At 34.8% G+C, this 282,328-nt stretch overlaps 32 protein-coding genes, 1 long non-coding RNA gene and 1 pseudogene across 68 annotated transcripts in view; 18 read left to right on the forward strand and 16 right to left on the reverse strand.

The window, feature by feature from the left end:
- The first annotated feature begins 1,924 nt into the window (after positions 1 to 1,924).
- Positions 1,925 to 38,708, forward strand: LOC143188304 (uncharacterized). The gene is made up of 11 exons (XM_076392502.1): positions 1,925 to 2,021; positions 2,958 to 3,194; positions 15,626 to 15,838; positions 23,955 to 24,187; positions 25,649 to 25,860; positions 26,153 to 26,367; positions 28,234 to 28,437; positions 28,523 to 28,639; positions 29,889 to 30,173; positions 30,718 to 31,213; positions 37,509 to 38,708. Exons 1-11 carry the CDS (start codon positions 1,925 to 1,927, stop codon positions 37,903 to 37,905), a joined length of 2,706 nt encoding a protein of 901 aa, XP_076248617.1. The 3' UTR covers positions 37,906 to 38,708.
- An 18-nt stretch (positions 38,709 to 38,726) lies between these two features.
- LOC143188193 (putative serine protease K12H4.7) lies at positions 38,727 to 41,586 on the reverse strand. The gene is made up of 9 exons (XM_076392308.1): positions 41,484 to 41,586; positions 41,014 to 41,255; positions 40,699 to 40,880; positions 40,362 to 40,597; positions 40,166 to 40,301; positions 39,778 to 40,094; positions 39,572 to 39,704; positions 39,323 to 39,492; positions 38,727 to 39,228 (listed from the first exon to the last, which is right to left on the reverse strand). The coding sequence occupies exons 2-9, from the start codon at positions 41,212 to 41,214 to the stop codon at positions 39,119 to 39,121; spliced, it is 1,485 nt and encodes a 494-aa protein (XP_076248423.1). The 5' UTR covers positions 41,215 to 41,255; positions 41,484 to 41,586; the 3' UTR covers positions 38,727 to 39,118.
- A 4,226-nt stretch (positions 41,587 to 45,812) lies between these two features.
- On the reverse strand, positions 45,813 to 79,458 carry Mctp (multiple C2 domain and transmembrane region protein). Of its 6 annotated transcripts, none has more exons than XM_076392769.1 (14): positions 79,339 to 79,458; positions 70,777 to 71,097; positions 65,261 to 65,650; positions 63,712 to 63,987; positions 62,919 to 63,061; positions 62,466 to 62,657; positions 55,099 to 55,247; positions 54,555 to 54,960; positions 54,328 to 54,470; positions 53,889 to 54,248; positions 53,474 to 53,603; positions 52,701 to 52,820; positions 51,880 to 52,205; positions 45,813 to 51,806 (listed from the first exon to the last, which is right to left on the reverse strand). In XM_076392769.1, the coding sequence occupies exons 2-14, from the start codon at positions 70,832 to 70,834 to the stop codon at positions 51,698 to 51,700; spliced, it is 2,802 nt and encodes a 933-aa protein (XP_076248884.1). In that variant the 5' UTR covers positions 70,835 to 71,097; positions 79,339 to 79,458; the 3' UTR covers positions 45,813 to 51,697. The 6 variants fall into 6 exon arrangements, 5 of the variants coding, with proteins under 5 accessions (XP_076248884.1, XP_076248883.1, XP_076248881.1 ...); XM_076392768.1 differs by having other exon boundaries at positions 52,701 to 52,865; XR_013003528.1 differs by lacking the exons at positions 62,466 to 62,657; positions 62,919 to 63,061; positions 63,712 to 63,987; ... (1 more) ...; positions 70,777 to 71,097; positions 79,339 to 79,458 and adding an exon at positions 55,667 to 57,494 and having other exon boundaries at positions 51,880 to 52,008; positions 52,161 to 52,205; positions 52,701 to 52,865.
- A 3,183-nt stretch (positions 79,459 to 82,641) lies between these two features.
- LOC143188477 (uncharacterized) lies at positions 82,642 to 93,075 on the reverse strand. 2 transcript variants are annotated; one of them, XM_076392764.1, is made up of 8 exons: positions 92,432 to 93,075; positions 91,413 to 92,005; positions 91,001 to 91,330; positions 90,852 to 90,920; positions 90,230 to 90,782; positions 89,881 to 90,139; positions 89,608 to 89,793; positions 82,642 to 89,520 (listed from the first exon to the last, which is right to left on the reverse strand). In XM_076392764.1, the coding sequence occupies exons 1-8, from the start codon at positions 92,586 to 92,588 to the stop codon at positions 87,867 to 87,869; spliced, it is 3,801 nt and encodes a 1,266-aa protein (XP_076248879.1). In that variant the 5' UTR covers positions 92,589 to 93,075; the 3' UTR covers positions 82,642 to 87,866. The 2 variants fall into 2 exon arrangements, with proteins under 2 accessions (XP_076248879.1, XP_076248878.1); XM_076392763.1 differs by having other exon boundaries at positions 89,881 to 90,160.
- A 685-nt stretch (positions 93,076 to 93,760) lies between these two features.
- Positions 93,761 to 96,872, forward strand: Scpx (Sterol carrier protein X-related thiolase). The gene is made up of 3 exons (XM_076392294.1): positions 93,761 to 94,434; positions 94,543 to 94,918; positions 95,007 to 96,872. The coding sequence occupies exons 1-3, from the start codon at positions 94,005 to 94,007 to the stop codon at positions 95,827 to 95,829; spliced, it is 1,629 nt and encodes a 542-aa protein (XP_076248409.1). The 5' UTR covers positions 93,761 to 94,004; the 3' UTR covers positions 95,830 to 96,872.
- A 3,144-nt stretch (positions 96,873 to 100,016) lies between these two features.
- On the forward strand, positions 100,017 to 110,719 carry LOC143188229 (uncharacterized). Of its 3 annotated transcripts, none has more exons than XM_076392370.1 (30): positions 100,017 to 100,520; positions 101,261 to 101,436; positions 101,967 to 102,065; positions 102,137 to 102,223; positions 102,319 to 102,461; positions 103,324 to 103,412; positions 103,513 to 103,596; positions 103,673 to 103,838; positions 103,925 to 104,150; positions 105,500 to 105,653; positions 105,715 to 105,844; positions 105,909 to 106,130; positions 106,199 to 106,372; positions 106,446 to 106,606; positions 106,685 to 106,967; positions 107,027 to 107,156; positions 107,242 to 107,356; positions 107,437 to 107,559; positions 107,638 to 107,988; positions 108,056 to 108,226; positions 108,297 to 108,452; positions 108,526 to 108,633; positions 108,707 to 108,982; positions 109,052 to 109,106; positions 109,180 to 109,321; positions 109,399 to 109,507; positions 109,579 to 109,688; positions 109,840 to 109,984; positions 110,046 to 110,143; positions 110,352 to 110,719. In XM_076392370.1, the coding sequence occupies exons 3-30, from the start codon at positions 101,968 to 101,970 to the stop codon at positions 110,422 to 110,424; spliced, it is 4,179 nt and encodes a 1,392-aa protein (XP_076248485.1). In that variant the 5' UTR covers positions 100,017 to 100,520; positions 101,261 to 101,436; position 101,967; the 3' UTR covers positions 110,425 to 110,719. The 3 variants fall into 3 exon arrangements, with proteins under 3 accessions (XP_076248485.1, XP_076248487.1, XP_076248486.1); XM_076392372.1 differs by having other exon boundaries at positions 107,042 to 107,156; XM_076392371.1 differs by lacking the exon at positions 101,261 to 101,436.
- Positions 110,720 to 110,763: 44 nt separating this feature from the next.
- Positions 110,764 to 113,971, reverse strand: LOC143188230 (G patch domain-containing protein 1). The gene is made up of 4 exons (XM_076392373.1): positions 113,836 to 113,971; positions 113,376 to 113,754; positions 113,076 to 113,297; positions 110,764 to 112,993 (listed from the first exon to the last, which is right to left on the reverse strand). Exons 1-4 carry the CDS (start codon positions 113,897 to 113,899, stop codon positions 110,764 to 110,766), a joined length of 2,895 nt encoding a protein of 964 aa, XP_076248488.1. The 5' UTR covers positions 113,900 to 113,971.
- A 1,408-nt stretch (positions 113,972 to 115,379) lies between these two features.
- On the reverse strand, positions 115,380 to 117,857 carry LOC143188235 (ubiquitin-conjugating enzyme E2 W). The gene is made up of 4 exons (XM_076392380.1): positions 117,488 to 117,857; positions 116,352 to 116,702; positions 116,212 to 116,287; positions 115,380 to 116,134 (listed from the first exon to the last, which is right to left on the reverse strand). The coding sequence occupies exons 1-4, from the start codon at positions 117,530 to 117,532 to the stop codon at positions 116,121 to 116,123; spliced, it is 486 nt and encodes a 161-aa protein (XP_076248495.1). The 5' UTR covers positions 117,533 to 117,857; the 3' UTR covers positions 115,380 to 116,120.
- Positions 117,858 to 118,580: 723 nt separating this feature from the next.
- LOC143188231 (N-acetylneuraminate (7)9-O-acetyltransferase) lies at positions 118,581 to 122,644 on the forward strand. 2 transcript variants are annotated; one of them, XM_076392376.1, is made up of 12 exons: positions 118,581 to 118,915; positions 119,345 to 119,485; positions 119,601 to 119,693; positions 119,760 to 120,018; positions 120,087 to 120,344; positions 120,420 to 120,655; positions 120,718 to 120,939; positions 121,009 to 121,330; positions 121,403 to 121,642; positions 121,718 to 122,008; positions 122,071 to 122,289; positions 122,363 to 122,643. In XM_076392376.1, the coding sequence occupies exons 3-12, from the start codon at positions 119,671 to 119,673 to the stop codon at positions 122,486 to 122,488; spliced, it is 2,196 nt and encodes a 731-aa protein (XP_076248491.1). In that variant the 5' UTR covers positions 118,581 to 118,915; positions 119,345 to 119,485; positions 119,601 to 119,670; the 3' UTR covers positions 122,489 to 122,643. The 2 variants fall into 2 exon arrangements, with proteins under 2 accessions (XP_076248491.1, XP_076248490.1); XM_076392375.1 differs by lacking the exon at positions 118,581 to 118,915 and having other exon boundaries at positions 118,953 to 119,485; positions 119,597 to 119,693; positions 122,363 to 122,644.
- Positions 122,645 to 122,654: 10 nt separating this feature from the next.
- On the reverse strand, positions 122,655 to 123,992 carry LOC143188234 (mpv17-like protein 2). The gene is made up of 3 exons (XM_076392379.1): positions 123,704 to 123,992; positions 123,399 to 123,560; positions 122,655 to 123,307 (listed from the first exon to the last, which is right to left on the reverse strand). The coding sequence occupies exons 2-3, from the start codon at positions 123,555 to 123,557 to the stop codon at positions 122,870 to 122,872; spliced, it is 597 nt and encodes a 198-aa protein (XP_076248494.1). The 5' UTR covers positions 123,558 to 123,560; positions 123,704 to 123,992; the 3' UTR covers positions 122,655 to 122,869.
- Dup (chromatin licensing and DNA replication factor double parked) lies at positions 123,982 to 127,563 on the forward strand. 2 transcript variants are annotated; one of them, XM_076392378.1, is made up of 7 exons: positions 123,982 to 124,124; positions 124,552 to 125,535; positions 125,609 to 125,861; positions 125,949 to 126,285; positions 126,370 to 126,552; positions 126,629 to 126,879; positions 126,938 to 127,563. In XM_076392378.1, the coding sequence occupies exons 2-7, from the start codon at positions 124,766 to 124,768 to the stop codon at positions 127,304 to 127,306; spliced, it is 2,163 nt and encodes a 720-aa protein (XP_076248493.1). In that variant the 5' UTR covers positions 123,982 to 124,124; positions 124,552 to 124,765; the 3' UTR covers positions 127,307 to 127,563. The 2 variants fall into 2 exon arrangements, with proteins under 2 accessions (XP_076248493.1, XP_076248492.1); XM_076392377.1 differs by having other exon boundaries at positions 124,027 to 124,134.
- Positions 127,564 to 127,985: 422 nt separating this feature from the next.
- On the forward strand, positions 127,986 to 132,048 carry Mrpl33 (mitochondrial ribosomal protein L33). 2 transcript variants are annotated; one of them, XM_076392382.1, is made up of 5 exons: positions 127,986 to 128,099; positions 128,272 to 128,375; positions 128,574 to 128,615; positions 130,997 to 131,108; positions 131,651 to 132,048. In XM_076392382.1, exons 1-5 carry the CDS (start codon positions 128,059 to 128,061, stop codon positions 131,772 to 131,774), a joined length of 423 nt encoding a protein of 140 aa, XP_076248497.1. In that variant the 5' UTR covers positions 127,986 to 128,058; the 3' UTR covers positions 131,775 to 132,048. The 2 variants fall into 2 exon arrangements, with proteins under 2 accessions (XP_076248497.1, XP_076248496.1); XM_076392381.1 differs by having other exon boundaries at positions 131,183 to 131,783.
- An 8,580-nt stretch (positions 132,049 to 140,628) lies between these two features.
- On the forward strand, positions 140,629 to 142,877 carry LOC143188251 (uncharacterized). The gene is made up of 2 exons (XR_013003506.1): positions 140,629 to 140,814; positions 142,249 to 142,877. It is a non-coding gene; the product is annotated as an uncharacterized LOC143188251 (long non-coding RNA).
- Positions 142,878 to 167,163: 24,286 nt separating this feature from the next.
- Dmrt99b (doublesex-Mab related 99B) lies at positions 167,164 to 190,072 on the reverse strand. Its single transcript, XM_076388449.1, has 6 exons — positions 189,398 to 190,072; positions 186,177 to 186,528; positions 171,263 to 171,385; positions 170,472 to 170,746; positions 169,706 to 170,003; positions 167,164 to 168,845 (listed from the first exon to the last, which is right to left on the reverse strand). Exons 1-6 carry the CDS (start codon positions 189,665 to 189,667, stop codon positions 168,520 to 168,522), a joined length of 1,644 nt encoding a protein of 547 aa, XP_076244564.1. The 5' UTR covers positions 189,668 to 190,072; the 3' UTR covers positions 167,164 to 168,519.
- Positions 190,073 to 194,922: 4,850 nt separating this feature from the next.
- LOC143188172 (thioredoxin domain-containing protein 12) lies at positions 194,923 to 195,795 on the reverse strand. Its single transcript, XM_076392258.1, has 2 exons — positions 195,524 to 195,795; positions 194,923 to 195,353 (listed from the first exon to the last, which is right to left on the reverse strand). Exons 1-2 carry the CDS (start codon positions 195,793 to 195,795, stop codon positions 195,026 to 195,028), a joined length of 600 nt encoding a protein of 199 aa, XP_076248373.1. The 3' UTR covers positions 194,923 to 195,025.
- Positions 195,796 to 197,550: 1,755 nt separating this feature from the next.
- LOC143188050 (uncharacterized) lies at positions 197,551 to 199,992 on the forward strand (annotated as a pseudogene). The gene is made up of 5 exons (XR_013003450.1): positions 197,551 to 198,176; positions 198,263 to 198,384; positions 198,889 to 199,057; positions 199,185 to 199,775; positions 199,855 to 199,992. The product of XR_013003450.1 is annotated as an uncharacterized LOC143188050 (transcript).
- On the reverse strand, positions 199,849 to 204,664 carry LOC143188051 (uncharacterized). Its single transcript, XM_076392084.1, has 8 exons — positions 204,383 to 204,664; positions 204,176 to 204,274; positions 203,875 to 204,089; positions 202,138 to 202,210; positions 201,891 to 202,065; positions 201,252 to 201,799; positions 201,028 to 201,126; positions 199,849 to 200,908 (listed from the first exon to the last, which is right to left on the reverse strand). The coding sequence occupies exons 2-6, from the start codon at positions 204,262 to 204,264 to the stop codon at positions 201,518 to 201,520; spliced, it is 834 nt and encodes a 277-aa protein (XP_076248199.1). The 5' UTR covers positions 204,265 to 204,274; positions 204,383 to 204,664; the 3' UTR covers positions 199,849 to 200,908; positions 201,028 to 201,126; positions 201,252 to 201,517.
- A 1,156-nt stretch (positions 204,665 to 205,820) lies between these two features.
- Positions 205,821 to 210,431, forward strand: Pig-o (phosphatidylinositol glycan anchor biosynthesis class O). Its single transcript, XM_076392206.1, has 4 exons — positions 205,821 to 208,998; positions 209,080 to 209,250; positions 209,309 to 209,529; positions 209,643 to 210,431. The coding sequence occupies exons 1-4, from the start codon at positions 206,418 to 206,420 to the stop codon at positions 209,835 to 209,837; spliced, it is 3,168 nt and encodes a 1,055-aa protein (XP_076248321.1). The 5' UTR covers positions 205,821 to 206,417; the 3' UTR covers positions 209,838 to 210,431.
- A 64-nt stretch (positions 210,432 to 210,495) lies between these two features.
- Positions 210,496 to 212,915, reverse strand: LOC143188305 (uncharacterized). Its single transcript, XM_076392503.1, has 3 exons — positions 212,804 to 212,915; positions 210,975 to 212,719; positions 210,496 to 210,717 (listed from the first exon to the last, which is right to left on the reverse strand). The coding sequence occupies exons 1-3, from the start codon at positions 212,913 to 212,915 to the stop codon at positions 210,622 to 210,624; spliced, it is 1,953 nt and encodes a 650-aa protein (XP_076248618.1). The 3' UTR covers positions 210,496 to 210,621.
- Positions 212,916 to 213,337: 422 nt separating this feature from the next.
- On the forward strand, positions 213,338 to 217,160 carry LOC143185581 (uncharacterized). 3 transcript variants are annotated; one of them, XM_076388707.1, is made up of 9 exons: positions 213,338 to 213,614; positions 213,849 to 214,853; positions 214,954 to 215,268; positions 215,340 to 215,442; positions 215,529 to 215,844; positions 215,918 to 216,042; positions 216,120 to 216,370; positions 216,457 to 216,485; positions 216,601 to 217,160. In XM_076388707.1, the coding sequence occupies exons 2-9, from the start codon at positions 214,521 to 214,523 to the stop codon at positions 216,749 to 216,751; spliced, it is 1,623 nt and encodes a 540-aa protein (XP_076244822.1). In that variant the 5' UTR covers positions 213,338 to 213,614; positions 213,849 to 214,520; the 3' UTR covers positions 216,752 to 217,160. The 3 variants fall into 3 exon arrangements, with proteins under 3 accessions (XP_076244822.1, XP_076244832.1, XP_076244841.1); XM_076388717.1 differs by having other exon boundaries at positions 214,467 to 214,853; XM_076388726.1 differs by lacking the exon at positions 213,338 to 213,614 and having other exon boundaries at positions 213,809 to 214,853; positions 216,893 to 217,160.
- A 1,371-nt stretch (positions 217,161 to 218,531) lies between these two features.
- On the reverse strand, positions 218,532 to 222,558 carry LOC143188265 (uncharacterized). The gene is given in 6 exon segments (XM_076392448.1): positions 218,532 to 220,766; positions 220,769 to 220,998; positions 221,058 to 221,353; positions 221,498 to 221,692; positions 221,767 to 221,999; positions 222,283 to 222,558. Coding segments are annotated over 6 exon segments (1,545 nt in total). The 5' UTR covers positions 222,431 to 222,558; the 3' UTR covers positions 218,532 to 220,323.
- A 1,478-nt stretch (positions 222,559 to 224,036) lies between these two features.
- On the forward strand, positions 224,037 to 226,551 carry Ica69 (islet cell autoantigen 1-like protein). 2 transcript variants are annotated; one of them, XM_076391697.1, is made up of 6 exons: positions 224,037 to 224,287; positions 224,529 to 224,797; positions 224,858 to 225,200; positions 225,281 to 225,556; positions 225,626 to 226,259; positions 226,411 to 226,551. In XM_076391697.1, the coding sequence occupies exons 1-6, from the start codon at positions 224,277 to 224,279 to the stop codon at positions 226,528 to 226,530; spliced, it is 1,653 nt and encodes a 550-aa protein (XP_076247812.1). In that variant the 5' UTR covers positions 224,037 to 224,276; the 3' UTR covers positions 226,531 to 226,551. The 2 variants fall into 2 exon arrangements, with proteins under 2 accessions (XP_076247812.1, XP_076247816.1); XM_076391701.1 differs by having other exon boundaries at positions 224,081 to 224,142.
- On the reverse strand, positions 226,433 to 230,707 carry LOC143187474 (armadillo repeat-containing protein 8). 2 transcript variants are annotated; one of them, XM_076391687.1, is made up of 8 exons: positions 230,559 to 230,707; positions 230,359 to 230,432; positions 229,593 to 230,043; positions 229,030 to 229,524; positions 228,676 to 228,967; positions 227,855 to 228,378; positions 227,499 to 227,665; positions 226,433 to 227,354 (listed from the first exon to the last, which is right to left on the reverse strand). In XM_076391687.1, exons 1-8 carry the CDS (start codon positions 230,583 to 230,585, stop codon positions 227,318 to 227,320), a joined length of 2,067 nt encoding a protein of 688 aa, XP_076247802.1. In that variant the 5' UTR covers positions 230,586 to 230,707; the 3' UTR covers positions 226,433 to 227,317. The 2 variants fall into 2 exon arrangements, with proteins under 2 accessions (XP_076247802.1, XP_076247804.1); XM_076391689.1 differs by having other exon boundaries at positions 227,455 to 227,665.
- Positions 230,708 to 231,092: 385 nt separating this feature from the next.
- LOC143186725 (uncharacterized) lies at positions 231,093 to 233,031 on the forward strand. The gene is made up of 3 exons (XM_076390454.1): positions 231,093 to 231,370; positions 231,518 to 232,834; positions 232,903 to 233,031. Exons 1-2 carry the CDS (start codon positions 231,302 to 231,304, stop codon positions 232,745 to 232,747), a joined length of 1,299 nt encoding a protein of 432 aa, XP_076246569.1. The 5' UTR covers positions 231,093 to 231,301; the 3' UTR covers positions 232,748 to 232,834; positions 232,903 to 233,031.
- A 65-nt stretch (positions 233,032 to 233,096) lies between these two features.
- Positions 233,097 to 235,191, forward strand: LOC143186717 (uncharacterized). The gene is made up of 4 exons (XM_076390441.1): positions 233,097 to 233,193; positions 233,328 to 234,424; positions 234,495 to 234,682; positions 234,780 to 235,191. The coding sequence occupies exons 1-4, from the start codon at positions 233,097 to 233,099 to the stop codon at positions 235,057 to 235,059; spliced, it is 1,662 nt and encodes a 553-aa protein (XP_076246556.1). The 3' UTR covers positions 235,060 to 235,191.
- A 221-nt stretch (positions 235,192 to 235,412) lies between these two features.
- Positions 235,413 to 237,929, reverse strand: Bem46 (abhydrolase domain containing 13-like protein Bem46). Of its 5 annotated transcripts, none has more exons than XM_076390467.1 (6): positions 237,797 to 237,929; positions 237,037 to 237,357; positions 236,728 to 236,959; positions 236,463 to 236,656; positions 236,236 to 236,396; positions 235,413 to 236,160 (listed from the first exon to the last, which is right to left on the reverse strand). In XM_076390467.1, the coding sequence occupies exons 2-6, from the start codon at positions 237,200 to 237,202 to the stop codon at positions 235,888 to 235,890; spliced, it is 1,026 nt and encodes a 341-aa protein (XP_076246582.1). In that variant the 5' UTR covers positions 237,203 to 237,357; positions 237,797 to 237,929; the 3' UTR covers positions 235,413 to 235,887. The 5 variants fall into 5 exon arrangements, with proteins under 5 accessions (XP_076246582.1, XP_076246615.1, XP_076246591.1 ...); XM_076390500.1 differs by having other exon boundaries at positions 237,037 to 237,173; positions 237,797 to 237,879; XM_076390476.1 differs by lacking the exon at positions 237,797 to 237,929 and adding an exon at positions 237,447 to 237,731.
- Positions 237,884 to 239,191, forward strand: Pgls (6-phosphogluconolactonase). 2 transcript variants are annotated; one of them, XM_076390513.1, is made up of 4 exons: positions 237,884 to 238,022; positions 238,414 to 238,614; positions 238,687 to 238,970; positions 239,054 to 239,191. In XM_076390513.1, exons 1-4 carry the CDS (start codon positions 237,902 to 237,904, stop codon positions 239,162 to 239,164), a joined length of 717 nt encoding a protein of 238 aa, XP_076246628.1. In that variant the 5' UTR covers positions 237,884 to 237,901; the 3' UTR covers positions 239,165 to 239,191. The 2 variants fall into 2 exon arrangements, with proteins under 2 accessions (XP_076246628.1, XP_076246637.1); XM_076390522.1 differs by having other exon boundaries at positions 237,918 to 238,128.
- Positions 239,192 to 239,848: 657 nt separating this feature from the next.
- Positions 239,849 to 241,787, reverse strand: Dpm3 (Dolichyl-phosphate mannosyltransferase subunit 3). The gene is made up of 4 exons (XM_076385558.1): positions 241,676 to 241,787; positions 240,540 to 240,555; positions 240,194 to 240,421; positions 239,849 to 240,117 (listed from the first exon to the last, which is right to left on the reverse strand). The coding sequence occupies exons 3-4, from the start codon at positions 240,419 to 240,421 to the stop codon at positions 240,052 to 240,054; spliced, it is 294 nt and encodes a 97-aa protein (XP_076241673.1). The 5' UTR covers positions 240,540 to 240,555; positions 241,676 to 241,787; the 3' UTR covers positions 239,849 to 240,051.
- On the forward strand, positions 241,140 to 244,484 carry Gatb (glutamyl-tRNA(Gln) amidotransferase subunit B, mitochondrial). 4 transcript variants are annotated; one of them, XM_076385548.1, is made up of 10 exons: positions 241,140 to 241,248; positions 242,172 to 242,319; positions 242,384 to 242,497; positions 242,705 to 242,877; positions 242,971 to 243,119; positions 243,205 to 243,440; positions 243,542 to 243,730; positions 243,797 to 243,933; positions 244,007 to 244,130; positions 244,199 to 244,484. In XM_076385548.1, the coding sequence occupies exons 2-10, from the start codon at positions 242,314 to 242,316 to the stop codon at positions 244,412 to 244,414; spliced, it is 1,344 nt and encodes a 447-aa protein (XP_076241663.1). In that variant the 5' UTR covers positions 241,140 to 241,248; positions 242,172 to 242,313; the 3' UTR covers positions 244,415 to 244,484. The 4 variants fall into 4 exon arrangements, with proteins under 4 accessions (XP_076241663.1, XP_076241638.1, XP_076241654.1 ...); XM_076385523.1 differs by lacking the exon at positions 241,140 to 241,248 and adding an exon at positions 241,942 to 242,105; XM_076385539.1 differs by lacking the exon at positions 241,140 to 241,248 and adding an exon at positions 241,942 to 242,105 and having other exon boundaries at positions 243,542 to 243,724.
- Positions 244,480 to 260,216, reverse strand: Mbs (Myosin binding subunit). Of its 10 annotated transcripts, XM_076385501.1 has the most exons (22): positions 259,627 to 260,216; positions 257,074 to 257,204; positions 256,860 to 256,978; positions 256,616 to 256,775; positions 256,366 to 256,510; positions 256,165 to 256,298; positions 255,945 to 256,090; positions 255,282 to 255,422; positions 254,977 to 255,059; positions 254,773 to 254,899; positions 254,575 to 254,683; positions 254,186 to 254,320; positions 253,636 to 253,797; positions 253,260 to 253,388; positions 252,304 to 252,487; positions 251,934 to 252,083; positions 251,489 to 251,687; positions 251,311 to 251,420; positions 251,085 to 251,156; positions 248,627 to 248,950; positions 247,944 to 248,039; positions 244,480 to 246,509 (listed from the first exon to the last, which is right to left on the reverse strand). In XM_076385501.1, the coding sequence occupies exons 1-21, from the start codon at positions 259,873 to 259,875 to the stop codon at positions 247,944 to 247,946; spliced, it is 3,105 nt and encodes a 1,034-aa protein (XP_076241616.1). In that variant the 5' UTR covers positions 259,876 to 260,216; the 3' UTR covers positions 244,480 to 246,509. The 10 variants fall into 10 exon arrangements, with proteins under 10 accessions (XP_076241616.1, XP_076241569.1, XP_076241551.1 ...); XM_076385454.1 differs by lacking the exon at positions 254,186 to 254,320; XM_076385436.1 differs by lacking the exon at positions 254,186 to 254,320 and having other exon boundaries at positions 256,366 to 256,525.
- Positions 260,217 to 261,138: 922 nt separating this feature from the next.
- Positions 261,139 to 265,759, forward strand: LOC143188194 (ubiquitin carboxyl-terminal hydrolase 38). The gene is made up of 3 exons (XM_076392309.1): positions 261,139 to 262,655; positions 262,916 to 263,133; positions 263,300 to 265,759. Exons 1-3 carry the CDS (start codon positions 261,184 to 261,186, stop codon positions 264,244 to 264,246), a joined length of 2,637 nt encoding a protein of 878 aa, XP_076248424.1. The 5' UTR covers positions 261,139 to 261,183; the 3' UTR covers positions 264,247 to 265,759.
- A 480-nt stretch (positions 265,760 to 266,239) lies between these two features.
- On the forward strand, positions 266,240 to 268,781 carry LOC143188307 (facilitated trehalose transporter Tret1). The gene is made up of 3 exons (XM_076392504.1): positions 266,240 to 266,491; positions 267,587 to 268,011; positions 268,154 to 268,781. The coding sequence occupies exons 1-3, from the start codon at positions 266,240 to 266,242 to the stop codon at positions 268,779 to 268,781; spliced, it is 1,305 nt and encodes a 434-aa protein (XP_076248619.1).
- A 2,303-nt stretch (positions 268,782 to 271,084) lies between these two features.
- On the forward strand, positions 271,085 to 273,552 carry LOC143188532 (facilitated trehalose transporter Tret1-like). Of its 2 annotated transcripts, none has more exons than XM_076392867.1 (4): positions 271,085 to 271,194; positions 271,255 to 271,521; positions 272,171 to 272,594; positions 272,676 to 273,552. In XM_076392867.1, exons 2-4 carry the CDS (start codon positions 271,285 to 271,287, stop codon positions 273,314 to 273,316), a joined length of 1,302 nt encoding a protein of 433 aa, XP_076248982.1. In that variant the 5' UTR covers positions 271,085 to 271,194; positions 271,255 to 271,284; the 3' UTR covers positions 273,317 to 273,552. The 2 variants fall into 2 exon arrangements, with proteins under 2 accessions (XP_076248982.1, XP_076248981.1); XM_076392866.1 differs by having other exon boundaries at positions 271,095 to 271,194; positions 271,259 to 271,521.
- Positions 273,553 to 273,595: 43 nt separating this feature from the next.
- The window catches only part of LOC143188533 (uncharacterized), a 41,167-nt gene continuing 32,434 nt past the window's right edge, over positions 273,596 to 282,328 (reverse strand). Inside the window, exons 5-8 of one of the 2 annotated variants that reach the window (XM_076392869.1) lie at positions 280,957 to 281,019; positions 278,813 to 278,896; positions 275,887 to 276,112; positions 273,596 to 275,390 (exon numbers count right to left, since the gene is read on the reverse strand). In XM_076392869.1, the coding sequence (XP_076248984.1) occupies positions 275,254 to 275,390; positions 275,887 to 276,112; positions 278,813 to 278,896; positions 280,957 to 281,019 (510 nt within the window). In that variant the 3' untranslated portion in view covers positions 273,596 to 275,253. Of the gene's footprint in view, positions 275,391 to 275,886; positions 276,113 to 278,758; positions 278,897 to 280,956; positions 281,020 to 282,328 lie in introns of both variants that reach the window. The other variant, XM_076392868.1, reaches the window with a different exon arrangement.

The following is a 282,328-nucleotide window of genomic DNA, read 5'->3' on the forward strand; positions in this document are numbered from 1 at the left end:
AAGCAACGAGAACGAAAGAGAAGATAAATAGTTGTCTTACGTAAAACACAAGTGAAATTTCACGTGGCCAGTTGGTTTTTACTTCCCCTCGGACATCATTCGAGTTGGCACACACGAACGGTAACGCGTGCTCGCATAGTCGATGACTTCCTAGGTGATTGCGCGATAGCCGCAGGATGTGAGCTGCTTGCATTATCGTTTCCGTTACGGGCTCGTGGCGTTTTCTGCCGCTTATCTGCCCCTCCTGCCTGACTGGTAGTTACCAAAGATTATTGATTTACCGGCTCGTGACGTTCATGATAAAATCTACACTTTGGTTCGTGATCGAGTCATAAGGGCGGTAGCAGTCTGTCATTAATTTATCAAAGCGCATAACGATGATATCCCAAATAACAGAGAGATTCTCGTGACAGTGCCGAGCTGGTTTTATGTCTGATAGGAAACTTAGCAGGTACTGGCTTCATTTAGAACGTTCGGTATTTTCCTGTAGGGAATGATATAATGGTATTACGTGGGATTCTTTTAGTATAATGGATGAGTTATCTTCTATAGATTGTAACACGTTTAACATGGATTAGAATAACTGTTGATTCGAGTCTTTTCCTAATTATAAAGTCAAGTTGAATACAGGAAAATGGAAATAGTATACGATAACTTTAGGTTGTTCAAAAAATTAATATATCGACAGAGAACAGTAACAGCATTCTTCTTTTCGACTTTTGACATATTTACAATTAAATATTTATATATTCATAGTACTAAATACTTATCTGTATATTGTATATTTTGTTACTATATTTTGTATTTTTTTTTTTAATAAATTAAATTGGGTATTAAATGAGGAAACAATTGAAGAAACAGCAAATAATTATACCTACTTCAATTACTTTACGAGTTAACTATACTACTTTCTTTATTTTACTAAATTCTATTTTACAGTAATAACGAAACTAAAAGTTAAATCGTATAACTTTTTGTCAAACGTTTAAAAACACAAACAAAAAATGCCATGCTAGATACCCCTACAAATTATAATATTTTGAGAAAAATATTAAACTATTTATTAATTTAAATCAGGAAATCCTACAAAATGATATATATAAAAATATATCAAAAATATTTTCAAATAAATAATAATTTTTATACTCGTTTACAAAAAGCCATTTACTAAAACAAAGTACAATATCATAAAATCTCCGTACATATACTTAAATAAAATGCCTTAACATTTATAAAATGTCTGTGTAAATTCTAGGCAGCCAGTGATAAAATTGCACACTTGCCCTATAAATTCGTAAATATATTAAAAAAAAACAAGGGTCAAAAAACAAAAGAAAAAATATAAATATAGTATCTAATTTACATACAGCAATATTGTATCGATAAACTGTGAAGTTATACCTTTTTATAAAGGGATATCAAAACAGTTATTAAGGATGACATGATGGTTAAGAAAGTAACAGCTTTACAACACATGCAGTAGTTACAATGCAATGTCTATACAATAACGACAATTATCGATTCGAATTGCGTAAAAGCTGAAACAAAGGAGCGAAAATAAGAAAGATTCAATGGGTGATTCGAATGCTTGCACTCACGCATTTACGGAGGTGACGAGTCTCTCCATCGGTCGTTGAAATCACCGGCTTGAAAACTTCAACGCCCGATGAGGCAACGTCCCGCTTCGCCAATGACTATAATGCATTTCGTGCGTGATGATGTGAGTTGCATGTCTTTTTCAAAGAGTGTAACACCCAGAGCCACGCTCCTGGCGAGCCACTGAAATCGCGCACAGCGATTGCCAAGTGAGCAATAAAACGTTGCGTTATTCGTGTAATTAGTCATGAAGGATCGAGGTACGATCGTAATCTGCATTAATGCATACGCTCCGGTTAGGTGAAGATAATTACCCGAGCGCATCAAGATGCAAGCGAAATTGAATCGAGTGACGGTAGCCTCCCTTGACTTCGAACATTTCCTTTGTGATTCTCAGTATTGCTCGGCATTATCATTACAGTTTCGTATATCATACATGTTAGATGAATCAAAATTGTAAAACGTGAGAAAATAGTCTTTTATCTGCTTCAACGTTATTGTAGTTACTTTTCTGTTTATATTAAAGTGTGAGATTACCAGATGTTGTCAGTGTCTCTTTTATTATGGTAGCGATTATCCCTTATCTTCTATCATACACAGGTAGAGTCTCCCAGAGTTTAAATGTTTTCAGATTTTTCAAGAAATGGAATTCAAAAAATTGGAGAAAATACTATGTATAAAAAAAACTTTGAGAATTTATAAATTCAAGAATTAAACATTCAAAAATTTGAGAGTTAAAAATTTAAAAGTTTCAAATCAATCGTGTTGGACAAATACTAAATATGTAAGTTCCTGAGTAAACCAACTTTGGTATACTAAGGATTCACTAGTAATGAACTATTGATACGTTATTTTATAAACTTTTCATCGCTTAAATCATTTTTTTAATCCTTTCTAATTTTAAATATTTTGCTTAGTCTTATTGTTAACTTGGCAATTTTGTGTAATCCTATCTTTAAGGATTTTTGCACGCGGTTGCTGTTACAGCTTAAAAAGTGTGTGCGTTGGACGTCATGGCCAATTTCATTAGATTAATCGTAATGAAGATCGTATTCAGAGATTTCTGTTCATTACGCTCTCTTATAGATCTGATATGACAAAAGTCTATCCTAACAACATTAATTTAAAAATCTGAATAAGATTTTGTAACGGTATAAACGTTAATCTTTCATCGGAATACTACATAAACTAAACAGTTTGTATCGTTAACAACAGATTCAAACTCTATTCAAAGTGTTTCCAGGCTGATGCATGTTAACAGTGATTTAACACGTCTCGGTGTCTATCACTATGGTTAGCGCATTAAGACATGATAAGCAAGGTGGCTATTTGATAATGACGGCGTCTATATCGGATTGCAGGCTGCAGTGGTGCTGGATGCGGTTACCCTGGGGCACCTGCACACAGTAGCGTCCGCTTTACGGGAACAGGTGCCGAGGACGTCATAGATGAAGAAGATGCCCTTCTTAAGGACACAGTACTGCCCGAAGGAACCGTAGCCACGTATTCTTGCGAGCGTGGCTTCGAGCTTCTTGGGCCTGCGCGACGACAGTGTCAAGCCGATGGCTTTTGGACACCGGAAGGAGTACCATTCTGTGGTGAGTTTAAATATTCTTTCCAAAAGACTTCAATAAAACGCTTTATTTGTCAATACAAAGGAAAAAGTTACATACTCTTTTCGAATTCACATTTTCATGCTTTGTTCGAGCCTCTTGTCTGATGAACCGCGATATTTTTGTTTCGTTTCCTGCGATCTTTGTCTCGGACGGTGTACGGTTTATTGGATACTTGAAGATTTCAATAGCAATGGGAGGACATTGTATGTAAAAGACTCTGACTAAATTGTGTTCGCGCCTTGACAAAAGAATTCCTGGAAAAGTTGACGAAGTACGTGTGCAACGAGGAGATAAATATGTTCGCGGATGTGGGCTTAAGAGAAAGTTTGAACGTTCCGGAGAAACTTATGCGCGCTTCCGGTCACGCCTGTATGAAACCTTTTAGGTGTTTATGAATCATTGTTTTGAGAAACAGGAGGATGTTTAGTTTTATGTAACTTAACATTTTTAGTGTGGGATATTTCAAACAAAAAGGTGACTCTTATTATTTCTAGAAATATTAAAATTTCAAATAGGACAAAATGAAAGACAGAAATCGTTTAACTCTGTTGTTCATATTGTGAGTTAAATTAATTTATTATTATTAGTATACAGTAATATTCATTTTAGCAATAATAGTTTTTACTATATATATGATTTTTTACTTTTATCAAAATAAATATTCTATAATTTCATCACTTACTTTAAAAATACTTTGTAAAGAACAGATGTGTAAAGAGTAAAGAAGTTTAAACTTTAAAGCTATCATTAGAAATTATAATCGTAAAATAATGAATTATTCAACATCTAATCTACTGTAACATAATTCAAGGTAATTTATTTTACTCCTACTCATCCTGAAAATAATTTTAAGCAAAAAGAGTATCAAAAAATAACAAAGCATACTCAATAAATCAAACAAAGTACACGTTATCTGTTAAACGTACTGACTAAAAATAACATTATTCTATTTAACACAGTCAGTTAATTGATTAAATAAAACCCATTAAAGCTTTTTCGATTATTCCTAGTGAAACAATTTAAGTTGATTAAATCATTTCTTTTTGACACAAAATAAAGAAAAAGTGAGTTACTTGAAAACTGAAAATAAATGTAAATTAAATTTACAGTATCGTTAAATTTTCAAGAATAAAATACTATATTACATTCATTTGCAAAATCTGTTGTCCATCTCAAGTAATACAAAATTTTAAGAGGCAAGTGACCTGATTCTGAGTGTCCTTGACCGAGGAGACCGACGACAGTAGAAGAAATGCGAAGCGTAGTGGGGGAATAACACCGTTAACTCTGAACCTGTTACCTCCTAAGAGCGCCCGCGGCCTTTTCAACGTCACGCGCATTCCTCGAATATGTTTACCATTTCGTCCTTCCCGATCCACATCAAATTTATTTCCTTCCTTATGAGTCAACGAGTCCAAAAGAATGAACGTTGGTAGGAAATTATTTAACAAATATGTAGTTAAGGTGTGTTAAACATCGAACATATGCAGAATAGAATAATCCACATAATGGTATAAACTGGAAAATTTCTTCGTACAATTTTGGATATGACAGGTTGTCGCAAAAAAGTTTAAAATCTTCTAAAACTAACTTTTCAAATGCCTGGCAGTGGACTGTCCATTAATATTTATTTATTTGTGCACGACAATCTGTAATACTAATCTGCGAATTTATTTAATGAAAATTATAATATCTTCATTGCAATAAATATTATAAGTGTTGGTAATGTTGCTGCTCCTAAATCTAATTTGTAGGTGTTTATTTAAAATATAATTATTACATCGTCCTTTTGTGTTTTACGTCCAGATTTGTCTATAATATACGACATTCTAATTTATCCAAAATGTCAATTAAATCTAGTAATGAATAAATTGATTGTTTAATTCTTGATAGTAGGAAAATACTGGAAGGCGTATTAATTAAAAGATAATGTACCTTGAATACCCGACTAGTTACAGAATTAACATTGAATTCAATCACAATACCAAAGATGATTTGATTGCTCTTCGAGTTTATTCAAGCAAAACTGTCGCGAGCAATGAGAATTACACTTTTTCTAAACGCTAAGAACGGATCGATCATGTTTTGTAAAGGTTCAATAAACTTATGAAGATTCTTTAAATTAAAGAACGGTACAGGATCCTAAAAACGAACATCATTAATTGAACATTCACGTCCCGCTTCTATTCTTTCTTTTAAATCTTTTGCGAAATATTAATCACTTCTTTTGTGCAAGGAGTATTCACTTTTTTGAAAAATTTAATTTTCTACTCAAATGAACTTCAACAAAATTACTGTTACAATTACCAAAGAGAATTCACATATATTATACATATTTATAATACTTTATTATATTTTTATAGATTGTTGTAAAAAATCTATCTAAATATATAGTATTAGAGATAGGAATTATGGAATTATAGAAAAATGAAAACTAGGTAGAATTTATTCATAAAATTCGAATTCGATTACTTTTAACATATCGTAAATACTTATGTATTTTGCTTGAAAGAGAATATCGATGTATTTAAAATAATTATACACAGCTTCTAATAATGACTAGCAGAACAGTACAACTGTGCGATTGTCTAATTATTGTAACATTAATATTTTCTGATAAAGTTGCTCTATGTAATTAAGATCTTCGTAAATGATATTTTTATTTTAGAATTCCAAACAAACAAAAATCTAGACCTTTCTGCACAACTTTATAGTCAGGGGTTCATGATAGATAATGTCAAAGACAACAAAGTAAATTAATGGTGGACTTATCCGTATATGCATTTTATCATTAAGGTTACAATTTATTACATTTTCTTCATTCTTTTTTTATAGTTTCCTAATGACATATTTATGGACTTACATTTGTCATCTTTTTGTATTTTTATTTGCAAGAAGCTTTCATAATTTGGAAATAAAGTTCTTAAGTATTCTGTATAGCTCTACTTCTATACGTTTACGCTTTTGTACCCTTAGAATAAATTCCAGACGCTCAATGATACACTCACAATCTAACTGATTAGAAACGTTTAGGATCAATCTTATGTAGACACTTTTACTTAATGACTTCTACCTGCCGATGCACTTGTATCTGGGTACGTACATACTTGTACTCGTATGTACCTATAACAAGAATGAAATGAATCAACGTAACAGGTCGTCGAATAACTGAAACGCGAGGTAAAAAGAAAAGTAGATGCCATTTAATTACCCGCAAGCCACAAACTGCCTAGGCTGGTTGGGCAATTACATATTAATACACAGTGTGTCTTACGGAAAGTGGTTCCGTTACAAATACGGGAACTCATCAGTTCATTTACCGTTGCTAAATTCTTCTTTGCAATCCGTGCATCGGAAAAACGTGCCTATCTCTGTAACTGCTCATGATGCGCTCGTATCTTACTCGTTAGAAGCAGCAACAGTATTCATCCGCCATTACGCATGGACGCTGATTACGTACGAGGAGCATTTTGCGTCAATGTCTTCGAAAAAGAACGGGTTTCTGGTGATGACTCGGAAGAACAGTTACAGTTGACGCTTTTATAAGCTCCCTTCGATAAAGTCGAGATTTTGGGTCGTCGAAATTGAACGACCAGAGTAAAAGAACGCCTTCATTGCCTTTTACAGTATGCTTCTGTATCGCCGAATTCTCAGATAGAATACTTGTAACTTTCGGATTTCTTAATCCACTAACTACATCATACTTTCAGCAGAAACGCCTTCAGTAGATTTAAAAAAGACGAAATAAGAAGGTGGATTAACTCGTTTCGTGTTTTGCAGTAAACGTTACATGTGAGCTTGCCCTACATACGTTTTCCTCTTCTTAATTTTCGCGTAACGAGTTCTCTTGACTTCTTCAACTAACTAGTAGGTTACGGTCACATTTTGTAGAAACTTCTAGGTGCTGTTATTTCTGATAAATTGTTTTGTTATTTTGCGAATATTAATGTTCGTTTAAAGCCTAACTATGTATTAATACTATAATGTACAGAGTGTTCATAAAATAGTATAAAATTTGTTTCTTAATACAGTATATTGGAGAAGTGCCAGAAATTTTAAGGAATAAATTTGCATGCTAAAATAACATGAAATGAAGGTAAACAAAATTGGGTTTGAGACTTCGTTTCCAAGTTATTAATTGTTGAGGAATCTTGATTTTCATTCTATTTTCATATGTAGGATCATCCTTTAATATTTCAGATACCTGTTGTCGAACATCTTGTATACAATGCTGTTCCGACACAAGCTTGCAATTTAAAATTAGCTATGTGCTTGTGGCATGTAAGGAACTCCTGTCTAAGATCAGTTTACGGAGTAATAATTTGAATTTTTTACAGTAAGGTAATTGTAATTGAAGTTACCAACACAATTATGACGTTTATTTCACTACGGATTCCTTTCAAAGAATCATATCGTCATTACATCACAGTTATAAGTATAATTAGCCAACTAGTTGTATGTGTCTTACTGTTTTTTATTCGATTAAGGAGTCACACCTATTATTTAACTTTAAATATGAAATAAATTTCAATTTTACAACTGATTTAAATTAATTTTAATGCCTGCTTTAAAAAAACTATAGAAATTAAGTTAGTAGATACTGGTTGACTTTTCAATCATCATCAAATAAGGAATTTAACATTGCTCACGTAAACATTAAGAAACGTATTAAAATTTACGATAAGTGTAGATAAATACGTTTAACATGTAATACATGTCACTTTTAATAGTATCAGTACTAATAAGTACCTACTTACAAGTTTTTATATGTTAGATATTAATTTACTTATTATTTAAGTATTCACCTTCAATCCTGTTCTATCGATTAGAATACGAATTAGCTCAGTTTAAATGCAAGAAAGCATTCAAGCACTTACAATGCTTACACCATAATTGGTTGATTGTAATAGTTCAATTTTTATTGACCGCGTCGTATAACTAGTTAGTGGTCACGCAAATGGATAATGCTAATATATTTTCTACTTCTATCCCTCGAAGCGAGGCTGAAGGTAGAGAATATTAATCATCAATTCCCGCATACTTTGAAGGCGTTATTAAAGCAAGGATAGTCACGATTATGATGCCATACCTTTTACGAGAACACGAATTCCTCAGGCATTTACATACATATACCGCATACAATCATAGACATTATAAGTTCTTTACAACATTTCGATGTTTAAGGTATTCCATAAAATATAAACTGAATAATAAGTTTATCCGCATTGTAACAGGATAACATATCAAGGAATGTTGTCCTCAAAAGTTGTGTGTGTGTATTGAAATTTATGAACACATTAACCAGAGGGTGTTCGAAAGATGTTCCTCTAATGAATAATAATCATTTATATTTACTTTGATGTTTAACGTGTCTCTGGAAAGAAATAAGGATAAGAAAACTGTTTATTAAATAGCAGGTATTAACTATTTTAGTACCTTAAAAAATATACGCTTTTGGAGACATTTATTAAAATTAACATATCTTCCTCAACTCGGTAAAACACACACAGTCCTGTTCAGTAAATGTATTTTTCACTATATAAACTTATTTTATAAAAATTGAGCGCCATTAGATGTGTTTAAATTGTATTAAAAATGAAAAGTCGAAATGTCGGTGTAAAGTATTTCTCGGAAAATCGGGAAAGAAGTTTAAGACAATAATCATTAAGAAGTTTAAGTTGAAATTAGGTTACATTTCCAAAATATATTATTGTGCCTATTATAATAGCGAAATTAGAAATTTCATCTGAAAATCAGACAAGTACTATTAAAAAATATTTTTCACAATCACATTGACTAAAATTAGTACTAAAACATAATTAACACTAATATCTAAAAAAGAAGCCGTTTGTTTCGATCGTTACGTCTCGACCTCGCTGCCAAGGATAGTTACAATATAAATAAAGGTTTAAACACTTTATGCCTTCCTCGGGATTCGTCGAAAGATTCGGGAAGAAATTAGTCTGGTCGAATTCAAAAACATATATGTATATACGAGTACAGGTAGTTTAATTCATCGTGTCGTTTCGGAGATATTGGGTCACGATTACAATTATACTTCTTTTGAGATGCGGAATATAGTTACAAGACTTAATTACCTATTAGTCTACGAGGAGGAGGCCTCAGATAGCTCAGTGTTAGGAGACTTACATATATGTAGAAGACTTCTGCCTCCGAACCATACGTGTATCGTCCTGTAGAGCACTGAGTGACAAAATTGTGCACTAGACGAACTAATTACGCGTATTGGAGTTCAAAATACTAAAAAGCGAAAAACGAGCATTGCGGTGGCTTTTAAAAAATCGAATGGAATTTGGTCAAATGGAGAGGTTGAATGAACTGTCGTAATTGATGCTTACCTCTGCGAATCGCGAGTTTTGATATACATGTATCTATAATTTTGATAATTAGGAAATGATGATTTTGGTGTAACTCAAGTAACGTACTGTCGTTGTGTCGAGAGCACAGCTCTGCCTCTCTTGTTTTCCTCTCTATATTATCTATTTTAACTAACGCAAAAATATATTAGGTCGTTTATCAACACATTTGACATCTGCTGGTAAATGACCTGCTGGCTCTGACAAAATACCAAGTTAGGGGGTTACTCGAATTCAGAGCAACGCTCAATATTTGATAAACTTCTTCTTTTATTTTATAAACTACTCAAAATTTTATAAACTTCTTTTAATGGTCCAAGTATCATACATAATGAAAATGCAGAATAAGTATGATACCTATATATAATACGAGTGGTGATAAATGTCAGAGTAATTGAATAAGCAGCAAAAATGGTAAAATTTCGTAGGATACCACAACAGATTATTAATTAGACTAGAAAAACTTATTTAGCTATGACAGTTGAAATTATTTAGTGTTTATAATCGGTATTATATTTTACACTTTTGTAGTAAATCTTGCACGCTTTTTCACTCAGTTTCTTCATGTTACTGATACGATTTCATCGCCTAACCAAGGGTATTTAAAAAAGTATAGATAAGTGGAAGATACCAGTGTTTCACTGTTTTTATGGTTCATGTAAAAGCTGTGGAAACGATGATTAACACTTTTACGGATGGGAAAACTTAAGGAAAATAAGTGAAAGTTGGCATAAAAATTATAGAGGTGTAACATCATCTACGAGAATGCGAAATCAACTTTTCTTAGCAAGTACCTTTGAACGAAACTGCATCATCGACTACGTTACGTTCTTTTTCGATTTCAAAATAGAACACTATAAAAAATTAGACAATATTTCCGAGAATTCCTTTTTTGAATGCAAACATAAATATAATACTTTTTTATTTATCGTATCTTGAACAAAATAGGATTGGAAAAAGTAACGAATGAATTAGTGAAGAAAGAATGACTGAGTGAAGAAATTAAAAAAAAATTGTGTACTCTTTGAAATTACATTTCAATGGAATCCCTCCAACGAGCCTGTAATAGCTTCAATGGAATAGCTCATTTTTCTTCTTCTCACCGAATTCAAATGACGGCATACGCGCGATTACGTTATCCACGCGAGAGAAGTTTACCTTCGAAAAGTCAAGTTCACGCACAAGTGCGTAAGTAGCAATCCTCCTGTTGCGGCCAGCAGAAAATTACGTGGCGACTGCTATTCGAAGAGAACTAACAGAGCAATTTTGCGGAGCGATTACGAATTCGTATGCTTGTTTATTTGCGACGAAACGAGGACGCGTCAAACTAATCGTAACCGGTGATTTTCTGAAGAAATATAATTTCAGAAATTACGTACATCTCGTTTGTCGTAGAAACGAACCACGATGGCTGTTACCATTTCGTTTTACTGCGAGTTACTTTAGAAAATCGTAATGTCATTGTTTCATGATAAAGACAATTTGCTGTGTGCATCCTGTTACATTTATATCCAAGAAGAATCTTTCGAATCAATATTGACTGCATAGTAGTTGCTAAGTTTGACTTTTTACATCCATTGAAAGTAATCTCAATAAGTCAATTTGATAAATAAGTAGATTTTTAAATCGTAGTAAAGATTTGAAGAATAGATTCACTATTACTTGAAGATGTAATGTTTTTAATTAAATTTTATTGTTATTACAGAAATAGTAATATCAAGTAGAAGTTCTGCTTCTATAAGTAGGTATATACTTCTTAGAATCAAATAAATCCATGTTTATTGCTAGTTTTTAAGACAAATGACATATAGGGGAAATACTATGGAAATAAGTATCATGTACCTACTGGGTACGTACCTAAAAATATTTTATTTAATAAATTAGAAGTAATTTATATCTACTATTTAAAGTTTGGAAGGCACATTTCAACCAAATAGAAAATGAAGAAGACGATACAATACTACAAATATATTTCTTATATCTGGTCTATCGTTATTTATATTCAATTTATTTACCTAATTATTAAGAACGCACACCACATTTCTATCGGTTGGAAAGTCAATCAGAATAATAATTTCGGAACTCCGATTCACCGAATTGTCAGTTTTTATTTTTACTAGCACAATCAAAATGTTTCACTTATTAACATAATAGATATTTGCACTTTAAATATTGCATTATTGGTTATTCAAGTTTATTGATTGGAAAACACTGAATCGATCTTTCTGTAATTCTAATAAATATATTTTTAAAAATACACAAACACATTTTATACTTTACAATAATATCTCTAATACTTAAATAATACACGATTCTCTCTATTTATAACGTATAGATATAGACCTACACCTTCTTCAAATTGTACATCAATACCTGTTTAAAAAGATATACACAAATTCACATACATACATAGGTTTGTAAGCTACCCATTTAGAATGTAATTTTCAATTTTCTACTCGAACAATATACGTGACTCATTTCCTTTTCCTCCCTTATTTGTTCATTTGCTAATACACTTTTCAAACATTTCAAAGGATTACGAATGTTTGTTGCTCTAACAATATCCTTAAAGAACATTCCAGGAAGTAGACACAATGGATTTTAAGAGGTATTGTTGCCACGAAAAGAATCAAACAATTTCTGGAGATCACCTCAGATATCGAACAATAGGGATGTCGCTTTTCTTTGCTCCGCTGTGCTTTTATTGATAGGAATACCAAATGCGTTGAGGGTATCGTCGTTCTGTTATAGAATCGTCGAACAGCATGAGTGAGATGAAACTTCTCATAATAGTCGGTGTAAGAAATAACTGTAAATTATGACGTAGCCACGTGTGCGTTGAGTTTGCTGAAACGCGTGCGGCATATGCTAGCTCGCAGAGTCGGTATGTAGGTTTAGGTCGAGAACGCATCAATTACTCGTTCCGTGGGTAGCTACGCTCGGATAGAATGTCGATTGACTCCTCGATTTGGTTCTTTGCGCATGAGCCGTGCGAACACGTTGAAAATTCAGATTCTTTGCCTGTCAGAATAACTTTCCACATTGAATATTCACGATCGTTCAGCGATTGGAAGAGTTCCATCCTATTTGAATACTTTGGCTGCCTGCCTCGAGAATCAATCTGTTGAAATGATTCGAATGCATTTAAGTTTCTAAAATTCTTTTTTCTGTGCACAAATTAGTATATGTTTAATGTCAGTTGTAATATTAGTATTCAAGAAAGTGTCAAATGATATTACTTTAGGTATTCTAAGTTGGATTTTATATTCGGCTATGACTTGAACATCTGTTAATATTAAAAATTGTAATTGGTGGGTAAAACATAGATACGTGATTATGTGTTCAACAGAAAAGAAAAAGAGAAATTAAATAAATAAATTATTATTCGGTAGTTTTTTATTTTTGAAATAACACATTGGAATAATTTAATGTATTATAGTTGTTCTACGTTATAAAGAAATTTTAAAAAAATAATCAATTTAGTTATCAGAATTTTGATATAGAACTGTTCGTAATGCAGATCTTTTAAAATAATGAAATACCTACAGTTGGTGTGCCAAGGCTACAGTATTTATACTATCTCTACTTTTACGTTTTATATGACTAATCGATGTCAACACAGATAGCTTAGAGAAATTAACTATTCAATGACAAAGTATTGGCACCTGCAGAAGCAATCTACAAACCGAAATAAATAGTATATCATTATACAGCTTATGTTTTTTAATATAAATGTACATTTTACAATGATTAAAAAATTATTTAATAAAACTCTCTGAAACAGAATTATGGTACACCGCATACTATAAATACATATGTATATCACAAAAAACTGAAAGCTAATCGGAGTCAGTTATGAAGAAGTTAGAAAAGCCAAAAAATTGCGAATATTTTATAAGCTCTTTGCGATTCTCGTGTTTACTGGGCGAAATATTAAAATATAAATTACAAGTATAATTCAAATCGTGTAAAAGAACGTTAAAAAACATATATACTTCCATATATTTTTGCTGTATCTCCAAGAAAAGCTCCTGAATCCTAATAATCTTCAATATTATTGATTTTCTATTTTTTAGATAATTTTTCAATCCTTTCTTCAATAAATCTACTCGTTTAACATTAAAACTACTAAATAAATCAAAATGGCGTACGATTCATTATTTTCATTTTATTAGTTTATTAATTTATATAAAAACATTATGTTCGTTTCTATTTAATGTGTCAAACTAAAGAAATATATAAATAAATATTATTAATTTGAAGAAAATATTTTCATTTAAAAATAAACATACATTCATAGTTTTAATGACAAGACAAAATGCGAACTGAAAGATAACGTTACTTATAGACCGACTTAGTTCTTCGTCCCATCTCTATCCTTCATCATGTTTTCTATTAAAAGTCTCCCAGCTTCGCTTCCATTCTTCGCGACATTCACGCATGATTTGTTCCAAGGACCGCATGAATGGACGATTCCGATTTATGGGTATCGAGAATTAAGCTCGATCACGCGAGCCAAAGGGGCGATCTCATTCCTCAGCGTGTGTCGAGCATTGCCGACATCGGAGTATTGCCAGTTAGCACCGATAAAATTCTCACCGTTACGGTACAGTAAAACTACCGCAAGACCGGCAACTTCTTTGCGAATGTGCAGCACTTGTCGTACACAAAAGTTGTGCACGACCGAATGCCGCATCTGCGTGCCGAACAGCTATTCACCCGTGCAACGTAACTCATGCTCGGCCTTCTTTTCCATTTGATGGGAATGGCAATGAACCACTGAGATTTTCTCAGAGCACCGCTGTCCTTGGATCAGGCGCGCGAGAGCCACGGCTATCGCTGAATGATTAAGGACAGTGTGTCGTTGCATTGATCAGCGTGGACGGTCGATCAACGCAGCAATTAGGCTTATTGAAGCAATTTCCTCGCGGAAAGTGATATTAGAAGATAACGAGCGGCGGTAATTAGGTGTTCGGTTGTATTCGTTAGTATTCAGGAACATTGTAATTAAGAGCGTTGAGCGAAGTGGGACATGGGATAATTATGCTACTGTCTTATGCTTCTTTATAGTCAATAAGGACTCTTTCCGTTTCTATCTAGACTTTCAATTTTTTGTTTCGTGTACGTTTTTAATTGCCTTTTTCCCTCCTGTTTTTCCTTTATCAAGTAGAATAATGGCGTTCCGTTGGGAAGAAAATATGAAAGGAGGTATGGTGGATTGAAGGTACATTGAAGTTTCCTTGGAATTTGTCCTTTTCTCTCTTGCTCTTTTTAATTGTATCGAGAACGTAATGGGTAAATAGGTTATAAGCATGTGATAATCGAACTAAAATCAGGTATAACCAGTTCTCGTGCGATTATACTAGAGCTCCCCACAAATTGTGCATGAGCTGGTATAACGAAGTTTTTGCACATCGCAAGCACGTGTTAAGAGTACCGCAATTCGAGGCGGGGCTCTTGGCAATGCATTGCAATAAGTGCAGCACGTAACTAGGAATGCGAGAAACCGCATAAGGGATGCACAAGAAGAGCTAATCTCTACCTCCTGTCGCGTATCATGTGGTTTACTTTCTAATCGATAAAATGAAAAACTCGAGAGGGACATTTGTTTGTATTACATTTGCTACAGATCTCACAGAACATAAAATATCTCTTTAAATAGACGAAAGAAATTGATGTTCTGCCTTTTATGACATATTTCGTAGATATATTTTTTATTGTCTGAGTTAAAAGCTTAGGACAGTTTCAGTGTGTCACATGAGCTTTATAAAATCATTTTAATACTTTTGAAATATACTAATCACAAATATTTTTTAGCAGCAACAAGTAAGAAAAAAAAATAATAAAATTTCTATTTCAATTGATACGTAATCAATTGACTATGATGCAAAGAAAAGGATGATTAGTTAACGATAGTTGAAGAATTAAAAAGAATAATCGTCGAATAATAGTAATAAAGAGAGATATTAAAAATTGTACATTAATTTTTGAAATCCGAATCAATAATTTCAATATGGATTTTTATTTTTGTCGCAGTTTTGAATGTTGCTGGAGGCAAAGCACCAATGCAGTCGAGTAGTTCCGAGGGTGGAATCCCACAGCGTGCTGTCGATGGTAGCAGTGGTCAAATTTACACCCCTCAAACTTGTACCCTAACAAGGCCAGAACACAGACCATGGTGGTATGTGAATTTGCTAGAGCCATACATGGTCCAACTCGTGCGACTGGATTTCGGCAAACCATGCTGTGGTAAGTGACATCAAAGTTATTTTCTTCTTATCATTGTTCAAACATTTTATTTCTGATGTTCTTTAACTTTTGCTTCTTTGATGTATTTCAAATGAAAGACTTACTACTGTGTGCTGTGTTTCATAATTTTACGTGGACTATTTTAATACAAAATAAAAAATAATAAATAAACGAAATATGGGACAGAATTGTATGTTTTAAAGTAGAAATAACAGTGTTTTGAAATAGATTTCTGCTTTCTCATAGTGTATACGTATACTACACTTATCGTAAATAAGTAACTAATTTGTCATATTTTTTTAGACATTCTTTATTGTAAAATTAAGAAGAGTAGTCAGTATGAATTAACGAAATATTATTTTAGCAATGCAATTCTAAAAAACCAAAAAACTATAAAACTGCTCAGTTTAACTGATATTTTTACTAATACCTATGTATCTAAATGTGTAGAATATATTAGTTTCTTGAATCTTCAGTAACCTTAACACTATATACTTTATAATATTGTTTACTTGTTTTATTGCTAGCGAACTCACAATATTCTGATTAAAAGTACTTCTCAACTCGTAACTGAATCTGAAAATATTCAACTTATTGTTATACAATTTTACAACGCATACCATGTCATGTAAGCGTGCGTTTAAACCAAGCAAACGAATGCTCGTTCGTCCTCCACTTCAGCAAACTTTAAGTGACACAAACATTTTTTCATTCAGTTGTCAATGTTATTTATTCATAATAATTGAATTTTGCTGAAGATAAGAGAAGAATACCATAATAGGTCACAAAACCTGGAAAACGGCAAATGTAGCAATTACTATGCGCTTAATCTATGTGATTAACATGCACAAATTTCTTGGCAACAAACTCGACAACGATATTGTATATCAAACCTATTTTGCCCAAGACATGGAACTCTGCTTTTCCCCAATAAGTATCTACTTAAACAAAATTTGCCTCTAACTAACATTACCCAAATGATGTATAAGTAATTTGGTACGTTAAATATTTAAATGATGAAATATATATCTATTACTAGCGATATGGATAAATAGCAAAAGAAACGGCTTAAAAATGAAATATGTTGATGTCGATATGTCGTTGGTGAAACTGGGCAAAAACCGTGAAAAGTTCGATCATTATACGATCTATCGCATCGTTCTGAATTTAATTGCAATAAAATAAGATGTTAGACAGCTACTTTCATCTTAGTGACGCAGTCTCCCTGCTTTCTATCGATAAACTGGTATTGACGTCAATTACTGGTAATCATAACACTTTGCGGGTGGAAATTTTCACGATCAGAGGTAATAATATACAAAATTAACGTAAAATACAGCCTTAAAGAAAACAATGGATCACTACTTTCATTCTATACCGATGGGAACAGTCAAAACTGTACCTTTGTTTAGAATTCCCAGGCTATTATATATTCGATCATGATTAGGCAGTACAACATACTGTTAATGTACCTATCACTTATCAATTGAATAAATCCAGAGTAAATTTGAACAATTACTTCATTCTAAGATAGAATTTCTGAAAAACTCAATAAAATTATTGTAAACATGTCCAATTTTCTTCTTTCATATTTTTACACATAATTAATGAGTAAGTGTCTCATATACTAAGGCCATTTGTTTGAAATATAGTTTGTATATGTATAAATATAAAATTACACGTTATTTAAGATGAATATGAATATCTTGTATAGGGGAGACTAGGATGTTTTCATTCACAATACAATACAGTAATAAAAGGATAAAAGAGATAAAAATTGTTTCCTCTTTTATATTATTACCTACATAGCAAAATTATAATTAAACTTAGAAAAATATTCGAATGCAGAGTATGAAAAAGCTATCAAAACCAAGCCACTTTCTACGTGAAAAGTGTGTCAATGTGATTAATGGTGGCGACCGAAACGTGAAATGGTACTGCGCCTTTTAAATGAGCCGTAAAATCCGGTTATAAATTCGCGAACCTGCCTCTTCTTTTTCAACCTATCGTCAACCGTGAGCATTGTTCACACACGAAAAGTTTTAGAAACTTTCGAGAACGAAAGTGAGAGTCTTTTCACTTTTGACTGCTAGAAAACGTTACGATTCTTTTGTGCATGCTCCACATGCACATGTATAATAGCATAGACCGAAAGCAGCCAATTGCAATGTTAGGATCATGGTCATTTTCATTCACTGGCTTTTATTCTAGTCTTTCATTTCCTTGTCTAACATAAACTTATTTCGATATTTTATTTTTTAGCCGTTTCTACACTAAAGACCTTTAAATCATATTATTATTCACATCTAAAAATACTGTTAGTATCTAAATAATGATATTTTGAAAAGGATACAGAGGTGTTCGGTTATTGTTCTGTGTGAATTCGCACACAAAACCACACAAAGAGGTAGACTGTTTTGCTACAGAATATTTATATAAAAAAATTAAAAGGTATAAGGATATTAAGATTTTGAAATATTGGAATGTTTAAACATTTCTAAATTTTAATAGTTGAATATTCAAAAATTGGGATATTTGAAATGTTCAACATTTAAATATTTGAACATTTGGAAATTTTAATTTCAAGTACTAAGGTATTTAAGATTTTTACTTTTCGAATATTGGAATTCTTGAATAGTATACTCTAGACTTGGGTCAACGAGACGAGTCAGCAATGGAAACTTGGGAAAATATTGAAATAAACAGTCAGATTTTCATGAGCCATCGAAGTCAACCTTTGCCTTTTTGCCCCCACTATATAATTTCATTATAATTTCTTTAAGTTTGATTACGAATGAGAAAATATTGGAACATCACCTTTTAAAAAATGCATTAAATATTAATTTCCTGATACTCATACAGGGATCTGGAAACTGTAAATCGGTCCTGTTCTGCAACGTCAAGCCCGTTTACACCTCCTGACTCGTCCCGTTGACCCCACTTATATGTATATGAAAATCTGTCCTTGAGGAATCAAAACTTAACTATATTATAAATACTTAATTATAGTATGGGGCAAACAACATAACCATAAACGTTATCATAACCAGAGCGTTTCTGTACTTTACAATGTAAAACATATGTATTTTTGAATATGTATACGTATACGTATTTCTGAACTCAATTAATACTAATACTACCGTTAACTTAGGTACGTTTATTTTTAAAAGTATCAAAAATTGCAAATTTATAAAAAAGTAAGTACGTACATAATTCATAAAAATACTGCTTACTTATACATATTTTTGCAGTTTTATTTGATGTATAAGGCACAATCGTATCAGTCATTTTGGCTATTAGATAAAATAATTTTGAGGCTTTGATAAATTGAAATATATTTTATGGTTTTTCTGGATTAATTTATTTTCAATAATGCCATCATTGAACTATCAAACTATTTCCGATATAATGCCTGCAATTTTCTCGCTATAGTATACCTATACGCTATAGATACCATGCCAGCTTAGATTTAAAGATCAAATTTTGATAAATACCTTTCCTTAAACCATTATTTTCTAATATTCTCATACAAAATAGCAAGAATTAAAAAATTTTTGCAGAGTCTAATAAAATCTAATGAAACACTTCTTAACTCTAAAGATCCTGTTACTATACAGGCTGTTCAACAATAGAAGTTTCAAGGTGTGATTCTACATCTCAAAGTAGGACGTAAATAAAAAAATGACCAAATAGCGTCTAAAGCTATGTTTTCTAAGTGGGACTAGTTGGTGGGACTTATTCTACTAATTACGCCATGTTTGACACATCGGCAGTAGAATAAACCCTGTAAATCAGACATACTTTACACATACTTTAGGCGTTTTATTCAAGACTAAATACCTCTGAAACGAAACCACAAACAAGTTTTAATTATTCTTGATCTTAATCTTATTTTGGCGCGTAGAATCGTCCCTTAAAATTGCTGACATCTGTCGTTGAAAACCTTGTATAGTGAAGAAGTGAATATGTATAAATTGGTCGTAATAAAAAATATTCTAATAGTAGTTTTATAACGCCTCTTTAAGAACTTGTTTCGTGGGAACTTCTTTTATGGTCAACTTTTACAATTTCACTTTATATCTTCTATGGTTCCACAATTTCCGCTATTCTATCGCGATCTAAAATGGATTTGCTTGCTCAAATCTAATGGCAGTCTAAGTGGCTGATCAAACAAGGGAAAAACTTTCTCCGTTAAACAAAATGCTCGATAGTGATACCAGATGCGCTGTTTGCGTTGAAATAAAAAGTGAGAGTAGTTTGTGTTACTTGTGGGAAGAATTCTCTTACTTCTTCCTCAGAAACAGTTTTCAACCTTTTACGAGACAGCAGTATAATAATTGCTAGTACAACTCAGGAAATATTATTTTAAAGAAATACTTATTTTCCAAAAATATTAATAAAACACATCTAATTTAAGTAGCCATAAAAACAGCTTCTAGAAAAAATCGCTTACAATTTTTTAGTCATTTTACAGTTAAATGTAATTTGGATAACGTTAACGATAACGATCAGGATAACGTAATTTTACTTTAGTTAAAAATGACTCAAATTTCGTTTAATTTTTAAAGCAAAAACAGAGAAAATGAATATTCACTTATTAGTTAGACTAGAAATTTGAAAAACATCTAACAAAGAACAGCACTAGAATTAGTCATAGTCTTACTCCATTTTCATTTTTTCAAATTGTACTTGTGGTTTAATTACTAATAATTAAGTTTTATAGAACTATGAAAATACAGCAAGTCTGACAGCAACTGACACTTTATCGCTGTGAGTGTGGATAATCTTACTTCAAAAGATGTATTGTAATACCTTAACAATTTTTTGCTCATTCTGCTGTACAATTTTCTACTCATATATTATGAAAAGGAATCAATAAGAATCTCAACTTTCTTCTCAAATAAATCAAATTTTAAGCTCGTTTAAACGTTTTAAGTTAACATTATTCTGAATATGACATACAGTCCCTTCCAGTGTGATAACTTCATCAATTTCTTCAATTTTCAGAAGCTTCTGGATTTTTAAAATTTATTTAAGTTTTATATATACAGACAAATTTTTAAAACCAGCAAAATGATGCGTTCCCTTAAAAACACATGTAGCTATTTGTTTTAATTTAATGAACCCGTGCCATTAGTCTGTTTAATGAATAGATCAAGACTCTCTTCAAGTTGCGCGAAAAACATTCACGCAAAGATTTCACTCAAACGTCCAACAATCATGCAACCTGCTATCGTACCATTGAACTCTCTATTAAAATTCAACGCAGAGGCTCGGATCAATTATACTCTTGTTATGTTTCTGTTGCGCATTCGAAGGTTGCATGTTAATCCTAATGCTCGTGCTAATGTCTTCGAGCCACCATTTGGACACGTTTCAGCTAACATTCGCGCAGTCTGCTCATTTCAACTGCAAGCGCAGGGTGGTGAAAGTGTCCAATATTGATTTTACATGTCTTTTCCTTATATTACATTGTCTAGTTTCGTGATACATTTGTTGTTGCATGGCCAAAATCAGATAAGCTGTCCGTAGATGACGGATCATCTTCACGTTTCACCCGCCGATTTTTGCTCGCAATAGCCGTAATTAAATTGCCAGGTACATTTTACAACCATTCCGATCGGTGCAAGAAGAAGCAACTTTCACGTTACGTCTCGCCGATAAGAAACTACTGGCAGCGCATTTTAATTGCCCACAAGATCGGCTATCGTTTACTACCGCTCACGTTTCCGGCAGGGTAGAAAGAAACTCGATGGCATTAAATAGCAGCATAACTCATAGAGGATCGCGCACTCCTTTGCTGAAGAATGCGAAACGAACGACTTCCTGATGAATGGATATCAGTTGCAAAAAAGGAGATTCGTTTTGAGGTTGAATTTGTGAAAGATACATTAAAGTCTTTAGTCTTGAATGAAACAAGAAATTTTCTAATTTGGATCAATCACCAAGCTATGAAATGAAGCTACTCACTGAATATTTTGTTGAAAGGTCGTAAACAATTATTTTTATTTTAAATCCAGCTGCTTTTACTTAGTTCCTCATATATGTAGCTTTTTGATACATACATCAATTACTTTCTTTATACAAGATTATCTCCACTAAATAGTATGAAAATTATATCGATTTATATTTACACTTGTACAATAATCTGCTTATTCATATTTTTCATACATCTGTTAAATAATTTTTAATAAGTTATTACTTTTGAACGACAATGTGAAAAAAAACATGATTACTAGCGAAATAACTTAATATTTTCTGTTTTCATTAATAATACATATCAAAGTTTGTATTCTTCATATATTCTCACAAAATTGTACTTTTCTTGTAATGAATTTATAGTTATTTATCGAATTAAGTAGTTGAATGTAAGTTTTTATCTTTCCATGTTTTTTCTTACTGTGAATGGTTAAACTACAAGAAAGTAAAAAGTAGAAGTTTTGAGAAACCCTAATGCCAACAGCGTCAGATGAATCGAGTTTCTCTGTGTAGACAGGCTGTGATCCTTTTTTTTGTAAATAAGAAATTGTCGCGATTCCGAAGTCGATTACAAGGTACAAACGTGGAAAGCATGTAATTGGAGTTCATAGCGGTGGACGAAGCGACGGCTGTCCATCTGGTCACACCTCAAATGCTTTTCAGGTCGAAAGATGTAGTTCTCGTTGAGCTCAGGATTATTTCAGATAATTTTATTTGAATCGTTCAAATGCTATGTTAGCAATCACCCACCTAGCACTACAATCTAAGGTATATGTGAAAGTGTGCTGGTGCACATGCTCTTATGGATTTCGTCTCGTATAGCAGAGAATGAAGCAATGAATATAGCTGCAGTTCACTGTATCATAATCGAGAAAATTTTAGAAAATTATTCTAAGAGCAACTAAAGTTAAAAAGGAGAGGGAAAAAGAAAACCCAATTGCAATTTATCCTGCACATTATCTACGAAATAGGTGATTTTAATGACATAAAAGATTTACTATAGAAGAAGAAGAAGAAGAAAACAAGCAGTTATTTCTTGTCTTGAAACTAGATTTACAGAAATTACTGACTTTCACTTTGATTCCAAGGATGATCTTCCACTTTATGACAAATGTAATGTCTGAAACACTTTAATACCTACTAGTGCGGTAGGGTAAATTGTTAGATGATTGAAAAACTCTATTTACTATTGACACCACTACCGTGTTCTTAACAATTTTAAAGTGAAAGTTGTTTTCAAGTATTAAAAAATCTTAAATTCACAACAATATTATACATGTAGTCGTGTTGTAATAGTAGGTGTTATATGGTGCCGGGAAAAATGACACTACACATATACATACGTATACTGCTTTCACTCTTTATACCTTCTTCTGATAAACCACTAACTTGACCCCCACCTTCGTTCTATTTTTGTACTCTTATAAAATAGAAGTGTTCGTATCTCTGTTATTATCTCTAAAGTAAACAAATTATAACAACCATCCATATTGAACGAAAATGCTTTATAATTTTAGAAATATACACTATCACTTAAAAGCTTCGAACCATTTTCGAAATTAAATTAAGAATTATCTTGTTAAAATAAAAAATTGAAACATCAATAAAAGATTTTATCAATCTATTCTGTTATATTGAAATAAAGAGTATTTAGTATCGAAAGTATCTATGAACTTTGAGTTAAATGTAATTAACCGTCTAGTATAACCTTAATGAAAATTTGCACATAATTCCAAAAATTTGTCTAGTAGTAATGTAATTACAGTTATATATTTTAATGATATAGGTAGTATAAATATAAATGCTTTCTCGACAAAGTTTGAATACCACAGAACACTAAATACTTTTATTCGTTTCAAATGCAGATAAAAATCGTCAACAAATACCTAAGTGTATGATGTATCAACAAAGTATATTGCTTGGATTACTTACATCTCCAAACTCGTGGAGTATGAATATCTAATTTATGGAGAACAACATTAATGTACTACCATTTTATACAGATACGTCAAAAACCAAAGAAGACAAATTAATGGTTTTCCTTATACAGCAATCAGAAAAAGGGTTTTTAACATGTTGCAATTCATCGAAGACACGAGGATTGGTTTCATATTCTCCGCACGTTTCTTGGTTATAGGCGATGGCATACCAGGAACAATTGTCGTTCGGGTTGGCAATAACCGTCCAGACCTGGGAACGAATCCAATTTGCAATCGGTTCACCGGACCTCTTGAAGAAGGCCAGCCTCTTTTCCTTCCTTGTAACCCCCCTATGCCTGGCGCTTTCGTTTCTGTACACTTGGAAGCAAACACACCGGCGCCAATTCCGGTGCAGCTATCTTTATGCGAAGCCTTTGTGTACACCGATCAGGTAGGCTATTTATTAAAATGTACCTAGGATATTTAGTACCAATTAACTGAAACAGCTGTTTCCTTGGCTCATTTACTAACTGCCTTAAACAGGAACTACATTGGTGAAGTCTAATATGTAAAGTGATTGATAACAAGTGTCAGAAATATTAAGGAATGATTCCACATGCTAAAATAGAACGAAAATGAAAATAAACGAACTTGCGTTTCAGACTTCGTTTTCGAATTATTAACTGTTGATAAAATGCTTAAAATATGCGTGAAATGAGTCTGATTCGGAACTTCTAGTGGTTTTCCTAAAACTGGCTTGACTAGTGCACGCCAACAGTGGAATAAGTCTCAAATCGGACATATTTCACACGAATTTGAACCTTGAAAAAGTTAAAACTTGCAATTAATAACTTTGAAACATAGCAACAAACGCAACTTTGACATTCTTGATTTTTATCATATTTTGTCATGTCAAATCACACCTTCTACAGACACCTATAGAAGAGACTTCAGTCAGTAATAATGTTTAGACTACTAACTCGTTTTTTGCGAAATATACATGTATGGAACTTGCAACCGAGTTGCGGAACTTCGTGACTCATATTTTTCCAAATTACTGAAGCGGTTTCAATCAAATTCTTATTTAGTACATAAATCTATTAATAATGTTTAATAAATTGAATACTCAGTTTTTTCATTAACCTTTTAGAAAAACGTATTACATGATTCTTTGTTTTCCAAATACCTATGTATAAATCGTATTTTTCAAATTTCCATAAAAAATGTCATTATATTTGGTTTTTCATGCAACCAATGTATTACCATATGGGACTTTATTCATTTCGCTGATAAATTGAGTTAAAGTATGAAATTAGAAGGTAAGAAATATTTTTCGATTTATACACCCTTTGAAGTACATATTTAGATGAACCATTTTTAAACTATTTTCAAATACTAAGTCCGATTATTAATGGAAATACATTCCATAGTATAGTTTCTTGTTAATTGCGTCACAAAAATTATACACACATTTTTCGAAACGTTAGTTGAAACAGATTTCTCTTTTACTATTAATGCTAGAAATTTTCTCTTCCAATTCATTTTAGATAAATTAAAATGATTGATAGCAATTTCCACTGTTTTTTCAAATTCAATATTTCAACCCATAATGAGGGACAAAAAGCTAACTGCAATGCAAATATGCATAAAATTAAGATAAATTAGATAAAAGCAAGAACATACGTACTTATATTTTTTATGTAAGTTTACAACATAGGTAATACACATTTATCTTAATTATAAGAATATTATCATTATAAATCTAGACTTGAAAAATTCCCAGTGTCAGTCTATAGCCAGTTAAATTATATTTAAAACATTAACGATTAGGTAATTTTTGCCAAATGCATATACAAATAAACTTTTATTCTCTCTTGTAGTTTGAGTTACCAAAATTATTTTCGATACATAGGCTCTTCCAATCGAGAGATGCCCACAATTCAGAGATCAACCACCAGGATCGACAGCAACCTACAATGGAAAATGTTACATTTTCTACAATCGGCAACCGATGATATTCAGAGAAGCCCTAGCATTCTGTCGTGCACGAGGTGGTACTTTAGTGGATGAAAGCAATCCTGCATTGCAAGGATTTATTTCGTGGGAATTGTGGAGGCGACACAGGTACCATATTTTTCTTAACGTATATTACCTGTCTATATATTCTAGTAATATTAATTATTAAATAATAACTAATAATTAAATAACAAATTTCAATAAAATTCACGCAACTTGTTTTTTGTTCACGAATTTTATTAGATAACGATTAGGAAGGACATACTATAGTAATACAGTTTTAAAATATATTCTTTATTATTACATTTATTCTGTAACTATCTTTATTACCCTAAACGAAATGAATGTGTTAATAATATTAATTATTACTGATGAAATAACATGCGTTTTCTTTGAGAAGGAGTGACACGTCGAGCCAATACTGGATGGGCGCAGTAAGAGATCAAAAGGATCGGTCGGTTTGGAGATGGACAGGAAGTGGTGAAGAGGTTTCAGTATCTTTCTGGAGTCTGCCTCAGGGAACTGAAGAAGATTGCGCTCGATATGATGGTAGCAGAGGTTGGCTCTGGTCTGATACCCCTTGTACAGCTCGATTGAATTTCATCTGCCAGCACCGTAAGTATCGACTTTCAAATTTCTCACGTCCGTATTTTTTCTTTCCCATTACTATCGAATTGTATGTCGGTGACACTAACTTCTATTACCGTGACGATAAAAATAAAACTCTTTATAGATCATCGGCTGACATAAATAAACATCACTAATCAGTTTGTTAGAAATTGACATTAATGGAAGGTGTTTTTAAATTCGTGTCAAATACAAAAATCTTTAAAATGATAAAAATTGTAAACAAATTTGTGTTTAACGAGAAGCAAAATAGAAGTAGTCAACTTACAGTCATTCTTAGAATCAGTGGAATTATACATACCTATACTGCGTTCACTGAGAGAACGCAGTTGTTTCACGCAGATGGCTTCCATTGCCCTGACTGACTTTTCCACTGAGATTGGTGAAGGATTCAAGAGCCTGAAAGGACACGCCTTGCTTCTTTCTACTCTGTATACCTAGTGTCCAAATGAAACAAATGTTTCTATCTATTAAGAAACAATATTTATTGAGATATCAATGTATAAGAATCCACAGCTTATTTGATTATAAAGAAACAGCAACGGTAGAACTGTTTCCTGGATTTCCTACAAAATGTTCGATGCGACCAGGTAGTTTATGACACGGGAAATCTAGGGTCGTTTATGGTATTGCAACGCAGTAAGAATTCTGACTAGTACCAGTACGTTTTCGGTCGACAGAGACGATATTCAAGAAGATTTTTATTTGCTAACAGAGCCGTATTAATACTTTCGGAGAAAACTAAAATCTAAAAGAATATCGTTTGCTTGCTCAAAATTTCTTTCACACCGTTTATGCGCTAACACTTGAAGAAGTGACTTTCTTTAGAAATGGTAGGACCTCCAAGGGCCCAACAAGGGGTTCATGGGTAGGGATGTGCTCGGGAGTGACAGAGCCAATAACTAATGAGCGTAGGCGTGAACTGCGCAAAGGGTACGAAAACTCGTCAACCGGCAACTGCGTTCTTCCAGTGAACGCAGTATACATCCAGAGTGTTTCAAAACTAGATACAAGCGGAAAGGAGATGATTCTGCATGAAAAAATAAGACAAAAATGTATGGGAAAAAATAAATAAATCTATGGGAAAAGAATTTAACGGAGGCTAGACTGCCACCACCTAGACGATTAGTGTGAAGAGGCCCTTAGGCGTTTGAAGGGTAAACAGAGAAAGGGGAATGCTTCTAGCATACCGTGGAGACAATCAGTGGTCAACCTAAGAGTGTTCCCCCTTCTCCCCTGTACCATTCAAGCATCCAAAACTGTACCTTTATACGCTTGCATCCGATTATAATTCAAACTCAATTTTCTCGAAAACGAAGCATGATATCAAAAAGGTTTATCTCTATTTTCGACTCATTTTTTCATGTAGAATCACCCCTTTTCCGCTCGTGCCATCAGTTTTAGGACATCTTGTATATTAGATGATTACTACAGTCATTCTTTTTTTTTTAATGCACAGTAAGTTTAACTCTCCCACAAGAATATGGCTTACGTCTAGAAGCCTCAACACTGAGAACTATATACAAATTTATAAGATTATTTAGAAATTAGGTCAGATTTATAGATTTAAACGAAGAGTATTTAAAATATAGCTACTACCAACTGATTTTTATGTACCGAAATTTTAAATTTTCGATGAAGCCCTAAAGACTTATAGATCTGTTTGTATTTACTTGTAGAAAAATACGAAAACTACGACTTTTAATTTATTCATTTCATAATTTAAAAGTGTCACTTCTCTTAAATGTCACGGATTATCAATAATCCACAAGACACAGAACTCGATTTAGAGTAATTAACTTGACATTATGGAAATCGAAGATAATAACAAGAAGTTCTACCATTTTTTTACAGAGCCGCGTGCGTGTGGTCGTCCAGAACAACCACCAAATTCCACCATGACAGTAGCCACGGTGCCAGATAGGAATTCTGGTAGCACTTACGAAGTTGGGGCAACGGTGGAGTACACCTGTAATGCGGGTAGCCTTCTTATAGGGCCATCGACTCGTACTTGCCTCGACACCGGCTTCTACAACGAGTTTCCACCAGTGTGCAAAAGTAAGAACTTATGACCTCGAAGCGTACCTCTTGCTCCTGAACCATATATGTCGGCTAGCTCTTAAGTTGAACCTCAACGTTTCAGGCATCGAGTGCGGTTATCCAGCAAGCATTAAACACGGAGGTTACACACTTATCAATAATACCGTTAGTTATTTGAGTCAGGTGCTGTACTCCTGTGAAGAAGGATACGAAATGACTGGTAAGAACTCTTTAAGGACCGAGTCCTAATTTCTTAGAAAGTATAAATATGGATCGAATAATTTGATTTTGGAATACAATTTCGTAAGACGGTTGCAATAGAAATTTTTAAACTGAAAGCTTACATATTATTAAGGTAATAACAGTTTAGCATCATGATAAACAATGTCGAAGACGTCGATCAAAAATGGAAAAAGGTGTTACAATTTTCAAAGAAAAATGTTGGAATCATCTCTTAGCTCAGGTCGGCTGTAAAAGTATTAAAATATTTATTCAATTGAATTCTAATATGTAAAGGCAATAAAGAAAACAGAAATACTTAAATTTATACATATACACATAGGAAATCTAATAAGATGGATGATTAAAAATTTTTTAATTCAAAATTGAAGAGTTCATGTAAAAAGTGACGGTTGAGTTTTTAAGTAATAATAATAATGCATTCGAATAGTTAGAAATAAAGCTCACGCCATTGTGGAATCGGTACGAAAAGTTAAGAAAATTGACAAGGATATTTTTTTACATGAACCCTTCAATTGCTTAAATTAAGAAAAAAACACTTTATGACATTGAAGAGTTGTTTTGTTCAGTTTCAATTGGATTTATTAGTAGAAATCACTCTACTGAGAAAAGTTTGAATTAAGGAATGAAATGTTAAAAAATAGCTATATTATATATAACTATTTAAAATACACTTAAATAAGTATACAATTCAATTTAAATAAGTATATAAATTACGTTTATATTTAAAAAAAATTCTAACTTAAACAGAATTCTGCAAAAATATCATAACATAAACAACCTTTAGTAAGTTTGAAAATTAAATGACCGTTTTACAAATTTTTCAATGTAACAATTCTATAATTATACATATAATACCTTAAGTGCTTTCTATTAAGAAGTGATTCTACATGTCAAAATGGAACAGAAATCAAGAATGACGAAATTACTTTTGAGGCTTCGTCTCAGAGTTATTACTTCTAGTTATTACTACATCTCAAATTCGCATGAAATGTATCTAACTTGAGACTTATTCTAGCATCGACGCAACGTGCACTATTTAGTCAAGTCAGATACAGCGAAATCAGTAGAATGAGTAGTCAAACACATTTCACACATATTTTAGGAGTTTTCTCAATAATTAATAATTCGGAAGCGAAGTCTGAAACATAATTTCATTTACCTCCACTTTTATCTTATTTTAACATGTAGAATTAAATAAACATAAATGATATTTTTTTCCTTTAAAGGACGTGCCAGATTAACTTGCGACATCGATGAACGTTGGAACGGGCCTCCACCGCGTTGTGAGCCAGTCTTATGTGACCCCCCGACGCCTGTTCCACACAGTTTCATCCAGATAGACGAAATCGACGAAACTGAAACAATACCAGCGAAGGGAAACTTCAGTCGAAGTCTTCTCGTAGGCAGTATCGTTACTTACACTTGCGAGAAGGGTTACAGACTTACTGGGTTCCGACAAATACTATGTTTGCCTACTGGATTGTACGATCATGTTGCACCTACTTGCACAGGTATATGATTTGATAATTTCAATTCGAAAACGTTCCCTGGACTATTTCGTCCCACAAGTTTCAATAATCCTTGTAGAAACAACATATGTTAATAGATATGACAGATATCGAACTTTGAGTTATTATATTTTCTTCATTAAAATTGACAATGAAGCAAACAATAATATATCTTTAACAGTGTACCTACAAACTACAAACGTATTACTACATACTACACTATAAACTACAAGAAGTAAAAATTTTATAGGATTTGTTTCATCACACGTAAGGCACACAGAAATATCTATCTAAAGTACCAATCACCGCATTCGTAGTCAGAAAATAAAAATTTCTCAGGTTTCTATTAAATCAATACAATATAAATTAATTTTGTTGAAACACTGAGTTATATACTAAATTATGTTGTTTATGTGAAAAAACGGCATAGCTATTGAAAAGTGGCGCTGCTCCTCACCAATTCAATTGTACCAATTATATTCATAGATAATATTCCTCATCAAGAAAGAAAACTTTAAATAAGAGAATTCGATTTCTGCTTTTACAGAAGAACCTCGCACCACAGTGACCATTCCTCCTAGAATAACTGTACGACCAACCACCTCTAGAACGCGACAGCCTTTCTTGCCGCCAAAAGTTCGACCAACCATCCCATCCACAACTACCACGACCACAACAACCGTGGTTCCACCTCGAAAGGTTTCCAGTACCGCCGAATTGCCAGCCACGGTCAAGGAAACTATTCCAAGGAAGCCTAGCGTTGGTCTACAGAGGCCAGCTCCTCCATCGACTATCCTAAATGACGACAGTAGTGATCATCCTCAGGATAACGAGATTTCTGGTAGCGGCGTGGACCGCGCACAAGCTGGCATCGGAACTGGGGTCCCAGAACCATCTGGGCCATACAGTGTGAACAACGCTGATCACACGGGCAACACCCATCAAGCTAAATTAAATCTAGGCGCGGTCATCGCCTTGGGTGTCTTCGGCGGTTTCGTATTCCTTGCCGCTGTAATTACGACGGTCGTAATACTCATACGCAGGTAAATCTGCAAATCATTCAAAATAACACGAACCGCGATCAAACGGCAGTTCAATCTGCCGTTTTCTAATTTCTGTGATCATAAGTGCAATAGTTGCTCCCAGAATAACGCCTGTTCTGAGTAAATGTCATACAAGTACTATTGTTAAGTAATACTGGTTACTTAAATTTGGTTGTTGTATTTACTTTGTTGTTGTATTAATTGCTTTTGGTATTGTTTGAGATAAGTACCTAGAGAGTTGCTTTTATATTTAAGTAATTTAGAAAATTTAGTTAAATATTAATTACATGACACTAAAAACAGTGAAATATGAGTAACAGAATTAAAAATAAGTAGCTATTCGTTGATTATTGTTTTTCCTTTGTTGTTATTGTTATTATAGTGTGTTAGTCACTTTAACTTGTAAATATCTTGATTTACGCGATAAATTACTCATTTAAGAATTCATGAGACTGATAAGATATGTATGCATCTACGTATTGTGTTTCAAATAGTAATGTGTTTTAAAATATTGGATGCATTATTCCAAAGTAAAATTTTCGGGATCAAAAGTACCGTTTATCCGTAAAGTGAATTTAATAGTGCAATCTATATCTTTTTGTTCGTAAGTTGAAAAAACTGATACAATAAAAGATTAAATTATTGAATATCTGACAAAGTTTTGTTACATACGTGGAATTTAATTTGTATGTAACATTTTCGTATTTAATGTCGCTCAAACAAATGATTATCTAACCTAAAAGCAACATGCCGTCTTAAAAGACTTGTACTTTATTATTGATAATACATGTGACCTAGGTAAAAGTTGCATTGTTTCTACTTTGATGTAGAAATTTTAATATGATGAAATATATATTCCAGTTAAGTGTTATTTCTAACAGGCGTTATTTCTTGGGCAATCTATATATACAGTCAGCTTTCATATACATATAATCAAATTTCCTCTTCGACTCTACAAATGTGTATATCGCTTACTCTATATTTGTTCAAACTGTCTCTACACTATCGTCTACTGTCTTCTTACTTTTTCTTTGACTAATCGCGTGATATGTCTTCCCTTAGAATACTGTAATTTATACATTTCGAGTATTGTGTAAGTAGTGTAACAAAGTTAACGCGAACAGTACTTACAATGGAAAATATGTAAAAAGAGTTGACAATCTCCAACCCACTCGTCACAGAATTGTATTTCTTGATGCTCGGCTGGTAGACGACATTATGGATATAGTTTCGCACCACGCTGTAAGACCTCGCCCTATGTTATAGAAAAAAATAGAAGTGACAGAAACTGTGCATTTAGTCTGTCATATTATATTTTATTTGTTATCAGTTAGTATTAGCGAAAATTTCTACCCATCTTCTATACACTTTTTACGACATAAATTATTTTTTTTAATTTTAAAGTTAAAGAGATTAAGATTTGAGATTTAGAATTAAAAGAAAAGAAATAATTTTTGTTTAACAACTGCTGCTCTTTATTACACATCTAAATTATTCAAATTATCATATTATGGTAATATCGATATGATTCATAGTAGGGAACACGAACTGTTTTCCATACACTTTTATTGCATTTTAATGCCAAGAAAATTAATTTACAAACGAATAAGAAACAGTAGAGGCATTGAACCTAATTTAACGTGGAAAACTCTAATTAACTCTTTCATTGCTGTCAGCACACTTAACAAATACATTTGATTAATCTTTCTTTATGCATACAAATTATAAATTTCAAGACAAGAAATAAAATCAAGTTAAAATACATACCTAATAAAATCATACAGTGTGCTAAAGAAGTATGGAGTGCTTGCTTAAAATTGAGTTTACATCTTAAACTTTAAACAAATACAAAAATTCATATTTTTATATGCGTAAATTTTACATTGATAATTTTTTTATAGCATTAATAATGTAACATATATTCAAATATTAGACCATCTGCTATATGATATTCTCAGTGTAAATATTTTTTTGCACACAATTTTGTTGAATTTCTTAGGAAGTCGCAAATAATTTAAATCACATTGAATTTTTTGATATTTATTTTTGAAACTTTATAGAACATACAGGGTGGCTTACAAATAGTCATTCAAATTTTGGCAGTGTATTCTAGAAATAAAAATAGAATTAAAATATCATGTGACAAAAATCTCCACAGATGTTCCATTAAGAAATTATAATCTTTATAACTGTAATTATAATTATAGAAATCTTATAAAATATAACTTTAATAATAAATCTGTCTGTTGAAAAATTGACACAATGAATACTGTTTCCAAAAATAGATTAGTCTAGAGGATTCAATCTCTTAGCTTCCTAGGTCATCTAACTTTGCACCTTCAAATTGTTACATACGAAGCATCGAAAAAGACAAGATTTATAATACCAAAATATCTACTCGAAATAAATTACCTAATTATGAGAATCGACGTCTCACACAAAGAAATTAAATAAAATCACGACGAAATTCAATTTATAACTTATTCAATAATTCATCAATATCAAACTTACAACATGTTTTATATTTTTTTTATACATTTCACATAAAGCATTTATGAACTTTTTGTTACATGACATTGAAACCATTTTTACTTGTAGATACACGGGCCAAATTTGAACTAGAAATTGTAAAACATACAGTATACCAAACGTGTATATTTCAAAAATTCCTAACCCTAATCAACAAATTATTATCATTATGTGCGTGTATACATAATAACTTATTTTGCTTCTTCAACATGTAAAATTAATCCTGAAGCATCACTCATTCCTTTAGCATCCTGTATAATGAGAAACATGAAAAAAACGTGTACACAACATTTTTACGTTTTCTACATCCATACATCTTACAATTACAACGCATAGTAAATTTCATATTTAAATAGTAATCCACGAGTATATCCATTGAAAATTCAGCAACGAAAGGGTTATTAAACAAAGAACGAAGAAAAGCAAGAGAAATGAAGTAGAGAAAGATTGATTGATGGAAACTAAGTAAATGAGTGAAGAATAACGATTAATATTGAGCCCGTTTGCGTTGCGATGGCTAGCGGCAGCGGCAGCGTCAGAGGAAGGCGCCGCAGGGGGCTAGGTGGGGTTGGTGCGTTGAGGGGTGGCGGTAGTGGTGGCCTAGGAAGGGGTGAAACCGGGATGCCCTCGCGTTGGTATACGCTACTGGCGCTACCCTTCCCCGACCAGCACCTGGGGCGCCGCGATTTGACGGCTCGCCGCGGCACCGATCATCCATACTCCTTCGGCCTCTCGGCGGCTCATCGCGCTGGATACTTCTCCAACCCTTCCCTTTAACTGCCTCGGCGACCATATCCCCTCCTATACATACATATATATATATAGCCCACCACCATCGCCCTCACCCTCCACGCAACCACCGCCCACAACTACATCAATCATCACCACGTACCACTACAACCGCCATGCGCCACCCTCGCGAGTGATTACTAGTCAAGGTAAACGAGCAAGGTTTATAATGAGCACCCATCTAGCGATAGAGCTCGTTCACCAAGCTCACGGATGAAGGCTTCTTTAATGCACTTCGTTGATATGCACACACTGTCCCCTCGATGTCCCCTGTAGTTTTTTCAATGGAAGGTCATAATCGGGACGAGCGCTTTGCGAACCAAAATTGGTATGTTAGAGTAATTGAGGTGTTGGTTGGTAATTCTACAAATTAAAGATGCTAATGGTCAAAGCAGATTGCTTAGTTTTTGTAAGAATTATGTTAAATACTCAAGGAATATGTTAAATTGGAAGTATTCTAGATAACGTTTCTCGAACTTTATGCTATGTGACATAAATCTTAATAATATGAAACTATTAACAAACTGATAGATTGGAGTCAGTACAAGCGGAAAGGGGGTGATTCAACATGAAAAAATAAGACGAAAATATAGAGTAAAAATTGTTGATACAATGCTTTATTTTCGAGAAAACTAACTTTCAATTTTGATTGAGTATAAATGTACCGAACTAAAGTTTAGGCGTTTGAGGGGTGAACAGGGAGTGCTTCTAGCGTACCGTGGAGATAGTCAGTAGTCAGATCAAGTGTTTCCCTTATCCCATCACTCTTAAAACACCCAAAACTGTACTTCCATACGTTTGCACCCGACCATAATTCAAACTCAATTTTCTCGAAAACGAAGCACTATATCAAAAAAGTTTATTCTATATTTCTGACGTATTTTTTCACATAGAATCACTCCCTCTTCGCTTGTACCACCAATTCTGGGACAGCCTATATAAGCATATAAAATTATACATATTTGAAAGTAATTCTTACATGTGAAAAACAACATTCAAAACATTTCTACTGGCTAGACAAATTTCAATTTATAACAAATACTTTCATTTCAATTTTTATTGTTCAACTTTGTCTATGGAAAAATATGAGACTGATGATAAAATCAGTTTACTAATTCTTTGTTTTAGCACAAGGCAATAGTTTTCTTTTTGTGACCCATAGATTGAGAAACGTTCTTCTAAACAAATAAAATATCATTTTTATGATACGAATTAAATTGAATTATCTTGAAGAGTTTCTGTTTTTAAACTTTCTAGCAACCTAAAGTGGTAATAAATCCTCGTCTAGTGAGACAGATTTTGAAAACTTTATTTGTTCTTACTGTAGACATTACTGAAAAACATACAATTTTTTCATACTTGTTTTGTAATAGTAATTAACCAATAGCATCTATAATTTTAGAAGTCATTCTTACCCATTCCTCAGTTAAAATTTGGTTCTTTTAGTGCTCATTATGTTACTTAGTGAGCTTATAAATAACTATTGATAGAAGAAAACATCATCCCACTTACAATTAGAGAAAATATTTTTATTTACAGCAAGCTCCGAAATACTCAGGATTAATCTCATAAATTAAACAGCTTAAATGCAATCGAAAAATGTCATTTTTCGTGCCAATATGTACAATATTTTTTCATAAAACATTCTCATATTTAATACCAGCAGTAATATTCTCTTAAATTATAGTTTATATCAATGTTAATAGTTGAATTGCTTGAATAATTCAAGTATCATATTGTTAATCAAACTAGTTTTTGTTATAAGTTGTCTTATTCAAAGATAGGTAGAATGTTGGCAAGTATCTAATTTTGTTTAGTGACAAATATTTTAAATTTTCGTTAACATTATTGTATTTGTACTAACTATTTAAACAGAACAGTTTATTTATGTAGAAGTAGTAAATTCAAATTGTCCTTCCATTTATTTCTAATTTACTTAATCTTATTCAATTAATTTTGTATATTATATTCTATTATAAAAAAATTTCTTGAGTAAATGAAGATTTGTCTAATGATAATATAATGGCATTAATCCTTTGTAATTTCTTTGTTAAATAAATTCTGAAAAAGTAGAACAAAATTATTATAAAATTATAGTACTGAAAAACATTAACACATACCTGTCAACATGCACAAATGCAATTTTTGCTTAAAGCATAACACACATTGTAGAGCAATTAAAACATTGAATATTCAGCCAAAGTAAAAAGGAAAATTGCAAAGGATTAATTGAATTATATCGTATTCTCCTATAATGTTCCATGCACTCACTACTTTTGAATTCTTTCTATTTCACTTATTTTTAGTTTGGTGATGGATTATAATGTTTAATATAAATTATTTTATTTAGGATTTAGGTTTTACTAAAACATTTTGCAAACGTAGATGTATATTCTGCAATTTCATCGATTTGGCTTCTAAAATATAGCATAACAATTAACAGTTTAAATTTTATCCACATTTTGTTTTCAAACGAAATTATTCATTTCTCATTCAAATTTGTGTAAACACGAATTTTCTTGGAGTATTAACTTGTTTATATCTCAAACCTTCAACAAACCAATGCAAATTTGTCACAGCGACAGCGAATTCGCAGCGAATAAAGAAAACAGATATACAAATTAATATTAGTGGGTTGAGGATACCGTAAAAAGATCGCTGCTGCTGCGATAAATTCACGTCAATCTGTGAAAAGCTTCAAGACTAAAATACATTACGTATTCGAAATAATTGAAAATATTTAAGTATTCTTACAAAGTGATAACAAAAACTTGTATGTATGTAGCTGAAAATTAGTATCCACAATAACATAATTTAAATGCTGAAAAGCCAAATCGATAATACAACAAAATGCATATGTATTGCTTACTGAATCTCTTCCTTAAAAAAATTGAACCATTAATTATAAATACAAATTACAAATGGTAGAGTATTACTTTATCAACCAAATAAATAACTAGTTCTTTTATTTACACAGAAACCGCGGTAGAAGCAGCAAGCATTATCGGCATCGTGCATCCCCTGACTGTAATACCGTGGCCAGCTTTGGAAGCAGTTCCTCAGAAAGTCGAGGTGGTCTGAACCGATACTATCGTCAAGCTTGGGAAAATCTGCATGAAACAGCTGGCCAGAAAGCTAGCCATCCTCCTCTTCGTCGTAAGGAGACCCTGGATGAACCAGGATATAGAGAAAATTACCGTGGTAACAACACTGAAAGAGATGGTTCAGAATTGGTTGTAAGTGACGTAGCCACTTACCCATCCAGTAAACATGCCAGCATTTCCGATAAGAAACGCCACCATCATCATCACCATCATCATCACGGTAACTCTACACCTGAGTGGAGGCAATCTCAGTCTCACCACAGATACTGAACATCAGATCTAATAGTTAGGATCAATCCGAAATTCGATGGATGTATGTATGTATACTGTGAAGAAAAATGAATGGATCGTGGAACAAGCTTTCATGATACTGTACATCAGTGAATTTCAACTAGAATACAAGAAGACGTGATGAGTAAAATATTGTGTAAAGGAAATCGTGAACGTGATCAATGGACAAGAGATAGAACAGGATCATCCTGCAATTATTGTTCTATTATACAGTAAATTATTTACAACTACTTTATTACGTAATGTAAATACCGTATATTATTGAGTAATATATATAAGTGAAAGAAAAGAGTTGTTTACGAATAAAGGAGGATCACATTGTTGATCGATGGACATGCCAAAAAAAAAAAAACGAAAGAGTAATATATATGTAATTACTGATCAAATGATTTTTAATAAATATTTTCTGTAAACTATCGTAGGAATATTTGGTACGATATTTACGAAAATCATGTGTTCGACAAAATTAAAATCTGACATGGGCACCTTGGCCTTACCTTAAGGAAATAAAGAAAATTTCTTGTAGAAACACGATATTCAATTGAAATATCATTAAGGAAAGGCCGATGATATCCATTTCAGAATCAAAAAGTTATGGTGCTCGTTTAAAAATAAGATAATTATGCGTATTCAAATATAGAAGAAAGTCGTATTGACAGATTTGCGACGTTACAGGATTATTTAAATTTAGAATATGTATTATCTTACTTAATTAACTATTTTTTTTCAAGTTCGTCGAAAATAAAAGCTAATTAGAAAATAATATGTATGTATTCATTGACTGAAGTATGATTTCATAATAAGTTTGTACATGTATTTATTTAATATCCTGGCAATTCATAGGAAATTGTATTAGTGCCATTAGGGGCAATATTGTATTACATTTACATTCTTGTCACTTAACGTAATGCAAGATAACAAATGCTAGTATACATATAATAACATGTTACATACATGTATTGTTACGTAATTTAATTTTAATAATGCACGAAACTAAAAATATTTATTCAGTCTAGCTGTTTCATGATATTTGATACATATATATATATAAAAATACAAGTATAAATTGTTTACAAAATATTTGAAATAAACTTAATTCTTTTAACACGTTTTTTCACTCAAAAATAAAAAAGTTCATTTACCATTAAACACTCTGAAATATCACATTAAAAATAAAAAGAAAATATCACATTTAATTGTGCAACCACTGATCAATTAATTTCCCAATTTGAATTCTAGCAGACTTTAATTCAGGTAAATCATCTTTGGATGAGGGATACATATTTGCACAATGAGCAGTACCTAGGAATGATAATTTTAAGTTAATCAAAATAATTTAAAAGCTGTGTAAAAATTGATAATTAATATAATGGTACTAATATAATAATTATAATACCATTAATATAAATGGCAGATGCTTGAGAGTTTGACGATTCTGTAATTCCCAAAACATGCCAAGGGTCAACAGATCCGTGTACAAACACTACATTAGTAACTTTCAAATTTAATGCTCCATATAATATATTCGTTCGATCGATTCCAGAATTCAGTAAATGGATATTATATCTGTTACAATTAAAAAATTGCTGTAATTTTACATAACTAACGTAATAAAAATACATTTAGAATTGTATTCAAAACAAACCTAGGTCCGAAAACATCTATGCATTGTTGGACAAAGAAATCTACTGGGAAAGTCTCACTAAACAAATTTGGTCGTGCGGTAGACGTTTGAAAAAATCCAAATTCTGTACATGTTTGGTACATCCATTGACGTCCTATAAATAACAAATATAATTTAAAATATAAATTATAATTAATTAACGTTGACATTAGCGGTACAAGAATTACCTCCTTCTGCCTCTACACTGTTCCAACTAACGTTTCGAAGTTCGTGAATCATTTTATTATACACATAGTCCAAACATTTTTTGTTTGTTGCATTCAGTATTTTATTGCTCAAAATTGCAAGTCTATCGATAGCAATACCAAGCTTTTCATTGGTTAAAATATCACATGCACTTTCAATGGTCATGTTAGCCATTGCAGAATTATTGCGATTGTCTTTATTATATTGTACAATACCAGCAAAGTTACTGGCAATCGTTTCATACAAATTTGAGATGTCATTGCGTTTAGTAAATCCAGAATCGATAGGATCACATAAACTATTAATAACAAAAATCTGCAGTAGTTACACCCTTGTGTCATTCAAATAATGAACTGAAGGTTTACTTACACAAATTTTTTAAATATTCCTTGTTGACCAATTGGGTGACGTAACATTATATGAAATTGTTTATTAGCTTCTACTATAGCATTTACACATGCTGGAGAATATTCTCTTAGAGCATTTTCAACAACAACATAATATTCTACAAGAAAATTATTAATATAAATAGCTTTATAAACAAAATACTATATTATATATTTACCCTGAAAATCAATTTTTGCTAGTAAGGGACCACTTGTAGAAACAGCTCCATGTATTAAGTGAGGATATTTGGAACGTAACCATGCAGCTAATGCTCCAGCGTATGATCCTCCAAATGCAATCCATTTAGTATCATTTGGTAACTTGAAATTATCATTCATACTGTGTACAAAATAAGCTAAGTCTGCAAGTGCTTGTTGTGATGTAAGATATACCAAATTTTTTATACTGAGATCTCTGCAAAACATTCATGATAATTAATAATCATAATCAATATTTTCAACATTAGTAACCAAAAAATAATCAAATTGTTATGATTCTCAAATACTGTTACATACGATGTAGGATGACTTTTCCCATAAAAGCGATGTTCCACTTGGAAGCAAAGAGCTCCAAATTCTTTGGCATATTCGATCCATTGACCTTCCATCATCCACTTAGCAGTTGCTGTTCCTTCTCCTCCTATCATTAAAAATATAGGACCTCCTTTTTTATAATAATCTCCATTCATGAAATATCTCTGAAGAAAATTATCAACAAATATTAATTGATTAAAATATTAAATAAAATTTTTATTCATATTTTATTAATTATAATTTACAATTATTAGTTATAATTATACAATTATAAATATAAATATATTTTTATATTACCTGTTGCCAAACACGTGAATCGCTTGGGTTAAAATGATCCAGAAATTGTGTAAACCATTGTTCTTGTGGCAAATTATAATTTTTGGATAAAACTGGAGCACCTAAATTACCATGTTTATCTCGACCTCTCATAAAAGTCTGCCATGCTATGCCAATATTTATAAGGCTAACAATTAGTAACAATTGTATGAATCGCCGCATTTTCAAATTGATCAAAATTTAATGAATATATATTATATATTCTGAAAGTAATAATAAAAAAATACAGTTAATTGTGTTGCATATACAAATTCACCAATTTAATTCATTTATATCTGTTGTTTATTATGGTAATGTCTATTTTTAAGAAGAATATTATCATAACCTAAATAACCTTTAGCTTACAATCAAAATAGATCCAGCAAATAAGTTAAAAAAGTATAAAATTGTGTATGAACTACGTAAAAATGAAAGTAAGTAAATATATCTACCTTCTAGTATAACATTATCTGGGTGTTATTCGGTAGATAGCACAACCAATATGAAGTGATATGGAGTAAGTGTAAGTATTATGTATTATGTACAACGTGCTCAAGAAGGGGATCTGTCGGATACTCGGACCTCGGACGCATAAAATGTGCGTTCCTAAGTAAATAATACTTATACATATTGAAATACAAATAATATTTATGAAATTTAACTATTAAAGATTTATGCTTATTAATAAATATTTATTATAATTTAGTAAATATAATTATTGATTTAATGTATATTTATTATATTTTAAAAATGATTACTTTATCACTTATTATTAAAAACAGTATAACATATATTTATCATTTCATTTAACCTTACCAGATTGAATCTCTGATTTAATGTTATCTCAAAGTACATTGTAGGGGAAATCAGGAACAAACGTAACAATTTGGGTTTTTGACTCTGTAACTTTTAGGTTTCATAAAATTTTTAAAAAGGTCGAATAGGACACTAAACCTACATTATTAAATAGCATAAACAAACCAAAAATTAGTAATATATTACACCGATTTTTTTAAATAAACCTTTTTTTAAAATATGTCATTTGTTACTTTTATCCCTACCCCTAGGGACAAACGTAACATGCGAAAATATAAAGTAGGACCGATGATAACATCCTATTTAGGTTTAAATATTCAATTAAGTAATAGAAAAAATACTTTTGAAAGGTATTTCTACTTATTCTGAAAGTAAAAATAAGTATAAGTATCAACATAAACTTAACATAGACTTTTAAGAAGCCAGCCCACAATCTGTTTTTCTTTTACGAATGTAGGACATTCTGTAAACAGTAATTTCGTATTTCAAGATCACTCGATAAATTTTCAAAGCCATTTTTTCGGAAACAAAGGCTCGTATAAAAAAGTTTAATTCTATCTTTTTGATTCAGTTTTTCATGCAGAATCACCATCTTTCCGCTTGTACCACTAGTTATAACACCCTGTATATGTTCCTGTCTTCGACCGACGAAATCCTAATCATGGTAATTTAGTATAAATCTGACACAGTACGTATTAAAATGACAAGCAACTAAAACGTTTAGTTCTAACTATTGAAACAAATTCCAAAATAATTAAAGATCTCGAAAGTAGTGAAAATGCAACGAAATTGGCAAGAAATGCCAATATCATATTTTAATCATATTTTAACTTTGTCCAATATTCGACAGTTTTCTCACTCGACGTCGGGCCTGAAATTCGAACAGCTGACACAGGTCGTTCACCTGTTCGAGTTCAACTGTAAGGCTGGGCGAATTGAATTTCGAATTTGAAAATTTCTGCTGGACAAATGTACAAAATTCATGGACAATCATATTTCATTTGAAAAATAATGAAAAACGTCCAAGTGGTACCTGACATCTCAAGTTCTTGATTTCTCCGCAACTTTTCTTTTGAGGGTGGACAAACAATAATTTTGGGTGAACAAATGTTAATGAATCATGGACAAACGAATACGATTTGTTTTTTATGAAACTTCTCACGTAGGGGTGCCAATTTTACAAACACCGTAGCAGTACCTAAAAAATTTGCAAAGCCACCTTTTGAAATAGCCGCCTAATGAAAGCGCGTGCATTAAAGTTGACGTCGTCCGTTGCGACGGATGTTAATTTTTATGATCATACCTGCACACCTACCTGTCGTTTGGCACTGCAGCGTCAGTTGGTGAAAAAAGCGCGAAAAGAATGGATTTCAGCGACAGTGTGATGTTTTCGTACATGACGTACATGTATTTGCAAAAAAGCGGGAAAAACGATTGTGGGTACACTCGATCGATCGTGAGTGACAGCAACATGGGCATTATTTCACCCTTTTGCCAAAATTACGTGCAGACCTCGAAAAGTGGTTCAATTATTTCCGCATGTCAATAAAATCATTTGACGAACTCCTGTCTTGCATAGAGGAAGATATTAGACTGGAAGACACAAATATGGGGAAATCCTAAATGAGTCAAACCCATTCGCCCCGCTCTCCCCTAATTTCATATACACTACACACTACACGATACTACTCCGTTGAAAACTATCTGATTTACATGAAATTTGGTACTATTTTAAATAGGAGATGATAAGGAATCGATTAGCTCTACTTTCGTAGCAATACGATGCGCATCAAGAGATATTGAAAATTTTATTAATGCCATAAACCATCCCGTCGAGCGACCGCCGTACCTAACCCTTGGCTCAAATGCTTGAATATAAGGATCACGGGAGGTCCGCCTCGGTTCGGCGGCGATTTTCAACGCGCGCTACAATGTACCTCGTGCGCGGACCTCCCATATGCTACAAATGTACTGCGCTACTGACGCGCGTAGTTACGCACGTACTTTGTGCGCTCATGGGTGCCCAGCCTAATATCTAAAAACGAGTCATATTCCAAATTTACCGTGTTTGTTAACGCAACGGAATCTCCTACCGAAGGCAATCTTCGATTGGGTTCCGTACATGAACAGACAACGGTTTTCGCAAACGCGATAAAGTATTCGTTATATCATCGCTTTTGTGAACAGCCACCTTAGCTGGCACGTTCCACTTTCACGGCGTCTTATATCCTCACGCTGTCGCGAGTTTTCGCGAGAGAGCGCGAATTTCGCAGTGGCCGCCTCGCGGCCATGGTGGTGACTTACCGCGATAATCACGGTGAGCGGAGTGGGGAAATTGTGGCCTCCAGCGGTCTTTCATATTCCTAACAATTTAATGGGTTAATTGTAATGTTAATTGAAATTAATATTAAAAACAGATGTTACCCTATACAATTTATTTTCTTTATAAATGATTGATTGATTAAAAAAGATTTCAGATAGTTAGAAAATTGTAATAATTAGAAAAACAAAAATTTTAGGCTTTCTGAGTATCCATATCATTGACAAAATATATCTTATCTCTCTCCGATGGATGTATCAATTTGTAATAATTTAATAAGCTAATCTTTCGGCACACCTTCTATTTAATTTCAGATTGACATTGTAATTGTTATTTTTACCGTTCACAGTGCTATACATATTCGTACTTCATGGACAGCCACTAACATTAGGTGTGGCACAAAAATGGTTGTGGAGCTCTAGAGCCGCAAGGACGTGAAACAAAAAGAAAAGATTGCATATCTAGTCTATTCTGTATAGTCGTCTGTGGTTAAAATAGAATGTCGGTATATCAGTTTATATGTTAAATAAGCGGCCGCGCCAGCCGTGGATTTACGTATTGGCGGCGCCTAAACGAGGTTTCCTGAACTATGTATCTAGCAAGTCGACGTAACTTTATACGAAGTTCCCTATATCCCTAGATGTAGCTTTGACAGAATATGTTGCCTTATCGCGCATGCGTTGTGACACTTGCTGTTATAGGAAATCACTCAATTACTAATTTTGACTAAACTATTGTGAATTTCGAAAAAGTAAAGAGGCTGCAATTAAGGGCAGGAAAGGTACAATTTTTCTATACAATCAGATGCATGAAAAAACAAAACTTTAGAAGATATTAATATGTTTTCATGTCTGAAATTTGCTATTACAATTGCTATTACAATTGATATTATATTAAAAGGTAATTATCTTTTTCTTTAAATTCATACTTCTGCAACTTGAGATGGGGGTGGTGGTTTCCAAGTCATGCATGTGTCACAAACGAGTACAACATGACTGTGTGACGTCGGCCACTGACATTTGAGTTAGCGTTATTTACCATAAGAGCTGTAGGAAAGAATAGTTATAAGATGTTAAAAATTGCTGAAAATTTACCATTTCATATCTACTTCACTGGAATGTTCAATTTTTTTGCGTTTTTTTATTACTTGTAATATTTAACTAATTGATAATGCTGTATTGATGATAATAGGTTGTTGAGTGCTCAATTCTATAGGGTTCAGGGTTGTTTACTCCTTTTGCCATCTTTGAGGCCCTCAATTTTAGAGGAATCAGGAAAAAATACGTTGGTTCATACCTGGGTCTCCAGTTGCCTGCCGCAATACTGATTGTTCAAAATGAGGTCAGACACTCTGCTGTTTTACTGGAATCGTTATATCCCGCCGTCGACTATACTTGTCCCAGAACGTCTGTAGCCAATTTAATACCGTGTTTAGAATTTAACTCAAGCGTAACTTTATAACGTTTAGAAATTGATATAAAATCCAATATAAACTATTTCTTTGATTAAAATTTGTTTCGTATATCTTCTCCGTCTCTTCGATCTTTCTCTATAAAAGAAAATCAAAGAATAATATTAAGAACAGAAATAAAAAACCATGTCACTGAAACCAAAAATCGTGTCAGGAGGAAAACGAGTCTGGTACTTTGGATATTAAAAGCTTTGTTTATTTTTAATTTTACCTTGTTTTATATTATGAATATAATAACGACTCTTATCACCTTTGTCATAAGTACATTTTGTCGGAAATACCGGGAACGTTGACTAAGTCCCAGACCTCGATCTCGACAATATAACCATCATGATTAATTCCCAATATCGTTTTGTAAGCTTTGCACTTTTAACTCGAGATTTGACAGACTTGGCCTAAACGTTCCCCTTTTCACATGTAATTTCGTTTCTCGACCGAGAATCGCAGCTAACTTCGAAAATCCGCCGATCGAATCACAATTGCGTTTTCTATCTAAATACTTAAGTTTAATATGTTCACCCCCCTTTTTATTGATTAGGAAGTAGACGTGTGCGGAGCATTGGCGATCAATTCTAGATCAGTGTTCTTAGTTTGTACATAAATAAGAGAAACAGTCAATGTTAAACTGAGAAAAGTACTATCACGATTGTTAACTTTCTAGGAATTCATAGACTTAAAACAAATAAATTTTGTTTCCTCTTTTCTAAGATATTAACACTAAGAATTTCGTCAGGAAGAAAAAACACTGATCCAGGGAGCTAATGGATTACGCCGAAAATAGATATACATTCCCCCCGATTTCATGGAAATTTAATTCATCCTGATCTTTCTCTACTACTCTCCCTCTACCCTAACCCCTTCGTTTTCACCCTTATTCTGCTCAGTGCTGCTCACCTCTTAACGATTAAAGTACTTTAATGAAGAGTCATATAACACGAAGAAATTGGAGCATGCAAACTCGAAAGTGCACGTACGAGAATAATGTATATATGAAAGTATATTTGCCGTGTCCCTGCAAGTCACTTTTGTATTTGAGTCAGCGTGTTCCCGAAAAAAAGGATGAACAATTGAAAAACGACCGACAAGTCTACGAGAAGATTGGTAATCAGAACTTCATCAAAGGCTGTGCCCCTGACTCCGGAAAGCAATCTGACTGTTAAGATAAATTTCACAGCTGGAAGTACAAAACTGGAAGAGTAGAAAAACGACACAATAGAAAGATAAACAGTGTTCGCGAATCATTTGTCGGATGTTCGCTTTTACAGATTTGTCATATTGTAATACTGATACGATGATTGCTGACTGTCGCTACTGATTTATGACATTCGAGCCTATAAGTATTACAAGATATAAATGCAAATCGTGCTATTTTGGCAACGTTGTACAATAGTTTAAGGATTAATAGATATCATTAGGTGGTTCACACTGTAATTGTTACTTGAAGCTGAGATGACTATAGGCTGTGATGAACATAAATAAGAAGTGTTACATTTTATTATGGCAGCATCTAGTGACTATTAACTGACTATAAGTTACAGTCATCATGTTGTCATCTTATAGTTGAAGTATAGTCATCATGTTGTCACCTTATAGTTGAAGTATAGTCGTCATGTAGTCACCTTGTTAGTTACTTTATATTCTCTTTACAGTCGTCGTATGGTTACTCTGCAATTATGTAAAACCACTTTAATTATTTTGTATACCCACTATGTCTTTCATTAATCGGTACAACTTTAATAAGTAGAAGTACCATTTACCATCTACTTATTGTCAGTTTCAGCCGCGTGAATGACTATTAAAAGACTCTGACTTATATTCCAATAAGTATAAATCATATAATATTTAAGTTAAGGTGACTACACACTTCTTATAGTCATCTTATAGGTTTCCTATAGTCACTGTGATTATACTGATTATACTGTATAATCTGTGTCTTTCACCAATCATTGTGGTTATAGCTAGTAGGCATCACTACACAGTATAATCACCACCATCACTTTCATTAACTACGTTCCATGTAGTCAGTTGTTCTATTAATGATACACCTTTTGATATCAATATCCTTAAACTTCATACCATCATTCTGAAAGTACAAATTAACTGAGCTATCTTTTCACAACCGACATATGAACGCGAATAAACTATTAAATGCACGAAAGATAAAACTGCGTGGGCACATATACTATTACAAACATTTACGATCACACTGACACAAGAAGTATCATTTAAAACGATAGATTCAATACTTTCCTTCCAAATCGAACGGGGCAATGTGCCCACGCAACTTTAACAAAAGGAATGCTGCAAGGAATGCTCGTACAAAATGGGTCAATTTGCCAATGGTGTGATTTAAAATTTTATGGATCAATAAACATCACGCGAACACAATAATTGACAGTGTTTTACAAAAGCTACATTATCAAGCTCTGCGAAACAATGATTCCCACACATAGAAAAAATGTTTCTTTAAATATAATATCAAACTTTAAATCACACGTTCGGCGCCTTCAACGTACCTAGAAACATGAAATCGATTCAAAGTATCACAAGTTTCTCACTTACTACAAAAGTTCGTTGACTAGATGACAAAAAAGAATCGCCTCTCTTTTCTCCTTTCACCTCAGTGTTCACGTGTGAAACGTTCAGTATGTTTTGTCTACGATTGCCTCGCATCTTAGGCCGAGAATCGGCGATGAAGAAAGCGATACTATTGGACCCTCTGAAGCACGAATGCACGGACAGTTTCCGGTAACATACATCACTTGTATTTCTTCGTCGATCGATCGACGAAAAGTAAAATTGATATAATAACATTTTTATAGAAAACTCTTACTACTTCATTGTTATTATTTAGTTACGTTATCTAAAGTTGTCTCCATTGAAAAAACAACGAGAAATATCTTATCGCCTTTTGTTGCTACATGTTCCAGAACGTTTCCAACAACTATCAATTTCTAGAAATATTTTCTCAACACTGAAGCAACACAATCCGAGGAATATTTGAGTTTTGTTTCGGTTTTAAGGTGATGGAGCCATAGCAATGAAGACATAGCTTAACAATGGAAATGATGGATAACAATTTGGAACGTCTGGTAACTTAAGGAAGTATCTACTTCACGTAGTTCCAATTGAAAAAAAAAAAAACACGTAGAAACAGGAGTTCATTATACTTTGTAACAAAATTAACAAAATTATTACATGAAGAAGAAGAAATGGTAGAGGAAGCTTCAGAGGGTCGAATGTATCTCGAGGGATGCACTCACATGAGGCTCTTTTCGCGCCATCGAAACCATGACCTACAATCGTGATACACAACAATCGAGAAGATTCACGACGTGTGAGAGAATCGAGAAAGTGGCATTCAAAGTTTAAGTTAGAAAAGCGAAAAAATTTATCGGCGATATCTCTTCTTCCTCCTTTAGCTTTCTCATCGGCTGGCACGAACCGTAAAATCGCGGTTAGGAATAATTAATTCCGCCCGTTAATTTCCCTCCCGAGCATGCTTTCCAGTCGTTGATATTGAACAGACGAACTGACAAGTATTTTACATGGTAATCAATTTTTGCAGTTTCGTTGTCAAACTATTATGAATAAATTATTCATAATTATTCATCGAACTCTTTGAAGTATACTTTCAGCACGCTTTCTTTTATTACTGTTTTAGTTGGAAGAAAGAGGAGAAGTATTTATAAGTAATCAGTCATAATTGAACTAATATTTAACATTTTTCAGTATGCTTCAAAGAGTCGATCACTCTACAAGTATTAAACCGTGTATTTCACTTGTAAGTATTGAATCTAAATATGAATTTCACGAGAACGTGACGTCGTAACAATCTAGAAATAGTAATAAAATCTACCGAAGAAACGTAGTGTTTATGATAATAGGAAATTATAGAACCGCATAAGAGAATAAACTGTCGCTAAAATCAATTGTATAATATTCACCATGTAGAAAGTCTCGGAGTAACTTTGGAACGTTATCTAACCAAGCCAATGACTATAGTTAGAGGATAGCTGACATTTTTATAAAAATAGTTGTACTACTCGTTGACAGCTCGAAGAAGAAACTTTCTTTAGAAATATCTTCTACCATCCATAATTTCTCCTGAGGTTTCGAGTATGATAACAAACGAGTGATTTCCTTTTTACTTTTCAACAATAAGAATAATTCGAAAGTGACTTGATTATTGTTTCTTTTCCGTTCTGATATGTTCTTTTTAAAAGACCTTTCGCTGCAGTTTAACTTTTAGAGGTTTTCCAAAGTTCTACTACGCGTTACAAAGCAGGTGTTATTGTCATGCTCGAGGAGGTCAACTAACACGCGAAAATGTGCGTTAGAACGAAGAATTCGATAATATTAAATACTATTAAAGAGAATAACGTCGAGACATTTCAAGATGTCCCAACAATAAGATTAATATCTCGCTTCATGAACGACGAATAACTTTTTTCGCTTCTAGTGAAGTTCTTCTGTTTATTATCAAACTTTATTCCGCGGATAACAGAGCTCCGCATAAATTGAAATATAGTCCGAAAAATAGATCGAGGCGCGATCGAACTATATTGTATAACACGTTTGTAACAGCTTACAAGTAAAACTGAGACGAGGTAGTATGAAAATCGAATGGAAAAAAAGAAAATATACTGTGAGGACCGTCCTTACAGGAACAACAAGGTCCACGCAACAATGGCGATTTTATTCGTCGTTCCTGAACATACAAACACCTCACTAAGCGAAACTCGCGTTACTGTCGCGGGACAACTATCATCTCTTTTTCCCTTTTTTCTTATCTTATAACTCTCATTCACTTGGTAACGATTTTCAGCAGCTATACATCTACGACACCGATGGACGAAACGGATCGACGAAAATAACCCTAGGCTGGGAATTATTCTCGCATTCTTCTTGTTAAATATCTACGTCACCTCTTCTCCGAGTCGATATTGCTAGCTAATGCACTGTGCTATCAAAAACACACGTTTCTAGCTCTCTTACATCCTTTCTTGGTTTGATATGCTGAAACGCGGTCTTCCCGTATAAACGGGATACTTTCAAAAACGTTTGTCGATTCTATTGGTCTACTAAGTGGGAGGCCAAATATTCATCTTATACACACCGTTTACACGAGTTTATTTATCTCGTGGACTCGTTTCATAGAAATCTGAAGAGTTTATTGGTTTCTAGTAATAGATTCTCCTATTTCTGTAGTAGAATCTAAATGTATATTGGTCGATTTGCGAAGAAAACTAATCCAGAAAATAAATATACTGTGCTATGACAAATATACAATACAATATTATACTCTTTGCGCAAGTTACAATAGCAATCGTTAGCTATGTTGCTTTATAAACATTGCCCTCCCTCTTGGCAGCCTATCACATACAAACATGCCATCACCAGTGATCAATACAGCTATAACCAATACATTTCTTCTACAATAATTGTTACATTCCATAAAAACTATCTAGATGGAAAAACATTTTTCTCGATGTACTTCATTCGAATTGTTTGAACTATTTGAACGAACAGAACCTAGCAACAATTTTATACGTGGTATGTCTAAGATAAATTGTCAATGTTTAAATTTCACGTAATTCCATTGTCCTACCATAAATGTTCAAATATCACTTCGCAAATGTACAACTGTAGTTAGAATTATACAGCGGTCGATTACAATCATGTTAAGTAACTTTATAACATTTCATAAAAGATTATCTAAAGTTTTTAAATATATGTTACACTAATAAGGATGTTCTTCTGATATTGGTTTTGCTCAACGTTTCGTAATGCAAAAAATCACCTCATTGCAGAGAGACTGCGAAGACATACCACGATCTAGATGTCCGTACTCGATCAGAGAGAGAGAATAGAAACTAGTTTAGATGAATTTTCCCTAGCTAGGACTACGAGCAGAAACCAATAGTTTCTCAGTCTATGTCGATTGCATCCGGATTTTCCGACGATTCCTTTCGCTGACGCATTTTCCTGCGCAATAGAACCGTCTTCAGGATGCTCGGTGATCGTAGACCCGCGACTTCCGGCCGCGGGGCATGCTGCTACGCCTTGTGCCTTTTCCTCTGCTCTCTTCGCGTTAGAGTGGATTGCCCTGGACTGCCCGAGGCTCCACCCTTTTCACAATCGGCAGTTGGTAAAGGTTTCAACTCTCTGTAGATAAAATAATTACTTATTTATATCCCTTAATTGTTATACTACTTTTTCTTTCACTTAAATCACAAACCTATAATTGAGTAGCTCCTCATCATCAGGCACTCTAGATACAAGATCCAGGAGTTCATTGTTCGGAACCGAATGAGGTCGGAATATCTTCCTGGCAAATTTGTTGACGCCCCAAGCCAAGATAAGGTATCTGACAGGGATGAAATAGAGGACAGTCGCCGCGAGGATCGTTAATATTATGGCTAGGTAGCTCAGGTAAGGGACAGTGAAATTAAAGAGATTCTTCACCCTCTCGCAAAGGCTGGCTATGTAACCGATTGAATTCTGAACGGTCTGAGTTACCTCCTGAATTGCTTGCAGTCGCTCCTTTAGACTCTTTTTCTCTTCCTGAAAGCAAACCGATAAAATCTTTTATAAGACAAATGTCTCAATACTCGGACGCTTGAAACGTCCAATATCCTAGTAAATAAACAACCTAAAAATGCATGTCCCAATACTTGAATTAATTACATTAGAATTTGGCTTTTAATGAAAGTGTTAGACATGATCGGCTACTGAGACACTTACTTTAAATATGCTACGTATATCTTTAGAATGTCCTAAGAATTTAATGAGAAGAAGGCCGAAGATACCAAACGTAAGATTAGTACAACCGAGTTTAATTTTTAATGCCATAACCTTTCTTCGATCCCTGATAAATGCTTAATATAAATAGGTCGAAAGGTAGGCCAGAAAGATAAGACAGAAATACATTCTATACAACTGTTAATTAAGGACATTCATCATGGAACTTATACGTAATTACACATTAACATAGTTTCCTGCTTTATAAGTAGTTGAATAGAGGTAGAATAGTAGAACAGAAGTTCAGGAAAGTCTTACTTTGTCTTTGTCATCTTCATCGTCGTCATCATCCCCCGGTGTAGTCGGGCCATCGTCGCCTTCGTCGTGAAAATGAGAATTGCTGTGATGAGATAAGGGTGTGCCAGTTATCACTGCGACCTGTCCGGAAATCCATTGATTGAATCCACTCCCTTCCCCGTAAAGCTGGCGGTTGGCGAAGAAGGTCGACATGCAGCGATGCAGGCAAAGGTCGTCAAGCATTCAACTTACATACGTGTTATATACACGCTATTTGGGATCGATTAATGGATTTCTAAGTAAGCTTTAGCATTGAAAGCAACTTCTAACTCAAGGAGAAATTTTGAAGTGTAAAAATTAAAAGTTTCTCACCAAAGATTTATTGCATATTGAAATTGATTCAAGTCAACGCTCATGCTATTTGCATACCTCCACTAGTCTAATTTTATTTAGCTTGACGAGGAAGATACTAATCTCTATTAAGTGACATTAACAGCAGTAATAGATCCAAACGATGTGCTACTCTATGTCGTTAAAAAGCAACAAGGAAATTGCCTATTAGCAAGAAACTATATGTATATAGGTACAGAGATATTTATAATTTATAACAAGTATCTATAATTACAAGCAAGAATCGAAATATGTTATAAACTCTGAAGATTGGCAAAGCTTAGTAAAACGATAATAATAGTTTAAAGATTACAGTAGTGTATAGAAGAAGCACCTTAAGGGATTCAAGTGTAGGAGATAGACTTTTGAAGTATAAATATGAATAAATTGCTTGACTTACGTACCAGATAGTATTTCAAAAGAATAAGTAGCGCTGCACCAGGTATCATGTAAGGTTCGAAGTAATAACATCCCAAAATGAAAAGGACCAATGCGATAACGCTTCTCATTTTACTTTCCCACTCCCAGCAGCTTCTGTTTATGTCAACAAATTGAAAATTCATTATTGAAGTACTACCAATTTTACACTGTCTTTGAAAAGGATTCATAAATTCCATCTAACAAAACTATGTAAAATCATTCAGCGTACAAAAGAGTAAAAGTCACCCCATTGATATTCACAGTGTGTCACGAACATTATTTCGCACGTGATTAAGCAAATGTGATATCGTTCACATATAATGTAAAAGATATACAGCCTTTCGACTTAATTAGTCCTTAAAGTTGAGCAAAAACAAAAAAATTGAGGAAGCAACGTACTGCACATATTTCCCAATGTCAATGAAGATGATGATGATTGCTTTTAGCCTGAGAACGTTACGCAGGAAGACCTGTCTCTTAAACTTGATCTCTGGCTCCATATATTTTTTCTCCTTTGGATTAAGCGTTCGGACACAGGCCCTGAAGACGTTCCACACAACCGTCATCTCTAAAAGAATCTGTGGAGAATTGCCCTTCGCTCGACCTCTCAATTTCTTGTCCTTCAACGCATACCACCTTTTCTCTCCGTTTCGTATTCTCAGAAGTGGTACGGCAACCTTCCCGAGGAACTCTACTTTGTGGTCCCTATCCTCATCGTACACAGTCACTTCTAGCACCGAATTGATGTCCTTGACATTACTGGAAACGCGTCACATTACCTTTTATCATTTGTAAAACTTTCGCTGAGCTTTTTCGTAAGTACACTGCAGTTACTTACAAGGTGAAAATCTTCTGCCAATTTGGCGCGAGCGTCTTATACTCTGTTTGAGTCTGCAATCGAGCGTTAACTAATTCTAGGACGCAGAAAGGATCACTCTTTCCTCCCAAATCAGCTGCTGCGAGACCTTGAGCTCTGAACACCTACAAAATTACAGAAATAATATTTTAGGAAAAGGGTAAGCGATATGTATGATCTCAAAATATAATTTTGAAAATAATGCACACCTTCACTGTTAAATGACCAACGTCACGTACCCTCTGCAATGTATTTAGCAACGAATACCTATGATACAATTGCTCTCGTTCACGTGGCGTCTCTTCGTGAGCAGCCAAATCACTGATAGTCTCGCTGGCCGTAGTACCACTAATAGTCAACAACAAAAAAATGTTTCCAGAGCCATCTTCAAGGTCGCGCCATAAGCGATGGGTCGTTTCACGTTCGAGTATTGCCAAATCAATCACTGTCCTTCCCATTAAGTCATCCTGGTGGCTCTTATCACGATCCCAAACAGTAACTTCGAGCTCCTGGCCCAAATATGGATCTTCATACAGGTGAAGATCGAATTGCTCCAGCCAAACTGGATTCAGAGTCTTATGGACCACTTTCGACTTGTACTTTTCTGTTCCAAGCCTGAAAGTAGTAGTATTTTTATAAAATTGTGATTAAAGTTATTCTATGAAATAATGGAGAAAAATGTGCCTATTAATATTAATATACATATACCAATATTATATAACAGTTAGCATTATAATAGAAACAAGTCCATACCGAAATTTGACATAGGGATCCGACAGACCGTCTATGTCCATCGGCAACAGATTTTTCGCTTCGACAAGAACAATTGTTACCACGGAGCTCCATATTTGTGACTTAAGCCGCCTATTTACGTCCGCCAACCGATTGGTCCTTTGGAAGTACTGCAATGCAAATAGGTACGGGTATATTGGAATAGACCCGTTATTTTTCTTTCTTTTATTTTTTCTTAAAAAAATATGTGTGTATATAACACAGACAGGCTGTATAAAATACAATATACATATGTATGGGCATATCTATTTTAATTCCAGATCTTCATATTTGTCCAGTTATATGGAGCTCAACCACATTACGATATCGACGATCTGTCAGTATTTTTTCAATATTAAACGACTAGGGCAAATAAAAAAAGTACAAGACCCCCTCTCATTCATCTGACAGGATAACCACGAAATGGGAGTTTATTAATTTTCAATGATCGTTTAAAGTGTAGTGGTGCATTCAAGTTTTTTATTTCTGAGACCCAATAAAAGCTATTAAAATGCCTTTCTATACTATTCCATTGATAATAATACTCTACCCTGTGAATATCCTCCATTTTTTCCCTAACATTATCCTTCAGTTTATCGAAAAGATCATGGTGTTTGACTTCCTTCACCTCCAGAACACCATCGCTCTTTATCGAGCTAGTATCTTCGGTTTTCGATGATGTCTGCTCTGACTTTTTCAAACGTGAGATAAATTGCACAGCATCAAATCCCACTTTTTCTAACTTAGGAGAGCCAGCTCTTCTTGATTTCTTCAGGTACTCTAACCTACTTTCTATCTTCGGTTCTTCGTCTTCACGTCCCGCAGAACTGAACTTAAAGTCGAAGTTTTGCTCAACATGCGATTGTTTGCCTTCATGCTCATCAGACTTTGATTTCTCATTCTTCGTGATAACATCGTTTCGATCCTGAATTGCTGTCTGACTACTAAAGGATTTGCAATGATCAACAATCCAAGTCTCGATAGGCAATAGCCAAGGATGCTTCTCAACCTTCTCCTCCCAGATTTTTTCTACTTGATCCTCAAAAATCCTCTCCATAGAACCCATTTTTTTCTCAAGAGAGGCTTTTAAGGTACCAATTGTTCTCTTCTCTTTATTCCTTACTGGCTTCTCAATTGATAATCCTTCTATCCTCCTCGCAGAGGACTTTTCATGACTATTTTCCACCTTGGTACGCAGGTTCTCTAAAGAGCTCCATTTTCTCGAGGACGGGTCGCTCCGAATCGTCCTTGTCAGCCCATTTTTCTCTTCATTACTCAGGCTCACAAAAAAATTGCTCTCGGAAGCCTCGCTAGAACTCTTCAGTGTACTTTTTTCTTTCTCTACATTGTATAGTATATCAGTATTGTTTCCATCCGACTTCTTTTCGACAGTGTCCTGATCAGCTGCCAGAACTTCGGAAAGCTTGCACTCTTTCCGTCTAGCAGCCTCTAACTTTGCTCTTCGAGGCGGTGCTTCGATATCGACCGCATTATTCGACGGTTCAACCTCTTCTAGGTCGTTATTTTTATCGCTACTTTTCTCGGAGGCAGTGTCAGCGAGCTCTGCGCTAGGCACTGATGACTGATCACCTGTATCATCGAACTGCATCTGTCTGATCGCCTTGCGAAAAACAACTTCAGCAACTGTGTCATCCTGCGATCGATTTTTCGTTCTCTCTTCGAATTTATATTTGTATCTCTCTCGATGAGTGTCCCAAAACCTTTTCCATTTCTTTTCGACTGTATCTTCACTAGACATTGCATACGATCTCGAAGGAAGGGTTGAAGGATGATTCTCTATGTCTATCGATGGTTCCTTAGCGATTATATCACTCACCTTGTTGCGCTTTTTAAACATAGGTTTAGACGTCACCAAAGACTCTATTGATGAATCAACTGACCCCTGGTTTTCCGAGGATTCTGACAATGAGCTCTCCGAGTGCATAACCTCTGAAAACTTCGATCGGCGTTCTTCTAGAAATTTAGTTAAAATTCTCCGCTTTTCCTCAAAAATGGGAGTGCGTTTTGAATTCTTTTGGGGATTCATGTTAGTATTCTGGGTTCTGAAACGTAGTATTACGAAAAACACATACTGTGGAATTGTTGTCTTACAAGTTGCTTTGGTTCAACAATTCTAGATCCTCGATGACAGACTCATGCTTCACCTTCTTGACCGTCTTACGTGGCTGATGGAAAAAAAGTGAACAAGCGTTTCTAATATGTTTTCTTCACGCGAATAGCCATTTGAGTCTGATTCATCTTCTCATGATTCGCTTGAGTTTATTTCGGTTTAACGGGAAGTTGATGCGTTGTAACAATGTCCACAAGCCGGATTTTCCTGGAGATATTTTTGAACGATCGATATGAAGGAAGCAAAGTTTCAGTGGCTATTTGTTCCACTTTTGGTGGCTTAGATTTATTTATTTAATACTTCTATTTACGAATAAACTTTTCAATTCCAATACTGATTTATGTAGCATGTTTCTTCACGCTGAGTATTCATTTTCACCAATAGATCAAAAATACAGAACGTTTATATCGTGCATTTCTTCCACGTCACATCGATCCATATGTTAATAACCTTTTCATTATACATTCCTTTCTCTGACTGCCTTGTTGCATCACTAACATTTCTACTGTACAATTATCAGAATCTTCCTTCAGTTTATATTATTATCCATTTATCGTTCTATCAATAAATCAAATCAAATGAAAATGTTAGTTTTCGTTGTATCGTAAAATCAACATTAGTTTTCCATTCTCTGTTATTTATACCACACTTTCGCACCACACGATATTCCCTCAAGATATCAAAACACAAGTTAAATCACAGCAAGGATTAAAGCTGCCGCGGTTCGATCGATAGCTAACAGTTCCCTTGCTGGCGAGATCGCGTGCGAGCGATAGCAACCAATTTTGAAACTTCACGTTCCCTCTGCTTCTCACAAAACACTGAATCTACATGAAATAGAAGCAGCAAGCCTGGTTAAACAGTAGAGAGTGTAATTTAATTGCATCTTGGCTTTAAAAGAAAGACTACAACTGTTTGGATAATAAGCTGGTTCGCGGGCCAGTACAAATTAACAAAGTCACTTAGCATCGGTGAGTCACCAGTATCTTTTGTCACGTGTGTCCGCGACTAAACGTCGCGAATCGGCTGCTTAAACAGTTCATCCTATTCGTTGGCATACAAGTTTTTATTCCTCTTCCTCTTTCCTTCCTTCCAGGTTCGTCCACGAGGCATCCATCACAACACGTGAACGTTGTACAATCGTCGACTGAGAACAGGTGCGATTGTATTTAATGGTAGAATTATGTGAACAATGAAGACGAGTGGTCAGCGAAAACCGCGATGATCGCATTCTCAGAGGAATTCCATGAACATCGCTCACTATTACAGTTGAAATAATTACTTCATGCTCGTTACGAATCGCAGATTAATCTTGGATAGGACTAAAGTGGCGAATCCTGAAGAAGCTATGTGGTAATATCATGTGTCCGAGGGGGACTCGAGCCTGGTCTCTTTGTTCAATTTTGCAGATCGATAATCTCGGGAAAACCGCTGCCAGAGAACGAGTAATCTCCTAACGCGTGGGATTTGAATTTTTAAGTGTCCTTGTCACGTGAAATCGCGCCGCTCTGCTGGCAGAAAGTGGAGTAAGTAGGTAAAATGAGATGTACGAATATTCTGAAGTATGTAGAGCTTGTGGTAAAATGGTCACTTAAACTGGCAATGATAATGCGGTGGTTGTAATTGGTAATGGTAATCTAAAAACACATTGCTATGACATAACGCTTATCAGAAACACGCGTTCACAATAACAGTTTACAGAGGTTTCTCCCGCAAGCAAGTGAATAACAAGACACAATCTTTGCGAAACAACTGAGTAATGAACTTAAACTGACACACTGACAGTAATCCTTCGTGTGATAGATTAAAATGGTTTAAACTCCACTGTGTCACGGAGTCACGCGGAATTGAGCGTAGTTGCGGGCAGCAGAATAATTGGAGCACGAAGTCATGCGAAAATGCCGGCGATACGATCGAGGAAGCCAGCAAGAACCGCTCTTCCTCGATGGTCGTGTGTGACTGCCTAACGATACGGCTTAACTCGTCACTGGGGCCTCTCTTTCCCTCTCCATTCGCGCCACAGGTAAACACTGCGATATCACGTCGGTATAAATTTAATATAAGTGGTCTGAATCACATACGCACATGTAGTCAGTATTTAAGTCATTATTCCTCACATTCTTGACCTTAGTTTTGCCTTTTTTTGTTACGTGGACTCGGTTGACATTTTGAACTCGGCAATAACGTTGCTTGTGTTTTGATGAATCATATGATTGCTTTGGCTGATGCATCTGTCTACGTCCTAATAATTGTGGCTCCACGTACGAATATCGATAAGAATCAAGTATTATCTCAGGGTTGTCTTACATTCCTTAGAAATATTTTGGAGTTCATTGAATATTGATATACTTCGATGTATAAATTTAGATGTTAATAGTAGCACATAGCGTGTACATAGTAGATAGTATTATGCAATTATGGTTCTCGAAAGTTCTTACTGGAAAACCAGGTCTAGTTTTTGCTCCAAAACGTGTGGCTGTTAAATGACACATGTAACACAAAAAATAGAGAAAAATGAAACGCAATATTAAGGTGTACGATGTCGACACGTACAAATTACTATCTATACCACATGAGGTCGATTTCGACATTTCATATTAACACTAGTAGAACGGAACACTAATCAGTACAAAATTTGAAATCCCTATTACGGCTAACACAACATTTTTTAAAAACAGAATCGTAGAATGTGAATACCGTAGGTTTCTATTGTTAGGCAATAGATTCACCCCAGTAAAACAAGTAATAACAATATGTCGCAACTCGTTCAATCGAAATCAACTTCACGTGACGTAAAATTGCTTTCCCCTCAAATAATCTGATAACTGAGCTTCCCCTGTATCGTGTTCTACAATTCCAGGTCAAAGTCAGATTGCAAAACTAGGATTGTCATTACATCACCGCAAGGGAGTGGTCCTTTCAACCTTCCTTTTTACCTCTAATATTGACCATGACGTTAACGAGACACAGGGGAAACCCGCTACATACGACAGTGATCACATGTACTATAAGTTCATCCAGTGTGTTTGCAAGCTGAGGTGACACGATGACGAACGATTATACACAGATTACAGACCTACGTTAGTATTATGTTATGTCGTATCGCATGCATAGACGTATTTATGCAGTAGAGGCTTCGCATCCTTGTTTTGGTTATTAATAAGTCAGGATTAGACATATGTACTTGGTTGTTTTCCTTATTTCATCTAATACTATCTATATACATGTGTATATTCCACTATAGAAATAAAATTTTAGAAAATTAATAATAATTATATAAACTCTTTTTTGATATTATAAACGTGTGGATATTTTATAAAATTTTTTATATTATCTAAAAGTATTTTAAGACTACCCTTCCTCCCTTTTTACTATCTGTCGAAATAATGGGCCAGTTAAATCATAAATGATTAATATAATCATAAATGATATTTTAAAAGAGGCGATCAGTGTTTGCATAAACATTGGGTTCAAAGCCAATAAATAATGCACTCAATGATACATATCGTATTGTTAGACTAATCGTGGGATATTTTTGTTGGTGTATCTGATCGATACTGAATTTTATCAATCTAAATGCAACTTTATATTTCTAAGTTTCCATTGTGAATGTTTTATGTGAACAAAGTTTCGCTTTCTCTCGTATTGACAACAGTTTTCCTAAACAAACTTTCGTTAAAAATTACGATTGAGAGACTAACAATTTTTAAAATGGGTATTCGTTAACAAGCATTCAAGAGTACCTCGATAATTCCTTGAAATCTGATTAGAGGATATGATTACGATACTATCACATTGTTTAAGTATTTCCAATAAATATAATTTCTTCGAGTGACTATCGGCTGGTCTCTGAATACACGAATTATTTTCGCTGACCTACAACTGAATAAAATCTATTAATAAAAAAAGTTGGGAACTTTTAGAGTTCTGGACATCTTTTCAACAATGATGCCGTGGAGTCAATATTGCGACAGAGGCGAGCCAGCCCCTTCAAGCTTCTGTCATCCCAGTTTTCCTAGGCTTCCTGTTCTATAAATATGTATTCGATATCCATACTTCGAAAATCAATTACCAAATATCTACACGAAGCATGAATGGGAAACACATGTCTGTACTTCTAACAGTGTTATATTCTATTATATTCTTTCATAGGAAACATAGCGACTCAAAAATTAATTCACCAAGAACCACTGCACTTTCATTCAAAATTAAGAAAATTCATTTGCAATTTATTCGTAATTGTATATTTGCCGCTTAAATTTTAACCCGTTTAATGAATCAATGGTTTAATATCGAAACCAAAATATTTCTCAAAAAATATTATCATTGAAATTTATCATTTTTTGATACCTCGTTGGGTACAAGAGTGGCATTTAATATTTACTCCACAGCCAGCGATAGCATCATCAGAAAAATTGAAAAAGATCTCCACTGCACATCACTCGACTTCAAATTCAATTTCCAAGCTCTAATTTTTTGCTGGGCGATTTTCAAACCCGTACATTATTCGCACATCATTCTTCCTTCGTACTGTAAGGACAGAACCAATCCCTCTTGTTTACCAAGGATATCGTTCTACGGTCGTACTTACTTGAATTACATATCGATCTGTTTGTAATTCCTCTCGCAGCTTGCGCTAGAAAGATAGCATTTGCCAAAGTAGCGCAACAAGCATCGCCCCTATCTCCACGACGATATGCAAATCTATTAGTGCTGCCTACACCGGTAAGTGTGAAATTTATTATTCCCTGACCTCTAGACAGTAGCATAATTCCAAACCAAATTATTTTCTAAAATTGCCGTGAACAGTTGCTGCGCAAAAAATCATCGAAGTTTTGACCAATTAAATTGCTAACTTACAAAGCACGTATTGGGGAATAAGGTCGTGCAACCTGTTTCACTTGCAGGTTCCACTGGTTATTAATCGAAACTGTGGCAACCTTTTATGAAAAAAACGACTTCTAGACGACATATGGTCCCTTTCAAACTTCTATCTTTCTGTTGTGTAAAATACATAGAAGCTCAGATTGCCTACTTTTTTTTCTATTCTATAGATTCATCAAAAGTTTTCCCTTTAAATCTGTTCCTATTGTTCACTCAACTTCTTCTTGTAATATAACACTTGTCATAAGAATGGCCAGAGATGGTACAACACGCAACGTTAATCACCCTATAGCAATAAAAACTATTTGGAACAGATAATATCTCTAAAAAATACCTGTTCCTTTTCCTGCTGATTCCTCGGCCAAAGTGTCGCCGTCAGATAAATCTCTCCCAGATGTTGCTTTGGTCTGGCAGGATCCTTCAGCTCTAGCGTGATATCCTGAGATACACCGAGATCAAGTTGCGTTAAATCAAGTTGAGCTGCACCCATAAAGTCATCTTGTAGACCCCAATCGTAGTCGAAAACCTGTCCAAACAACGAAAGTTTATTATTAGTAGCAGAAAAGGGCAAGCAGCTGATAAAACATTTCAAGTTTCTGCTGCAAAACGCTTCAGTTCAGAGGCACAAATGAACACGAAACATTCAATTAAATTTTCTAAGGACCTTTCAAAGCGACGTTTTCAATTGGTGGAGCTTATTAAATAAATTATTCGACCACCTAAATAAGGTCGGTTTTTTATTTTATGCTCTTTTTTTCGAGAGACAATTATAATTGCCGGAATGTACCTTGATCGTGAGCGGCTGAAAAGGGTCTTCTATAGGCAAGGTTACGCTCTCGTCCCAAACTGGATTTAGGTCGCGGTGAACAGTCCGCGACTTGTGCAGCAATCGACCGGAGCATTTCACTTTCACGTAAGGATCGCTGGCGCCTGTAACAGGAAATTAGCTATCCCTCTCTAATCTCGAAATGAAACACTCACTACTAAGAAATGACTAATTATTTATTGACTCTTTGCAAATAAACACTTCTTCATACTTCTTAGACCTTTAGGCAAATCGAATTGTTTGTGCCCAAAGCTTAATTTTTATATTATTTTAGGCTTCCAAAAATTTTGAAAAATCTGGAATGCTTATTCATGTCTTTACTTATTGTTTAATCATTTGTTAAGTACAATTGTCAAAGATTTTTTTCAATAAAAGGGAAACTGTTTTGAAGGAAACTTTAAAGAATACATAATTTTGTTTATGCCACCAACCATTTATAACCCTCCATAGAAAAATTTGAAAATTTGATTACAAATTTATGAAGGTTCTGTATAGCCTTTTATACATACTTTAACTCAGTTATAAAAAAAACATACTGCTTTATCATGTTCTCTTCTTTATGTATACTTGCAAAGGTGAATCAAACGAAACCACTATACTATAGAGACCTGTTCCTATTGGATCGCCCTAAGCGCAGAGATAAGATACCTTTTCAACCAATCGGCAGCTATTTTGGAGACTTTTTGAAAGGATGCTAAACACTTGCCCCTATTGTAATCTATATGAGAAAGAAGGAAAAAAAAATGTATCTCACCGCATCTGTCCATTGCAACCAGATTCGCTCCTCTTCTGATGTGCAAACGAAGCTGGAAAAAAGCATGCTGCCTCAATGCCAATTCCCTTTTCCGCGCGGCCTCCTCCTGGAGGAATACACTATCATCCTGGCTCATCGATCCTCGAGCTTCCTCGTTCAGCTCCCTTGGAGCTTGGAAGCTCAAGGATCCTTTTGTGAGAGCCTCGCTGCATTTTCCAGGACTATCCTCGGGTCTCGTCACGACATTCTGTCTTCCGCCGCGTACCAACGGTGACTCTGTTCACAGAAAATCGAAATACACTTTAATATGTGTACCTATCTCTTCTATTAAGCTGTATAAATTCAAAGCTAGTTCAAAGAATTGCGAGTGTTTCATTCATATTCCGCTGGTGGCTTCCGAAAAATGGTATAGATTAAAATCAATGGGAACATGCCTTGAATATTTAGTCATCTATATATTTTGAAATATCGGACTACATTAGGGCTGGATTTAGGGCACAAAAGCAATAAAAAGTTCACGTAAACAGTTCTCCTATCTGACCTTGTTCCTGAAATATGGGCGGTTCTCTGCTATATCAAATGCTTAAATATTTTCTTATCAAGAAACGAGATTTCGATATGTGGAATAATATGAGGTTATTTGTGAGTGACAAGAAAGTTCACTCATATGGCGCAAGGAATGAAGGATATAAGGTGATACAATTCTTTTATACAGGGTGTTTGACAAAAAGTGCCAAAAATTTTAAGAGACAACTCTACACGTTAAAATAAAACGAAAATGCGTTTAAAGTTTCGTTTCAGAGTTATTAATTGTTGAGAAAACGTTTAAAATTCACGTAAAATGCATCTGGCTTGAACTTATTCGACTGGTTTTGCTGTGCCTGACTTGACTACTGTGCAACAGCGGTAGAATAAGTCCCCAGTCAGATATATTTCACACGTATCGCATACGTACTTTAGGCGTTTCCTTAACAATTAATAACTTTTAACTTGGAAACGAAGTATTAAACACAATTTTGTTACTCTTGATTTTCATCCCATTCTGAGATGTAGAATCATCCCTTAAAATTTCTAACATCTGTTGTGAAACACTCTGCATTTGCTACTTTTTAAGTCATATAAAAGTCTCTTGTGGCTATATTGACCTCTAAATTTAATTAGACTTCATTACCATAAAATTGAACAATGAGTTTCAGGAAATAGATCCTCCGTAGGTTTTTTCATTGTTCCCCAGCGGCTCGACCGCGGTCCAAGTAATTGGAATCTAATTTGCACGAGTTCGTTCCAAAGATAAAAACAAGTCCATTAAAGAGAGGCAGTAATAACCATTAACAACCTAGCACGTCTTATCAATTAGTACGAACGTTTGACTAATTCCCTTCGAACTATCAGGAAAAGTAGATCATAATACATCAGGAAATTATCTCGCTCACGCAGACATGATAACCTACAACTGAGATAACTGAAAAAAGCCTTCCTCATAAAAAGATCCAAATAGCTAGAAAGGCTATAATTCTCAATGCTGCAAAGAGCAAAAAAGGATATACACCTGGATGATTAAGGCAGTGCCTAGCAGGACTCTGCGTGGCTGAGGAGCTTTTGCTGTGTTCGGAGGAGTAATCCGCGGCGTAATCGGATTCGACGCCGCCAGACTTGTAGGAGGCATCCTGCGATAGCACGTTTCCAGTATCCTTCGATTTCTTTCGTTCCTTGCTCCTACTGCGAACCCATCGGCTTTTTAATGTCGCAAAGAAGGTGTGCGTCCGTTGCGCCACCGAAGTGCCGTGTCTCTGGTGCCGATGGGTGACGTTGGATCCGGCCTGTTCACCGCGTCGTGACGGCGAACTGTTGTCGTTGTTCCGGAGCTCCGTGGCGCTTTTCGAGAGCTGACGGCTCCCGTTCAAGTTCAGTCTGGATCTCTCCTCCACGCGGCTATTATCTGGAATTTCATTGTTCCATGATGCAGGCGTGAAAACGCAAGCGTTTATCGACATAGAAACGGAATATTATAGGGATTCCGCGTGAAGTTGGGTCGTCGTATGCGAAAAATGGCTCAAAGGGTTGAATTTCAGTAAGAAACTTCTTAAATTATTGAATTCGATTAATCTAGATTGGGTTCCATTATAGATTAAATTGAGTCTCATTCAACAGTGTTCTATCACATGGAACCGCATCTGATTGCACCGCATCCAGATGGATGTTCTTTGAATACAGTGCACTTCGTTGGCCTTAATTGGTCACGATTGAATTCTATCAGTCCCAGAACTGATGGTACAAGCGGAAAGGGGGTGATTCTACGTGAAAACATAAGATGAAAATGTAGAATAAAAATATACGTTTCGTTTACGAAAAAATTGATTTTGCATTTTGACCGAGTACAAGTGTACCAAACTACAGTTTCAGACGTTTGATGAGTAAACAAGAAAAAGACAATGCTTCTAACGTACTGTAGAAAGTCAGTGGTCATACCGAGAGTGTTCCCCTTACTCCGTATACTCTTCAAGCACCAAAAACTACTTCCGTATGCTTGCACTCGACCATAATTTCAATTTTCAAAAACGAAGCATGTTATCAAAAAATTTTATTCTATATTTTCGACTTATTTTATCATGTAGAATTGATTCCTTTCTACTTGTAGCATCCGTTCTGAGACATTCTGTATCACTCTGTCGTGCTAAACTAGGTGTTAGAGTATTAAAGATCCTAAGGTTCAAGGACATCGTGAAATTTATGAAGTCATGAAAATCATGCGGGTTACGAAGGTCACGGAGGCCCATCACATAGAACTGCATCTGATTAACAGCACACAACATATGGGATGACGGAGGTCATGTAAGTTACAATGATCACGAGGGTCACAGAGTTTACACTTCTGAGTATGTTTAATGAAGTTAAATGATGTTTGATTGGATCCAACGAGGTCAAATAACATTCGTTTCGCGCTGTAAAGATCAGCAAAGTCTGGTTATGTCTGATTGATTTGTCGATAATATCAAACATAGGTACCTAGTTCAATGAACTTGAATAAAGTTCAATGATCTACGATGTATTAGGATTTGATAAACTATAATATTGTTTGATTCAGTTCAGTAGTGTCAGATATGAATCGATAGCATTCTAATAAGTCGGATGTAGTCTGATAAAGCCAATCATGTATGATATGGTATAATAGAGTACATTGTAATCAGATAAAGTTCCATACAGATTGGTTATAACAAAAACGGACAAATGGAATCTGTTAAATATGAACAATGATACTGTCAGATTTTATACGAGACAGTCTTATAAAATCGAACAAGACCTTTTTATCAAAAAAAAAAAAAACGAACTTTCATCTAGTCCATTGTAGCATGGGCACTAGACCAGCTAAGGGTTAAAATACGATATTTTTAATTTCCGACAGTGCTGGTCAAAGAAGGAAACGGATCAAGCGTAAGAAGATTTTTCTTCAGAATAGTTATCAAGTCTCCGGCCCCATTTTGAGGAAATTGAGTGAACTTATATATTCAGCTGGTACACAATACCGTAACCGATCGATTTCTAAGAGCGCGGGAAAGCCACCTGAGCCTTTAATCTCTCCAATGAGGTCATTACAATCACGTTCACAAAGGCGCGCAATTACTGTTAATAAAAGGGCGGTTTATAACGCGCACTCTTCTGCGAGAAAAACAATTGGTTTAGATTCTATCCAGGGCCTAAAGGGAAACCTTTTTTCATTAGATACGGGTTTTCCCACTACATATTAATAACAGTCCAGAAGCCTGAATCTAGGACAGTCACCAACGTTATCGCGCAGATCTTGAATGATCCGCAAGTGTTCCAGAAAAAGAAACTTTACACCCGAAGTGGGACGTTCGACAAAGGCGTTCCACAGACATAGATCAAATCATCACATTTAAATTAAAATTCAGATTTTAACGAAAAATCTGCATCATGATTACAAATCTCACGGAGCTTGGCTAAAACATTTAAATCAACGAATAGATAAGAAAACTCTTATAAACATTAAAAGTTAACAAAAATGTATCCCATATTTTATATATAAAATTTAATCTTTAACGTGATCTAACATCCTACATGTGACGTAAATTTCCAATTCAATAAATTAAAAAGTTTGAAATGGAGGCTAAGCTCTTCTGTACCATGCAATTGGTAAATGTTGCAATCAATAAAGCATTCATTCGCAATTCAAGCCACGAAAACTGTATATTTAGCACAATAACTAATTTACGTTAGTTTCTGCCCGAAATTAGAACAGGCGATAATAACAATCACACAGCTGATAGCGCCATCGGCAAAGCTCGTTACCCTTTCCCCTGTGGCGCGATTTGATCGAAAGTTCAGCGTGTTGTGAATATCCAAATACGATGGTGCATACATGCAGGCACACATACAGGTGCCATGCTCTAAAAGTGTAGCGACCATGGTATTTAAGCGCCAACTGCTGCGCGAATCGCCACAAAAAGCGACGTAAAAATTGGGGTGAAACACCGGAATTAGATACACGATACTCGTGTTAAAAGGGTATCGATGTACGGTCTTGAGTGCAGTCTCTTTGTAGGCAAATAGGTTTATGGATAGCGAACCAATGGAACTAAAAAGGAAAACGAGGGAAGCACATTATACGTGCATGGGGGATCGAAGGGCGAACAACCGCGATACACTCGCTGGTGCGTTATGGAAATCTACATGACATTCTAGTGGCACGTGGAGTAGAGAATGCTGGTACGCGAAAAGGGGTGACTAGTGAAGGTGATAACGCCAACATACAGCAGAGAGGCTGGGATCGAAATCTTTCATCGGCGATGGAATTCGGTCAGTGGTTCCCTGAATAATCGATCATCGTCAAATCTTGTTTTATCGGTTACGTTTTATAAATATTTAAGCAGAAAAGTCGAGACACCAATTAAGTATGGAAATTTAACCGTCATAAATATCCATAGTTGTAAGACAAAACGATATAGGTCATGTATTTTTATTTCCAAGATATACATTCACATTTTTTATTTCTTTAACTCCAAAAAATCATAAAGTGATTTCCATCTTGTTTATATTCAAAATGTGAATTTTATCTTTTGGCCTTCGACCAAGGCAAAAATTCAAATTTTTCTAAAATGTTCAGTGAGAATCAAATGGGCTATGTTAACAGTGACTTTCGCTTACAGGTCCTATATCTGTAATCGAGTATTGATAATACCTAGCTGCATAACTTTCGATACTTGTGCAAAACACTTTCAATATTTACATAGAACCAGTTAAAACCTAGTGGAATGCTCTCTTGTAGATTCACTATAATGTCAACATTAAATGACGATGTCTCAAAGAGGATAATATGTATGCGAAAAGGCGTCTGACGTTTATTAGATTTCGACCAGATCTACCGGAAACGACCTTAACACATCGATCCACTAAGGAAATGAACGTGACATGCGATCATACCGCCTAGGGGATATTACTCTAACTTAATTGATACGCGTGACACAAAGTAACTTCCCCAGATACGTACATGTCATGCAGGGAATGGATAGCAAAAGAGGGAAAGAACTACGATAAAATCTAGTTATATGAAACTCACTCGTGGAAAAGTTTTCACGATGAAGTAAGGAGAGGATATCATCGAGTACTGAGTTACTCTTGAATATACATACTGTCAAACATATTATGGATGACAAAGAATGATAGCGCAGAACTTTTCAGATTTTTTTCGTGTTTCGTGAAATATACATCAAGAACTTACATTAGCAGACACCCTTTTGTGGTCCACTTTATATCGTGAGATGTGGTGGATTCGAATTCAATTCGAAGCTAGGAAATCGCAAACGATTGGAAATGAGATACTCCTAAGTAAACACTTGACTATACCCCCGGGGTGGCTACTACGTTTTGCTTCAAGGAATTTGAGGCTGAACAAATCAATCAGGCCACCAAGTGGTCTCGCAAACAGGCTAATGTCACGTTTCCAGCAAGGAGAAAGACCCTGTATAGAGTAAACGAGCAAGAACGAAACTACAAGGTAATCCCACTTGTCTCTACAGAATTTCAATTAATTTTGAAACTAGTGTCTCTGTACAAATTATTCGATAACTGAGTTCACATATTCCTGTTCTATCGCTCGAATTCCATTGAGACAGAATCTCTGCTTCTCATGTTTCATTGTATGAGGAGGAAAGCTACCGACCGCAATAACTACCGTAGAATTTGTTGAATAGCGTGTAGAAGAATCAAGCTTAGAATTGGAATTAATCGTTAGTGTCTGTTTTAAGATCGTATCATCGATTACGTCAATTTAACGTTTACATAATCGTATAAACCAGATTTGACGGCAATCGTAGTCAATACAGCCTTATTAAGACCTGCTGATCATGTTAACTTGAGGTTAGATTTTTTACTCACAAGGCGTGAAGTTATTCAAGGAGGAAGTTATGTAGATAAGAAAAAATAAAGGACAAGTAATTGTGTTTCGTGCTACCCAAGGAATAAATTGTAATCTAAGAAATGTGACAACTAGTAGGGATTCCTCCGTGACTTCTTTGATTCACCAACTTTTGAATGCAATTTATAGAGCATTATTCAGAGCGGGGAAAATTTAAGAAAATAAGGTAAAAAGATTTGATTTAAAAGTTAGGTCTGAGTTAAGTCTCCTATGTCCTCAATTGAGGGTTTCACTTGAGAAAATAAGATCTTGCTTGAGAGTTAGGTCTCACTTAGAAGTTAGTCCCCAGTGGAGAGTCTGACTTTGAAGTTAGATCTAACATAAAAGTTTCACTTAAAAGTTAGAACTTAATTGAAGGTTTCACTTGCAAGTTAAGTCTCCATTGTATGCTGCACTTAGAAGTTAGGTTTCAAACAAGAATCTCGCTCTGAAGCAAGGTGTCACTGCGCTATCTCATTTAGGAATTAAGGTGTCACTTGAGAGTCTCTCACAGTTAAGTAACAGTGGAGGACTTCGCTGAGAAATGATGTCTGCATTACGTTCGACCTAGGGATCATTGGTTAGAGTGGATAGATTTGTTTTAGGAATCCCTTTACCAAACATCCATGGTAAATCTCCCTTAAGGAACTCACCCACTGGTATTTGTTCACTGTCCTCCGACCCAGCGAGTAGCTCGACGCTCTTGCTCATCTTAGCGACCGTATACGCGGATCGTTTTCCGAAGCTCCAGCTTGCGAGCCTTTAATCTCTTCTTGAAGTGCACCAGTCTGCCGCATGCCGATACCATGATTTCGTCGGGGAATCAGTGAACCTAAGGATCATCGACCAATGATCGCATATTCCGAGTGCTCGTGGGATCCAGCCGATGATGGCCTTCACCTGGATTCCGTGTCAACGCTCCACCATGGGGGCCATTCTTTCCTGCTTTTCGCGGTTGGATGCGTGGCGGCGAGCTGCGATGATATAGATGAAACAGTCATGAAAATATGAGAGACCCCTTTTCACTTTCCGTTTTTGCTATACTCGAACTTAAAGATATTAATTGTTCAAAGTCATTTGAGTAAATATCTCCATCGTGTGCTTTCAGGGCTTTTTTCTGCTCTCTGGAAGTGTGTAGAATAAGGGTAACGCGAGGTATGGTTTGTGGTGGGGATAATGGTCTTGAACTGGCAATATGTTTTTTGAATAGAAAGGAGATAGGAATTGGAAGATATTGTAAAACTACGATTCGAAAGAGGTGTATGTAGAAAAGTTTAAAATTTAAAAAAGGATGATACAAACGTGTCGATATTGATTAAGTTAGTAGAAACATATTGATGCTATAGGAACTTGTTGGCAAGCGAAAACTAGCAAGCTATCTGATCGATAGTATCGCATTTGACTTCTATGAATAGAGACATGATGAGATATGTTAATCGATAGTTGGTCATTTTACAGAAACACAGTATAAAAGCAAAATTTAACAAGTGTCAACATATACGATATGAAAACAAGTATAAAATCTGAAACAAAAATTTCTCAATATATTAAATATTGCACAACATAATTCTATCTCTCAAATTAAATCAGATAGGAGAATCAACGTGTTGCAACACAAAAGTAAGAGGAATTATTCAATAAATATGCGATATCGGAGCACAATCAAGGGGACGGTAATTTAATTTCTTTCATTGCAGCAAATAAATCCCCTTGCTTGTAAAATATCCAATAATTAATTTATTGATTTTTCATTTACATCTTCTAATTCGTTCAGCCGAATAAATCAAATTTCTGCTCCAATCTAAAATTACTATACCCTCACCATATGTGCCTGAGCTTCAGAAATTGAAGTTTACAACTAAATAAATATTCCATCGCCCCAAACAATTCAGTTTGTTATTCATAGCTTTCTAGTGAGAGAAAATCTGGTATTGGCTAATCGAATATATTTCTTGACTCTTCAAAAACAGAAAATAGATACGATGATTTATCCTCGTGAAGATAATGGGAAAATTACTTCCACTCCAAAGAAAGGAACATCGATGAAAGATTTACCGACGAATAATCGCAAATGAAGAATTGTTCAACGAAAATCTACACAAAGACTCGTGTGTTTCGCCCTGTGGGAATGTCAGATTAGAGTCAACGTTTGTCAGCGATAATCCTTACGCGCTAACACGCTCACGTGTCAACATGCGCACCTCCAAAAATGAGTGATCAAATTTTAGCATGCGGTATCATAAATCATACCACACCTTATGGAATTCAACTAGTGTAAAATTTGACAGTTTAGAGAAACACGATTCACGTTACAGGACTACTCTATCGGGAAAATTGAGTGCACCTCTGGAGCCACAGAACATTAACCACCAAATAAGTAATATCTCGCGCAGCAAATTGCACGTTTATGCTACAAGTACTTTTCCTCAATATTGAACATTTCTATAACAGGAAAAAATAGTGTCACTTGAAACGAGTATGAACATCCAAAATGATTGAAATTATGATTATTAGAAATTTTCAATCCTGTTTCATATGCTCTATTGTCTTTCAAATACGGTAGTAGGGAAAGATCACAGAATAGCCTTCAGTAACCAGGAGGTAATTGCTATCCCGAGTACAGTTTCAATAACCATCTGTTATTATTATTTATAAATAATTTTCAAATAAAAATGATTCAATAAGTATCACTTTTTCGATTTAGAAGAATTTTACAGTAAATAGGTACATAGAACATACTCGTTTACTAACTCGTTTAATTTCTACTTCAATTAAGAAGGCACTGCAAGTAATCGGTTTAACGATCGTTAAAGCCACAATAAAGTAGGAAACCGTCAATTTTACAGGTTTCTCTTTTATTTTGTGTCTCAGGAACCGTTGATCTGCAAAATCCACAGTTTTACGTCACTGTGGCGAGGAACGTTTCAGTTACCCTTTGGTAACTTTATGCGACTGTACTCCGTGTCTTAATTGGGACAATTTAGCGATGAAGAACTTGGGAGGACCCTGCTAAACTAACAAACGGTGAGTATAAAATATGTTCTGGACTTTATAAGTATAAAGAAACGTACTTCAGTAATTCTGAAGTAGGTTAGCGAGATTCTATGGCTCAAAATAAAACACAAATGAAGAATAACGAAATTGCGTGGGAGGCTTCGTTTTCAAGAAAAATATATTTGAAAATTAGTCAAGTAAACATGCACCTAATTAATAACTGGACTGCGGATTTTGATCCAACTTCATATTTTCAAAACACAGTTAATTTTTCATATTTCCTATATTATTGCATTCTGTAACTTTTCATACATTACAAGTTTGCATAAATGCATAAAAATCTGTAGTCCAATAATAACTGATATTATAAATTTCACTTCAGTTGCTACGATCGAGATGAGTCGGCAATAGTAGTATCCTGATCGTAAATGAGCCTTGCTATTGTACGATTGTATCAAATAGGTCACAGCAGCGGTATGTAGCGAAATCCGTAACATCACTTATTAGTTAGACGCATGCGTATTCGACTAATTTTCAAATACGTTTTACTTGAAAACGAAGCCTCCACGCAATAACGTTATTCTTGATTTTCATCGTACTTTGAACCATAAAATCTCCCTGACCCAATTTGTACCATGAATTTCGGAACACCCTGTATGTATAATAATAATAACAATTCTACAGGAACTTAATGTCATATGGTATTGTGTATTTTCTCAATTCAGAAAGAGTTGAGTGTACACTTTGTATACGAGTAGGTGTACATTAATGAAAAACGATTATCGTGAGGAAAGTGTCAATTTCTCATAAGTGTCAGATAAAACTCATCAGCGAATATACGTCTGACCCAAATACCTTCCGACCTTTGAACAACCCCATAACTAAGAATATCAGCTAAATTCGATCAGCGTCCGATACGCTGCAAGCAAGGTCCAAGTTTAGAAGTGACAACTACTCCTTTCTTGCTTATACTACTGGATATTGTATCAGGTAAAGATGTTTCGAGCTGAAATTTGTATAAATATGTGAGATTGATGTAGCATATAACTGGCAGATGCCACAACTTCAACCGACGCTGTGACAGTATCGCGCGAGTAATGTAACTGGGTTACTATGATTCTACTACTATGAACAACAGTTCAATATAGTCAAGTTAACCACTACAACTCCGGTATAATAGTTAACCAAGATCTCCACCCTCTCGTGAAATGATTAATTGAATTCACTTGAAAAAACTATACTACAATGTCAAACTTCCATAAATTCGTCGAAATGTCAACGCGAGATCAAGACCTTCAACAATTCAGTAGCCAAAAGCTTCTTTCAAACGCAAGGCTTTTGTTCGTGGTCTAACGACGCGCTTTTGACCCCGTTCTTGCTAGACCCACCATTGCACGCGGTTTTTTCGCCGGCGTGAAAGAATTCCAGCGAGATGTAAACACTCTATACCTCGTTCTAGAAAAATCTTTTTGTGTTCTTCTCGTATGAGCCGTGCTAAATGAATTACGAGGGAATATCAAGATGTCGTTGCGAGAACAGCATCAAGCGTGCGAGAAGGCAGCAATCTTATAAGCACACAGTACCTACCTACTAATCGTTTAATGATTAAACTGTAATCGGTATGTATCCTCTAACAGGATACGCGAAAGCGGCGATTTGTTCTTACGATGCATCTGTGCGAAAGGCGAACTGCGAGAAGAATCAACGTAAAGTCGACTTGGAAGCCGGCTGCTATGTGAATGCAACTTCTTATCAAGCCGTTTGCAGTCAAATTCTAAGTAAATGAAATTGCGCTACTATCGTAACGACGTTGTTTGAAACTATAAAAGTGTTTTGTTTGGAACTCGTTTAAGCGTGAGAAGTGCTCTCGCGAAATTTAGATTTTTATCAGACTTTTATAGGGGCGACAGAAGGAGGAGTAAATAAAATTTTTCGTATCTCTAAGTCGTTGCCAAATTAAATGCAAAAATCTGATTTTTATTCATTTCTCGTTACCTTTAAACCTTCACATGTTTGTTCTTAGAAAATTGTTATTTTTGGATCTGGTTTTAGAAGATACTGATTCTCAAGTTAGGGAATAAAGGATAACACGATATCATTGTATAAGAGAACAATAAAGTATTAATGTACAGAGGATCTTTAAGTCATAAAGTGTGAGTGAAATCTGATTAACTCTTGGATCCATTAAAACCCTCTCAAATGCTCACAAACACCTTCACACCTCTTTAACTCTTTCAATGCCGAATGTTTTCGGGCTATGAAAGAAAGTTTTTCTTACCACCTATTAATAATAATAGCCTAGATAAGCTTCACATAAAATTTTATGATTTTAAGTCTAAATTTAGTACAATTCGAGGACCAATGTTGCATATACCCACATCTCAACAAAAACAAATATATGACGGACAATCAATAATTATCCGCAATATAGCTATAACTTTTATTTCAATACAAATAAAAAATCGGCAATAATATCATTTTTCAGTATAAGCTCTTTATTTTTCAACTAACTTGGTCCGTCGTTCAAGAAGCTTTCTTATACCTACAAAAAATGACATTTTCGGCGGAGCAGTAAACCATGTATCTACCGCTTCCTTTACTTTTTGGTTCAAGGTGTATTAGCAGCTCCTTGATATCTCTTTAAGTAAATTAAACAGTGATAGTCAAAAGGGATAAGCTGAGGTAGTCTTAGGCCATGTGAGGCCCAAAAAACTGTAAATGTCAATTTTCTTGCAGATGATTGCCTTTTGAACATTTTCTTGTGGACGATTATAAACATGTCCATTACATGCTCTGACACTGACTCTGAGATTCGTAACATATCTCTATTTTTCATCAACAATGATGATTCTGTCTAAGCAGACGTTAAGGGGCTATCGATTCACCTTGAATCAAAAAGGAGGGGATGCACATGATTGGCTTACTGCTCAGCCGAAAATACTATTTTCCACCAAGTGGGTTAAAAAGCAAAGGGATTATACTGAAAAATGATGTTAATACCGATTTTCTACTTGTATTGAAATAAAAGTTATACCTGCCTACGTCGCGATTAATTAGTGATTCATCCTCATATTAATTGTTTAATTTTTGTAAACTAAATATATAATGTTGTGTATACGCAACATCGAGTGTGAAAGAATTAAATGCACTCAAAATTACTCACGCACTCAAGTTGGCTCAAACTTGCTTAAATAGACTCCAAGAAATACAGATATAGTCATTTAAATCTAATTCACGCCATAACTAGAATTAAACATTACAACTAGAATAAATGTGTCATGGGAAAAGAGAACTCTAAGTGAAGATGCTTGAGAACTAGTAACCTAGAACATTTTTCTTGAGCAAGAAAGAATGCACTAGTAAACGCTGTACAATTAAATTCTTGTGAAAAATTGATTTTTTTGAATAATTTTTTTCGGGTACTTACATAGTTTTCTGAAAAAATAAATTTTAAAAGTACACCGAAAAATAGAGTAAGCTTTATCTTCAAACCGTTCTCCGATATGAATTCTCGAACTTTGAAATAGGTGTGGAACACGCTTGTTCTCCAATCTCGCCATCATGTATCCACTTAACTAGGTTAACAGAAGTTTGTGCGTTCTCACTGTCATGATATTTTCAGACAAAAGAAAACTCGATCTCGAACAATATTAAGTCAGGAAAACATCTGCCAGGAATGAACGAAGTGGAGATTCAAATAGTATATAGGTACTTTTTTAATCAAATTTTCTCGAAAGCAAGAACTTACCTATTTAAACATAAACGATTTATTGTAAGAGAAAGACCCTGCGTTTCACTTCTCACAAAAACTTATGTCTCTAATTCGTCGTCAAATTAAATACAAAAATTTGTTTTTTATTAATTTCTTGTTATTTTTAAACCTCCATATTTGTTGTTTAAACAATTTACGACACAAAAACAGCACTACGTCACTACTTCAAATTGACTATCAATTCGAGAACCCATTCGTCTCTTTACTTAACGAGATTCTTGAGAATACGTGTCCTGCCACAAACTGATCAACAGTGGATACCGAGTAATTTCGAGATCTTAAGCCAATAGAAGTTTCCAATTCAGAGGGATTCATCGGAGAAGGGAGAGCTTGTTCACGATTCAACTACTGTGCAATTTAAATTTTAGATAAAATCAGAGTATGAATTTCGATACGTTTTCTCGGAGCATCGATCTAGACCCGAAATTCATTTACGTTTTAAATAAAACTACTCCTTTTCGAATGGTCAACTTTATCCTCTTTTTCCCTGTCTTTGTTTCTCTCTCCCCGTACCCGCTTGCGGTGTTTTAAGCCCTTCATTAGCCAGATAACTAGGCTGAAATTGGAGGGAATAAATTAACGGGCCCCTAACATTTCTGCCTCTTATTTATGTGCATCGGAGAATATTAAAAGTGGCAGATCGATACGTGTTCATGGGGATGGGAGAAAACGAATCACGAATATGTACGCGATATCAGTATCGGGTTGTGTTTCAAGGTTCTACACTCTCAAATACAGAGGAATCGCAGACCCCTTGAGTGGCCCTGAGCAAGACAATCATCCCCTGATTCGTCTTATTTCTCCCCTCAGCATTATTTGCTTTTCTCTTACACTTATTACTTAGTGTTGATTAAAAATAAACATAGTATTCTTGAAAAAATAAAATAAAACATATTAGTTGTTTTTGGTCTTTTGACAATTTTAGTGTGAAAAAAGGTAATATTATAAATAGACCATAGAAGAAATATAGTCATTAGCTACGGATTCTGCTGGTTTCGATAAAATTAGCAATCTAGAGGAAGAATAGAAGCTTCCAAAATTAGATGATTGTTGTTGTACATTATTGACATAAGTAATTACGTACAAATGATATAATTCCTATTTCTTACAATATTAATCACGACCGTTAATTTCCCGCAATAACTACGTAATGCTAAAATGAATTTCCACACTTAAACGAGCCAACTACTCCTGAAAGATATAATATCAAGAAATAAGACATCGAAAGTAAATTATTTGAAATGATTTGCAGTAAATATTTCTACTAGTCCTGAAAGAAAATTTGACTCTTTATAAAATCCGTACCATCAAGAAACATAACTTGCAGAAAAGTCTCAAATTGATTTGTAATTTAATTGTCTCCAAATTTTCCAAGAAAACATTTCGAACACTGCAGTTAATATGCACAACTTGCTGCAATCTTTGAGTGCTGCGAAATCCATCAAGGAAATAGACGGAGATTTTAATCAAAGAATTAATCAAGGGATCTAGCACCTTCTTTGCATAAAAGTATAACTTCGCAGACAGCAGCAAACTTTGATAAAGTTTCTAAATCACTTCTAACCCGTTCTGCATAACACTACACTATACCTTAACAATTTGAAAGATTTACTACATGATGACTACTAAAATTATCAACTTTTTGTTAATATATTCACCGACTCAGTAAAGATAATTTAACTTCTCTTAAAAGCCTTTACATAAACCAAAATTCTTATAAAAGTTACATATAATTCTTGCGTCTTGTACGCAAAATATTCTTCTGAGAGGTAAACAGACAGAGACAGAGAAAAAGAAAAAAAGAAAAAGGGTTAGGAGAAAGACAGTTATCAAATTTTTAAACGAACGTACATAAAGTTAATAACACCAAATGAAAGTGAATAACGCGATAAGGATTAATTACGTTACATGTGCAATGTTGGCAGCTATCAATATCGTTACGGTATTAGCTTCCGCTCCGTAATCTTCTTCCTGTCGATGCAGCTTCCGTACAGAAACATCCCGTCGTTCTCTTTTATCAAATAAACGCGACTCTTAATAAGATTTCCCGCACAGTGGCGCGAGTGCCGTGACCGAAATTCCCCGTGCTCCTCGTCTACGCGTACTCCGGCGAAGCTTCATCTGAAAATACCATGGTACTTTCGGTCGTACGGTATCACCGATCTTCCTACACCCCACGCGTGACATCTCGCAACCACCCATTGACTGTTTTCACCGAGAAGCACTTCGATACGCGACGTAGCACTTTGCCTCTGACCTTTCCACGCGTGCGAATGCTCGACCTCTGCATCGTTTCACGCGTACTGTAGTAACATAAACCACCTAATCAAGGATTATGCTGGGACCAGTCCCATCTCACAACCTCCCCAAGTCTTTTTTCATTCCCATGTCACAGAAAAACTTCACCGTCGCTCGCTGCATGCATCTAAGCGGTCAGAGGTCACGTTACCTTGCGAAATTCAGTCTCGACGAGCACTCCGACGCACCAGAGACTCGAGTTTCCGACACTGTGTGAAACTGTGCAAGGAGGAAAATGGAACAGAGAATGTACGAACACCCACGACTCGCCACCTCGACGGTTTCGTGTCCGAGAGGCCACTGACAGAACTCGCGACTCCCCATCTTCTTGGGTACTCCTACCCCTCATACACTGATCGCGCCCCGCTGGTGGGAGGAAGGAGCGACAAAGAAGGGATGTCGGGCGCCACGTGAGAGCGAGAGAAAGAGGAATAGGCTCTATCGACCCAACTGACACAGCAGCGTTGTGCGAAAGGTGGAAATACACTGGTAGTGATGGGTCCGACAAAAACGCTTCATTGTACACCCCCTTAGGAGCACGCTGGGAATAGAGCGATAATTCCCTCTCGGCAAATATGCTTTTCAATATGCTTTCAATGCTTGTTTATTAGATCTTACTTCCAACGCGCTGTTTTGTTACTTTTCGACACTTTATTAAGTACAGTGTTATAGAAGAAACAGAGAGTATGGAGTAGCAAGTTCGTTACTTTGTACACTGTTTTTCATTATTTTTCGAGAGTTTACTGAGTGGGGTTAGTATAGAAAAAACAAGAAGTTTGGAGTGACTGGAGTATCGAGATTTTTTGTTACTTTATACAGTAACACTCTTTGATGTTAAAAAAGATTTAAAAAGATAAATTTTACATAGACTGTTTTTCTGTAAGATCATCGACCCGAACAAGAGTCTTGTATCAACAAGTAGATATAAACATTCGCAAGCACGTCTCGTTCTCGCGAACCAAGTATCAATGCCAAACGAAGGTGAGGATCGATGCCATCACTATGCACATTATTGCACATGCAAGCTTCCGCAGACGACGTCGACAGACGACAAAACGGCGCCAACGTGGTCTGTGGGAGGGCACTATAGTCGTTCGAAATTTGGATACTTCCGGGAGGGGTGACCGAAGAAGAGAGAAATGAAATAATCATAGATAAAGAACGAAAGTGCTTAAAACATTGTCAGTTTGATCTACATATTTTACATATTTTCGCAGAGGGTCAAGCACCTGAAATTCATCGGGCTCCACGGAATTTTATCGTGCTCTAAATACAGTTATGAACGGTTAAAACCGATATGTGTCTGTAAAAATTAGTTCATTGATTCAGTATTGCACGTGGAAACCACATTTGCAAATCCTAATCTAATTATGCATTTTTTCCTACTGTTGTTATACTATCTTTCTTTTTTTGTATTTGATTAGATACTTAGATGAAAAATTATTGTAGGTTAAAATCGAGTAGCCGCATGCGTAAATGAATAAGAAAATAGGGGAGTAGGGAGAAAGTAGGGGAGAGGAGAATGGTATGATCATGTGATGAAAATAGTCTCTCAATGATCTTGAGATACCAATTAATTTTTCGCCAAGTAATAGAGTTAATTAAAATCTGACGTATGATTATTATCAAACTAGGAATGATTTAAGACTGTACTTTAATTCCTTTTTGGCAACAGACGGCATATCTCAGCAGAGTACGTAGAGCGAAAAATTAAATTCTTCAAGAACCCTTGACAGGCAAAAAGAAAATTGCGCCTCGGTAGTTGCGAAGCCATAATGTTTCGCGGTAAACTGAATAGTAGCGAGTTTGTATGAAGATTTGTATTAGTTAATGAGAGTACATTAGGGTAATTAATAGAAGAAACCGCGCCTTTAAAAACATTCGCACGCAATTCCCGTAGTTTTTTGTGATATGCAAATTCTTTCCAAGAATGTACACTTCAGAGTAAAATTCAATTAAGAAGTAAATATTTCAGAATTGTAATGAAAACTACTTTTTATATCTCCACTTTAAGCCTACCTGGAGTGAAAAGTTAATTTTTTCCCACTTACTTGATATTGAGTTTCCCAATTAAAAAACTAAATCACCAACAAAAGTTTCTATTGGAAAATTTAGTGAAGTTCCAACGATATTACTGTGAGACAGTCTTCCTTTGAGAGGACGATATCTACTGTCCGCTTATTTGCATCTGATTCTCCTTGCTGCATCGTGATTGTCTTTTTCAAACATTCGTACAGAAAACTGTCTCGTCAGTTGAAATAATCATCTCAGACTGTTTTTATTTCATCTAAGTCAGTATAGAAGTCTTCTTTAAACAAAGTGGCCTAGATTTCCAAGGTATTTACAATATCATCCAGAGCGCAACATGACTCTCCGTTCAGCACAACAATCTCATAAACTAGTTTACTATAATATAATCACAATGAAAATTTGTATCAAATTCATGTTTAGACTAGATTTAATACCGTCGCGTTCTAGATATTACGTGTCATACTAACCGTTCCATAAAACATGACACGATGTATAAGATAATTCTACGTAAAAAAATAAAATTATAGAATACAACGTGTCTTTAAAAACGTCACCTTTTATAATTTCACTTATAAAAAATACAATAAAATGAATTCAAAATTTTCGGTTTATTTTCTCGACTGCTATCTCATTCTTATTCGTAAGATTTGGATACATCTTTTGGATACTTCTTTGGATACTCTATGCGTTGAAAAAATATTTACTACATAAGTATACATACTTGATTGCTATTAGTGGTTGATTGTTTCCCTCCCTTCATCAATAAAAGTGTCAGTCATCGACCATGTATTATGTAATAAAAACTAAATACATCTGTACCTAGTTAAGTGACCTTTGATCCCTTGCTCCAGAATCCTGAAAATAAAAATATATATATTTTTAATTAAATAACAGCTTCGATATTTATGTATCATTATTATGACAGAAGTTTATGAACGTACATCTACTAAACTCAATAATAGCACTAGTTACGTTATACAACGAGGAAAGTTGTAAAATTGTAAAATTGTAAAATGGGGATTCAAACTTTGAGCATCCGAACACCTCAAAGAACGTTCAAATTCGTTTAAAACGGAAATCAATGTTCCTGAATTACCGACAAAGGTAAAAGCACCGTAAGTCAGCGCACTCTGCATCGTAAAGTCATATACTAAAACGCGTAACTGTGGTACTAGAAAAATTTAATAAAAATTTACTACTGGAACCTTTCGCGCACGCTCTTATCGAGGCTTCGGCCATAAACTTTAAAAGGATTAAATGAAACTCGCAGCCCTCGCAACAATGTTTTCTAACGTTGGCAATCACGGTTGGAACTTAGCCATGTGGACGCGTGTTACGAATAAGGGCCAATTATGACATAATACCACATTATGTGTACTATTAAATGCGAATATGTACAATATGATTAATGCACTACAAAACATCGTTGCACCGTTCCGTTTAATTATACTATGTTACATTATAACATGGTGTACTGTTATAAATAACCTATACAAGGTTATTCAACCCTGAGAATTTGAAACCCTTTAACTACGTGGCTTTTCCTAAAGAGAGCGCATCGATGCAAGAGTTGGCCATTTTTGGCGCAATATTACAAAGTAATTTGAACTCCTTCCAAAATCTCTTACGAAAGAAAAAACTTTAAAGTAACAAAATTATACAAAATGCATATCTTGATAGGATTAAATGCACAGGAAACGGAAATACGAAATTCAAAGAGGGAGTTTAAGTCTTACTGCCGCCCACACTTTTAATAAAATTCTAAGAGGATAGTATATCAGTAAGTGCTGGAATTTCTCTACATCCCTGCAACAGCACGAGACATTTGAGCGTCAAACTGTTTAGCAAAGCGTAGTTTGCACCCTTTGCACTTAATCCCCTCAATTACATAACAGAAGCAGTGACCGGGAGCGCTGCTAAAGAAGCGCTTGCCTGCCAAAGGGTCAAAGGTATACTGCAAAGCCCTCGGATTAAAGTGTTTAAATCTTTACGTGACAATAGTGTATTTATATTTTGTAACAACGAAACATGCCGCGCAACAATGATGTCTTAAACGAGAATCTTTGTTTCCTTTAATATGTATATGTGTGTGCTCAATCGAACTTCAATTCTTTTAAGTATCCACGTACTTATATCGAACACGTATCTACATACATACAAATATAACATATAATATATACATTATATTTATATCATTGCATAATATTTGTTTTCTGTACAAACCTAACGAAAAGATTGTACCCGCGAGGCGCGAAACTGAAAGTTCCTATGAAACACTGTAGTTTTCCCATGAAAACTACAGGAAACCGCCTATAGTTTTTCTTCTTATCATTAGAAGGCGTAGAAAATATATAGTTAGCATACACAGTATGCAGAAATCGATCTCACATGTGAGAATGCACGAACCATCGTCGATCTATTATTAAATAATTAAATAAATAGCCTACTTTGCAAGATTATCATCCGGTATAATCGAGTCTGACTTATTAATAGAACTTCCGATCGATTGCCACCACCGATATCGGAAGTTCTCAAATATTATTTTTAAAAATCAACGTAGAATCGTTCCGTTCTTGTTTCATCTTTCACCAGCCGATTCTCTTTCACAATTAACGAAACAGCGCAAAAAGGAATTATTGAAAAATGATTGCTCATTAAAGCATGATGCGATTACCGGAAGTTAAGCAGAATTTGATGCTTGCATTTTATAGGCACACGAATAAAAACTCGTTAAAACAGTTACGCGAAACTTCACAAATTGAAATAAAATTGCTTCTTTGAATAAAGGCACTTCTCTCACCAAAATTTTACATTTTTGCTACGCCCGTCCTTTCACTGTCATCAACACTTATAGGCATTCCATTCTGCTTTTGTTAAAAAAAAACTATGAAAAATATCCGACTACAAGTAAACCAGCAATAGTCTGCCCACAAATTCGCAGTGAAAAAACTGAACGTCGTTTCCGCTTCTACCAATCACGATAAAATCGCTTAAATGAAACTCGAACGATATAGAGAACATAGCATGCACGTAACGAATACGTTAATATTTCATCTTCCTCAATTTAAAAATTGATATGGCTTACTACCTGTCGCATGCGAAGAAACCACCCACCCGTGGAAATTAAGACTAAAAATTGCCATAAAATCTGAGAATCGCGATATTTAGCAAATAAACATATAGAACCTCATTAAAAAACGACGAGTCAAGCAGATGATCGAGGAAGAAAAAATCTTTTAAGGACATCGATCGAGTCCATTCAAACTGTTTTATCGTCGAACGATCGATAAACGAATCGCGTGTTACTTTTGTACACAATTGAAGATTGCACGTTACATTTTCATTCACTCTTCCGAGATTATTTACAATATCAAACTCGCAAGAAGTGTTTCCCTGTCATCGTTACATAGCTCACGACTACTCAACAAGCACCCTCGCTCAACGCTTTAAAAATAATCGCTTGACATCGTACATGAAACGCGAAAGGTCCCCGTCGCAAAGGGCTACCACTTAAATCACGCACATACATGGTCTATCGCGTGGCTTCGTCGCCAAAATCGATACAACCACACGCAGCTTCGCTAAGTAAGAGTACAGGCAATGAATTCGCAACTTTCGCAGACCCTTTTTTGAGACGTAAACGCTGGCTGAAGTTAAACAAAAAAGGGAAACTCCTCGAGAAGAAAACCTTCAACCTTTTAGGGCTCTATATAAGACTATACAAATATTTAAAAAATGCATGTTTAAGAAATTACAATAACATTTATACACAAATCAATCTTCTTCGATTCCTTTTGAACAGTTCTTTTGATATGCAACTTATTACGATGTAAATCAACGATTTGAAATTCTCTAAAATTAATCTTATAAAAAGTAAAACAGTCCACGCAGTATTTTCCAAAATTTAAGCTCAATAAGCCCGTGAAGGGTGATAGTTGCGAATTTTCATTGCCTAATGCAATCCACTCCACTTAACTTCAAGCAGAGACATATTTTACACGCGATATACTTTATTCATCGTTTTTGTCCGGTAATGTGATTACAGGCATTAAAAAAAAAGAAATGAGAAGACCTTAATGAGGTCGATCTCGTTCTACCCTTTGTCACTGTACAAAGAAAAGGTAATGATAACACTAAGAGCTATACAATATGTATTTATACATTCCTGTGTTGGTCGCGTGGATGTCGCGTTACAAGTATTGCGCGTGAAGTACATACGAATCGATAAACGTTCTACATTCTTTCCAAATCCGCACTGGTTTGCCCTTTAAAGCATTCGAGGGGTGGAATTAATAGAGTCTCAATGATATACTAATTACATGTACTAAGCAAATGAAACTGACCTCTCTGAAATGCTTCTAAAAATATATTGTTCGACCAATATTAAACTCTCAGTTTACCAACAAACCATGTCATACAAAATGTGAAACAAATAAAAATGATGTTTAGAAAATAATACATCTTTTGTCTATATGAATTTAATGACTGAATTAAATGATTTGGTTCTGAAATTATAGTATCAGAGAACAAAACGAACTAAGAGCTAATTTTTTTTTATTATGCGTAGACGGATCAAAATAGATCCATAGTAAAATTTTGAAGATTTTTACAATCGACGAATTTCCCCATCTATAAATCTTCATCTTACAATCACAAGTGTTGATTGTCTAAAAAACAAAATCTTCAAACAGACAAAGTAAGTATAGATTCGTGTTCTGATTATGAATCTATAAATACTTCGAGTCTATGAGTAAAACGAAAAGTAAGTCCTCATAAGAGTTCTTCAAAAGAGAAACAAAATGTATGAAATAGAAACGCTGATTATTTAGAGAAAGAGAGACAAAAGAAACTACTATGGATCTACGGGACGATCACAACGATCGAGATCACGCCTATGAGTGTAAGAAGAAACTAAAAAGCGACGCTCCAGTTCCTCCGCCTCGCGCGAGAGGAAATAAAGCATTTCGATCCATGAAATACTTTAAAGGGTGAAACAAATGGGTGTTGAAAAAAATACAGAGTACATCAAGCGGGATTACGATTTTGTCGAGTGCTGGCAAGGTCCTCGGTAGATTGTAATGTTTTATTAAACAAACAATTGATTTCCAAGGATTTGTCTTGCTACACATAATTCCTGTGCGCTCGCTTTACTATCGTTATCTACATGGTCCCTTGATGATGATTCGTTTGCTCTTCGTTGGGACTTAAACTCTGCCCCTGGGACGAAATCGATGCAACTGTGAATTTGTACAATTCACAAGTCTGTTTCCTAATGATAAAAACGAAATCTCTATGAAGGTAGTGATGAAATGTACACAAATATATATATATAGGTAGTATCGTTCATTGTACTCTCTAGTGCTAGTGGAAACGGTCCATCGAGTTTTCTTATCGCAAGCAATAAACTCGGGGAAAAACGTTCAACTTAACGAAGCGGAAAAAAATGAAATGAAACGGAAAACGAACTAGCGACTGAGCAAACGAATCACTACCAACAGAACTTGTCATATGTATATATACTTTCTCTTTTTACAATTGTTTTTATTCCACAATGGAACACGAAAAAATGTATAAACCGTTACAAAGAACAGAATTTCGTTGACCCATCTATTCGTTATAAACCTCGTTTTCGCGACGAATCGAGAGTATCTATGCTTCTTCGATTATTTATTTGTCGACAACACAAGAAAGAGCGAGAACTGTATCTACAACTTACTCCAGAAATAAACAGGGGAAATGTACGAGAGGTGGACCAGAACATAAACATTGCATTTTTATTAATACAGTTTAGAAGGTTCATTGACATGCCTGTTTTGTATAATCAAGCCCCGACGATCGAAACGTAGACGAGTAGACGTACGAGAAACAGGCAATTAGCGTATATTTAGAGAGACAAGTGGAACAAACAAGCAACCCGTGAAACGAATTCTGACTATATATGTAATATTTTTGAGACCGATTTTTCTTGCTCCCATTTCTACACATTTCGTTTATCCTCCCATTCAGATTAATTTCGAAGAACGAAAAGGATACTTCGTCTGAACGAATCTCTTTCACGGGTCAACCCACTTGACGGATAAATATTTGCTTGTACTGGTGTTAACACATACGTAAAACAAAAATTTCATTGCCTTACATAAAATCCTATATAAGGTAATACAGCTATTATCGAAGCGACTACCATCGATGACACGCAGGCTTGTCAACATATCGACCGACATGTGTGAACGTCGAGGATTATCGCGTCAACGTCGAATGAGTTGACAGCCGCTTCAATAATACATCTAGATCTTAAAAACAAACGTGTATACATGGTACATGTGAGAGTTCGAGCTTTCCGAGAGTGTGTACGTGTACATCCCTTATATCTATGTATTTATATAGTTTATTTATATATGTATATAGGCGAATCAATCGCACAGAAACGTGGAACCTTTGTCGTGGAAGATCTCACCACCATCTGGGACTACCAGCTTTTCCCCACACCTCAGCCCTCTCTCAAAAGAGATGCACACAATATCAAGAATGCGACAATTCATGGGTAGTATGTACAGAATACAAAAAACGATCGTTAAAAGCGGTGCAAATCTCTTTCTTGGTATAAATTTCAGCGAAGGATTTCGGAAATCCGACACTCATACACTCTCTTTACCAATTGTTCCCCCGGCCTCGACCTCTAAAACCGTTACCCCTAAATTGTCCGCCACGTTTCAGTCCTCTTGGCATAAAGTTGCCAATTGCAGGACCACGGGGTCCTCTATCCATCCAAGGAACTCTGGGTCCACCTCTGAAGCCTCTGCCTCGCGGTGGGCCACCTCTCCAAGGAGGGAATGGAACAGGACCACCGAGACGCGGTCGGAAATTCGACCCCATGGGTCCGTCAAAGTCGTACATGCCAGGATGCGACTCTGCGGAAGCCTGTGGTATTGGGCCGTTCAGACCAGAGTCAGAACCAGTCGGTGTCTGAGGACCATTCGACATGGCCCTTTTTTTACTAGGATTAACATCGTTCTGCTCATCGAAGCCACCGTTCGTCGACGGTCTTTTAAGTTCGTTGCTCGATGCAGGATTCACCAAATCTTCCATTTGTTCCGGTTGTTCGGAGAAGTTAATCTCCTGTCCCGGATTTTCGATTGATTCACTGCTGTCGCAAGTCTTTTCAGAAATCAGGGGCTCCGATTCCACATGCTCTTCGTATTCTGATATGGGTACGTACTGACTGTGTTGAGAGTCTTTGGAGTCCGTTATCACGGGTACAACCGTCACTTGATTCATGTGTTGTTGATCTTCCACATCCGTAGAGGACGGAGGTTCCGGTTCATGATCGAGGTTTGATCCACCTGGATAGATTGACTGCTGCTCGAGATCACGGGAATTCGGAGTACCGTGCAACGATCTACGATCCTGCGATAAAGTGTGAAGATTTTCCTCCTGTTCCACAGGCCCATGTTCTATATTTGTTGGGATATCCTTGTCGTCTGGAAGCCCTATTGGCATACCATCTTCATCAAGAATGACCACAGTGTCAGGTGGTTGTAATAATAAAGGTCGACTATTCGGCAGGATTTCTGGGGACGATCTATGATGCTGATCTTGTGTCCGTGATTTTCGATTGTTTTGGATATTCCTTTGCTTGTTGTGATCGTCAGAGTATCTGTCCCGTCGATTCCTGGGGAATCCTCGACTACCGCGACCCCCTCTATCGTTCCGATGGAACGGCATGTCCCGATGTTGATGTTCCGACAGCTGCGAATACCTGCCACGCATTTGTGATTCGCTAAGGAAGTCTTGATTGGACCTGATATTATGATTATCACGATATTCAAAATCCTGTTGCGAAAACTCAGATTGAGTTTGATGCATTTGATGAAACTCCTGCTGACCGAAATCTTGTTGATTTTGCAGAAAATTCGGTGGTGGCCTGTTCTGATGAAAGTTCGATTGGGAAGGGAGAAAATCTGCTGATGGGTTATGTCGAAAATCGGACTGGTCTTGATGAAAAGATGGTTGATTGGGGTGAAACTGAGGTGGTGGAGGTGGAGGCGGAGGAGGCCCTGAATGCATCATGTGCACGTCCTGTATCATTTGACCATGAGATCCAGGCATTTGGCCAGTAGGAAGTGGAATCATACGCATATCCATGTCCATATGTTGGGACGTTGCTGACGGATTACCGATCCTCAAGTCTCTGTCTTGCGATCTCACGTCAACCAATACCCTTCCCTTTGGCTTACTGTCAGTCTCGTCGTCCGACATTTCCATATCGACGCTTTCCACGATGTCACCGGGTTGCATGTGTTGCCTGATATCACATCATAAAGCATTATAATTTGAAACGTTATAAACATTGAATCGTATTAAATCATTATATTGCACTGCTATATCTTACCGATAATCTTGATCCCCCGTTGACCACAAATTACTACTATTAGGTAACGTGCTCATAGAGTTGTCATTGATATTATGATTCGCCGGACTTCCTGTTAAGCTGATCAAGTTACGATGATCAACATCTGCAGCTTTCATCAATCGATACGGCAACTGATTTTCCACTGTCATCGGAATTGGTATTACCCTGAAAATTTATATTTAGCAATACATGCACGAATCTACATTTTATTTTTCGGTACTAAATAAATAGTCTAAATCTTTCACTCTTCACCTATGATCTACATCTCCCGCAGTACTTAAAAGAGATTCTTGGGGTTGGGGATCATCGTATTCTACTGGATCTTGAAATCCAGCTTTTTCATACATAGGCGGTGATTCTGGTGTCTCCGATAAAATTTCACTTTTTACTCTACCAGGGTTTACCCACGTGGATTCATTGTTAGAATCCCACCTATCTGTATCTCCGTCCATCCATGTTTTCGTTTTTTCGTCGCATTCTCCAGGCCAAGTAGGATTCATACTATTTTTGCCTGAAGATATAGCGAAATCCGCTACATTAGAAAGTATATGTTATTCAAAGGTCAAATTGTCCCGTTTTGTGTATTCCAAAGTAAGCTCACCCTTTTCTTCCCACTTGGCTGCTTCCTTCATAGTTTCACTGGGGGGAGTCCATGTAGGAAATTTGGGTGGTAATTTGTTATAACAGTTTTCATCATCAAGAAAGATGGGTGGAGGTAACGGCGGGGGTGGTAAAGGATTCACAGTGTTATTATTAGTAGGACCATCGAAAGGTACTATATTGCTTTGACTGTTTTGACTCGAATACGGGGAAGGGGTATGCGACTCACTGGACAAGTTTCGAACAGGTAAAGGAGTACTGTGAGTCATTTGACAATTGTTTACACCTATCGGCGTATTCTGATGTCCCATCATTCTTGAGATCACAGGGGTTACAGTATGTTGCCCTAATACAGGCGAATGTCTATAATTGGAACGCTGTGGAGATTCCACTTGTGATTCAGGAATATCCAGTCCAAGACCCGGGATTCCACCAGGGTCTTGCGTTCCGTCAGAAGAAGGAAGAACGGTTTTTAAGAAACTAGAGATATTGAAGTCTGCATTATTACTTTCATTTTTAGAGGGCCTCATGTTGATTACTTCTATAGGCTTAGCCTGAAAAAAGTATGCAAAACTGATTTGATGTTTTAATTAGTAATTACTATATATCTTAATTAAACGTACCTCTAACGAATCATTATATTGTTGTGACAATCCAGTCGGCGTTGACGATCTTTCATTAAATATGTTTCTCTGTAGATCAGAAAGAAATACATTATAACAACAATAAAATTTAATGAAATTAATATGTTACTCTAAACATTATGTCTTACCATATTGCCAAAATCCATATTTCCTCCCATAAAGGAGGAAAAATTATTCGTAAAATCACCAGAATCATTTCCTTGGCCCAATTCAGGAGCTGGTACAGGTACAGGATCGTAGTCATGTGAATATGAACCATACATAGATGGTGGAGCTACATCTATCATTCCTAATTGATTTTGAGACTGATTTTCATCTCCTGGTAGTTCTATGTCACTATCAGGACTTGGAGATGGAGCATTCACATCTGGTGATGGAATTGGAGAAACCAGTGTTGGTAAAAGTTCATCCAATTTCTTTTTCAAATTTTTTACACGACTACCAAAATTTCTGTATGCCTTTATGTAAAGAAATAAGGTTAGATATTTGTAAATATTGATAATTACAATGGAAACCAACTTCTTTTTTTAATGTACTTACATTAGTAACTATTTTAACTTCCCCTCTTTGAGTTTCATAAAACTGATCAGCTTGTTCTAATAACTCAAGAACTTGTGTCCTTTCCCTAATTTCTGCTTCCAAAGCACGAACATAATTTTCAACATTTCTCACTGCCAGATCAACTTCCTTCTCTGCATCCTCTACTCTTCTTCGATCTTTCAATGAAGCACACAATTCTTCTGCATTTTCTATATCAATATTACTGTCCCTTAAATCTCTTAACCTTGCATCAGTTGCTTGTTCTAATGTAGCACATGATCTCATAGTAGAGATAAGTAGAGCAGCTTGAAACTCTTCTGGTGCTGATGCTGGTTGGGGTTCTAATTTCTTTTTTGGAGCCGCTGAAATTAATCCAGACAAATCCGCAAGGAACTCTTCATCATACACTTGTCTCTGATCCCATATCTTGAAGATCCTCAATATACGGTGCTTCACTTTTTCATCTCTAACCATAGTTGTAGCACGCTGCAGAGTTGTGCCCCATGACTCCACAAACTCAAAATTTTTTCTTTTTGAATATTGGATAACATCATTTGCCAGATAAAAGAGTGTCAGGCGATGCTCCACTTTTACTGTTATTTAAAAAATATGATGCCATCTTATACCAATATGATACAATAACACTTTAACACAAACAACATTTATATGAAGCATAATTAAAAATAATCTTCCCTAATTTTATGATTATAATCTCTAGTGGTAAAAAACTAATTATAACATTACATCTAACCTTGAAAGTATTAGGCTCAGAATAATAACATAAATCACACATAAAAATGATATAAAATGTTGATACTCAGTAAATATTTACTTATCTTCACTACACAAGTATTATTCATTACTCAACAGTCAAAATCCCTTATATCAGCAAAAGAATTAACATAGATGCCACAAATACCAAATATATGAAAACATAAACAACGTGATCCCCAAAATTTATAAACTAGGCCAGCATTACAATCGCTTTCCCATTGAATCAAAGAGATATAAGAACTTACCCTTCTTTAGAACCTGCAGCCATGTAGCCACAATCTTCTTATGATGTTGTCTCCTTTCCAGACACCAAGCTGAGAGACCCTGTATAGACTCCTGCGAATCCTTCAGTGTATGAAGTCTTCGCTCAAAGAGCTCCACATCAAAGTCACTTGCTGCCATTGTGGATTAAAACAATTCGCTTCCTGAACTTTTTACGAACTTAATTCAACGTCACGTTTTAACGTGAACCACCGAGAGGAACACGTGCAACGTTGTTCTGGTACCATAGGTATAACTTCTACCTAGCCAATCAACCTAACCAAGCAGTGTCGCTAACACATCAATCATTGGGGCTATTAAACCTTAAAAACGTTCATCAGGTTCAGATCATTTTCCTCTTTGAGTCACAATGTTGTGGTTCAGTTCGACAAATCGTGTTCCGCACAAAAAACAACAGAAATCTTTGAAAACCACTCGATTCGGAGTTCGTACGATCCACACGCTGAAGACACCGCTTTCGCGTCGGTAATAATACTCCGACAAACTTCCCCGATTCGACAAACGAATCTGTCGTAATGATAATTCCATACACTTCCTTTTATCATGCACACAACATGTCAACTTTCGCCATGTATTTCAAAACTATCGTATTTCTGTGCGACCGATCTTGAAAACAAGAGTCCGCCATCTTTTCGGAACCAAAACACGAGCGCGCAATGGCCGGCGCGATTTTCTACGATATACATATATAGATCGAGACGAAATTCGGAAAGAGCGTTTCCGCAAGATGCTTTGCGTTTCGCTTTCAGGTTTTTCCAGTAATAATTCTGTTAAATAATCCCTTCTTCAGGTAAACATTTATCACCATAATCATCCTCTTGTTAATTACAGTAGCAAATTATTAAGTAGTTCAATTGCAATCGTTCTTTCGCTAATATTGCGTTAGTGCTTTGACGTTTCATCAGTGTAGTAAATTGTTGAATTGTTGTATGCTATCATTACAGTAAACTTATTGCACACTCTAGATCATAAAGATTCGATAATAAGTACTTAAAAATTTATAATGAAATATTTGTTTACAGTTAAGTAGCAAATATTACTTTATTTCATTCAAATTCATTATACCCTGAAGTTAGTCTAATGCTCTCAAAGTCGCATGAAATTACTATTTTGATTGCATTGATATAGCGTGTTTACAAACGTTATTCAACAATTGCACGTTTACAGAGGGAACCGAATCCGGCTGACACGGCCAGCGACATCTTGGGAAGAACAGTTGCAACTGCTCTAATGCTGATACGCACGATGTGTTTTCCGATTGAGTCTTCGATCGCCTTACGATCATTCACACTTAGCAGTTGAGCATTGATGATCGTAAAGTAGCTTTGTCATTGACGGATGTTATTTACTTTTTTTTCATGATTAGATATTTACATCAGAGAGTAAAGTTCATTTGGTTTTACGATATTTATTAATAAGCTACTGCACGTCAGCACATAACTGTAGTGACTTCGTTACGAGTTGCAATTACGGCCGTATTATTTATCACACGAATTTCGCTTTCTCCAAGTTTCACCTCGAAAAGATTTGTTCAAGATGTCACAGAAAATGAAGGTTTACGTTGTTGGTGTCGGCATGACGAAATTTGAGAAACCAGGAAAACGGAATGATTTCGACTACCCACAAATGGCAAAGGAGGCAGTCACGAAAGCTTTGCAAGATGCACATCTTTCTTACGATTCCATAAAAGCTGCTTGTGTTGGATATGTTTATGGAGACTCCACCTGTGGACAACGAGCATTGTATGAAGTCGGTATAACTGGATGCCCCATATATAATGTGAACAATAATTGTTCCACTGGCTCAACTGCTCTGCTCATGGCAAAACAAATTATCGAGGGTGGTTCTGCGGATTGTGTATTGGCTGTTGGCTTTGAAAAAATGGAAAGGGGCTCTTTAATGTCTAAATTCATGGATCGTACAAATCCTATGGATAAGCATGTAGAACTGATGGCTGAAATTGCTGGTGAGACTGTGACATTATAACAAATTAATATATGCATATTTGGAAGTGGTGTTTTTAACATTTGTTTATTTACTACATAATTGAAATGTAAATGAATTTTGGTTTCAGGTATGAATGAAAGCCCAATTACTGCCCAATTATTTGGAAATGCTGGATTAGAGCACATGAAGAAATATGGCACAAAACCTGAGCATTTTGCAAAGATTGCTTACAAGAATCATTTACATTCCACGAACAATCCCTACTCTCAATTCCAAGAGAAATATAGTTTGGAGCAAATAATGAATTCTCCTAAAGTATTTGGTCCTCTTACTAAACTTCAATGTTGTCCAACATCTGATGGTTCAGCTGCTGTAATTCTTGCCAATGAAGCGTTTGTGCTTAAGCATAAGCTAGAAGCACAAGCTGTGGAAATTTTGGCAATGGAAATGTCTACAGATTTACCTTCTACTTTTAAAGAGAAGAGTGCTATTAAGCTTATTGGGTGAGAATAAAAAATCAATTTGTTTTACTGAATCTAAGCTTACTTAGAAAAATAAAAATAATCTATATTATTGTTTTGCATTTTATAGGTATGACATGACAAAGAATGCAGCAGAAAAAGTATTCACACAAACTCCTTACAAGCCAAGTGATGTGAACGTTATAGAGTTACATGATTGTTTCTCATCAAATGAGCTCATTACTTATGAAGCTTTGGGTCTCTGTTCACCTGGTCAAGCTGGAAAATTAGTTGATGCAGGAGATAACACATATGGTGGAAAATATGTGGTAAATCCTAGTGGAGGTTTAATCTCAAAGGGACATCCTTTGGGAGCAACAGGACTAGCACAATGTGCAGAACTCTGTTGGCAACTTCGTGGTCAAGCTGGCAAAAGACAAGTGCAGAATGCAAAACTCGCACTGCAACATAATATAGGCTTAGGAGGAGCAGTAGTAGTTGCTCTGTATCGTTTGGGTTTCCCTACTAAACAAGCTGCTGTTAAAAGTAACGTCGTAAGTGGTGCTCCGGATCCAAGTCAGTTCAAAGCAAACGTATTGTTCAAACTATTAGAAATTGCGATGCAGGAAGATGAAGAGGATCTCATAGAAAAAGTGCGTGGAGTATACGGGTTTAAGGTAACAAACGGACCTGGTGGTGCAGAAGCTTATTGGGTTGTGGACGCTAAAACGGGAAAAGGAAAGGTCGAGTATTATGGGAAAACTAAACCCGATGTTACAATTATAATTAGTGACATGGATATTACCGACTTTATATCTGGAAAACTAAATCCACAAAAAGCCTTTTTCCAAGGAAAAATTAAGATTCAAGGTAACATGGGAATGGCAATGAAACTGATTGATTTACAAAAACGGGCTGCTAAGAAAATCGAAGCCCTACGGTCTAAATTGTAAAATATGAAAACTTTTCGATGAGCTTTATTTCGATATTCAAAACTATATATGGACATAATGTCGATAAGATCATGATTTTCAAGGATAAGAGGTGAGAGATTGTAAAGTAATATATTACGTAATCGTGCAATCCAGAAATTCTCAATTTAAATCTAAATTCAAATCAATTATACACTCATCTGGATACCTGAAATTGTAAATTATAAACGTTTTCATTCTTGTTATATATGTGTATAAGAAATTTCACTATGAAAGAATATAGAAAAAATAGAGGACAAAGAAATAGGAAGTTTATAAATTTTTATATGCATTACTAGTTAATATTTCAAGTTGGAATTCTATTTTTATAGAAAAAAAATTGATTTCAATAGTAAGGGGCATCAATAAAGTAGATGCATGTGTAATGTATGTGTGATGCACCTAAATTATTGTTAATCTTATTGAGCATTTAAATGTATTGCAAATCAATTGCATTATAAAGTCTATGTAATCTTGTGCCTATAGATATTCATTGTATCCATCATAAATCAGATTAATTTACATCCAAGATTGTTTACTTACGTTTTCTGTTAATTTTTGTAATAGACAGTTTAATATGTGATTCGTGGATTAGATGATAAATTTAAAAATTATATCATTGTTATTTTATAAATATGCATAAAGCATAAATAATAATTATTTTTATATTAGGTATTTTTCAATACCTAAAAAATAGATATTATTTTTTTTAATCCCTTGTTATTTATATTAAAATACTTTATAAGAATTCAAATCAATTAGAAAAAGGAAATACAAATTTTATATAGAAATATTGTATTACTACATTGATTTGCATTCTTATTGAAAATAGCGAATATAAGCATTTTTTGGTGCAACACACTGATGCATTTTTACTGTTGAATTGTTAATAACATAGTGGTCACAAGCAGGGTGCGATAAAAATGTTATATATAATTTTTTATAAGGACGGGTGTAGGTTTTTATACTTATTACCAGATTCTTTTTATCACTGAAATAAATAAAATAAAGAAATCTAACATGAATCTGTTTTTATTCCAAAATATTTACCTTTCTCGTTTAAATCGATTTGATAATTAAAAATGGTAATAGTTATTATCGTTTAACCATTTATCATTTATATATATGCATGTTTAAAAATCAAGCAATTTATTTTATTTTCGTTTTATTTAAAACTAAATTAGGCAAGATAAAAGCAAAATCAAACACTTTAAAAAATACTATAAATCAATTTTACGTGAATAATGCTATCTGTTATAAATACATATAACATTACTGGTTGACTTTGAAACACTTCAACAGTTTTATTGAAACCGGTTTCCTTTCCTTTCCAAATATAATTATTGGTGCAAAAGGTTAATGATTGTAAATTCAGGTATCATTAGTAATGCAAATATGAAAATCAATTTGCATACCGTTTTGCAAAAATAAAATCACATATTTCTTTCATGGCAATACGTTTCCTAAACAAATAGTCTACAGTCTACATATTTGTTTGTTAAATTTCTTAAAATATTTTTTTAATTAAAAGCTACGTTTAATTTTATAATTTTCTCTATTTAAATTTTAATTATTTAAATATGAATATAGAAAAGTATTCATAAATGGTAATGTATATACATCGACGAAATGAAACAGTCTATAATGTTCTCTTTGCAATAAAAATATTGAATAATAAAATAACTGGAGATAAGAAACAAAAATTTACGCATTCTTAAAACAAGAAAAACGTGATTTGTGTGTATATTCCATACCCGAAACAGATAATATATATTTTATAAATCACATTAATATTATACAAAGCGTATAAATAAGAGAAAAATATCATATAAACATAGGCTTAAAGATGCTTTATTTAAAAATTATAAGAAAACTATAAAATAACAACGGAGTAGTCTTCATTCGATGTACGAACAAAATTTAACATACATTTATCTAATCTGTCACACAAGCTATATTTACTAATTTAAATCGTTGTAAATAAGCAATGTGATTCGTATAAACATCAATAATGATTATGTAGTATCAACATGCCGCGAGAACTTTCGCATTATTTTCAATACGCGTAACAACCATCAATGGAGATATGAGAATTCAATTCAAATGTAATGTACGAGCAAAAAATTTATTAAGGAATTACTTCGAGTTTACTTCTTACCAGAGCAATTATAACTTATAACTGCACATTTTCTCGGCTTTTCTAAAAAATGAATTGGAGTAAAAATTAGAAAATGTACCAGTATCTAGCCGTTAAAAGTTACAGCTACAATTAGATGTCTGTCCTTAACGATGAATAGGTGGAGAAGCATAAACCGCTTGGTTTGCAAAATCAGCAAATATCACGTCACTCAATTTTTACTTGTGGGAAACATTAAAAGAAAAAGTTTACAAGACAAAAATTATCTCGCGCAAAGTACTCGTAAGTCATTCATTGAAAGTAAAGAAAATCAAGAAGTTCTTATAAATTTTGTATTTATAAGAAAAGACAACCCTTTAAAATGACATTAACGTAGATAGGTAAATATTGTCAATTTGTCTGTTATTATTTCGTATTTTTCTTACAATTTTTTTAATAAAGTATTTCCGAGTCCAGATTTATTTGACATTTTTCTTTTATTTTTGCTCATAGAATATACTGATACGTTCCACCGAAAAAAGTGAAACATCCTGTATAAATTGGTGTTTATAAAGCAGAGGCAATAAACTTGTAAATTAAGTGAGCCGTAAAATGGGTACTCTGAAATGAACCAAATATACAGAAGAACAAGAAGAGTACCAATAAATACCATTTACTTTTATAATTTTGGTTTTCAAATTTTTTAAAGTACTCTCTATATAGAGAGAAAGTATTTGAAAGTATTCTATCTACATAGAGAGTCCCAGTAAAACTAGCACCTTGGTTATCTTAGAAACTATAAGAATAATAAAAAAATTTTTCGAAGAAAACTTATGATCTAAGGAAGTCATTATATGACCATATTCATCTTTTTGTAGGTGGCGTCTCTTAAGAGATATGAAGGTCATTTCTGTCTTTTTTAACAAGCATCCTCCTGTTTACCATCTGAAAGCAGCTCTCAAGACGAATACAAATACCTATAACACAATTTTGCATGACCTTGATTCACTTTGTGTTATAGGTATTTATATTCGTCTTGAAAGCTGCTATTAGATGATAAGAAGAAAAGAATAGTATGCCATTTAAAAAAACGGGAATGACCTTTATATCTTTTAAGCGACTTCATTTACAAAAAAGTCAATATATTCACGCGATAACTCCTTTAGTACCTAATAAGTTTTGTTTGAAACATTTTTCTGTTACTCTCATAGTTTCTAACATAATCAAGATGCTAATTTTTATTGGGACACCCTCTATATCAATTACATGAATGATAACGCATGTTTTTTCGAAAGTATGAGATAGAATGAACCGATAATTTCGCTGGAATGTATCAAAACATGCCATCGCCTTCTCACCGTAATTCCAATTATCATCCTACAATAAGTAATCCAAATCAATCGACTGAAAGAAAACACCTTCGTTCCCAGACGATATTTCTGTCTGCCTATATCGTTGAATATACTACTGAGAATCAAATCCAACGATGTTTAGACACTTTTAAAGCTTCAGAACTTTCAAATATAAAAATATTTACATTAAAATGTTAAATTCAATACTAAAATTCTGAAACCAAACGGAATAACAAACTAAAAACATTTCTTCGGTCAAAATCTATGCTCCAGAGCGTTTCAAACACGTCCACGTAAATTTTCCTCCCTGCCTCAACAAATAAAATGACTATTCCAAGTTTCTCAAAAGTACTGTTTCACTTTCTTCTAAGTATAGTTTTGACAAGTTAAACTCGATAATACATTAATTTGTCTCAGAATCGAGTGCCATATACTATATAAGTTCACTGCCATCAAGTCCCGAAATTATGACTAGAGATCCTACCCCAACCAACTTTTTACACACCAAGAAAAGAAGAGACTCAACACGTAATGATAAAATATAGTTGAAACCGGATTCGGTGATAATTAATCAAAGAAATGCCAGCCTCTTGCACCTGGTCTGCCTACCGTCAGTCAGATTTTCTAGGATACCCTCGGCCTCGTGTATACCTACGCGTACGCGAAATACTCGCAAGGAGGCGTACTATATTTATAGCTAGTGATAAATATACACCTTGGCAAGTCTCCAAATTACTACACGTATGTACGGGCCCGAGTTCGAGTAACGCTCTAACCCCTGTAATAGCAGCATCGTGTCAGTGCTATTAGTGACGTCTGCCGACGTTGCGATCGTCGCGGGCAACGGGAAGCGCCGACGAAAGAAAAAGAAAAGAAAAAAAATAAAAAGAGGTAGAGAAGGAGGGAAAGAGAGAGAGAAAAAGGGAAGCAAAGTGTGCAGGGTGAAGCCGTGAAAAGATGCAAACGGCTCGCGGGCTACTGTGACTTCTTATCGATAAACGCTCTAAACGAGGAAGCCCCGTGATCGGCTATCGTTTGTCGATCGCTCATCAACTACCGTGCCTAATCGTGTCTAATATGAAATCAAAGAGTTTCGCTTGTTTTTCCGAAATGGAAGATGCGAACATCGCATGTGACCGTTCTTAACGACGTTCGAGATAAATTTAATCGTGACCGCCTGCTGCATTTGGGTTAACATCGATCAAGTAAGTGTAAGACAGTCGATACGGAATTGCGTAAGTTTCGAACGGTCCGAAATCGTTGAATACGATTCCGCGGCCGTATGATTTCCCTCACACGCGTCCAGTTTTTATCTTTTTAAAGAAGGGGGGGATTGTACCGAGCGCGGATCGACTCGATTGATTCAGCGCTTCGAAATCGCAGATTGCGGGGAAAATAGAAGTGCGACTGTAAGCTTTAACGCTGAATTGGAAAGGAGAACTATTACGCTTCTTATTTTTGGAAGACTGCGCCGATGGATGCGTGGGTTGAGCTATCTTAACGCGACAATGCATTTTATTGGCTAATAATCTGCCTTAAATTGATGCGCCGATTACGAAGGATCAAAAAGACAGAAGGCAAATCTTAAGAAGATGAGAATTGATATTTTCGTAGCATTTGCAGTAATTTATTTATTACCAATCTTACAAAATTTTAATCATTCCACATGCACTAAAATTTAAATGAGTCGCGAAATGGAGAGTCATCGTTAAAAGCGCGGGTTATTTGCAAATTTGTCGAGTAGTTATTAACATAAAATGAAATTTTGACAGATCGTTGTTGAGTTTTCTTAAGAAACAAACATGATCAAGATTGGATCGTTTAAACGACAAAATCATTTCATTTGTGCCTTGCCAAGTATTTAGCGTTCAACAGAAAGCCAAACTGACCTATCTATAACGATTATGAAACATGCTCCTTTATTAATTCAAGATTTCGTTTTTAGGTAGATCCTGCTGCACTCGGGTTCCTAAAGTTTTAGTATTTTAGCTTTAGAATTGAGAAGAGACCGGCGACATATTGACACTCTATGTGACACTCTTGCGAGATATGCACGGAATCGAAAATCTCAAAAATTTTCGGTTTCCAGCCCGTTAAATTTCCCGTGTACCGTATATGGTGGTACGAACATTTTCAGGACTCATTTCGTATATTTTCGTTGTGATCTCATCATCTCTGTAACAATCGAATATTCGTACCTTGTTCTATCTAATAATTTATGTATTTATCGTTTTGATCACTGTTGGTGCAAACGCAAGTTGACTGTTCAAGGTCACCGAAATGCTACTCCCACCACTTCGTTTCGTTATACCCACGATAATATTTATTTTAAACTTCTACTGTCTTTCCAGAGATGCTTTCACAAGTTAAACATCCACTTGCTTTTATTCCAGCTATAACGATTCTCGTTGCTCGAGTACCGTCATGATCAATGACCTGTGCATAAATAACATCCGAGCTTCCGTGATTTCTTCCTCGATGTAATTGTTTGTTTTTGCAACATAATTATCCTTGTGAACTGACATGGTTTCGATGTCTCAATTTAATCCATATGTTACTCAAAGGCGACTTTAAATGTGACTCGTGAAAATGTAATATTTGCAATTCAATGCCTTTGTGCGATCAACTAGTTATTTCGTTTGTTTATTTAGAATGCACCACATGTATTCGTCGAAGAAAGGAGATTCCCTCTGTCCCCTTGGTTTCCACCCTCAAGTACGGTGGCCAACACGATGCAAACGATGCTTCAGGTATATTTTTCTTGCTGTTATTAAGCAACTGAAGCAACTGATATGAATTATCATTAAAAATAAAATTTTAGGGACTATAAGGAACATGGGGGCAAGAAAGACAACTTGAGGGATATTACATCGTCGACACCTAGTCTTTCCTTCGATCAATCAAGTCGGTGAGTTATCGATTATTCCTGAAGATTCGTGAAATCTATCATGATACAACAATATTAATATTGACATCTCGTTGATTGAAATTTTATTCAATTAGTTCTTCTGAGAACGGAAAACGAATTTGGTCGTCCGCGACAAATTTGGCAAAAGATGATTTCAAAAGTAGCACAGATTCGTCATCAGCAGCAGCTGGATGGACGTCCCTTATGGACCTTTCTGCTATCGATAAAGAAGAAGAAGGTAATTAAGAATAATATACATATAGTTGGACTAGAAATACAGCGTGGTTGTAAAATTAACACGTTGACCGTCACATGTGACCGCAAACTGTTTCTCCTGTAACGCTACGGTGGTCATCGGTAACCAGAGTACTTCAAATGTTTATAATTGTAAAAATTGAATGAACATTGACAGTTAATAAGTTTTGAACATTATCGCTAATTAGAGAATACTTTGAAATAAAATGTGCGCTATTCGACAATTAAACATTTTTATTAGAAGATCAAAAATGAAAGATTAATTTTTATCAAATCTTCTGTTTACCGATGTATTGTATTAAAGTATTTCAAATATAGGCGCAGCTGGTCAATACAATCTAGACAGTATATGGTAACCTTTTTGGTTCGATTTTTAGCAATCTTTGTTCCAAAACTTTTAAATTTTGCAAAATTTTCGCATCAGATATACTAGCCCTTCCTTCTTCTGCATTTCATGCAGTAATCTTCTTTGGATAAATATATACCACATCGCACAAGCGTCGTAAATAGCCATAACATAAATAAATATTCCAAAATAGTTATCAAGTGTCATCGAGTGCACCAAGGCACCACGGTGGTCACCCGTGACCACCAACAGGATAAACGCCTCATGAGTAAGAATGTTGTCTCATATAACTACATTTATTATTATTTTGTTTTTATATGTTTAGAATAATAAAAATACTTGCGTGGCGTCCTGAGCAAAATATGTGATTTCGGCGTGGCAATCAATGTGTTAATCAAACAATAAAATGAACATGTTTGTTGTTACCACGTTATATTTTTGGGCAACCTTACATATCTACTCCTTATTTGATATCAAGTACATTATAATATTTCCACAGCCAGAAGACCAACAAAATTGCAAATTAAGGAAGTAATAGGCAATAGCAATGACAGCACTTCAGGAAACGATGTTGAATTCATTATTCAGGTATCTACCTGTTTACTGTATTATAATGAGTGGCTATAATTTCAAATTCTACTTATTGAATTAACTTTATCTATTGACTTTCTTTCTACTTGATCTTTAGGTGAAGAAATCGCGTTCTATTCCTTCAAAGAATTCTATGCAAGATGGAGATGGTTACATGGAAAAAGACGAAAAGATACAGAAAGTAACACTACCAGACTTTCATATTTAACAATTAGTTTCTCGAATTCTTGAATAATGTTAACGTTTTCCATGAGCAGAGCGAGGTGGAAAGGTTGAGAGCGCAAGTGGGCGAATTGCAAGCGCGATGTGAGAAAGCAGAAAAGGAAAAGAGCGAAATTTTGATGAGACGATTGTCAACTATGGAGACCATATCAAGTAAATCTTCGCCAAATGAAGTGCAGAAACTTCAGAAAAAAAATGAAGGTATAGTTTTAAAAAAGAAACTATTAAATGAAAAATAATTACCAGATGATGGTAAAAGCTAAAGAAAATTGTTTTAATCGAATTAGCGCTCACGCAAGAAAAAACGAGTTTACTAACAAAGATAAGGGAACTCGAGAAAGAAGTGAATTTGAAATCCTTCAGGGGTGAGAGGGATAGAGAAAAGGATGAACTTCGATCCAAATTAAAAGCAGCAGAAAATTTGTGTGAAACGCTAATGGACGAGAATGAAGACATGAAAAAAGAGATACGACAATTGGAAGAAGAAATATACGAATTGCAGGACACCTTCAGGTAATTCCACGTTTCTCCTCATTTGTGATTATACATTCTTTACGTGTAGGAGTTAAAACCATTTTTGATCACTCACGCATGTCGACCTTGGCTTCTTTAGTTTACATTATTTTGTATTATTTAATAGATACCATCAATATCTTACAGACAGATTAAATTCGTGAAAGTTTTAAACTCGAACCAAAAAAATTCGATTTTATACACTGTGTTGACCCATTTCAATTGATTTCATCATCTTCACTGTAATCAATTATCCCTTGGAGTAAAACATTGTGAAAAGAAAGTTAACGCACTCTACTAACCGATTTGTCTGAATTCAAAATCATTAACTGTTTGAATGGCGAACTACGACTCGCTCGTGTAATTTGTTGTCTCTCTTTTTTGAATTAATAACCTATATGTGTTTTTATTAATGGATGCTAATGATTTAGCGTAATGTACATGATGCCGTCAGACAATGTACATTATCATTCAGATAGTGAAGAAAAGAAAAGATGTTTTGAAGGGGTTCGAAAACAGTGGATTTCCACTTACTGCGATTCACAGAAAAAGATAAAAGAATCAAACGATCAGATATCCAAATCGAATTTTTTTACGGGATAATCGATTGAATTTAGACAAAAAAGAACTATTTAAGTCCGTGAAAAAACGATCACAGTGAACACCGTGTTCAAAAAATGTTTAGCAAAATGAGCTATCTGAATTGTTGCAGGACGGCGATTTGGACAGAAGACGCGTGCGATATCAACACAACAGCACTGCTTTTCGAAACATGGATCAAACGTGGGGGTTTCGTTACTTTGGCCCTTAATGCGTTTCGAGATTTTATTTTTAACGAAGTCGAGTTGGAGGTGACAAGAGTTCTGTTTCGCAACCAAGGAAGATTTCTAGTCAGGACTGAATTACAGATTTAGAACAGAAAGATTATTTTATACAGAGAGAGCAGTATGTGGAACGTTGTACTGTCGTCGAACCCTTTTGATTTTTTGCAACCCCTCCCTTGCGCTTCTCCATCGCGAACAGGCACTCCTCTTCCGAGTGACGTTTCAGCTTCCATTTAATTGAATGTATACATGAGATATTAACGAAAAGGTAACTATAATAAAGCCTGTTGCGTTTTCATTTTAATGAAATCTTTCCCCATAGAATTGGATAACTTTCGAATAGGCACATACATCAAAATGCATAGATTGAAGGATATCAAATTTATGTTGTTGAAGAAACACTGTTTATGAAATTGTTTAATGCTTCTTATTGACAACTCAATTGTTATCCAGTTCTAATATACTTTATTATAGAGAAAGATGTAAATAAATACGTAATACATAAATATATTTCGTATTCTTAAGGGACGAGCAAGCGGACGAGTATGTCCGTCTGCGAAAAAGTTTGGAACAGTCGAATAAAAATTGTCGAATTTTATCGTTCAAGCTGAGGAAGGTCGAGCGAAAGGTGGAGGAGTTGGAGTCTGAAAAGACAAGTCTTGAGAAAAAATATGAAGAGGTAAGTTATTAAAATGTTATTAAACAGTTGATCGTTTGTCGATAAATACACCCGTTTTTAGGTGAAAAAAGTCGACGAAACATTGAAGAAGATTAAAAATGAATTCCAAAGCAGGCCTCAGAAGAAGGCAACTGAATTCACCACCAAAGTACAACTGAAAAAAATGGTAGATGAGATGGAGAAAGAGATAGGTTTGTACTTTTAAGCATTCAACAAAAGCATTTCAATACATTACAATATTCTGCAACTATTCAGGGGACATGATGACCCTTTTCACAAACATATCCGACGGCAAAGACATTGATATTCAGGATGTAAAGGTCAAGGACCACGCGAAATACGATAAACTTTTGAAGGAACATGAACAGCTTAAAGAGAAATTGGAGGCTGTGTCTAAAGAACTATCAGATGAAAAAGAGAAGAAAAAACCACAACAAAACGCAAGGACAGATGATAAAAATACAGATCTACAAAATAGTATGAATAATTTTTTTGAGATTTATATTTACCAATTCAATTGCTATATCTTTTTTGAAACGTTTCAGTGAAAAAGAGACTGGATGAAGCGGTGACTATGAGAGAAACAGAAAGAAAAGCGTGGGACAATGAAAAGACGGGTCTGTTGGAAGAAAAAGAAAAATTAAAATCGAAGCTTTTATCCCTGTCCGCTGAAAAACTTAAAGTGTATAACGAAGTTGTCCAGTTGAAGAAAGATTTAGGTAATAATACATGCTATAAAAGTACAATTTCTGATTAAAAATAGCTGAAGTTTTAATGTTTCTTTAATTTCAGAAACAGCAAAGTCATCGGAGAAGGAAAGCGCGAAAATGGAGAAGGCAATAAGCGAATTGAAAAAAGAACTGTCACAGGAACGGGATAAATACAAGAAGCTGCAGGATGAATTGTCAGCGTTTTCAGAGCGGGAGTCGAAGATGACACAGTCAATGACAAGCGTATTTATTTTGCATAATTAGAAGCCAAATCGTTTTTCCTCTTCTCCTATATTACTCCTAATTTATTTTAACTTGTAGACTGAACAAACAAAAACAAAATTAGATGCAGAGGTGAAACGCCTGAAGAAAGAGTTGGAGAACACGAAATCCTCAACCTCTGCAAAGATAAATGAATTAACCACAGAAATTTCAGAGTTGAAGAAAGAAAATGAGAAACTATTGTCACAAATCACTGAAGAGAAACAGTCAAAGGAATCCGAGGTAGCTACGTTGAAAAAGAAAATCAATTCGTTGGAAAAGACTGGTTTAAATACAAAACGAATGAATGAGATGAGACAGACGTTCAATGACAAAATTTTGAGTAAGTAGCTTTACTGTGGTAGTAAAAAATATATCAGAGAAGTCTATACAAGGTAACAGCGTCTTATATTACAGCCTTGGAAAACGACCTGAAGAAAGGTCAACAAGAATATAACAATTTAAATGATAAATATCGCGAGCTGGAAAATCAGAAAAGACAGTTCGAAATGGATAATGAATCTTTAAATAGGTGAATAGTAGTACTAAAAAATAATTTCATGCTAAAAATAGTACTTTTTTTCACTCCTACAATGATAAGTCCATATTATTTACAGTAAACTAAGGGAACAAAATGCCGAATTAATGGGTATTCGCAAAGAGTTGGAAGCAATGCGACAAACCATCAAACTGAAAGAAAGCGAGTGGAAGTCGGAGAAAACTACCTTAGAAGTGAGCACAATTATGATATACCTTATAATTTATCACTTATATACTTTGGAGACACAAATAATGCAATGTGTATATTTTAGAATCGAATACGGGAGAGTGAATTGCCAAACAAAGCCTTAATAACAGATTTAAATAACGATATTAGTAACTTGAAGAAAGAAAATAATACTTTAGTAACACGGTTAGAAGACTTAAGGAAAGCGGTAAGTAGTTTAACGTCACAATTAAAATTGAATTTATATGAAAGAAATAGAATAACTTCTTTCATGTATGTTATATAGAACGATGATCTTTCGGATAAGCTGAAGGATTATGAAGCGGTGTCGAAGATCCATCAAGCTTTGACACCAGATACAACAGCTCTGGAGTCAGAGATTCGGAAATTAAAGAATGCTCTGGATAACATGGAAAAGACGAAGAAAACGGACCTGGCGCAGTGCAAGATGCGATATGAGCACAGAATCACAGCTATCAATGACGAGATTCAAACCATTCAGAATCAATTATCCAGATACAAACGCGAACGGGACACGTATAAGCACATGCTCGAAGGTGCGCAGAAAACTATCGCAGATCTCAAGTCTACTAGGGGTAGAACACAATCAAATGCCTCTTCTGGAAAGTCTGACGAGGTTTGTCCTCTTGCACTTCGCATCTACATAAGAAAGTCAGTGGAAAAATATATTCCTTTTGATACAGGAGGAGGAAACGTCTGGTACCAGCAAAATAATTCTTGAAAGACAGATCCACAGCTTGGAGGATGATCTGTCTGAAGCAAGATTAGAGGCATCCAGACTGAAGGCTGAATTAGTATCTGAGAAATCAGCCAGTCATGTCAAAGTATCCGAACTTCAGTCACGCATCAATGAGGTACTGCGATTCATGAACGTTTGTCAAATTAAGTTAATTATTATTAATACGTCTATCTTTAAATTTATAGCTTGAGGAGGAAAGAGTGCTCAACAGTGGCAGGACAAAGATCCCAGGACTAAAAGTTCGTATGGAATTAGCCTGGCAAAAAGAAAGAGAAGAACACCAGAGGCTGCTACAAGAAACAGCTACATTGGCAAGGGATTTGCGACAAACTTTATTCGAAGTATATATTAAATTGAAGTTATTGCTACTAAAATAAAAAAGTACGAAGCTTGAACGACTGAACTCTTTTATAGATTGAGAGAGAACGTTCAAAAGAGCGTTTGGAGAACAAGAGGCGACAGGACCAGCTGAAAAAAGTGTACGATGAGGAGAAGGAAGAAAGTAGGAAAAAATTGTTGGAGGTATATAGACATACAATTAGAATTTTTAATCTTTATAGCAGTAAACGTTTTAAAATAATTAATTTGTTTGTAGTTACAATGTGATTTACTTGAATTGAGGGATGCCCACGCGAAGTTAAGGACTAGCAATGAAAAAATGAGACGAGAAAAGGAACGACATGAAAAAGAGCGGGAAGAACTGAAAGATGTAATCATGAAGAAGTCCAAACAGGAGCAAACTGAGTTACGAAATATTAATGTGCTGTTACAACAAGTCAATGACCTGATGAAATTATTCCCTGAATTAAATGGAATAGCACAAAATGGAAATGCAAATAGTTACACACCAACACCGCCTAGGCGATTAAAGGTACATCAAATTAGGAGGAACTTTGTTCATTAAGTAGACAAGTCTAATAAACTAATCCGGTTTTTGTAGGGACCAAAGTCGAGGGAATCATCACCCATGTTGGACTCAAAGGGTGATATAAGAGGTATAATCAATATTATTAAATATCTTCATTTAAATTATATTACTGTATCGCGATCATTTACATTAATGTTTAGGATCAAATACACAATTGGTTGAGAGGACAGAAAAACTAGAATATACTATTAAAAAACTTATGGACGTGGCAAGAGAACTGAAAGAGTCAAAAAAAGTAGCTGATGAAGCTAACGTGACGCGACTGAAGAAACTAGGAAAAAGGTACTTGTTCTTTATTAAAATATATGTTCATACATTCTTCCCATAAATGTTGATACTAAACTTACCCTATATTACAGATCGACATCTGTGGAGAGTGACCCAGGGAAAGGTATAACCACATCTCGCTCGAAACCACGTTTGAAGAGGAAGAGTTTGTCTTTAGAACAGACAGCACGAAACGAAGACGTACGTATAATGCAAAGCTACTGGAGTAATAGATATTAAATAAATTACTTCTAATGTTTTTAATGTTCCAGTCACAACGTATTTGGGGAACAGACAGCAACATGTCCAGTTTGCAATCATTAGAAGGTTCAGAGATAGATGCACGAACACTTAGTTTGCAGCGAGATTCTAGCGTGGATAGGTAATTCAAATAATAATCATCTCAATTTCTATTAAAAGCACAAAATCAAATATGATACAAATCTCTTCTTCTAAAATTTCCTCCAAATTTATGACATTATAATTTTAAATAAGATAAAAGTCACTAACACATTATTATTGTGTTTACTCAGTCGTTTTTCCACTGGTTCTACAAAAAGCGAGGTATTAGAACGAGAGAAGAAACATAGTAAAGGGATAATGAGGAAAATTGCGACTAAATTAACTAAATCAGCTAGTGTAGACGATCCAAATGTTTCCATGGACCTTTCTCTTCAGGTATAGTAAATAGTTGTTTAGGATATCGATTCCAATTTTAATGTCAATCTTTCTATCATAGACGTCAGGATCTGAGACAAGTATCAATGAGAAGACTGAAAAGAAAAATCTGAAAAAGAAATTAACGGACATGTTTAAAAGAAGCTCCAGAAGTGGCAGGTACGTTCTCAGTTCAATTAAAATATCAGAGTCGTTAAAATATAAATAAAAATTTTTATATTTGCAACAAACGGATAATTATACAATTGTGCTAATATCTTTGAGTCCAATAAAATTGCTTACCAGTGAAACAAAAATCTTAATTACACGAGATTAAGACTTTCGCGTGACACAGAATGTGAAAAGTAATTCTTGTTTTAAATTTTAGTGTAGAGAAGAAGATTAACTCAACGAATCACAGCAGGCCACCCTCAAGAAACTCTACAATATCTGACAAGTAATTTCATAGCAATTTTTGTTCATTCAATGCTCCGAACTAGCATTACCAAATATAATATTCTTTAAGTGTATAACAGCAACAAACAGCTCTACAATAAAAAAAAGAGATTGCTCAATGACACGTATTAGAGCGTATACAAAAAGATATATATTCCTGTACATATCGGATGTGCTTTTAAACTGATATTGTAATTACAAATTTGCACGAGCATTTTAAAATATTTAATTAATTGTAAACGTTGCACCATATGATGCTGCAAACAGAAGAGAACGTACAATAAATAAACAATACATGTATTTTCATTATCGCTATTCTTTCAGTACAATTTTAATTTTTTAAATCACGAGTCGCGTTTGTCTTTCTTCGATTTTCGCTTGTGTTTCGAACTTTTATGTTCTTTGTGTTTATGTTTTTTCTTTTCTTTTTTCGATTTTTTCACTTTTCCACGCTCCACCCATACACCAGAGATCTGAGATTCTACCTTGGATTTTGGTACTACAACACTTCTAAATACAGGCTTCAAGACTTGTGAACTAGATTCCTCTGGTGTAGAAGAATTGTCAGTTTTCAGTAATCTTGAAGGGAGAGCTGGTCCATACATATCAGGCAGTAATGATGGATCAGCAGGATTTGGACTATCATCATTGCCTTCACCTTCTGGTTCTAACTTGACTGTTATAATTGCTTCTTTTTCTTTATTTACATTCTCGGTTGTTTGTGCACTGCTCGTCGAACTTGTGATCAAATTATCTAAATCAACCTTGGCAAAAATTCCCCTCGGTGGAGAAGTGTTTCTGGTTGTATTTAATTCACTGGCAGCTTTACCAAATAGAACCGACTTCACTGTCTCACTATCTATGTTTTCTTCTGGTTCTGGTTCGGATTCTGATTCTTCACTACTACTTAAGAAAATCGCTTTAAAGAGATCTTTCTTTTCTTCTGATTTACTCTTTGTCATTGTTTTTAATGCATTATCGTTTTCTTGACCTTTCTCTGTCCTGTCTATAATCTCAGATGTTGTACTTGAACTATTCTTACTTTCAACACTTTCTTTGGTCTCAGTACTCCTGGAAGATGATTCTTGGACTTCTTTTCCAAAAACTTTTTCATAAGAAGCTTCAAAATTTCTCATTTTTTCTGTTACAGGCTCCAATATTTGATCGTTTAAAGATATATTATCATTTGATTTTACTTCTTCATTCACATTACTAGCAATACCTTTTTCTTTCAACTGGACAGTAATTTCGACAGTTTCTTTAAGTACTGTGTCAGTTGCTTTTAGAAACTTTGTAGAATTACTCCAATCCATAGAGTCAAAGATAGAAAACTTTGTTGCCTTTTTTTGCAACTCCGGTTGAGCACATCCACCTTTTGGTTCAGGAATGTTAAATCTTTTACAAACTATACTTGCAGGCTTCCATTCTATGCGCTCCCTAGTTAGCTTCCCAAACATCTTCATCTTTGCAGCCTGTTTCATCTCGTCTTCTTGGTTGTACTTTGCAAGAGCAGTATCGAAACCTGTAGTATCAGAACCGTGTGTAAATTTACTTGTAACATAATCATTCGTTGACTGCTCAAACAATCTAGCTGCTTGTTCAAACTCAATTCGCTCTTGTTCTCTGTCCCACTCCGTCATTGATAATGGTTGTATACTTTCGAGCTTATTTTTGTCGTCCTTTTTTACAAAATTTAAGTATTGTTCGAAACGCCGCTGTTTATCAGGATTAGCTATAAATGGTTTTTCTGTGTTTTTGTTCGTAGAATTATCTTCTCCAAATCTATTAATGCTTTCACTTATTTGAGGTTCGTCAGACGCAGAAGAATCTTTAAATTCTTCTAACTTTTTCAAATTCCCTTCAGATTCTTTACTTAATCCAACAATACCTCCTTTAACGAAACTTCGAGTATTCAATTTTTCCATCCAAGACGTAGCAACTTTAGCTCGTTGACTTTCTAGCATTTTCCTCTCCTCAGTCTGCTGTCTACCATGTAAATTTAATGTTTTCGAAATGATATTGGAAGCAACTGATGGTACTGAATTGGGATGCGTGTCTGATACTTGTTTAATAGTAGGTGTATCTTCCAAAATCCTAGCTCTATCTGCAGCTGTAAGATCTTTACGTTTTCCATTTTCTATTGCACGAGGAACATTTTCGATTGGTGGATAAAATCGACTTTTTCTAACTGCATGTACTGGTACAAAATCTTTAGGCAATTCCGGAGGTGGAAACGACTTTCTTTGTTGTAGCTTGTTTTTCGCCGGCGCAAAACCTTCTAAACATGTATTGTTCAAATTTTTCGAATTGTTATCGTCGGACCATCTTGACTTTGTTTTACGTTCTGGGCCTAATGCAAAATCATAACGCGACATGTCTTCTCTTGCGTATATATCTTCATCATCGGCTTCAAATGCACCGACTCCAAACGCTTGTCCATGTATCGACAGTTTCTTGTTTTTATCTTGAATACTAAATGCAGGCGCATCAAATAAATTTACATGACCAGACAATACAGTTCTCCTGTCTAAACCGCTATATCCTATGCCGAAGTAATTGTCTTTTGGGTTACATCTATGGAGGAAAAGAATTGTAATTATTATCTTTGTAATTATAATTATTTTTCTCACATAAAGCAATTATGTTATAAACTTACACAAAAGGCTCGTAGTCATCTGGAGCAAAAGTAATATCCCCATAATCGTCTTCTGAATCTTCTGAGCTACTTCCAGAAATCACTTTCTTAGATGTTTGCTGTGCTTCTCTTATCTTTTCATTTCTTCTTATTTTTGCTTTCTCCTTCTTTGTAAGTCTAGATCCTACTCCCTGTCCTGGTCTCCATCCCATCTTTTTCAATAGCATAATTCCAAGAGTATCTCTAAGTATCATATTAAATATTGATCAATAATTTAAAATATACAAGTTTAACTTAGCCTTAAGCTATATGATCACCTACTTTACAGGTTTCAGAAGTTCCTTTAATACTGGAGTACCAGGAATGGGATCATTACTTTGACGATTGATTCTCTCACGTTTCATTCCTCTTTGACCATGATCACTATAATCACTAGTGGCACGAATACCCGTTGGAGCAATTCCAAATTGACTTGTATCCTCCTCATCCATAAAATCTTCTGGACGTTGAGTGACACTTTCTGCTTTACTGCTTCTGGAAGACTTAAATTGTTGAGGCCTCCATCCATCCCTAGTGCCAACAGTATTAAAATATCCAGCAGAAAAACCACCCGTAAATGCTCCATGGAATCTACGCCTTCCTTGTGCATCATATGCATATTGATCTTCAATTGTCACAGGTTTTTTCCGGGGTAAATTCTCTGCAACAATTTTATGTGAAAACAAGACCAACTCTATAGTAGTATCTGATATTTGAATTTCATCTTAATTATTTTGCTTACCTTCATCTATAGGATCGAGAGGAATTCCATAGGAAACATAATTATCATCCTCAGAATCACTCATTTTTCAATAATATACCTTGCTTATGCGATAAATTAAAATTAATTTAAGACATGAAACACTTCTTGCTAATATATCCAACTGTCAAAAACGTTTCGTTTGAGGTTATGAGATACACATGTATGCACCATAATAATAAGTACTTCTTAAAATTACATTGAAATAATACTGTGTCTACTCTTAAAACTATGTAAGCTGTAACAAGGCACTAATTAAATAAAACATTTTCAAAATACGTAATGTCCTTTATTGATTTTCTCTTCTTACTTGCCTTTCTTCAATATAAAGAATTAATGGAGTGAATATTGGTAAATCACTAGACCAATAAGAAAACTTATACACAGGGTGTCTTATTAAAAATCAAACATCTCACGGCTTCACTGAAAATTTAACGTTGTTATGTGATAAACAATAATCACAGTTTATTGTGTTATGTCTTATTTCGTGATACAATTAGTACACCAAATAATATCGATTGTCCAAATCTCACTACAAGGAGAGTGCTACAAATGGAGACCCGCCGACCATCGCTTATCACTTATCTTTATATCTAAAAAACAAAGAATTATATGAAAGAAAGCATTTGTCGCCACTTTTGCAGGAATCTTATGATGGAGCTGCATATAAAATTTGAAATCGAATAATCGAACGTAATTCAAATTATTAAAGACATCGTATTGAAAAACGCAGTTCCAAAAAAACGTGTTTAATCTCCTGCACAAACTGCTGAACTATCTGCATCATTTCGTTCAAAACTCTATAATTTCGCTAATTGTTTCACAAGACTTGTTCTTAAAATGTCATTTTATGTATGTATGAAGAAATCTGTAAGAAAAAATAACTGATATTTTGAAATTTTGTAGTCCGTGTTACTTTCATCATTTCGTTCCAGCTAATCTGCATTCATTTGTTTACTTTCGGGTCAGGCTCTACATGGGTTATGTAAATCAGGCCACGCAGAAATGTGAGTATATAATAAACTAAATAATTTATTTTCTATTTTGTACATTGATGTCATTATTAATTAGTTGTTAAGTGATAGAGTATTTTACCGCTAGTTTGAATGTCATATTTTAATTATAGAGGGCGCTTTTAAGGCGCTAATAAAGAAAAGAGAATAGTAAACACTTTTTGTTGGCGATTTATGTATTAATACGTTTTCTACCATACCATTTCAAATGAATGGTAGCGGAAGAATATCATCGCTAGTGACGTTATAGACAACATATTAATACATACTTTTAATCAATTATATGCATTTATTTAAGCTGAATTCAGAGACACGAGTCCACATATCACGGCTTTAATTTTGTGGTGTTTTTACGATTTCTCTAAATCATTTGATGCTACACTATTGTTAATAAAAGTTGCTAGAAATAAGTAAAAACCATTTCTCGAACAATTTCAGTGTTCAATTTTATTCATTCTATCACATCTAGATTTTGAAATGAAAAATTAGAGACAAGACTATAATAAAAATACCTTTCTTCAGATAGTACTAGAAAAGGATGGATTTTATTAATCAATAATACAGGTCAATAATTCTAACAATATTGTGTAGCCGTTCAAACATTTACAGGACGCATTTTATTACCATAAAACAATGAATGTGATCGGAACTATGAGGAATTATACATTCAGAATATGTATATTTGTATTTATACTTAATTGCACATCATTAGATTCATTCAGAATACTCACTTATCTTTCATTTAAAATAACACAGTAAGAAATTAATACTAAATAAGTGGGGTAACAAGTGAGATAACATATTTTTGGTGTTATACTATCAATATTCATTACTGCAATATATTAATCTGATATCATTTTACAACGTATTTCCTACGTAGATAAACAAAAACTCTTTTTATCATATATTAGTATCTTACGTGCACCTCCTCCTTCTGCGTTTGTGTTTCGTAATCTATGCATTTTTCTGTTAAACTGTGGGATAATATATACCATTCTCGATAACGTTACAATAATTTATAATTGGATAACTCACGCATTTTACATTGCTTCTTTGTTTTTAATAGTAATAAGTATTATGCAGCCTTCGCTTTTTCTCTAACTTATGCATCTAATTTGTTTAATACATGATAAAGTTACTTCAGCGATTTCACTTTTGAAATATTAATCATCTTAAGACACGAAAAAATGTCATTCCATTTGGTCCAGCAATAACTGCACATTGATAAGGTGTTAACAATTCTAGCAGTTGCTGTTACACACTATCATCTGTTTAAAAATAAAAAATAAAGAAATCTTTCATTATTGAAATCTTATATTTTACACAGTACATAAAAAATACTTACCATGATACCACCACTTTGTCAACTTTGGATTCTTATTACAAGTTGTCACATAAAATGAATTATCTGGTGGCCTCTTCTACAATGAAAACAACAATTTTGATTGTTTACCCCCAAAATATAAAAAAAAAACAATTTTTTACCTTTTCTTTACAACTGCTTAACATTGATATAATACTTAAACAAACACTTTGCACGCTCAGAGCTGGAGACCAGTCATCGGTCAATATAGATAGGCAAATATGACCATTACTATAAACATGTGGATGTACAGGTATATTTCCACCTATGAAAGTTACTTCTGGCGAATCAAATGGATATTTAGAACTAAATTTAAACTGCAGTTGAAATCGTTCTCCTTCATATAAGGTGCCCTTTGCACCTTCCATGTGAACGATCCATTGTGTTAAATTTTGTCCAGCTAGATCTCCATCCACACGTACACCTGGTGGTGGCTCACGTATTAAAGACATCAATTCCTTCTGCAACCTCCGCTACAATAATATTTAAAAATAAAGTATCATTAGATGCTAATAAAAATATATGCAGTTCAAGTGTCTTATAGTTCATAAAAAAAAAAATAAATGCCCATAATTATCTAACAAATAAAAAATAAGAAAACTTACTGCATTTATCTAATTCAATTTCAGTACAAAACATTCTACATTCAAGCACTCTTTGATATCTCAATTTCCTACACATCAAATAAACCTAACTGTCAATAATATTATAATGTCATTGATGCTATATTCACAAGAATAGTTTTAAATAGAACTCAAACTACAATTAAAGTGTTAACTAAGTTAAAATCATGAATCCATGTATATCACACATTTACATAAGAGACAATCACGATTATAAGATCGCTAATCGATAGCAGAAGTAAAAAGCAGTATAAATAGACAACACATCTGACCACGAAATAACGACTTACACACAAAACACTTTAAATGATAGTAAATTTACACAAAACGATAAATGAAAATTTCAGACTTGATTGAAATTCTTTCGATCGATTAAAATGGTGGGATGATATCGAAGATACACTAAATGCATTTCGCACGAGCAAGGGGGTAGTGTGTCTTGACGTAAAACGTCATCCAAATTTTGACGCGTAACACGCGAAAGGATTTTTGTGTCGATAGGAGGACACGACATTTCGCTGGTCCTGTGGAACAGGTTGGACATTCAGTCGTTCTCACGCGACACCGTATTGAATCGTGACACAAAGATAAGACGAAGATTAAGACGCGTTAAAAAGTCTTGGATATCCACTTACCTTCGATGGGGACATTGCCGCCATTGTCGTTATGTTGCTCTCCATTGAAAAACATAACCACTGTTCGTTACAATTTACATAGACTACTTGTTTACTTTGTTTTTACGTTCACGAATGTAAAACCACCACGACGATAGCGTTTTGCATTTTTTTTTCTCTCCCCTAAAAATCTCGCGCTACACCATCTACGTGAAAAAAGAGCCGCACACAACAGTAGCAAAGCGTTACCGTAGTGGGGACTACGTAAATCAGTCAAACTTGACAGCCGAGCCCACGTAATGGGGCGAGTATACAATCCACGATAGTCACCCCTTCATTGCCACAATTACTCTTATTTAGGACATTTGACAACATATGATATCCGTAAATGATGAATTTTACTTCGCAATTTAGCAACGATTCTGTACTCAAAGAGCGCATTATTTGAAGAGCTATTTCGAACGTCGCGTATTTAGCAAAAGTATTCAATATATTCGAAAATTTCACTAAAATTAATTTGGCACGGAACCTACTTAACGATTCATAAGATGAACACAGACAAAACTGCTGAAATAGGTGGTTGGTAACTTTCGGATGTTTAGAATATCGTAAAGATGTTAGAAAAAGAAGAAATTTTAAATCGTTAGCGCTCAATTTTGAATTTGCATTTAGTGTTGTTACCAAAGGCCAATCTCCAATGAAAAATTTTCAAACCATCTTAATGAGGATCCACCTGTTGCAAAATTGAAGTTATATTGATAACTTTTGTTTGAACGATTCAACAATAATGTTAATACATGCTTGTAGTATTGTTATTCCTAATTATAGCAGGAATTTATAATAAACTTTATGACAAAATTCACAATCATATTAAAAAAAATATCGGTCATTTATGCAAGAAGAATGACATAAAAACCACAAGTTTCCAAAAAAATGTGATAGGTATATTTCTTATTTTTTCTTTTTATATGAATAATTTACAGGCGTTAATTTTTTGAGTTATATTGTTATCTCAGCAAATGAGCGATATTTTAAGAAACAACAAGCTCATAGAGGTGATTGAATGAAAGTGACAGTAATTTAAGAATGAAAGTAGAGGTGATAAAAATGGTGATGAACTTATAGCGAGTAGTGTTGTGATGGGGCGAGGGAAGTAATGGCATAAAAAAATTTTAATTTCTTCTTTTTCTAATGATAATGTGAACACCCTGTATAATACATTAATTGAGCATATCTGAGCGATAACCCGATAATTTCGATTATCGATGAAACTTAAACAAACAGGAAATATGCACTTATCGATCAGATTAAATAACCTTATCAAAATAAACGATTGTGTTAGAAAAAGAACTGAATTTATTTCTATTTACTGAATTTAACTGAACAGACTTACGCACATTCCTTAATCTATATGTATTTTCTGCTACTCAGCTTTAATCTTAAAGATTTGTAAGTACGTAAATAAGTTGAAGATTGGAGAGGATAAAGTATTATCCCTTGATAAATTGTAACAATTATAATTTAAACCGTGACTGTTATAGTTTTTGACAACTGCTAACTTATATAAATCAATGTGTAAGAATTATAAAATAACCAATCGTAATCGATTGCATTGCAGATGCTATTTCCCGTTAATTATTGTGCACAACCCGCGTTATTGAAATGACCGGCAATGGTGAAATTACACAAAATAAATATGCATAAGTTACATAGATTGTAGTAGGATTGCAACGCTTGTACTAGTTATACGTTTATTTACAATGTAACAATATCTTGAGTAATAGTTTAAAGTCTAAATGATTATATTCACATTATTACTTAGCATATATTTAAATTTGAAATTAATTTGTTTATTGAACAATCAATTTCTGCTTTCAGTATAAATATAACTGAAGAAGTTATTCATGACTTCAGCAGAACATTTCATTAGCTTAATTACAGTAGCAAGTGCAAAAAAATTGGCTACTGCACTTGTCCTTTGTTTTATTCTATATCATGGATTAATGCATCTTGTTTATGGTAATAAAAATAAAATATGTATATATTATGTGACCTCCTCTTTGTGAACAATATTATCTTTACAATTTATTATAAGTTTATTATGTGGTTTAGTTAAATCAATATTTTTAGGTAGCGACTCTTGTAAGTGGTTATTAACACAAGGAAGATATAAAGGAGACAAAGAATGGCAACCATACGGTTGTATGATGCACTCTTATACACAAACGTAAGAATTCTTTAATTATATCTTCAGTGAGAGAACACTATGTTTAATACACAATCTTATACGCAGAGACAGTCGCAGATGCTTGAGATATCTAGCTTTCATGGGCCACCATAATCATTTTGTATTCATTGGAGATGCTAGAATTAGACAGCTATATAAGTCTTTCATATCACAGTTTATAGTTGATGGGAAGGCAACAGATTTAACAGATTTACCACAGAACTCTGATTTAAACTTTAATGATGCTCAACTCAGATTAAATGTACAATTTTTGTGGAGACCTAGATTGGATAATTTTATGATTGAAGATCTTAGAGGCTGGATGGTAATTGAAACACTTGTAGTAATTTGAATAAAAACAATGTGGGTATTAATTACTGCTTAATTTTTTAGAAAACTGATGCACCTAGCTTGATTATTGCAGGCAATGCAGCAATGACAATTCTTGCAAACAATAATAGTGATACTCAACTATATTCTGAGTATAGTATGGAATTAGTGAGACTGGTGCAACCAGTGGATTTCTTAACCAAGAAAAATACACGATTTTTATGGGTACTGCAAGATCCTGTATTGAAGGAAAGATTACCAGCTCAATTAGTAGGCATAGATAATAGGCAAATCAATTTGTGTAATAAAGCAGCAGTAAAGGTAAGGTTTGTGTAATGTAGACTTGAAAGACCATGTTAGAAGAAACAAACTTACTTATATATTGATAATGTGCAGATACTGTCTCATAGTGAAGCTCAGGTATGGGAAAGCAGTAAACTTGTTGGTACAGGAGTCCTGGAACAGAGTCCAGATGGATACTTAGCTAGTCCCTTATCTTTAAGGCACAAAGTCCAAATATTATTAAACACTTATTGCAATGATCATATGAACTTTGATGATGGCAGTTGCTGCAGTTATCCAGAACCAGCAACAACGTTGCAGTTATTAAGTTTATCTGGTCTTGCTCTATGGTAATTAAACATTTATTGTTATTTTGTACTTCAAGTAAAAAGTAAATGATAGTTCATTACAGTATAGTAATTGGTGGTGGAATGTGGCTGTACAGAAAATTTTGTCATTACCGATCTGAGATATCTTATTTACGGGTTACCACTGCTGAAGTAGAAGATACTGAGGAAGCGAATATCACCGAAGTTGCACAAAACGAACAGCCCGAAGTACAAGATTTTTATACCTTAATGACATCATTGGCTCTTTTATCAATCATTTTAGCGTATTTTTATTTATGCGACAGGTATATTTAAATTACTATATTTCATTTCCTTTCTTAAATAGTCCCATGATCATTTTATATTGTATTTAGGACAAATTTCTTTATGAAAGAGAATAAATACTATAGTGAGTTCAGTTTTTGGTTACCACTTGGATATATATTGGCTCTTGGTTTATTTTTTACTGAAGATAGAGAAAGAGGACCAAGAACATTGAATCGAGAGCAAACAGACGAATGGAGAGGATTGATGCAGGCTGTGGTATTAATATATCACGTTACTGGAGCTAAGAATGTCTTACCTATCTACATGTACTTAAGATTAATTAATTCAGCTTATTTATTCCTTTCTGGATATGGGCACTTTTGTTACTTTTGGCAAACTGGTGATGTATCTTTAGTGAGATTTGCTAGAGTATGTATTAACAAAATACTAAAATATAAGTTACAATTGTGTAATGTATTCATGAATATTTGTACTTTGCAGGTAATGTTCCGACTGAACTTCCTAACAGTTTCCTTATGCCTTTGTATGAATAGACCATATCAATTTTATCATTTTGTTCCATTGGTCTCGTTCTGGTTTTTAGTCATCTACTTTCTAGCATGGCTTCCTCCCAGAATATATTCCGGTAGTTTAACTGAATATGGCCCAAGAGCTTTGCTTTATCTCGTTTTAAAGCTCTTAGGCCTTGTATCAATGATCACTATATTGTATATGTCAGAGGTATTGATTCACAATTTGTAAAATATACACAGTTCATACTATGATACAAATATACAATACTTTTTCATACGTTAGGTATTTTTTGAGAAAGTGTTTGTAACAAGACCTTGGAAAGCATTATTTGTTACAACTGACGATGATATACGTGAATGGTGGTCACGTTGGAGAGTGGACAGATACAGCGTGGCATGGGGAGTTACTTTTGGAGCAGCTTTCGTAGCTCTACAGAGGATAGACCACATTCCAGGAACTGCGCTATCTTCTGTATTGGCGTTAATTTCGTTAACAGCTTATACTACATTTACTATATTGTGTCATTCAGCATCCGAATGTGAAGAAATTCATTCATATGTGGCTTTCATACCGGTAATGATTTGTGAGTTTCAATGTATGCTTTGACATTGAAATTAATTAACTTTCTATTACAGATTATAGGATATATAGCACTTAGAAATGCGTCATTAGCATTACGTGGTAAACATTCAGCTCTCTTGGCTGGTTTAGGCCGAATTAGTTTAGAAACTCTAGTCGCGCAAGGCCACATTTGGTTAGCAGCAGACTCGCATGGCGTGTTAGTGTTATTGCCTAGATTTCCAGTATTAAATCTTTTAGTCACATCGTTCATCTTTATATGCGCAAGCCATGAAGTATGTACTTGATTTACTTTTCATTTCAAATTCGCTTCAGGTTACTGTAACATAATTTGTTTTATTTTACTAGATACATAGATTGACTCAAGTTCTGGCACCATATGCAGTACCAAACGACTGGAGGTTGGTGGCTCGTAATTTGTTATTATTTATTGCAATTCTTGTACCTATAGGTATTCACGATGGAATGTTTTAAAAGAAGTATTTATATAAAGACACATTTTACATACACATGTAAATATTTCGTATAGAAGGCACGTGATTTGTAATATTCTTTCATAAGACTTTCATGAATCAAAGACATAATAAACTTTTATTGTTTAATTTTTTTGAAGGGAAAATAAAGCATTAAAAAAAATTGCTTAATTTAATTAATTTTCCATATATTCGTGTATTATTTAAACAATTTTTGTATATAAATATAATTTACAGTTGTAGAACATGTCAGTGGTACCAAGTCTCATATTTTAATAATTTACATTGCCCAATTAGCAGGAACTATTGTTTCTTAGGATGAAGCTATTCAAGTTTTTACTGTCTACTTTTAAAATTATCCTATCTACAAAATAAATTTTCGTCAAATTTTACTATTTTTTGAACCACACTTTGGATTATCATGCTTTACATGACTGGTATAGACATCATAACCAAGAGATATAGTGTTATCATAAAGAACTCTATACTTATTTGGAAGAAAATAGAAATTTAAAAGTTGTGCTGGGGGCCATACAACCCATTCTGCTATATACAGTTTATGAGCTTTTGTAATAATTTCCTTTTTTAATTCAGACCAACTATTTCTTTCTAAAATAGCTAATGATAAGAAAAACATTGTTATGCAAAGAGGAGAACATACTAATTGGTCTATAATAACTTTTTTTAATACAATGCTAGTAGTACGACCTGGTAATCTGGCATCCAAAAATTTATACCAATAATGACATACTATACCAACAGCCATACCAGATGCAGCCATATTCCTGGTTCTATTTAAACTCCATTTATCCCACTCACCCTATAATGAGTACAATTACATTTTACATTAGAGGTTTCATCTGTTTTCTAAATTCTAAGTCATAACGAACATGATCATCTTATCAATATACCTTCAATATTTCATAATGTTGTTCTAATGCGTCTCCCACAGCTGAGAGAGAAATTGATATTGCCACATTAGTATAAAGCAAATATTTAGGTGAAAATAACTGTTCTTTGATGGTATGTATTTTGTTTAGAATTAAACTCGTATTTCTAGTAAGGTTCATAATCTAAAAAGAAAGCCAATATTCAGCATAATTTTAAGGTTAAATAATCAAAACTTGTAACTTATGAAACTCTACAAGAAATACATTGAACTTGAATTCTAAATAAAAAAAATCACAATAACATATGTAGCAATAAAAACACTTACGTATAAAAATATTATGAAGTATTTATAATAAATATTATATACTTTCACTAGATAAAAGGTTACTGTAACATGTGTACAAGTTTTCTAAAATCTTACTGTTTTGTGAAAGACAACTTTGCATTGCACTACTGTTTACTAGATTTAGCCTAAAACTATTTTTAAAAACGTGATAGAAAGCCAATTTCTATTTCGTTCTATAAATGTGAAATATTTTGAGACTTGGACCAGTCATACTCGTGACTATATCTTAAAACATAGTTTATAAGAGTTAAGGAGCATGATTAGATTACAGTACATGGGCTTCTTAATCGGTTCATGTCAGTTGTATTACATACACATTTTCATCAATAAAAACGAATTTAAAATCGAATTAGAAATTATGAAATGCTACATTGGCGCCAAACGAAATCAGATGTTTAAGGTGTGAGCAGGTATAAGACCACATTTACAAATTGCGACACATTTGTTTGAAGATTTTTATTTATATTTCTTACAATATTCTTTATATGTAAATATAGAATTATTTGTTACTCATTCACAATAGATATTGCAAATTTTGTTATGTTCAATTATAATATATGTAGTATTGTTACGCTTATGATTTATGATAATTTATAGCATTTCCGTTTTTCTGAATTTTAGAATGAATGTGATTGGATACTGTAATTTGACATTTGTCAGTCACTTCACTATGTGTCATTCATATTAGCTTTATATACATTATACTTTATATATATACTTACATATTTGTCGAACTTTGTATGGACTTTCATATTCAAATATTATTACATGTAAATCGCAATAGAATTGCAATTCTACGTGAAATTGGTTCTAAAATTTGAATTTAGCGGGTTTTAGAAGACTGACGGACATCATCTGTTCTTTTTGGCTTTGGCGCAGCTTGGCGCCTAAAGTGATAAAAAGGGCGGGATTTTGCGTGGCATTATCGTTAACAGGATCATCAGTATCACCACAATAGACAGAAGTTCGTGGGCAGGTTATCAAAATTTCGAAAATTTTAACGGACTTCTGAGGCACGTCTATATATTCGTATATAAAAAAATGTCCCAGCCGTCAGTAACGGCGTATTTTAATACGCGCAAACGACAAGCAACTGATGATATACGAAGTAAGGCAAAGGTTTTGTTGCTCGATCGTGATCAGTCGAAATTGGTGAGTAATCAAAGTCGAAATCCAATAAGTAAGGATAATTCCGCATCGTCGGGATCATTAACTCCAATTCAAGAGGAGAAAACAATGGGGACTAGTCCAAAAGTTGTTTTAGTCCCAGGCAGCCGTGCTATAAAAGCAAGCTCGGTTGTGCGCAATATTCAATTTGATTCTCCCAAAGCAAATGCTCAGAAAACACCTAAAAGCAATGGCAAGCCTCGAGGTACACGTTCAAGAAAATTATCTGGACAAGAGGGACAAGCAGACATTCGAGAGAGCTTTCAAAAGATCGTAGAAGATATGGATGCCAAGCGAGTACTTTTTGAGAAGAAAGGTGCACTTAGTCCTAAAAAGAAAGCTCCAAGTACTCCAAAAAAGAATGCTTCTGAAAATATAAGCACAAATATTTCAACTGATTTGTCCAATGTTCATTGTACTACTCCAAAGAAAAGCTCAACAATGGAGAGATTGACAAAGCAAGAGCTATCCATAACTGAGATAAAGAATAGAATTAATAAATCCAGTAGACTTATAGAACTAAAAGCATCTATTGCACGTTTCAAAAATTGCGAACAAAGATTAGAAAAAATACAGAAACAGAATGATGTCAAAAAACCTCAAATACAAAAGTTTGAAAAAATTCAGCTTGAAATACCAGTTAGGTAAGGTGTTCATAAAAAAGACTTATATTTTATTGTGTAAGAATTATTTATTATGTTTTTATGTTTTTTTCAGTCCACAAAAAACATTTAAATCTCCAAACAAAACAGTAATGAGTCCTATGAAGAATAAAGAATTATTGGCAGCCAGTCCTCAAAGACGAATTTTATTTGAGCCTAAGGAATCAACTCCAAGTCCAGTGAAGGGTAGTCCAACTAAGGCGCCAGCTTATCAACAATATTTATCACTTGCTGAGAGTGGCACTCCTGCTTTGCCATTGCCTTACAGTTATAGATTCTTAGCTGAAGCATTTAGATGCATGGATACGGTACTATAAACAAACTTTAAAATTAATTTGTTTATAAGTATTCCATTTTCTATAATATTATTATGTAATAATTCAATAATTTTACAGGTTTCTGCAATGTTGTTTAATCGCAAAGAAACAATAACTTTCAAGAAACTAAAGCCGTCAGTTCAAGAATTATTGCGTAAAAATTTCACCTTAGAACATGTAGCACAAATTAAAACTATTTTCCCAGATGCATATGTGTACCATCAGGAAAAACATAGAACATTTGGTTCTACATCTAAACAAGATAAATATGAACTAATCTTTACACCCATTGTCGAAGAAAAGAATGGGAGAAATACACCAGATGCAAATGATGTTTTGAAAACAGCATCTGATGCTAGTATGGGGCCACGAGTATTACTAGATAGGCGACGAAAATTCTACAATGTTTTACTTGGTAGTTTTTTCTTGTATTACAGTACTGCTTCTATAATCAGATGTTTCCTTTTATTACAACTTAATATTCTTTTTTGTATTACAGATAAGGTAAAGGATGAACACGAAAAATTCTTACTTAGTCTAGAGACACCGATGCGTGTGCCAAAAGACAAAATTCGACGCTGGCATCCTGAATTTGACATTGAAAGTTGTAAACCAATTGAGCAAGACGATTTGCCGCAACCTCCTAATGTAGAAAAGGCAACAAGTGCAAAAGATGTTCTTGGTAGGAATTACATTAAATTCTTAATATTCTTTTACCATGAAATAATTTACGAGTGACATGTTCATATTTTATTTAGATAAAGCCAAAGCATTATTCAGTTGTGGAACACGCATGGAGAAAGCTTTACAGAGATTGGCTGAAGCAAAAATGACTTCGAACTCTATCTCCCCAGAAAGAAACGAAAAAGATAATTCAACTCAAACAACTGAGGATGGAATACGAAAAGTTAATATTGCTATTGTAGATACTCCGCCTGCTACACCCACCACGCAGAATAGTTACCTTAGTACGGCATTCAAAGGCATACCGAAGGCACTTCTTGAGAAGGTAAACATTCTTGTGTTGACTTTTCTGTGATTTATTCCTTAACAATATATTTTATTAGGTCCGAGCTAAACAAGCTGCTAAAGCATTGGAAACAATGACACGTGGACCAACTGCGGACAAGGAAGCTGCAATGTATTCAAGACTTCCAGAAGTAGCTAAAATTCTACGCAATATTTTTGTAGCTGAGAAGAAAGGAGTTTTAACACTGGAATTTGTAGTTGCAAAATTAGAGAATTCGTTTAGAGCAAAATTAACACCTGTTGAATTAGAAGAGCACATACGTTTGCTATGTAAATTGTTACCCGTGTGGACTAACATACATAATGTGCGCAAAATAGATTATCTAAAATTGCAAAAAGAAGTGGATCTTGGAAAAGTGATTAAAAGATTAGAAATTCTAGCGAATAGTAAAGTAACATCGTCATGACAAAAATTACGGGACGAATAATTTTTTTTCAGTTTATATTTACACGTGGGTCATTGTATGCACAATATAATCATATTCATTAGTTTTTCTCCAAGTCTTATATTGCATTTGCTATAATTGTCTATCCTATTATTTTATAGTTTCAATAAATTGTCTTTGATAAAATAGTTTAATTTCTATGCAAAGACAGCAAATGTAGATTAAGTTTTTATTGTATCAATAATATAGCATTTGGTGCATATTATAATTGCAAGTAAACTGACCATATATGTTGTCAATACTTCAATTTCCAAATTAGATTAAACAAGTCGTATTATGCAACGATAATACAGTTTTTTATGAATTAAACGCACAAACTAATTTTTTCTATGTAAGATTGTATCAGATTGTACATGAATTTACATTTAATGCACTGCCTTAAAAAATATATACATATTTCTAATTTCACATATTTTTCTAAAGAATGTATTTTTTCCATTAAATTTCTATATAATAAATTGTTATTGAATAGTAATAATTGGAGTATATTTATTGAACGTTTTTGCTTGAAAATAACTAACTATATTTATGTTCAAATGTAAAACTTAATTTCAGATTATAGTTTTAACATAACCAGCTAATGGTAAAGTAGATCAAGAAGCAAGAAAAGTCAATGTTAGTCTTATCTTCATTCGTTGCAATTCGTTGCAAGTTGTTATTGGTTATACATACACAACATAAAAATATTTCATTTAATATAGACGAATAAAGTCATGTTTTTGACAAATATATTGTTAAAGAAAGCTAAAAGCAAGTAAGTATATGTACATTGGCATCTAATTCACTTGTAAACATAAAAGTTAGGTTAGTTTGTATTGGGAGAAATATTTTGGTTAATAATTTTTCCTTTTCATTAATCAAATAATAATATTAATCGAATGTAATCATATCCATAAAATTATTGTACGTACAATTGTTATTTTCAGATGCGTTTTGGTCTTCATAAAAAGTGCAGCCTCTGACCACCAATATGTAATGTGCAGGCAAAGGTTAGCTGATAAATTAGAAATGGTAAAATGGGATCCTTTTGGTAAGTTATTAACATAATTAAATATTTATAATAGTTACATTTATCAAATATAAATGCATCTATAAAGTGAAACAAAAATATTTCGAAATATAATTTTAGTAATTAATAAATAAAAACGAAATCTATGAAAAACAATACAATTTAAACGTATGTAGTAAATGTATAAATATGAATCAGCTGTAAACAAATTATTTTCAGTTCAAGCTATGGTGCTGTACAAGGAAGCGAAGAAAATCAAAAGTATATAAATTTGCATCTCTTACATACATACATTTCATTAAACAAGGTTATAGAATAGATATTTATAAATAATATTGTAAGAATAAAAATAATAATAGAAAAGCAGAACAGTAACTATAACTTCACTTTACCAGTAAGATTTGACAATAATAAAAATTCAGGACTGCTGATATATGTAAACGAATTCTGGTAGAAAAGTTTGTATCTATAAATTCAAAATAAGAATTGACCGTTCTGCGAAAAACAATAAGATATCTTGACAAATGACTTTGAATAGAGAGCATAGGATATTAGACGTCTCACATGGTTCGTGGGTCGTACGTATCGAAAGGAGCGAGAGGGATGGAGGAAGAGAAACGGAGAACCTCGAAATCGAGATTGGGGTAGGTTCCCTTTGATCTTTAACAAGGAACGCAAAGTTGTATTATTTCCACCTGGATTTCAAACGGTTTAAAATCCACGAGGCGTGAAACGCGCCTCTGTTCTCTTTCTTTGTCTCTTTCTCTCTCTTTCATATACCCCTTCCCCATATGTCGTTTCTCTTTTCACTCCTCCCGTTCTTTACTTCTTTTCGGCAGCCGCAGGAGCAACTCGGGCGTCGTTTACTGATGTTGCCAATTCAATTTCGTCTGGCGGACCATTGTCGTGGGCAGAAGAGGGTTGTAGTCGCGGAAGGGGTTCTATTCCCCCTCACCGAATCGTTTCTATCTTTCGCAATTGTGCACGTGACAGCTCCCGACATCTACACTTCTCGCGGTTTCTTTCCTTTTCGCCAAAGAAAAGTTTTGCCTACCTCTTACGCTTTACATTCGTCTTATTCCACGACATCGTCTTTCTCTCACTTTCCAACTCTTTTTCTCGCTCAGTTAAATTTAAGTCTCACGTTTCACTGTTAGAAATTGGCTAAGTTAATGACATAATCGTGATCATTTATTAAAGACCCTTGATTTATTATTCCTTCATTAATGACTCTTGTGCATTTATAATGATACCTACCTAATCAAACTTCGAGAGCTTCTTTGCTCTTCGTTAATATGCATATATATAGTACTAACATATTAATAGTTAATTTTATTATTTTCTGTAAACTACCTATTATTAAATCATAGGACAAGTCTTGAATAATAGATATAACCCTGCATAAACAAAGTAAAGAATAACTTAAGCCTTATATTAATCGAGGTTCTAGTGTATTATAATTGAATAGCCTTTTAGAGAATTAGTACCCTGCTTTTTGTACACAATTGGCTACACTGATTTTCAAGCATCTACTATTCTTCTTTACAATTTTTCTTACTGCAAACAACTGGCAATTAAAGTGCCCGATATCGACTATTCAAAGTAGTCAAATTACGCGAGTAAAAAATGAATTCCCCGAGAAGTGAAAAAATTACGAAACAAATGGAACGTTCGGCGGAGCGTTTTTCGCGGCACAATGAGTTTCGAGGTAGCGCGAAACAGCGAAATTGTTAAAACGTCTGTTGTTTATGGTCGACTCGGCCGGGTGGTCGGTAAAGGAGGAAACAGTACGAAACGGAAAGCGAGGCGGAGCGATGGGGAACGAGCGTGTGCGGGAGAAAGAAGTGAGGACGAGAAAAGCAAAACAGAAACGAAAGGAAAAGAAGGGGGCAGGAGAGAGAAAGAGGCTCGTCTGGGCCTTGGCGCGTTTCAGTTACCTCGCGTTCGAGGGCGTTTTTCGCCTGTGAGTTGTTCTTTGCTTATTACAGTGTGTGCACTGGGCTCGAGCTCCGTAAAGTGGTTTGCTGCTAATTAACTGCGTTATTTTTACAACTCTCTCGCTCCCATCCACCTCCTACGTCTCCCCCTTCCCTCCTCACCTCCCTTTCCCACTTTCCTTCCACCGACTGTTCTCTCACATTTGCAATGGGGTTCAATAATTCTGCGGTTGCAACGCCCTCTCCCTCTCTCTTCTCATCCTCTTCTTATTCTTTCTATGTTTATTATGTATACGCGTTTTATGCGTAGAACTTTTCAATTCTTATTTTGACATACGCTTCGAATTGTATTATAAAGTAGAGTAAAGTAGAGATACTATCAAGTTCAATTACTCACTAAATATGAATTAACATAGAAAGTGTCTTAACTATATTATTCAGCGTTATTTTGAACTTCATTTATTTTTTTGTGTATTTTAATGTTAAAATTTTTCTCTTGTTTCTTATTGTAAATAGTGTGTTTAATTAGAGAATTCAGTGTTTGCAAATTTGATCGTTTTACGTTCCTCTAGCTGGCAAACTGCACCAGCGTAAAAGTAAAATAAAATGCGCACGTACCATGATGATTTTTTTTGCTCGCACTTACCGCCTTTATACTTGTAGGGCTTTAATTTTACGACCATATTTTCTGTATATTTTTCGAAGGCATATTTGCGGAAAAATTAACGAGGCGAATATCGGAACGTTTTTTCAACGAGCGTTTGATATGGTTTTTAACGGCTCAACTACTCTACCATCATTACCTGTTTATTGAAAAGTGAGTATCATAAATTACGCAAACAAAAAAAAGACGAGGGGCAAATATACAGAGAAATAAAACATGCTCTTCAGTATTTTCAAGATAAGCAACTTTGAGTTTAAACTCAAACGTTTCTGTAGTAAAGCTTTCAATTACGCTACCTGTCGGTGGAATAGGAAAAAACGCACCGACGAAATAATGATTTCGCGTTCAAATTCTGCGAGGGAAAGAATGAATTACCAACTGGGTTAAAATGAAAACTCCCCCCGAGGTCGTTTCACATAATGTACTCGCTACCGAAAGAGAGAAAAGTTCGAGCGTAAAACGTGCTTCAAAAAGAAGAATTTTCGTAAATTAGCAGACCGTATACAAATAGAACGAAATGGAAACTATGCGAAATTGCGGAACACAATATGACATAAGTAAATTAGGATCGATGCATTGCTCGATTTTCCGTTTGGTAAATGCGAGATTATTGATCGAGAGATTGTATTTGTGGAAGTTGGCTAAACGTTATCTAATAGCATTTGATTTGAAATAACTTAATACCTTAATATCAGATTCACGAAGCGGCTATTGGTTGTGGCTGCCGATGGAGGTGGCCGAAGGTTGGGCAGAGAAGCGAAAGGTCGTTGTGTAGGTATCTCTCACCCTTCTTTTCTGCGGTCACGAAAAGACTCTTGAAATAAATTGAAAATGGCTGGTATCGCCCTGCTCTCGGATAAGTGATACCTACATCATCTACACGCACAGAATTCCACGATATTCTTTCGTTGGTGTATATCCAAACGTGCATTCAGAAACGACCCCGAACTCGTTTGAATGGGTGATCAATTAAAACGATGTTAAAATCTTATACAGTGGAATCTCGAAGTTTTAATACAATTTGCTCAATAATACGGTTCGACTTTTAAGTTGTTCGACTTATAAGTGAAATTTTTCCATTTGGACTACTGTAAATTAAGTTAATCTGTTCCAGACCCCCAAAATTGACACAATATAAAATGTTTTAAGTGTCTATTTCAAAATATTATATTGATAAATACTTAATGATAAAATAAGTTCAATAATGCTATTATTTATAATAATACATACATGAAAAATACTGTTAATAATTACTCAATTAATAGTTTTAATCTAGACCTTATATGTGTGAAGGTTGTGGTTGTGTGTAATCCTTTTGCTTTAACCAAACAATGAAAGAACAGATTTTGGCGTTATTTAAATAATGTATTTGAAAAATAATTGCTTAAATAACATATCATCTTATTTGGCTAAATATTATTACGGAATAATTCTATATTAGTTTATTTGAAGAAGCAAATAATTTATTTTGGAATTATTTTCTTACTTTATTTTTTATTTTTATTTCAAATTTAATTTATCCAAGCCTGTGAAAAAGTTTAAAGCTATAGAATATTCAAAGTAAATAATTAACTTACAGAAAAACCACTTCAAAATCATTTCGGAAACAAAAGCTTCGATTGCAATTTGGTGAACGCAAAGCATTGTTCCATATCGAAAATGTTCTCTTTTTATCCATTCAACGCGACTAATCGGGGACTCGAATATCATCGATGCTTCTATTACGACAGATAGTCGGACTCATTATTCGGTGAAATCGAGCTCGTCGAAAATTTATGCGCACCCTCGCACTCCGCGACCGTAAAATCATTTCCAAAATTCACGGATCGCCTGAACCTGGCTAATTTTGCGGCATGCACGCATGTACTGATTGCATTCGCACGGCCGAACCACGTGCACACACGCTCGTCGTGTGCGAAGGTTACGCGTACACGTACATAAAGAACACGCGCACAGAGAAACATGTGCGCGAGGGCACACGAAATGGGAAAGGTGTATTGAATCGATGAGTATCATGCAGCTGACAGCTAGAGCTAATTGAATCTTGACTCTATCTATCTGTCGACTCGAGCTGAGACTCGACCACCGCCGTCGCGGCGAATTGCATTTCCGTTCGACAGAATCGTTCGAGCGCTCGAGGATTCTATCTTCCCCCTTAATCCCCTTCGTTTTTGTAATGTAGAAATATGCAAATGCCTGACGAGCCGGAAAACTGTTGGACATTGAACGTACTTGTTTCAATTTGCCTATTCGTTTAACGTAGCAGCAACTAGTTACTTCTTTTGTTTGTAGTACACAAGATAATGTGGTAATGTATCTTACAATATTCTTGAGACTTTACACGTAAGATCTTTAAAATTAGATATAGGCGACAGTCTTCATTGTTTCTATATAGAGGAATTGAAATTTGTCAAATAGAGGGTGGATAATACATGTATAACTTTGAATGTCCCACCATTTTAGATCGATACATTGTGTTTTGTTCAATTGTTTATAAGGCACTCGATAAATTCTATAGTCAAATAACGAAACCTGATATGTAATAACTTTTTAATTCTTCAGTAAGGTAGATGACCCTAATTTCACCAGTGTCCTCAAATTCGCCACTCAAGAGAAATTCATTAGTTCATACGTAAAATTGCAAAATAACACTAGTGTAAGATTTGTAGAGAAAAAATGAATTCCGTTTTACAACGTTTCAACCAAAAATTACAATATGCTGGTGAATAATAAACATTTTTGTAAAACACGACACGAAACTTGTTTTGTGTGCAAATTTGGTACTAGGAGAGACAGTCTGATTAGTTTGACTAGCAAACTGAAAAAGAATTCTTTTAGACTAAGTTAACAACCCTTTTCTCTATGATATGAAAAAATTGCGTACTCCGGGTATGGCAATTTCGTCAGTTGCAGAAGTTTTATGAAACATTCAATAATTTTACTTCATATGTATTTAGAAATATTATACAACGTTTTAAACAATAGTATGGCGAAATTGAGATCACCTACCTTATAACGATTTTAAAGTTAGGTAAACCCACATGGTGTGAATTGTCACTTTATTTATATTTTAAACTACGTGACATACAGGTATTATCTTTTGCAAACTGATAAATTTCAACTAGATACACATGGTCTATATCTCAATTTTGGAAGAAGTGACAATCAGGTTTTGCTAGCTGGCTACAGAATTAACTATGGGGTGTTAAATAACGTTCAGCAAGTAAGAATTGTTAAAACATTCTACCACAATAATTCTGTTACTGTCACTGTTAAACTTTCATTTTGACGATTTCATCTAACTGCCTAAATTGTCTAAGTTAACTGCACCTGACTTTTTTTATGAAGTTACCTAATAAAACAAATGAGTAGCTAGAAAATGCTTTTCGAAAAGCCATAGCGAATATACCTGCTAAGATCTGTTAAAGTCTAATGAAAAACGCAATCAAGAGAGCTCAAATTTCTATGGCATTTTGTGGCAGACATCTTTCTGATGTTGTATTCCATACATAACTCCCAAATATTAATAAGCGATTTGTGTTGAACATTCTTGCTTTTATTTGATCTAAAAGTTAATAACAATACAAATCAGTTATATATGGTCCATCCTGTATAAGTGTAAAATTTGATACAGAAAGGAATTACTTGTCTTTTATGTTTATCGTATTACAGCATGTCCTCGATATTTTTGTTGCTATACTTGACATACACGTTAAAAGTATACATATAGTCTGAAAAAATTAAAAAATTGTCAGATCAGTAAGAAATGAATTTATATCGAGAAAACACTATACGTACTCGTTAGGAGATGACGGAGGAGGGTCGTCAATCCAGAGACGTTCAAATTTACGCGGGAAAAAAATCTACGAGCTAATTAAAAAACTTCTTATTTTCGCGAGATGATGATACAATTTTTTACCATGTTGTTGTGTAAAACAATTCCAAGATTTTAAAGATCTTATACAGCGTCAATATTAACTCGATGTTTTCGCGAAAAGAATTTTTTTAATATGAAGCCAGCTTCGAATATAAAGGATTGAATATTTTCTAAAGAAAGGGGTGAGCAGAAAGTGTGAACCAGTAATGTTTTCAGTTTAAAAGCTGCCCTTCACCGACTATTTCCTTCGCCTCTTATTCAATAACTGTTAATTACTTCGTTCGTTCGAATTAACGCAAAATCTGTAAGATATATCTTCTTTCTCTTTTACTGTATTCGTTCTGGGAGAGACACGATACAAAATGTTATATCGAGAATCGGAGGGAAGAGAACCGACGGAGTATAGTGGCTCCGAAGGATCACCTTTATTGGGAACGGAAATTTCTTTTCAGAGGAAATTGAATGGAAGATTTTCCGTGCAGTGTAGTATTCAATTACGCGCAGAATGAATGGGGCCTCTCGATGAAATTTTAATTAGAAAAGAACAAAATGTACGAGGGTGGAAGATGCAACAGAATACTCGTAGATCAAAGATTAGCACAAAGTTTTTAAAGTTCAAAATCTCCATCGTTTCCAATTCTGAACGAAATACGAAAATACGTTAAAATACTATCGGTCAAGGTGTAGAATTCACACCGTTTAGTCTTTTCATTTTCGATAAAGGTGTCAAAATGTGTACTTCAAGTTAAAGTAAGAAAATTTCAATAAAGAATATTTTTATATGAATTTCACGTACAGTGTCAGGTGTAATATCAAAACGTTCACGATCTCGAAGAAAACGATTCGATTCTCTCGTAAACAGCCATGGAACCAGGATCGAGACGAGCGATAAAGGTGTAGAGGGGAGGGGAGTGAGGAGAGGGGTGGCGGTTGGTTCCCGTCTAGGATTCTATAATCCGTACCATCTTTATCGTTAAATTCTGTACTCGTGGACCGATGCCTCGATTGCGCAATCAAGATGGCATCGAGAAAGGCATCTCTCGCCTTCGACTCAAACTACCAACAAGTATTTCAATATCCGCTCCAATATATTCCCATCGACCCTATAAACGTGTGTGCAGTTATATTGGATTCCCTTCCTCCACGGCCTCCCTTTCTCCCCTCTCCTTCTCTCTCTCTCTCCCTCCCCCAGTCCCACCAATTCACCCCTTCTCACTCGTTCTCCCGCCAGGTTTTACCGTTCTCCCTTCCTTTGGGGGGGTACGTGTGCGAGGACTCAACCAATCGGTCCTCGAGCACACCGAGTCGCACACACACACGCGATGGCGAACCACTTCACGCGGGACGTGTGCGCATATCCACCCCGAAGGAAACCGCATTTAAACGTGTTTGGTAACCCTGTAAAAGATTCTTCATCCCCCGAGTTCCTCGCCCCAAAGAATGGGAGCCCCGGGGCTGGGAAGGGATTCCTCGATCAGAGAGGGACATTGGCCATAAGCGTTCCGCTGGATAACCAATGATCATTACGATCCTTTTAATTTCCCCGTTATTGACGTTTGCTGTTATTCTCGATCGGACTGATTATGGCTTTATATCTTCGATGGGGATGGTCTCGAAGGGTCCCAGTTCGATGCTTGCGGTCTCCTCTGTATATGTACTTTCTTTGGGTTGAACTGATTGGCTAGGGGAGGATTAGAGGTCCACTTTAGGGAAAAATTATCTTCTCTTTTAACACTTTGACCCCTTCACCCATCCCCAGTGTTTCAAGCAGATCTTACTATCTACCGCCGGCGACTTTTGCACAGTCGTTTTATGTACTGGAAATTATTATATATTCTACTACTGATATAGCAAAGTCTCATTAATCACTGGCCAGCGTACTTATGCATATGTAATAGCAGCTGTCAAAGCATTAACAGTGACAATATACAATAGAATTCCATTTACTCAAACTAATTGAAGAACAAAACTGTTCAGATAACTGGATGTTCCGTTCAGATAACACGAGTTCGCGGATTATCGCTTCCGTTACAATTTATTTGTTTGTATAACAGGAGCTGATATTTGTATAATATCATTTTTATTATGTACTAATTTGTTCGAATAAATGGGACAAGTAGACCATCGTCTCCCTGTGTGACTTATATTCGCAGTCTTTAAGGTGCGACTTCACTGAAGCAACAGTGAGCAACATTTTGTTGCAGTTCCGTGTTTCTTGAAATAGTCACCACTTGTTGCCGTAATTTCTTGATATTTCTGTTACTGGTGACAATGTCAACGCTTGTTGCTTATTTCCATTCGTAACACGAATAAATGTTTCTTCAGTATGTTCGTTTTGTCGCCCAACTTTGTAGCCGCTGGAAAGAACGCAGTTCATACATACATATGTATGTGGACAACTTGTAGGCAACAAATGTAGCCTACAAAATTCAGATGTTCTTTGGATTATATTGCTCCAGTGAGGACAAAAAGTTTATATAAGTTACAGTTGATTGGAAACATTTTGGAACATGCAACAAGAAGCGGCAAAATGTTGCCTTATTGGAGCCTCACCTTTACATCTATGAAACAGAGGGAGAGTATGTAGATAATAATTTACATATTTTGTGATCTAATTACTTTTTATTCCGTAATACATAAAATATTTGTGGATTTCTGAATTTAAGGATCTTTCACAGTAATTAAACACTGAAAATTGCAATTATTTTACTCTGCCTATGTTTTAATCTATCCTATTACGTTATCTACTTATGTTGTTCAAATCCTGCCTCCATTTTCCTTACCATTTTCTCTGCTATCTGTTTCGTAATCGTTTGGATATACGAGGCAAAATGACGAGTTCGCGTCAGTAGTATTTCGCGCGACTTGTATTCAGATAGTAGGATCTAGGCAACATATTTGGTAAACGGGGTATTGCGACAACATTAGTTCGAATAGGTAGAATTTTATTGTATGATTAGAGATATTAGAATATTAGGGAATTTTGCTAATTTCATCTCCTTTGCACAATATTAACCTCTTCAGGGATGAATTTTAATTTTAAGTAATAACAAAGAAACTTTTATTTTTTCTTATTTTATTTATGGTAAATAAAGAAAATAAAATAAAAAAATAATGTTCACGTTTTGACACTTCCCAAAAACTATCAAAAATAAACTATACACAAATGTGGCCATTAGGTTTTGAAGTCAACTATTTATGAAAATTTCTCATACACTCTGGGCATATCGACACATTGCATTTTCTATAAATGTAGCGCGTACATTTTTTGCAGTTCTTGTCATGCCAGCGAGAAGTATGTTTAAGATCCATTTTTTTAGGATAGTGTCCCGCACCATCTATTCTGATATCCGGAACAATCTTTGTCCAATTTTTACCTTCTTTGGTGAAATTTCGTCTACACAATTGGAGAGTCTACTTCCGTTCTTTATTTTGTCACCTAGGTGAATCATTGTTGAGGCAATTAATGCTGTAAATTTCAACAGGCTCGTATCCGATCTTTCATTGCATTAGAAAAAGCTCCATGCATTGACAATGGATACACATGTATTTAGAAAAGTAAAGCGATTTTATACAAATCAGTTATTTTTATAATTTTTGCAGTCGTAATTACTTGCGGAAAAATGTGTACCCAAACTCACTAAAGAAAAAAATAGGATCACTCAAGGTTCCTGATTTGAATATAATTTCGAGTCTTAATAATAAACACATGTTATTATCACCCATTCAAGCAGATTGTCACTTTTTGTCGAAATTTTCATTTCTTTGCCTTCAAGGTCATCCGAAGGTCATGATATACTAGGTCGTTGAATTCGTCTTGATACGGGCTACAATACTGTTAAGTCAAAAATACAAAGTGCTATTTAAAAAAAATGAAGGTGTCTCCAACAATAATAAAACAAAAATTTCGAACTTTTTTTTATTGCAATATACAGCCAATCGAAAACTGATCAACTTTTGTGTAAAATATTTTTTTGTCAGATTATCGCAAGTACTTAAAAAATCGTGAAAAGTGTTACGCGGGACACCTTGTATAAGAAACTTTTATTTACCTTGTACCAACTGGAATTTATTTTTTGTTTGTTTTTGAAAAAGTTTCACGAGTGGAAATAACTTCTCTATAAGATTCAAACTAAATGCCCACATGTATGGCCAAGAACCTGAAGAGGTTAAAGAAAAAATAATATTATTTCCAAATTAAATCATAGTAAATCACTTACCTCACTTATTGGATCCTTTAACAAATAGCTGAATAAATCTTTTTGTTATTCTCTATATTTCTCACTCAAACAGGCCAAGAATAGCAAACAAAGGGGAACGATATACAGTGCAGGTAATACCAAAGCAATGTAGGAAGGTAAAGACGTAACCCCGACTTATCTTTACACCAGGTTCCTCAAAGGCACTGAACGCAGCACAATAGCCACGAATAACCATCGGATGAATTCTTTCAGGCTTAATTAGCCTGCTCGTAGCCAGAGATCACAAAGATACGCGTTAGACGAGCAGATATGAAATAATTTACTGAACCGCGATTCTGGGTCGCAACCACCTGGGCACACATTAAAATCGTACAACCACCCCGCAGGCGCTTGTTCTCTTTATCCACCACGAGCTCCTCGTTTCAGTCGCTTTGTTGTCTCGCCATCATCCATACACCCCGGCTCGGTCTGGCTTATTATACTAATATGTCCGTCGTGTGTTCATCGGCGGTGCATCAGCGTCGGTCAAAAGGGGTTTTCTCTCGTTTCGAGTCTAATTGTTCAGGGCCGATCTCCGGTCAAAGGAACGGAGTGATACGGAATCTGGGGACTGGTTTTTCACCTCATTTCAACCGCTGCGCGTGATCAAACGGACCCTCTTCTTATCCGTGAATCTTTCTATACGGTTCGATGACTTTTCGGCAGGAGGATTCGTAGATGCTCGTGGAAAAGAGTACGTGAAAGTGCAGCGGTTCAAGTAACGCTGGAGACCTGGTGAATCCTTGAATTGAAGAGGAATCAAAATGTTCAATGAGAACTTAGTCATGGGACAGGCGTACGTATCTATGAAGATGTTGAGTTTGATTAACGAAATTTTAAAGATATATCTGACTTAGGTAATTGAAGTTTAGACATACGTAAGGCAGGAAAATTTTAACGATGGAATCTAACGATATTTTCTCGATTTCGTGTTCAATTTCTGATAGATGAAGGTGTAGACTTTATTATTAAGGCTTTATAAGACCCGAGGCTGCAAAACGGAGAAGGGGTATTATTTCCTACTTTTTGAGAAGATTTTTTAGGTAAAGGATAATTATTTTCAATCCATAGGCCCAAGTAAACTCCAAAGCTCCATAGTAAATATGACTTTTGAAGAAAACCATTAATAAATAAAAAATATTTTTTTCTTAAGTATACAAATTTATTTTAATATATCAAAAAATTGAGACCCTCCTCGCCTTCACCAACCCTTAGTCCAGATCTGATTTTGTTGGTAGTAACATAGATTTTTTTATTATCTTTCAGCTACAATTTTTATAAAAATAACCTACACTATGTGCGAACGTCCAAGTTATTGTGTTTCAAAAATTGTATATCAAAGTTTTGTACTCCTTATGAACAATAAATTAGATTAGAATGGAGCATGGTAAAATTGACCCTATTTTAAAGTTAAGCCTAGTTGAATGTTTTAGAGGCTAGGAAAGAGCAAGTGTTGCTTCGGGGGGAATAGTTTGACGAAGATTTCGAAGACTAAAGGATACGAAAAAAATAGAAGTTTCCCATAGGGCAGGAGCGCCTGGTGTACACAGGGGAAAAGAAATGGTAACGGATAATCGAAAGTGGAAGAAGTGCCCGGAGCGTGGCTTTGCCACGATTCTATTCCGTGGTTATCGACGAAGAATGGACGCGTTGTACTGGATCAACCGTACAATGAATCCAATCGGTGAAAGGATTTTGCAATCGTACCCACGTTTGCCAGGCATATCTGCGGGGGATACAGGTACGCTTAGGCCACGGTTCCCTTTCATAAGTGCCATTATAAGTGCCATTTGAGCATGCCTACACCCGCTTTGTCCGCGAATTTCAAACTAGTCATTGTCCTCTCGTTATTGTTTGAAAGGACACGGGATGACAACCCCCGCCATTTAAAAAGCATCTCCCGTTCAACCCTCCAGAGGGTGATCGCGTCGATTTTTACGACGTAGTAACCGTTGAACTTCTACAAACCTTTCTGCTAGACTGAAACAAAGAAAAGGTCATTTAACAATTCTCCAACATATGATGTACATTTGCCAATTGGTATTAGATGAGATTCTGCAATTAGACACAGTATTGTATTTAGATAAGATCATTGCGAATTAAACATTCTGGGAAACAAATTATCTGTGGTCATAAGGGGAAGTGGCATAAAGTACACATTTTTATTTTCGAGATTTGAATGTTCGAAGTTCTGAATCTCTCAATTCTATGTTATGTCATGTATCGGTGATATGATAAGTCAGCAGACCGACGTATGTTACTCATACATTTTCAAGAAATTCGAGTTAAGGTCTTAATTGAGATATTTGCAGGAAGAAAAAAAGCATTCAAAGAATTTTTTCACCTTAAAATACGGATTCAAGAAGACATAAGTCCATAAGACAGTAAGTATGTATTGAAGCTGAAATCTTTAAATGCCAATATCTCTACTACCACAGATACGTCTTCTCATGTTTCTTTGTATTCTATAGGTTTAGTAGTGTTATATTCTATAGGTTCAGTAGTGTTTCGGGAGAATTCTTTTAAAAAATATGACGCATAACGCAGCGTTTTGCCTCACAACTACATGTAAAACCTGTAGTGGCACAGAATCGTTGATATTTACACACATTTGCCCCTCAGACAGTTTAACAAATCTTGGTTTATCGGTCACATTTGTCGATTGTTGTCAATTATCGATATCTTATCAATTATTTTACTTCTATATTCTCACAGATGTTCTATGTAGCGGATACTTCATCTGTGAGAATGTAGAAAGAAAACAATTAATAAGTTGTCAGAAGTTAACAACAATTGACAAAAGTGACTGACAAAACTAGGTTTGTCAAACTGTACCTTTTTGTTGTTATGAAGAAGACCTTCAAGCTATGAAAGACCATGCGACCCATACAGATGAGTCGAATTTAGATTCCTCTAAGCTCTCGATACTCCAGATCGGAATTACGTCTTGACGTGAAGCTGATTTGGAGGACTTCCCCCAAAAGACCTTAGAACCAAGGATCCTCCTGGGTATTGTACCAATTCCTCGATCCTCTACGTATCCTTTCCCTGTAAATCAGCCGAGAAGGTTCACAATGGCCGCGGCGACACATTGTGTAATTCGAAATGAATGCAACGACACAAGACCTCCGCCTAACATAATTGTTTCACGACAGGTTCGCGTGTTTGTTAACAGGACTGCTGCTGATGTGGTTCACGATCGAACAATGGGTCACGGTACCCGGCCGGATATCTCGTTACACCATAATCGAGGAATAATCGATCGCAAAGTTGTAGCACAAGGCAAATTGCTGGGCGTGGTGAGAACGATCTAGGAAACTCGAGAGGGCAAAAGACAAGGGCACGCAAAACGAGGAAATCCGAGATTTTTCTTCCTTTCCTCTCGCGGACTACACCATCCCCTCTCGTCCCCTCTCTGGCCACCCTCCTTTATTTTTCGTGGCCATGTAAAAAGGTTTTTATTCAGACCCGTGTTCACCCTCGATTGAAGCGGTACGCGGCTCGTTTCTACGAGAATGGGGACGTAACAAAGATTCAATTCACGGGGACGGATCATCGAATTGGGTTAATTAGGGAATTGGGGATCTATTAGGTTTTCCGTAGAATCTGGACCAGCTTGTATGTCCCTGTATTAAAAACACGAGACACTATAGACGAAATATGGTGTCTCGAATTTCACTTGAAGTCTTCGGAATATTTAAAACCTTGATAAACGTGCAGGTTAGTGGCTCTCTCAGTCTTAGATATTTTACTGCAGTTACTTTTTAAAAGGCTTCAATTTGTCACTAAAATGACCTAGATAATTAATCGGAGAAGTATGGAAAAGTAAAGGTGGGTTTCGCTACATGTCATATAGCAAAGTTATATAACTTTTTAAAAAACAGAAGAGACATATATAGGTATATATAATGTATAACATTTCTCTTTTTCGGTTTTTAAAAAGTTATATAGCTTTGTTATATAACTTGTATTGTAGACCTACCTTAGTACATACTTTCTGCTATTTTTCTTAAAAAAAGTACATCATATGAATTTTTTTAGATTTTGCCTATACGTATTATGCCGGTGGCAGCTCAAGTAAGGAAATTCGAAACTTAATTCGAAAGTGCTTGGGCATCCGAAGATCCGCGAAATGTCCAAGCATTAATAGGTACCTATTAGTATAACTACGATACCTTATCGTTAAGTTAACAGCTTATGAAATAACTAAACATTTAATTTTACGAATATTAAATTAATTAAACTGACGAAATAAAAGAAATAAACACAATTGTTTAATTTGACATTTTTAGAGAAAAGTAGCAAAAGTAGAGTATTTTTACCATCTCTTCCGATTCCGAGTAATAAGATAAAAGGTTTCAAAGAAATTTTACAGCGAAATAGCTAAAATTGGGAAAAATCTCTAAACTACACGTGTAGATTTACCAAAATATTTTAAAGGTAATATTAGTGCGTTCAATATTGTTTCCATACAAGTTTGTGATATAGAATCAGTACAAAGCTTATAAATTAACTAGAACATGTCGTTCCACAAGCTAGGATCAAGTAAAGTGGAAGAATAGTTTCAAGAAAACATAAGTGTAGCATCGAACTTCTATCAAGTTGTATCACTGTGCTTTTGTGGTTATACATTGTGTAACTAGTAATTATTTCCTAATCATTCCATTGCCGATAAAGGATTAAGAGGCTCTTATAAAATTATTAGAGAACGGCACAAGTCTACAAGCTATGACGAATATCTATGGAGTTGTTTATTGCGCTCGACGATTTAGTGCAGAAAAAGAGAATTATGATTAACCAGTATCTTTGTCGATCACTACGTTCCGTCTCTCTCGTGTCTCTTTCCTTCTCGCAACAAGAGGCTGGTCCTCGATCATCCTCTGTCTCTCGTCAATGCATATTCCCCGTGGGGACTTCCGCGATTTCTGAATAGAAATCTCCATGGCCGCTGACAATGCAATACGTGGACAATTGCATAGTCTAATGGATCTCTGCCTCACATCATCGTAACTTATACGTACGTGTCGTTCGTGAAAACGATATCGACAACGTCCGTCCATTCCGCGTGTCTTCCTACCGTTCGCAAAAACGAGATCGACATTCTCTCTCCATTGCGGGACATGTCTTTCCGCTGTCATCATACTCCACCGTGTCTCTCCCGTTCTTCCTCCTTGTGTGGCCGTCGTATCGCGAACCGCGCATGCCGAAAAACGAAAAAAGGATTCCAGTGGTCGGCAAAAAACATTCCTGTCGCGTCTGAGTACCCCCCGCATGCTTCAAGTGAAAATTATCCCGTGGTTTAGCCCGCCAGAAGTTATCGTCGCGTGCATCAATCAATACGATGCGTTCATCAGCCGCGAATAAATTAATTAGGTCGGGCCCGATGGGCTATTCGACTGCACAAATTTCGATGAAACTCTATGGGGACAACCGATCAATCTCTTGAAGGTACTTTTTACATGTGAATGGATGTTGAAGTTAATTGTTCTAGATAATATTTTCTGTAACATATGTCCACAATCTATTATAACAGATTGTTAAGAGCATCTTCAGCAAATGAACTACATGTAGGACTCTTTTTACATGGTGGATCTGTACCGTATAAAAAATCGCGCGAAGAGAGGCAGTTGTAAAGTGGTAGGTAAGTTATGACTTGTAAATCAATTTTTACATGACTCCCGTTACACGATTTTTTACATGGTACATATGTATGGATTTATCGTGTAAAAAGAAACGTGAAGAATTTACCGTGTAGATGGAATCATATGTTGGCTTGGAGCTTCGACGTGTATAATCCACATTGGATACATCTCCTAGACAATAATTTTCTCTATGCAATAGTATGTATAACAATATCTTGTATAATAGTAACAGGAAGTACACTTTTTAAAAACTGTGTGTAGTTTCTTCTGAAATAAAAATGTTTAAATAAAAGTCTCTGATAATTACAGTCCACATATTGCACGAAAACCAGATACCCACATCTCCAAACGTAGGAATAGTGAAAATTTACAATAGCGTTTCACATTCATATCTTCCAATATCTTGTGCTTATACAAGGTGAGTGGAAAATCGTAGTACAACCGGTCAGAGAGTAATTCTAAGTAAAAAAATAAGGAAAAAATTTGGTATTCAATTTTTTCTTCCGAGGCTTTATTTTCGAGAAAATCGAAGTTGAGGTTAATTACTTTCATTTTAGTTTATTACTTTACAAGTACTGTTGGAAATGTCCTCCTCATTGCTGCATACATAACGATGCTTAACAAATTAAAGATAACTGAACGGATTGTAACGTATTATCATTTTTTAGTTTTTCAAACACTTGAAGAATTTTGTGTTTTAGCTGTGCAATATTCTGAATATTTTCTTTATACACTTCTTCTGTGACATGTCTTCATAAGTAAAAGTTTAGGGGTGTGAGATCTGAAGCCCTTGGAAGCCAATGTATTTTACTGCCAAGCCCTATCCAACACGAATACTTTTCATTTAAGAAATTTAAACCTGGTCTCGTGAAACATGATACCGTCATGTTGAAAAATGATTCTAGTTCTGATATATAGAAGTACTTTTTCTAAAAATGAAGGCAACGTATCACGTAAAAACTCTAAATATCTGCTTCCATTTAAGTTGTCTGGGAAAAAATAAGGTCCTACAATTTGATTATCAATTATGTCTGCCCAAACATTGACACTCCACTTCTCTTGAAACTGAGTTTCACGATAAATACGCGGATTTCTATCAGACCACCAATGCGTATTGTCGACATTAGAAATTCCATCTCGTGTAAATTTGAACTTGTCGGACCATAAAATACGTGATAGAAACTGTTGATCTGCAGCGTGACATTCGAGTAACCACTGACAAAAATTCATTCTTGACACGTAGTCCCGTTCCAGAAGATTCTGTACCCGTGTAAGGTGGTATGGGTGCCACGTGGTTATTATGCAGAATACGATGGATTGTTTCTGTACTAACATTATGTATAGAACTAAGATTTCTTATATTAATACTATTAATACTATATCATTTACAATCTGAAGAATACTTTCTTCAATGCTGTTGTACAATCATCAATTACGACCACGATTTTCATGACACGATACAAATGAGCCAATCTCAGCTGCCGTTTTCTCCACTTTCTGTATGACTCTCTTATCCGGATGTCGACGATTAGGAAATTTTTCTGCATAATATCTACTTGTAGCAGAAGCGTTACCTCCACAAGCTCTCAAAGCGAGTAACATGTCAACATACTCTCGATTAGAATGCTTTACCATAACTTGATAATTTACAACAGACGAAACGAAATGAACTGTTATGCAGTTTGATAAACTATGACTTTCGTTAGACATCGAACTATCTGGGTATTTCCTACAGTATCCTATTATTATCAATCTTTATAAACACTAGCACGGACAGAGACAACCGGTAATAAAATACATGATAAGTAAATCGCATTGCGTAGTTAAGCAAACTTCAAATTCGATTTTCTCGAAAACGAAGTCTCGGATGAGAAAATTGTATTTTTTACGTAGAATTACTTCCTGGTCGATTATACTATGATTTTCTATCCACCCTGTATTTTGGAAAGGAAAAGCTTCCGGAACTATACCCAACAACCCCCTTTTATCCCTAGCAAGGGTAGACTATACTGCCAAAGTGAGACCACCTATTTCAGTGTGTCTTACACTGTATCACGATTCAATCGAGAACATTTATTTATATAATTTCTAAATAACTGTATAATACGTATCTGTGAACCATTTAGTCGAGAAATCGCAAGCTCATGTACATAGGTAAAACTGCACAGGTTGTGTTGGAAGTAGAACTGCGCCGTTATTAAAGGGTTAATGATGAATCGCGCAACGAAGATTTAGGGCACCTCCAAAGAGGGTAAATAAGAAAGAACCGCAATGAACTTGTTCATCGAGTTCTCGGTACGCGTGGGCATGCTCCGTTCCCCTATCTTTCATTTACCAACAAAAACCCTGTGGAGATCCTCGACATTTTGCTTACTTCGCGTACTTTGCGTCTCCTTGCGTTAAACGCGAGATGGTAAATGGAGGGCAGTAAGAGGGTGAGCGAGACAGAGAAATCGTGAAGCAAAGACGGAGGAAGGGAGAGGGAGCCCCGGGACCTTTCGTTCGGTGGTTGGCCGCGAAGGAGGTACACGGAGATGGTCCGGGCAGTTACGGCATTATATACCTAACAGGAAGAGAGACAAAGCGAACAAAACACTGTCGGGGCGTCGCTCCGCAAACACGGCGCCCCCGCCAGTGGGGTTAGAGAGACGGGAGAACTAAAACTTGGAACAAAAGTCCTCACTTTTGTTCGCTCGAAAGTTTTTCGAATTATGGCCGTGGTGGCTGAGAGAAAGACGAAGGAAAGGAGGACGCCGCCTAGAGAGAGGACCTTCTGTGATTTATATCTCGCCGAAGGTTTCGGAATTATTAAACTTTCCAGGCCGAGTCGGAAGAAAGGAGGTGAAGGAAAGATGGTCACGACGGAGGAGTCTCCGAGAGGAGCTTGTACTGTAATTAAGCCGTTTTCTAATGAAGATTGATCGTTCAATTAGCGCCGTACCTCCCAGTCTGTGTCTCTTCCGTTATTTAGAGCGTGGCAATCCACTCTACTGAAGCATTTGTAGCTTTACGCCTCTAACTCTAACTGGTGCTCTCGAGAGAATTTTCCAAATATTTGCTCTGTGGCTCTGTTAATGGAATGTTTATAATTCCCGACCGGGAGCCTCTCCAAAGAGCGAAAATCCTTACAGTCATGAGTGTTAAGCGTGGTCTCCCCGTTTTTCCTTTTTCATGATCTTCCCTCTCAGTCAGGATTTTCAGAGAAGGAATAATTTACCCTGGCTCGAATTGTTGGTAGTGGTGGTTATTAAAAAGTACTTATATAAGTAAGTAGATAGTAACGCCGTGGCATCTCTGAAGCCTCTATAGCTGGAACAATATTAGATGTACCTCTGTTAATTAATTACTGGGCGAACTTTTTCATTCCATCGGTGTCGAAGTTGCGAAATCGGTAGCAGGATGGAACATTTTCATTTTCATCGCGCAAGAGTGATGGTCAGTATACTGTGGGCGAGCCGTAAAACACTTCGATTATCCATTAACAAGCAATTAAACCGCTGGTAACGAGGTACAATTCAGGCTCGAGTTGAGTTATCCCTGGAAGAGATTAAAAGCTGCCACTTGTGAGTCTGGCGAAACCACCCTTTTGCGTTTCCGTCGATCTCCCTCTCTCACTCGTTGCCGTTGCCCTTTAGGATGTAACCCCGTCTCTGTTTCGCTCCACCCCTCGACCCTACCGTTCGTGGCCACAATAGAGAGTGGGAAGCCTCTTTCTATGGATCACACAATGGATATAGTATATCAAACAAATTCGACCCCGCGAAATTATTGGCCACGGTAATCCCACCGTTGCCGACCACGGACGATAGTTCTCCCATCGACGTGCTGGCACGTGACCCGCACCCCGAACAAGGGGCTCTAAACCGCGCTGAAAACTCAGCCATGAAATGAGAAGACGCAACGTCAAGCCCTCCCATCTATTAATAACCTTTCGACTCGGACCCGCGTTCCTTTCGTCCTAGTTCTTCAACTGTTGCCAAGTGAAGCAAATTGTGGGTGAATAGATATCCATAAGTGATCTGATCGTGAGTATCTTAAAGCTTAACTACTGACATATACTTTCTGGAGATCCACTTATTAGATTTCTTTTTGACATACCCATATTAAATTTCTATTAAAACATATCGTTATTAACTCTCTTATTGTTAGCGCTAAGATATCGATCTATCGGTACTAGGACACGATACTAAAATTACCGTGGATCGATTTAGCAATGTCTATTATAAGTCTCTTCTAATTTTTACCTTTCTTCACTCTTACAAATGAGGAAAAAATATAATTTTCTTTGGTTGATGTACTCTGGAAATTCAACAACCACATTTCTGTCGAATACAGAATTGTTTCTTCATGCATGGAAATTAGGTAAATATTAGCTTGGCAATTCTCACTATATTCATGGTTAGGGACTGACAAACATATGCATGTAATGTATTGCAAATTTGTCATAATTATGTGAATAAAGCAATTTATGGTAGCGGAAAAAATAAGAAACACATCGTGTACTAATAGTTAAGGGTTAATCGTCTTTATACTGCAGGGAGTCCTAGATAGGTTATACGTGTTAGCAATTAACATTATGATAGAGATTTGCATTCACGAAACTAAGTAAATTCTTTACGAAGATATACATAAATATTGCAATTGTTTATTATTATTTTATCTACTGCTAGTAAGAAATGACACAAGTTGAATATATTCCACGTTGATTTAATATACCCACCACAATTTGATCTACAATCGGCTCGGTATTGAAGCGTATTCTGATTTATGGCAAAGTACATAACAAAGATTTCGATGGCAAATCCAGAGGCGACACGTCCTTCATTCTGACAGGATTGAAAGCCGTAAAAATCCTTGTCGACGAAAGGGTAGCCCCGGGATCTAGGTACGCATGCGTTTGACAGAGTAGATATATTTCGATCATGGATTTTCGATAGGCCGCCAAGGATTAGGGGGTACACCGCCACCCCCCTATAACCCCTGACTCGCGTATTTGTTCGAAACAATGCTCGACTTAACTGATTGGCCGTTGCTTGTCGACGGCTCGATGAATACAGAGTGACGACGCTGAGTGTGTGCCATGGTATTACCATAATAATCTCGGCTAACGAGCATTGTCTGATTAATTGAAAAATCATCGATTCCACTGTTTGTACAAAACTTAATTTCTACGTTTCGAAATGAAACAAAGACAAAATAAAATAGATTGTCGAAATACAGCGTGATATCGAAATAATGTAGGTGGTACCTACCACTTTGGTAGCGTAGCTTACTTTTCGTATTTTATAGGATAAAACGGGGTAGTTGGATGAGACGAAACAGGATACCATCAAGGACCCAGCTGTTAATTAAAACCCGATTCCTGATTAGTTTAGTATTTAGATACATACATAAAGTTTATTTTGATACAAATTTGTTTCAAAAAATTAGTAAATACTTGTTACCTATTTTGATATTTATACGTGAAATTCAATAGCTGGTAATAAGACATAATTTAAGTGATCATCTATTACGTCCTTTATACATGTATTTTACTTTAAGAACTGAATTACTATTTGATTGTTATTAGTTTTACACCTTTTTCAATAACAAATTGAAAACACATAGATTTATATGAATAACAAAAAGCTTTTTTGATTTGGTTAATTTTTTTGTGAATACGTTAGCAAAATCATGCTTCTTACTCGTAAGTGATCAGGAACTGGGTGCTTCATGGTACTCATTAACTATAGTTTTCTACATAAGTGTTGCTACCTTTTATTGGCATTATAAATATAATAGGAGATAATACAAAATTATGGACAATGTATGACGGATGCAATTACAGTGAAAAATAATTTGCAGAAAGTTACTATATCAATTATTTCATAAACGGAGTTTATGAGTAATCGATGAGCAACGTAGAAAACATAAGTCTGTTGTATTTTAATGAGATCTGGCTTGTTAAATATGTATTTACCTTTTCTGTAATTTGCTTGATTAATTAATGTCAGACATTTTTCTATAGAATTGCATAGTCAAATAAAACAAGGTACCTGACGGTGCGGCCGGACAAAACAGAGTTCCCTATTTCACTCAATCAGTTTCTGCATTATTATTATCTATATTACTAAAAACATGTATAAGCATATACAAGAAGAATGTGTAAAAGAGGAAACATCTCTCCAAAGGACTAATTGGCATTAATAAAAGATATGACAAAATGAATCTGTCTCATGCTACGTATTACGTTCCTTGTTTAATATTTTTATACTAATGAATGACACTAATTCGTACATAACTTCTATATAAATCACTTACAAATAAGAATTTTTGGTATTTATGCATTGATTTCTATTGATTTAAATGAGTTTTATCGGTTGAATAGTATGAAGTGATTTGACTTCTCTAAAAAAGGAAAACTTCACGGCTAGTGGTCAGTAATTATTAAAAAAAATTATTATACATCATACTAGACATCTCGCTGTATACGATTGAACGAAAAAATCAATCTAACCCGCGTATGTAGCTTAAAGCAGGCAGTTAGTTTAAATATGCACCCCGTTATGTCCAACGTTTCCATACGTAGCTGCGTAGGTAAAAAAGACTGTTCCTCTCCAAGATGTATATAGATGTAACACTTTATTTATGTTGGAATCTTTCAAGAATAGTTAAAATTTACTATTCACTACAGGCTCCCGTGATTCGTGACTTAATTCTTTTCATTTTTTCTTCGTGAAAACATTTAAAAAGTACAGTTTATGATGATAATACTATTATTCTTAACCAAGCATGAAAATAATCATTGCTTTTTACGGACTAACCTTTGCAATAAGTTTCGCGTTAATGTGGTGCCATTCGATTTGCCACGTTCAGACGGATTTTATTCTGAATTTTTATCTTACCTTTATATCTGAAATACGGTGTTCTCCCACCTGTAGTCGAACACCTTGTATCCATTTATATCTCCAACTTTGTTATCGTCAAGCAAATGATACCATCATGAAGCAAAATTATAGGAACAGGGAAGATGGAAAAAGAAGCGAACAAGGCAGGGACGAGCGAGCGAAGCGAGAAAAGATGGTGGGCGTAACTCGCGATAATTTGCATGGAAATTTTTATCGGCCCGGCCACGAGGAGGCAATATCCGGCAGACGCATTTAAGATCCGAGTCTGGATAATAATAGCCACAGAAATGGCATCGTAATGCCTGGATGGGTGACACGAGTCGGTACCTAAGGTTGCCTATATACGCGTTATATTTTCTACGTAGCTATCGCGCCGAGGTAATGCAGAAGCCGAGGGGGTGGTGCGCGCTGGCAAAACGAGCCCACCCATATCGTGCTCTGGCCACGCTGTAGAAGGGAAAAAATGACAACCGTGCCACCCCTTGCTCACCGTCGTTAAATTATATATAGTCTTTCTTTCGCCCTTGCTCGCTTGTACTTTATCGTCGTCTTATGTTAATATTACTATTCCTCGCAGAACAGAAAGGCTCCTGCGCCTTTTTCCCAGTGTTTTCGCGCTTTTCGCTCCTGGGTATTAGTCTGGAACTACTCTCACGCAATTTGGAGTGAGTTTTATCGCATAATTGGCGGGAAAGGTGGCTCTTCTTTTAGAAATAAGTTAAAACTTGTGGATCGAAGCTCTTTTATGAGAGGCTTCGTTTTGGAAGAATGTAGATTTAAGAATTGTAATATTAATAAATATTAGAAATATATACTGATACCACTGTCACCACTGGGTGACCCACAATTTTTATGATAGAAGCCATATTGCGTGTATCAAAAATACTTGAGAATTACAGTCTTGTTTGAAACGATGTTTCATACAATAGTCGTATTTGTTTAACAACAAATATCAGACAGTTTAGAAGGTGATTTTACGTGTTAAAATAGAACAGAAATAAAAAATGACAAATTTGAGTTTAAGGTTCCGTTTCAGAGTTATCAATGCTTCCGAAAATACCTGAGATTCGTGTGAAATGCATCTGATTTTGGGGCTTATTCTACTGCGGGTCTATATGCTTGTAGGTCAGACGTAGCGATGTCAGTAGAATAAGTCGTGTTAGATATACATATACAATAGGTATTCAAAAATTACTAAGAAACGAAACCATGCTTGATTTTTCTTTCAACTTGACATCCAGAAACATACCACAAATTTTCTTCCACCTCTGGCGGAATACTCTGTATAATAAAGAAAATACATTGGTAGACATCCTTGTTCTGTTACATTAAAGGTGCATACGTTTGTATAAGCCTATTTATATGTAGGAAAAGGTCTAAAAACATCTTTCCTAGAAAATAGCTACATATATTATAAATTAATTTTAATATTGTGAATCCAAGAGTCGCAGCAAATGTTTAAAAGAACTGCATATGGTTCGCTAGTCGTGGCGACTACTTGAATATATGATAGAAACCTTATATGTATGTACCTCCTATTATCGAGGTTTTATCTGTGGAGTTGTAAAGAAAAATGACGTAGCTCTCATACCTATTTTTATTTTCGAAATACATATTGGCGTTTAAAGCTTTAAACCATCATACCTATCATCTTATAGACATGCATTTAAGCAAAAGTTTCTTTAATCTAATCTGTTTACGTCAAAAATTCAAATTCAGAGATATAGGATACGAATAGGATAGGAATTAAGAATTAGAAAAAGAAGAAAATAGTTTCTAATCCCTGATTCTTAAATTTATACCCTACAAAATATAAAAAATCTAAAAAATCCTACCTTTTACATTACTAACTATCTGCACGTGATATTCTAGTCCAGAAAATTGCTTGTCCCTCAGAGACCACCATCCCCAGAAAGGTTAATTTCACGAACAGGAATACAGTGGCTCACAAGTGATCTCATAATGGCTTCACCGACTGCTCAGCGATTAAGAAAGGATCTCCAGATCCGAAACCGCAAAGTCGCTCGAGCGTGTCCGCGTAAAACGGTATATCTCTCGATAAGAAAAAAAAAACGAAAAAGGATCAGGATCAATGGCAAGGATCGACGGTGAGACACTCGAAGGAGCATTATACGTCCATAGAGGAGGCGGGCGGTCGCAGGATCGGTTGCTTGATGGACTGGAAGCTCGCGGAGCGCTTCGAAAATGCCGTCTTAACCGACCCAGGAAAAGGCAGCAAGTACCTACTTGTGCACGGGCGTTGAGCACGTACACGCCGTATTACTGTGACCGAGTATCCAGCCTCTGCCTTCTGGAATCCCGCTGGGCTTCTCTCTTTTCTCCCTTCGTGTTCCCCTGCGTGCTGTGAAAGAGTATTTAAGAGAGACTTTCGCGGAAGTAAAAAAAAGGAACGGGAAAAAAGCGAAACGAAGAGAACAGAGTGATCGAAAGGAGGAACCAGGGTGGTGGAGGGAGGGTAGCCAGGAGAGAGAGAGAGAGAGGACACAGAGGGTTGAGGAGGAGGTCCAAAGTACAGGAGAAGGGAGGAAGAAACAGAAAGAAAATCGAGTGTGTTGAGAGGTCACGCATGTGTGCGTGCGTGCCCCGTGGCGTGCACCCCACCGACATGCTTCGTCGTTTTCGACGAGGCCATCGAAAACAATTGGCACAATAGGTCCTCGACCGTTCTTATTTATTATACTTACATAGGCACTGTACACTACATAACGCGAATGAATGGGAGACCGCGGTTAGACGAGACGCGTCGAGCGCGTGTGCATTTTACTTGTGCGTAAAAGAACGCACACGATTTTTCAACGGGGGCAGAACGGCCCCGGGAGGGGAGGGGATTGGTCTGAAAGGGAGGAGGTCGACGGGAGAGAAAGAGAGTTGTTTTGTGAACGGTCAATTGATAGCGCGATGTTAATAGCTCCGTCCGCCTTTTAATGGGCCTCTGTGTTCTTTGACGCGCCAAATAAGGCAGGGGGACGCTAATCGTTCGCAATTTGAACGCGATTAGCGGCGAAAGTCGCCTTTCCTGTTCCTCCTAATTGGATCGATTAAGGTATCCCCGTGTCGCGCGACAGATTGCCTCGATTCGAACTTTTTTCCTTTCACCAAGGGAGATGTCGGTTTTGATTCGAACCCGCCGCGAGGGTAGCTAGAGGGTCGGTATCGCGGATGAGTCGGATAAAGGAGTTAATCTCGAGTTTACTTATTTCCTTCTGAAAACCAGCGGGCCTGAGCAGGGGTGGCATATACGCGCGCTCCTCTAATGCCTCTTATGCGGGTTTCATTGTGCAAGGATCTCCTGTTGCCTGTAGAATCGCCGCGAACAAAGATCCTTGGAAAGATATCGTCGCCGACCCCGTTGAACGATCCAAGACGAGTGAATAACGAGAAAAATATTAATGTACCGTAAGGGAACTCGCGAACCTATTTTTTTGTTATATCACATTTTTGGTCATTATTGTTCATACTTTTGATAGATGAATTTTATAGGAGAAAAACTGTTTTATATGGTTTTGAGATCTATGATTACCTACCTATAACCGAGTGAAATTTCACAGGTTTAACATAACAGATCTGTGACAAATATAAAAGCAAGTTAAAAAATGTCGCATTTTCAAAAAATTGAGTCTACACTTTAATAATGATAAGATACGATTTATATTTTCAGCAGAAGGATGGTCACCAGAAAGAACTTTTTCTTGAAAACTAAGACAGAATTGAGGTTCAAAATTTAAAATACTAGTATCTTCAAAATAACAATACATAGTATGTGACTTATAATATTTGTTTTGTATCCATAGAATTCTCCTCTGAAAGTAAACAATCCTTACACTTTGGGTTCTTCAGTGTTCCGTCTTTTCCTAAATTTCTCAATCATTAATAAAATCTTCATAAACCTAGAAACAACCTTCTAGTCTCATCAATCTATTCTCTCAAATGATGATTGCTCTCCACTCAAATTCCTCCAAAAATTCCCAATGACGATCGAAGAGCGTCACTAAATGGAATCGAACGAGTATGTCGCTTAAAAACGCTGCAACAGCAACAGTAATTGTAAGTGGTTATCGTCATGAAACATTGAAAATCTGTATCCACTCGAGCGACAATACAGAGCATCGAGTTTTATTGCGTCCAATAAAAGGTCATTTTTGAACGGGCTTTCGAAAAAGAATCTGGAAAATGGGAAACTTTAACCCTGCGTTGCGGCTGGCTGGCTGGCTCGCTTCCGAAATGAACGTTATAAAATGAATTCTCTGGCCTCTGCGGTGGCCGATAGAGAACGAGTGGGATCGCGCTAGCCTGTTGTAATGGATGAGTCCAGCGAGATGTGTATTGCCAAAGTACTTATGGCAGCGCGTTTATGGCGTACAGCTGTACAAGCCTGGCAGCGGCCGACATGAAATCCAGTCGAGCACCCTTCATCCACGTCACGTCGGCCACTGATTAACATTAACTTCGTGGAAAAATTGTACCAAATGGCGGCGGCCTGGACGACCGCGCAACGAATACCGTTTTCGGTTAGCCCAGCCTCTACAGCCATGCAATTTTACATTCTCTCTCTGTGTTTCAATACTATCGTCGAAGTGGAACGTTTTGAGGATGAGAATGAGGAAAAATAGATTGATTATAATATGTATTTGTTTGTTTATATGGAGATTTAGTTGGGCGTCTGAGAGGATTTAGTCTATGGGGAGTGGTGTCCTTTCGAGAGTTAACTATATAGAAATTGTACAGTAGGTAGGTCATTGAATTTGCACCACCCTACAAATATCGATGCATTTAGTTTAACTATCATATGAGAAATAAACATCTGTATTACTTGTCATTGTATAATCTTATTCCCTAATTTCCTAATACTCTTTTTTTATTCAAAATTTTGATTTATGTAACATTTTACTTATATTTAGGTATCACGACTACAATTGCATACTTTCATATTTAAAAAAGAGTATTTTTGGCAAGTGTAGTTGTATTGGCTACTACTGTACCTATCATAAAATATTTTCACCCTGATGTCATTACATTTATAAGACGTTATTTATTTTGTGACGAAATAGCCTTAATACTAAAGGATGACATGTAATTCTTCAAGTTATTCACTTTCATTCGTATACTGAGTTAAATATCAGTTTTGGATTAAAATTAATTGCAAAATTGCATCTTGAGCCGAGCTCGATACAGTGCAATGTGGATTCTCTGTTACATGTCATGCGGTGCGTTCAATTAAGAGTGAAGAAGAAAAGAAGCTGCGACCCAGTTATTCGCGAGCCACGCAGCATCCCCGATATCGAAGACCCCCACAAAAGCTCGCAGGGGTGCAGTTAATTCTAAAGCGATTAGGCGCACGCGACGGGGCAAAGGTGTCGACCTGCGATTGACAACGGCTCGAGGGGTCACGGAGAAGGATCTGGGCGAGAAGGGGAGATCGAAAAATTAAATTAGTCGCACGTTCGAAAGTAATCCTGGATTAATATACATGGTGGACGCAGGGGTATGTGTTTGATTACTGTACAACAGCCCCCAAACACTTTGAAATCACTTGAATTATGATTGAAGAAGATTTTTAATGAATATAAGTATTTTTAGCAGATTGATGATTGTAAAAATTTAGTGGAGATATTTCTAAATGTTGATGTATACTTCTACCCCTCTTTGGGAGTTACTATTCCCTCAACAGTAAGAAATTCAGCTCCCACTAAAAAAATGAAACAAATTATGTCGATTACTTAAGATACAGAGACATCGTAGTTACAACCCTAAAGGGATTAAAATATTGGGTCGAAAGGGAGGCTTTCAAGCACGCTGCCCTGGAAATTATTCAAGCCGCGGCCAGCGAGCTTGATTATAGAAGACAATTTTAATATCGTTGAATAATAGGGGGTCGTCGATGAGAAACCGAGGAGAACTTGAAGGGGAACGGGGATGGTGGCCTGAAAACAGTTAAGGTCACCGTGAAGCTGACTCGATAAAGGCTGGAGGTTCTCTGCACGATCGTGATCCTCGTGGTCTAGCTACGTGGTGGGCATGTGAAACGGTATTCAATATCTTTGCCCCTGGGAAGAAAGCTGGCTCGAGGGGGTAGGTATGCTCATTGTCACCGCGAAACTATTCCGAACGAATTCGAGATTACGTGGCCCGTAAAAAGGACAATGGATCAGCGGGGAATACGTGTCTTCAGGATCGACAGGATATTAGGGCGCAGCTACATTAACCCCTCGAGTTCTCGAGCTATTATCTCCTTTACGTTTGAAATGAAATAAAGTAAAAGTGTCTTAGAAACTTTGCAAGTCTGAAGGGCAATTAGAAGTGAGGAACACAAGCTATTCCTTATCATTGCGACTTAAGCTTATGAGTACCCTTCAAAAGTACCTTTCAAAGTTTTACCCTTCTGTTACCCTTTATCTTAAGAACTGATTACGAGAAAAGAGGGTGCACTTGTAAACTCAACACTATAGAATCTTAGCTCCTCTGTGTAGTTCATTCCCCAAGCTTTTCATTGCCTCTCATTGCATCGAAAATAAAGCAAGGAGAGAAAATTTCAGCTTAGAACGTTAAGCTGACGCGAGTCGCAAGTGTGCAACGATCAGAGAGGAAGAAAGTTACAGGTACTTCTTTCACGCACAGGATTGTATTCACGTTCGTCGTCTGCTTTGTACATACAAGCTCATCATCGAGATCCTTGTTGAGCGAACGGGGACGAGAGAAGCGGAGGTTCGACGAACGCAGTTTAAAAGGAGAATAGGGTCAACACGGTGTATACCGATCACGGCGGACTGTTACGAGCACCGAGCTGGGGGAGAGGGGACGTGGGAGACTGGTAAAAGAAGCTGATGGAGCGGACGCTCCTTGTTATTGTAGCCATAATGGATGGGCAAACAGGAGGACATGATCAAACCGTGGCAGGTAAAACGGTGCCCACAGGGGGAGAGGAAACCATACGACCTGGACGGTACCTGCGTAAAAGCCGTGGTCACGAGTCAAACATTACGTAAGAATCGGATCTAACGTGTCATGGCAACTTCGACGAGTATTTAGGACGTGTTATAAAGACTTTTGCAGTATAAAACATGACAATCGAAGAGCTCATAATAAAAACAATTCTTTTTTTAATTTCACGATTTTTATTTTCTTGACTGTTATAACAGAGGGAAATAATTAAATTCTGTGTATGTTTATACATTTGGGCTGGATTTAATGTGGTGACTTCTATAGTGGAACATTGATGGTATTAAATTTTTAAAATAATTGGTGAAAGGGAGAGGAGATCTGCGAGTTTGTGATACACTATCTCAAAGAGGGTTGAAGTTACAGAAAATTTTATTTTATCAGTTTTTAGCACATGGGAGGAATTTCTTTTGTCAAAAGAAGTTTTTGCTCATATACTTCCCCAACACGAAAGCTACAAAATTTTATGTTCTCATAATCAACTACTTGCCAAGAAACCAGCGTAATTATTTGTGCTGCATAGCTTTATTTAAATTTTCTAGTTTTATATTGGGTTAGTATTAAATAAGTTATGTAACTCATAATGACCAGTTAAAGGTTAAAACCACTTGAATGTTTTTTACCAACTTTGAATACAGGGAAAGGTTGCTGAAATTAGACCACTAAAATATTTTTTGCTATAAATTGGTAATAAAATATTTTTACTCTATAAGAGATAGCCGAAAAAAGTATTACTACTTATGTCTTTTTTTAAAAATGTAATGTAAAAAGTTCTTTTTTATAATTGTGACTGACATCAGTCCACTCAAAGCAATCGGTTTCCTAGGATGGACCTTTGTATTTTCAGATTGGATCACTGGGTTATAGTGTAAAAATGATTAAGTTTCCTTAACAATAAGTTTACAAAATATATTGCATAGACGTCAGCATTACTAATTTGCATAATCTCATAGTGAAAGTCAACAATCTAAGCAATACTTTTTTAATTTCATTTCTACTTCTATACACGGTGTATGAATTAAAGTGCAACATTTTATGCACTTTATCATATTTTCTTCCTTGATTTCTTCACATAAAATACAAAACCACTTACAATCCTTTCTTTGTTCTTTAAAATGGTACTCCTTTTGTAATATTCTACCATTGTCTATATTGAACTGGTTTAATGCAAACGACTAATTTTTTTAAATGAAAATATTTTACTTAACCTTAATTTTAGGTAAAAATTTAAAAATGAATACAGTAGCTTAATAGATGTACTTTCTATATACACATAGTTGAAAGTTATGCTACTAACTTTAGAGAAACTTGATAGCTTGTAGTCGGATGTTAAAATATTAGATTTTCAGTTGTTAAAATAAACTGCATTTGTTTACTTAAATATCAAGCGGTGCTGTACGATAGTAATTACCGCATTAACTAACTTAGTACATGTATGTATAAGCAACACATATTGTTCATCATACGGCGCAAATTATTTATACATCCATTATAAGATACACTGGTGGTCTAATTTAAGTGCCGAACTAAACTCGGCAATCTTCCCCTATACCTATTAATTTTAGCCAGTTCTTAACATATTTGTTGAAAAATCTGAAATTCAAAAAATTAATTTTTCATTTCATTGTTGCATCTACTTTTTCAATATGATAACTCACACCGACGCGATGGCGACTTACTTCCAAAACAGAGTCCTCTGAACAATATATCGACTCCAAAGAGACCAAAGAGAAGCACGGTGAACGAAACTTCAGCGTCGAATTCGGCAGGGTAGGTCCGTTGTATTTCACTTACAATACGAAACGTATTTCAGTGGGAAGAGGAAGAGTCGGCGAATTCCATTGGAGGGGGATGCTCGCGGGGGTGGCTGGCGATGTTCGCGGTGAAAACGGCGCCGGCGTGAAGGGCAGGGGCAAGAAGAGGCGGAGGTAGACTGAGGAGGGGTTGAGGAAGCAGGGCGACGGCGATCATTGAAATGGAAATGCCATTGACGCAAAGTGAAAGTAATTAATGGAATATGCCCGAGCGATAGAATGAATTTGATGGTGGCGAGCGGTCTTGTCGTACGAACTGCGGCCTGGGCACAGTGGAACGACTGTTTCCAGGGGAAGGGGACCTAAAGTAATAGCGATGAGGAACGACGAGGGAGGACACGATGGGGTGAAAGGTGAGAGCGATTTGATCGTGCGATTCGAATCGCTTTGGGATTAGAAGTTGGCGGAGGTTTGATAGAGTTCATGATCTTGTGAAACTTTATATGTTTGAATCTTCTAAGTCATTACTTCGTTATTTTCAAACACTTATTCCAAAAGTATTTTTAAACACTTGTTCCAAGTTTTTTTTACAAAGAGATAAATAGTATGAAATTTTGTCCTTGAAAGGTTTATTGAAAAGAATCGAATCTCTTACATGAAAAATAAAAGTAAAGAATCAACGAAACATAGACAAGATTCAGAGGCAGCCAGAATGGTCGGGGAAGAGAAACCCGTAAAAAGCTAAGAAGTCAATAAAGAACGCAGAACGGTAACAGACGAAACAGCGGGGGTTACGGGCAGGGATGGCAAATTTTAATAAATTTAATTAATATTTCATTTGCATGCTATTTCTCGCCCCTCTCGAGTTTCTCCCTATTCTCTGTAACTGGTAGCACTCCCACGCGCGCGCGAGCGTATAATCAGACTCAGTTCGAACCAACACGTAGACGAAAAAGGTACAGGAGAGATCAGTAAGGTAATCCCGCGTGTACGTGTACGGAGATCCACGCTCACACACGAACGCGTGCAGATCAAATGGTGTGGAGTGATAGAGGAATCGGGTGCAGAAAGGAGACAGAGATATACGGAGAATGCGGGGTGACGCGATCCTCTCTGTATTTCAATTTAGCACGTCCATTGTTAGATACTAATATTATTCAGTTGGGAATTGTTTCGTGACGCCCCTCTGCAGCGCGATTCGCTCGAACGCCGCGCCCGTGGCCTCTCCGTTCTTCTATTACTCTGTTTCTCTCCTCTTTCTCCTCTTCCTCTTTCAACCCCGCGGTGGTTCCCTTTCTCAACCCCCTTTTCACCCCCGGCCCCCGTCGACCGACCATCCCCGCTTCATATCACCGAGGAAGAGATAATAAAGTATTGCCCAATGAAATACCTCGATATACCGGCGGAAATGTAGAGGCGAAACGATTCATAAAGAAACGGCCGCGCGTTTCCCGATGATATTCTCGTTAGAATCCGGAGAACGCGCCCCGCCGTTCTCCATTTTGTCGCGCTGATTTCAACGATCTGGCTCAGAATAAATTGTTAAACTTTTCCGACACCTGGCGATCTCTTGGGGCAGACTAACTTTCTGTGCGAGTCATTTCTTCGTTAGAAATATCTATGTGTATGTTTAGAAGTGAAAGATAAATGACAAATGTGATTAATTTATTAATTTAAAATAGAAACCTAGTAGATACAGCGCACAAGTGAAATTGCTGGTGAAAACATTGAAATCACTATAGATCCATTAATGTACCATACTTAAACCGTTTATTTGCCAGGTCAGTTAACTCCACAAAACAAAGATATTTATATTTATTTTAAGTACAGAAAGTTAAGCATCAGTCAGGCCCATGTATAGCATGGTAACGGATTCAGGCACAGTAATAAGATCTCCTTGTGCCCTAACCAAGTAAATACTTTTGCAAATAGAAATTTACATTCTGGTCTTCTCAAGAATTTTAGACTTATGAATCTTTTCGCAGGACTGCGATATTCACTTCTCCAGTAAAGAGTTAATTGAAAAAAACATTCCTCATCCCCTTCCTCAATAAATCAATCTATAACCCCTCAACGCAATATGCGTTCTTCAATTTCAAAATCAATCTGAAATCGTCCCCAAATGGTCAACGTTCTAATTAAGCTTTTAATTTCAGTGATTCGAAGGTCCTCAGGAAGAAGAGTCTTCCTTGATCTTCCGCCCCGAGTATCAGCAGCGATTCGTTACCGCGGCCGAAAAAAGGAAAAACGGTACCAGTTCCCGTTACGAATGTCCTGGGCAAACACGCAGCTTCGTGTGCTTTGCTGCCCGGTGAAGCCGTATCGGGCCCTTGGCCGGGGAAAAAACAAACCGACACAGCCTATTTGCCGATGTTCGGCAACATTATACACTCTCTTCCCCGTTTCAACCTCCAAGGATCTCCTCTCCCGTCGATTGGCTTCCATGCGCACTTGTGCCGGCGGCACGAGCAAATACGTGGGTGCACACGTGTACACGGTCGATACAGGTAGAGTGGGTGCAGCTTCATTCCCAGCTCGGAGGAGCGTGCCAGAGTAAATATTGATAAAAGTCGAAAAAATTTTAAAAGCCGATCCACGGCCTGCCAGACAGCGGCCTGTTTCGCGTAGCCGTGCTTTTCCGCGGATCGTGTTTTTTGAGTATTCGACAAATATCGATGTTTCGGTTGAGCCTCGATTTCGGATCAACAGGAATCAAATCGCGACAACCAAGGCCGCTGTCAACCCTTCCCTGTTCATTTTGGGCATATTTGATTGGAACTTCATCTCTTTTGTTTAGCTTCCATTATGCGAAGTGGGAATATATATTTTCGATACTAGTTTTTGAAACTTTCGCGAGGTCCTATACTTGGTCATGTAATACAGGATTCTACCCCCTCCCCCCCTCCCGCAATACTTGCAAAACGTAGGGGAATTTATATTAATTTTCTACTTTGTAGTATAAAATAGATTCTATTCATTTTTATTGAATAATATAATCTAAAGTATCCATATTTTCACATCAAAATGTACCTACTTTAAAAATTCGCGAATTTCATGTGAACTAAATTTAATCAGTTCAGATTAATCAAGTTCAAAAAACTACATTTCAAGATATTTGGTTCCAACGTATAATTTCATGCATTTTACATAGGTATAGTTATGAGATTATTTGAAAATGTCTAATTTTGGACTTGTTCTGTTCTTCAACTCACTGATTCAGTTCGTACCAAAAAAGCATCGAAAATTGAAATTAAGTTCCAAATCGAATTGATCTGAACACTACGCAAGATTAAATAACTGCTACATAAATAGGTTAAACTTCCACGGATGCAGGACAATCCCTAAATGTTGCCATAAAAATCTCAAGGACTACTTACCATAAAACGCCAAAAAATCACTGCAAAAATTCGGTCAAATATCCAGCAGCAGCATCTTCTCAATCAAGCCGAACAACATCAGCTCGCCTATCATGACCTACAACTCTTAACGAAAGCCCTAATCTCCCTTCAGCTACAATCGGTTTCCAAGCCTGCAGCGATCCCTTCCACGAGAGGTGGTTGTCGCGGCTTAAAATTCCAAGTCGTGGAGGAGAGACAACGCGAGAGGGAGTAAGCAGAAGCACGGTGGCGCGTATACGGCGATGGGGGGTTGTTGCACTCTGACTGCGGATTAAACCCCCGACTGGCTGGGGGCGCGGAAGGACGGAGGGGAGCCATTATACTCCATTATGAATGGTAACCAGTAGCCAAAGGAGGAAACTCCGCGGGGTGTCGATATATTGCCACCCCTGGAGCCAGCCAGCCACGGCTCGTAAATAATAAGCGGGCCGCGGCTGCATTATAATGCACCGGTGTGCACCACCGTCGGGGTACAAATTGCCGGGGTATAGAAACGCTGGGCGCGTGTTCAGGCATCGACCTATCCGGATATATGCCTTGTAGAGGGCAATCGATTATCGGTATTTCATCGATACTCCCCGTGTACCAGCGGCAGCCGCGCGATGGTGCACGCCTCGTGATTATAATTCGAGTATCGTTGCCGCGGGAAAGTGATTCCATTTAGCGGGACCAACCCTCGACCGAGGGAGTGAGCCCGACGACGCTTGGAAAATGATTTCTGTACTTTTTTTCCTTCATCGAGCAGCTCTGCAGTCGATCCGCCGTCTCTTGCGGCGGTTAGAAGTCGTGCGAGACTTTTGTCGTTCCTGTAGCACGCTAAATGCTGTACCTGGGTATTTATTAATGGTTTCATTACGGAAGATGGTGAAGTTTTAAAGCAGCATCGTTTATTTGTTGAGGAATCTTTCTTGAAGTTGGGAAATGTGAAATGAGAATTGAAAATGAGTTAAATACATGGCGAGTCTTAAAAGTCATTGAATTGTAGAGGAAAATTGTTCGGAATCTTTAAAGGAATAATTTGAAGAATTAATGATTATTATTTTGATATAGAAGTTAGTTAACTGTATTTAATATATGGAGTCATAAGTAGTATATTAACCATAAAGAGTAATTCATAAAAAAGAAGTACTGAATTAATCCATAATTACAAACACAGACTCTGAGAAACAGACTCAGAAGTGTAGCGTTAGTCTTAATCACAACAGAAAAAATTTGTGAAAAATTACTACTCCAATAAAGAATCTCAACTGAATGATTGAAAATATATCAAAGAGCCACATTCAACGATTCCATACTCTGAACGCAGGTGTGAAGTCCTGACCCACATGCAAAGTTCAAAGAACAAGTGACTTAGTAAGTCACCCTGACCCGACAAATCAAAGCATCATGGGCGTATTAACAAACCAAGGTGGTGGACCGCGAAAACTGAAAAGATAGACCAACATAGAAAGCTATGTTCCCGCGATGACCAATACAGACCCATAATCTTCGTGAATCAGTATCGTAAATTGACTGGTAAAATCGATTAACCACGTCGTCGGAAATCCATTCGCGGGAAATCGACTGGTCGAGGATCTCGGAGGGTCGATCGAGCATGAAACTGATCCGATTTCAAAGATTCTCCAGTGACCCCTCCCTACCCTGTCCGTGACGGTTTCGTCTCCCGAATCTTCCTGCACCTGTCAACTGTATCCGACATTTGATACCTTTTCTTCTCTTTACGTTCTGGGCAAAATTTTTCACTGAACTGGAAGTTGTCCTCTTCGCTGGAACAATTCCGTTTCGCTCGTTTTGCCTTTCTTTTCGCGGCCAATGGGCCCTCCGTTTCGCCTGTCACCATGGATTATCCTCAATTTTGTGGAAGAGGACGTGCTGGAAGAGATCGTCGTAACAATGTTTGGAAAATTGCCCACGAATTTTCCGTACAATCATACGTGAATTAGATATTTCTTGGCTGACAGGAAATTTTTTTCATAGATTGTCATGGAGTGGTAGAAGTGGAACAAGTGTCTTCTTTGATGGAAAGAGAATGAGACACCCTTTGGAGGAAGTGTAGTGATTGAAGTCAGAGACAAGCAGGCAGTTCAGTGAAGACCATGTTCTACTTATTCTCGCGTTTTCTTTCTTCACGACGCTATGGCAAAATACGCAAGATAGCTACGTGTGTGAAAAGTGCGAGTATGGCGTGTATGTGTTGTGTGTAGTGCACGTGGTGACGCGGGAGAAAAAGCGCGAGTGGAAAAGACGTCCTTCACTGAATTGCCTGGATATACCCGACTTTAGTATTTTTTTTAATAATAACAGTGTATTTATTTATGGAATAGATAACCCATTAGTAAAAAGATGAATACAAATCCATATAATAAACATTATAAACAAATAAAGTCGATAACAAACAGAAAGCTGAGATAGAAATTACAATAAATTACGAAGAAACATTCTGTAAACATAGTTTTAATGAAGGAAACAAACAGTTAAAAAGATTAAAAAAGGTATGAACAATATTAGCGTGTATGTGTACACATTCTGTTATCGGAATTAAATTAATCATACCATGCACGATGATATTCGATATGAAATAATTCAGGACAACGAAAATTCCTGAATATAATATTAAGTTTAAATTGATTAATGACGTCCGGGAAAATAAATGAGGCCATTTAATATTCTATTAACAAAAATTGTATCTTCTAATTTTTTTATACTCTAGAGTGGTAAAATTTAACTTAGTCGAAATAAAATCGTAGTTGTGAGAAAATCTAAGAATAGGACACCGAATGTGATAAGCAGTTAGTCGAAATTTTGGCTTATATGAAACTAGTAATCTCATGTGAGTTCACATACGGCTCCTGTCTTTAAAGATTGTTCAGTATTTGTTATTAGAGATAAAAGGTTTCTAGTTTAATATTTGAAGGTTCTTTTTTCTTTGACTGTAACTACTAGTGCTACAGTAAAACCTTGATGACTGCAAAAGAACAAAGACTGAAGAAGCGGATAACAGTATCGAAATTGTACTATATTAATGTTCTGATTATATATTGTAATTCTGAAATGTTACACACTTTAGCCCCTCTGACCCGACCGACGTACATACACAGTGTACGTCTACACGAGTCATCATATGCAACCAAACGATGTGACGTACTATTCTCGTCCCTACACCCAGGACGTTGTAAGTACATCGTTGTAAGTACATGTAGGTCCTGAACACCCAACGCTCGATTCAACGTCATATGAAAAAAAATATTGTAAACGCCGTCAGGTCGGAGGGGTTAATCAACATTTATCCTTATCAGGTATGGTAGACAGTAGATACGTTTAAATCTTCTCTCGAATCCAATTCTAAAGTTAAGCATCTTCTTCAAAAGTCAAATAAGTCAAATAAAACAGGAGTATCAAGACTATCAAGGAGAGGAAAATCTTGAAGGATTCACCAACGCAGTGCATGGAGTATCAATATCTTATTTATTGTTCTTATATTCTGTCTATACATTTCTTCGGATTAACATATGGTAACTACAAAGAACGACGCGTCCGGCCGCAAAATCTAAACATCTTAGAGCCGTGATACTTACAGGCAAACACTTATGTATAATCGTCGCTATATCGCGCATCAACAATCCGCGTCGTGCAGCTCTCACGTCTTTTCTTTTTTCTTTCTTTTCTCGTAACACTCTCTAACATACTCTGCGACAGCTGTTCGATTAATGCGATTGGTAGATTAACTAAAGCAATTCCCGCGTTATTTACAAGATCCGTATTTATTTTGTTTTCGTTTATTCCTCCGACGATAATATTTTGTCGAACATTACCTACACACATACGGCTTAATTATATCGACCACTTTATCTACACATGTATAAAGGTATATCGTTACAACGAGGCTGACGTCCTGTTATTTGTCGATTGCATCCCTTTCGATACGACGCACAACTTATTCCTTTTAAATATATTTCAGCCGTCTTCTCCGAGTTCGCCGAATGTCGAGTTGGAAGAAACGGAATTAGTACGGAGCGTATATTGAGTTTTACTGGCCACGCCGACCGGCGTTATCGAGTCTGTACCCGATAGTTGGCTTTGGAGCACCAGCAGAATCTAGGGAGATCATCTCCGTTGTGAATTATAACATGGAACCACGTGTCATAATTTCTTTCTCTGAAGGACTTCGACTTTTTGTTAAGAATATGAAAAGGATTCAGTAGTACTCCTTCCAAAAGAAGCTGATCCTTGTATGTGAAGTACAAGCGCAGAGACTTGCAAAGTGAGATATTATAATCAGGGGGAAAGCGAGCACCTTATCCTTCGACTGTTAACTATTTCTCAGAAATATCGTTCATTGCTCCCAAAGGTTCATTATCCAATCTTCCTCAACATTACTTTCCCAAGAATCGATATCACTTCACACCGCGATGGCCTTGAACTATTCTGCAGGGTTTCAACATTCTACCAAACCCTAAGAATCCACCATTCAGCACTTTCTTAGAGTCTCAGGAACATCCTATACTTCAAGGACCATAAACCATTCTTCGGGGTCTCTCCATTCTCCCAACAGTCTCATCATTTTCAAAAGTTCATCACCCAGCATCCCATTCACACATTCTCCTCTGTACTCTCAACAGATCCACTCCACTCAGGCCCCTCTTGAAGGCTTCCTCGTCACCTCAGCGAGTTCCTTAGGCTCGAATCCTCTCCTGCCCAGTCGAATCCCATCACCGCACCATTTCCCAGATCGAAGTCCCTCCTCCTTCCTCCCGTCGCCCCCCGGGCTATTGCAGGTAAGACCAGGTGGTGGCCTGTGCGTCGTCAGGTCACTCGGAGTAGCTAGTCTTGTCGCTGGCGTCGTCGGGACTGGTTTCCCGATAGGCGTCGCCTGTCCCATTCGCATGCAGACTCTGATTGGGCGGCTTGATCACCGTGGGCAGGTAACCGGTGCCCGCGTAAGGCGCAGCCAGGAACCTGTGTCTGGTCGAGGGGATGGGAGTGGTGCAGTACGCGGCGCGGGTCGCGTACGCCGCCGACACCGAAGCGGACGCCGCCGCGGCCGACGCCAACGCGCCTGCCAGAGGCGAGAACGCGGACTTCGGCTGGAGACTATCCTCGCAGACCAACACCTCCATGGCGGAGACTACGTCGCCTGCGACACAGACACCTTGCTTTCTTTCTGATAGCGATAATAGTGTGTGTGTGTGTGGGGGCCTTAATTGCTTGGAGGAGACTTAACGCGACTTAGATTCGATACCGACTGCTACGATTTGTTCTACTTGGACATGGTAAAGACGGGGAGGATGGTTTTTTATGTTTAGGTTGAAACTAGGTGCAGATAATTTTAGAGAGCCCTGAACTGAGTCTTGATTATTATTGAGGAGAAAGGATGGAATAGTATAGTTTATGTAAGTAGAAATAGTGGAGGTAGAACGTGGAATTGGGATTGACAGAAAATCTTTTCCTACACTATGTTACTCCTGTTAACTGAATCAGTTAATGTTATCTTCAAGTTTGTTTCTTTGTATATACTTTAACGCGGAAATCAACCCTAAATGACATTAACTCTCCCCGCACAAGCTTGGGAATGCACCTATGCTATACCATACGTATCTAATGGTAAATTAAAGTATATGTACTAAGAAGAAACCAGCAGTTAGGGACATTGTAACGCTATTACAATTGATACTATTAGAGTACTTGTAGACTTATTACTTATCTAATCCCACGACTATTGAATACTTAAACATTAATTACTCATCCCTCCCCATTAGAAACCTTCTCAAAAGACTTTACACCAATCAATCAGGCCTCAAAATATTCACGGGTCTCTTGAACTTAAGCCTCATCACCAAAAGGGTTGAATATTCGTCTGCGTATTAAAATGGAAACTCGAGAACGATCTATGGAATGTCGAGCGTTCCCAAATCATTTGAAAGGGACTGGCTAGAGGGTATATCAAGTTCTGTTCCGCGAATGAAAGCCGCGGATATCGGATTGCAGTAGACCTACCTTTGCATCGATGCAGCAGAGCTTCCACGTCTGCACGACGCCTTCCGGGAAATACTCTCAGAAGAACGTCCACAGGGGAACGTTGTTGTTGCTGCTGCTGTTGCTGCTGTTGCTGCTGTAACTGCAGCCCACAGGTCTGCTGAATGTTCTGCATCTGCATCTGCATCTGAATCTCGCGTGGCTCTGGCATATGATGGTGATGCTGGTGCTGGTACAGAGCTGGAGAACAATACAAGGAACTGGCCGCTGGTCCGTACAGTGGCGCGTACGGAGGAAAGTGCACCGCCGTCGCTGCAGCCTGAAACAGAGGCCAGAAATTCTGTTTTTTACCGAACGATCGAACTCGTTCGTATTCTGACTAAACAGGAATTGATTTATCAACAATCGATTTGGACCCTCTCAATCTGGGTAAGTAGTTTAATCTTATACGTAGAACTATAAATCTACGTGGAACCACAAAAGAAAAAATCTAAATTAGATGTCACACTATCACCATGATATTTCACTTTCAAAATAAGAGATGATGAGTTAATTCACATGTGTAGCTCAAGTTACCCGTACTGTGGTAACAAAAGCAGAGAAGTTTTGATTGTTCAGGACTGCTCTAAATAGAACACTACTGGAGTCCTTGGTCTCTAAATCGTAACAGATGTTCCGGTAATTTAAGACTTCTTTCCCAATTCCAAGAGTGTCCATAAATGATCATCAAAAGACTGGAAATGAATTCGAATTGAAGGCACAAAGTTTCCAGACGAACAAAACTCACCGCCAGCGAAGGCAGCGGAGGGCTAGGTCTAGGTTGCACAAGATCTACTGGTTGGATGGTCTGCTGCGTTTGTTGTGGACTTCCGCTTTTGCGAAGGCTGAGATTTTCTGGCGCCGGCGTGTCCTCTCTTTGTGGCGTCAGCGCTGGCGTCAGTGGTGGTGTATGCGTTGGACTCTGAGAGCCTGGCTCCGGACTTCCCTCCTCGGAATCGTTCAGACTACTGGACCGCTTCATTGTCGTCTCGTTTTCCGTCATTCCGACTGACGTTGGCACTCCTATTACATAAATGATAGCGCTTCATTTAGAATTTAGAAGATTGACAACTTACAGATGAGCTATCAAGTAGTGAAGTATCAGAGTGTTTAGGTTTGAGTACAAGAAAACGACGTCCTGAGTATCTAAGGATTTTCAGTATTTAAGCGACTGCTATTTAGATATCTAAATAGACCTAGCGCATCAGTGAGCCTGAAATCCCAGTATTTAATACCTGAATACCTACATATGTCCAAATACCAGACCAGTACACTATAGAACTATTATAGAACATCTTATAGATCTACTACTCGGACCGCTGTATCACTATTCAGCTACAGAGATGCTCTCAAGAGTTACTCCACTCTTGCAACTTTCAAGCCCTACGTCTACAACCTCTTAAATCAAACTTGAATACTATTCCTCATATCGTCACGTTCGATAAAGTTTACCAGCGTTTCAGTGCAACGAAATTCCAGCGATTCCAAAGACACTCAGCGGCAGAATTAGCACAACTTTGACGCAGAAGGGAGCCTTACCCAATGGACGGTCAGCAAGAAGTTCTCCACCGGAGTCAGAGTCACGGTCGTCTTCGTTACCGGTGTCGCTCGTGGAAAGCATTGTTCCCGTAGTGCTCTCAGAGATTCTCGACCTCTTTGTACCTGGAATAAAAACAGGGCGTATCGTTCGTGATGCAGAAGAAAAAGCACGCATTGATACGCACAATACCCATGAAATTCTCTGGCCGACAAACACTTTGTATTGTTCTACGACGCATGCCAGATTGACTCTTATGTGATCCTTGACACCGTTCAAAGAACGCTGTGCATCTTTCATTGCGGGACCCAATGAGGTATTTCCCATTTGTATATGAGTCCCGGTGCAGCGTTCTCGTTTGCACCGTTTGTGGTATCGATACAAACTAATTGCAATAAGCAATATTATATTTCTTTATCGTGTAGATACTGGTATTTGGAACTGACTTTTTGGAAAGTATTAAATTGAAATTAAACTGAAATAAAGTGTGAGTAGTGACTAACCGATTGAAAATTAAATGGCAGCTGCTCAAGATAAGAACTTAAATAATGAGAAGGACGTAGATATTAGATGCCTAGCGTACAAAAACTTTATGTAATTAATTAAATGTTAAACGCCCAACTGGTCCTTAAGGACACCTATAGTGGTACCTCTTATCCTGCCACAGCCTTATCGCTGCTGCTATCAAGGCAAAAGACTTTTAGAGGTAAAGGAAGTATGTAGGTACTGAATAAACTGGAGACCAAGAGAGAAACAAATGCAGAAGATATATGATGCAATAATATTCAAATTACCATTCCATCTGTCATGTCAAATCCAAAAGCTAATAAAGAGACAAAACCACATAAGGTGAAAATCGACATAGCTAAGCAACTGCGGGGCACTACTGATAAGTAAAAATCATCTAAATATTAAAAGAAAACTAAATATCCGAATAATTATCTAACAATCCCTCATCCAATTCCCCACCAGAATTCACCACCAACTACTCCTTCATCTACAAAAACACCATTCCAAACCACCAGTAAAGCGACAGCTAAACACAAGCCGAGAAACTGAGCATCGCGAAGGAGAACCATCCAACAGCAATTAACTTAAACACCGGGGACACTTGTTATAGTTGCTCAGAACGAATGAACCACCCCGCATCGTCGGAGAGGCACTCGAAGCAACCTTGTTATCGGAAGCGTGCGCGTCAAGAATTAAGCTCGCGAGCAGCGAAGGGAGGCCAGTGAGGGGTTACAGGGTTGGGTCAGGGTGAAACGGTAGGGTGGAAGGCAACATTTCCTCGAGGTTGCTCTCTCTTTCTCTTCCTCCCTCTTTCGAGCTCCGCTAATAAACGGCCGGTTAAACTTTTTAACGAGCGGTCAGCCGGAGCAGACTTTCTTCAGCGAGCAACGCACCCCCTCGCCGGCCCAGGGATTCTTTCACGCATTGGCGAGAGCTCAATGGCCGTGGCGCACGTGCATACGCCTCCGCACGTTATAACGGCACTCTCCAGACCAGGGTATTACTTTCAACCACGGCCCTCTCTGTGCAATTATTTCTAACAACCTCGAGAGCCAAGCCAAGGCACACAGTGATTCTTCTTTCAACGATCGAACGGCTGCCTAACCCTGCGCAGGCAGTGAGAGAGGGTGAAAGTGGCCCGGGCCGTTTTGGGAATCTTCCGACGGAAGTTACTGTGGAATTTCAGGTAAACTGGGAAACAGAAGTAGAATCGAATTACGAGGAACTATTAACGAAACTGGGATTAAAAAGAATCTTCAGAACAAATGGATTTATTGGTCTGGAATAATATTTTCTTTGATACCTGTGGGGTAACATTGATGTTCACAGTGAGTCTGCTAAGTGAAACTCTGATTCAATAGAGTAAATATATGACTAACTTGAGGAGGATACATTAAAAAGTACGTCTTCACGTGAAATCCTCGTTTGCTTTCATATAACACAGTCTTAAATGGTTTCTCTTAAGCTGAAACGCGTTAAACAAGATACACGAAGAAGAAGCAAAAACCTGCGTTGGGTAATTGAGTTGTGTTTAGAGAGCAATCTAAGCTAGCAGCTTCCTGGAAAGTCAATCGCCGGCTTAAATGTTGTAATAACTTCATCGTCTCTAGGACCTTGTAACCAAAATGTTTGAAAATGTTTGCGCACTGCGTATCGCCTGTACATCCACTTGATTTTTTGCAGTTCGAAAAAGTTTACCGATGGTAACTTTCCTAGGGAACGGTAAAGGATATCGGAATATCGCAGTTTCCAGGTTCCAATACTTACTGGTAACGAGGTCCCCGGTAACGACCGTCGCGCAAGAAATAAACGAGTCGCGGTTTTCCGTTTCACTTGAACCCAATCGTACCCGTAGAAATACAAGTTTCGAGCGGCCTGGTAACGACCACCGAAGAAAATTTCAAGAGCAGCCAGCATTCAGGTCTCCGTATTTCTTGGATACCCTGCTGCATCAGAAAGCTGACCACTTGAAGCAGTTGGGAACGACTTGATTCGATCAATTTTCTGTGTCGCATTGATTGCAATGAAAAACAAAGATCGAACAAACCAAGTTTTGGGAAAGAGGTTTCACAAATTGTTTAAAGTTAGCCAGCAGGGATTGTGTAAGAGCAGAAGAGTAGTGGACGTTTGTTTTTTATTTAAACTGGTTAATAGATATGTCAAGTATGCACCTCTTTTGAGTAATGTTTCTTTATTTATGCAACATCCAAAAAAGTATCAAATATGGAACTCTTGATTCTATTAATGGTATAGTCATTGTCTCTATAATCAATATTTGAATAGCATAAATTTCTTGAATCATGTGAACAACACTACATCTCAATTTTGGAACATATAATAATAATAATTGAAGAGTGCATAACAAAAGCAACCCTTATCAAGTTCTACTTTTTTGCTAGGAAAGCAGAAGAATACTGTAGCATTTATCAGTCTTGTTAAATTACTTAATGTTCTTTTTAACAAAATATTTATCATAATACGAACACATATACAAGATGTCCCAAAACTGATGGTACAAGTAGAAAGGAGATGATTCCCTACTTGAAGGATACATGGGGTAAGAGGAATACTCTCAATCTGACCACTGACTGCTTCTATGGTATGCTAGAAGCATTTTCCTTTCCTCGTTTACCCCTCAAACCTCTAAAACTGTAGTTGAGTACATTTGTGCTCGGCCAAAATTCAAAGCCCATTTTCTCGGAAACGAAGCGTAATATTAAAATTTTTATTTTACATTTTCGTTTTATTTTTCGTGTAGAATCGCCTCCTTTCCGCTTGTACCATCAGTTTTGGGACATCCTGTATATTATGTTCTTGATGGAATAAATTATATTGTGTTGTAAATCTCTTTTTCAACCATTAGAATGTATTATTTAAAAACATTGTAAAATTTTACAAGGGCTGTTTTTGTTATAAACTCTTCATTTATAAACAATTATAAAGTCTCGATTTCGCCATCTAGCGGTACATTATTATAATTTTTGTCCAACCACTTCCAAAATACTACTATCCAAAGATCCCTAGATACATTAGATAGTAAATATCCACCAGCGATGCTGTCTACTGATACACTAATTTTCAATGTGCTGAGCAGTGACATCCTCTTTCGCTTAATTTGCTCTACGGCGAAATTAATGAGAATCGACATTGGCACGAACTCAGACGAAAGGAATGCAATATCGTGGTCGACTGTTAATGTAGCCGCTAAATGCGACGGGCAGAAAATTCTCGACGCAACACAAAAGAAGAGGCCTCTGTGCGTTGATATCACACAGCTGGTGGGATTATGAGACAGTTATTAAAATATCATTCTTCCTGGTGACCCCTTGTCTCGACCCCAAAGTCACCCTCTTGTTTGACGCAACAGGGGTGAGCGTGAACTTGCGTGACATGGGTGTCCTCGTATGTGGTAGTGTGCATGCTTTGCCACTGACAAGGTAGATATAGGGTAAATTTAATGCTCGATGTTGAGGACGGTATTAAATTTGTAAATAGAGATTACAGCGTAATTCCAGGTCCAATGACGAGGGAAAATACTAGCAAAATGTGATAGTTACGTATAGAACATTGAATATAGTGTAAGTATACCTATGTATTTGAAATTCGAATTCGCCAAAGTGGAAGACGGATTATCCTCTCCTTCTGCATGCCCCCCCACCCCCCATTCCAAAATTGTACCTTTCTAATCAATAGATGAAAAGAAAAGGTGTGAAAATGGAAACTATTGTGATAGGTCACGCCCTTGAAATACGTCGACACAACGGGTCACAAAAGGGAACACAGTATCGCAAGCAGGAATCTTTTTTCCTGGTTCTCCTTGCTGTATCCCCGGGTATCGGATCGGTGCTCGTGTCTTGTATTTCAAGAAGGGTGCGTGCGATTTATTGTAATCTCTCGTCCTCTCCTTCTCTCTCTGTCATCAGGCACACACGACACGAGATCTAACTTCTCCTCTCGATCTTCTGCTGTTCCTTGGTGTAACGTGTCCCTGCGCCCTGGGTCTATGCTTCGAGGCGAGCGAGGAAGTTAATAAAACTCGTTTCGATGTCGAAGAACACGGCCAGTATACCCACCCCCTTGTAACGCTAGAGGGTTTATTACGGATTCGAAGGTGAATGGAATCCTTTATTTGAAACGGTGCGTCCTGTGACGTACGCAGTGGGGTATTAAATGTGTTTCGCTTTGGAGTCTCTCAGTTGAAGAGAGTAGACAGAATGAATTAGAATTGCGTGTCAATTCAGTAGAGGGATAATTGAGACATAACGAAATTGGGAATACATTTCTTTGATCATATTTTATTGCTCTCTATCCGATTAACTTAGAATTCCAAACAGTAAATATAGAATTCGGAAGTTGGTACGAGGAATCTAAACCTACACAGAACTATCCTTCCTTTGGAATTCTGCGGACCCTATAGTGGTTCAACTTAAAACTGCATCAACTCTCAAAGATTGCACTGCATACTACATACCATTGGAGCAATTTGAAGAATTTCCACTAAAAACACTGTGCTCTGTTCAAAATTACGTCAACCCTTAACCATAACCGATTCAACCCATCACCAGAAAAATACAAAAATCTTCACCTCAGCGTCAAAAGAATCACGATGGTTTCGTCACCTCTTTCATAACATTTCTCCCTCTCAGAATACTAAAAACAGAGACGACCCAGCTTCGACGTTCCAGCACAGCGTGGGTCAGGATCGTAGAGGGTGAATCAGCGGTGCCGATAAGAATAGGTTGTATCGAGGAACGAACGGTCGCGGAGAGACGGCAGCTCGGCCTAAGCCTAATTTATAGGGATGTTTCGTGTCCTCCACAGTTGCCCTGCAGCCTGTGTCCTATTACTCCTATTCTCTATTATGCAGCGCCGCCGTAGGCCGGAAGCTCCCGATATCTATATGCCATTCTAAATTATTCGGCATTGTCCTCGCATGATTCCATTGTCCGCGTCTGTCTCCACCGTACGCTGATACGCGCCGCGCCGCGGGGTTAGGGCGTAGACCTACAACAACGCGTCAGCCGTGTGCACACGCTCCAGCCCCGCGTGTATCTGCTTCGAGTGGCGTCTTGTCATCGGTCAAGAGTGCCTCCCGGACTTGTACGCCCGCCACATCCAATTAATCGCACCGAGCCCAGTAAGAATGCAACCGTACATCCCACCAGCGAGAACTGTCATCGATAGAGATCGCTTCGATGACGAATCTAAGTGACCCTTGAAGGACATGGTAGTTTCAGACTGTAGAGCGAAAACTGTGGAAACCCTACAGTTTTAAGGGTGGCATGTTTTAACAGATAATGTCACAGGAATTATATCATTAGAGAGCTTGTGTTTTCTGTATTAAATGGTTTGTAGGTATTTTTGAATCATTAATCGATTCTTTAAAAGAATTCTGACTAATTCTAAATAGAACTATGGTATGATGCATGCTATGTGCATTCGACAGAAATGTAGGAAATGTGGGAAGATATAGGAGTCTGTACGACACCGACATACGGAACCCGTCGCTAAGGAATTAACCCTTCGTAGACTCGTGTCTGCGGACAGTCGCCCGAAATTTATTAGATAATAGCACACCTATGTAATCATAACACAGAATTTGTGTAAAAGTACTGTATACGGGATTGGACTGGTCCACTGAAAGGGTATCGGGCTTTTTTCGGTGGACCATCATCGTCCGTAATCCAATTTAATTAAATTCAATTTTGTTGCTAATTTTATTAAGTGTCAATTAAGCTTTCCATTCCGTATTTCAGAATCATTTTTACTATGATTATTCATACTTCACAAACATTTACACTGCTGAATGAGCAACGTTCTGTTAGTCTTGCGCTATGAATAAGCACTATTAGTCACTTCTGTTTTCACTGTCTATGCAAAGTGCAAATTCGTCAGGCTTCCCCACTCAATCCCCATTATACTCGATAGCCTATATAAGAACGCAACCTTAGATATTCTTAGACATTATAGTAGACTCTACTAAACTCTACTCTAACTCTCAGATAAAATTCAGACTTATCCATACTACAATCATGTACTCCAGTTGCACTTACTATGTGTCGTCACATCGATTAGCTTAATGTTTAGTTGTAACTGGTGTTGAAAATAGAAACTTTACCGAAATATAATATATTATAAAGTCCTATAATCGGTCTATGGCGTTTTTCACCCGGAAGTCCAACAACATAATTATGAACTCCATACTAAATAAATAACTGTAATGCAAATTCAAGGTTTCCAGAGTATACATGTTAATTTAGTTTAGTTCAAGTGCACACGACCGACATTGACAGCAATGCTTTATTTGCAACGCGTACACAATCGGTTAGTTTATCAGGAATTGATATTGTAAGCAATAAGTCGCGAAAAGCATTGACGTTGAAGTAGCAAAAGTACTTTGCTTGAAAAAATGAAAGTATTCAACAATAATACTTTCAAGGATTTTAAAGAAAAAATAGAAAGCCGATTTATAATTTAGTAGAAATCTTTCGAATTTGAATATCATTGAAATAGGAGGCGTCTTTATTGTACCTATCTATGCTACCTATCTATGCTTGTAACTATCTATTATTGTTGTTAAGTTGCAATATATACAGTAGTACACACTAGGAGAATTTGAATGATAGCTCTGAATTTTTATTTATAATTCACATTCATTATAAAACTAGGTTGTAAACTCGCATATGCTGTGTCCCTTTTTCAGAAACATTCACCCAGAATACAAGTTTTTAGATACAAAGCATTATCCATTTTCCCAAAAAATCGTGATATCTTGAGAAAGGGTACAAAAAGAGGGTGAAATCGATGATACAGCGTAATCCTGTATTCTATCGGGAACAGAAAAATTATAAAGGATGGCGCGGGTCGAATCTTCGCAATAAATAACCCCTTCGAGGCGTTACAGTTATCATCAACAGCCTCGGTTACTCATACAACCCCGCAGTACCACGAACCTCGTGGTCCGTCGCTTTTCGAGACCCCGAGTAATGCGAGGGTCACAGAAAGCACCCACTATGAATTATCATTTCCTATTGTTCGGAGGATCGTAAAATAACCGGCTGTTTGTGACTTCTAGAATCAACGGAGCTACGTTCTTTCTCCTCGTTTCAGCGAGTTTTGTACGTCGATGGCTGTGGACTCATGGACGACCTCTGCAAACACTGGAGACTCGCGCAAGGAAAGCACTTTAGAGATGGTAAGAAAAATAGCGAGCGGTTTGTGGCGTAAAAAATTGAAATAAAATTTTGCTACACAGCTACGCTTGCAAGGCTTGTGTAAGATGAGTAATAATGACAGTAAAAGATACAAGGTTACTGTGTTATATGTAGAACTTCATGTACCTATAGTTGTAAAGAAAAAGAGCGTAAGTCACATTTTTTTGTCTTCATTTTCCAAATACAGACGTTCCAAATTCTAAATCTCGTTTTCAGAGACATCAGACTTGTATTTTAATTTATTCTCGATCCTCAAAGGAAGGTTCCTTTAATACAAATATTATCTTAGAAGTATTATTTAAACTTGTAGGTATTAAAAATACAACTTTTATCTTGTAAGTGTATTTGTTCATTTGAAGTATAAGCTCAAATTTTTTAAAATAACAGATATGCAGAAAGTTCATAAAGAAACAGAAATGCCAGTAAGAAAAGGATCCTATTTTACTAATTGAAAGAATCAAATTTTTAGACTAATCATCTCAATTATTGTTTTCAGGTCGGCTTCTCCAATTCCTCAGAAATCTATTCCTTCCACGAAGGCAGCAAAAAATCACAATGACATGATCGCGATGAATTCTCGCCCCAAATAAGCTCGAACTGAATCGTGAGACGGTTCTGTCGACTCAGCTCGGCATTATCGTTGCTTCCGTCGCGGCAGAACGCACCTCTCATTTCTTTCTTGGCGGTGATCGGATCTTGCCACGGAAAACATTCCAGGCCCGGCCGCTGTGAGATTAATTAATCTGATGCGACGACGGTGAAAGGCGGCCGACTGCACGAGATATTCCAGTCACGAAGCCCCGAGAGCAATCGCTGCCACGGCCGTTTTGCACGCGTACTCGCCCTAGAAGAACGGCGAGCCGAGCGACGCCAAAAGGACTCTCATTATTACGTATCGATACGCCCGGAAAATAGCAGTGGCTGGTCCGATCAACGCGCGAAAAATGACGTGGGAAATCGGTCCTGGCTGGCAGGCAGGAAGAAAAGCAAGTATTGTGAACGCGGGAGAAAAAGTTGAAGACAGAGGGTGAAAGAAGGAGACGAAGAGGGGAATAAAGGGCAGTGAAGTGGGAGCGGTAGAAAGGAGGGAAGAAAGGGAGATTTGTGCGAAGGCAGCGGTGAAGGGAAATGGGTGACGGTGATGAAGAGAAAGAGAATCAGGCTGAGAAGTGAGAATGAAGGGAATGGAATGGGAAATGGAATGGGAAATGGAATGAGAAATGGAATTGTGGGTGGGATTAATTGGGATGAAAATGAGGGGTGTTTTGAAGAACGTATAAAAAAATAGACAGTGGCTTGAACTAGTAGAGATTAAGAGAAATTACCCTTAAAGAGGGTGGACAGAAGAAGTAGGTGCAAAACGAAAGCCATCCCTTAAATTGAGAGATCAACACTAACACATTCGAAAAAATAGAAGACTTCCCCCAGAAAATAACAATAAATTTTCCCAATATAAGGCACAAGAGGTCACTAGTAATAATTATTGAACCACGAGTAAACAAAAATAACGAAGGAAGCAAACGAGACAGAGAATCCAAACGAACCCGAGTAAACCAGAATTGAGGAGAAAGGTCTCGAAGGGAGGGTCATAGAGAAGAGCAAGAATCACGAACTCGGTAGTAACGAGAGCCAGAAGACGAAGCGAAGAGGAACGAAGGTCCTCCAGTGAGCAGTGACGACAGAAACAGCGAGCAACAGCCCGATCAGTCATTAAATCGTCGCGATTCCCTTTTGTTTCCCAGCTGGAATGTGTGGGCGTCGATTTATCCGTCCGTGTGTTTTCGTGTGTTGCGTCGGGTGAAAGGGGTGAAAGCGACCGTAGGGAGATGTATATACTCACTCTGGATTCGATGGGTGGTGAAAGAGCCAGAGCGAGAGGGTACGACAAGGGTCTGAGGGAAGGGATCGGGGCCGAGGGGGTGGTGGGACAAAAAAAGAGGGGGAAAGGGAGAACGGTGGAGAGCGATCGGGCGTAACGTTTTTAATTGTTTCGCGCCCAGCCGCCTTTTGTTTCGGCGTTTATGCCTCGTAAACGGTTGCTGAACGCCAACAGGGGCCACGGGGAGGGTGGCACCAGAGGGGGTGGACTCGACCTCTGACTCTTTTCACTTCCTCCTGCTCGCTCCCCTTTTTGCCCTCTCGCGCCTTGTCATGCTCCTCGCCACGATCCCGTGGAAAACCGAGAAACGACGCGCGACGCCTCCTCGCCACGGTTTCTTACGCTTCGTGCACCCCGCCCTCTGGAATGCCTTCCTTCGCCCATCACGTAAATTCAATCCTCCGTTTTTGTCGAAGTGCCAACGATTATCCACCCCTGTTAAAGCTGAGCTGATTTTTTGACATTGTTATTGTACCTTTCAGTGTCCTTTCGCCCTCTCAGTTAGGCATCAATCTCTTAAATGTAGAAACTCAGAATAGTAGTGCATCGTGTATCGATATGTCCAAAAGGTAGTATGTACTTATCACGTTGGGGACAGATGACTTAGCCACCCGTTGGGTCAAGGAATAACTTTCCTCATTAGCCAAGGATACATCATTGAAGTCATTTTTATACTTAGAAGATTGTTATCAGCCGCAGAGTACAGTCTTGGCAAAGTACACTGGTTTTGAATGTGTTGTTCATATTTCCATGGGATTTCAGTACTTCAGGATAAGTATAGTGTTCTGCTGACAAGAAGAACCCTGGCAGCAATGCAGATCTACTGGTCTCAGGACTCTTCTTGTCAGCAGAACATGGTAGATTTGTTTAGCAGATCTCTGAGGTTACAGCACTCAAAGGTTTCAAGACGACAGAGCTGCGTTGTAACTTTACATTCAGGAATCGCTAATGTCGTTCGACTTCAACGAAGGATTCACGAAGTTGGAATATTGAGTACGAGGTCCACAGCTACTTATGTTTTCGCGACGTGCCTGGCAACATTGTTTGCAAAGAGTCAGCGCATGGCTTCGCAGAACATGGCCACGGGAACAGCCTTAAACCGACCACTCTATCCCTATTTGCATAGGTGTAGCCGCTCCTTCGAATGCACGTACACGTGCAACGCCGCCGTGGAAGCACGTTTTCAAGTGTGTTTGAACAAAACTTCTGCCAGCGTCCCCCTTTTCTCTGTCCTACGTGAACATTTACTCAGTTTTGCGATCATGAAGAATCCGTACTCTTGATTGACAGAAATTTCCTTTTTCTCTGACAAATCCACGTTTTCCACCATGCCTGTGTTTTTTGAACGAGATTTGAAAGTATTAAGGATGATATATCTTCTTTTATACTGTCTCATGATAAGTACTGAGCTTAATTTGAATCAAGAGTTGTCAGCTAATAATAGTAAACAGAATATTCGAGTGAATACTGCAATAATTGAGCTTATAGGGAGCATTAATTATAATAGAATCTTGACTGTTACTAAAACATTGAACTGAATAGGAGTGGAAGTATCGAAGACTCAAATCAATGCTCCCTTCTCTACTATCATTTCATATTTGATTTATTCTCGCTGTTAAGTAATTATATGCATTTAACTTTATTATTATTATTGGGTATCTCATCTGACATAGTATTTGAAGTCAATTCTCTTCCCAAATCGAGAAAATATCGTAATTTAACTGACTTAATTAAAGGTACTCGTGTAACTGTTCTTCCACGAGTGTGCAGATGTAACAGAAGAAAGAAGAAGCCCTTTAGTGAAGTAGGCATTTGATTAACCGTCGCTTCTTTCCGGAGCCGTTTCGGGCTTCCGAATAATGTTCTTCTTTCTTTTAAATTGAAAGGGAAAAACGATCCAGGCGGCCACAATCGCCCGGTGAAAAGGAAAACCATCAGGGATGAATATAAAACACTTCGCGATAAACTCGTGATTGCAGTTTTTCACTGTGTCTCGCCTCTTCGTTGTTCTTTGACTCCTTAAATATGCACACTCGAGTTAACTGGAGCTGCATTGCATATTAAGTTATCAACATTTTTTTGTCCTGACACATGTAAGTATTACACAAAAATGTGTTCCACTGAAGCCTTTCACAAATAAAAAACCGATCTTCTTTTTGATCAAAGAATCGCGCGTTAAAGTGTTAACATTTTAGCAACCGCTTGGAAGCGGTCCGTATTTCGGAACCGTATTTCGAACAGACTCCCATTTTTTCTACATTATTTTCAAATGCATAGTTATAATATGCATCATATTTCAAGTCTATTTAGGAAAATGTTTGTAAATAATTCTTTATCGACTGTAAAAAGTGTACGAATCATTTAATTTAGACAATACAAGCTTTTTAATGGTACATTTTTCATTTTCGTTAATGTTCATTAGATTAATGTACGTAGTCTATATAAATACTGGTTCGTCGATGTCTCAAAAGCTGTGAGGCGAAGATGTTTCTCTTTTGAAAATCGTTTCGACTACAAATTGCTACAAACTAGATAGTTTTAGAACAAACTGACTACTACATTAATTATCAGATCGCCTCGATTGGCTCTTGGAGACTAGCAACTTAATTACTGACGATAACAGTTACTAAAAGATTATGAAAATCCATAAGGTAATAAGCCACCGTTACTCTTTGACTCCGAGTTATCGTCGCCCCAAAGAATCTTCTGATTTCCATTTCTCGAGTGACTTGACAAACTGAAACGTATCATGACAACATTTTGAACAGGTTATCGCACCCTCCCATCCTAGGAGTGTCCCTTCCGAAACCTTCGGCCCATCAAAGACAGTACGAAAACTCGAAAAGGTTCCTCTTCACCGTCACCCTGGAAGACCCTTCAGCTCCGACTGTTCTAAGTATCGCGATACCATCACCCTGTTCCCGCGGAGCAGAAGAACAGTGAGATGAAGGGGAGACGATGAGCGAACGTACACAGTCGAGTGAAATAATTTCCTGGTGTCCTGCACAGCCACGAAAGAGGAAGAACGGAAGCGAACTGGTCTTTCACAAAGTTTCTTGGACACTCGAAGAAGCTTCTACTGTGAGAAACTGCCGGATAATGGCCCCACCCCCTCCCCACGAGCACCAACGAGAGCCGAGTGATCCTCCAGGATAAAGGGTGTACTACACACGTACACACAAAGAACGGTTCTTCCACTCGCGTGTGTATAGACGTCTACAAAGCGTATCCTCCCTGCTTCGAGGAATCCTTGGATGGAAAGACCAAATCTTTGTGTCCTCCTTTTCGACGTAATGACTGCGGTACACGTTTCTGCTCCCCTTTGATATGCGAGATCGACATGCGTGCCATCCAAATTGGCTCAGGACCTGCCCCGAGACATCCAGAAAGCGATGCCCTCCAACCGTTTCTTTCTGCTATGAAGGGACACTTCTGCTACCTTCCTTAACGGTGGTCTGAAGACGAAATAGAAAATTCTTGGAACCCTTCGAGCTGACCGCAGTTCCTTGGATTGTTTTTCAGAGTATAGGGCAAAACTGAAGACTGGGGTGTTTTGCAAGAATATAGTGGAAGAATAACTGTTTTGATGTCGGACCAGATTTTATCAGAAAAAATTGAAATGTTTTAAAAATTTACTTATTCAACATTATGTAGATAACTCATTTATAATTATGAAATGGTACAAGAAGTAACCCGCAGAAATTGATGAATTGGGGTACCATGAAATTTCTGTATCCTACATCATTTTTATAACAGAATGACAGTGACCCCACACTAATCGAGGGTGAAGTCTGAAGTGAGTCTTCCCAGTTCAAAGAGCAACTGATCTCCAACTGGTACAGAGTATAAGAGGGGAACGATATCTAGGAGATACGTACAATATCGTCGAGACTCTGTCTACGTCTAGGGAGATGAGAAGGATAGTGCATCAACCCTCTCCTGGCAAGCTCAGGATCTTCGAGCTAGCAAGAATACAGAGACCGACCAACCAACAAACCAGTCGAGAATCCCCCGCGGTGGGTAGGCACTGGCCCGAGAAATTCAATTACGGCTAAACTTCTCTCGACTGAAGACGTAGCCCGTCTGTACACTACTGTAAGCACTCTGTTTCGAAGATCGAACGCGGAGAGACATCTTCTTGTGCACTTCCGACCCCTCGACTTTCCAGAGGCGAAGGAAGATTGTTGGGCATGCGAAGAAGAGGAGCGTAGGTGTAATTGAAACCGAGTGAAATGGAAGTTTCCACCCCCTTCGGTTAAAATATCCTCGTCGTGCCTTCAAGTGCAGCAGGAGCGAAAAGAATCGTGAAAAGTGATTTCTGATGAGTAAATTTATTCCCAAGCATTCGTTGCGCATTCTACAACCATTACTAATTACTTTTAATTATTTCATAGATTTAAAATGATTATGAAACGATAGGAGTGAAAAATAACCAAAATTTGTGGTCAAGTTCGTCTACAACAACATGACTAGACCATTTTCGCGAAATCCCTCTAAAAATCGACGACTACTTTCTGCTTTCTCTGTATGTGCGTGTCTGTTCTGATAAACGGCGTGACGACAAAAGCACAACTGCTATAAACAGTTGTTCACAGCTGTTGTAAACAAAATTTTTCTGACATTCCGTTAAAACTGTAATACGAGCAGCGGAAATACGGCACGTGACCAAAGGAAGAGAGAGAGGGGGGGAAAAAGCGCATGCGTTCAACACGCATGAATTGCGTATGAGTACCCATTAGGAACGTGCGTGAACATATACGACTAAATAGGGCAAGTGGCCAGAGACCATAATGTTAAGTAAATAATGGCCAAACTCCTGGCCCCTTATTATACCACTCAAAGCAAGAAGTCATACTCGTTAGTGGCGGCTTTTAATTCTCTCCGCGCACAACCCTTCGCTCCTTTCTAGGCTTCTTCGCCTTTCCTGCCTCATTCTCACCCTTCGTGAAGTGCATACGCGTGCCGTTCGCTCTCATAAGAACGCGTGCTCCCGTTCCTTCACGGTGAACATACACTTAAAAACCTCGCAAACATCCACTTCATGACCTTAACTGGTTAAAGGTATCAAGAACATAAGTACATATGACCCTAGCGAAACTAAACTCTTGAAAACGTTACTTATTGGTAGATATGTTGTAAATAGTAATTGGAGCATATTCAAAAGCATTTCAGTAACCTCAACAATAATCTCTTCACCAATGCGGGGACCCAGAAGAGATCAAAATTGCGGGTCTCTCTCAACCACCTACTGTCCTCATATTAAAGACATTGTGGAGGACGAAGATGCTTCATGTTTAGTGATGATGCACTCACCTGCGATTCCACTAACGATTGAATCCTGCTTTTCAATCTTGACTTGTCGATATTCGTCCTGCGGAAGCCTCTTTCGCTGCAAGAGGCCACAATCAGGCTGCTGGTGTTGCAATTGCGTTTGTATGTGAGCGGCCGCGGCCGCGGCTGCGGCTGCCGCCGCCGCTGGAATTGCCAGTCCAGCTGGACTCGCTACATGGGCCGGGTGCGGGGGCGGACTACCAGCTGGCGTGGTTGCACTCGCTGCACCAGGGAGAACGGGGGCGGTGGTGCAGCTGCCCGCATTATACTGCAGTTGCAGCCCCAACTCGCGCGCTTCGCTCTCCTCCTGGGCCTGCTGCCTCCGTAACGCGACCTGCGAACCAGTTCCTCTTCAATTAGAAATCGCGAGTCGAGATTATGTATGAGGGTGGATAGAATGATAGGTCAAAGAAATTTAGTAGAATACTTGAACGTGAGCCGAGTAACAGGAGATTTTGGATACGACCCTTAGGTAACTTGGATAGTAATACCTAGCGTAGCTGGGGAATTAAGATTCTTGGTATGGGAGGGTTAAAAAATTGCATAACTGAGACAGCGTTTCCTAATGTAGCCTGATGGCTTACTCACATAAGTTTATAGGGAAGAAGTATCTTTCAACTCATTTGCTCTACATAATTTTAAAATGTATTGAATTTTAGCAATAATCAATTAGAAGTATAGTAGAACTTCAATTAACCGGGAGCCAATTATATCCTGCTTGAATTATATTTTAGTAACAGTCTACCGAAAATAACAAAATTAGTTAGTAGATATTGAACCCTAGGTTTGACTCTTGTTTTATAAGACTGGACTTTACATAGCTGATTGAGGTTCTACTGTAAGGAAAAGGTTGGACAAAACGGAGTACTTAGAATTTAACTGCTTATCCTGAGCCACATTTGCGAGTTAGACTTAATTTCTTCATTTAATCATATACAATGAGGTGTGTAAGGTAGTTTTCATTTAATAGTTATTGATCGATTCCCGTGAAACTGTATTTTTTTAAAAAGGTTTTGCTTCCGTTCAACCTAACCAGTCAGATAAAACGGGGTACTTATTCAAGTCAATATAAATCAATGTAAGAATACTTAATTCTTACTTTTAAATGATTTATACACGAGTTGTATACAAAGCAATGTAAGTCATTACTACAAAAAAGTAATAACAGTTGTTTTAATAATTTAAACAAGGAACGCAAACAGTAAACCTTTTTTATTTTATATTATATCTTTCATTGATGCTCCTTATTCCTTTCAAGTGCTATTTCCTCTTTTATAAACCTATTCCTCTTGTATATGATTGAATTACGTTTTTAATAATAGATTTAATAATAATATTGGAATTGATTGAATAAAATAGGGTACCTTGTTTTGTCCAATGCAGTTCTATAAAAAAAACGTCTGGCATTATTTAACCAAGCGAGTTATAGATATTATAAAAACATATTTAGGAAGCCAGATAAAATCTTAAGACATAGTACTTACTTTTTGTACATTGTTGACCAAACACTCACAAATCTCTTTTACAAAATGTGAGAAAACCATCGTATGATATCGAGACTATAACCTTCCGTAAACTATTATCCATTAGCTACGCGTCGCAATATAGTTTATGGCTTTCAATTGTTTCCCGTACATTTACACTGCCGAATTTACAAAAGCTGTAGCAATAAGTAAATACTCTATTTTATTCAACTACCCAGTTTTATCCAATCTTCCCCTAATACAATTCCTCAAATAGTTTTATAATAAAATACTCAATGTAAGAACCTGTACGCAGAAGTCACACTAGTAATGTAAACACTAACAGAAGCAATTATCATTTATAAGATTATTGTAGAGGTAGATAGTGTAAGTGCACAAAATTTGACTTTGGATCAAAAGAATAGGAATGAATTTAGTGACGTGTCGTTCGAAGATATCTCAGAAGATACGATACAGAAGCAATCGGGAAGAAGTCCCCACAAGTACATGCACGATGTCATGATTCAATGAAAGGGTTCAAAGTATAATGTTATAATGGACGATTCAAGTTACAGCATTCGGAATTCTATCAAGGATTTGACAATTGCAGAGAATTGAAACTTAAGCACTTGACTATTTCATGTGTGTAAACAGTAAATAATGAGTTCAGAACGCTGATTGCGACGGTAACGACCTTTTCATGGTTACACAGTGGGTTAAAAGTGGTTTCGCGTGCCCCTCGAGTTAAAAAACATAGGAAACAATAAGAGGAAAAAGTCACATGTTTCAAGAGACCCTTTAGTCGATTCTAATTGAATTAGTTCACACTTCCTTGATCCATTTCATGAATGTCACGGGAAAAAGGAACGGCGCCCTTAACCCGCGTCCCAGCGGAATGCTTTTCATCGTATTTGCTACAAGTACCTTGCTATTTTCGAGGATAAAAATACTCGACTAAAGTTTAAGCCAGTGTTACTTCATCCATCTAATATTGTTTTCAACTCATTAACCATTTGAATTTTGTAGGTTATCATTTAAATGGTTCTACATATTTTCTTCATTCTATTTAACGTACAAATTGTTCGTCAACAGTAGCAATAATACAATTTGCAATAATATATCACTTTATACGACTTGGTTTGAATTGTGATTCCATTAGCTATAGAGTCATTTAGATAACGTTAGGTACATATCAGACTTGGGCATTATATTATTCTTTCTATCATTCCTATTTGCAGAATATTTTTTTTTAAGAAATTTATCATAAGCAATTTATATAAGCAATATAGCTTGACATGTAATAAAATGAACATTGGAATACCAAATTCTAACCCAATCATATCAAACATAATAATAAATAATATAATCGATGTCCGTTGGATTGTCAAACATAAAGCGCAATGCAATTAAAACCACTACTCTCTGACCGCTATGCATTACAATTCAACAATTTCCATTCACAAACAATTACGCGCTACCTTTTTACTCAAAACATTCATATATTTAAAAAAAATACAGAAACGATTTACAGATAATCACTCAAGAAGAAACTATGTATTCTTACACCAAAACGAACCATCGAGCAGCCAGCTAAACTGAACTTCCGGTCCAGGCAATTCCCTTATTTACTTACATTCGAACCACTTGAACACAATTTCACTCCTACAATACCCAAGCCGGATAGACCTCCTCAAACGATTAACGCTACGTTATTATGCATTCTGTTTAACAACACTTTACCTGAGCAGCCATAACACGTTGCCTCTCAGCGATTAGCGTACATTTAGCACACACGCAGTCCCGCCAGCGACAGTAACGCTTGTGGCCCTTCAGCGCCGATACGACGCCGTGGTTCCGGCATCTCGCGCACTTCGGTGTCCTTTGGTATCTCTCGGCACTGGCACGAAGAAAGAACGCGGCTGGTAGCACGTGATGTTGCTGCTGTTGCTGCTGATGCTGCATCAATTGACCCACGTCGACACCAAGACCCACACCCCGCGGTAACGACATCTCGAACCAAGTCAAACTTCAACAAGAGCGAGAAGAACCGAAACGAACCAGAGATCACTAATCTACTTCTAGATCAACAACAGTCACAGACGATGTTCCGCGGTCATATCGTCGACTGCACGTCCGCGGAGGAGCGATCACCAACGATCAGTCTCCGAGCATAAAGCCCAGTGTACACTAACACGAGACGCGGGTGTCATTCCAAACAAGCCGCGAGGCTGATCACTACCGAAAGTCTCTCATTCCACCGACTGCATATCGCTACGGGCCTTGCAATACGATTTCCTTGCTCTCAATCCGCGTTCCACGGAGCCACGTCGTGTTCGCCGAGGCGACCACCGATCCCCACACTTTCGATCGTTACTCTCGAGGGTACGGGACCCGCGGAACCGGGCTAACCGTGGCCACGCAACGGGGCTCTTCTTACTTCAACCGAAGAAATCACATTTAACGCCGTTCTGGTATGAAACTCTCGACCGGCACGTAGGGCGAGAAAGAGGGCCGAAGAGAAAAGGAAGACACGAAGGAGGTGGCGACGAACACGGTAAAGAGAGAAAGCTCCGACTAGTAGCGGCACGCGCACGCGCTTACACTTCCGAAAGCTCGCCGACAGAGAAGAGCGGCGGCACCACCGTTCGTACGGGTGTCGGGGTACGAAATGCGGAATCGCCCCGACTCCTATCGCGCCACTCTCTCTCGCTCTCCGGCATTGTCAACAATTGCAGCATCCCGGGAGAGTCGATTCAGGTAGCGCGGAGAGACAGAGAAGCGCGGTGGCGGTGGTGGTGTGTCGGCAGCAAAGAGGGAGCCGAAGGCGGACGGTTAAGGAAGCGGGGAGGGGGGACTGCTCGAAGGCGGGAGGGGCGGTGGAACGATCGAGGGACGAACGGAGGAAGGGAGTGTTGGAAATGTCGCAAGGGGGACTGAAAAGCGAGGCGAGCGAGAAGAGACTGAGAGAAACGGATAGTGTAGAGGAAAAACTGTGAAAGAAGGTGGAAAAGTCTGCGGCGAGAGAGATGAAGAGCGTGCGATGAGAAGCGAGTGAGAGAGATGATGTGACAAAGGGAGAAGGTAGGAACTCCGCGAGAGGGGGGGAAGGAGGGAGAAGGAATTTCAGCGGGGAGGGATAGGGCAGAAACTAACAGCCCCTCCACAGTTGCGCGAAATAAAACACTGTGCCACAGTGTTCCACCCCAGGGCTTCGGCCAAACGCAAAGCCGCGCTTAGCCGCGGCCACGCCCGCGCACCCATCCGATTGGCTGAGCACGCTGTTCCACCAAGATGTTAAGAGTTTATATCTGGCCGGGGTGAAAGGGGGACATACCTAACCGCGTACCCACCTACCCACTCACCCTCGATAAACTGTGCGTACAAACGCCGCAGTATCAGACGTGTGTATTTTCTGTCGTTGCTGGCGGAGAGGCGAAACGGACAAACACATTACTCTTTTATTTAAAACTCGTTCCAACGTAAAACACAATGAGAGCGATGCTCAGACGTTTCACTCCATGCTCCGCCTTTTGTTTCGCCCGGGACTGTTTTTAACCATGCACGCCTTCTTCGTGACCCCTTCGGAGAAGGAACATGTCCCTTCTTTCGTTCTCTGTCGCTTTTCTTTTTTTCCTCTCTCTCTCTCTCTCTCTCTCTCTCTCTCTCTTTCTCTCTCTTTTCGGCCCATTCGCTTTCGCACAGCGGCTCGCTACGGTCACGGTTGCTTGCGGCTCGTCCTGTCTCCCTTCTGTTTTTCTTTTACGGATCCATCGAGCTCGCTCCTCTCTGTAAACCACACGAGCACACCGTCATAGCGACGAGCCTTTCTTGAATCATATTCTACAATGAGGTTTCAATGGGGGGAAGCCTTATTGTCGTTCACCAATGGCGACCGATTTTATAGTGATCTAATGTACAGATGTTATTTACCCGGCAATAAGAATAGAATAAAGCATTCTATGTGTTAAGCATTCTGTGATTTGGATCCTGTATATTTCTCTCTCTTTGCTTGCTTGCCCTACTCCTACCTGTCTATGCGTTACGCACAATACGTGTCCATCGCTTGCCGTGATCCAGGCATAACGGTATTATTACTTTTGACTTAGTCATGCGAATGAAAGTAACTATATCTTGGCGTATTTCGAAGGGACCGGTTGTATTTGCATTCAAATGTGGTTTGCATTTATTGCCGACTGTATTACGATACAAAAGTAATCTGATATTTGGGGATCGTAAATATTAAATATCGGGCCTTTGAATAACTTTAATTTCCTATTTTTTGTAGTCATTTTTTAGAATGAATCTTTCGTAAATGCTATCACAGGTACATTATTTTAATTTGTCGATGAAATAGAAGAATAAAATACCTTTCTAAATAAGTAAGCATACAAAGAGATTACAATTTTACTTAACTTATACTTAACAGTGACATTTACATCTGCTTTTATTATTATCACATTTATAGTATTCTATTACTTTTTCATTGTACCTGTAATATTGTTTAATTTACGCAATAGTATTGTTTTTTGTTAAACAGATCAATATTTACATATATTTCGATGACTTCATTTTTGCGTAGATAATATGTTCGTTATAAAATAAAAGCACTGGACTGAATGTGAGCTTTACGTTTAATAACATATTCGAACGCATTGATTGATTACATAGGTATTTGTAAAAACGTGATGGCGATTTGAGCAACATTGGAAGTATGCGTGAAACAGGTATTTGTCGATATCTGGTGTACATACACGGACACGGACCATTTTTTACTCTGGCATATCAGCCACTTAAAAGCGAACGTATGCGCCGATGGATAAATCAATAAACCAATAGCAATGCCGATGTACTTTCAAAATATCAGGCCACCCATCTGCAACCTCGTTTACGTAATTCCATAGAGTATAATCTAAATAAAATATTTTCCACTGGAAAAATACAACTTTTGCAATAAAAGCGTATTGTATAAAAATAACTATTTTTTTTCTTTGAACTTCGATACATAAACTTAAGATTTCATCCCACGCAAACTGAGTAGTCTATTTAAGAAAGATACAATATAAACATTCTTAAAGAAAAGAAATGGTCTTTTCAAATACTCTCCCACGATTCTTAACCCCCTGACCTTTAGATGTTACCAGAAGTGTCTGATCTATCGGCAACAAAACAGGTATCGTGCAGCTTCGTGTACACAGGATCTCCCCTTCGGCTGTTTACATTTTGAGGGAGCTCAGAACGAGATCAAGATCGCTTCTGTATCGTATTACAATGTTTGCTAACATTGCGCCGATCTGCAACACCATGGATATAGAGCTGATCGAATCGGTTCTGATCGGATAAGAGAGATTAGACCGCAGGTCGGCTACGTCAAAGAGCAAGCAGGTACAAAGCAGTTGTACGCGATGTTCAACGATATCTGCGTGGGTGGAATCCTCGATGTAATTTGTTGGTGGGTCAACTGACAAACACGGCAATAAAAGGATAAACAGGAGAAACTATGTTGCTCGAATTTCACGTGTTTTCCGGTTACATTACTACTTCGATTATCCCGCTATTCACTGAATGCTACTTCAATACTTCACCATGAACAACATAATTCTTATTTGAACATAGTGAAAGTAGGTACTTCGAGATTCTTAGAATTTAATTAACGAAAATACAGTAGATACAATATTTAACTATACGATTTCCTGTCTTCTTCATCTTCAATACTGTCGACTCCTTCGCTACCTAAACCGCTCAAAATCCAAAATCTTAAGCTACTCAAATTCCAGAAAGGAAGATAGGTCTCAGGTCTCTAGAACTTGGTTCAATGACAGAAAACGGTGGATCGACCTCGAGGTTGTCGTAGAGGCATATATCTCGTCGGATCCATAGCCAGGTGCCATTCACCGCGGCACCGTCGTCGGCTGAAGCCGTTGCCTCGCGATCTACCGCGCCGGTGAAATACCGTATGACTTTTTGACGTGCTTTTAACAGATTGAATTGAAAATGGCTTCCCGGCTCACGATATATCCACGGGGCCACATCCATACTCTGGAAACGACCGTGCAAACGGACAGACGTGAGAAACGAGATATATAATCTTTCTCCTCCCCCTCCCAACCTCTCTCACTTTCACACCTCGCCGCAACTTTTTCTTTGTGTTGGGCACTTCTCTGCATCTCCTTCTCTCCGTCGTCATCTGCGAAACGGTCGCCAATTTTCCACCCTTTCCCCCAGTTTCCCTCGCTGGTCGTTATTTCTCTCCCTTCGAGTTTTGCACATCCGCTGATGCGGCACATTGCAAGCTACGCCGGCGGAAACGACGACGAGCCAAGCTCACTCCTCTGGTCACTCGAACCGCGGAACGGCAAAACGGAAGGGCGGAGGGTGGAGGGCCACGTAAAAATAATGTCCTCTGGCTCATTTTTTAAAGCTCCTGACTGCAGAGAGAGGGCTAGCGAGCGAGCCGAGATGGAAAAAAACGTGACGGACGGTGGATATAGGTACGTCGATATCACGAGGGGTGGAGGGGGCGCAATAGCACAGGACGGTCGACGCCGGATGAAACGGTCAAAGCTAAAAAGCACTCTCCGCCGAAACGGGCTATATATTATCTGCAACCCTTCAAACACAGAACAGGCCACAGATCCATACATAACCCATATGCGTACGCTTTCCCTACATGCCGTTTCTCTGTCCAGAAATTTGGTTGCGTGCACACCATGACGACCAAGGAGTCGCGTCGATTCTGCTTCTGAAGACTCAGAGAAATCTAGTCACATACTTGTCCCATAGGTACAAGGCGATATATTTGAATAGATGATCCGTTAAACGCTTTGCCCTAGTACATACTTTAATATTATTGTACTTAAGTATCTGCAAATCCTCGGTAAGATCATATAAATAAGTAGAGGTGGACGTGTGTCAGGAGTGTAGAGTGCCAACTCCTGAATTCTGCACATTACTTGAAGAGGGTGAAATGGGCGTGGTTTCGAACCCTAGGTGAGACAGTGTCGACCAATGCGACGGCATTCCTTGACGTGGCAACTGTTGCAAACGCAAGCGCCGTTAGGGTTGCTGCTGCGAGCTGGCGATAGGTTGATATACCCGGGTGTTTAATATATGAGCGCAGACTCAATATCGAGAACGGCGTTGAAAAGGATACGCCTGTTGTGGTCTCGCATTCAGATTGGTCACAAATTATCCCGTTCGTTGATTGATTTAGCAGCATGTAAGTACAGTTCACTTATTTTGTTTCCTTACTCATAATCACTGTCTAATTAAGACAGGGAATTATGTATGCTTTCTTAGTTAACTACTTTTTTATTGTAGTTACTTGAAAAGGAAAAGTACATTCAAAAGTAGTTGTACATAATGTTAAAATCAATGTAAAACGGTTGGAGTAAGAATTTCATTGTCTGTATCACAGATTTCTGACTTCCATTGTGCGTGATCAAAAATTACTGATGACGGATCCTTACAATATTCTTTTAAAACGAACAGCATAGTATCTATTACTTGTGCAGAGTTATTGTAAAAGTATCTGTAGTCTTGGTCGGCACTAGGATGTTTATTGTAAGCTTCCTTTATCAAATTGCCGTCTGGTGTGAAAAACAAAATTCTGGGAACGTATTTCCCATCGGGTTGAAACTTTTCCTTGTTTGAAAGGTTTCGATCATTTTTTATCATTTCTATTTTTATCATGACAAATCTGTAAGCGATATTTTGTAATACTAATAAATTCATGGATGTTGCTATTTTAATAAATTTTTATAATAGATATTAAAATATGAGGTTGAAGTATTTTAAATAGATTAATTCAATACAAATCCATATAAGAATTATCCCGTAAGTTCTTCGTTTTAATATTATAATATTTACCGATCGCTTAAATCCATCAATCGCACGGACTTCGTAAGTCTATATTTCAATTTATGGCAAGCGGGACACGTAAATTTATGAATGAGTAGAAATACTGGTTTGTTAGTAATCTTAGCCTCTTCAAAACCATCTTTAAAAGATCTCCATTTATACAGTTGTTCGAAAGTAGAATCGCAATGCGTTTCTCCTGTATTCAATAGAGTATTTGCAACTATGTGATTCGCTAAGTTAATAAGATTTAACGAACTAAGGTATTTGATATATTGAATCATAATGTTGAAACGCTTATTCAAACTTATGATTGTAGCGGGTCGAATATCGCCACGTGGTGTATAAACAAAACAACACCTTATAATCATTCTTATCACCAATCACAAATCTACAATATGTAATGTAAGTTTACTTCATTGAAATATGCATATATAGTTATATTTCGCACGTATAAAAAGTGAACAAATATAAAAATAAATAACTCAATAAATTCTTTACGATCTCATTAGTTAACTTAATTATATGTAGATTTTCAAGGAATACTACAGTCGAAATATAGACTAAATCTGGTATCTTAAGGGAGTTCCCTTAATGCGATCTAAAATATCGACTTTTCAAACAATTATTATAGCTATAGATGACACATAGATTACATCATATACATATTGACTTCTATTTGATAATTTATCAAGCGTAATTTGCTGCCGCATGATCATGAATTTACGCTTTTGCAACAATCTCATAGACTATAGACAATTAAGTACATGACATCCATATTAGAGTCCTTTTGTGGTTTTATCCACCGGTTCTTCAATGTTAGTGAATCAATTGATTATCATTTAGAAACAGAGGACGTTAAAATCAGCTTCGAATTTCTGTATTCATACGTCGATATGAGAGTGGAACTCTGTCGGTTATGTTGCGGATGATGTAGAAACGGTAATGGAGCCATAAAAATTGAATAATCTACATGGACTCGTATAATGCTCCTCAAGTGATCCACTCAAGGAATTCTGCAAAGTGATCCCTTGAGGATTACTATACTCGTATATAGAGACCTACATACTTACACTGAATTTGTCAGATCTAACATAGGAAATTTCGAATAAGCTTGCATGTATACAAAGTTTCATTGATTCTCTCAGAACTAGATCTAGGGAATGTAAGGAATTTCGAATAAGCGTATGCTCACTTGTTAGAAACATAGTTCTCGAAACCTTGCTCAGGCGCCGCCAGTGTCTAAATCCGTGACTGGCGTGGCCGTTTATTTGACGTATAAACTGACATACCGCCAAATAGCTCACAATTTGTCAGATTGTCAGAATGTCAGATGCGATAAACTCAACAGGTTTTTAATGTTTTTAACTAATTTTTTATAAATAAATATAATTTTCCTTACTTATTCGGTACAGGTGTATTTAAATAGTTTTGCTCTTTAATAAATTTAAGTTACAGAATATGTAACGTACACATGCAATGGGAAATAGTTTACTGTTACAGAGTAAAAAATACATTTTAAAAATGATATAATTCCATTCTTATGGTTTATTGTTACAGATAGAAATATAAAAAATATAAACATTAGTTTCTTAATTTTAAAGTAATAAAAATTTCAAATAATTCAGTTACTCTTCTATTACTGTAAGACTGTAAGAATACAAAAGCTGAGGTACAAAATTAAAGTGGAATCTAAGTTGAAATAGAATGTCGATATGTCAGTTTATTCACCAAATAAGCGGCTCTGCCAGTCGAGGATTTAGACACTGGTGACGCCTGAGCGAAGTTTCTAGGAACTATTATTCTAGTAAGTCGGTATACGCTTGTTCGAAATTCCCTGCATCTCCTAGATCTAGTTCTAACAGAATCCATGGAACTTTGTGTACAACACCAAAATCCATGCCACAATTTCCGTGAACACATTCCCATCTGTGATGTAAAATCTTATGGTGCAGCCATTACGCCATGGATACACAGCTGTTCTGTCAGTAGCTGACATGTTGAATTTCTGATTTTTAATTTAATAAATTTTCTTCAACTTTAACACTGATAACAATACTGATATAAAAATAATATTAATATGAATATACGATACTATAAAAAACATTTGCGATAGACATGAATATCTCGAAGATATTAATATTCTTATGATGACTATAATCGGGCCTAACGTCCGATGTGGTCCAATGCAGATAAGCAGTTTTTTGTTGCCACAGAAATTTGTTGCTGCGTTTTAGCAACGTGGGCAATTCCCAATTTTCAACTAGCAAAACAAGGAAAGACATACAAATATGCGATAAAAAATCGCTCGTCTGCATCCTTAGAGCAAAGAAAGATCTTTCTTTCCTAGTTGCATTGGACCAAAAAGTCAAAAATTCAAATGTGTCAACTATTACTAGACACTAAAACGGCTACACGCGAGTGGCGCTGTGGCATGTACCAGTACGTAGTACTAGTCAGTACTAGTGCAAACATTAGTTCATAAATAGTACACAAAAATAAAAAGAAAAAAATGACTGGGTGTTCTGCAGTGCATTGTAATAATTCGTCACAAAAAGGGTACATCATGAAGGTATTTCCTCGTGATCCAAAACGTAGGGCACAATGGGCTGCAAATATTAAACGAGAGAATTGGAGTCCAACCAACGCGTCGTATCTCTGCGAAGTAATTTTTTATCATTAATTTTATAGAATTTATACAATGTATGATAAAATATAATATACAAATATCTTATGAATTATTTTATGTAGGTTCATTTTGAGCCACACATGTGGGAAAAAAGAATGGATGGTGCACCAAAACTTAAACCCAATGCAGTACCAACAATTTTTGGATTTTATTTGAAAAAAAAGAGTAGTGGAGAGAATGGAAGGTACAAAAAAGAATTTGATTTACAGTGAGTGTAAAAAGTATTCGTACGGTAATCAATTTGAACAAAAAGTTTGCAGAACTTTGTTTATTATAAAAATATGTTAACAAAAAGATACATACATATTCTTAGAAATCTCTAGAACAAATGTTATTAATAAAAAATTATTTATATTTATTATGAAAATATTAACAGATTTCCAGAAGTTGGCATAAAATATACGCGTAATAAGTATTCGTACACTTCTAATTTTACAACAAAAACTATAAATTTTAGTACATAAACGTAACAAAAATTAATCTATTTATTATTTTAGTATCTAGTGGGATCCTCTTTAGATTATATTACTAAATTTTTGGTTATAGTTTTTGTTCAAATTGACTACTTACTTTTTACTATATACTATACTTTTTACACTCACTGTATAACAATCTGTGAATGAATGTTTTAAATTTATTTCTTATCATTTAAGTTTTGTTTGTAAACTAAACTTATTTCTCCTTAAAGCAATATAGATAATCTGAATGTGAAAAAATTTGACAATTTGGAAAGTCATAATTTAAAATCAAAATCAATAGTAGAGTGTGGAGAGACTCCTATTACAGGCAGTAATACTAATATTAATTTATGTACAATTGAAGGAAACTCCATTAAATTTGAAATACAACCAATCACAGTAAGTACATTTGCTAAGTATATTTTTGTTTGTAAATACATTTTCAAGAAGTATATCATGTGATTCTTAAACTAGAATCTTTTACATGTAATACATATATACATTTATATATGTTTCCTTTATCAAGGAAGCACTAAATACCTCATCAACAAGTAACAGCAGTGAAAGACCAATGCAAGGTAACTTGCAATACATATTAAACAAACAAGCAGTGGAAATATGGATGTTGAGAAAGAGATTGAAAAGATTAAGAAACATAAATAGAAAAATAATGAAAGAAAACGATAAGAATATGTATAAAAGGAAATTGGAAAAAGTTTTTACAGATGACCAAATTAAAGCATTAGCAACAAATTCTAACAGACGACGACATTGGTCTGACGAGACTATTATAAAAGCATTAAAATTAAAATTTTCTTGTGGCGAATGTGGCTATGAAGAATTGCGTAAGCAGAATATACCCCTACCGAGTATCCGAACTCTTCAAACGAGATTGCAAGAATTGAAACTTTCTAGTAGGGTATCGGATAAAATATTTGAATTTCTGCACATTTTCAAGATGAAGGAGATAAAGAGTGCTCGATTATTTTCGATAAAATGAATATAAATCCAGTAAAAGTATTTTATACGTATACTTGTTTGTTTTTGGGTAAGATCACCTTACCTCATCATAACGATAATGCAATACATACCTTTGTATGTATGTTGGCAGACTTAGGTAGGTAGAAACAAGTAGTTGCTTATTATTTCACAGGCGATAATTTAATAGAAGTATTTTCAAATCAATAATCTTGCAGATTGTACAGAAAGCTAAATTTATTCAATTATACATACACAGTGCTGTATGCGGCATGAGATTTAGCAGCATTTCATTATGGTGTGCATGGAAAATACGGCGGTGCATCATATATTAACAGGAGGATATAGTTTTGTTTTAACGAGTCGCATGACGCAGGATTGCGTTGAAAATTTATCTTCACTTATTCGTCCAAAAATCTAATCCTTAATACATCGTAGTTTAAAAATAGTTTGAAACTTATTTCAGTGTCGTTATACATTTGTAATTTATTGATAGAATTATAAAAAGTATGACGAATAACATTTAATGTGTTTTCTAAATATTCTACTAAATAAAAGAAAAGTTGCTCAAACAATAAATTGTAATATCAGCATAGAACTAATGATCTCTGTGAACATGAACAATATTAAGTTAAAAATTAGTTTTATGAAACTAAATGTACCTATTGTAATATACCTATTATACCTATATTTTTTGTATATAAATGTAATGTACTTATATTGTTGTTTACTTTTTATTCATACATATTAGCTGCACATATTTTGTAATTACTTTCATACCTATACACCTCAATTAAACGTTCCAATAATTAACAAAAGCTATTTCAAATAAATTAATATTACGCGTATTTGAGTTCAATTTGATATTCTTTATATTTCATTATCTATTAAAAACATGTAAACATTAATTGGTTAATAATTATTAACTGTAGTAACGCAGCAGCAGCCGACATATGTCCCCACTTGTGATACTGTCGCTTCTCTAACTCATAAATGGTGCTTCTCCCACGCGACACGCGCCCTACTCACTGGGCCTTAACCAATTATTTGCGAATACTTAGTAGTGGGTGTCACAACAAAGGCTCCTGTCCAAACCCGAGCGTAGCTCTTAATTAAGCAACCACTGTAGTGTGTTTGCTTATCCTTTTCATAATTGTATTTAAATTTTATTTTACAATAATATATGTATTTGGTTTATTTCTTCTTTCATAAAACTTATGTTTGCAATACCAAGAGATACTTGTTATATCCTTGTACCATAAAAAATCATCCCTGTATAAAGAAAATATAAAGATAAGAAGGAAAGGACATGATCAAGTAGTCATTCATTTCTTTAACATTCAATTTTTATAACTTTTTTTATTTATAAATATACATGTATGATGACCCACCGTTATTCCTCATGCACGCCATAATGAAATACTGCTAGTTTCCATATCGCATATAACATTGTTCATGCATAATCGAATAAATTCAGCTTTTTGTACAATCTGCAAGATTATTCATTTTAAAATACGTCCATCAAAATTATCTCCTTTGAAATAATATGCAACTAATTGTTTCTACCTACGATTTAAGTCTGCCAATATAAATATAAGAAAATGTGTTACAATACCTTTGTAATGAGATATGGTGACATTTCCCAAGGACGTATCAAATACTTTTGTTGAACTTATATTCATTTCATCAAAAATAATCAAACAATCATTATCACCCTTATCACGAAATTATGCTTTTAATTTGTACAAATCCCAATATTTTATCAAACAGTCCATTAGAAAATTTGAATTCTTACAATTTCGCTTGAAACGTTCATATACTTGATAAGGGTATATTCTGTTTAAACAACTTTTCATAGCCATATTCGCCACAAGAAAATTTTTATTTTAATGCTTTTATGATAGTCTGATCAGACCAATGTCGTCGTCTGTTAGAGTTTGTTGTTAATGCTTTAATTTGGTTATTTGTGAAACCTTTTTTTAATTTCCTTTTATATATATTTCTGTTGTTTTCTTTTATTATCTTTCTATTAATATCTCTTAATTTTTTTAATTTCTTTCTCAATCTTTTTATTTCTGCTGCTTGTTTGTTTAGTATGTGTTGCATGTTATCTAGCACTGTTCTTTCACTGCTGTTACTCATTGATGAGGTATTTAGTGCTTCCTGGATAAAAGAAACATGTATGAACGTATATATGTATTATGCGTAAAAGATTTTATTTTAAGAAAAAATCACATGATAAAACTGTACTTACTGTGATTGGTTGCATTTCAAATTTAATGCAGTTTATTTCTGTTCTACTTAAATCAATATTAGGACTATTGCTTGTACTAGGAGTCTCTTGACATTCCTCTATTGGTTCTGATTTTATTGTTAGATTATGAATTCTCACATCGTCAAATTTGATGCTATTCAGAATATCTGTATTGCTTTAAGCAGAAATAAACTTAGTTTACAAATAAATTTAGATAAACTTAAATAATAAAAATTCTTTTATGTACCTTTCATCCACTCCTTCATCTTCTTTTTTCAAATGCAATTCAGAAATTGTTGGTGATTCTTCTTTTATGTACTCTGTAACATTTTTTTTTAATGCAAATATGTATATACATATACAGGGTGTAACATGCATATGTTTCAATATTTTAAGGGGTAGTAGAATACTCCAATTTGATCACAAAATATCCTATAACATAATGTCCGATCTGCTTTAGTTTTGCAGTAATAATGTCTTAAAGTTAGCACTATGTTTGGAAACAAAGAGTAGCTCCTCCATACCGGTGAGATAAATGCATTGGAAGAGTTTGTTGACCTATAGAATTGGGTTGATTGAGAAAATTGTGTTTATTACGGAAGGCTCTGAACACATATCAAGACCTTCATAGACACAAGTCCTTCAGTGGGACACCTATTGTAAACTGCTCTATTACTAGGGGGTTATTCCACGCCAAATCGATCACTTTTTGACCTCGACATCAGGGATTTTGTTCAAAATTGAATATGATGTAGTCCACATGAAATTAGGGAGGGTTTAAGTCATCATTTTGCTGTTATCAAATTTGTTTACAAAATATACCTCAGTCAAATAATATGGGATGCGAGAGGTCCGATCGGGCAACCGTAATCTCCGGACGCGCGGGTCGCTTACCTGAAGCGACGCGCACCACTACCTATAACTGCTCACTGCGGAGTTAGTTTTACGAGTACCATTTTCAGCAATAGCTTATTTTGTAGGCTAAACTTCAAGGAATATGGTCATATTTTTTTTTTAATTTTTGACCCCCGACCCTCTAAGGGAAATTTGCAAAAGAAAAGTTTGTTTCTAATTTTCCATGTTACAAAAAAGAGTTTCCAATTAAAAAATATATTATTAAAATAGGCCAAACCTTACCGATTAAAATAAAAAAAAAAGTCAACTCAATACGACAAATAGTTCCTGAGATAAAAATTCCAAAGTACACCCTGGTTTGACGAAAATATTCAAAAATTGAAAACTTTGACCGCCTGTATTTTGTAAACAAATTTGATAACAGCAAAATGATAACTTAAACCTCCCCTAATTTCATGTGGACTACATCGTATTCAATTTTGAACAAAATCCCTGATGTCAAGGTCAAAAAGTGATCGATTTGGCGTGGAATGACCCTAGGTCAATCTTGAACAGTTGATTGCCAGCAGTCTTTTAGGTTATACTATATCTGTGCGTGTTACCTACGTTCTTCTCCACAAGTATTTTTGATCTTGAAAGTTTCATAAGAATTAAATCGTAAAGATATGATAAAATATATTAAGACTTTTGTCTGTTATTGCCTCTCCTTAATATATCTGCAAAATTACAAAATCTTTCGTTTCATACCTTACTGTATAGACATATTAACTTTGAAGCATTATTACTGTAAAATGGAAGTAGATTGGACACTATGTTATGAAACATTTTGTGATCCATTTGAGGTGTCATGTTACACCCTGTATATATACAGTTATTATGAATAACTATGGATTCACTATGGATTACAATATTTACACAGCATAAAGAAACACTTTACAGCTATTTATTCTACATAAAAACTCAAATTTCTCAAAAAGTGAACATACAATATGTGTGAAGCAAACCACTGGTATACAAAGATAGATGAGAAATTTGTGGTCCTCTAAAATAAAGTTCACACTAAATTTTTGTTTCCATACTTTTGGTAGTCTATTATACATTAGTAATGTATGTTTTTTGTAATACATACCGTCTATGATACTTGTTTCACTCTTAATCTTTATACCAAAATTATATCCAATAGTAGAATTTATAGGACCATTAACAGAAGGCACACAATTTCTTACTAAAAGAGGTCTTGGATACTTTTTCCAAATATCTTCAGCTTTAAAATGGTTGCTACATATACGCCTGTTTTTAGTCAGTTTTTGATCAACATTGACAAATTGAAGCCACTTTTCCTGCCTACCAAAAGATGAAGTGATTCTTAATATGTTTTCTTCTCTTACTTATAACAAATATTCCCATACAACATAACATTGTACACTTACAAGGAGGGCTGCTTTGGAAAAGAAAACATAGCAATTCCAGCATCTCCTGACTGACTCTTACATCCTGCCACAATACATTGGTTTGGCATTTTTGATTAACTGTTATGAAAAAAATTATAAATACAAATACATATGTATATGTTACTAAAACACTATAATATGCTACAATTAAATTTTGTCAAATTATGTACATAATTCATTAAATACCTGTCTTTTGTACTTATTTACACAGAATCACATAGAGTAAAACCCTCTTAAACTGTCAGCAAAACTGACGCCATCCTACAGGGTGATCAGTTTAACTTGAAACTATTGAAACTGGTGACCAATTTAACTGGAAACTCGTAAAAATGGAAACCCTCTAATGAGTGTTGGGAGCACTTGTGTACACATACAGGGTGATCAGTTTATCCTGCAAACCACAGAGAATTCTTACTCTTCCAGAAGCAAAACTCAAGCATTTTAAGGTCCCAATTTTTACTGCGCATGCGTGGCTATGGTGTACAGACCTGAATGTAGTTACAGGAAATTGAGGGATTACTTCAGATTGTTGAGCATGGCGTAAAGACATGAAAGCAGCTACAGAAGCTATGATGTATAATCATGAATGTAGCTACATAAATACGATTTGGCGTAGGATTCATTTAAAATTTCCATAGTTTGCTATTTATATCAAAGACTGTAATGAAACTAAAAAGTTATCATTTTCGTTATTATAAATGTAATTGAGAAAGAATAATACATTTCTTCTTCAAGCTCTTATTATTACCTGCAAATTACTTTCGTGTTGTAAAAATTATAAATGGATTTTGATTACAAGTTTGCCAATATTCTTAGGCCTCTCCACCTTATTGAGGTATGAAATCTGTGCTTCGACAATATAGATGTATGGTTCTCAAAGTGCAATTCTTAATAGTAAATTTTACGTCTAATATTTTTTGTTATTGCGGTATATGTGTATATTTTGTAATGGAAGGTATATGTGTGTATGTGTGTGCAAGCCAGTTAGTATTTAATAATTCGCACTTTCTTCTCATAATTTATTATGTTTTAGTTACAGAGTATAGCTTGCAGGTAATGTAAATCACAGTCTCCTGTTTATTGAATCAGAGATACGCAATTTACTCTTCCGAGCCTCATCTACTACCAACACATAATAGCATTGAATACAAGCAAGTGTGTAATTTAATATTTCACAGTTTGTTCAATATTCTTATTTGCAAATTGTGGACTGCAGGTAATGCAATCAAAAATACAGTTTATCCCTGTAACTCCCTCAACTACTACTAATAGCTGTTATTTAAATGAACAAAATATTATAAAATTTAATTTTTTATTATAATTCATATATCTTTATATGTAAAGCAAAATTATGAAATAATATATCTGTAATTATAACAATTATATTTTTACTATCCATGTCACTGTTTAGATTATATTGTAATATTCTCTTTTAATATCACAATTTTACCAAATTTGTGAAAATATTTATAATTATATGTGTAAAATAATAATGTCAAAAGTAATTATTAAATGAAATAAAATTATTAAAATGATACATATCTCCCTAATACAGTTATATATACTTCTATATATACTTTTCAAATACTTATTTCTGGCATAATCTTTAATCAGAACATTATTAGTTACCAAACTATTAGAAAAATAATTACTTAATATGATATTACCATAGAAGCTATGACATTACGTTTGAAATATCCCGCGTTTTCCACTGTTTTTTCGATATCTGTCTTTCCTCTTTTACCTACTACCCATAGAAAGTGACGGAAACATATTTCTTTAGAGAACTGGCAATGCTGTCTTTATGGCGTGCACGATTTGTAGGAATCAGTAGGAATTTCGGGGACACGAACATCAAAGGTTCCGACCGACAGAAGTTTCGCTTTTGCAAGAATGCTCTGTGCTAATATATACAAATCAGTGTGTTACTCGCTAAAAATTTAACACTGTATGGATAAAGACGAAATTGTATCCTAGCTTTGAGTAGTACATTTTACATGTTTCATACATGTTCTGTATGATAACATGGAAAACCGGTTCACCGTTTTCTACTCCTAACAATTAATCTTCAAAGCTGTTGATTAAATGTATTTTTAAATGAACCATGTGACGAGAACGAAGAATAAAATCACATTAGTGAGTAGGTAAAGCTTGTTTTGAAGTTCCTGTAACGTCGCACTCTATTCGAGCAACATAACAAAATAATAGACGATCGAAGAAAATGAGCAAACTATGGAATTATTTAGTATTTCAAGGATGGATATCGTATTTGATGGCAGCCGGCTTATTTATTTTTACGAGTGGTTTCCTACTTAATCGTGTCTCTAGACCAGAGCGTTCTGAATGCAAGTATTGTATGGACATCGGCACCTGTAATGTTGAAAACCTTCTTCAGGATCCTGAAATTGCAGCAGCTACATGCCTTGAAAGAAAAACACGTGTTGTGCTACTAGTTGTTGATGCTTTGAAATATGAATTTGCTCATTGGTACAATGATAACAGTTCTGTCTCATTATATTATCATAATAAGCTACCAATAATTCATGAATTACTACAAACTCAACCAATGAATTCACGTCTATATAAATTTATGGCAGATCCTCCTACAACAACTATGCAACGTTTAAAAGGCCTTACCACTGGATCTTTACCTACTTTTATAGATATTGGATCTAACTTTGCTTCTGAAAATATAGATGAAGATAATATTATTGATCAAAGTGCTGCTAAAGGTATTATTTTCATGGGTGATGATACTTGGACTAACTTATTTCCTGGTAAATTTAAACGTCAGTTTCCATCACCATCCTTCAATGTTTGGGACCTTGACAGTGTTGATAAAGATGTTAGATATCGCATATTTTTTGAGATGAAGAAAAAAGATTGGTCTTTGCTCATAGCCCATGTCCTTGGTGTTGATCATTGTGGACATAAACATGGTGCTAATCACCCTGAAATGACTAGGAAATTAAATGACACAAATAATCTTATAAAAGAGATTATTGAATCTTTAGAAGAAGATATGATACTTTATGTTGTTGGTGATCATGGAATGACGGAGAGTGGTGACCATGGTGGTGAAAGTATAAATGAAATTGAAGCTGCAATGTTTGTTTATTCAACATTACCTCTTCTGACATATGGTTCGATTCAAAATACTGTGAGTCAGATTGACCTTGTTCCTACATTGGCATCAGTTCTTGGAGTACCTATACCCTTTTCCAATTTGGGATCTGTTATATTGGATTCATTACCAAGTTCAATAAGAAGTGGAAAATCAGAAGATGATTTATGGTATTCAGTACATTCAATGTGGAAAAACATTGTACAAACAAAAAAATATATAGATATATATTCTACAGATAACTATTTGTTTTCTAAAGATCAACTTCAAAATTTGGAAAGTGTATATAATCATCTACTTGGACAGATAAGACATGTAAATACTGTTGAAGAATTTGAATTATTTATTAAAAATAGCAGAAATTATTTTAAATTACTTAAGGACACATGTTTTGATGTTTGGGTTCACTTTGATTCTAGTTTAATGTCAAAAGGCCTACTGTTAATGTTTTGCACTTTGTTTTTTTTTTATCTATTTATTACTGGCATTCCAGAAAGTCGTATGTTTAAAATATTTCAATCATCATTTTTACAGTGCTGTATTTTAATTAATTTAATCATTGCACTAGTGACTTTTTTCTTATTTTTTTTTGACATTTTAGATGAATTTAAGAATACTACATTCTTTACTACTGGTGCAGTGTCCATAATACTATTAATAGTATTAATTGTTAAAAACTGGGATGTAATATCAATGAGTTGGTATGATTATCGCAAGATAAAAAAGTTAATTTATGCTACCAGAGTGATACTTCTTCTAACAGTATGTGGTCTTTTTTCTAACAGTTATATTGTTGAAGAAGATAATGTACTGTCTTTTTTGCTTGTTACTCTTCTGTGGTTATTGACATATAACTTGAGAAAAGAAAGTCCTAATGAAAGTGTAGAAAGGAAAAGGCCATTTTCAAAATCCCATACAAAATCAAATTTAAAAACTATTATAATACTTATTGGTATAATAGCATGCATTTCTATAAGACTGTCCCATTATTTTTGGCGTTGTCGAGAAGAACAGCAACAACGTATGTGTTCTACCTTTATAACTGGCAAAGCAGGTTCTATAATTTCAAATAATTTAGAACGTGTTTTACTTGCCATTACCTTAATCACACTTGCATTATACATCACAATAATAAGACTATGGTTACAAAATTGCGGAAATCTTTCGGGCTTTTCTCCCAGTGTTCTGGTAGGACAATATTGTCCTGTTGTAATTGGTGTTTGCATGGGTTGCTATTGGGTTCTTCAACGGTTACCTAAATTTGTCAAAGTAAGATTTGCATTGTCCTGGCAAGTGAGTACATTGCCTAATATTGTGTATGCATTAAGTTTGTTTGCAATATTTGTTCTTTACTATCGTCCGCTCAGTATATTTCTGCTGCCAAAGAAGAAAGAATCAATTAATATATACCATGATGAAAATATAGTACCTCGATTATTTGAGAAGATAAAAGAATCAGTCTATCATAAGAGACTACATACAGATGAAACACCAGTTGTTTATGGCTTAGGGACAGCCTATAGTGCTACCTTTATTACATTGAGTGTATTTCTCATACTATTATATTCTTTATTATTAGGGGATATATTATCACCTAGTACTTTCTTGATGTTTATATCTTGTGCCTCTGTGTTGGGCTTATCTGCAATAGAGAGATACAAAAATGCTAATAGTGTCTGTAAGTATTTCCAGTTAGTAAATAATATATAAATGTTATAGTTTACATTAATGTTTCTTAATACTATTGCTCTCAACCCAGCTGAGCTTGTAGAAGTATCAACACCTAGTCTAGTATGTTGGTTCTTAATTGCTGAGTACTTCTTTTATGGAACTGGACATCAACCATCTTTTCCTACTATTCATTGGGATGCTGCTTTTGTAGGAACAGGTGGACATTTTTATGGAAATGTCTTACCAGCAATCTTAATAGGTACGTATAACTGTTTGTTTTAATATCAGTATGATTTATATTAAATATATATTTACAGGAATAAATACTTTTGGATCGCATATTGTATTAGGTGCAACATTACCATTATTAGTAATTGTACCATTCACTTTGTACCTCGTATTTCCAAAATTATTTAAAGCAAAGTTTTTGGAAGATGATATGAAAAGAGGAGAACTGCTTCTGTTTGAACAGGATTCTGTATTTCATGCTGGGATTTTCTCAGTTTCAGGAAAATATATTATGCTTCACGGAATCAGAGTAAGTTATTTAAAATGTTATAGAATTATTTGTATCTCAAGAGATATATAGCGAAAGTTAAGTATACATTTAATAAAAGATTTACGTGAATATATTTTATTCATTCGTTATAGACTTTTGGTAGCATGCTTGCTGCAACGATTCATTGTCGACATTTAATGGTTTGGAAGATCTTCGCCCCCAAGTTAGTATTCGAGGGATTGGGACTGTTAGTCACTTTAGGCAGTGTTCTCGCATCTTTTTATATGGTGTTTAGAATTGATCAACAAATGGAACATCTCATATCCAGGGTGACAAAAGGCAGATGATAGTGATTTATTTTTATTAATATGATAATACAATCACTAGTAATATATCAAAGTTTTGAAATATAGCGTATGAATATGCGCAATAGTCCATTATTCGTGACTGTTTAAAAACTAAAATTTTTATAAAAAGAAAGATAACAAATGTCCAATATAAATACTTACTGATACTGCCATTGTTTCCAGAATTTTATATGACTTTAGATAAAAGACAGTTAAACGTATTTAACACGGGAAAAGAACTGATGTTTTTATTATAAATGAACGAAACATTTTTCCTTTGTTTCATTAAAGATCAAGCCACGTTATTAGTCTGGTGCTTCCTAACACACTAACGCTATCCTGCGTGCAATGCATTGCTGATTACAGAGAAACAAAGCAACGCACTTGATGCAGGATTGCGTCCATGTGCGCTGGTGTCTGCTTGACTGATGTACATACATTAATTTCATCATCTTATGTTTGACATTGTTAAATAACTTCAGATGAATAGATGCATATTATACGTTTCTATTTCATTTGTTACATATGAAATTGTATATAGCATGTATTATAACTCTAACATAAAATCTAATAAAAAAAGAATTGTATATCTTACAGAGTTTTTAAGTTCATATTTTTCACTGATACATGATTTCACGCTGTTTATGTACTTTGCAAAACATACTTTATTCAAAGAAATTATCAAACGTACATATTATGTGTATATATGGTGTATGTGAAAGTGATCATTTCAAAGATAGAAATTGGTAATTACAAATGGAAGTATTCCTGCTGGATCAGTAGCCTAGTGATGATTGTGATGCCTACGTCCTTGGTAGTCATTTCTCATATATTCCATCCAATTGGCCCACTTATTCATATCCTCGTAATCGTTGGTATCCTATAACATATGAACATGTTTTGGATATTCACAGTATACATATTAGACATACCTAGTTTTCGTAATTATTATTTTGAAAGTTTAACCCTTGCATGTTAGGCAATACAGGCATTTGTATCTGAAAACAAATGAAGCTATCATGTTAATTATAAAACCATTTATCATTTTCATATGTTTTACAGTATCATGGACGTATTTGCTGAAATACATTATAAAGCTTTCTGAATTGCATTTAGACTTTTAACTTAGAAACTTACAAGTAATTTAATTCCTCCACCTTGGTGTCCGGGTGTAGACCCTCCTCCTGCCTCTACAGTTTCTACAGAACCAGATGGCAGACTTTGATATCCTTGGTGCATTTGCATTTTAACTGATCGTATTTGTTGCTTTTGATTAATATCATTTTTTTCATTTACCAGTGACTCTGTATTACTATTAACTTGTCGTTTCTGTGCAACAAATGATGAATCCCCAGGATATGACATCCAGAATGATGCTGGAGTTTGTGGTAACATTCGAGTTGCTTTAGGCCCAAATTTATAAGGATTTAATGCATAAGAAGCGGGCATTTCGTAATTCAATGTACCCAATTTATTTTTGATAGCATCTAGAAGACTCATATTAACAGGCATATTGCTAGTAGTAGATAGAATATCGTTAGCCATCATTGGGTAATTAGTATTAACTGTTTCCTCAGAGGTACTGGCAGAAGCCATTTTAGATTGGATTGCATTTTGAACTGCTAAAGTAATATTTTTTTGCAAATTTGTTAACATATCAAACACTTGACTCAGAATTGCCATTTTTTGTTGAAATGGTAGTAATCCATCGACGGTCGGCTTCGACCACGCACCAGGTGCAAAAGGTTTGAATGGTTTCTTTGATGATGCTGCCGCAGTAGATTTTTCATATGTAATTAAATCGTCCATCGTTGTCACCATGTTACTTTTTAAATCACCTAATTCAGACATTATGCTATCAACAATTGTATCTTTAGCAACACTGATTGATGATAAGTCTTCAATAGATCTTTTAATTTTTGTTTGTGTAGCATCTTCATCAACTTTGATAGATCTTACTAAGTCACTTTTAGAACTTGTACTATCACTTGCAACTGTGGTTTTATTAAGTTTCAAACTTTCAAATAATTTGTCCAAGAACTCTCCTACCTTTTCACTGTACTCAGTTGGACTGGGAATTACTGATGATGGCAACCAAAAACCAGAAGGTACGATAGTGCTTTCTGTTGTTGGAGCTTCTGTAGTTGGGGTTTCTGTTGTTGGTGGTGATAGAGTAGTGGTGGCAAGGTTTTTGAACAATGTATCCAAAAATGCAGACTTCTTTGCAATAAACATAGATGGGTCTATCATAGGTCCAAATGGTCCAAACATTCCTGGCAAATATTCTGTTGGTACAGTGCTGCTTCCCATTGCTTTCAGTAATAGATTAACTTCTTCCTCTGGTTCTTCAGAAATTGGAGCAAGAGTAGGATAAGGAGGTGGAGGTCCCACATCTTTTGTTTCGGGTTTACCACTGCCCATTATTGCTCTAAGCTTTGCTACAGAAGATTCACTTGTACTTCTTCTCTTACGAGAAAAATCACTTTTTGGACTATAGTCTGAAATACTGTTCAAATCTGAGTATGGAGACATACTTCCAAATTTAGGATACATAGGAGCAAAAGGTTTAGGACTAAAAGGTCCAAAAATTCCACGTTTGTAAGGGCTGCTACTATCTTCCATGCCACTTTTACTCAAACTATTTAATGGTTGTGCTTCATCAGCAGTACCATACATATCACTTATAGCATATGGCATAAATGGTTTGACACCCATAGGATAAGCAGGTCCTAAACCACCAAATAAATTACTCAATAGATCTGTCTTTTTTGAAATCATGGTTTTAGGATCAACAAATTTTGGAAAAAGTGGAGATTTTGGTACATATGGCACAGTAATAGTGTCCATTCCTGTTACTGGTGGTCCTAGAGCTCTTGAATAAGCTAAAAACATATTTTAAAAATTTATAAATCAAATATTATGATAGTAAAAAAGATAATTTTTGAAATTGGAGTATCTTGTATTACCAGGTTTGGAGGCTGTATATGGCCATGTTGATCCAGTAGGAGTTTTAACAGCTCCATTAGTTGCTAAAACTATTAAACAAGAGTAAAATGGGAGAACTTTCAGTAGAAACATTTTGCCACAACTTAATGGTCTGCATTCTCCCCTTGCTTTTATAGCAGGGCTCAGATGATAATACTTGCAAAGCTTTTGAGAGTATTAACATAGACTAATACTCTTATTAAAATAATCCATTGTGGACAGAAGGTACACTTGTGTTTTATAATTAACCAATGTGATCTCTTCACAGTGCATTGGAAAGTAATTTCCTTCTTATCCAAGTCATTGTACTTTACTATACTATGACTTTTTACTTTAAATATATTGTTTTCTATGACAAAGTTGAACATGTGAATTTATAGTTCTATCTGCAGAGTTTAAAACTTATATAACAATCAAAATTAAAAATGAATAAATGAAAAGAACATTTCTTTATACATTTGTTTTACAAATTTTTTATTCATATTTTTCGATCATACTGTTACAATATATTACATATTAATGAAATTATATTAATTGTCATTTATTGGATATAAAAACAGACCGATTTCATAATCCAATTCATAATCCGATTTCAATCGACTTGCAAACGAACTTGCACGAAATGCGCTATTCATTTATCAGTAATAATATACCGTGGCAGCTGTTTTCATTATTTGGTAATCACCAATTAATTGTATTGATGAATTCTGTTACATGTCGGTGCTTATTAAAAAAGCTGTCACTTTATGAATATACCCTATTTTGAAATGGAAGTGAAAATGTCTAAAGATAGTAAGTATTAGTAATACATTGAAAATACAATATTAAAATGGTAAGAAATTTTGTTTTATTATTTTAATATCTAACATTTTCAGTTGACATATTCTTCTAACAAAATTATTCAATCTTTTAAACATTTAAACTAATATCTGTTATATGTTTAGAATTATCTTATGTAGACAGAAAAAAGAATAATCATAAAAATGATTAGTAGATTGAAATTTTTTAATTAATATTTTATTTTAGTGGTTAAGGGGAATAAGGACACCATGACGAATGTTACTTCTGTATTTAACAACTTTCCATTATCAAGGATTGTTTTACAACAAAATTCAAAAAATGTACACATTGTTAACGCTATAAATCAGTTATTAAGTAGGTACCATCCTGATGATGGTATAGTCGCATATGAAAATGTACTAAAAACTCTCCTTGTTTTATCTGAGAATTTTGATAGTAATACACAACAGCAGATAATCTCCATAGTACCATTACCAAAAGGTGTTTCAAATGAAGTAATAAGAGATATAATATGTAAAACCACTGGTCTCATTAGAACAGCTAAGAATATGACAATGTGTCAACAGTATGTTTTTCATTAAAATAGATTTTTTCACATCTCTTTTATATAATGACACTTTTATTCATTTTTAAGAATTACTATTATCCCCAAGGAAGAACTTAATACAGAGATTTCAAACGATAAGTCAAAGATTCATCTAAGTCAAAGTATCTCAGGTGATACAAGTTCTCACAATCTTGAATTGGATGAGAATGTAAAAGTTGACCTCAAGTATAATTTAATATTCTTCTCTATTTTTGAATTCATTTTTAATAAATAAACTATCATTTTCTTTTACACAGTTTGTACCTTCAGTATCTGAGGTATTTAGAGGATTTCCTCCTAATGAAATTTCTATGATTCACAGTCATGTAAGGAATGTGAATTATGTATATGATACATTAGATTATAATATTCCATGCATAGAACCTCATATCAATGTTAAACAAAATTTGACATCAAACACTGACCAACAAGAAGAATCATTAAAACATCAGTCAAATTTAAAATTTAAATGGATCCATACACCTCATCTTCTTTATGAGAATAATGCTTACCAAGTTTCTTCATCTAGTTGTCAAAAAGGATTTTTTAAGTCAACAGATGATAAATATTTTCAATTACCCATTGACAAAATAAATAATTATAATGAATGGAATATAACGAATATGTCCCATATTTTACATCAGGTTTGTGAAAATTTACATATTATTAAAAAGAATAAAAAATTAAATTATTTTTATAATTGCTAATTGCTAGTAGATTAATACAATAAAAGCAATGTTACAGAACAGTGTTTGTTTGAAAAAGAAGTTGTGCAAAACTGAGGTCATTTCAAATAAAGAAGATATCAGTGAGGTATCAAATGTAGAAGTAATAAGTAATGGTACATCTTTATCAAACTATTGTGAGTCTTTAGATAATGAAAATCAAGATCTTAAAAAATGTATGCACAATGTGAATGAAAATAATATGTTTAATATGGAAAAACAAAAACGTTTTGAGCAAGAATTGAAAATTGAACAACAAGCAATACAACAAGACATATATAAAATGGATGTTGTATGTTACAATGAAGAAATAGATACAATAATGGATAATCAGGTAAAAAATATACTTGATATTCCTAACAATTACTGCAATAATTCATATTTGCTGTATTTGTGATATCATAGATATCACAAGATGATTCTATAGTGGACAATCTTATAGTGCATAGAAAACTTAAAAGAAGCTTGCAAAATTTCTTAAAACGTGCAGAACAGGACATATCTATTGGTAATATAATTAATTTTATGTTCATTGATTACTGAGTTATATTAATTCACTATGAAAAAATACTATAGCTATTTTTATCTATACAGAACTTCCAAGATTGCCACAAATAAAATCCTTGAATATATTTCCTTTAAAATCCAAACATTGGGAATTTATAACTCAGAAAAATCTAGAAAACAAGAAACGATTAGAACTGTCTATAAATACTAAAAACAATTCAAAAGAAAAACATACATCAGGAAGCATAAAAAAAATAAGTGAAAAAAAAGAATCTGTATCATTAAATGTTTATCCAAAATCACCTCAATTGCAAGTACTTCAAGAAAATTTTAATATTGCTCTGAATAAAACCCAAACATTGGAATGTGAGAATAAAGATAACATAGAAAATTTATTATACAAGTACTATTAAAATTCCCTACATTTAACATATTCAATAATTAACAATTTATTTAACAATATTATTTATGTTCAGATCTGCAACAAAACAAATAGAACAAAATAATGTGAATCTTTTCCAACAAACTGCTTCTGTTACTGACTTGGCTACATTTAAAAAACATTACTATGATACACTATTAAACATTCAAAAAGCTAAAGGTTTATCAAGATTTCTATAATCTTTATTTAACATTTTCTTAAAATGTGATATTATATGTATGTATATTGTTTTACAGTGGCAGTAGCAAATTCCTTGGCAATATCATCTGTAGAAAGTTCCACCAAATATGATCCATATTATTCAAGTTGCTCTTATCAGCACCAGCAATTGTTGCAACAGCATGGTCAATTAAGTGTAAATCCACAATTTGCAATGCACACTATAACACGATCAAAATTATCAAATGTACATAACACTCCATATACATGGGTAAGGTGTAACAATTGGAAACATCCAACAGCGAGACAATTACGATTTCCTCAACAGGTGAGATGCAATGAGGTGTTCAATATAATTTAAATATATAAATATTACTAATTGTTTTATTATTTTAAATACGTTTTCTTTTTTAGTCCCCATTTCAACATTCAAGGAACAAAGAGTAAGTTTCCTGATTATATTTCTTAATCAGTATATTCTCTTTTTCTTTCATAAGATATCTTTATACTAGACATTATTATAAGTACTTTATTTTTATTTTGTTTTCTTGTTGAAAGGAATTCTGTATTACATTATGTAAAAACAGTGGATGTTCAATGTTTTTCACAAGATAAAAATAAGCAAATGAAGCAATGTGTACAACGTAAAAAATTAGAGGATATAGTTGATAAACTGAAAGAAATAGAAAATAATAATATAAATAATTAAAAGATTTTGGTTGACCTTCGTGAATTTTTTCGTTCTTCAATGTTTTAAATATGTTTGTCTGTGAACAAATACTTATTTTATATGTATTTAATTATATAAATATTCATACGAAGAAAATTAAATGAAAGCGGTTGTAAACAGATTTGATAGACCTACATCTGCTAAAGAAGAGATCATTAAATAATACATGTAACGTGGGCGAAGGCTATTGAATTAAAAGAGTACATATCGGTTAAAATTTCTCATTCTCCTATTTATCTTGCACCAGTCTCAACAGTGAAGGGAAACATTGATACGTTTACACGTATACATATATATCTTTCTCTATTATTTCTTTTGGCACTGGTAAAAGATAACAATTGTGAGTACTAGATTAATCACGAATGTCTTTAATAATTTCGTTTGTATTTTGGACGATTGCGTGACAACTTCTTTTCCAATTGCATATACGCATCACATCCTTGCTGGCACCAATCGGATCTTAATGCTTATGACAACTCTGAATGTACACTTGTTCATTAATTAATATAAAACACAATTGCTTGTAATTACTAACATTTTGTAGTATATTCATAATTAACATGTAACATCATACACACTCGCGACTTTGTACAGTTTATGCTATACAAGAGTCGTTCATTCATTTAGGCTTAGGTATACAAAATGACATTTAAAAGAATAAACGACAATTGCTAACTTAGGTGTTATATAAACCATTGATCATTATTGTCCAGAACAACCGCTTTGAAGTACGACAAATTACCAATGTATCATTAACGTACGTATGTATAATATTTGGTAATTCATCGAACTACATTCATCAACTCGTAATAATTTTTCCTTGTTTCAGAGAACATTCAATATCCTACCCTCATAATGATTTTACAATAGAAACATTGTTATATTTGATGTTTATTGTTACTAATATCGACAGCATCATCCTAAAACATAAAATGAATTTATTTGGGGTTGATGCTCTCAATACTAATATGAGTATTTAATTAGAAGTTAGAATCGACCAATTTTGTAAGAATTCTTACATCGTTTTTAATTATACCATCTAATAAACAAAAAGTTAGGCCAAAGGATTCTTGCATTGCATAGCTCATATGTCTTTTTTGGATTGTCATTATTCAATGTTGCAGTGCTTAATGAAAGATATATGTGCTCAAGCAAGGATTCTTTACATTATTGAATTGCGCTACCTATGACATATTTTATTCTGCTTGAATACAATGGTATTTATTAAACTTATCATGGTATTCTATTTAATTAAAATTGGACTATACTTATAAAACTTAATTAAACAACTTAAAGATAAATAAACTTTTTAAATAAAATACAAAGATCCAATAAAATTGTACATTAATGGTAAAAAATAAAATGAAAATAAGTTACATAATAATTAGCAATGTTCTTAATGTGCTGTATAAAAACAGAAATAAATATGATAATTTTTTACACGTTGCATGAATTCTACTATATGACAACTCTTGCATATAATGCAAATACCTCCTTATAATTGAATTACTGTTTGGTACAGTAATTTTTTAAATCAAAAACTTTAAAAATACTAAACATTAAAAAAAATGTAATTAGGTACAATATAATACACGAAAAAGAAATAATTCAAAATCAGAAGATTGGAAGGAAGAACAATAAGTAGCAGAAGAAAATTTTAGATAAGTCATAAAGATTTTAATCATTTCTCGCATGATTAATAACAAAATCGTCTTCCAATCAACATTATTCATCGCATATAAGGAAAAAATTAATTTATTAAAAAACTAATGACTTTCATATATAAATGAAATATATTCACACTTCAGTTGAATATGCAATTCTTCTCTAAATTCTAAATTGCATTCACATTTTTAAAGTTCAAACTTAATTTCAATTCTTGTTAATATTTGTGCTATGATTTGAAGCGTTTTCAGTTAAAAATCATACAGAAATACGTTAACAACTGTTGCAGATTCATATACTAAATATAAGTTTAACAATTCATTTATTATGAGGTATTGCAAATCGTAGCGAGGTAAAGCCTCAGATACTAAAGTTATTGAAAAGTAATAAAGTCGTTCGATATACATGACACTCAAAGAGCGTTATATTTCTTCTGGCAGTGTCTGTACATGTTTTTTTTCCTCATTTTGGTTAAACTCGTAAGCTAAATACTTTACATCACGTAACTTTTCTTCCCGACATTTTTTTGAAATCTATACGCACTCTCAAACATTTTGCCAGCATACCAGCATGTATCATGTACAAGAAAAATTACATTTATTTCTTCGTTGTGCTCAAATGAATAAAATTATAACATCGTCAATATTTGCCACAACGAAGCTACCATAATATACACTATTTTTTTTTATATGATCCTATATGAACACGCATTTTTCTTATACTAATTGATTAGATAACTAATGCATTACACATGCCAACATGTAATTGGATGTCTGATGTGTATATATATACTCTAATATTGTATCAAAAGACAAAGTGACAATCACTTATGACCCTAATCAAGAGTAGTTAACTTTTCCTTGTTTGTGTAGTTATAGTGGTCTTGATACGATCAACTGAAAATGAAACAGAGGTCCCAATATAAACTGCTCTGAGTTTGTATACCAGTTATATAATAGAAGAGATTTTTAAAGGACCAGTTGGTCAGAAAACGCAATTTTCCAATAGCTTTTCAGATGAATTGTACCTCTAACACGATATGTATGTACTAAAAATTAGTTTGTTATTTACTTTTCGTGAATCGATAAAGAGACAAGATTGTATAAGAATATTGGACTAAAAATTGCTAAAGATCTTCATTGAAGTAAGGAAGTAATGCAGTGTCACTGCTGCTTGTTGGATTCCTTGTCTAGTCATTTTGAAATTGCATACAATAATTCAAATAAATACCTCAGTGTTATGTGCTAATTGTCTTATACATACAAACCATCTCATGAAAACTTACATAGATATATTGTTCTGTATATATTTGGAATGAGACGAAATCGTCTGTATGTTAAAGTCAGGCAGTCTGGTTGTATGATGCAGAAAGTTAAAATCCAAACAACTAAGGAGAGATTATCTTCTTGGCAGCATAATGTACAAGGCAGCAATAACTTTATACAGGATTCTTAAATATTTGAACATAATGATTTTGTTTTAAGAATTCCAACTATAACGTATAGCCTCCTCGTTGAACATATTTGTGTCAAATAAGTGATTAACTTGATTAAGTTTCGAATTACATTCAGTTTTATGCACAAAGACAAAAAACATAGACATAGAAGATCATGAAACAGAGTCACAAAGTTTATGATCACTGTGCATTAACATCGGTGCAAGTATATGTACAAAATTTTAAATACATTCAATTCAGGCAAATTTAGAAGTAATTAAAATATCCTTTCCATGAAATAAAGTAATCATTCTATCGCGTTAATAATATAAAAACAGTTAGAAGTTCAAAGTAATGAACTAGTTTTCAGGGAAGCTTTCATATTATGTAACTGTTCCCAAATGTCATCCATTGCAATGTATTTAATATTTTCACGTGTTTCCAAATTCAATCAGGCAAAACCATATGGGTCAATAATTTTACTAGAACAAGGTTGAATGTCATCGGGCGGATGCCATTGTTCAGACCACATAGTAGTACGAGCCATAGTTATATTCATTCCTTTTTCTATACTAGTACTGGATAAACATTCCATTTCCCAATGAAAACCATTTTGAGTCACTTGTATTGAACTAGATTCATTTATGCCACAATAGTCCTGTGCGTTATTGTTCACTGGCATTTGTAAAGTTTTATTTCTAATTTGCATAGAACCACTGTCTCTGTGCTCAGCACTGGACCAAGGTCGAGGTTGCTCTACCGATTGCAAAGGTAGTTTCCACGGAACCCGTCTTGTCTTAGTACTATCGTCTATATTATGACCACTATCAGTTTTGGTGCTTATTAAATTCCCGTCGCCTGTTGAACTAGTATCACCATTTTTTCTTCGCCTCTTTCTACGTCAATATCATCTATTTGTATGTCCTCGTTATCTTCAAAATGTAAGAAATGTTGTCTAGCAGAAGCCCAATGATCTTTTCTATTAATACCTTGCTTATATTTCATGTGATTATCACTTTCGTGATAACGATTATTTGTATCACTGTCTGTATTTTGTCTTTTTGAATGCTAACTTTTTGCAGTCCATGATACAGGCCTCCTAGGGCTTCGCTCTTTGAGGAGTAACCTAGAGAAATGAAATCAGGTATGTTAGTATCGATTAAAAATGAGTTTATAAATCAATACAAAGCTAAAACATTACTTACTCCAGAAGAGGAAGAATTGTCAACAGGTTTATACAGTTGCGTTGGCGTATGATTACGACTATCTGGACTTCTACAACTAGATCCACTGCGGCCATGTATCCATGAAAGTAAGAAGGCTAAAATAGCGCATGATAGTCCAAGTGCTGCTGCAGCAGATAACTGAGAACGAGTGCGTTTTGGCACCCAGCCTCCACTGTGATATTCCCATATCGAGCATGCTAATAGTGCACTACTCAAGGCATAAGATAAGCCTATACCAGTGAATATCCAAGCATTCTATAAGAGGTAATACTATCAGATATATCAATCAATATATGAGATTGTTAACAGTGTGTAATAAATTTACATATTTAATAATTTCAACACAATTTCAAACATTAATTACAAAATAAAATGTTATGAAAATTATTGATTACTTACCAATTTAGCCCAATTGAAAGGAAAAACATAGACAACGTGCGAAATATCAAGGAAGAGGAGCAATGCAGTGACCAAAAAACAGAAAACAGCTACAAAGATCATGAAACGCAGCCGCCCGACTAAAGGCAACATAAACAAGCTGACCTTGGCAGTGCCGGAGCTGCACAATGTTGCCAAACACGCTGCAGATGATATCTATGCAAATAATTTAATTTAATATTGTTCTAGAAATTGCTAAACAGTAAATTGTAAAATACAATATTACTTACAAGTAATAACAATCTAACAACACCAATAGCTGTTTTAAGATGTCCCTGTATATCGCAGTAAAGAACCAAATGACTTGCTCTTGGCCAAGCCAAACCCTTTGAGGAAAATCCATGGTGATCACCATAGCCATGATAATTAGCATGTGAGTCCCATGAATGGAATGTTGAATGGACCCCTGGTGAATCCAGCTCCAAAGGTTGGGAGCTTATTTGCCCCCCTGTTCTACTGCCTGCTATTAATGTAATATAAAATGTAACTTACTATTATAAATTTAAGGTTTTCACAATCATTATCATTTGAAGCTTCCAGATGTAAAGTATATTCAATAGAAATTTTATTCCAAAATTCTACCAAGTTGATACTGATATTTGAACATTGATGAAATTAACTGAAATCTTGATAGAATATTGGGATAAAAATCCTACTGAACATGCTTTACGCCTAGAAACCTCAAATAGTAAGAACTATAATCTACTAATTCCTTATTATATTTGTCAAATGTTATATAATCATACCGATTTCAAAATCTTGAATATCCTCGGGTCTAGAATATGCAGAAGCTGGTAATTCCAGGTCACGAATCTCTTGCAAGAGAAGTACCTCTATCTCGTCGGCTGCATATAAGTCCGAGACCGAGTGAAGATGATGCCGAGTTTCGCTCATTACTTAAGAACACTCTATTGTTTACTCCTTCCTGCCTGCCGACGACCTTTTCTATTTTTTTCACTATTAACCACCACTCATTACTCATTGAGCTTAGTAATTGCTCCATTTGTTTGACAGCCATTGTATGTACATACTATGTGCCATCTCTATTCCTGTAGGCAATATCACCTCTCTGCCTTCAGGTCACACCTATGGGGATTTATTCGATATTGTGCAAAAACAATGTGAGATAAAAAACCAATTATCATATATAATTCAATAATAATCATAACAATCGCATAAGAAAGGGGAATAAAAACATAAATGAAAAGAACAAATATAATTGTAAATAAAATAATTTATTTTATATAACATAAGATAATATAATACAGTCACGTATAGAACAATAACAGAAAATAAGTAGAATAAAAATTTTACTTTTGTAAAATAATTACAAAAATTTTTTGAAGATAATATCAACTGAAGAAATAAAAAGTAACTTTTAATCATAATTTAACAATACAATAATATACGCACTGAAAAAGTGCAAGAAATATAAATTATTGAATATGTATAATTACACAATTCTTACTTGATATGTACAAAATATACATTTCTAAGAATGAATTTTATGTCGTGAAAATTTTGAATCTTCCTTTTCTATCAGGAATGGAAACTGTGTCGTTTATACTTCAAAACGTTTGTTTTCAATTTTACATTTAAGTACTAACACGTGCACAAATATTTAACAAATCATATTGAAATTCTATGATCGTAAATAAATATCGTACATAAAACATGACTATAATTAATTGTATAATGTTTTATTTTTCAATCATGGGCGAAGATTCGATGTAAAATCAGGTGAAGTAAGAACAAAAACAAAGTTAGTCGACAAAATTTCTCTCCCACTTAATGTGGCTTTTAATACCATTTGTAATGAAAGCTTGAAGAAATAAATAAAATTACAGTCTTCATTTAGTTATGTTTTTCTAATAAAGTATTCGTTAATTCTAAATCCACATGTGGTTGCATGTGGCATCCTCCAGAATATATCAAACATTTTGATCCACAAAATACCAATTTAACGAAAGGACAACCGGCACGTACCTCGAATTGATTTTAGTAGAACGTGGACGCATAGATCACATTTTTTCGAAATATTTCATAATGAATTTGGTGGCCTTCTAAGGAATAGCCGCCATTGCCTTTTTGCTGTTTTTACTCATGATCTACGTTCATCACGACGACCTACAAACAACAGATAGGACTATAGGACAACTTCTCTGCCCTCTTTTAACATTACTTCCAATCTACACCACTAGTCGGCCAAAAACGCCAATTGATTCCCACAAGTAGTTAGATTTATTGGCTTTTCCTTTATTTTAATTACTAAAATCATTTTTACAATCTCATCTGGTTTTATTAGCTCCCATTGTTTTTAAATCATTCAGTTCTTTCAAAAAATTGTCAATCGTACCTATTAATAAAAAAATCTGTTATGTTAAATTCCATATGTTACCAAATTATTTTTGAATTTCATTACCATCGCGTTCATGAGAATCACATTTAAATGAATTTGTTAGTAGGTGACAAATCAGTAGTAAACTTCACACATATTGGATACCTGCTCTCTCGATCTGTCAGATTGACAGTGGAAGTATATGTTGATGTTCTTATCAGTATTATTAAAGTGGGAAAGTCCTTTTAATTCTTTTGAAGGTTTGAAGGTACTGATGATGTGTGTTAAAGGCATATATATGTACGTCATTCATTTTATTGTAAGCCACGCTTAGAAATTGTTCAAGATTCGTCTAGCTATAGTATTAACCATTACGCGCGTATTAAACCAACGTCTTCCATCATGAACACATAGTAAGTGTTTTGACGAATTTTACGAAATAATTTTTATTCCATCAAATTTAATTCTATTCGACTGTTGCATATAATTCATACAATATACGATAGTTTATCATTCGTGGCAGATAAGATACCTACCCACGCATTGAAAGCAATTATATGTTTAGCCAGTGTTTTCGTTTATCTATTTTTTCATGAATATTATTTACGAAAATGTTTTTGTTTGATTGTTTTTTACTTGTATTGTAATTTGTAGTAATAGAAACGGACCAGGTCTATCAGGAAATGCTTTTGATTGTTGGGTTCAAAGGACCAATATGCATGATGATTCTGCCATTACAAAAATGCAACATCAATTCTGGGTTACAAAGCAAGCTTTATCACGGAAGTTAGGGAAGAAGGAAGATGAGTGTATAATAGCATCTGATGCTGAACTGGATGCTAAATTGGAATTGTTTCGTAATATTCAAGACTCTTGTTCTTATTTACAAAGAGTTATTGATAAATATCAAGAAAGATTATGCAGTAAGTTTGAATTATACAGTTACAAATAACTAGAGCATTGATTTACGAAATTTTTTATAGATCTTGCACAGGAAGAAAATGCAATGGGACGATTCCTTAAAGATGCTGGAAAGCAAGACAAAACTAGAGCTGGAAAGATGATGTCAGCAGTTGGAAAATCATTATCTTATTCTGGTCAACAAAGACTTGCACTGAGAGCCCCACTTGGTCGATTGTATCAAGAAGTGGAAACATTCAGGCAGAGAGCTATTGAAGATACATTGCAAAATGTTCAAGCAATGGAGAAAGCTCGCACAGAGTACAGAGCTGCTTTATCTTGGATGAAAAATATTTCGCAAGAATTAGATCCTGATACATCAAAACAATTGGAAAGATTTCGTAAAGTTCAAACACGTGTTAGACAGTATGTCCTACTTCTTATACATCTAATCAGACATTTTTAAATTAATATGACTTATATTTATTACATTTTTATCAATACAGAGGTAAAACGGTATTTGATACCTTGGCCTTGGATTGCCTCCAAAAAGTGGATTTACTTGCAGCAGCAAGGTGCAATATGTTCAGTCATGCTTTAGTTTTATATCAGAGCACACTTCTGAACTTTACTAAAAAATCTGCACAAGCATATTCCACAATAGCAAACAGTTTTAAGGGCTATCAACGGTACGATTTCACGGTTGTGAGAGAACTAGCTGAACCTTCAAGTAAATTAGCTCAAGAAACCGGAGGTGACGATGATCCTGATGATAAAAACAAGTGAGTTATAAGTTTAAAAATATTTTAGTATAGCAGGCATTATTTTAATAACAAAATTTTCTTCTATAGATTATCATTTTTTGATATGGATTATCATGATAGTGTAGAGGAGGCTGAAGAAGTAACACCAGCCACAGAAAATACATTTGAAAATAATAAACAAGATGAAAAATTGTTGGATATTGAGTGTGATTCAAAGAATATGTTAGAATTGGAAGAATTAGATACGAACTCCATTTCTTCAAAAAATGGAATTGTACAATCCACTTCTACTATACAGCATAAGGAGGACCTTAGTCAGCTTTTTGATAATTTAGTTTTAGATAGCGACCTTTCTCTGTGTTCTAACAGTGAACATTTAACTAGTAATACACACGATGGAAAACAGTCCAAAATCGACAAAAGTTTCGATGAGCAAAGTTCGGGATTGAACATATTTGATAAGTCTGACACAAATTTTAACCTGACTAGTCTTTATGCTTTAGAAGCACAAGATCAAGAACAATCTTTGCAATCTCTTACATCTGAAAACATGGTCCTCTTAAATGATATTCTTAGTGATAATAAACAAAGCATCAGCGCAGAATGGGAGGCATTATCCAATGATACTTTTTTGCCACCAAATATTTTAAAACAAAGTTTAGGAGATGCAGCACTTGGTGTTGGACAAAAAACTATGCCTGTTAATAATACAGGCGAGAAAGTAAGTAAGAACAAATAATATTTGTTAACTCCTAAACATCTGTTCTATTGCTTTCAATGTTATTTTAGCACATGGAAGAATAATATATCATAAGAAAATAATCATTTGAATTAAGATATTAGCATGGAATTTATATTCTTTTTGATTTTAGAAAAAGAATAAGACTGGAAAACAAAAGGGGAATTCCTGGTTGGATTTATTTGCCGAATTAGATCCATTGGCTAATAACCCAATGGAAAATCTTTCCAATGATAGTAACGCATCTGCTTAATGTTTTGCAGTGCTTGTATCGCATTACTGCGATACATGATTAGTTGCAATCTATAGCAACAATCAGAAAAGATGCAGAGTTTATTTTTATCAAACAGGATAACGAACCATTATCCATTTCATATATTTACATCGATATTTCATATTTATTGTTTAAAATTTAACATTCCGAATTCGTTAGATTTTGATGAAAATAGTAAAAAAAAAAACGATAAAAATCAAAAATATTTAAATTTCGTAAGTATCTTATTAAAATCCGTACCAAAGATGTAAAATCTCATAGTTTGTAAAGCTGTGCTAGTCAAATATTTCATTTAAATACATTAAAAAACATTTGTTCGTGATAATAAATAGTTATTAACTTTCCTACATGCATTTATAATAAAATATGCTTAGAGACATTCAAAGTATATTATACAAATATTTGTAATTTGTTATTACTTCACAGTTTGAACCTTTTCAATCAATTTCTTTAATATATCATTATTATATATCGAACAATCCATGTTTAGAAAATTTGTAAAGTAATTATTATGCACTGCATACCCTTTTTTCTTAAATATACAGACACATCGCATACTGATTTCTCTTTTAAATAGAATAAATATAACATAAACAAATTACATCGTCAGGGATATCGTTTTTGTATCTTTTCTATATAAATATAAAATGCTTATGCATTAACAAAGTACAGGATCACAGTGTTAACACAAAAATATAATTGTATTTCGAGTATAAAAGAACTCTAAATCAAAAAACCTAATTTTTGTCGGCAACGTGGTACAAGTTTAGGCATCATAGAATTGTGCCATGGCAGTTCTGACCCTGAAATAAAACAGACGTGTCTTAAGAAAAATGAAATGTTTTCATAATTTATAATAATTACTAAACATTGTCTGGAATATGTATTGAAATATTTAACCACCTTCAAAGATTAGTAAGAAATGATTACGTAATTATTTATCATACTTTTCGAATAACTGAAGATCCTTGCTATGACGTAATTGTTGTAAAATACGATAAAAGCCTAATTCTTTTAAACGTGCTTGCCGTTGAGCAGCTCCGGGTTCCTCTCTCCAGACTAGGTTGCACACACAAAAAACTGCTGCAACTTGCAGCTTTACATTGTTATGCATCTGAATTAATATCATAAAAATTATAAATTCTTGCAATTGCTTCAATAAAATGTTGCTGCATTATAGTTACTACATCATTAAAAAGAAAAGATATAAAACACAAACGCTTATGCTGTATTATTCTAATAAACAAAAAGAAAATACTAAAAGTGCAATTAAAAATAGTCTCTTTCTCTCTCTTTTACGAACCATATAATCCATAAGTTTTTTAAGCACATCTTCATTAGCCATAATGTGATCTTTTGCTCTATTTCCATCAGCTACGTTTGCTAAAATGCAGAGCGCTTGTTCCTTTACATCCGCTGGATGTCCTGGATCTTCTAGAACTAGTATAACAGCTTGCATAACGTGAGCAGCATGTTCACCCATTATGCGATCAATGTGCGCTTTTGTTGACAGCAAATTTCGTAATAAACCCAACGTTTTCATTAAAACTGGTATGTCTTGATCAGCCAGAAGACAAAAAATTTGATCAGTTCCCAGACATGATAAAATCTGTAATTTTACTTGTTGTTCAGCTTGAAAAGCCACATTCATCAAAGCCCAGATTCCATTCAATCGTAACGCTGGTGTACACCGTTTAGTGAGTGAGCACAGCAACTCTATTCCACCAGATTCAAGAATTGGTTCTTTGCTTGGACTAAATTCCAATAACAAGTTACATAAAGTACTCGAGGCAACAGTTAATAAATCAACTTCACTTTCGCCTCTACCTATATGATATAACCACATTAATAATTAATGATAATGAATATTACTAATAATATAATTAGTTAACAATTATTAGGATAAATATTTATTTTTTATCTCAAAATTGTATATCTTATGTTCAAGGGAAGTACAAAAATATTAAACAGTTTTAGAAACTTTTAGTAAGAACAGTTAAAATGATTTCAAAGGTGAAATAACCTTGTCAAAATTACATTGATTCAGTAATCATAAATGATGAATCTAATGCAATATACATTTCTTATATGAACATTAACGATAAAGGTAGTATCATATTTTACCCTCCAATCCCTTGTCTGCTCCGTGTAATAATTGCATCAATGGTCTCCAAACTGCATGATCTTGAAAAGTTGTTCGGAGTTGTTGAACACTTCTAGACAGAGAATGTAGACATCTAACTGCTGCCAAACGTACATGAGAGCCTCCCGGATCTTGAAGACCTGATACCACTTGTTCCATGAGACTTTCGGTTTCAATAATACGCTTTCGAATATCTTCATCATTCGCACCAAGAGATGCAAATGCCCTGAATGCTGCTTGACGCATATCTTGCGTTAATGTTGCATCTTGTACCTAAAAACATAAACAATTTCAGATACATTCAAGAAATATATTAACGAGTGCGTTGTACTTACATGGGGATGAGGTCGCAACAGTTCTGCCAGAGTGGGAATTAAATGATTACTAATAGAAGCTAAACGTTGCAATTCAGTGTTTACTTCGGTAAGAAAAGCCAAGGTTTCGGCAGCAGCTACTCTTTCACGCGGTGGACGATCTCGATGACAAAGTCTTACCAAACAAGGTAAAGCACGATATATGATTCTTGGATCTTTACATAATAAAACTCCAGTTCTATGCATATATGTAACACATCTTGCAGCTTCGAGTTGAATTAACGAGCTTTTATCACGACCCATTAATTGTCCCAATGCCACAGGTACAAGTCTGCCTTGCATTGTATTACTGGTTGTTGCTGAAGCAACCATAACGCATACCCTATAATTTTTGTAACACATATTTGCTAAACAAGCCAAAGCTGATAATTGCACATCTGGTAATGGTGAATCCAGTTGCATTGCTAATGTTTCGACTGCACCTCCTTTGGATAATGCATTTTGCTCTTCTGTTGTCTAATGGAAATTATACAAATTAATATTAAGAATCGTATATTATTGTGTTTCATTTTATTGTTGTTTACCTTGCATGCTGTTGTCAAAATTGTTGCTACACAAATTTGACAAGTTACAGATCTATTTGCCAACGACACCAATCTTGGTACCAATGCAGGATCTTGATAAATTGAATGAACTGGAGCTGCTGGATGTTGAAATACTGTTCGTAAACAACGTAAGCATGCCTCATTTAACAAATCTGTTAGTTTTGGTTTTCCTTCTGGTGGTGCATCTGATATGGGTGTAGATAATAAAACCTGAAAAAGCAATGGCACTACACCAAGATCTATGAGTGCCAACACATGCTGATCTGTTCCTTTGGCTAAAGAACCCAAAGTTACTGCAGACTCTAGTCTTATGCGATCTCCAATTGTGCCTGTCAAATCACCAAGGAGTTGCAATAACCGAGGTACTACACCTTGAGCTATTACAGAACCTTTTTGTCTATTACTTCCAATGACAGAATTCTTGAGACATCTAGAATAAGCAAATAAATCTGAATTAGAAGTTATATATATTCAGTATTTTAAGATTTACCAACCAAACTGTATCAATACATTTTATATAGAATATATTGACATATTTAGTTAAAAAATTTTGGAACACCCTATATATATTGATTACAAAAAAGTTATAGGCTTTTAGAAATAACAAAGAAAATTTATATATGTTGTAGTTGTTTTAGTAATGTTATTGCCTTAGTTGCTTTTAGTACATTATAAACTATAACGACTTTGAGAAACAGTAACTTTTAATGAACAATTTTAGAGGTTAGGTATCATTCATACTCACATAATAGCTTCCAAGCATTTTTGGGGATCTGGCGAGTACAATTCATCGATGTAACTTCTCGAGCTCTCAACATCCTACGACACAATGAAATAGTCATTTACTTTTTAGAATTTTACAATACGAATTGAAAGATGAATCGTGATTGTCAAATGCAGAAGGAAACCGGTAAAGCGTCTGCCTTTTAAATATTGTCCACTTACCATGAACGGTTGCATCACCGAGACCATAATTACTCTTTCTCGTTTTTACATAAATATATTACAACGTTTACACACACCAATTCCGAAACTATCAATTGATCACCACGAGGAACCATCCAATTCGGTTTGTTTGTTACGTGAACGCTGGCTGTTCCATTTGGCAGGATTCGCGTTCTGAAAGTTTTTACGAATTTTTTAGTGTTACCACTACCACGAAATTTGATCACTATACGTATAGTAAAATGTTTTCAAATATTCTACTAGACGAATTATACAAGGTGTGCCACAGTTTTCCGCTCAAATTCTGTCAATGAGTTCTTTGGATAAAAATAAGGCTAAAATGTCACATAACAAAAAATCTATAAATACTTCAGGAAGAAATCATAATAAAAATATAAAACCTGCAAAATACGACAATAACATTTCTCCTACATATCAATATATATATGTATAATATAAAATGTGACACACGAAATTTAAGAATCTCTTTTTATCATAACGCATTGTCAGATCATCTGTTTCATAATTTAAAAATTATTTCTAAAATGTTATAAATTACTTTATTATAGTGATTTTTATGTTGTTATTGGTAATCTTGAGTCTTGAAATCTAGAATTTCGCGCGTATGTAGAAGAAGTCAGAGTCAGAAAAATTCTATAACAGTGCGAAGCATTTGAAGTACTGCATTTGTATATAACTTTTTGTATATAAGTTCAATTATTGTATTAAGAACTTAAGGAAACATGATTATTGAATCTTTGGATGAATATTTGGAAACTGTGGCTGGATTTTTATTCGATAATGATAAATTGGTACGTACTTCCGAACATATGCCCTTTGAAAACATCTATTTCGTATTTAATTTTTAAATTTTATAGTATATTAACATTATTTTTTCTAATTTCTATATTGATCTATGAAAAATCTTTTAAATACACAAGTATTTAAAATAATTTTAGGTAACATACAAGTGGTTAAGTAAAGAGTTAGAAATTCACGTTAATATTGCAAAACATGTTTTATGGGAATTTTGGCAAAGACATAAGAAAGAGAAAAGTTTTGATTGTACTTTTTTATTAATGGGTCTGCTGCATGATGGAGGCATGCGTGTTGAAGTCGTAAAAGAAACAGACTTATCAATAGCAAAAGAGAAGTTTACGAAAATACTATCAGAACATATTTATAGCCTGCAAAAAGTACTTCCTGAGATACAGGTACTAGGTCTCTCAGACAATGGAGATATCAAATTCAGTGCAATCAAATGTCTTGAGAATAATGAGCGCAGTGATGAAGAAATGCATACATTACGTTGGGGTACTATATCTACAGAAATACCATGTGTATCTGAAGATGTACCCAACAATAAATCTATCTCTCTTGAAAAAGAATTTGAATCCATTCAAAAAGAGAAAGTAAAGAGTCCAGAGAAGAAATTAATTAATTCTAAAAAGAGTACTCAAAAAAAGGGCTTTGATAACTTGTTTGGAAGGATGAACAATAAGCAGAAAAGTCCTTCATCTATGTCATCTACCATAGAAAAAATGAAAGTGGATACCTCTAATCATACAAAGCAGTTATCATCTAAGGAAAGTATACCTGAGTCATCAAAAAAAACTACACGGGAAGGTGATCTTAACAGTTTCTTGCAAGGCAAAAATCATGAAAAAAATATGAATTTGGAATCTCCAGGAGAAAAGAAGAATACGATTTCCACTGTTAAAGAAAATGTAGAAAAAAAGATTGTTCTGGAAAAAGATATTAAGCAAAAGAAAAATACACGTGGTAAAAAACGTAATCGAAGTAAAGAAACTAATAACTTTGCAAAAAAGCATAAACGCATTAAACAACTGAGTGATTCTAGTAATGAGGAATTATCTGATGAAGAACGAGCAGAGGAAATAGAATCACCATCTCCTGAAACTCATTCTCCTGTAAAGGTACAGTCTCCTCCACCAAGAAATAAGTTTGAAGATGGAAAACGTAAAATTTTGAAGATGGTAGATAAAACGTTTGAAGAGGATGGTTATCTTGTAACAAAAAAAGAACATGTTTATGAAAGTTGCTCTGAGGATGAAACAGAAGTTGTAGAACAACCAAAAAAGTCTGTGACACCTGAAGCACGTCCAGAAATAAAAGGAAAAAAAAGTACTAAGCAAACTACTTTGATGAACTTTTTTAAAAAATCATAATATATTATATTTTATTATTCAAAACAAAAATATTTGTCTCAATTAATAAGATACTGATATTGTGACATTTTACAGTAATGTTAAAATGTATGAAATATAAATAAAATTTTATTTTACAAAGAAGACGTGAGTCATATTAAAATTAAGATTAATAGTTCAATTCCAGGTATCAAGGTAGATACTCTGAAGTAAATACAGAATCACCGATTAAACATCACTATCAGATATGTTATCACAAGTAAAGTCAAACTCTTACCATATCCTGTGTAGGAGGTGTAATAGCAATCATGGTGTGATTCTTCAAGCATAAAATATTTTTGATACAAATTGAATTATAACTAATAGTACAATGTTTATGTACAGTCATTCAATTATACTTTACTTGTTATGTATAATATCAAGTTCTGTATGTAACATTTGTTTAACATGTTTATGTTCAAATACAAGTAAGTAAAATCATTTCATTTCTATGACTAAGATCTTACTTTTTTTAACAGAATTTTTGTTAAAATAGCTGAATAGTCATTTTTTACTTTCACTGAGTATTGCATATTAGTAAATTATAGTTTGTATATTGCAGTAAACGAAGGATCAGTACTCAACTGTCAAGGAAAGCATTTGGAAAGCAATGATGTTCTCAATTTTGAATTGTTAATGCTAGAAGAATGTACAACATTCAACAAACTTATTTTATCAAATAACAACATAAGTAACTTACCTGGACGTTTGCTTAAAAACTTACAGTGTTTAAAAAAATTAGATTTATCTGAAAATCTAATAACAGATATATATACAGAATTTTTCATAAATTTGGATAATCTTGAAGATTTAAATCTTTCCAAAAATAAATTGACAGTATTTAATGATTTATTATTAGAAGTACTTCCTGCATTATTGTCACTAGACCTTAGTTATAATCATATTAGTGAAATAGAGTATAAAAGAGAAAAAGCTCTAATAAATCTTACTTTCTTAAACTTATCGTATAATAATATTTCCAGTGTAGCTAATATGTTCTTCAAATCATTATCAAATCTACAATATTTAGATCTATCATTTAACAAAATTTATGTTTTGGAAGAAGATGCTCTCATACATTTAAAGTCTTTAAAAACAATTCATATAAATAACAATTTTCTTACTTCATTACATATAAAATTATTTCCAAAATCTTTAATTGATTTATATTCTGGATTTAATTCTATCACAGAAGTATTTCCAGAGCCATCTAAAATCAAAGTATTGAATATAGAATACAATCAGCTCTCTAAATTAAATTCAAATTTAACAATACTAGACCACTTACAACATTTGAATGTTAGTGGAAATTTATTATCAAATTTTCCAGATATTTTACTTGAGGATTTAAAAATTTTAGATGTGTCCTATAATAACTTATCTTACATTCCTGAAACAATATCCATAAAGAATTTTCCATTATTGCTTCAACTTAATGTTAGTAACAATCCTATTAAAAATTTAACATTTCCTTCTGATTTAAAATTGCATTCTTTTGTCGCAAATAACATAAGTTTGTTGAAAACCATTGAAAAAGATACACTAAAAAAATTAATAGCACCACCAAACAATTGTGTCAATATTACTTTGTCCAATAATAAAATGTTATCTTTTGTTCACGAAGAAGCTTTAAAACATTTGTTACAGAATCTATGTTATGTAAGTCCTATAACTTTATTATAAAATACATTATGTAATAATAAGTAAACGATATATTTATTTTTACTAGTTGGATTTAAGTAATAATAAAATTACTTACATATCTCAAAAATTAATTGCGCATAATTCTACTTCAATGATATACAAAATTAATCTACAAGGAAATCCTTTTAAATGTAACTGTTCACTACAATGGATGTTAAATGATTTAGTACCATATCTTTATTCTGCACATCCCCACCTTTTAAATAATTTAAGGTACTTGTCTGTATAATTATTGTTTTTAATGTATGATCTTTTTTAAAAATGAAAAAAGTATATCACTAATTTTATTCTTTTTATTATGTTCTTTCAGGTGTACTTGGCCTCTTCAAATATCAAATAGGAGAATGGTGCATTGGTATGGATGGAAAGATAAAGTTTTTTGTGGAAATGTAACAGATTTTACTGAAGAACTTACAATAAGTGTTGCTAGTGTACTGAATAATGATAAAGTCATAACACTTGATTCTAGTCGTGATGTGCTTATCATTTTAGGATCTGCTATAACTGTATTGACAATATTAGTAATAATAGGTATTATTTGGACATGGAAACTATCAATCAAAAGAAGAAGACGTAACAGAAAGTTTTAAAATATGTTATTTAGTGCATACATTTTATATTTTCTCTCTAACATACAGAAGTTTCTTCGTAAAACAAAATGTGACAAAACGCATATGTTTAGAAAAATTTGAAGTCTACTTTCAAAAGTTTTGTAAATGTGATAAAATAGGACTTATTAGACTTAGTCGAAATTAAAATTATTTAGAAAATTAGAAAGTGAATAAATAAAAAATTATTATTTTGAATTCATTAAATACCTGTGAATATGTACATATATACATGTATATGTATAAGTATATTGTAATGTCATAAAAAAGTTCAAATAAATACATATACACACGTACATTGCACAATTTATACATACAAAGATACAACACTCGCATAATCATATACATACATGTATTTTCAAATATAAAAAACAGCCAATTTTCGATGTTGAATTAATGCTGCACAAACATTCTTCTGAGATGAAACGAACGAATACCGATGGAACACTATACACATTGGAAGGAGTTAGTTCTTATTAGATTACTCTTAAATTTTAGTAGCGATATTTTTACCAAATCTGAATTATAATAATTCGATGATTTTATATATTGATATTTTTTACAATAACATTACCTTACTACATACATCTTCCATTATTCAGTAAATATGCTTCAATAGAAGATTGATCCCCCGTTAATTATGAGCTAATTTATCATTTTCACTAAATTAATCATCACAATTGAAATCGATAATATAATCAATTATATTAAATTAAGTCTTTTATTCTTGAAAATATATCGATCTACTATTGAACAATATTTAAAATATAGTTATCGTTTTGGATGTGAAATGAGCATTGTAATTTTTAATTATATATCGTCTATTTGCCAGTGACTAGATGTCACTTGTGCAGGAGGATTTTCCCTTAATTCATTTACAAAATTACATATATTCTGATAGTATCCTGGTTGACACCATGTTTCGTTATGGGTACCTCCAACAATAGGAAGAATCTTTTTACAAGAACTTCTACAATTTTTATAAAGATCTTGCATCATACGTGGTGGCACTAACGTATCTGCTAGCCCAGAAATGAACAACGTAGGTACCATTAATGACCGCACTTTGAGAATAGATAAATACTATAAATATAATATGATTTAGTTGTATGTTTATGGACCATTTGAAAAAGTCAAAATATGATTAAGATGATATACCTTATTTTTGTATAAAAAAAGTGGCAGGTATTGTAAAAATTTTAATCCAAAAAGTAATGCAGCCATATCAGGAATACTGGTGAAAGTGTTTTCAAGGATAAGGCACCAAATTCTCTGAGAATTCTCTGGTTTTGTGGCTAGATTAATGGCTACTGCACCACCTATAAATATCAATACAGATAAAGTACAATTTTTAGTAAACATTATCTAGTCTAGACACGTATTACCTAATGATCTTCCAAATACAATGATTTCATTTGTATTTATATCAGTCCTACTAAATAAATAATCAATTCCAGCTCTAGCATCCATATATAAACCTTCTTCGGATGGTGATCCTTGTGATAATCCATATCCTCTATATTCCAGCATTAAAATATTACATTGGATATTACGATATAATCCAACTGCATTTTGAAGCCTTTAACAGTCCTAGAATTATTATCTTAAATTTTAAAACAATGACCATGCAGTTAAAATGTAAATACTGACCTATGCCCCATGTTACCAGCATTACCATGAAGAAATAATAAGGTAGGCACCTTTTTTACTTTGTCTTTTGGTTGTGAGATAAAAAACATATGTAACATTGTACCATCTTGTGATCTAGTGTATATACTTTGATAAGGTAAATCAAATAATGAAGGTGCAGGAACATATACTCGAGAATTAGCTGGCCACTCAGGACGATATACAAGCTGATCTTCTCTATGATACAATATACCTGTAAATGTAATCACAGTTATGAATTTAATACTATTAAAATAATATAATTCAATTGTGTAAGATTAATGAATTTACCTGTTGTAGCGAAACAAAGAAGAAAGAAAGCACATATTCCACCATATAACCAATATAAAAGAAAACAAGCAAGTATATATGTTCCAGAGAAAGCCCAACATTTCATTGCTATACCTCCTAATATACGGATGGGCTTACTGCGAGCAAGTCGTACACAAAACGACATTATTGCTATGTAGACCCTCTAAATAATTAACTAGCATTCATCTAATGTACTTTTACATTCACAAAATACATTCTGTTATGCATTTTGACTTGACCATAATACTTTATTGAGTCAAGTATTCCAGTTATCATTAGAAATCTCATAACCTAAAATATCTATTAAAATTCATTTTTTTAGAACACACTATGCAATTTTCGACTTTATTTGAATAAACGAACAAATGTGTTTTGCATTGCAAGTATACTTATTGGTATGATATATGTATAATGAGAATGAAATCGCTTCGATTTCGAAAGAATTAAGAAGCATCGATCAAAAATTGATATTGAAACCGATATATCCGGGCATAGGTTATATCAGTAAAGCATATTATCATTAAGTATAAAATTACGAATTTTTTTCTTTGGAATAAACAACATACTCCATATTGCGATCTCATGTCGATAATAAGGATGTTCTTATGTGAAACAAACTGAAAATGTGATCATGGTAACGCTCAAAGTATAGCCATCGGTGAGCTTATCACGTGTCATCGTGAATGTCCAATGCTGTATTCTGATTACTGTTAATCCGATGCTATATAACTAATACTACCTTGCATCTTTACACTCAGCACTTAAGTTCCACTCTCCGTGTCGAGTTCCTCGTTTATGTGCAATTTCATAAATTCACGAGCCGCTTAGAAACTGCCCGTGAATAATGGAAAAAATATTAATCCAACCTCGGGACGGACTCGTAGTGTCATGTTTGTCTAACCTTCTTCAAACAAGTGCCGATGAGGCACTTGCAGGTGGTGATACATTCAAAGTTGGATTATCAGGTGACATGTCTCGAATAAATATCGATTTAATTTATCGTTTTCAAAATAAGACAGAAAGTATGGTTGATTATCAATTGCGTACGTTGATATCCTTTCATTCAAACAGGTACATTTTAAACAAAACTTTGCAATATTACACGACTTGAAATGTATTACTTTATAGGTTATGAATAATGCAAAACGTGGATATCAAACGTTGTGGATTTATTTAAATAATTTTTTACTAATTATAGCGTTGTTGTAAATTTTTACAAATACAGTAAATATTATTTTTTAAATTTGGTTTATTTTCTTCCTTTTATATGTATTTGTAAAATATACATTTATATTGAAATTATGTTTTTGAAAAATAAGAATCATTTTATGTACTAAATTTATTTCTTTTTCTTAGGAGGATCTATGGTACAATTATTGGCACAGAGTTTACCTGACATAACTACTGATTGGAGTAAATGGTATTTCTTTTTCTGTGATGAAAGAATTGTTCCTTTTGACAGTAATGATTCAACTTATGGAGAATATAAAGCCAAATTAATTGGTAAAATACCAGTAACTGAGGATCAGTTTATAAAAATCGATCCTGATCTATCTGGTAAATATAAATATATTATTACTCTTTTTGTAAGTACTACTTATATAATCATATTGATTATCTTATTTATAGCTGAAGAAGCTGCGAAAGATTATATTAAGAAGATGTCTGTGTTCTTTCCACCTGATCGGGTTCCATGTTTTGATGTGTTGCTTTTGGGATTAGGTCCAGATGGACATACATGTTCACTCTTTCCTAATCATAAACTTTTGAATGAAACCAGTTTATGGGTCTGTCCTATTAATGATTCTCCTAAGCCACCTCCCTGTCGTATTACCCTTACTCTCCCTGTGATAAACAATGCAAAAAAGTGCATATTTGCTGTTATTGGATCTAGCAAAGCAGATGTTGTTAAGGTGACTATTTTATTGAGATTTCAGAAAATAATTTTCAAGGTTATAAGCTCTATATTTTACTTATATTGTTATTTGTTTCACAGAAAATATTGCAAGATAAAGAAAGTTTACCTGCTGCTCGTGTACAACCACAAAATGGAGAATTATATTGGCTTTTAGATGAAGATGCTGCAAAATTCTTAAATACAGCCTAAATGTTTTCAGTACATTTGATTGCGACATTCCACATTGATATCATATTTTGATGCTCAAATTTCTTGAGCTTACCATTTTGTATACATATGCGCATTTTACTTAAAACGTCTACTAGATGAGCAATTAATTAAAGAATTACTGGTAATTTGTTGCTCAAAGATGATATTTGTTCAATGTGACATAAGATGTTGTCCAAAATATATTTAAGTTATTCCATTGTACGTTAGTTCAGTGGTGTACTGATATATTATTTTTTCATTTATATTTGTATACATGAAATAGATATACAATATAGTAAGAAAAAAATACATTTGCATTAATTCATTTTTTATCACAATAATTGTGTTAATAGAATTATTTCAACTAATAAATTTGATAAATTAAAAGTAAAAACTGTTATCAATTCAAACAAAAAACAAATATCTTCTGTAATAAAATAAAAAATTTACCATGTTCCTAAAAAATGTACAAGCATTTAGCATACATTGTCTACTGATTTCTTAATCTATTTTCTTTTTAAAAATATATCAATATAGTAATATTTATTTTTATTTAAGTATAGAAATAGGAACATTTTAGAATAATAAATATGTTCACTCTAATCAGCTTCTATTTTGTAACAACTTTTTAATAAAAGCTACATTTGATGTAAACAACAAGTAAATTCATTTTTATTATTTTAAAAAGATAACTATATTCTCTCTGATTTTTATTTCATAAATGTACACAAGTATGTTTTACTTATGTAAATCACTTTGATAAGCATGTTTCATTGTATAATTTTCTTAACTAGTTTTCCTAAATATTTTATATTCTTTATTTTTATAAAATGCTTTTAAAGAATATATACAGCCATAACTTATATAAATAGAATAATATGAGAGACTTATACTTTTTTGCTTCTTAAGATCACACCTTTCATTTGAAGATCTTGCCTAGCTTCCTTAATTTGCTAAAAGAAGTATATTGCATTAATGAAATCAGTGAAATAAGAGAATAACTATAGTTAAAAATAATTTTAATCTTACTTGCTGTAGTTCAATGGCAGCACTTTCACAATTATTAAATGTGAAGACTCTGTATAAGACAGTGATAGCAGCATATAATCCAAATAAAAATAGAGCAATAACAGGAAGAAAAAGAACAACTGGTTTCCATTCAGTGATAAATATTGAATTAATGTTTCCTGTAACTGCTGCAATCCAAATACCAAAAAATATAGTTGCAAATAAGAGCCATTCCATTAGCTTTGTCATCTGAAAATTTTGCAATTGAATGTTCTTAATTTCTTTAATACTTAAAAGATATTATAATCAGTACAATTTTAATAAAATACAGAGTGATACAAGTTGTAATTAATAAATGTACACTTACCTTGATTGTATGTATCCTTAAATTATACGTATAACATGAAACATAGAAACTCTTTACATTTATTATATGTAAATTCAGATCTAATTTATGAATAATAGTAAATGATTAATCATAAGCATGAGTTATTTTCTGTTTTACTTTATCTCTGAGAACACGTTGACGTAAACATTCGCAACGTGCATTTTGTTCGACCATAAAGATAGTAGTGTAGTAGCGAACTATCGATAGTTACTAATATCGAGATCATAGCTTCTTTTTTAACCCATGTGAAGTAAGCACAGACTAGTAACCACTAGTAACCAAATTCAGTAAAACATGGGTCAAAAATTAATCTTTTTTAAATATATATATACACATATGTATATCGATAGTTTTTGATGACGAAAATGTGAAATTACGACATGCTGCATGTTGTATATACGTATATATTTTCCATGCATGCATACATATTTTAAATTTAATTATTTAAAATGCGATTTCTCCAACTTCTTTGAATAGGAAAAGCTTAAACAAAATTAATTAATATTTTTTAATATTAATTACAGAATCAAGCATAGGGACAATCGCATATAAGATTTGTGGATCAAGCAAAAACAGCAGAATCAAGATTAACTTACTAAATATTGTTATTTGTATTAAAAATAAATTCTTAAAATTAGCATAAATATACAAATTAAAACATTAGGAGCAATGGAGTGAATAGTGAATTGTAAGTCCACTTCATTTAATTTTATAGAGGAAACATTTTACGTTAATTGTTCTTGATTGTTCTGTGGGAACTTCTAGGAAGTTTTGCGTATTGTTTCATTGTTTATACGTTAGTGCTAACAATAAATTTTTTGCGCGCGATTATTTGATTAAGAGAATATTTGAAGTTTGTTTATAATTTACAATTCGTTTATAATTGGTTGTTATATAAATATTTATTTTATCGTTTTGCTAATAAATTCCCCACAGTTCGTTCTTTAATCAAATTTTTTAAATATTTTGTTAACAATGAATACAATTTTTTATTGTACGATATTATTGCATAATAAATTTTACTCTGAATTAAATCCCCATAATATATATTTTTTGATCTTTTATAATGATGTAATGTAAAATAAATAGTGTATCTAACCTATAAACATACTTACTACATGTGTATATTTGAATAAATTGTCTGCAAGACATTATTAGATATTACAAGATATTTAAGTTTACTTAAATATTTAGGTTTATAATTATAGTAATACTTAAGTTTATAATTATAAGGAATTGTAACCATTGTATGATTCTATTTAGAGTAGAACTTGTAACCTACTGTAAACATATTCAGTCTATACTCTTGGTTAGATTGTTGTATTAAAAATTAAGAAATATACATATGTCGTCATATGTATTTTGAATAAAACTACTTGTTCTAATTTATGTGGATTATTTTTGAAAATAAAAAGAATTTGTTCAATTGCTGTTTTTTTCTGAGCAGAATTCGAAAATGATACTGCTCAGAAAATCTCACAATGTTTTTAAAAAGTATCATAATGTATATGAAAAGTGTTATTTACGATTCGCATCTACGAATTTGTAAGTATCTTGAAAAGTTATTTAAACAGATTTGGGATTAATACGGAAAACTAATTTTTTTAATAGAACAGGATGGAAGTCTACAGTTGGTTTGGAAATTCATGCTCAAATTGCAACAAAGTCGAAATTATTTTCTGGTGCTTCTACGAATTTCAGTAGTCCAATTAACTCTTGTGTTTCACTTTTTGATTGTGCAATACCAGGAACAATGCCAGTAATGTATAATAAGTATTTTTAGAAAATGATGCGATTGTTTCTCATTGGATTATTGTTTATAGGTATTGAACAAAAAGTGTGTGGAGGCAGGAGTATTGACTGCATTGGCATTGTCTTGTAAAATAAATGATATATCAACATTTGAAAGAAAGCATTATTTTTATCCTGATTTGCCTGTAAGTATATTAACTTTATAGCTTCTAAAACAATGTGTAACATTGTTGTGCTCAATTTATCGTATTTTTAATTATACAGATGTCTATAATTAAAAGTACATACAGTTATAGCAATTAAAAAATATAATTAATAAAGAATAAATTAAAATATATTTTAACAAATTTGTACCTTCACATCAATGTATATTTAATTAGGCAATTGTATAGGCAGGATTCCAAATTACACAACAAAAGAATCCTTTGGCTGTAAATGGAGAAATCAAATTCCTTGTGTTTAATCCAGATAAACATAAAGAACCTTACAGTACAACTTCTAAAATTAAACAAGTACAGTTAGAGCAAGATAGTGGAAAAAGTTTACACAATGAACTTGTTGGAAGGTAATAATTGTTTTAAGTTTTATTTCTTGGTAATAGATAAATGCCTACACATCCATTTAAAATGTAAATATTAAAATTTATAATTTATAACAGAAGTTTGATTGATCTTAATCGTGCTGGAATACCTTTGATGGAATTAGTTTTTGAACCAGATTTAACAGATGGAGAAGAAGCTGCAGCTCTCGTGAAAGAATTGTGTTTAATTTTAGAGATACTAGGCACCTGTTCATGTAAGATGGAAGGTGATTTTATTAATAGAATATACTCTTATTGATCATAATTATTACATGTGAGTCTCTTAAATTAACGTTATTTCTTGTATTATAGAGGGGGCACTACGTGTTGATGCAAATGTTTCCATAAGTAAAGTTGATGCACCTTTAGGCATTCGTACAGAATTAAAAAATATTGGAAGTATACGTGCAGTCTGTAACGCCATAGATTATGAAATAAAAAGACAAATATCAATTTTAGAAGCAGGAGGTAAAGTTATCAATGAAACTCGTTCGTGGGATTCTGTATCTAAAAAGACGATTCTCATGCGGGAAAAAGAAGATAAGCATGTAAGACATTCAAGTTTTTAAATAATTGTTAACAGAAATAATCGTTTTTAAAGGCTTAACTTAAAGATTTTAAATTTTAAAAGGAATGATAAATATTTCAGGATTATCGTTTTATGCCTGAACCAAATTTACCTCCATTACATTTATGTGTTAATGAAAATACAGAGAATAAGTATAATTTGGTTAATGTATCATCTTTAAAGAAACAATTACCTAAATTACCAGAAGAAATACGACGAACATTACTAGAAGACTTTGGCATTACATCTTATACCACAATAGCAGTAATGGTAGAATTTGATGCTTGAAGTATAATAAGGTTATTCTGTATTAATTATTTGTTTTTATAATTTTAGAATGACTTAGCATTGATACAGTTATTTGATAATATACTGAAAGAAAATAAAGATCGCAATCCACAGCTTGTAGGCCAAGTTCTTGTTAGTGAGATTTTAGCTTTCTTACAAAAGTATGAATTGGATTTTACATTTTGGTAAGTTTTTTCACAATAAAACTAAGTAAAATTGAACAATAGTTCGATTTCTATTCATACAATTGTATTTTAGTGAAAATAATCGAAGTTATATTGGAGAGTTAATTGATTTATTACAAACGAAAATAATAAACTATTTAATATTCAGGAAGATATTAGACATATTTATTAATGAACCAGAAAAAAGGCCACGACAGGTAAATATCAATTAAAAAGTATTGAAAATGAATTTGGTAAAAATTTTATTATTTTTTATTGTTTGTAGATTGTTGAAGAAAATAACTGGTTTTTGATATCAGATGATAAAAAATTGGAAAAAGTATGTTTAGAAATAATAGAGAAGAATCCTAAAATTGTTAGAAGGTATAAAGCAGGAAAGAGAAAAGAATTCAGAAAACTGTTGCATCATGTAGCGGAAAATACAAATGATTGTGCGGACATGGTTAAAGCTACAAAAATTATGACAAAGCTGTTAACTTAATTTTAAAATACCATATTGTTTTATGATATAAAAACATATGGAGAAGTTTTAATAATAACTCTATACATGATTTGATGCGTCTATTTTTTTCTAATATATTTACACATTTCCACGTTTAAAATGTCATATAAAACGTAATCAATTCTTTCTAGAAATTACTTTTATAAATTGTAGTTACAAATATAAAATCAAATATGAAATAAATATTCGTGATTTATCGAACTGGAGACTAGAAGATATCTCAGTCTCCCCTATAACTTTAAAATTTTTACTAAACCAGCACAAGTTTATATTTTTAACAGTGTCAATTATATTATAACATATTTCGCAAAAATGTCAGACCATATTCAATAACACTTTCTACGTAATACCTGAGGGTGGGACATGTTATGTTTAGTAGTACAAAATATGATAAGAAGAACAATCTTTATCAAGTGAACAATCATCTCTTAAAGATTCATTTGTTCCCTATTAACTTATTGTACATGAAATTACGTATGATTAAACTAATAATTAAATTTTATATTTGGAAAATATGAATATGATTAATAGACAATTATTGTGTTACAAATAGCATGGTCTCTCAGGTGTTACATTTACAAATATTCATGGAATTATATTTGTAGTGAAAGTAGGATTTTAGAGATCATCAAGCGTAAAAGTATTTGATAAAGATTGAACTGGTTATCAGAAATTGTACAAAATCGTTTTTTATATTTATACAATAAAATGTATTGTATATCGTGATGCTAATTTCATCTAAACAGTTTTCAGATACAGCAAGCACAAGATATTGCTATTATACAATACAACGACAGTATCTATATATTAAACAGTTACACAAAAATTGTTATTCTACAACAAACGTTGTTATGAAATATCAATTTCAATTTATCTTTTTACAATTGTTTACAATAACTTTGTTAAAAAACATGTCATCTATGCATTGTCATTTGTCCTTTTTCTCATTACTTACAAGCTTGTAATTTTTTTTTTTTTTTATAAAAATTAGATATTATTAAAACAGTGCTATATAAAAGATAAGAAATTTTATCCAATTTAATGTGTTAAATTGATTGTTAAAAGTAATAACACAGTTTTTATCGTTGATGTGATCACTTATTAAAAACTATATTAGCTTTAGTACTTCATACGTATTAAAAAAGTTCAATCATTTCCATTGTTTTTCTAACAACGAATCTCAAAATAATTTTCTAAAAAACTTACATTTTTTTAACATAAGAATTTTCAGTTCACTGTAAAAATGGCAATGACGGAAGGATTGTAAATTGCAGTCTTCCAGGAAAGGCCACTTGAATAGCATGAAAGTTGTTCTCTTAATTCACTCCATTTTATTGTTCTACGTGATCTTGTAATATGTTATGAATATTTTCACTTGCATTATAATTATGAAAACAAGTTTGTACAATAAATTTGATATATATATTTTTGATGCATGTTTTGTAAGTAAAAAATTTTTTCTTATTTATCTCTAAAATGCCACATTATCATTTTATCTAATACATATTTACAAAATGTCCTTATAAAGAGTCAACATTAATAACGTGATTTCTTTAAAAAGAAAAAAAAAAAAAAAAAGAAAAAAGAAAAAAAAGTCATAAAGAACATTTGTTGTTTATCAATTTGAACAAAGTACATTTTGCTTCATAAAGCGTCGGCTCTAAAATGAACCATGAAATTTATCTTCGAGAGGAAGAGTTAAATGTGAGAAAGTAAAAATTCTAGATTTTTTATGGTCAACTATTCACAATTCTAGGAATAGGAGCAATGTCTCTTTTCGCTCTTGGCACAGCCACGCGAGTAATTTGCTTGATAATAAATTAAATTACTAGCATAAGAATAAGTTCATCAATAATGTGATGATGTAATATACATTGTAAGAATACTAGCAATGATCGTGATACTTTATACCTAAAATAATATTCATTCAATGCAATTGTAATGCAACATAAAAACGCTATGCAGCCTTTTTTTAAGACCATCGAAGTTATTTGGATAATTTGCTGATTACTCTGATCAAGGCACCGTTTTCATCTTTTAGCCTCTGGTTTTCACATTTCAGTTGGTCCATCACCTAAAAAATGATAAAGCACTTTATGTCATTTTTAAATACATTTCTTATAAAAGGAAAAAGATTAAGAAAAAAGGTACAAAGACAATACCATTATTGGGTGGATCAAATAAATTCTCACAACATTAAACAATATATTATTTATAAAATAAAAACAAAAAGAAAATAAAGAAAAAAGAAAAAAGGGAAACAAGCGAATATTGTTGCAACTACAGTCTTAAAATTAAAGCACTATATTGATTGAATGCACTAAAATCAAAGGAGTAACGTGTATAATTAAATTTATTAGGCAGGTGAACATGTCATAAACAATTACTCACTATACAAGAACCTTGCAAACTTTATATTTTGTTAATCTGCACTTACGTATCCAATACATTTTTTGGTATTTTGATAATATTGTATACCTAAACTTTTTCACTTATATAATAAAAAGTCAATATGTTACTTTTTTTTTGTAATAATAATTATCAAAAATTTAATTGATTTTTATATAAATTGTACGACTAAACAGTACTCAAATTTGTTTTTTAAACTATTTTTTCTCACTTCTCTAGAATTTTCTTCAATATTTGATTGTTGTCACTGTATCATACATTTTAACACAGAGAATTAATATCACACACTAAATAGAAATAACATCAATCATATGAACAGGGCATTAAGAAATAAATAGCAAACAATAGATAGTGCAAAAGAAAAGAAACATTTTTACATTGAACATGCTTCCACAGGAAAAAGATTTAAATGTTTCAGTATTTTATTTAAATCTATTCACTGAAACAGTACTATTATTTCAATATTTAAAAAAAATATTTAAGATAGAAATTATCTATCAATTACTTTTAAGATGCTATTTTCTTATAGTTGACACAAACCTTCCAAAAATACTCTTTAATATTCTATATTAAAAACTACAACTTTAAAACTTGTAATTTAATACCTAACACAATAAAATATATAAAGATAGAGTTTTTAAAGTTGTTAAAACATATATTTAAATGTAGATATATTGCGTTTTCTAATTTTAGGCAAAAGAAGTCCTCTCATATTTTTATTTTCAAACGGTAAATACTTTTCCTGCACAGATCTGTAAATGTGTAATTAATATAATAATAGAAGTATGTAATTTTAAATAATTATAGCATAATTTCCATTAAAAGGCACGTTTTATATAAGCTTTAAATTCTTTTATGATAAGCTGTTATGAATAAAGATAGAAACTATTGAGACAGAACTATTTTAATCATGATCATAATTATGATACATTTTGCGAAGCTGTTTTTGTAAGATAAGTCAGTGAGCGACATCGTTTCAAAGTTTTAATATTGCGATCAGAACGTAAAAGTCGTAAGTATTCAATTAATTGATTAATTAATAATGTACATGGAATACGATGTACACTGGTAACGCAGATGCTGTCATTATGTCCTTTACCTATTTAGTAGTATTGGTGAGTTTGGATACGACGCGGGTAAGTGCCCGATTTTCGGCTTTCAATCTCTCATTTTCAGCTTTGAGCTTTTGTAATTGCTGTAAACAATGAAACGATTAGCCCAAATTCGCTTGTCTTGTAAAAGCCCCAGACAACGCTATGTAATCTACTCCATCCGTTATTCTAATTACATAATTTTTCGTGTATTGTTCGCAAAATATGGATAACGAAAACCACACGGAATACGATAAACCAAAAGGAAGTAAAAAGTGCCAATTAAAACCATTATATTGCATAAACAATAAGCGTGATTATTCAATAAATGTAATAAAAAAAAGCACTAAAAAAATGGCAAATAAAGAAGAAAGCAATGCATCAAAGCCGCCTATACGTTCTTTTGTTCTTTTTCGTGTCTTAAATTAACCACTCCAGAAATGCTGGCACCTTCCTCTGTATATAGCCGCAACAATCAAAACGTAATTTAAAAAACTGCGACGTGCATTCTAACTAAGAAATGTATAATTAAAGATTCGTATTAAATAATAACACATGATAATTCAAACTAAGGTATTTTAAATAATCGTTCAATTATAGTGTAACACCCTAAGTTTACTGTATCATGTATCTTCAACAATTTTATTTTTAGAGTACTATATAAGAAAAATAAAACTTTTTAATTCCTTACCTTTAATTCTTCTTCCATTTCTGAAAGTTTCCTTTCCATTGCTCTCCTTTCCCTTTTTTCGGCTTCAGATAGAACTGTCTTATTTTGGGCACTTTGTGCTTTATCTAATAAACTTCTGGTTTCTTTTAATTGTTCATCCGACCGTCTAAGTTTTTCTTTAAGTCTTTCATTTTCTGCTTGAGATTCTTCATATAACTTCTTATAATCTAGTTCACCATTTTCAGAAGTTGTAGATTTAATTCTCGCTGACATGGAAGGTGTTTCCGATGATAATGATGATATAGAGCCTAGTCTGTTGGATCTTCCGGAACGGTCATTTCCACTCTACAAAATAAAATTGCAAGTAAAGACAATGGATTTAGGGTATTTTGTAATTCTACATACTAATACAATATATTATTCTATATCAAATTTAAATGTATCCTCTTACAATATATCCTTCAGAACTAGCTAAACTTTGAAGACTAGAACTTCTAGATCCAAATTGAATATCTGGTTTCGTTTTCGTTTTATTGAAACTGTCAGTTCTCTGTACTTGCGAATGATTGTTTGGATTTAAATAATTATAACTTGTTGAAGGTGTAATACGCAAAGAGTTAACACTTGAAGGTAAAGTTATGCTTCCATATCCTGATGATGTTCCGCCATATGTTGTGTATAAATTTTGATAGTTTAAATTATTTGTGGAGTTAGAGTAAGGACTTTTTCTAAATGATTCATTGCTCTTTGAAGGTTTATTTAAGAAATTCGGCAATCCAACGTGGCTTGTTCCATTAACACTTAGCAGGCCTGAATAGCTATTTTGATTCAAAGGAAACAATCCAGTAATACTTCGTGATCTATTTCCAAAAATTGAACTTCCATTTGCTGATGCTTGAGCTCTTAAACCTGCAGCTGTTGTTGGTTTTCCCTGAGATCTTTTTTTGTACGATGACATTATTTACAGCTTCGGTAAAATTATATTGGATATATGATTCAATTGAATGCACTTGTTAAAGTCAGCACTATATTTTTACATATTATTTTTTTAAATAAAAATATTAGAACCAAATAATTTAATGTTTGTTCACGTATGCACAGGTACAGACGATCTAGTTCTAATGACAGTAAGTATTTGACTGACGTAGACTGGGTGGAGGAACTTAAGACATCAGCCAGTTTACTCCAAAGCATCAGTTTGGTATGCTATTTATAGACCACATGCACAAACTTACACTAATATCAAGGTTGTGTATCTTAGAATAAATATATTCTGTATTTCACTCTTGGAACATTCTTTACATTTGCTAAATATTATGAAATATATAAATTTAATGTTATATAATAACAACTAATGTATTAATTTACATTAATAAAAATCTTTTGGTTTGATATTTTAGTATATTTTAATTTTTAAACGAGATTAATAGATTGATGTTATAATTATAACAATGAAAAAATTGAGAAATCATAAAATAAAGTAATTAAAATAATTACATATTAATATGTTTATGTAATTTTGATATTTTGTTATTTAATGGAATATCATTTTAATGCCTATTATTGTTATAGACTTTTTAAACATGCAGTTAAAACTTTCGAATATCCGTCATGCAACTAAATAAATGTCCTTAAAGTTATTTCTAAATGTCAAAGCATCAGATCATTCAAAATGTCGATAGAATATTTTTAGGCACTGTCAGGCCACGTTCATGATCAATTTTTTTCTTTGCCTGTTTCATCAGTGTAAATCAGTCTGTAAATACCAATCATGCTTAAACATTTTATTGTTACTATTTATTTAATTTAAAAATGTTCCACAAACTAAGTATATATTTATAGAGTAGTTTTTCTATTAATTTGAAAGCTTAATTGTTATATTATTTTCAAGAACTAAAGCAGTTATAACGTGTATAATATGTTACAAATGAATAAAAATTGTATGTATTCTAATATGAATATAATGTTTAATTATTTGAATTTAATTTCTGATTGTAAAATAAATTGGAAATTAAAGAATTAATAAAATTATGGTATAATATAGTATTTTATCTAAAAATCACTTTTACTACATGATTTGACGGTACATAGGAGGATAAGAAATGGAAAACTATTTTTAACGAAGCATGCACGAATAGAGGTTAATCTTCCCAGAGGCTATTCTAAAAATAACGCAAAGCTTCTGTGGTTTACTAAATTGCGAACGTATTATAATAGTAACATATAGTGATTGATATATAAATCAGTAGAATAAAGAAAATGAATCAACTCAAATGTTTTGTTCTAAAATATACATTAAAATTAGCCGAGGAGGAACTTTTTCTAATAAAAATGTAATATTGAATTTGGGATTTTCAAATTTGAAATGGAAAAAAAAACATTGCGTTTCTGTTACTTTTTAACTGTAAATTTGAAGTAGAATGTTTCTGATCTTTAATTTTTATTATCGCACATAACAAGATAAAATTGAATTACTGACCTCATAGTGGTTGATTTTGGACTCGTCACAATCCCCACCAGCAGTCAAGTCTTGTTTTTCAGGATCAATTTCCTGTAAAATATTTAATTACTGTTATTACATATGAATAATTTCTCCAGTATTAAATTTTATACATAAGTTTAGCAAATAACAAAATTAACGAAGTTAAGATTCATGTAATTCATTATGGTTGTTTAATTTCATTTCAGTAATAACTATTACTAACATCCATATCAACGTGAACGACGCCTGTAGATCTTCTTTTAGGCCTTCGTCTCCTTTGTATAACAGCTTGCGTGGCTTGCGCATTTCTGCTATCATTTTCTTTATCTTGTTCTGAAATAAAAATCAGTTTATTTACAAATTTCAGCTAAATAAATGATTTTAATTTATATCATACACACCCTTATCTTCAGATTGTTTTAACGATCGTCTGAGCGGTAATGTTACAGTTGTTTCTGCACTGCTGGTTGCAATAGTTTCAATTGGAGCTGATGATGGTCTGGGTACACTTGTGCCTGCAGAAGGCCTTCTCATATACGCTGTGGTCGTATCTGGATTAGGTAGTGTTGGGGTTCTGTTATTAGCATCTTCTAACTGAAACTAAACAATAAAATTTCTTTTTAAATTCTTTAGACTATATAAATAACATTTACATTATCGGTTATAGTGTCAAGTAACATAATAAGCAGATTGGAATTGTAAGAAAAAATATCATGAAATTAAAATGTACTATTTGTGCCCTACAAAACGTTTCGCGAAACCGCACAGGGATGCTTTCCGGGAAACTTCTCGTGGGGCACGAACAGTATATTTATGTAGCTTTGAATGTTACATTAAATCACAAACCTTGCTTCCATTATCTACTTTTAGCCTCCAAGAGGGCCGTCTTTCGGGCAAATTAAGTTCTTCTGTTGATTTATTTGCAGTCACAGTAGTAGGAGTTGCTGTTGTTATTGTAGCTGTAATCGAAGCTGTGCTGCTGGTAGTGGTTGTAGGCTGAGTTATTTTAAAAAAATATGAATAAATATTTATGAAGCTTCCATTATAGCTAGTATTGCTAATATGAAAATTAAAACAAACAATTATATTATGTATACTTTAGTTATAGTCTTCATTTGACTATATAAATAAATGTCAAACTTTGTTATTTAAGCCACTTTTAATTTTATAGGCAGTATAAATTAAAGCTTATAAATGGATAAAGATAAATATTCACCTGTGTAGAAGATATCGTGGTAGGAATTTCATTGTTTTGTTGCTTCTTCTTCACTAGTTGCTCCGCACTTTTGATTTCATCCAAAGTTACGCCCTGAGTGGAACGTCGGGTTTCCCTTACCCTCTTTGCATGTGCTTTCCTTTGAGTTTCGCTTTCTTCGTCACGTACAGGAGGAACAAAGGATCTAAACAAAAACCAAACACACGATGTTAAAAAGAAAGGTATGGAATTGCTTACACAATATATATAAAGATTTTTTTGTAAAATATAACAAAATTTGAAAAGCATTAAACGTCACCATGAACACAATTCATAAGCAGTGTTTATAAATATCACATAAAACAGTTATGCGTTCAACATATAATAAAGGAATAATCTTATCTTTTGTGACTTCGATTGTCGTGGCATATTAATATTGTACACACAGTGTAATATATAACATAAAAATACTGCTTGTGTATTCAATGCGTGTGTGTGTGTGAACATATATATGAACCTAAACATGCTGAAATTTTATATTTTTGCAACATTAAAGGGTACTCGCTAATATGGGCAGATCACTTTGATTTGTTCTTAATTATTCACAACAATTTCATCTATTTAGAATTATAACATTTTGTATTAATATCAGGATGTCTGTTGAAATAATTTTTATAAAAAAATGTTTATTGTAAAATGTCAAGATACTGTGGTAGTCGTGAAAATTGAATCATGTGTTTCAGTGATAGAAATTTTTATATTAAAATTATTATTTTTACTAGCAAAGACAAGGCAGTGGTTACTGGGAGAAGTAATATTGTGGGAAAAATATGTATGCAACTGAAACAAATAATTACACTGCAAAGCAAGTTTCCATGCCACTGCCAATAACTTAATATCGTGTATATAAATATTATAGGATACGCAAAATCACACGTTTCAAGAGAATCTTCCCAGGTCAAGCATTAAGTACCCACTTGAAGAAATTCTTGAAGATATTTCCTGGACTTAGTTTGCTCCCTCCTGGTGTAGTGGGAGTTCCAGGAACTGCTACTGAATTGTTTGCACTCGATAGTACTGTGGTTGTAGCTTCCACTGGTTGAACACTACCCAGCCATATTAACAGCATTGTACGATGCAAATAGGAATATATAAATTTCCATTTTAAAAACAATCTAATATATGTCTAGGTACATATCTGCTTGCAGTTTTCAAATTTGTATATTTTTCGTTTAAATATGTTTAATGATTAATCATTAAAATTTATATTCTTCGAAAAAGAATTTGTATTTTATAACAGTAGCGTTTGTTAAGGAGTAATTTTTTATTTCTTCTGTCGTGTATAATATTTACCTGCGAATTTGATTGGCTGGAATAGGACTTGTAGTTGTTGTGGCAGTTGTAGTAGTTGGCAGTGTACTTGACACTATTGTTTTAGATGTAGATGTTGGTGAAAGTGTATTGCTTCCTTGTGGCAGTCTTGATAGTTCCAAGTTTAATTTTCCTTCTTTTTTTCTAAAGTCAAAACAGTATAATTGTTAAATCATAGAAAACTACAAAGAGATTTCATTTTGGTTACTCGAACTTTGCTGAAGTCAATCTATTTTGACGTTATACGATTTTAAAAAATTATTCATGTGAGATTTATGTTTGACGTTCCAACATACAAAAAAAGTTGTGGTATTTTATTTAAGCCAAGCAAAAGCGAGGAACAAGGAAAGCTTACTTGGTGAATTAATGATCACACGTATAAATGTATTTCATACATAAAAAACATGAAGATATCATATGATAATTGGTATACTTTTAATGGATAGTCTTCTGTATGATTGTTATGCAACAATTCTAGTGAAATAATACGTATTAAAAGCATTAATATATATCACGTACGAAACGTGCGCACCTGTGGGTTTCGCGTAGAGATGCAGAGCGAGTCGTAGTATTGGTGTGAGTAGGAGTAGCTGCGTTGCAGCAATGGAGAGTAGGGCAGGAAAACGCCTTGATGCGAGCTCGTAATGCCAAGTACTGCTCATAGAACCTGCATAACATGCATCATGCCATGCATACAACTACGCTATTTTCTATATGCATAAAGCTTGGTGATCTACTATGTTGAACTTTTTAATACGAACATGTAATTATTTAAAGCCTTAAATTTTGCAATAAAGGAATCTTAATTACTTGCAGTTTAAACAAATTTAGGAACATCAATCAAATTCGTATATTGCAATAAATAAATTTGCAAAATGATAATATTACAAACATTATGTATTAAAATTTTCTTTAACTCACTTCTCGTCTGTTTCGAAACTGTGCGTTCTCGTTAAGACCACATCAGATTCTGTATTCAGTTTGTTTGGCATGGTCGGTGACTTAATATTTTTGTCCTTTTCTTCAAGTCCTAATACACATTAAAATTAATAACGATAATACATTAATGCTGGTTTAAATTTACGTAAAAAAATATAACATTATTGAATTATAACTTACTCGTAGACAAAGTGTTTGTTGCGTCTGTACTTTGTATCCTATTTCTGAAAGAACCTGATCGCCGCCAAGATGGTATAACACCTTCTTCATTACTGTCAGTCTGTTGTTTTGGAGGCATTATTGGAGCCTGGAAAAATAAACATCTGCATATAGTAAAACTGTATTTTCCATCAAAGCGTATTGTAGCATATATATAAATGTTACCTGATTAGGAACTTTGTTAGTATCAGTAGGAGACGATAGATTATGAGTAGTCGTTTCTTCTTTGTTTGCCCTATTCTTCTTTTCTGTAAAGTTAAATTAAAATTAATGCATTTTATAATAACTTTATCTTGAAACTTTCTTCTAGAAAAGAAAGAAATCAATTGTTCATGGCCATTTATTTAATGAAAAGAATTCTTGTTGGTAACCAATGTGTCAAAATAGAGATTTAATGAGAAAGTATTTCTAATACATGCAATTAAGTGTAACTTTAATAGTATAAAAACAGTCTTACAGATAAAACTCACCGTCATCTGTAAGACATGGAGAGTGGTTTGATTCGTTAGTCTTATCAGATTGATTGGAGTAAGTGGAAGAATGTGATTCTGAGCTAGTCTCAGATTCACCTTCACCATCACTCTCTTCCATATCTGTTTCACGCGTCGCTTCTGTCCATGCAGCATTGTTACAAGAAATACAAATTGCTATTAAGGTAAGTAGAAAAGACTTGCAAAACTAAACAGTGAGTAATATATTTTTCTTACGCAAAACTTAGATTAGTATATCCCAATCATTTGTACATAAACTTCGATTAATTACAAAAGAAATATATATATATTACATTATAATATATAATTATAAATATATACATATATATTTTTTTATACCACACTTATATATCGTAGTTACTACCACATTTGCAAAATACAATCTAAACAGAAAAGAAGCAATGATAATGATCGAGAAATACTATCACATATGTTTGCTCACTTTCTAATACACACAATGTTCTAAAGTATTATCCTAATATTTTAAACCAAATTTCAATATAAAAACTTTAATTTTGAATACACTGTGTTCCTATATAGGTTTAAAAATTTAGTATTGAAGTAGATCATTTATTAAAACCTTTAAAAAACGACATGCAAATTAACAGACACGTTATTAATAAAAATGAATTAAGTACATACCGACATCACTATTTGTGCCTGTACTAGAGTCTTCCTTATCTGATTGAATTTCTAATTCCACTTTCTTAACTTTGTTTGGTGTCTCCTCTTCAAAAGTTTCCACAGATTCTTGCATGGCTATAGTATTTTCATTACTTGTTGATACACTGTAATAAAGTATCACCGTAATTATTACATTTCAGACAAACATAGTCATTTGTTAACTAATTGTTTTACTAACCGTTTCTTTGGTATAGTTGGTTGCTTTGTATTAATAATTTGTGGATGGTCTTTCATCATATGTTTTTGTTTCTCTCTTAATTCTTCCAAAGCTGGCAATATATCCGCATCAGCAACATCAAATGCAGTTTGATCCTAGTAATGTAAAATTATGAAAGAGACAATTTTTTTTGTTTAATATATAAAACAACTTTTATCTTACAGCATAGTTTTTAATGTCCATATTACAGAAATTTTCCACTAAAAGTTCACAAGCTTCCAATTGTCCCCAATGTGCTGCAGCATGCAAGGGTGTCCAACCATCAAAATCTTGAACATTAACATCGCACCTAGCCTGCAGTAAAATGCTGAAATATGCAAATCTCAAATGCAATAAACAACGGATAAAAGGTTTGCTCAACCACATTGTATAAATTCCTAATTTACATTAAGAAAAAAATAAAAATTCTTACTTCATGACTTTAATGTAGCCTTTAGCAGCAGCAACGTGTAATGCAGTGGCTCCTGATTTGGGATGGATTGCGTCTTTTCCTGCTGTTCCTGATCGCCATGCTTTAGCATCATTTAACATTGACCTCTCTTCTTCACTTCTAGCTTGATCACAATCGATTCCTATAAAGGAATTAATTAAATAAAAGGTATAGATTTTATCTAATAGTAACACTTTTTACCTAGAAAATATTTGTAAATACGCACCAGCTTCGTTTATGTGTTGTTGTAGCATATCTTCCATTTCATTGCTTTCTGTAATATCAAGAGCCAATTCACCATCATTGTTAACTGCTGCTAAGTTACATCCTTTCTCGATCAGATATCTAGAAAATATATTTTTCCATGTAAAATTATGTTCAGAATTGAATACTAATATAATCAACATAATACAATAGATAGGTATTGAAATGATACTAACTTTGCTATAGATATAAATCCACAAGATGCAGTTGCATGCAATGGTGTCCATCCTTCATTATCACCACGATTGATATCAGCTCCTTTCTCTACTAAAAATTCGACCATATCCAGATCATCATTGATACATGCCTACAATTAAAATATGATAACTCCTTTTAACAATAATATAATTATGTAAAAAATTAAATATTTATATTTATATTAAGAATGAATAGATTAGAATTTATAAGAAACAGTTTTTGTAAAAGTACATTTATAAGTACTGTTAAAACACACCTTTATTTGTACTTGCATTATGTGGTTATGCTACATGTAAGGAACTGTTTATAAACCAAATCTACTTAAAAAATAAAACAAATAAATAAATAAAAAATAAAAAAAATAAAAAACATGTAGTTTAAAACATGAAACTATAAATATATTAGAAATGTCAAATCATTTACTTGTTTTATACTTTTTAGGTTTATAGACATAAATTTACACAAATGATATAAGAAAATAAATGTTTCATATAAACTAAAAAAGACATTACACAAATAATAACATTTTAAAACAGAGGACACATAGAATACAGATACTGCAGCCTGTGACTTCTAACAGAGAACTATAAATAGCATTTGATGTCTGATGTATTTTCACATTCTATTTTCGCAAATCCATGAAATGCCTAAACTTCCTCTTTGCTTAAATAACAGTAATAAATACAATCTGTACACTATAAAATAAACCTCACAAACTATTTTTTAAAGAAATTATTTTTGTAATATAGAGAAGTTACAGATATGTTATGAATAACTTTTAGTTTATACTATACTTATATAATTCTGGAGGAATTCATATGGTCAATGTAATTTTATTAAATATATTATGTATTGTCACAGTTCAAAGAAAGCAATAAATAATTTATCTTAATTAAATGTACTTCTATTACATCATTTTTATTTTAATAATGTATATATTATACAAACGACTATTTACCTATAATTATATAATTTTATGGTTTTTATATTGTTTTAGCAAATATATATTTCTCAAATATTTTTATCCATTTGAAAATGTTTATATACATAATTACGAGTTATAAAGATAGTAGTATAATATTTTAGATTCATATATTTCATTAAGTTTCATAGCAGTTTAAATATTATTATGGTAGGAGCTACTACTAAACGGACATCTTTTGCAGGGCTATTTTTAGCTTTATCCTAACTTCAGCCTATTTCAGCAGTCTCAATAATTTAAGTATTATGCTAAAACTTATATCATGTTCAAGAATATGATTTATTAAGCCTTTCGAAGAGAATTACTTCATTAATGAAGAAAATTAAACTGTACATTGAGAACATTTATATTAATTAATGGTAATGTGTATGTATATCAGGTACATAAAATTAAATAATACACACAGAAATTTCTTATACAAAGAAAGTTGTCCTAATATTAATCAAATTGTAAAAAAAAAAACGAAAACATGGATAATAAATTTAATTTTATATTATGGAACTTCTTATCAATTAATTAATGATCAATTCTTATAAAAAACTATCTGCAACTAAATAAAAATTTTATCAATTTCATAATCAGCCAGAGTTATAACTTTTCTCTTCCCATAACTTCTGTTTTCTATGTGCATAAATAACAATCATAAGATATAGAAATTTCATTGCACACCCTCAAAATAAGTAGATACATACTTTTGATAATCAGAGAATTGATTAACTGACAATACTAAATGTTTATTCGCTCTAAACCTGAAACTCTTTTGATCAATTCAAAATACTTGACACATTATTTAAGTGATGATACATGTTCAAGAATATTACTTTCTTCTGCAATGAAAACAAATTTCAAACACATATTAAATTGACATTAATATAAAGAAACAAAATGTTAATACACAAAGATCATCCTGATAACATAAAAGAAAGTAGAACTAACTATTATAACAATATTTCTCTCAGCAAAGAAGACACCCCAATGAAATATTACAACCTAGAAACATACACGTATACACAGCATGTATACAACTTGCAAAATACTTCCTAACAAATTAAATGAGTGTTAATATGATAGTCAGGACTCATAGAGATTACGTTAATTCTTATAAAGAAACGCATTTACAGTGTACTTTATAACCGAACTGTAAATCTAATATCAAAGACAAAGTTTAGCGTGGCAGGTCAGGATCGCGATCGGCGTACCGCGTTGAGCCGGTCCACCATTCGTCCGAGGGTTAAATGCGTGACATCGTAAGTACGGAAGGAAATTTTACCGATCAGCTCTTAAAATTAGACAGCTGGAGTATGTGTATGTGGTAGCCATCTTGCGATAAGAATTTATGATCGAAGGGGAAAAACATAGGGGAGAAAGCAAGACTTGGAGAAACGCGGTCGGGATCGTTGTGTGGACATAGGTATATAAACGAAAATCATACATGTATGTGTGTGACTGAGCGAGTGTGTGTGTGTGTGTCTGTGTGTATATCGAAAAGGTTGATGATATATAAACAAAAGTGCGAAAGATAAGAAGCGGAGGGAAAGATGTATCATACCTGGTGCAATGCCGTGAGGCCGTCAACGTTTCCGGTGTTGATATCCGCCCCCTTTTGGAGTAAACGCACGATTTCCTCCTTGTCGCCCGCCGCGCACGCCGCGAGAAACACGCAATCCGCGGAGAACTTTATCTTTCGCGCGACCTGACGTGGTTGGGCCGGTTCACGATTTGTCTCGGACTGTTCCCAGCGTTTCAGCTGTTCAGCCCTTTTAAACAGGGCCGAACTCGAACGGCTCTCGAGAGACATTACCCGCAAACACGCACGACTGCACTCGAGAACCTTATAACCACTTCGCACCGTGTCTCTTCTTCTCTTTCTTCGCTTCTCCTCTCTTCTTCTTGCTCACTCTCCTTCGCGTTTTTCGATCCTCCACTTCGCCGAGGCCACCACTACTTTTCAGTTCGCTCTGCGTGATTCGACACGCTGAAACGACCGTTTCCCGTTTCTTACCTCCATATACGACTCTAATTATCACGGTGCGTGTGCTCTCCTACGAAAATTGTCGTGGTTAAAATTCGTTCGGTTCTGATGGACCACGGAGGGAGCGGTCGGTCGCCTTCACCAGACTCGGTTACAGGGCGGCTAGATTCGCGTGCTCTTTGCTATTCTTGGCCGTCCCGTACCTGAACGGGCTTGTGTCGAAACCAACGAAACAACCTGTAGTAGAGCCAATCTTCTGCGACCTTATGTCCCTAGGGAAAACTTTATTCTCGTATCGCATGTTGTAACTCGGTATCGACTGCGAATAATGCAAATATTATGCGGATCAATTTGAACGTAGCGAATATTAAAATTCTTTATATGCGACAGAAATTATTTGCTTTCATATCAAAACGAGTTTGCAATCTCGTCGATGTCAAAAGAAAATATATTACTTTTTAATAACTCAAAATATTGAGTTTTTCAGAAAATTTGTTCCAATTTCTTATACCCAGGTAATCCAAAATGAATAAAAGTTAATGAAGGCTTACAATGAATACCTTAGTAAATAAAAATATACTAATGAGAAAATCTTTATTTAAAAATCTACATGAACTTTTCCAACAATCCAAAAGTATATTCTATTTTTGTTTAACACAATAAGTTTACTAATAACGTAATTTTTCCATAAAACAATCCGTATTCATATTAATTCGAACGAATTTTATTTTAAATCATGTAATGGTAGAAAGCAACAATTAAAAATGAAATTTTTTTATCGTTGCGACAATGTTTCTTGGAATTGAATGAAACATTAACGTAATTTAAACTGAAACTTGTTTTAATTCAATTCAATATAATACTTAATTTTAATTAAATTTAGAAAAATATGATTTTAACTTCTATAATTCTATTTTAATTCGTTCTTAGAAGTGGAATAAAATGAGTAACCTTTAGCACTATGTTATTAGCCTAGTGACTTTTGTTGTTTAAATTTGTTCGTAATTCTCTAGGTTCACAGAATCATTTTGGTTTTCGTGAAAGTCATTCTTGGTTAAGGTTAATATTAGTTCTTATTAAAAAAATTATACGAGAAATAATTTAAAGTGACGTAAGAGTGGTAATTTATGAACAATGGATACCGAACAAACTCTTGAATATGATATTCTGCAATGTGTAAATTTGATAGTGCTTGGCAAAGATGTAGAGGTTATTGAGGGATGGACTGAGCTTAAAAAGTTGGAAAACGAGACTTCGTACAGAAAGATAAATAATTATGAATTAATTTTAAGAGATGTACTAGATGGTACGATATTAAACGTAGAGGAGGTTCCAAGGATCTTGGCTTGGTTCGCAAAGTATTTAACAAAGGAATCATATTCTGCTAATCCAATCTCAAATAATGTTGCAACAATGTTGAAAAACACAAAGATAAACAATATGTCACAATTAACTATGATACTTGAAACTTTATTGGAGCACAATATATACCTGCAAGATTCTGAGAATCATTCAAAACTTTGTGAAGTGGTTGTTATGTATCTAGCAACCTTTCCAATGATGAACGATTCTAAAAAGATTTCAGAATTTTATCTTAATGCAACCAAAATTCAAAATTTTTTGCAAGTAATAATAACAAGGTCTAAAAAACCTGAAAACAACACTTTGATTTTTACATGTCTTGAAACATTATATAAAATTATATCAGATACCAAACAAGAATCAGATCCAGGACCTGGTTTGGCAGCTGTATTACAATTATTAGATAAATCAATGATACCACAAGCTGTTAACCGGATTCTTTCTGATTCACGTTGCGATGCAGAGTTAGCTCAAGCATTAAGGGTTTTGTGCAATTGGCTTTCAATGTGGATAGGTGATCAACTCAGTATTTGGATTATGGAATTTATGCTTGGGTTAGAAGAGCAACAGAAATATTCTATATTAAATAAAGTCACAGGGACAATGCTTGATCGAATGCATTTGATCTTTATAATACCAGCAATTCGTCAGAATGTTTCCCCAATTATATTTCATATATTAAAAAGGCAAGGATCTCCTGCTAGCATAGATAAGATAATGAGAAACATTCAAATGACATTACCTATCCTAGCAAAGGAGAAATCTGAGTCAAGCAAGGAGTGCATCCAAAATTTGGTTGATATTATGAAAATACTTATGTTAAGATTTCCAAATCATATTGACAGTAATTTAGAAAGTAAGTTTCCAGTGCCACCTCGAATGTACTCTGTTAAGGAAATACGTAACGACTACATATGGAAAAATGGAACACAGGAAATTGAAACAATTATTAAGCCTCCAAAATCGCAAACTGGAAAAGTTGGACTTTCAAATCTTGGAAATACATGTTACATGAATAGTGTGTTACAGGCACTATTAATGACTAGACAATTCTGCTACGAAGTATTAACGTACAGGCCTTTGAGTAAAGCAGATGATCAAATTGTACTTAAAAAATTGCAAAATCTCTTTGCACTTTTATTGTATTCAAACAGGATTTTGTTGGAACCAAGTGACATTCTAGTAGTTTCTCGTCCTTCTTATTTCCAACTGGGTCATCAACAAGATAGCTCAGAATTTCTCTGGTTAATATGATGCTACTGTTTTAATGCTTATTTTTTTGTACCAATATATAAATTTTATGTTTATTGTTTATTAATTGTAAGTTCTTTTGCTAACAAGAAAAAATGAAACTTTTTCATTTAGCGTTAGTAGTCTTATCATGTTAGTTTAGTAACTTACAAATTATTCATATATTTGGGAAAAATATATCTTTTCATCATAAAATATATTTTTTGATTAAATATTGTGTTATATACATTAAATAATTTATTTTTTTCAACAGCCACCTATTAGATCTTTTACATGAGGAAGAGAAATCTACCATCATGAAATATAAGAATAATGATTCAAATATTAAATATAAGGACAATAAAGAAACAAATGATGTTCCATCAATAAGTGAAGAAGGAAGCAGTATTAAACGTTGGACAACAGAAGAAGATTTAACTGGAAGTATTGCTTTGGAACGAAAAACACATTCATTGGCAGATTTTACACAAGGTAGTGCTTTCCTTTTAACCCTTTACACTCGGAGGTCCTGATTTTGCATACATTTTGTCTCTTTAGTAGAGACAACCGAGTCTATAGGGTTAACATTACATTTAGGTGTAGCACTTTTAGTACATATAAAATCTTCATTAACTTTAAATTGCACATTTTCTTTTAGGAGAAGATCTGGCACAAATACAACATTTAAATGATTCACATTCAAATTCTACAGATAGTGGAATACAATCTGTAGGAGGGGAAGATACAAATACGCAAGTACCTCTTGTACATAAAGTTTTAGGAGGAAAATGTAAAATTACTTATCAATGTGCTCAGTGTGATTCTACTTCTCACAATACGGATAAATTTCGTGATTTACAATTGAGCTTCCCAGAAGAAATTCAAGAAAATGAGGAAGTTACGGTGCAAGATCTTATTAATTACTATCTTACGCCAGAAGAATTAACTGGCGAAAACAAATATCGATGCGATAAATGTATGAAGTTATGTGATGCACAAAGGATTATAAAAATTCTGCACGCACCGACGTATTTGATTTTGATATTAAAACATTTTCGTTACGATTCTGATACCAAATTAAAAACAAAACTACGACATAAAGTAATGTATACGGAGACTATAAAATTGCCAGTATCGACTCCCTTAAGCTTAACGACTACTGAAACTTATGAATTATATGCCGCTGTTATACATTCTGGCTGTAACATGGATTTCGGTCATTACTTTACTTATGCTCGCGATTCAAAGCAGAATTGGTATAAATTTAATGACAGTTTTGTGTCACATGCGACATTTAATGATTTTAAAAATTTGAATCCGCCAGATACACCGTACATATTATTTTACGAGAAATCTGTATCGTTCGAAGATATTCCAACCGAGGATAAGCCAGAACTATCAACACTTAGTAAAGAATTACAAGAATTCGTGGTGAAAGACAACATAGCTTATATTGAGAAATTAAAACGTCAAGATGAGAGGTCTCAGATCGGACGGCAGAATTCAATAGTGCTACGAAGAAATGAAAATTCTGACGATGAAAATCCTCCACCCAGCAATTGTCGAGATGCAATTGATATACCTACAGGAGGATTCCTTTGTTAAGTTAATTAAATATTTAAGTACTATATTCTTTTATGAAAGTAAAGCACCAAGTAAATTTGTAATACATTTTCCTTACAATAACGAGAAAGATAAGGTTCTCTGTGGAAACAGTGCTGTTATCTCCATTGATATATGTGTTTCTAATAACACATTTAACACAGTATTTTATGCAAATTCATATACATTTTTTAACCGTAGTTTCACTTTATTTTTTAATATACTTCTTTTATGCATATAATAGATTTGTATACGAATACATATTTTGGGCAGAAAATTATTGATATTGTAAAAAATTGTTAGCATTAATTAATTGATTACCTTAGTTAAATCTTATCAAATAGAATAATTTAAATGTTTTTTTTTTTGTTTATATTTTATTCTGTAAAGCTTAAACACTTATTTTTGTTTTAAAATATCATTTTACAGAATGAGAAAAGAAGAAAGTTACATTACTGTTATAATTACAAATTACGCTATTGTTATTGGAAAATGTATTATAGAATTGTGAAGAAAAAAGAGTGCAAACTCAGTGTCGTATAACGAACTTAATATGATTGGCTGTGTTCTTACGTAGATGCACACGTACAACATACAGTATTTACGTACTATCAGTTTGATAACTATACATTTGTTATAATTTTACATAGATACTTTGATACCCACCTGAACAAATGTCTTTTATCATGCGAGAAAATACGTGTGTTACTTATTACTTGAAATTGTAACGAAGATTAATTTACTTTCTCTGTTCATTTTTGTTTAATCTAAATGTCATTTACTAAGCACGATGTAAATAATTAGCAGTTTGACAAATGGCATTCGAATAAATGTTGTAAAATCGGCCAATATTTTTTAATGTCACTCGTCGTAATTGTTTCATCATTCGAGCAAAAGAGTATGTAAGAATAATACTTGCTATTACTGTAAATAAGTGTATTTTTATCATAATTACATTAAAACACTCCATGCATTAAGAATCTGTGATAAATTTATACTGTCAAATTAAATAATATTAACCTTTTGTGGACGGAACTCTTTTAATTTCAAATAATTTTGAGTGACTATGCGCAAAGGGTTAATTTCTTAGCTCAGTATTCAATAAGAAGTATACATTAATTATGCTAATTTATAATCGAAACGTTGTATCATACAGTATTTCTTAGGGTTTATGTAAATGCCTTTAGATGGTACGAGAATAAAGTACTCAAAGCAATCTTTTTCTAATAGATATACTATCATTTGTATTGTTTGTGTAATATTTGTCGCTGTAAAAAGCAGCAGAAAGAGAAAGCATGAGTATTAATACGTGTTCTTGTAGAATGGAAACAGTAAATGTTCAGCTAATATTTTATCGCACAATTCTATTGTTATTATTATTGAAATTATTCATAAAAATTGTGGTGCTGCCGTTTTCTAATTGTTATTTTAACCATATTATAATGTAAACCGAGTGCAAAAGACTTATTTAAATTATGACATAGTTCTAAACAATAAAGTTGTAATTAATATGTGACTATTTTCTATCTATCATACATGATTCGTACCTTTCTCTTAACATTTACTTCTGCAAAAGAGGTGTGTCATGCTTCCAATTGATGGGGTACTTTTTCAGTATTATTGATTAACCGTAATGTTAAAGATAATAACATAATACTCGCGTACTTATCTTTATTTAACGCGATGTAATTAATCATCTTATATCTCATTTGATAACGATAAATTTGTCTGGCGGTAAATCTTCCATCATTTACGCAGTTTCATCTGGACCGTTTGTTTGTATCACATTCAATCAGGAACGATGAAGAAACTTTATTTAAGTGCCATTACTAGTAAGTAGAGATCAGTACACCATACTCTTAATCTACATTCCGTTATCGCATCGGTTATTGTAATTTGTTTCATTTATGCGCTACCACTTAATAATTAATAACTTCTTCAAAGTGTGCATCGCCAACGATATAATTGGCGTTCAATCTTACCAGGTTGCTTAGGCATGATATCCTATGGCCTTTTCTTCGGCTGGTCATCGCCTTCACTGCCCCTTTTGATGCAGCACGATAGCCCTATACATTTAACGCTACAACAAGCCACGTGGGTTACATCTATTCTGCACTTTGGTGCAGTCGTAGGTATAGTGTTTTGCACTTGCATTATCAACGTGATTGGTAGAAAATGGACCATCTTTTTGACTGTGGTACCAGCAGTGATAGGATGGCTGATCATCGCTTTCGCGACATCAGTGTGGGTAATATGTTTAACACTTTTTCTTTCTACGTTTCTTTCTTCCAAAATACAATTAACATGTTCACAATATGTCCAAGGAATATGTCTAATTCATCCTTACGTTCAGGAAGTCGATGCAAGGGTACCTCTCCACCCGAAAGAAAACTATCGCGAGTTACTTTGGAGAGTACATATTCTCAGATAATGTATCTACCTTGGACAGTAACTCTCAGTTGCTCTTAATGCAGTGTTTGATAACGAATATACTATTTGAAAGTATTCCTCAAAGCAACTTGCGATAATTTTTTCTTAGATGGACACATATCCTATATTAAAACTATCAAATAGAAAAAAATACAGGGTGTCAGGTGGCAGATTTAGGTTTTAAAAGTTAAATAAAATAAAAAATATCAACTGTATAATTTTAATAATACTATCAAAGTACAGCGCAAGGTTGCAAATTTTGAATTTATAAAATGATTCTGTGTAAATGTCTTCCATTTTGCTGGATACATTCTCGAATGTACCTATTATCGACAGTATTTTACGATATCTTCTTTCAGGTGTCGATATTGTCCAGGTTATTGGTCCAGTGTCTGAGTTATTTAAACAATTATAGTAATAATAAATATAGGAAAAAGTACGTGGGGATCAAATATGACGACTTTGGTGGTCATGGGATGTCCCCATCAAATCGGCTTATCAATTTATCCGGAAAAAGATCACGTAACAGATCTATGGTGCTTTTTGTTGTATGTGGTATTGCGCGATGCCATCTTGTTAAAGATATTTAGATAGACTCATTTTTAAACCTTTAAATCCGTATCTTTGCTCTGTATTTTGATAGTATTAATAAAATTATATAATTAATTTTTTATTTTATTTAACTTTTAAACCCTAAATTTGTTACTGGACATCCTATAGAATAGAAGAACAAATAAAATAAATAAATCAAATAAAAGAAAGATATTATTTATTCAGAAATTTGATGAAAATATCGCAAAAAATTATATTATCATTCAAGTTACCCGTGTGACCCATGTGTGGTTTCATAGTACCATGAACATGTTAATATGGAAAGCCTAATACAGAAATTGAACACAAAAGATCTGTTTAGGAATTGTACGTAGGTAGGATTATCCTCGGACTGAGCAGCGGTAACGGCTACATTTCCGTAGTGATGTACATAGGTGAGATTTCGCCAGCTAAGATAAGAGGAGTGTTGACCTCTATGTTAACTGTGTCCACGAAAATAGGAATGCTTCTCGGGTGGATCATAGGACCATTCTTATCCTTTAGAGATCTACCTTTAGTCTCGTTGACATTTCCGATTCTCTTCTTGGTGTGCATGATATGGCTGCCAGAGTCACCTTATCATTTGATGCGCCGCGGGAAGCATCAAGAAGCGATCAATTCGCTCTCACAATTGAGGGGAACCATGGCCGTTTCCGAAGAGACGGAGATCATCGAGAAGACTGTGAAAGTAGATTTAGCCAACGACACGGGTTTATGGGAACTGTTGAGTGTCTCGGGTAATCGCAGGTATATTTCTATATGAAACTCTTATCGTATTATAAGGACTTCTTTTCCAATGTTTCAAGTCCTAGAGTCGAGTACGAGTAACTGAGTCCCTCGTTAATAAATCGCTAAACGTTTCTTCACAACTATTATTTTTATCTCACAGAGCGCTGATAGTCGTGCTGGGTCTTGGGTTCTTTCAGCAGTGGAGCGGCAGCATGGCTATCATTTCCTATACCGAGTCGATCTTTAACGCGACTAACAATGAGTTCGAGGGTAAATATGTGACCATGATAGTGGGTGGTGTGCAGGTCGCTTGTGCCATAGCTAGTACGATCGTGGTGGACCGCTACAGCAGACGATCATTGTTGATGCTGTCTACTTCAGGGACATGCTTTTCTACCACGCTCGTCGGCTTATTTTTTTATCTCCAGAGTACTGGAATGGATACTTCTGGGATTGTTTGGCTACCAGCTATTGGTGTGATAATGTACATTGTCACATATGCCTTCGGACTGGCTGGACTTCCGTATACGATGATCAGCGAAATCTTTCCTACGAATGTGAAGGCGCTTGGTAGCGCATGTGGGATACTGTGCTGCAACCTTTTGGCCTTTATCGTGATTATGTTTTATCCAATCATCGTTGAAGATTACGGCGCACACGTTTCTTTTTGGATATTTTCCGCGATTACCCTGTTAGGCACCATTTTTGTGTACATTATCGTTCCTGAAACGAAGGGAAGAACGCTGCAGGAAGTGCAGGAACAATTGCATGGTCGAAAATTGTTTTAAAAACTGTGGACATATTTCCTTGTTAACTAATTAGAGCTGGATTCATGTTTTGTAATGATAATTGGATACTGGGAGCAAGTATATTATACTCATCGTTCTTCATAATTTTGCATCCAGTTTAGATTAAAAAAGGTCATCCAGATTGCTTTTCTTCTGAGTTAAGGTTTTTATCTTTTTTATTAGACCACTAAAATCATTTACGACGCAAAAATTGATTGTTTTTTATGCTGTATATTACGTTTTCATAAGCGCAATTTATTATTCAGTTTCCATTAGGAAATTCCATCGTCGCGAAACGCGCATAGAAAATGAAACGAGCGAACATGAAATTTCCTTACGCTCTAAGCTTTTCCCCTTCGCGTGTTTTATGATGTGTTCTTCCGTGGCTGTCCGTTTTATGTTCTGAAAGCATAGGCCACGTTCAGCTATGTGTCTTAGACTTTCCTTCTTAACATGGTTGACAATTTCTTTGACAAAATTCAAGCGAAACTTTTGTCATTTGAATGTTACGCTCTGCACGCTCCATTACTTGAATGGTTTATAGCGACGAAAACAGTAAAATTTAAGAAATACAATAAAAATATTATAACTTTCTCGAAGCACGTTGATCTGTGTAATCGAACGATGAAAACGATTACTCAAATTTAAATGCGAAGATCGAAGCAATTAATAAACGAACGTAAATTATTAATACTATATTCTTACTGGAATAAAATTTCCAATTAAATTAATGTTCATAATAAATTAATATTATATATGTATTTTATTAATTACGACATGTTCCAAGATTATGCATTTGTCGATGCTCTGGTTGCATAAACCGTTGTCTGATCCATACTGCTTGTTACTACTGTCACTAATTCCACATGAGCCGTTACTACTGACAGTGATCATCTCCTGACAATGATCAGACGACAGGTACAACCATTTCACATGAGATTACGCAATATTAAGCAAAATTGTATTGCGTTTAATGTTATCGAACGTAAATGATTGTAATTCAAAATATAACAGTAAGTGAAAAATTAAACAACGATTTTTGTACCTTTTCTTTTCAAGAGTCATTTCATATACATATAGAGGAGACTGGGATCGATAATAATATTTTGAGCTTGGAATACGATTACGCAAAAATTATTACGTTTCCAAAAAAAATTCTTGTACAAATATGTTCTTTACTTATCTAACATTAGTAAATTACTGTGTGTATGTAACATATTTTAATTTCGTTTAACAACCTCTTCAAACAAAGCCTGTTCTGATTCCTCTATTACGTATCACATAATTCGTTAATTGTTCACGATTAAGCAATCCGATGTAAAAGATAAGAATGTGAGCTACTTAACGAGGAAAAATTAGAAATGCGGCTCTGTTTGATGGAAGCAGATTCTATGAAATCTCTACGCAGACAAATTTAATGTAATGGAACTAACATTCACCGTGGGAAACGGGATATCGGTCGATTGTTTCTAGTCTGTATTAATTAACATTCAAGTAATCAATGTCGTATATGCGGTGTGAACTGTAAATAAACGTATACGGGGTCGACCAATGGATACGATTGCCATTACGTATCCATGTAAAAGATAATTATACGATATTGGTTTACCTGTATTTTATGTGTATGATGAAACCAGGGTTATACTGATTGATTGGAACTATTGCCTTTAATACAGCCTACGATGCGAACAATTAATTTGTCTTTTTGGAGTTTAGAGCAGTTGTCATGAGGGACATTTGATAAAGTTTGGAAACCCATAAATGCGACACGGGCAATTAGTCGTTTAAATACGAAGATTACCGTGAAACGAGGTAATTGGATGCTTAAGCAGCGAGAAAATTGCGTAATTGAGTATTTTGGGAGCTTGGAACTTGGATATGTTGGCAATCGGGTAAATGGGAATCTGGACACGTAGACAATTGGGTAAATGGCTGTCTGAGCATGTGGGCAATTAGGTAAATGCAAACTTGGGCACGTGTGTAATTAGGTATGCAGAAACTTGAACACGTGGGCAATTGTGTACATGAAAACTTGGGCACATGGGTAACTTTTTTTTCAAAATATGCAGAGTCGAGTTGAAGAATCCGCTACTACGCATTTCACATGTATTTTCTCTTTTTCAAATTGACATATGATGTTCATATGCTTCTTGTGACTCAAGTATTACACGTGTGTCGATGCCTATATCTCCTAACAATTAGAATGCTTCGGAAAATACTGTTATCGCATCCTGACGTCATTTACCTTGACAGGTGGCCAGTAAAGACAGTTTCTTGACAGAGACCTCTTATTGACGTAATTGTGTTTGCTATGAAGCGTAGCAATTCATTTCGTTTTGAACTTCGTAGAAACAACATCACGTGGCAGTTGTGACCATGTCGCGTGTCAGACTTTACGCGGTAACCTTTGTGGGTAAGTGTAATTACGACCCTTTGAATTGGCAGGTACAACATTAACGAATTTTACGCAAAGATAGTAAGCTTGGCCCAGTTCACCGCGGGCATGTTCTTGGGATGGACGTCACCTATGATACCGAAATTACTGGCCGAGGATTCGGTTTTGGACATTACCATAAATGAAGCGTCTTGGGCAGTATCCTTGCTGAAACTTGGGATGGCCTTCGGATGCTTTTTCTCCATATTTCTTCTTGATCTTGTAGGCAGAAAAATCGCAATACTGTGTGCCATTATTCCTACTATTTCGAGCTGGTCGTTGACGGCATGGGACATGTCTACTTTGGTAAGTTCTCTTCAAGTAATCGCAATCTGGATGCTTGTAAATATAAGATTTTTATCTCCGTGGTTTTTGGTATCAGGTCAGGCTTCTTCTCTCCGATTTCCATAATTGTAGGAAGAACTATGCAGTTGCTTCACCAGACAGAAAATGTTAAAGTTCTGACACTGATTAAATGATTCCTGTTTATGACGTGACCCTATGTATATTCCAACGTTTAATATCAGGACGTAAAAAAAAGTGTAGAGCAAACGAGTAAATGCTGAAAAGAAAACAGACATTTGTTTCGTGTATTACAAAACAATCCCACTAACTATGTTTCCCACTATCTAACTTCCGCGTTTTGTACTACTGACTGCTCGCCTTCTAGCGCAGCGGTTCGCTTGTCGTTCTTTAACATCCCCTCCACTTTAACATCGGAGGTATAATATATGACCATTCTGTAAATAAGAAACTACTTAATCGAAGTTAAAGTTCAATAATCTTTTCCATGTATAAGATAAAGCTTCTTTCGAATTTAAACTAGAGAGTATATAAGATGTAAAAAAAATTGATCTTGAAATTCATGTGCAAAATTAGTCTCAACATAAGATATACTTTCAAAATAAATCTTCATACGTAAAAAAAAGTAATTGTAGTTCTTTACCATTCCTAGAGTCTCTACGTAGCGCGATTCATAGGGGGTGCGGCAGGTGGGATAATTTTCACCGCAGGTTCCATCTACGTCACGGAGATCGCCCCTCCACAAATACGCGGAGCTCTAGGCAGCTACTTCGTATTAATGGACTACTGTGGCAACCTGCTGGGTTATGTAATTGGTTCATTCGCTACTATGCAAGATTACTCTTACGTAGCGATGTTATTATCTCTGCTGCAATTCGCCATGTTCATCTGGTTCCCCGAGACACCCTATTATCTTCTACGCAAAAAGGACTATGGAGGAGCCATGGACTCTTTCATATTTCTTCGTGCATCTTATGACATTGCTGAAGAGCTAGACTCAGTAATGAGATCTGTCGAGGGCGAGCCAAGCGATACAGGCGTGTTCTCGTCTCTTTTTAATCTATATTTTCAACCAGGTAACTATAAGTGACTAGAAAGATATTTCTTTAAATTGCAGTTGAAAATTCTCCTTCAATTTTTAACTTTCAATTTTTCAGGGGGAAAGAAGGCAATTCTGATAGGTGTTTGTGTTATGACCATGCAAGCTCTCTCAGGCTCGATAGTCCTGATCGCGTACGCGCAAATAATTTTCGACAGCATCGACGATATTTACTGGCAAGGATCTTACATGAGTATCGCTCTGGCGGTAATACATCTGCTCTCCTATCTCTTCTGCATCAGTCAGGTGGATCGAGTGGGAAGAAGACCCCTGATGATCGTTTCCACAATAGGGGTTACTATCTGCAGCTTCCTCTTGGGTGTCTACTTCTGTATGCAAGAAAACAACTTCAAGATCGAGAGCTTGCAGTGGCTACCTTTCCTGGCGCTATTATTCTATACGATCAGCATATCGTTGGGACTAGCCAGTGTGCCGTTCGTTGTCATGAACGAAATCTTTCCCATGTATGTGAAGGCTAGCTCTGTGAGTCTGTGCTTCTGTTTGAACTTCGCCTGGTCGTTCGTTATGGTACGCGTTTGGAGTGCTGTCGCGTTCGAGCACAGCATGTATGCTGCATTCTGGTTCGTCTCCAGCTTGAACGCCTTCGGTATTTTCTTTCTGGTATTCTACCTTCCTGAGACGAAGAGTCAAACTTTTCTGCGAATCCAGGAGAAGCTTGTTTGCAGGACAAAAAAGTGATCGATGGAATAATTCGAAATCAATTATTCATTGCACACATTCAGAATATTTATTGGAGGTACACATAATGATCAATTTGAGATATTTTGCATAGAATGTATACGAGTTCAATTATTTTAAGTAATATGACAACTTTTGAGTGATATTTGTGACTACTTTACTGTTGAGCGATTGTTGATCGGGTATTGTTCAATGGTATACTGGAATACCTGTTGAATAAAATAATTTAAAAATCATTTTTACTGGAGAATTATTATTGTAGGAATAAATACAATCCCATTTAAAAAACCACATAAATCATTTATTGAAAATGTTCGAACAGCCTTTTAAAACTCCTCTCCAGAATCTATACAACCAGGTACTGTAACACGATTGAATTTACAATAGTATATACATTTCACGATAGGAACGGTTTGTTAACGCATAATTCAACTCAATATTTATATTTTATTCGACTAGAGCTACAGTATTGCCCGGATTAGGATTCGTTTTAACATCGGATAACTGTTCCCATGTACGATCATTTATCCGAGCAATATTGTATACGCGCATTTCGTGTAATCACCATTTGAAGAAATGAATAAATAATATTTGAGTGGAATTATATTCAGAAAATTGGTATTACAATAATCTATTCGTACAAGGATTTCGTCAGAAATAAGGGAATTCTCTTTGTTCGAAAATATGCTTTCGTCTGAAAACGTACGATACAAAAATACGATTAGGTACCTAATTACCTCTGTCATTTGCACAAATTGATTACACGTGCAAAGTGCGCCTCGAAAAAGGAGAGACGTTTGATTAAACATTAAAATCTCTTCAAAAGGAGAATCGAAACGATCAGCTTCCGAAATCAGGGGAACGAAAGTGTTCATCTTTGTTGGGAAGATCGGTACTTATTATCGCGACAATAGAATCGCCACTAAATTACGCCGGGCGTCAATATTGATCGACAACTGTGCAAACATTTATCGCCAGATTCGATCTGATCGGAGTCAATCTTATTCTGGAGACCTTTGTTTCAGCATTAAAAGGGGAATTTCTTTGTTTGCTTTGTCTTATAGCATTGGGACATCAATCACAACTTTCTTATTCTTCCCCTGAACGCATAGTGAGTGCATCAAACGATGATTTCACCCAGGAACTTTGTTCGAATTTTTTACAACGTCGACAGTCGATGATGATTATACAAACAATGTTCAACCGACGATATTTTTTAAGCAGTTGGATTGTTTGCAATTTCCATTAGCGAAAAAGCTTTTGTTTCCGCGTTGGAAAACTCGCACACACAATTTTTGTCTGCGGATCATATTTTCAAGGAATATCCCACTAATTTAAAATCGCAAATAAATATAAATCTGTAGAATCAATATCAACATAAGTTAATTATTTTATTTCAACTTTTAAGATAGTATCACGCTTTCTGAAAAAGTGGACTCAATATAAGGGAGGCACGTAACAATTAGAAAAACAACTCAAATTAATAGTTCTGTGGTGTAGTTTACAAAATATAGATGTCCCCAAAATGCGAATGAACTTGCTCTTTTTAGGCTCTCCCTCCGATCAAATTTGAACTACGATCTCAGCTTTTGATGACAACAAACTGTCGAGTAAAGTGGCATTACCATAAATTCGATAAGTGCGCCGCGAGGAAACTCGAGGATTGATCGCCAAATTCTATTGGTTGAAAGTAATTCGTAGAGAAACAGGCGACGGATCAAATTGACGGCACAGATGACCGCTTTGACAAGCCACGGTGTGTTCCATTCGTCGACTTTTCTCGACGATTGGAGAGCCTTGCATCATCCCTCCCAGAATAAATTATTCATCGGATCCACGATGAAACCCACGGCAGGATCGGCTTTTTATTGGCGAGCGTTGAAAGTGATCGTCAACTGACCAGAGGACATAGTGATTACCATGGACATCGAGCCAGGTCAGAAACCACTGGATTCAGGTGAGCTGGACTCTTTTTTTCTGGGACTACAGGATTGCTCGAACTTCGGCGAGTACAATGGTACCACGTGCTCGGTTTCTGATTCCCTTCTGGGTACCAAGATCGTGATGGGGCTCTCTGAAACATAGAAATCGAACAGGGGACATCTCGAGACTGCTGTTGATTCGCTTAACGCGATGAGGGCGCGTCAGATTGGGTGATAACGGCGCGAGAGTATGATGAAGCGAGTGCTGAATGCACTCTGCAAGAGGGAAAATGCAATTACAAGATCAAAGGGTTGCCCTTGGCTATCCCATGTTGTGTAATCGAGCTGACTGTTATCGAAAATTTGGACTGCTATGTTGTGTAGGATAGCTAGGACAGACGTAATTATAGCGTATCTCGTGTGCTGTTTTGCATTTAGTTTAAATGGATACACTTCATTCCCGAAGAAACGACTTGTGAATCAAACAGTTAAATTTGCATACCAAAGTTGAGTTTGTTCCTAAGCGAATAGCATGCATTTGATTTGAATATATTCATGCAGTAGTTTAGGATCACTTCAGTGGTCTCTCAATTTTAGATGACTGTGGTTAGTCTTAGTGTCGAAGCGGTGAAGACTATTTGTACTCACCAGGTTTACTCTTTTGGCTATCTGACGCTGTGTCTGGGAACTGGACGTGCTTTCTACTTGCTCGACTCGGACTTTTCTCCAAGGAAAGTGCGTTCTGACCTGTCGTAGGACTCTGGGTCGGTGTTGCGGTCACTCTGGTCTCGTTAGTGGTCCCTGTTCGACGAGAGCTTAAGCAGGATGTGGCGGTCGTGGTTGGGGGCTGCGTCACGTACCTCACTGCTGGAATCTTCAAAGGGCGCTTTATAAGACCCATTTTATAATCGTATTTGAACTGTGGATACGATCGACGGTTCTTTTGGGATAACGAAATAATGAGCTAACGAGATTTTCCTCGGACATGAGCGAACTTTGATACTTTTAGAGTGAGAGAACGCGTGGGATTCTTTGAGGAAGGATCTTCATCGAGTTTAGAAGTGAAGTTCTATGTGCAGCTATAAGATTATTCTTGAAATGGAATTTACTGTAAGGATGAATTTGAGACTGAAATTGGACGTTTGCTTGTAGTTTTTAACCGTACTGAAATTCTTATAGGATGATACTTGAAATGGATTATTCTATACATTCATTTAATATAATGTCACTGTCGTAAAACTGTTGCAGAGCACGTAATAATAGAATGACACACGTCCCGAAATAAAAAAGAACACCACCCTATTCCCTGAACCTTAGTCCATTACAACCCTTGTTTAAAAAACATGAAGCGATCCTGAAAGCACCCTAAAGAAATAAAATTTACGAAGCACTTCCTATAAAATGCAGTCAACGTGTTACGAATCTCCATTCGTATTTCCACGAACGCCATTTCCGTCACTATACCATTAAGAAAAGCACCTCTTTTATGGAGGAAAATTTTAACTATCTTTTTATGTACCCTCCGGATAATTGTGTTCACCTTTCTATTAATTCGTCTCCAACAGTCAGTGTCACGAATCTTACGTTGGATCGCAGTGAATATTACGCGCTGAACTGCTTCTGTCGCTAATCTTCATGCCTATCAGTTTGAATGACGTTTATTGGAGGGACCTCACGTAGGAAGGACGTCGCGACGTCAACTGCCCTTCGAAAAGACCCACTAATGCGTATGCGATCTGTGTATGTGTACATAACGTAATCAGCAACACAATCTGCATTAATCAGTGTCTGAAGGCATGATCGGATCCTCCCGCTTCATATGCACGCGTCATTACACGCGACCATCGTATTACCGCGATTTGATGAATAATTTAATCGAAAGAACCCGGTCCACGGTACATCCGTAGGTCCTTAATAAATCATCTAGCATGGTTATTGGCAGTTTCAGATCGCTACGACGGGGGTGCATTTTGCATGAGACCGAATTAAATGATTTGTCGATTGGGGTAGCAAGTGGAATGAATTTCGTAAACTGCGTTTTATAGGTGGGAGAAAATTTAGAGGGTGGTCTTATATGATGAAGTATGGCAAAATTATGATCGTGGCTTCGTTTGGTAATACAGGGTGTGGTAGGACATATGATACAACCGATAAGAGGGTGATTCTACATCTAATAATAAACCGAAAATATAACATAACATTTTTTCATAAGAAGCTCATTGTTAATCTTTGAGAAAATTGAATTTAAAGACTCGTTTGGTACATGTATATATGACTATCTCCTAGTTTCATAATCCTACGGAAGAATAAGGGATACCAACATCATGATAAATACATTTACTAGTAATTGTTGATAGTGCCGTCCTTGTTGATGCATACAAATTTTTAAACTTTGAATCAGGGTGCCTTGGACTGATGTTACAGTATTTTGATGTTTTAATGTCTCGTACGTACCGATGCAGAAAGTAGTTTAAATCTTCTGTAGCTGAAAGAAATAAAATACAGGTTTCCAAGAAATTGAAGCATTAAAATGCCGTAACATTAGTCTACGACTCTCTGATTCAAATAACAATTTGTATGCATCAGTAAGGACGGCACTTCCAACATTTCATTTAGTACCTATTGTAAATGTAAAACAATAAAATTGTTAATAAATGTATGTGTACTTATCATAACGTTGGCACCATTTAATTTTTCGTATATAAAGCCTGGAGATAATCAAGTGCATATATACTAGTCGAATATTTAACCGTTTGAGTGCCAAACAATTTTCTTCGATATATGCTTAAAATGTCGAGTAAAATGCTCACGTTCCAATAGCAGCGCAATCGCGCTCTTCGCATTTTTGACGCAACACGAGAGGAACGTGATCGCATTTGTTGGCATTCAAACGGTTAAATTCTATTTTCTCGAAAACTAAGCTTCATACAGAAAAATTGTATTCTTTATTTTCGGTTTATTTTTACTAACATATTTTATTTGTTTTATGATGTTTCTGTAGATCGAGTACGATTTATAGATTAAATAATGGTTACGTTAATGATTTATTAATCAAAATAAAATGCGTCTAAATCGCTTAAATAGAAGATTTCATTTAAATAATAAGATTGGATAATATCGACACTCTCTGTTCGTTGGAAATCTTTGTGACTTCCCTGGGAAGGTAGAGTTTTCGTCTTCGACTACAACGAGACATAATTGGATTTCCTTTTAAGAAGGATCTTGATCATTCTAGCTTTTAGAAATCGTTGATTGGAACATAATGGAAATAGCATCCCCCATCACGTTTGTTGAATAATATTTGTGAACTGTTGAAAACGGGTTTGAAAGACATAAGTAGAAAGATGAGCGTATGTTTTTTGTTCAACGTTTAAAAAATAAAGTAAAAGATTATTCAATTTCTGATTGATTATCGGTTTAATGATAAGTTAGTACTAGTAGACTTTTGTAATTTCTTGCCTTCTAATTTTCGTGTAGAGTCACACAACAGCAGTTGAACAATACATTTAATACACTTAACTTTTCGTCCCTTATCCCGTTCCTGTTTCCGTTGAGAGACTGTCAGAATACTGACCCTGTATTCGTAGTCATCCGTGGCAGTGCCTCGACCAGCCATATATTCTTGATACTGAGAGATCACGCACAACAGGCAATATATCTGAAGTAAAGGATACGTAGAATATAGCTCACTATCGCTGTCTCGTAATCTCATAACGTAACACATTTGTTCTACATGTATACAGGGTATAACAAATATACAAACAGGGTGTAATAAATTGGAACAGAAAATGTCCTATGATAGTAGTCCATAGTATCCACTCTTCCTTCGTTTTGCAATAATAATATCTTAGAATTAACATATCTATATGCTACATTAACAGTCAGAGAAATCTATGATTGTACAGACGCGTTGAAGGACAGAAGTAGAGCAAAACTGTTTTAATACATTTTATTGTCTCTTACGATTTAACTGTTATAAAACTTTAAAAATTCACGATCCATTTTCTATGAACATCTTTGACTTTTAAGGATTTATAAAAGTTAAACCATAAGAAATACAACATATTTCTGACTACCAATGCATCTGTAAAATTACAGGATCTTCTAATGATTAGTTTCGCATGTAGGTAAGGAATTTAACTTTAAGGCATTATCATTGCAAAACGAAGGTATAAAACATGCCATAAAATATTTTGTACTTCAATATGAATTTCCTACCATCCCTTAAAATACCGAAAGCTATATTTGTTAAACCTTGTATACAGGATGTTCGACGACAGCTGTCAGAAAGTTTAATGGGTGATTTTATATACTAAAATAAGGCGAAAGAAGATAGACGAAATTATGGTTCAGACATCGTTTTCGAATTATAAGTTGTTAAGGAAAAGCTTCAAATATGCATGAATGTGTCTGTCACGTCACATGAAATCACGTTACATATAATAGCAAATTTGTTTCATATTGTAGCAAAATAGATCTAAAACAAAGGAAAAACCTCGGCTTGCACTATGGATTTGCTATATGTAGTATGTAACGTAAGTTCACGTGACGTGACAGTGATGTGTTCGCAGCCTTTGTACTAATTTCATTGCGTCTGGACTAACTGAAACACACCGACAGTAGAATAAATCTTAAGTCAGACGCACTTCACGCGAATTTTAGACGATTTTGCAAGAATTAATAACTCTGATGCGAAGTCTCAATCGCAATTTTGTCATTCTTGACGAAACCTTTGATCACCTCTTAAAATTTCTGATACATATTGTCAAACATCCTATATATTCTATAATGGAAAATACAAATCGTGTCTAAATTGAGAAACCAAAATCATGACTTAACAAGATGATGATCATAATAAGAAATGAATAAAACAAAATCTTTGTAAATCGATTAGTTAAAACTTACTTTAGAGTAAAGTTATTAATTTCTTTCTATATATTCTTATAGTATTTGACGAGTAGAATTCAAAAATACTACCTTTAACCTTAAGAATTCAGCGGTTAAATAGTTATACGCATGCAAAACTCAGTGTTTTTAGCGTATTTGATAGATTATTTTGACGCCATATTGGCTGCTATCCATAATCTAATTGGCTGATATTAATTCCGCTGAATGAAATACAATACGTATAACGTATAAGTAGGTAATTATTTAGATTTGAAAACTGAGAAGAACACACCACTCAGTGTTAACCACGCATTCCATAAATATTTTTTGTAAATCTTTCTAACTTTACATTATTCTCCTAATTAGCGAACAAAGATGGATCAGAGTGAATCTGGACAGGTATTTTGAAGAGAACTGCCTGTCAGATACGCCCGACCACTTTTCTCAATTCTATATAATTACGTAGGTGCTTGTACGCATTAAGTGGAAATGAATACTAATCAATCAGATTATGGATAGAAGTCAATATGGTGTCGTTTCATAGCAAGTTAAAAACACTAAGTTTTACAAACGCATAACTTTTTAATGGATGAATTCTTAAACATAAAAATGGTATTTTTGGATTTTATTCGCCAAATACTATTAGATTACAAAGACAATTCAATATTCTTGAATACACCAAAGTATAGTTTACCCAATCGATTGAATGATGAACAAAATTATACAATTGCTACTAGACATTGTCCAAACATTTCTAATTAAAAGTGTTGAAAGGAAAGTCGCAAAATAAATATTGGATACAATCATATTGCTTAAACTAAACATACTCACGTTCAGGCAGTAAAGGAAGAAGTTCAGCGTGAACAGCATCACTTTTGTTGGATCAAATGTAGACTGAAACAGAATCGTGATAAAATTTAAATCCCACTCGATCGACAGATGTTGTTCAAATGTAGTGCGAGTACTCTTCAATCAGTAGTTCTATCAATTCTACTATCTTCTATATTTATTCAAGTATTCATTTAAAAGATGCATTACTGTAACTATTAGTGCTCGAATTTTTTGCAAGAATACGCATATTTTTTCCTGGTACGTGAAGTTTATACAAGTAGATTGCATTACATAATCGCGTGTGGGCGTCATTTTATCAATGGAACCGATCGATCGATTGACTGGCTGCTCACAAGAAACGAACGCTATGGGCGAAAAAAGGAACACGCCAGAAAGCAGCAGCGATGACGTGCCGTCGATTCGACGGAATTCCTCTGTTTAATCTGCTTCGAGGAATTAGTTTAACAGGAAAAGTCATTTTAGGGCTCGTCGCTTTTGCAACCAATTTGTTTCACGGTACTAGACCAAAAGAGAGCGAAAAAACTGTATCTTCTCTTCCGTTTTCCCGCGTTGAGAGTTTTATGAATCGCGTGTTTTTCTATTTGAATAATTAAGCCGCTTGTTGGGGAAAGAGAGACGAGAGAGGGAGGGGGGCTTGATAGTAGCAACTTTTGTAAATTGCTGGTCGGAATGTGGAGAACCATAATTGAGTTGAAAGGCAAGTCTCCACTGTTTCCCCTTTCTCTGCGTTTCTGGTCTCGTCCTTTACTTTGGGAAAACGTGCTGCGATAACGTGGCCAAGGGATCGAAGAATCGTTACAGTGCACCGAATCGATTACAGGCAGGCAATAAAGCCTCATGTTTACTACTGTTCAAGTCAAGCATGTACTTTCGATGCTGATCTGCTTCGGAACGTTACTCGATTCTCTGCGGTAAACGCGTGCAGTCGACACAGGCGCTTTTCTCACTACTTTCCCCCCGGCAAACGGTCACGATACAAGGGGATGCTCTTCTTTCTTCTTACATTTACAGATTGCAGCGTCATGAAAGCCAAGAAACGGGGTTTTCTTTTCGTTCTATGAAGATTCGATGTCTTTTCGGTCCGAAATACGTAAACGAGATTTAGTACTCGATGAATTTCTGTCTCGTACAAGGTGGCCTAGAAATATGGATTAAAAACATAATCCTCGTGTATATAGTTAGATTCCCAGGCTTTTTTGAAGCTTAATTATTCAAAATTTTGAGCATAAACTGTTCTTGCAAATTTTTTTAGCACGGATCAATGTAAATGTGCAAAGAATGAGTATCTGGAGCGGTTTTACAATATTTTCATTAAAATACAAAAAATTAATAGGAGGAAATCTACAAATGG

This window comes from Calliopsis andreniformis, chromosome 2 (genome assembly GCF_051401765.1).
Source record: "Calliopsis andreniformis isolate RMS-2024a chromosome 2, iyCalAndr_principal, whole genome shotgun sequence".
NCBI classification, from domain to species: Eukaryota; Metazoa; Arthropoda; class Insecta; order Hymenoptera; family Andrenidae; genus Calliopsis; species Calliopsis andreniformis.

Excerpts from the sequence above, each read along its gene's own strand:
- Mctp (XM_076392765.1), bottom strand. The coding sequence starts at position 57,163 with ATGAATCCCCAAAAGAATTCAAAACGCACTCCCATTTTTGAGGAAAAG. Across the intron at positions 55,248-55,666 it reads AAATGGAGGATATTCACAGG|TACTTCCAAAGGACCAATCG; the intron begins GTAGAGTATTAT and ends TTTGCATTGCAG. Across the intron at positions 53,604-53,888 it reads GACATTGGGAAATATGTGCA|AAGCTGCTGGGAGTGGGAAA; the intron begins GTACGTTGCTTC and ends TGACATAAACAG.
- LOC143188234 (XM_076392379.1), bottom strand. The coding sequence starts at position 123,557 with ATGAACCTTACTAGAAATACGAGTTTAATTCTAAACAAAATACATACC. Across the intron at positions 123,308-123,398 it reads AACATTATGAAATATTGAAG|GGTGAGTGGGATAAATGGAG; the intron begins GTATATTGATAA and ends TACTCATTATAG.
- LOC143188193 (XM_076392308.1), bottom strand. The coding sequence starts at position 41,214 with ATGCGGCGATTCATACAATTGTTACTAATTGTTAGCCTTATAAATATT. Across the intron at positions 40,881-41,013 it reads ATTCACGTGTTTGGCAACAG|AGATATTTCATGAATGGAGA; the intron begins GTAATATAAAAA and ends AATTTTCTTCAG. Across the intron at positions 39,229-39,322 it reads ATCTGCCATTTATATTAATG|GTACTGCTCATTGTGCAAAT; the intron begins GTATTATAATTA and ends TATCATTCCTAG.
- LOC143186725 (XM_076390454.1), top strand. The coding sequence starts at position 231,302 with ATGATTATTGAATCTTTGGATGAATATTTGGAAACTGTGGCTGGATTT. Across the intron at positions 231,371-231,517 it reads TATTCGATAATGATAAATTG|GTAACATACAAGTGGTTAAG; the intron begins GTACGTACTTCC and ends AAATAATTTTAG.
- LOC143187474 (XM_076391687.1), bottom strand. The coding sequence starts at position 230,585 with ATGGTCTCGGTGATGCAACCGTTCATG. Across the intron at positions 228,379-228,675 it reads AGCAGACAAGGGATTGGAGG|GTAGAGGCGAAAGTGAAGTT; the intron begins GTAAAATATGAT and ends TATATCATATAG. Across the intron at positions 227,355-227,498 it reads GATCTTCAGTTATTCGAAAA|GGTCAGAACTGCCATGGCAC; the intron begins GTATGATAAATA and ends GTTTTATTTCAG.
- LOC143186717 (XM_076390441.1), top strand. The coding sequence starts at position 233,097 with ATGTTTATGTACAGTCATTCAATTATACTTTACTTGTTATGTATAATA. Across the intron at positions 233,194-233,327 it reads ATGTTTATGTTCAAATACAA|TAAACGAAGGATCAGTACTC; the intron begins GTAAGTAAAATC and ends TGTATATTGCAG. Across the intron at positions 234,683-234,779 it reads CACCTTTTAAATAATTTAAG|GTGTACTTGGCCTCTTCAAA; the intron begins GTACTTGTCTGT and ends ATGTTCTTTCAG.
- LOC143188230 (XM_076392373.1), bottom strand. The coding sequence starts at position 113,899 with ATGAGTGATTCTGAGGATGATAATTATGTTTCCTATGGAATTCCTCTC. Across the intron at positions 113,755-113,835 it reads TCTCGATCCTATAGATGAAG|AGAATTTACCCCGGAAAAAA; the intron begins GTAAGCAAAATA and ends AAATTGTTGCAG. Across the intron at positions 112,994-113,075 it reads GATGACTACGAGCCTTTTGT|ATGTAACCCAAAAGACAATT; the intron begins GTAAGTTTATAA and ends TTTCCTCCATAG.
- Bem46 (XM_076390467.1), bottom strand. The coding sequence starts at position 237,202 with ATGTCGTTTTGTGTACGACTTGCTCGCAGTAAGCCCATCCGTATATTA. Across the intron at positions 236,960-237,036 it reads TCTTTGTTTCGCTACAACAG|GTATATTGTATCATAGAGAA; the intron begins GTAAATTCATTA and ends TTACATTTACAG. Across the intron at positions 236,397-236,462 it reads TGTATTTGGAAGATCATTAG|GTGGTGCAGTAGCCATTAAT; the intron begins GTAATACGTGTC and ends TGATATTTATAG.
- Gatb (XM_076385523.1), top strand. The coding sequence starts at position 242,017 with ATGATACTGCTCAGAAAATCTCACAATGTTTTTAAAAAGTATCATAAT. Across the intron at positions 242,320-242,383 it reads CAATACCAGGAACAATGCCA|GTATTGAACAAAAAGTGTGT; the intron begins GTAATGTATAAT and ends TATTGTTTATAG. Across the intron at positions 243,120-243,204 it reads CTGTTCATGTAAGATGGAAG|AGGGGGCACTACGTGTTGAT; the intron begins GTGATTTTATTA and ends CTTGTATTATAG.
- Pgls (XM_076390513.1), top strand. The coding sequence starts at position 237,902 with ATGGAAAAAATATTAATCCAACCTCGGGACGGACTCGTAGTGTCATGT. Across the intron at positions 238,023-238,413 it reads ATTCAAAGTTGGATTATCAG|GAGGATCTATGGTACAATTA; the intron begins GTGACATGTCTC and ends TCTTTTTCTTAG. Across the intron at positions 238,971-239,053 it reads GCAAAGCAGATGTTGTTAAG|AAAATATTGCAAGATAAAGA; the intron begins GTGACTATTTTA and ends TTTGTTTCACAG.
- Ica69 (XM_076391697.1), top strand. Across the intron at positions 224,798-224,857 it reads ATATCAAGAAAGATTATGCA|ATCTTGCACAGGAAGAAAAT; the intron begins GTAAGTTTGAAT and ends AATTTTTTATAG. Across the intron at positions 225,201-225,280 it reads GTTCAAACACGTGTTAGACA|AGGTAAAACGGTATTTGATA; the intron begins GTATGTCCTACT and ends TTATCAATACAG.
- LOC143188305 (XM_076392503.1), bottom strand. The coding sequence starts at position 212,915 with ATGTTTCTACTGAAAGTTCTCCCATTTTACTCTTGTTTAATAGTTTTA. Across the intron at positions 212,720-212,803 it reads ATATACAGCCTCCAAACCTG|CTTATTCAAGAGCTCTAGGA; the intron begins GTAATACAAGAT and ends ATATGTTTTTAG. Across the intron at positions 210,718-210,974 it reads GTGGAGGAATTAAATTACTT|GATACCAACGATTACGAGGA; the intron begins GTAAGTTTCTAA and ends CATATGTTATAG.
- LOC143188231 (XM_076392375.1), top strand. The coding sequence starts at position 119,371 with ATGACTTCAGCAGAACATTTCATTAGCTTAATTACAGTAGCAAGTGCA. Across the intron at positions 119,486-119,596 it reads ATTAATGCATCTTGTTTATG|GTAGCGACTCTTGTAAGTGG; the intron begins GTAATAAAAATA and ends CAATATTTTTAG. Across the intron at positions 121,331-121,402 it reads CTTTAGTGAGATTTGCTAGA|GTAATGTTCCGACTGAACTT; the intron begins GTATGTATTAAC and ends TGTACTTTGCAG.
- Dmrt99b (XM_076388449.1), bottom strand. The coding sequence starts at position 189,667 with ATGTCGTTACCGCGGGGTGTGGGTCTTGGTGTCGACGTGGGTCAATTG. Across the intron at positions 186,529-189,397 it reads AACGTGTTATGGCTGCTCAG|GTCGCGTTACGGAGGCAGCA; the intron begins GTAAAGTGTTGT and ends ACTGGTTCGCAG. Across the intron at positions 171,386-186,176 it reads AATCGTTAGTGGAATCGCAG|GTACAAAGAGGTCGAGAATC; the intron begins GTGAGTGCATCA and ends TTTTTATTCCAG.
- LOC143188172 (XM_076392258.1), bottom strand. The coding sequence starts at position 195,795 with ATGATTCAATATATCAAATACCTTAGTTCGTTAAATCTTATTAACTTA. Across the intron at positions 195,354-195,523 it reads TTGATGGATTTAAGCGATCG|ATTTGTCATGATAAAAATAG; the intron begins GTAAATATTATA and ends TATCGCTTACAG.
- LOC143188194 (XM_076392309.1), top strand. The coding sequence starts at position 261,184 with ATGGATACCGAACAAACTCTTGAATATGATATTCTGCAATGTGTAAAT. Across the intron at positions 262,656-262,915 it reads GATAGCTCAGAATTTCTCTG|CCACCTATTAGATCTTTTAC; the intron begins GTTAATATGATG and ends TTTTTTCAACAG. Across the intron at positions 263,134-263,299 it reads ATTGGCAGATTTTACACAAG|GAGAAGATCTGGCACAAATA; the intron begins GTAGTGCTTTCC and ends ATTTTCTTTTAG.
- LOC143185581 (XM_076388707.1), top strand. The coding sequence starts at position 214,521 with ATGATTCACAGTCATGTAAGGAATGTGAATTATGTATATGATACATTA. Across the intron at positions 215,269-215,339 it reads ATACAATAATGGATAATCAG|ATATCACAAGATGATTCTAT; the intron begins GTAAAAAATATA and ends GTGATATCATAG. Across the intron at positions 216,043-216,119 it reads AAACATTCAAAAAGCTAAAG|TGGCAGTAGCAAATTCCTTG; the intron begins GTTTATCAAGAT and ends ATTGTTTTACAG.
- Mrpl33 (XM_076392381.1), top strand. The coding sequence starts at position 128,059 with ATGTTTTTGACAAATATATTGTTAAAGAAAGCTAAAAGCAA. Across the intron at positions 128,100-128,271 it reads TTAAAGAAAGCTAAAAGCAA|ATGCGTTTTGGTCTTCATAA; the intron begins GTAAGTATATGT and ends TGTTATTTTCAG. Across the intron at positions 128,616-130,996 it reads GGAAGCGAAGAAAATCAAAA|GCATATTTGCGGAAAAATTA; the intron begins GTATATAAATTT and ends TATTTTTCGAAG.
- LOC143188304 (XM_076392502.1), top strand. The coding sequence starts at position 1,925 with ATGCAAGCGAAATTGAATCGAGTGACGGTAGCCTCCCTTGACTTCGAA. Across the intron at positions 26,368-28,233 it reads GAATTTCATCTGCCAGCACC|AGCCGCGTGCGTGTGGTCGT; the intron begins GTAAGTATCGAC and ends ATTTTTTTACAG. Across the intron at positions 28,438-28,522 it reads GTTTCCACCAGTGTGCAAAA|GCATCGAGTGCGGTTATCCA; the intron begins GTAAGAACTTAT and ends TCAACGTTTCAG.
- LOC143188051 (XM_076392084.1), bottom strand. The coding sequence starts at position 204,264 with ATGCCAAACCAATGTATTGTGGCAGGATGTAAGAGTCAGTCAGGAGAT. Across the intron at positions 202,066-202,137 it reads GATGAAGGAGTGGATGAAAG|CAATACAGATATTCTGAATA; the intron begins GTACATAAAAGA and ends TTCTGCTTAAAG. Across the intron at positions 201,800-201,890 it reads TTGAAATGCAACCAATCACA|GAAGCACTAAATACCTCATC; the intron begins GTAAGTACAGTT and ends TCTTTTATCCAG.
- Mbs (XM_076385501.1), bottom strand. The coding sequence starts at position 259,875 with ATGTCTCTCGAGAGCCGTTCGAGTTCGGCCCTGTTTAAAAGGGCTGAA. Across the intron at positions 254,900-254,976 it reads CTAACAAAGTTCCTAATCAG|GCTCCAATAATGCCTCCAAA; the intron begins GTAACATTTATA and ends TTATTTTTCCAG. Across the intron at positions 254,684-254,772 it reads AACAAACACTTTGTCTACGA|GACTTGAAGAAAAGGACAAA; the intron begins GTAAGTTATAAT and ends AATGTGTATTAG.
- LOC143188532 (XM_076392866.1), top strand. The coding sequence starts at position 271,158 with ATGTCGCGTGTCAGACTTTACGCGGTAACCTTTGTGG. Across the intron at positions 271,522-272,170 it reads CATGGGACATGTCTACTTTG|AGTCTCTACGTAGCGCGATT; the intron begins GTAAGTTCTCTT and ends TACCATTCCTAG. Across the intron at positions 272,595-272,675 it reads TAATCTATATTTTCAACCAG|GGGGAAAGAAGGCAATTCTG; the intron begins GTAACTATAAGT and ends TCAATTTTTCAG.
- Dup (XM_076392378.1), top strand. The coding sequence starts at position 124,766 with ATGTCCCAGCCGTCAGTAACGGCGTATTTTAATACGCGCAAACGACAA. Across the intron at positions 125,862-125,948 it reads CATTTAGATGCATGGATACG|GTTTCTGCAATGTTGTTTAA; the intron begins GTACTATAAACA and ends ATAATTTTACAG. Across the intron at positions 126,553-126,628 it reads AAGTGCAAAAGATGTTCTTG|ATAAAGCCAAAGCATTATTC; the intron begins GTAGGAATTACA and ends TATTTTATTTAG.
- LOC143188477 (XM_076392763.1), bottom strand. The coding sequence starts at position 92,588 with ATGGCAGCAAGTGACTTTGATGTGGAGCTCTTTGAGCGAAGACTTCAT. Across the intron at positions 91,331-91,412 it reads AAGTTAAAATAGTTACTAAT|GCATACAGAAATTTTGGTAG; the intron begins GTAAGTACATTA and ends CTTTACATAAAG. Across the intron at positions 89,794-89,880 it reads GCGGGAGATGTAGATCATAG|GGTAATACCAATTCCGATGA; the intron begins GTGAAGAGTGAA and ends ATAAATTTTCAG.
- Scpx (XM_076392294.1), top strand. The coding sequence starts at position 94,005 with ATGTCACAGAAAATGAAGGTTTACGTTGTTGGTGTCGGCATGACGAAA. Across the intron at positions 94,435-94,542 it reads ACTGATGGCTGAAATTGCTG|GTATGAATGAAAGCCCAATT; the intron begins GTGAGACTGTGA and ends TTTTGGTTTCAG. Across the intron at positions 94,919-95,006 it reads AGTGCTATTAAGCTTATTGG|GTATGACATGACAAAGAATG; the intron begins GTGAGAATAAAA and ends TGCATTTTATAG.
- LOC143188235 (XM_076392380.1), bottom strand. The coding sequence starts at position 117,532 with ATGGAGAGCAACATAACGACAATGGCGGCAATGTCCCCATCGAAG. Across the intron at positions 116,703-117,487 it reads CGGCAATGTCCCCATCGAAG|CGGAGGTTGCAGAAGGAATT; the intron begins GTAAGTGGATAT and ends ATATTATTGTAG. Across the intron at positions 116,288-116,351 it reads TAAGCAGTTGTAAAGAAAAG|AAGAGGCCACCAGATAATTC; the intron begins GTAAAAAATTGT and ends TTTTCATTGTAG.
- LOC143188307 (XM_076392504.1), top strand. The coding sequence starts at position 266,240 with ATGATATCCTATGGCCTTTTCTTCGGCTGGTCATCGCCTTCACTGCCC. Across the intron at positions 266,492-267,586 it reads CTTTCGCGACATCAGTGTGG|GAATTGTACGTAGGTAGGAT; the intron begins GTAATATGTTTA and ends AGATCTGTTTAG. Across the intron at positions 268,012-268,153 it reads AGTGTCTCGGGTAATCGCAG|AGCGCTGATAGTCGTGCTGG; the intron begins GTATATTTCTAT and ends TTTATCTCACAG.
- LOC143188229 (XM_076392370.1), top strand. The coding sequence starts at position 101,968 with ATGCACCACATGTATTCGTCGAAGAAAGGAGATTCCCTCTGTCCCCTT. Across the intron at positions 102,066-102,136 it reads CGATGCAAACGATGCTTCAG|GGACTATAAGGAACATGGGG; the intron begins GTATATTTTTCT and ends ATAAAATTTTAG. Across the intron at positions 103,413-103,512 it reads ATGTTGAATTCATTATTCAG|GTGAAGAAATCGCGTTCTAT; the intron begins GTATCTACCTGT and ends CTTGATCTTTAG.
- Pig-o (XM_076392206.1), top strand. The coding sequence starts at position 206,418 with ATGAGCAAACTATGGAATTATTTAGTATTTCAAGGATGGATATCGTAT. Across the intron at positions 209,251-209,308 it reads CTTACCAGCAATCTTAATAG|GAATAAATACTTTTGGATCG; the intron begins GTACGTATAACT and ends ATATATTTACAG. Across the intron at positions 209,530-209,642 it reads TTATGCTTCACGGAATCAGA|ACTTTTGGTAGCATGCTTGC; the intron begins GTAAGTTATTTA and ends CATTCGTTATAG.
- Dpm3 (XM_076385558.1), bottom strand. The coding sequence starts at position 240,421 with ATGACAAAGCTAATGGAATGGCTCTTATTTGCAACTATATTTTTTGGT. Across the intron at positions 240,118-240,193 it reads CTGCCATTGAACTACAGCAA|CAAATTAAGGAAGCTAGGCA; the intron begins GTAAGATTAAAA and ends TACTTCTTTTAG.